The following is a 270,713-nucleotide window of genomic DNA, read 5'->3' on the forward strand; positions in this document are numbered from 1 at the left end:
TCAACCCCCAAATGGCCGCTATGGCTGGCGCTGTGCCGATCCGAAGCCAGGAGCCAGGTGCTTCCTCCTGGTCTCCTATGCAGGTGCAGGGCCCAAGCACTTGGGCCATCCTCCACTGCACTCCCGGGCCACAGCAGGGAGCTGGACTGGAAGAGGAGCAACCGGGACAGAATCAGGCATCCCAACTGGGACCAGAACCCAGCATGCCGGCGCCGCAGGCAGAGGATTAGCCAAGTGAGCCATGGCGCTGGCCCTGCTACCTCTTTATAAGCACACTCGTTCCCCTCCTATCCACCATCCCCAACCCCTGGCGACCACAAATCTCTCTCCTTCATGCCTGTAATTTTCTCATTTAGAAAGTGTTATAGAAATGCAGTCCTATCACAGATATCCTTTGGGCTAGGCTTTTTGCATTCCCTATAATGTCTTTGATATCTATTTGCTAATGCATATTTCTTTTTTTTTTAATTTTTTTTGACAGAATGGACAGTGAGAGAGAGAGAGAGAGACAGAGAGAGACAGAGAGAAAGGTCTTCCTTTGCCGTTGGTTCACCCTCCAATGGCCGCTATGGCCAGCGCACCGCGCTGATCTGAAGCCAGGAGCCAGATGCTTCTCCTGGTCTCCCATGGGGTGCAGGGCCCAAGCACTTGGGCCATACTCCACTGCACTCCCGGGCCACAGCAGAGAGCTGGCCTGGAAGAGGGGCAACGGGGACAGAATCCAGCGCCCCGACCGGGACTAGAACCCAGTGTGCCGGCGCCCCAGGTGGAGGATTAGCCTAGTGAGCCGCGGCGCCGGCGCTAATGCATATTTCAATAACTCCCCTTTTCTTTGTGTTTTGTACATGAGGAAGGGGGAGGGAGGCAGTGTACAGGGGCAGCATCATCATTCATATACCTCAGGGTAGGCAGTTACATCAGGTGTCTGCAACAGATCATCCAGGACAATGTCAAGTGTGGTACTCATTTTTTAAATTTATTTGACAGGCAGAATTTCAGAGAGAGGGAGATGGAGCAGGGAGAGGGAGAGAGAGAGAGAGAGAAAGTTTCCATCTGCTGGTTCACTTCCTAAATGGCCTCAACAATCAGGACCGGGCCAGGCTGAAGCTGGGACCCTGGAACTCCATCCGGGTCTCTTACAAGGGTGAAGGGGCCCAAGGACCTGGACCATCTTCTGCTGCTTTTCCAGGCACATTAGTAAGGAGCTGGATCGAAAGTGGAGCAGCCGAGACTTGGACCAGCAATCATATGAGATGCCAACTTTGCAGGTGGTGGCTTAACCTGCTGCACAACAATGCTGGCCCCAGGACGCCAATGTTTAAGGCCAGCACTATGCTGCTAAGGTAACAGCAGAAGTTGAGCAGCTCCCCATTGAGGATGCTCTTACATGCATTTCCCAGGAAGTGACAGTGTGTGCTCAGCATGTGGAAGGCATGGGATTGAGGCCAGTGTGGTGGGACAGTGTGGTGGTTAGCACCTTCCGCAGCATCAGCAGCTGCTGCTGCATCTTCTTCACTGGCAGCAGGAGCCCAGTGCTGCCATTCAGTGTGTTCTTCCACACATGGACTTTTTGCTGGGCCTCTCCATAGCTCCCTGGCACAGAGTACCCCAGAATGTGTACACCCAGTGCTCATGTGGAATGAAGTCTACCCAGCACAGCAGACATGCACCCTGGAAACTTTTCTTGGCTTCTGGCAGGTACATACACACCATGAGATTACCTATTAAGGTGTTAATTTTCCAATTGTATATTACTTTTTCCTGTCTTTTGCTCATTTTTAACTGGATTGATTGGTTTCTTTTCTTGTTCAATTTTTAAGTATTCTTTTTTTTTTTTTTTTGACAGGCAGAGTGGACAGTGAGAGAGAGAGACAGAGAGAAAGGTTTTCCTTTGCCGTTGGTTCACCCTCCAATGGCCGCCATGGCCGGCGCGCTGCGGCCAGCGTATCGCGCTGATCTGAAGCCAGGAGCCAGGTGCTTCTCCTGGTCTCCCATGCCGGTGCAGGGCCCAAGCACTTGGGCCATCCTCCACTGCACTCCTGGGCCACAGCAGAGAGCTGGCCTGGAAGAGGGGCAACCGGGACAGAATCTGGCGCCCCGACCGGGACTAGAACCCAGGGTGCCAGTGCCGCAGGCAGAGGATTAGCCTATTGAGCCGCAGCGCTGGCCTAAGTACTCTTTATATATTCTATTCTTCTAGTACTTGAAAACATTGTGCCACTTCCTTCTGCCCTCCATAGTTTCTGATGAGAAATGTCCTTTCGTTCTCATTGTTTTCCTGTCTAGGTAAGTAGTTATTTCCTGATGATTTCAGGTTTTCTTTTTAATTTGAGAGGCAGAGAAAGAGCAACACACACACACACACACACACACACACACACACGGAGAGAAAGCCCCATCTGCTGACTCAGTCCCCAAACACCCACAATGATTCTCTGGTTGGGGCTGAAGCCAGGAACCGGGATCCCAATTCAAGGGTCTGCATTAGCAGGAAGCTGGACTCAGCAGCTAGAGCTGGCAATCCAACCCAGGCACTCCAGTGCGGGATGGACGTGTCCCAGTGAGCATCTTAACTGCTGGGCCGAAAACCTGCCCCCCCTTTAAATCTTTGTGATTATTCATTTTCGGTGGGGTTGTTCTTTTTGGGGGGGGGTGTTTGCTCAGTTAATTAAATCTGTAGGTTTATGTCTTTTCCTACATTTTGGAAAATTTCAGTCGTTATTTCTTCAAACACATTTTCAGTCCCATATTTCTGTCTTTCTGAGCACATTATCGCCTGAATGTTAGGAACTCTTGTTATAGTTGCACAACTCCCTGAGGCTCTGTTTTGTTCCAGTCTATTTTCTGTGTGTTGATCAAACTGCAGTTTCTATTGTCCTATCTTGTAGTTCACCCATTGCTTCCTCCACATTCTCCCTTCTGCTACTGAGCCCATCCAATGCGTTTTTAACTCTCAGCTAGTCTATTTTTAAGTACTAAAATTTCCATTTAGTGCTCCTTTATATTATTTTTTTCTTTGCTGAGAGTTTCTATTTTCCATTCATCTCAAGCCTGTTCCTAATTGTTGTTGAAACATCTTTATGTTGTACGCTATAAAATCCTTGTAATACAATTTCAGCATTGGTGTCATATAGGTCTTACGTTGTTGATTACTTCCTCTTCTTTGAGATTCTTTTGGTTCTTATATGATTTTTGTCTCCATCCTGGGCGCATCAGGTGTCATGTGATGAGATTCTGGATCTTATTCAATAAATCTTCTGTTGTAACTGGCCTCTTCTGACACCAAGCCAGCAGGAGAGGAAGAGGAAAATTGTGCTTCGTACCTTGCACTCACCATGGAATGAGAGATGGGAATGTAAGAAAGTTCAGGTTCTCCACTAGGCCTCCACCGGGAGCACTCAAATACTATGTTATTCCTCAGGCTCCAAGGTCCCTGTTTGGTGTGCCTTCCTCTCTTCCTCTTTCAGAGTCATCTTATGTTGGTTTTATATATAATGTGAAGAATTGTTCTTAGTGGAAGGAAGAACGATAAGTGCATTCACCCCATCTTGTACACATTCAGAAATTCCCTTTCCATTCTCTTGTAAACCCATTCTTAGCAAGCTTTTGGCGTCCTCTATGACTTTGGCAAAAACCTACCTAATCATCATCACCAAGGGCCTCCACATGGCCACATCCACCATCATCTTCATTGGACTTGACCGTCAGTAGCGTGGAACTCAGTTGATCACTCCTTCTTCTTGAAACAGCTTCTTCACTTGTTCCCAGGCTGCCACACTGCTCTGGACTCATCTCCTGGCCACTTTGTGCATTTCCTTGTCAGTTCCTCCTCAGCTTCCTGATGCCTAATTTGAGCATTGGATCTCAGTCTCGTTCTCTTCGCTCCTCTCCCCCCAATCATTTCATCTGTCCTCCTGACTTTAAACCCCAGCTACTGTCACCTCTCACGTTTCTATCTCCGCCCCAAATCTTTCCCCTAAACTACAGCTCATATAACTTGCTGTCTAATTAATATCTCCACATGGATATCTAATATGTATTTTAGATTTTAAAATGTTATTAACTGTTGCCTGGGTTCACTCATTACACCATGTATATGTGTACCAAAATATCATGTTATACCTTATAAGCATGTACAATTATTATGTGACAATTAAAATTAAACAGCAATTTAAAGAGAAGCAGAGAAAATACGAATATTAACAGTGGATGAGTGTGGGTAAAAAAGAACTCGGGTGTTCTTTGTACTATTTTAAAATTTCAACATCATAGTTCAGTTGAAATCAGTAAAAAAGTCTTAAAAGGGAAAAACAAATGAAAAGACAAACTATTTTTTTAAAAAACCTGAGTTTCTGATTTCTATCTTCCTGAAGTCCTTATTCCCAGCGGCTTGACTTTTTTCTCTAATATGTCACATCTAATTCATCAGCAAATCCTGATGGTGCAACCTCAAAGAGAAATGCAATGTGACCACTTCTTATCACTCTCACCACTATCACTCTGCTCCAAGTGACCATTATCTCGGGCTTGGATTATTGAAATAGCTTCCTGACCGGTGCTTCTCCTTCCACCTTTGCCCTGCTATGTAACACAGTAACCAGAGCAAACCTTTTAAGAGACAAGTCGGATCTGAAATCCTCCCATGGCCCCCAAGTCATAGCTCAAGCAAGAGCAATAGGCCAAGTCCTTCAATAGCTGCACAGGATCTGGTCCCGGGTGGGATCTGGTCCACTGTTACTTTCTGGCTTGGTCGGTCACCCGCTGCCCTCTTACTTGCTCGCAGTGCTTCGACCACACCAGCTACTCCCAGTCGCTCCAAGCCAATGTCCATCTGTGAGTCTTCCCTCCACCCCAAGCACAGTACCTTTCCTGCAGACCACTAGCAAGGTCTCTTCTCTAACCTGGTCTTCACGTTCCTTCTCGAATGTCGCGTTCTCAGGTGTCTCCTTCTCTCAAGGCCTTCCCTGAATACCCGATTTTCAGTTGCCACCTTCCAGATTCCTTTATAGATCCTTTCACATCTTAATTTCTTTCACAGCACCTACCTTCTGTGTAGGCCATATAGTATCTTTTTTTTTTAAAGATTTACTTATTTATTTGAAAGGCAGAATTAGAGAGAGAGAGAGAGAGAGAGAGAGAGAGAGAGAGAGAGAGGTCTTGGATCTGCTGGTTCACTCCCCAGATGACTACAACGGCTGGAGCTGCACCGATCTGAAGCCAGGAGCCAGGAGCTTATTCCGGGTCTCCCACATGGGTGCGGGGGCCCAAGGACTCGGGCCATCTTCTACTGCTTTCCCAGGCCACAGTAGAGAGCTGAATTGGAAGTGGAGCAGCCAGGACTCAAATCGGTGCCACTGCAGGTGGCGGCTTCACCCGTTGCTTCACAGTGCCAGTCCCTAGTATTTTTATTTTTATTTTTATTTATTTATTTATTTACTTTTTACAGGCAGAGTGGACAGTGAGAGAGAGAGAGAGAGAGAGAGAGAGAAAGGTCTTCCTTTTGCTGTTGGTTCACCCTCCAATGGCCGCCGTGGCCGGCGCGCTGCAGCCGGCGTACCACGCCTATCCGAAGGCAGGAGCCAGGTGCTTCTCCTGGTCTCCCATGGGGTGCAGGGCTCAAGCACTTGGGCCATCCTCCACTGCACTCCCTGGCCACAGCAGAGAGCTGGCCTGGAAGAGGGGCAACAGGAACAGAATCCGGTGCCCCGACCCCAACTAGAACCTGGTATGCCTGTGCCACTAGGCGGAGGATTAGCCTATTGAGCCACGGCGCCGGCCCCCTAGTATTTTTATTTATACTATTAATGATCTGCCTTTACCCCATCCTCCTCTCTAAGAGGGAGCTCCGTTAAGCATATGGACTTTTATCTTTTTGCTCACTGCTGGATTTTCTGCACCTGGAACAGTGTATGATGCATGTTAAGTACCCAGTATATAAATAAATGAATATGTCACTCAACTCAGGCTGTAGTATCTCAGTACTATTTGGGAATGGTCACTTTGATCTTCATAGATTTGGAGTTTTCAAGTTTTATTTTGTTTTATTTTTTAATGTTTGTTTTAATGTACTAGAAAGTCAGAAAGACACACACACACATACACACACATACGGGAGAGAGAGAGAGAGAGAGAGAGAGAGAGAGAGAGAGAGAGAATATGAATCATCTGTGGATTTATCCCTCAAATGCCCTAGACAGCCATGGCTGGGCCGAGCTGAAACCAGGAGCCCAGAATTCCATCCAGGTCTCCCACATTGGTGGCAGGGACCCGGACACTTGAGCCAACATTTGCCACATCCCAGAGTGCATTAGCAGGACGTTGGATCAGAAGTGGAGTAGCCAGGGCTTAAACTGGCACTCTGAGACATGGGCATCCAAAGTGGAGGCTTAATTTGCTGTTCCACAATGACCACCCCTAAAGACGTTTTAAAATTTGGATTACTTGGGGCTGGTGCTATGGTGTAGCAGATAAAGCCGCCACCTGAAGTGCCGGTATCCCATATGGGCACCATAAAATCCTTGTAATACAATTTCAGTATTGCTGTCATTCTAGTCCCGGCTGCTCCTCTTCTGATCCAGCTCTCTGTTATGCCCTGGGGAAGCAGTAGAAGATGGTCCAACTCCTTGGGCCCTTAAACCCACATGAGAAACCAGGAAGAAGCTCCTGGCTTCTGGCTTCACACTGGCCCAGCTCTGGCCATTGTGGCCATTTGGGGAGTGAACCAGTGAATAGAAGACCCCGCTCCCTCTCTCTGCCTTTGCCTCTGTCTTTCTGTAACTCTGCCTTTCAAATAAATAGATAAAAATCTTTAAAAAATTTGGATTATTTCTACCTCCATTTTGTCTTAGAGTCAACTTATCCAACTCTTTTACCTATTGTTAGATTTTGGAGGTTGCCAAGATAGTGGACCAACATAACAATGTTATACAAGAATGTATTCTTGTAAATTTCCTACTTAGGTTTCTTTAGTAAATTTAGTTTTAGTAAATTTAGTAAATCTGATTTTAAGTAAAATTAGATAATGATTTAGTAAATCAGTATTGTGCTTATTCTAAAGGTATCTACGGTGACTACACAAATATGTAAATACAGAGAGGAAAATAAAATGGAATTAGAAGCGAGGTCAACAATCAACAAATACAATGCATAAACTTTTGTTGTTCTGCTAGGAGTGAACTAAAGGTTTGACTCCAAGCTTCCTAGTAGCCTATGTGAAAGGCACACAAGAAGGATCCCCCATCTCTCCTAAGGAGAGCAATGTTTCCTTCCCTGAGCTATAGTTTTCGATTTTCACCAGTAGATGGCACACATTCCATGTAATGAGATTAAGGAGCAAAATCTTTAATATAGGCTTTCTAAAATGAATCTAATATTAAACAAATATTGTATCTGAACTATGTGCCTGAATATTTGTGCTCACCTTTTCCTTCTTAGTAAAGCTTTGAAGAGAGGCTGTTATTATCCCTTTTAGAGAAAAGGAGACAGGTTCAGAGGTAAAATCTCTTGCTCAAGCCTGGATTCCGATCTAGAGCTCTGTTTTTTCTTTTCCTTTTTTTTTTTTTTTGTTCTTTTTTTTCCTATCAGATCATGTTGTTCGCTTGCTGCCACTTGGAAAATCCAAGATAGCTTTTTTTTTTGGGGGGGGGGTTGCTATTAACTTGATGAAATCCTTGGGAAATTCTCTGTGACTTGAGGGTTTTCCTATTGTTGCTGCTACACGATGCAATAGTGGCCAGATATGAATTTGGGATTTCAACAATAAGTAGCTGCTTCAAAGCAGAGAAATCACCAAAGCTGTGTGCCTCAACTTTATCTTCTGTCAAACAGGAATGACAAAATCTGCTCCATTTCACTCTGAAGGTGAATGTGAGGATAAAAACGGAAAACAAAGATGTGAAAAGACACTGCCAGAGGCCGATGCTGTGGCATAGCAGGTACAGCCGCTGCCTGCAGTATGGCCATCCCATATGGACGCCGGTTTGAGTTCTGGATGCTCCACTTCCGATCCAGCTCTCTGCTATGGACTGGGAAAGCAGTGGAAGATGGTCCAAGACCTTGGGCCCCTGCACCCACGTGAGAGACCAGGAAGAAGCTCCTGGCTCCTGGCTTCAGATCAGCCCAGTTCTGGCCATTGTGGCTATCTGGGGAGTGAAGCAGGGGATGGAAGACCTCTCTCTCTTTTTCTCTCTCTCTCTCTCCCTCCTCCTTTCTTCCCTACTTCCCTCTCTCTCTTAACTCTGCCTTTCAAATAAAATAAATTTAAAAAATCTTTAAAAAACTACACTCCCAGGTAGAAAGCACTCTGTCAAGAACGGTGTAGTAGACCCAACATTTATTGACGCCCTGCAAGGAGCTGGGCACTGTGGTAGTGGTCCATGGCCCACTGTTTACTATTGGTGCATATCGAACTAGCATGAACTTGAGAGTAAATTTTCCAAACCTTAGCAACAAATTTCAAAATGAGTTATCAATTTATCCATTTCTTTATCTGAAAGGGCGAGGGGAGACTTTCCATCTACTTTCCACTCTCCAAATGACTGCAACGGCCAGGACTGGGCCAGGCTGAGGCCAGGAGCCAGGAGCCAGGAAATCCATCTGGGTCATCATCCACTGCCTTCCCAGGCACATTGTCAGAAAGCTGGATCAGAATCAAAACAGCCAGGACTTGAACCAGCACTTGGAACCAGCTTCACTTGCTGAGCCATACAACGCTGGCCCCTTATTAACAATTTGGCAGTGTAATATTGTATCTCTTTAGTATAATCATATAAGAGTTAAGATTGTCTTGTGTATGTCTTTGCTTTTATTTCACTTTTCTCAGAATTCCCTTGCATTTTATAAAAACGGTTGGTTTTATAAATCTGGGGGAAATGGGCATTTTCTTCAAATAGTTTGAAAAATGCTTCAACTCTTTTATGAAACAGAAATTTCTATAGAGCTGAATGGATTTACAGATTAGAGACCCGCAAGTCCTCAAAGCCATTCCCCAGACAAGCTCTCCTATCGGTTCCTTTAGAATACAGCCCCTCTAATAAAGCTAACTTGAACTTCTCCTACATAGAGGGCAACCCAAGGAGTATTGTTAAGAGGCAAAATTTCCCATGAAAAACACCCAAATTTAGAGTCCAGTTAGAGACGTATAAAGACTTAGTTTTTGCAGGCTGTAGACTTTCCAGTAGGAAGGCACTTCAAACATTTTGTGGAAAAGTTGGAATTAAAAGATAAGTTTGGGCTAGTTCATTTGGCCTAGCAGCTGAAATGTCAGTGAAGATGCCCACGTCCCATCTCGGAGTGCCTGGGTTCAAACTTCAGTTCTAACTCCTGACTCCAGCTTCCTGCTACTTCCTACTCTGGAGGATAAAGGTGATGAATTTTGTAAGTTATTTGGGCACTTGCCACTCACATAAGAGACCTGGATTTAGTTCCCAGCTCCTGGCTTTGACCTCACCCAGTCTTGGCATTTGGGAAGTAAACCAGCAGGTTAGATTCCTACCCCCCCCAAAAAAATGAATACCAAAATGTTAAAGCTAATTTTATTTTTGATGCAGAAATTTTGAAAGTCATGCTTAGCTTTTTTTCTTTTTCTTTTTTTTTCTTTTTTTTGACAGGCAGAGTTAGACATTGAGAGAGAGAGAGACAGAGAGAAAGGTCTTCCTTTCCGTTGGTTCACCCCCCCAAATGGCCGCTATGGCTGGCGTGCTGCGGCCATCACGCTGCGACGATCCGAAGCCAGGAGCCAGGTGGTTCCTCCTGGTCTCCCATGCGGGTGCAGGGCCCAAGCACTTGGGCCATCCTCCACTGCCTTCCCAGGCCACAGCAGAGAGCTGGACTGGAGAAGGAGCAACTGGGACAGAATCCGGTGCCCCAACCGGGACTAGAACCCAGGGTGCTGGCGTCGCAGGCGGAGGATTAGCCAAGTGAGCTGCGGCGGCCTAGCTTTTTTTCATAATCTGCATCTTCCATGAACTTTTTGAGCATTCCTTGCATATATGCTCACAGACTAATAGGATCTTTCTTTGCCTGGCACTAAGGAATAAGCTACCCAACTGGCTCTTGGATCTAAACACTCTTCTTGACAGATTACTTTTTAAAACATATAACTGAATACATAATGCGTGTCCATGGCCCAAATTGAAAAAGTACACAGATGTACCTTTTGCTTCTCCACATAATGTATGGAAGGGAATTTTATGCCGAAGTATATGAAGAGCATTTTCCTTTTTGTTCCCCCACCGGATAAACGTACCATCATTTATTTGCTCTGTCTCCTATTGAGGGACATCTGGTTGTTTCCCTTTAAAAAAATCATTACAAACAATGTTACAGTGAATGACCTTGTACATACAACATTTTATACTTACAAATATATCTGGAGGAGAAATTCCTAGAAATGAATTCTTGGTATCACAGTCTCATGTATTTGGAATTTTTGTGGTTGTTGCAAAATTGCTCTAGTTGACTCCCACCAGCAATTTCTGGGAAGACTTCTTCTTTGGCCCGGCTTTATTAACAGTGTGTTATCAATAATTTTGTACTTTGCCTACATTTTCTCACTGCACTCTTCATTAGTATTTTTGCAATCATGAGCTTAGCTACCAATTACTGGTATAGAAGCCAATTGCTAATTTTGATGTTCAACTCTCCAGGCAGTAGGCAATTATAATCAATCTTAGATCACTCCATTTTCCAAATTTTCTAACCTATTGTCTCTATAGATCCCTGAAACTAAAGGACCTGCTTCATTGTCTCTTATTCTGCCCTGTTTTTCTAGAACTATCCATGGAATCTCTTGGGCACTCCAGCTACTTTACTTTCAAACTAAAATCCCTAGGGGCTAGCACAGTGGCTGGCACCATAGTAAGGACTCTACAAAATGGTGCACAAATAAGTAAGAACAATTCCAGAAACATTCACTGTCTCCTGCACGTGGCCATGTCATCAGTGTACCTATTTCAGTCTCTGTTTGCAATGCCAATTTGAAAATGAAAGATCAATCTCGTTTAGACATGGTAATTTAGGTATCAGCATGAACTATAGCTCAGGTGGTTTTTCTTTTGTAAAATTAACTCTAAGGTACTACTAACCTCACTGTTTTGTTCTCTCTTTGAAATTAACTTTTTTTTTTTTTTTTTTTTTTTTTACAGGCAGAGTGGACAGAGAGACAGAGAGAAAGGTCTTCCTTTGCTGTTGGTTCACCCTCCAATGGCTGTCATGGCCGGCGCGCTGCGCTGATCCGAAGCCAGGAGCCAGGTGCTTCTCCTGGTCTCCCATGGGGTGCAGGGCCCAAGGACTTGGGCCATCCTACACTACCTTACCGGGCCACAGCAGAGAGCTGGACTGGAAGAGGAGCAACCAGGACAGAATCTGGCGCCCCTCCCGGGACTAGAACCCGGTGTGCCGGTGCTGTTAGGCGGAGGATTAGCCTATTGAGCCGCGGCGCAGGCTAGTAATTAACTTTTAAAATGACGTCATGTGTACTCTGCTTTGTAAGACCTGAAATGGCTCTTGATCAAGTCTATTGACCATGAAAGCGAGGGGTGAGGGTGGGAATATCCTTCCATTTTTTTCCGAGAGTGGACAGCAGAGGACTCATTTATGTTGATGTCTTTATTGGTTTGATCAAATGCGCTTGTGACCATGGGCACACACATACAGGACATCTGACTAAGGTTCAGACTGTGGTCTAAGCCATGGGGAAGAGAACAGAGTTAACAGTCAGAATCCATGTCTTAATTCAACTGTTAGCTTTGCCTTGTTAGCACACACTCTGACCATGTCACTTGGAAAGTTAATTCAAAAAGTTCATGGGAAAAAAAGTTAAGTTTATTTTAGTGCAAAAAAGTGAAAATCCATAAATAGTTTCCTCATAATAGGCATTTTCCACAAGCTTTTTGATGACCCCTTGTCTAAGCATTTATACATACTATACAAGTAATTCTTGAAAAACTCTCGAGGATCCAAAGACTTAAGAACCCCATTCATCATCATGAGCAGCAACAGCACTACTAGTTAACACTGAGCACTTGATCTGTTCTCACTGTTCTACATCTATTCAATCCTAATGTCTCATGGATAAGAAACCTGAAGCAGAGTAAAATCAGGTAACTTGAATGAGGTCACACAACTAACAAGTGTCTGAATCTGGTTAGTCCGGAGCCCAAGCAGTGTGACTCAGGAGCCCAGCCTTGTAACTGTTTTGTTTTGCAATTCACAAGAGAGACAATGTTTTTTAGCTGAAGCCCTCCAAGCTGTCAGCGGTCGGTGGCGACATCAAGTGGCCACATGCATGTACTGCAGGCCTCTCCATAAACTAACCTGGCCCCTGCTCCTCTCTCCCAAATAAACCATTACCCCAAGCAACGCCAATAGATTTGCACTGCAGAGGTAACTTCGCACCAAGTTTAGTTCCAACCACACTGCTGTCTTTTAACTCCCTTTTTCCTGACTCAGATGAAGATATATCTCTCACAAAGTTTGCTCCTTGGAGCCGGCGCTGTGGTGTAGCATGTTAACCCCCTGGCCTGAAGTGCTGGCATCCCATATGGGCGCTGGCTCTAGTCCCGGCTGCTCCTCTTCCAACCCAGCTCTCTGGTATGGCCTGGGAAAGCAGTGAAGATGGCCCAAGTCCTTGGGCCCCTGCACCCACGTGGGAGACCCGGAGGAAGCTCCTGGCTCCTGGCTTTGGATTGGCGCAGCTCAGGCCATTGCAGCCAATTGGGGAGTGAACCAGCGGGTGGAAGATCTTTCTTTCTCTCTGCCTCTCTTTCTCTCTCTGTAACTCTGACTTTCAAACAAATAAATAAATCTTTAAAAAAAAAGGTTAGCTCCTATTCTGGACCTCATTTCCACTGCCCCACGTATTTTACTCCAATACTTATATCTTCCTTTTCTTGCCTCTTCAATTACTGTTTCACCAGTGGCTCAACCTAAAAAGAAGTTCCGGTTTCTTCTATCCTGCAGTGACAGAAAAAAAGGAAGCAACAAACAAGCAGCCTAGATTCTTTTTTTTTGTTTGTTTGTTTTTGACAGGCAGAGTTATAGACAGTGAGAAACAGAGAGAAATGTCTTCCTTCCATTAGTTCACTCCCCTAATGGCCAGGAGCCAGGTGCTTCCTCCAGGTCTCCCACGCAGGTGCAGGGGCCATCCTCCGCTGCCCTCCCGGGCTGGATGGGAAGAGGAGCAACCGGGACTAAAACCCGGGGTGCCGGCGCCGCAAGCATAGGATTAGCCAAGTGAGCCACAGCGCTGGCCCTAGATTCACCTTTTAAAAGAAGAGTTATAGGGGTCAGCATTGTGGCGCAACAGGTTAAGCCTCTGCTTACAATTCTGGCCTCTCATATTGAGCCCTGTTTGGAGACCCCGCTGCTCTGCTTCTGAGTCAGCTTTCTGCTAAGGCACTTTGGGAAGCAGCAGATGATGGCTCAACTAATTGGGTCCCTGCCACTCATGTGGGAGATACAGATGGAATTCCTGGCTCCTGGCTTCGGCCCGGCCCAGCCCTGGCTGTTGCAGCCATTTGGGGTGTGAACAAGTGGATGGAAAATCTCTCTTTGTCTCTCTCTCTCTCTCTCTCTCTCTCTCTCTCTCTCTCTATGTTGCTTGGTCTCTTAAATCAATCTTTAAAAAGAGAAGACAGTTTCAGTAAAAGGATTGCCTTGCTCATAAGCTTCAATTCTTTCTCAGTCACTTTTGAAGTAAGTAAAAATATCAGTCCAGGGGCTAGTGCTGTTTTGTTGCGGGTAAAGCTGTTGCCTGCAGTGCTGGTGTCCCGTATGGGCGCTTGTTCAAGTCCCGGCTGCTCCACTTCCCATCTAGCTCCATGCTAATGGCCTGGGAAAGCAGTAAAGGATGGCCCAAGTCCTTGGGTCCCTGCACCCACGTGGGAGACCCCGAGGAAGCTCCTGGCTCCTGGCTTCGGATCGGCGCAGCTCTGGCCATTGCAGCCAATTGGGGAGTGAACCAGAGGATGGAAGACCTCTCTCTCTCTCTCTCTCTCTCTCTCTCTCTCTCTTTGCCTCTGCCTCTCTGTAACTCAGCCTTTCACAAGTATCAGTCCAATGTTTACCATCTTCCAAAATTGGGCCTTCTGGTTGTATCTCCCGTAACTCCTTTATTATTCCCTACCCCAAGCTTCAACCACATAGGCGCACTCACGAGTCCTCACATCTGACTTTCTGCTTGCACATCTTTGCAGAAGGTGTTACAACCACTAGGATTTATCTTTATTAGAGGACTTCTCTGACCCTTCCTATATGCTTGTGGCTGTCTTACACACCACGAGTACCTGAAGGGAGGAACTAAATGTTACTGGAGAGAAAGTAAAACTTATTTTGGACCGAGAAAGTAAAAATCTGGCCTCCATTCGGCTGCAACAACAGAAGCAGAGAAAGCCAGCTGGGAATTTAACAGACAACAGTATTTCTTCTGAAGGCACACTGCAGCTGTACAGTGATAACACCAGGATTTGAATGATCACTACATTTTTAGTCACTAAGCCTAAGCCTCATACACATCAGAAACTTTGCTGCTTGAAATCATATCGGTTACTGGGGCCTGTGCTGAGGCACAGCAGGTTAACGCCCTGGCATGAAGCGCAGGCATCCCATATGGATGCCAGTTCTAGTCCCGGCTGCTCCTACTCCAACCCAGCTCTCTGCTATGGCCTGGGAAAACTTTAGAAGATGGCCCTAGTCCTTGGGCCCCTGCACCCGCGTGGGAAACCCAGAAGAAGCTCCTGGCTCCTGGCTTTGGATTGGCGCAGCTCTGGCCGTTGCGGCCAATTGGGGAGTGAACCAGCGGATGGAAGACCTCTCTCTCTCTCTGTCTGCCTCTCCTTTCTGTGTGTAACTCTTTCAAATAAATAAATAAATAAATCTTATAAAAAAGAAAAGAAATCACATTGGTTAGAATGCCCCATCTTTGGAGGACATGTTTCTCTGACGCAGATTTCCATGCCAGGTGCAGAGCTTCAGATAAGGGGTAGTGGGACACAATATTCTGCATCTATCTTTACTCTGTGGTTTCCAGGGAAATGAAACTCTTCAGTTCACTCCCCCGGTCCAGACCTGATGGCTAGTTACTCCAAGTGACACAGTCCTGTTTTGCATTAAGCTTACCCCCCCCCCCCAAAAAAAAGCTTTGTTTAAAATTCACCTAAATTCTACCCTTACCCCAAATCCTACAGTCTATCTCTTTCTCCATTGGTTTCTCTGGTGTGCAACGCCCCCTCACTGCAATGGGTCAAAAGCCTAAGTCATGTATATCCCTGACCACTTAGCTTCTCCTAAGTAAGCATCCAAAAGTTTCACTGTGGTGCATTCTGAATTAGAGCGTTTGGGTTCTAGTAAGATTTCCTGGATTGGTTATGAGGATTTCAGTCTCAGTTTTGCTAATAATTAATTAGCTGGATCGTCTTTAAGTAAGTCAGTGTACCCTAACTTATACCTATTTGGTATAAGTTTCTTCTGTAAAATGTGTGTGTGTGTGGGGGGGGCTCTTCTGACTCCAGGATAGAGGTTTGGAGCTGGGTTGACCCGGTTGAGTCTTAGTTTTACCACTTACTAGTCCAGGGACTTGTTTTTCTGAACCTCCATTTTGTAATTACTAACATAGAGATAATACAGATAACTGCAATATAGATTTTCCAGTGTTGCTATGAGGATCCATTTGGCTGTTGAAAGTATCCGTATATTTGATCACTTTTCCTATTCCTACTATCATGTGGGTTTGGATAAATTACTTACCTCTGTACTCTCATGAGTAAAAATGGAGAAGTAATGGCATATACTCTACTGGGTTACTGCGAGTATTAAATGCGATTTAAAAAAAAAAGAAGAAGAAGAAAGGGCTTGAACAGTGCCTGGCATGTAACACCAAATTGTGTAATGTAAACATAATTAGCATTATATTTCTACTACTAACTGCTCCGTGGGCTAGAAGCTCAGGATAAATTGTTTAATTCTCAGGACAAAACGAAAAACAAGGCACCGGAAGCTGGAAACTGAAATGGAACGAGACACTGCTTTCTGAGACGTATCTGACACACCCAGCTCCGGCTCAGCAGCTACCCAGTCCTTATTAAATATGGCAGCGAGGCCGCTGCCCTACTGCGATTGCGCACGTCGAGACTCCTCCCGCACGGTTCCTCCTCTGCCGGCGTGCCCCCTCCCGGGCTGGGCCGAGGTGCCGGGTGCGCGCCCGCCGTGGCGCGCACGCGCAGACACGGGTTGGGCTGAGCTGATACTCGCGAGGCTCCTGTCACATGAGCCGCGCGCCCGCTCCACTCCCCCTCCTCCCCGGCTGGGTTGTGTGAATGAAGCTCTGCCGGCTACGTGGGGCGCTAGCTCAACTTGGTGTCCTGGACGCCAGAGCCAACCGAGCGCGCTGCCCACCGGCGGCGGACCCGGGCTCCGCAGTTCCTGACCCCGGCGACAGGTAAAAGCAAATGGGCTGTCCTTCCCCAACAGGTCCTTTGCGGGCCGCTGGCCCCCAGCCCGTCCCCAGAGCAGACCCCGAGCGCAGCGACGGTGGGGAAGCGCTCCCTTCGGGCTCGGCCCCCCCTCCCCGGGAGATGGGGGTTCCCCGAGCCCTGCCGCCGGCGCCCGGCACTCGGAGGAGGCACACAGGCTACTTCTAGCCAGTGCGGGGCGGCATCTCCCCAGGAGCCCAGCCCTGTTCTCCGAGAAGGGTCCCTGGGCTGCCCGAGCGAAGTTTCTTTGCGGAGCGGAGCGGCGCCAAGCCCGTCCCGCTTTTGAATCTGGGAGGTTAGCTGCTTGCATCCCCTTTCCAGGGACAGGCGTAGCTTGGCTTTTGCTGGGAAAGCTCAGTCGAGGCCCCATTCTTCTCCCTCCTGCCCTGGATTTGCTGCAGGTTTGCGTGGGTCTTTGCAAAGTCGAGTCCGAACTGTCGACCAAGTAGTTGTTGCGCGTTTTCTTTTTTGCCACTTGAACGCGCTTAGCTGGTTCTTTCCAGACGTTCAAGCCCTAGCGCTCGAGCGCCTTTACCCAACAGGGCAAGCTTTACTTTTACGCTGGTTGACGTGCCTTTACCTTTATTACCATTTCAGAATAAATCACTTGCTTGGCGTTCCAAGGAAAGGTGTATGTGTGGCTGTGTGATAACGCCAGTGGAAGGTGCCCCGAGGACGCACGGGAAATCCAGAAGTTGGAGCATTCAAAGCCAGTAAGAATCCACTTTGGGTATTCACTTTGTACATTTCTTAGAAACGACCCAGGTTTAACTGCAGAGATGTTAAATCTCGCCTTGTCTCTCGAGGCACAAATCAGTACGTTTTAACTTCACGCGAAATAGGAGAAGGGGGGGAAAAAAAGGCAAATCAAAACAGACTGTTCCAGATAACTAGCCCGAGCACTTTTTCCTGGCGATTTCATCCTAGGAGTTTGTGAGCTCCTGATTTTATTGGACTTCGCCAGCCTTTCCTTATGCAAAGCCCTGACCTTTCAATGTTAGCGTTGTGAGGACTGGTGTATACATTAACCCTTTTGTCCTTAAGAAAATAAAAAAGGACGGTAATCAAAGGAGGCCAATATGATTCTGAAGTTAATACCAACCTCAGAAGCTATGGAAATTGCAGTCTATTTTGATGTTCACCAAGGTAGAAAGGTGAGGACCTCTGATTGGCTTGTGTGCTAAGTAAGGAAGACCAATTCATTAAAGAACTTGTTGAAATGGACATAATCTTGTATATCAAAGCACTGGTCGAAACTAACTCCAGTAGTCACACCTCTCACTTTTTTCCTTTTATAACCTTTCAAATGCTATTGCACTAAGATTGGATTTGGAGTTTTACCAAGGTGAATTAATTTGGTTTCACTGAAATTGGTGTTCTATTCCTACAGTTTTCTTGTTCTTGGATTCATTCTCCCCCCATTATAAAAACAATGTATGCTCACTATAGGAACTTTGCAAAGTGGGGGAAAATATAATGAAATGGAGTGGAGGAACCACCACCCCAAAGGGCATTATCACTCAATTTTTTTATTATGCTTCCTTTCTTTATATTTATTTTGTTAACTTATATGAGATTTATTCTTAATGTAAAGTTAGGTATCTTGGGGGTGGGGTGGGGAGGGGATTGGATATTAATGCTGCTCTTCAATTTCCAAAGCGTGGAACTCGAGATAGAAAGGCACAACTTTCATCAAATCCAGCCTCTTGTCCTTTGAGATGCTGCACCCCATTTACCCAAGCACAGCCCTCAGTGGCAATATTCACTGACTCTAGATCTCTGATTCTTTCTGCCACCACGCCATGCTGCTTAGGGGGAAAGTTGACACTACTGTGTTTGCTGCTTATCTTCAGAAGAGAGATTCAGAGAGGGGTTGAGGGATCATTTTCAAGCATTTGAAATGTTTATTTTTCCTTTGGAGCTATTTATTTTTCTGTTTACGTTTTCAGGTTTGAGGCTTTAACATCTTGGAGAAAGTGGCCACACAGCTGTCTTTCCATCCACACCTCATTTGAGACTCCCTTCAAAACTGGGGGGCTCTGGCAAACTCTGAGCCTGAGGCCCCAGTGTGGGAGAAGATAGGATCAAGATGGCCATGTGGCAGGGTAAGAAATTAACACTTATTTCTCTAACTGGTTTTTCTTCCTACTCTATCCTCCACCCCCATCCGGTCCCCCAAGCCAGTGGCCAGCAGCCAGATGTTTCTTTAATTTAACCCTTTGTCTTTGCAAAGACAAAGCACCTTCGTTTTAAAGAAGCTGCTGTTAGCTAGAAATCCAAATTCTTTTCCAGTGGAGGTTAAGGGGAGAAGTAGGAAAATGTCCTGCCAGAGCATTCAAAGAACTCACTTCACTTAAACTTGTGCTTGTGGGAGTTGTATGTGAGGACGTGGATGATAGCTTTTCCTATTTGTGTTTTTCATTTGTTTCCTACAAATTTCTGTTGAAGGATTCTCAAAGGTGGTCAAGATAGATGCATAAAGGAAGCCTCTCTGGCTTCCTCTTCCCAATAAAAACTTTCTTGGGACTTAGTTTGAAGAAAATCATAGTTAATGTTACAGTGTTTGTATTTGATGATATAAGGAAAATGCCTATTTTAACCATAAAAGCTACCCCAAAGCAAAGCTTAATGGTATCTTGGCTAACGGATTGGATCTCTCATGAACCTGTAATTCCTACTACATACAAACATTATTTTCTTTTTGGTGGAATTGATGATTGTGTCCTTTGTATCAGAATGTCAGAGTATCAGAATCTCCAAGAATATATAGGATTTTTATTTTTGCCAGAAGAAAGTGTGGGTTTAACTCTAAGGATCATTTAAATGGAATAGAACAAAGTAACTTGACTATAAATATTCAACAGGTAGGTTTGTTGGTAGTCTAATGTATCTTTTAAACATGTTTACTTATGTTGCTTATGGTTTAAATACATACTTGCACACAAACATAACAGATCGTTTGACTGTTTAAGAATTGTCAATTGAAAGATACTCGCAGAAATGGGATTTGGCCTATATGCCCACTTTCATGCACACAATGGGCATTTATCAAGAGCAGTTTTTATATTTTCACTTAAATCCCGCACATTCTTTCTCACTCAGCAAACAGAATACCAAGAGGAATTAAGAAGCAGGACCCTGGAAGGTTCCTTATCATTTGGCAAAAACAGATACCTAAACCGACAATTGTATCATGTTGAATAAGTGTTACAATAGGGAGAGGCACAAAATGTAGTGGAAGCCCAGAGAAAAAAGCATGATGAACTTCGAGTTTTGAGCTGGTCTAACAACATGAGCAGGACTTTGCCAGATGGGCAAGTGAGAGAACTGCATTCTGGGCAAACGGAGCAGCAGTGTTTGGGGACTTGCACGTTGCTTTGTTTGCCTAGTGCAAGATGTATAGGGGCACGACCTCAGATGAAGCAGGGAAGGTAGTCGGAGGCCAGATCATAAAAAGAACCTTGTATGTAGTAGGAAGGATTTTACACTTTATCCTGGGGACAGATTCTAAACCGGGAAGTAACATAATCAGATTTTGTTCTAGAAAGATTACTTTGGCAGCAGTGCCGAGGTGGGGTTGGAGCTGAAGACAGTGAAAGGCAAGAGCTGGTTGGAAGGTTTCTGGAATAGTGGTTTAGACAAGAGATGGCGAGGGTCTGAGCAGAAGCATAGGATGAATTCTAGGATGTTCTGTGGTAGGATGTGGTAAGAAGCCAGCCCTACTTATAGCCAGTTTGGGTGGTAAGGGCCAGTGGTGTCATTCTCTGAGATGAGGAATATGAGAGGCGGCCCAAGGGCATGGGGATGGTAGAAGTTCGTGTAGAGCTTGGTTTGACCGGTTTGGGTTGAGACACCTCTGGGCTGCCAGCTGGATGTTTCAGAGACAGTTTTGAAAGTGTGGAACTGGAGTATGTGCAGGTGGGGAGCTCAAGTTTTGTTCCTAATGATGCATAAAGGACTTGTGCTTTTTTTTTTCTCTATAGTTAGTGGAAATGTCACAGTTAATGATTTATTTTATAATAAAACATTTTAATGTTTAACAATTCTTAATAAAATGTCATATTTTCTTAATAAGTAATATATTTTGTAAGCTCAGGCTCTGAAATCTGATCTGCCTAAAATTACATTGGCGTGAAACCTTATTTTTTTTCTAGCATTTAGTGAAGAAGGGAATATTCCACATAAGGAAACCCTTTGGATAGCTGTAGCTTATTTATCCCTGATATGGGGCAACCTCTGAGGGGCCAAGCATTGTACAATGATGTCTGGAAAGCAGTATGGCATAATAGTTAAATGTGGGGGGAGTCTTGATTTAACTCCATTGCTTCTGTCACTTCGTAGCTGTGAGGCCTGAAGGCAAGTCGCTTAACCTCTCTGTGTCCCATTTTTCCTCCTTTGTAAAAACCCTAGAACTCATAGGGTTGTTGTAAAGATTGATGATATATGCAAAGGACTTGGAGCAAAGTAAGTGCCATATAAAGGTGTGCCTTTGTGTAGTAGTAAGATATTTAGAGTATTGTTAGCAGGAAATAAATTTAACTTAGTCAAATTTAACAATATCTGTTTACTGCTACGGCTGTCACAGTTAATTTTCCCGTTGCCTGGAGTAGGACTGGGACCTTATTCTGTGGAGGTAGTTTCAGATTTTCCTTGGAAGCCCTGCTCTCTTTTAGTATATTTGGGTCTTCAAATAGAGGTTTTGACCTGAAGAGATCCTTGGAAAGCATCTAGCCCGATCCCTAGAGACTGAGTGACATGCCCAAGATCAAGCAGGTGGTGGTTGAACCTGGTGACAGAACTGAAACCTAGGTCTCCTGATTCTTTGTCCCAGTGTTCTTTCCATGGGCTCCTGGCAGAGGGAATTCATGGATCTGGCCTCAGCTCCAGGAAGCTTTCTGAGTCAGCCTCTGGAGCGAATTGAGGAACTCTTAGAGGAATTCCAGTTTCTTTCATTTTCTTGGCTCTTTGCTGTCGAGTTCTGCCATGAATTTAATCAGAATCCTCATACCTCTTAAATACGGCCAACATTACTATTTTGACTTCACTTTCTGGCCACTTTAAACAGAATGTACTGGGCATGATTTAATATTTTTGATAACTCAGGGTCAGCATTAATAACATCAGTTGTATTGGTCCAACAGCCAAGAAAATATTGAAGAGAAGCCAGTTTGAAGTTGGAGATTTGTGTTGTTGTGTATTATTTATTATTCAATTACCATTTATTGAACCCTAGGTACAGTAGAGATGGAAATGGTTAGGGAAAACAGGTGTGTTCTGTGCTTTCATGGAGTTTACTAACTAGGATAAAAGTAGCATTTCAAATTAATGAAATAATTTCTTGAACAAAAATACTGAAGTAATTTGCAAAAATGATGCCCACATCAATTTAGAAGGACTAAAGTAGTGTTTCTCAGTAAAGAAGGAGAACATTAGAATTACCTGTGGTTTTTAAAAAATTATACTTCTGGGGCCAGCATCTTGGCGCAGCAGGTTAAGCTGCTGCCTGCAATGCTGGCATCTTTATGTGTGTTGGTTTGTGTCCTGGTTGCTCTACTTCCAATCCAACTCCCTGCTAATGTGCATGGGGAGGCAACAGAAGATGACTCAAGTTCTTGGGTCCCTGCCATGCATGTGGGAGACCCAGCTGGAGCTCCTGACTGCTGGCTTTGGCCTGGCCCAACCCGGGCTCTGCCACCTATATGGGAGACCTGGATTGAATTCCAGGCTTGTAACTTTGAACTGGCCCAGCCCTGGCTGTTGGGGACATATGAGAGTGAACCAGTGGATGCGAGCTCTCTGTTTCTGAGTCTCTGCTCTTAAAATAAATGAATAAAAATTTAAAAGGAAAAGATGTAAGCATTTAAAGAAGCTTTGTAGGCAATTCTGACGTGTAATTCTGCGGAATTAAAGAACTAAAATTTTAAAAGAAAGAGAAGGAAATGATAAAGGGACTCAAAAAATATAGGAGACTATTTATATAATCTTGGGTTAGGGAAGGTATTTGTATGCATAATACCAAAGGTAGAATAATAAAGAACAAGATTAATAGCACCATTTATGTGAAAATAAAAATTTTAGCAAAATCATAAAGTTAATGAAAAAACTAGAGACATTTGGCACAAGACTCATCCTTAACACATAAAGACTTACAGAGCAATAAGAAAAGTACAATTATTTTACTAGAAAAAGGTACAATGAATGGGAAATGCACAAAGGAAGATATGTAACAGGAGAAATCCAGATGCCAGCAAACATGAGAAAACATGCTATCTCAGTAGTACAGAAAGAGAAGTTAGAATGGTGTGCCATATTCTCCAATATAAATTGCAAAGATTAAAAGGGAATGACAGAAATCAGTGTTGGCAAGAACACCAGGAAGCAGGTGTTCCCTGATACCTCTGGTGGGAATGCAATTTGGCAATATTCATCAAAAGCTTCAAAAATGTGTTTACCTTTGGATCCAGCAATTCATTTTCTTAAAAAAGATTTATTTATTTGTTTCTTTTTAAGATTTATGTACTTATTTGAGAGCCAGAGTTACAGGCAGAGAGAGGAAGAGACAGAGAGAGAGGTCTTCCATCTACTGGTTCACTATCCAAATGGCTGTAACAGCTGGAGTGGGACTGGTCTGAACCAGGAGCCAGGAGCCAGGATCTTCTTCCCACGTGGGCCTCCAACATGGGTGCAGGGGCCCAAGGACTTGGTCCATCTTTTGCTGCTTTCCCAGATGCAGAGAGCTGGATAGGAAGTGGAGAGCTAGAATATGAACTAGTACCCCTATGGGATGCCAGCGCTGCAGGTGGTGATTTTACCTGCCACACCATAATACTGACCCCATGAACTCATTTCTATGTTAATAAATAGAATGCTACATTGTCACATTGAATAACTACAGTATTCCTTTGGATAGATGCATCCTAATGCAAGTGTTAGCCAATTTTTCCCATTATAGAAAATGCTACAACTAATATCCTTATTGCTACATCTTTCTACATATCTTTAAATATTTCTTTATGATAGATCTCAAGAAAGTGAATTGCTGGGGCTGGCATTGTGGCATAGTGAGTAAAGCCATCACTTGCAACGCCAGCATTCCGTGTGAGTGCTAGTTCAAGTCCTGGCTGTTCTACTTCCTATCCAGCCCTCTGCTAATGTACATGGGAAAGCAGTAGAAGATGGCCCGAGTGCTTGGGCTCTTGCACCCACGTGGGAGGCCTAGATGAAGCTCCTGGCTCCTGGCATTGGCCTGGCCCAGCCTTGTTGTTGTCACTATTTGAGGAGTGAGCCAGAGGATGGAAGGTTTCTCTCTGTCTCCCCGCCCCCCCCCCCCCCGTAAATACAGTGCTTTAAAAAAATTTTTTTTCATGATATAATGTTAAATTGAGGAAAAAGCAGATTCCAAATTATTGAGTTAATAGGATGGGTTGTTGGGTTAGATCTGAATTCAAATGCCAGCTAGATCTTTACATTTAAAAAAATTGCCTATTTTATTTATTTGAAAGGCATAGAGACAGAGGGAAAGAAAGACAGAGAGAGAAATCTTTTACTTACTGGTTCACTCACAACAGCCGGGGTGGGGCCAGGCTGAAGCTGGGAACTGGGAACTCAATCCGGTCTCCCACATGGGTGGCAGGGACCCAAGTACTTGAGCCACTACCAGCTGCCTCCCAGGGTGTGCATTAGCAGGAGACTGGAAACAGAAGTGGAGCTGGGAGTCAAACCCAGGCACTCTGATATGGGATGCAGTGTCTTAACCACTGTGCCAAATGTCTGACTCCCATCCCTCCCTTGCTCCATCTTAATTTATCGGCTGTACGATATTGGGTACGTTGCTTGCCTTAATGTTCCCAAATTTCCAAACGGGTAAAATAGGGATAAAATAGTAGCAAACCTATTAGTCCCCAATTTGTGTGTCCATTAAGATCACCTAGGGATCTTTTAAAACTCCCCAAGCTTAGGACTTACCCAGTGCAATTGAGTCTGAGTCTCTGGCGATGGGATGCCGATATCAGAATTTGTGAAGCTCCCCTGCCGATTACAATGTGTAGGCAAGTTTGGGAACCACTGAGTAGTGGTTGAGGGGATTAAATGAGAAAAGCACACTGCCTAGAATGTGGTAAGTATTCAATACATGGTAACTGCTGTTATTTTGGTATTTAAAAATGATTCATAATATGTTCCTATTTTAACATGCATGTTTGTGTTTATGTATGTATAATATAAAGGAAAGTCTTATGACATACACAAAAGTTTTTTGAAAAGAATATTATACTTGGCTTTCTTTTCACTTATTTGCATTTTTCCATTTTGCTGTAAATAACCTGGATTACTTGTTAATTTATGAATGCAATATCAAATCTATGTAAATAGCTTTCTATACTAAGGTATTTGTTATAAACTGATGATATAGTTTCCATACTAGGGGTATACTTCTAGGAATACAAGTAAATTATGGCAGGTCTGCAAATTATAATATCTGTCCATTAAAGATCCAAACTAGTACTATAGAAAATTTTCATGTTATCAAGCAAAAGTATGGGATTACCCTAGCTCTTTTTATTTCAAGTGTGAGCTTATGTATCTCTGTGTTTACATGTCACATATACACTTATGAATGTGAAGATACATCCAGAATGCAAGAAAATGATCCAATTTTAAAATTTTTAACTTGTAAAAAGATTTATTTGTTTATTTGAAAGGCAGTTTACAAAGAGAGAGAGGAAAGAGAGAGAGAGAGAGAGAGAGAGAGAGAGAGAGAGAGAGAGACTTCCATCTGCTGGTTCACACCTCTGGAACAGCCAGAGTTTGGTCGATCTGAAGCCAAAGAGCCAGGAGCTTCTTCTGGGTCTCCTGTGCAGGTACAGGGGCCCAAGCACTTGGGCTGTCTGTCTTCCACTGTTTCCCAGGCATAGCTGAATCAGAAGTGGAACAGCCAGGACTCAAACCCATGCCCATAGAAGATGCTGATGCTTCAGGCAGTGGCTTTACTCACTGCACCACAGCACAGACCCTCCAAAAAAAGTTTTACTGGCCGGCGCCATGGCTCACTAGGCTAATCCTCCACCTGAGGTGCCGGAACCCCGGGTTCTAGTCCCGGTCGGGGCGCCGGATTCTGTCCCGGTTGCTCTTCTTCCAGTCCAGCTCTCTGCTGTGGCCCGGGAGGGCAGTGGAGGATGGCCCAAGTGCTTGGGCCCTGCACCCATGGGAGACCAGGAGGAAGCACTTGGTTCCTGGCTTCGGATCAGCGCAGCACGCTGGCTGTAGCGGCCACTTGGGGGATGAACCAACGGAAAAAGGAAGATCTTTCTCTCTCTCTCTCTCTCTCTCTCTCTCTCTCTCTCTCTCTCACTGTCTAACTGCCTGTCAAAAAAAAAGCTTTATTTATTTATTTGAAAGTCAGGGTTACAGAGAGAGAGAGAGAGAGAGACAGACAGACAGACAGGCGCACACACACACACACACACAATGCTTCACTCCCCAGATGGCTGCAACAGACTGGGCCCGGCCGAAGCTAAGAGCTTCATCCAGGTCTTCCATGTGGGTGACAGGGGCCCAAGTAGTTTGGCCATCTTTCGTTGCTTTTCTCAGGCCATTAGCAGGGAGCTGGATGGGAAATGGAGGAGCAGGGACATGAACCTGTGCCATAGGGGATGCCAGCACTGCAGGTGGCAGCTTTAGATGATAGAGCACAATGCTGGCCCTCAAAAGTTTTTGAAATGACAATTTTCAGATGGTAAGATATACTTGCTTTTTTTCTCTTTTTATTTTTATTATTTTATTTTTTAAGATTTATTTATTTACTTGAAAGTCAGAGTTGCACACAGAGAGAAGGCGAGGCAGAGAGGGAGGGAGGGAGAGGTCTTCCATCCGCTGGTTCACTCCCCAGTTGGCTGCAACAGCCAGAGCTGTGCCGATCTGAAGCCAGGAGCCAGGAGTTTCTTCTGGGTCTTCCCATGCGGGTGCAGGGGCCCAAGGACTTGGGCCATCTTCTATTGCTTTCCCAGGCCATCCCAGAGAGCTGGATTAGAAGCAGAGCAGCCGGGACACAAACCGGCATCCATATGGGATGCCAGCACTGTAGCCAGTGGCTCTACCTGTTACGCCACAGCACCAGACCCCTTTTTTCCTCTTTTAAAAAAATTTTTTTTTCGCATTTAGTGCAATGAATATATGTTACTTTTATAACCAGAAAACAAGCCATTTGAACATGAGTTACACAATAGTGCAATACAAAGAGTATCTCCAACTACTTCAGCTGCTCTATGTCCCTTTTTACCACTGAATTAAAAAAATATCACAGGGGGGGCAAGTGCCATGGTGCAGTAGGTTAATCCTCTCCGCCCGCAGTGCCACCATCCCATGTGGGCGCTAGTTCTAGTCCTGAATGCTCCACTTGCAATCCAGCTCTCTGCTGTGGCCTGGGAAAGCAGTAGAAGATGGCCCAAGTGCTTGGGCCCCTGCAGCTGCATGGGAGACCTGGAAGAAGCTCCTGGCTTCGGATCGGTGCAGCTCTGACTGTTGCAGCCATTTGGGGAGTGAACCAATGGATGGAAGACCTTTCTCTCTGTCTCTCTGTCTCACTGTCTGTAACTCTACCTCTCAAATAAAAATAAATGAAATCTTAAAAAAAGATATCACAGGGGCCAGCACTATGGCATAGCAGGTAAAGCCTCCGCCTGCAGTGCTGGCATCCCATATGGGCGCTGGTTCGAGACCTGGCTGCTTCACTTCCAACTCAGCTCTCTGCTGTGGCCTGGGAAAGCAGTGGAAGATGGCCCAAGTCCTTGGGCCCCTGCACCCACGTGGAAGACCAGGAGGAAGCTCCTGTCTCCTGGCTTTGGACCGGCACAGCTCTAGCCATTGTGGCCATCTGGAAAGTGAGCCAGAGGACGGAAGGCCTCTCTCTCTCTCTCTCTCTCTCTCTCTCTGTCTGCCTCTGCCTCTGCCTCTGCCTCTCTGTAACTCTTCCTTTCAAATAAATAAATAAATATTTTAAAAAATCCAGTACCTGGGTGTGATGCCTATCTCTGGCTCCTCCCTCCAGCATCTTACTAATGTAGACCTGGAGACTGAACCAGTAGGTGGGAGCAATGTTTCTTTCTCTTTCTCAAGTGAATTTAAAAAAAAATTAAAAACTGATATTTAAAAATAAATGAAAACCAATCAACAAAAGAAACCCAGCCTCTGAAAGTTTGGGTTGAGAAGGTTCTTTGCTATTCATATTTCCTCCAGAACTTGTAATTTTTGCCTGTCTTTCCTGTTGATCCCAAACAGGTGTCCTGGAATTGAAAGTGGGGACAAGGAGATTGTGCAAAAAATGGGAAAATACACTGCATCATAGAGGTTATACACTGTATCATAGAGGTTATATAATAAGATGAGATGAGTTATGTCAGGGTACATGTGACAATAAGGCAGATGAAAATTGGTAATAAAATATAGAGTTGCAATGTGAAACTGGCCTGCTGGCTTCACATCCCAAGGAAATGTAGATTTTTTTAAAAAGCGTATCACCATGTTTTTATAAACACTCCAGTAGATAATTGAACCACAACCACTTTAAAAAAAAAAACCCATATGGGTCCGACTGCTGACCCAAACGTTGGTACCTGTATGACTCTCAGAGGAAAGTAGGAAGAGTAAAGAAGCAGAACTGTGGAATTGGAAGGCTCTTGTGTCAAGTAAAATAAGCCAAACATGGAAAGATACCTCATGTTCTCCCTCATGGGTAGCAGCTTAAAGAAAGTAACAAAACTCAATCTGAACACAGAATGCTGATGATACTAGAGGTTGAGTGGGGTTTGGGGTTGGATAGAGAGAGCCTGGATAACAGAAACCGAAACAGAGTTACATAGAAGGAATAAGTTGTTACTGTTACACAGCATGGGGGGAGACTACAAGTTTGCAATAACCTAGTGTACTTTGCATGAGCAAATAGAAGAAGGAAGCTCTAAATCTGCAATGATAAAGTAAGAATCAAAGAAGAAGAAATGTTGATTGCCCTGTTTTGATCAGTATACACTGTATACATATGTTGAAATGTTGCACTGTAGCCCATACATATGTATAGTCACTGCTAATACCTAAGGAAGCACAGCCATTCACCTTTTCTGAGTCAGGCAGTGCCTCCCCTATGGCAAGTACTCAAGAATGAGTTCTGTGTTAAATAAATGCATAAGTGAACTTTTTAAAAAAAATTAAGAAGAAAAGAAATGAGTTCATTGTGTTTCTTCATCTATTGCCTTTCCACAACTACTTTGGAGGGTGTGGGAATAGGTGGGAGATGGATTCTGATGGAAAACATTAAGTAGGGGATAAATAAAAGCAGTAGTTTAGAAAGTCTCTAAGAGGCAACAGTTCTTTCCCAAGCACACGACTGTGGGAGATGCACAGTGTTTGGAATTTGATGCATCTGGATCCGAACCCAGCTCTGCCATTTGGCAGGAAATTTACCTAACTCCAAAAGCATCAATTGTGTCATCCAGAGCCAAGTGTAAATGTGGTCTCTAGAGACTGACAAGCTGGGTCTGTGTCTTGGCTCCGTCACTACTGGCCATGTGACCGTGGGCAACTTACTTAATCTCTTTTGTACCTCACCCTCTTCACCTGTGAAATGAGGTTAGTAATAATCTGGAGGAGGTGACAAGTTACTACACATATATGTAGCCCTTTGAACACAGCCTGGCACTTGTGAAGCACTGGCAAATGCTGGCCCTTCCTATTATAATATGCAAACAGATGTGCAAATATTTACCTCACAGGCTTTTAAATGAGAAGAAGATAGTCATGAAAATGCCTGGCTCACTGTTGCTGCTCTGACTGTATTTTTATTGGGGCATAAAACAACAAAAAATGAACTATGCTATGAAAGAGTTGACTTTAAACTGGCGAGAAAGTGATCTGTTGAAATCTGTAAGCTTGCAAAGAAGAAACTGAGGTATAGTGAGACGTCTTCTGGGCCACCCAGCTGTCACATGGTACCGAGTGCCAGAACTAGAGCCCAGTGCTCCTGACAATCAGTGTAGCCTAGCCTGTTCTTTTGCTGTCATTCTGTCTCCCTCTTTAACCCTACTGTATTGCATTGCCTCTCCAAGGCTTGGGTATTTTATAATTTTCCGCTAAATACTGATCTTTGCCTACTCTGCTTTATTGCTACTGTGAAAAGTTCAGCTTCTTTTTTTTTTTCTCAAAGAACTGTTCTTTCGTTGGGACTTCTGGGATTATTATTTTTACTTCTTGTCACTTTGTTAGCATTTTTGAAATAAATCCTAGGTTCTTATGTCTTAACCAGAATTATGATTCAGAGCTTCCTGTTTCATGTAAAACTTCTGTGTGGCAGTGGTGGAGGGAGGCGGGACTAAAACATTTCACTGTTGGTGGCAACAAATGTCAGATTCTTTTTCTAATTCTTCCTACCTTCTGTTACACCCTTGGTCTAATCTGTTGTCAGACCAAAGGAGCTGCTGAGGACTTAATAGTATGAGCTAACTACCTTAGTAATGTCACGTTTTGATGCTTTTCAATCCTATACCATTCTGGAATTAGGTGATATTTTCTTGTATTTATTTAGGATTTCTTCTTGCCCAACTACTTATATGGGGAGCATACAGAAACACAGAAATTACAACTTAGAGCAATGTGAAATAAATCCAGGACAGAGATGAAATAGATATTATCAGATGTTATGGATGGAGTATGACTTGGCTCCTCAGACTTCTGCATATGTTTAAACTCTGGTCTTAATGTTGAGAGCTGATGGATTAGGTTTAGAGACTTGATCTAATGAAGATGGCCTGATAGGTGGGTTTAGTGGGAGGTCTTTAGGTTATTGTGGGCCTGCCCTCAGAAGTGAGTTCTGATGAGAAGGTTGGTTATTTAGGCCAAGTTCAGTCTCACTTCTCTCTGCTTCCTGGCTTACCACGTGATTGTTTCTCCATACCCACTCCACCATGGCCAGCCTCCACCAGATGCCAGACTGATGGGGCTACCTGAATCTGAACCGTGAACCTCCAAACTACAAGCCAAGATAAACCTTTTCCCTCCTAAGAATCTCCTCTTGGGAATCTTACTTAGTTAAAGTAACAAAAAGCTGACTAATATTCCAGGCATGTGAGATACTTTGAGCACTGACTTTTTCTTTTCTTCTGCCTACTGCCACTCCCCAAGATAAGCACACCACATTGCATCATGAACATCTTCTGGCCAAAGGAGTGTTGAGAAGTAGAGAATCTCTTGGTGCCATCTATACCAACTCTTCTGGTTCTTCCATCACTCTCCTTTTTATATGGCATGACCGATGACTGCCTGTAACTCAGCACTGAATATTCCCAGATTGAAATCATGATCTTTCTGATTTAGTTTGAGACTGGTGAGTGGCAGGTGGGCAGGGGAGTCTCTGCCATTGAAATTCCCAACTCTGCCAAAGATGTATTTTCCTTGGGTTCTGTGGCCTGATGACAAATGATAACACAGAGCTTCTTCATCTTACATTTCATTGTATTAACTAAGTGTATTGACATGTATGTAGATATGAAAGCCCCAGTTCTGAAAGGCACCATACATTCCCTGCTGTCTACTACCTGCCAGCTTGCCCTTGGTGGCCCAGATCATTTTAGTAGGTGACATCCTTGGGAAATACCTATGAGGGGCCTTCAAAACATTTGTGGAAAATGGAATTAAGAGGTAATTTTATTTTGGTGCAAAAATGTTGAAATACATGCATACTTTTTTCATAATATGCATTTTCTGTGAACTGTTTGGAGACCCCTTGTATCAAAATAAGCTTGCATTTTAATTCCATTTCCCCACACACTTTTGGAAATGCTTTTGTACTTGCCTTTTTTAAAAAAAGATTTATTTATTTGAAAGTGGAGTTACAGAGAGGGAGAGGGAAGAGGGGGAGGAGGGGAGAGAGAGAGAGAAAGAATCTTCCATCTCCTGGTTCACTCCCCAGATGACCATGATGGCCAGGCCAAAGCCTGGAGCTGATAGCTTCTTTCAGGTCTTCCACGTGGGTGTAGGGTCCCAAATAATTGGGCTATACTCTGCTGCTTTCCTAGGAACATTAGCAGGGAGCTGGATCTGAAGTGGAGCAGCCAGGGCATGAACCAGTGTCCATATGGGATTCTGGCATTGCAGGTGGAGGCTTAATCCACTATGCCACAATGCTGGCCCCTTGTATTTACTTTTCAGCCATCAGCTTTTCCTAAAATCACCCCTTCCCTCTGGTAAAATCCTTTCTGTTTCCTCCTCTGTTTTATAGCCCTGAAGGGCATTGGCTAAATTTGTACAGTGCTGTTGTTCTCACAGCTTCTGTACACCAGGCACTGTGTTGGTGGGTGCTGGGGTTAGAGCAGCAAACACAAAGTTGTGATCCCTGCACTCCTAAGCTCTGCAGCCTTGTGAGGGTGTTGGAGCACAAACAGATACAGCCATATTTCCTTATAAATTGTTGGGAGTGCTTGGATAGTGAAGTCCTGTGAAAAAGAATAATAGATGAGGCATAACATATAGGGGCAAGACGGATCTGGGTAGAAGTGACATGTTTATCTGAGACTTGAAAAATGGCTAGGTGTTAACCAGGCAGAGTTGGGGTAAGGGTATCTCAGGTGGAGGAAATGAAGTGGAAACCCTGAGCTGGAAAGAAGTTGGGTTCTTTCCTAGCGTGGTCCCTTGTGACTGGACCGTAGTGAATGAGGTATAAATGGGCACAGGATGAAACAGGAAGAATGGGCTAGGGGCAGGTCACACAGGGCCTTGTAGGCCATGTCACCAAGTGTCCTAACTTGGTAATGTGGAAGCCTTGCAGATAGGTTGGGCAGGGCAGGGTGGCCAGCAAATGAGCAGGGAGTGTCTCATTCATCTTCACATACCAGGGACCTGGCAGACAGTGCCCATTGAGTAGTATGTGCTCGTTGGATCTTTGTTTAATAAGTAGTGACTGCCTTTCCTTACTACCTGAGGAAATGAGATGAGCTATGCTAAGGGACTCTGCAGAATATAAAACATTGGGGCTGGTACTGTGGCACAGTGGGTTAAGCCACCATCTGCAGTGCTGGCATCCCATATGGACACTGGTTCAAGTCATAGCTGCTCCACTTCTGATCTAGCTCCCTGCTAGTGCACCTGGGAAAAGCAGTGGAGGACGTCCCAAGTGCTTGGGCCCCTGCACCCATGTGGGAGACCGGAAGTAGCTTCTGGCTTCAGCCTGTCCACAGAGTTGCATAGATTTGGGGAGTGAACTTGTGAATGGAAGATCTTTGTCTCTCCCTCTCTGGCTGTAACTCTGCCTTTCAAAATAGATCTTAAAAATAAAACATCTTAGACAAATATTATTCTAGAAGTGATTCATTAGATGCTATGCAGTGATGCTTATAGATGTTCAATGTCACTAGGAAACCCACCCCCACCCCTGCTAATTCTCCATTAAACAAGCTCAGTATCTCCATTAGATCATCCTATGACATGAATGTGCTGGTATACCCAGTTCTTACTCCTTCAAAGTGTGTATCCATTGCCAATGCTTTTAACTAATTATGGGTGAGTGGAAACTACGTTGTATCACACCATTATGTAGCACTTCTGGTGTGAGAGATGATTATGGGTAGTGTTGCTCTTTCATCCTAAATTTATTCACTAAATCTTTGAGTCTAAGGAATTCATGATTTAAGAGCTGGATTAATACTGAGGGACAGAACCCTTTGAATTTGCATTTGGATGATGGCAAGGCTCATTACAGCAGTGTGTGGCTGCCACAGTTGTGGTACTTGGTTTTCTCAGCTGTCAAAGTATATAACAAAATGATCAGTGGTTTGCTATTTTTGTGTTAAGTGTCTGGTTCCCTGTTTGAGCTGCAGAAACTTCAGACTTCATGACTGACTTTAAAGCCCACCTCTCTACACTGTTTGGTGAGAGTATAAATTGGTACAGTCCATTGCAGGGACAGCTTGGAAGTCCTTATCAAAGTATAAACTGTTAATACCATTTGTCCTAGTGAATCTGTTCTGAAGAGGAAGTGCCCAGTGATCATTTGTTACAGGTATGGTGGTTGCCTCATTGATACTATCTTTTCATTATTGATGATCTTAATGTCTAGCATGAGAGACTGATTATATGAATTATGGCATATATGCAGTGTGGAATGCTGCCCATTTCATTAGAAGCAATAAAGTTGATCTATATGTAGTGACAGGGAAGGATGTCCAAGATACATTTTTAAGTAGAAAAAGAGGTACAGAATGGTATATATTATAGGACCCCATTTGTTTAACAGAAAGAAAGGAGGTTTTATAGAATAGATATAAGGGCTTGTACCTGTGTATGCTTACATATGCTCAGAAAATTTCTGGAATGATGCTTAAGAAACAGTGCTCAGTTACCTTGGCAAGGCTAGGGTTTTAAATTTTCACTTGATACATCTCTATTGTGTTGACTTATTTACAATACTTATAATACCTTGAAGTAATACAATTTAAATAAAAGCCATACTCCTAGATTCTTTCCTTGATACTATTTATTGATACCAAGAAACAAAATGTTAATGAAAGCAGTTCAAAAAGTTCATGGAAAACAATTAAAACATAGATTTATGTTGGTGCAAGGATGATTTTTTATATTTTTGATAGTATGCATTTTCTATGAAGCTTTCTTTATTATTCATTTTATTTATTTGAGATAGAGACAGAGACAGAGACAGAGACAGAGAGGGCTCCCGTCTGCTAGTTCCCTCTTGGAGCCAGAACACCATCCAGGTCTCCCAAGTGGGTTGCAGAAACCCAATTATTTGAACCACCACCACTATCTCCCAAGGTGTGCCTTCTGCCTTGGCAAGCAGCCGGAGTCAAGAGCTGGAGCTGGGAATTGAACCCAAGCATTCCAATTTGTCATGCAGACTTCTTAACTGATAGGCTAAATGCTCACTCCCAAACTTATTTTTTGATTCCATTTTCCATGAACTTTAAATAAGTTATTTATTTGAGAGGCAGAGAGACAGACATGCAGACATAGAGAGCAAGCTCTGATCTGCTGATTCACTTCTAAAATGTCCTCAGTGGGTGGGAGACGAAAGCCAGACCTGAGAATTCAATCCGGGTCTCTCACATGAATGGCAGGAACCCAATCACTTGAGCCCTCATCACTGCCTCCCAGGATTTGCATTAGCAGGAAGCTAGAAGTCAGGAGCCAGAGGCGATCATTGAATCCAAGCTCTCTGATGCAGGCATTCTAACTGCTAGACTAGATCCTTGCCACCCATGAGTTTTTTGAAGTGTTCTCTCTCTCTCTCTCTCTCTTTTTTAAGATTTATGTATTTTATTTGAAAGTCAGAGTTGGGGGAGGGGAGGGAGAGAAAGGGATCTTCCATCTTCTGGTTCACTCTCCAGATGGCCAGGGCCTGGCCAGGCCAAAGCCAGGAGCTGGGAGCTTCATCTGGGTGTCCCCTGTGGGTGGCAGGGGCCCAAATACTTAGGCCATTCTCTGCTGCTTTCCAAAGGCATTAGCAGGGAGCTTTATTGGAAGTGGAGCAGCCTGGACATGAACTGGCACCCATATGGGATGCTAGAGTTGCAGCTGGTGGCTTTACCTGCTACACCACAATGCTGGCTAAAGTGCTGTCTTAATAGTCGTAGAGGTGAGAGTCAGGTCTAAAGCACACGAGGCTGAGTCTGAGAAAACCAAAGGCCTCTAAAAGCTACCAGGGAATCATCATGACTGGAGGGCTTAGAGGAGAATGTTACTTTGTTAAAATTCAATGCTAAGAAAATAAATAAGATTAAATTGGGTAAGCATTGTGATTTTAATAGTATTTTGATGAAACAATTATAATTATGTTATTAGTTTTAATACCTAAAGACTAAATACTATAGTAATTGTATTCTACAACACAATTTAAAAATTGTCTCAGTGTCTGAAATAATAGCTGTTGTTCTTGTTCAACTTGTTTAACTGTTGTAAGTCAATGCTAGGCTACAATTCCTTTTTAAATTAAAAAAATTGACACATAATAGCTGTACATATTTATGGGGTGCAGTGGGACATTTTCATACATGTATATACTGTATAATGATCAAAATAGGGTAATTGGCATATCTGTCACCTCAAACACTTAGCATTTCTTTGTGTTGGCAGCATTCAAAATCCCCTCTGCTAGTTATTTTGACATATTCAATTAATTGGTATCAATCATATTTATTCTACTGTTGGGCTACCATTTCTTGAGCTTTTTGCTTAAGGGCCTGAGGAAAAATGTAGGTACAGTCTTACGTTTGAAGTACAGAAGATTTAAGTTGCCTACTATTTACATTACATAGTTTTGGTTAAATTAAGTCTTCAAATTCTTCAAGTGCATTTTAGCCCACTCCCCCAAAATAGAGCTTTTACCTATAATACAAGAAGTCAGAGGAATGGCTGAATGTCCTTTACATTTTTTAATTTGAGAAGGAGAGAGGGAGAGAGGGAAGGAGGGAGGGAGAAATGGAGAGAGGGAGGAATGGAGGGAGGGAGGGGGGAAAAGAGGGAGAGGGAGAGGGGGAGAGAGAGAGAGAGAGAGAGAGAGAGAGATACAGATACTGACTCTCTCTTCTGCTGGATTACTCCCCAAATGCCTGCAATGGCAAAGCTGGGTCCAGCCAAAGCTAGGAGCTGGGAACTCATCTCCCATGTGGTTGGCAGGAACCCAATCACTTCATCACCACTGCCCCCCAGGATCTGCAACAGTAGGAAGCTGGAGTCAGGAGCTGGATCTGGGAATCAAACTGAAGTACTCTGATGTAGGACACTGGCATCTTTGACAGGCATCTTAACTGGTAGACCAAATACCTATTTCCTGAAGGTCTTCTTGATTTGTTATAATGAAGATTTCTTTGACCCATTGTGGGGCACTCAGAGATGAGACTCACTACCCTATGTCAACCGACCCCAGTTCTCTAATATTTGAAATAATATCCAGGAGATAGAAGGTAGAAAGCTTAACAATGGATTAAGAGGCAAGATAAGTTATACTCTAGGATATTAAGAGAGAAATGTGGGGCCGGCACCATGGCTCACTAGGCTAATCCTCCGCCTTGCGGCGCCGGCACACCGGGTTCTAGTCCCAGTCGGTGCGCCGGTTCTGTCCCGGTGCCCCTCTTCCAGGCCAGCTCTCTGCTGTGGCCAGGGAGTGCAGTGGAGGATGGCGCAAGTGCTTGGGCCCTGCACCCCATGGGAGACCAGGGTAAGTACCTGGCTCCTGCCATCGGATCAGCGCGGTGCGCTGGCCGCAGCGCGCCGGCCGCGGCGGCCACTGGAGGGTGAACCAATGGCAAAGGAAGACCTTTCTCTCTGTCTCTCTCTCTCACTGTCCACTCTGCCTGTCAAAAATTAAAAAAAAAAGAGAGAAATGTGTAGAATCAAGGCAAGTGGGAATGATTGGAGTGATGGAACAATTGTGAGACCAGAGAAAGGCGAAATGATTTCAAGCTTAGATGGGAATAGAAAGACTGGCACCATGAATAGTGCAACTTTTGAGAGCTTTTTCTGGCTGTGGGAAACAAAGAACACTAGGAGCTCCTTGGAGTGTGATTTGGAATTATGCATAGAGAACCTGGAGGGAAGATCCTTGCAGAAGCTCTTTAGAAATGGCCCCAGCTTAGACATGACATGAAAGATGGAGGAATTGAGAGGAGAAACCAGACATCCTAGAAAAACAGAAAAGACCCTGAGCTGTGAGTGGGCTGGATTTTGTGTGTGCTGAGAACCTGTACGTGACTGCCCTTTAAGAGAGTATATGGCTAAGATTTTTCATTCCACAGTATTCTGATTTGACTAAGGTCGAAAAAGAGAAGAGAACAAATAATATTAACTATCATTTATTGACTACTTACAATGTGTTTCTTTCAGTCCTTTACATTGTTTTGTTTATTTATTTTTCACAGTGACCATACAGGAGGTAGGAGCTGAGGCCTAAAGTAGTTGAGGACTATTCCAAGATCATACAGTTATTTTGTTAGATCCTGGTTCTAGAACCTGTGCTATTAGCCTGTATTCCTCCGATCATCTACCGCCACCTCAAAACAATCAGGGTGGTGAGCACTTGTGAAAGAGGGAAATTTCTATTAGAATTGTTGTGTACTCTTGTGATCCCAATGAGCAAGTGAAATGATTTCAAAGGAGTATGAAAGCAAAAGGCTTGAATAAATAGCCTGCAAAGAAGTAAAATAATTCTGTGGCCAGCATTCTGTATTCTTTCCAAACTTATGTAATTAAGTGAGTATCTTCAGTGTGGAAGACATTCCTAGGTATCATGTTGTAAGACTAAGAAGACTCAAAAATAGACACTGTGCTTCCAAAGGCTAGTCTCTGAGGTAGTTCAAATCTATGCACAACTAACCATGACCCAAGCTAGTGTTAGAGACATGTCCAAAGAACATTATGGAATACCACAGGAGTTAGATGAAGGTGAAGAGGTGGCATTGGAGGTAGAACAGGTAGTGTGCCTGGATTATTCTATAGTTGGAGCTGTTAGAGATATGATTTTAACCAGCAAACTATCAGATTCATTTGAGGGAACAAGAAAAGCAAATGACACATGAAGCTTATTAGATTTATATGCATTGTCTCATTAAATCTTTGTAATAATCCTTTGTTGACCAAATGATTTATTGTCAAAACCAGGATACTTTTGACAGTGGAGTGCTGATTAAATTGAGTAGGCATAAACAGAGATTGACACAGGAAAACCAGGACTTATGAGGCAGTTGGTATTATTTCCATTTAATACATGAGAAAAATAAGACACCCCACCACACTTTAAAGCACTAGGACATGGTGATGTTGGAACTTGAATCCTTCTCTGGCTGTAAAACTAAGAGATCTGAACTTCATTCTGTACACGATGGGGTGCAATCCAAGGGCTTTGTGCAGAAATCTGTCACAGTTAGAGCTATGTAGGACAGATGGAAGGAGAGACTGGAATGGGGGAGATGAGTTGAGAGATAGCTGAAAAAAGTTCAGATGGAACATTATAAGGTCATACATGTGAGATGTTGACTTTGGGGATTTAAAGGAAGGGATGTGTGTGAGAGATATCACAGAGGAAGAAATGACAGAGTTTGACTAGTGGTCAGCTTTGGAGGGAGAAGAAGTGGAAACATGATGCAAGATTTCAAATTATTTTAGTGAAAATATGATAACCAAAGGAAGTCACTGCGATCTAGAAAGTGAACATAATATTTTCTTAGCCTACTAGATTAAGAGAAAGTCTGCTTGCAATAAGTTCACTTACTGACTTGTAACCATGAACAAATTATTTAACACTTCTTGGCCCAATTTTACTCACTTGTAAAATGTGATGTTACCTGTCATTACAAAAGGCCAGAAACTAGCACAGATTTTCTGAAAAGTTTTTAACCTCCACAGTTTTGAAATTTGAGTATTCATGCTCAGTAACATGAAATTGAATCCTAGTGTTGAAAGCACTCACTTTCATATCATATTGTAAAAAATTGTAAAATTAACAATGACATATTATCTCCCTCTTCTGGATTCCTGCTTTCTGTTATCATAGCCTTTAACTAGTTGCCAGGTGAATTATAAAGTTGGCTTTATAACATCTTGTCTATGGTTGTCTTAAATTGTTATTTAAACTCTTTATTATGATTTAAATTTTTGGTATGCTTATCTCAGCTCCCCAGATAGAATGGAAGATATTTGAGAAACAAGAACATCACTTATTTCCCTTTATTTCTCCTGGCACTTTAAATAGGGATACTGATTAACTTGTTGATTTGCTTTGACCAGTCTCATCTGCAATGAGATTTTTGTGTGTTATACTCTGTTAATATGGTCTCAAGTAGTAGTGGGTTTTTTATAACTAAGTCATACTATGAGCTCTTAATGAACCCAAGGCCACTTCTTTTTCCAAGTGTCTGAAGTTCTATCTCTCTCTCTCTCAATTAATTAAAAAATATGAAGTGTTTCACAAATGTGCATTTCACCCTTATGAAAAGGCCATGCTAATCTTCTTTGTGTCTTTCCAATTTTAATATGTGTGCTGCTGAGGTGAGCACTCTTCCAATTTTTTAAAGAATACTTCTATATCTTTACTTAAACATTAATGTAGTTTTTTATTTCTTATTTATTTTGTTAGTTTTAGCACTATTATCATATGTATTTCATAAATATCATATCCATGCAATTAATAAAATATTGCTTGGTGTATTAATTTTCTGTAACTACATAATAAATTACCATAAGCCTACTTGTTCAAAATAACATGCATTTATTATTTCAGTTTCTGTGGTTCAGGAGTCTCCTAGCTCAGCTGGGTCTTCTGCTCAAGGTCTCACAGGCTGCAGGCAAGTATTGACTGGGCCTGTGGTCTCATCTCAGGATTCTTTTCCAAGTTTATATGGTTGTTGGTAGAATTCAATTTTGTGGTTATAGGACTGAGGCCCTCAGATCTTAGGGGCTGTGTGACGTTCTCTCCCATGTGGCTCTCTCTGAAGGCAGTTCATATCATAGCAGTTTGCTCCTTCAAGGCAGCAAGGAATAAAGTCTCTCTCTCATAATAGTAGGGAGGAATCACATATATATGGATGATATAGACACACATACCCTTAGTCACTGAATGGATAGCCCATTATGCTTGTCATACATATTCTCCTGGCTGGAATCCAGTCATAGTTCCCACCTACACTCAGTAAAAGGGTATTTGAGGTGGGCATTATTAGGGGTTGCCTTACAGTCTATCTGCTACATGTGGCATAGATGTGAATTGGGCTGATTGAAGACTTCCCGGCCGGCGCGGCTCACTAGGCTAATCCTCCGCCTTGCGGCGCCGGCACACCGGGTTCTAGTCCCGGTCGGGGCGCTGGATTCTGTCCTGGTTGCCCCTCTTCCAGGCCAGCTCTCTGCTGTGGCCAGGGAGTGCAATGGAGGATGACGCAAGTAATTGGGCCCTGCACCCTGTGGGTGAACAAGATGATTTCAGTTTGGGTGCCTCTCAGATAGCCAAGTAGAAATGAACGTATCTCCTGGGCCTGGGGTTTAGGAGCAGGTCTGGGCTGGAATAGAGATGGTAAATGGAGCCTTGGGTATGGTAAATTTTGAGAGAGGGGGAGGGTGCCAAGGGTAGAATTGTGGGGAAATCCAGGTACTGTGGCTGAGGGATTCCCCTGATCTCCTAATGCAACAACCCCTGCCCCCCACCCCCCATAAAAGGAAACAAATTATTAAGCCTCAGGGGAAAATGACCATGTTTTTTGTCTGCTTCTGCCATCAGCCCCATCTCTTCCGCCATCTCTTCCTGTGTGTTCCATGTATGGCCAATCCATTTTTCCCTATTTGCTTCTGTTGTCTTCCTTTCCTCTCCACTGGACGCACTCGTGGGACCATAAACACATTTTTGTCTTCCTTTGTTGTGCTATTTCACTCCCAGTACCTGTCAAACCAGCCACTTAGCGTTTCTGGGCCTCAGTTGCCTCAAATATTGAGTAGTGTGATTTAGGGAGAAGATTAAGATCTTTAAGGACCCCTTTAAGACTTAAATTCTGTTCTGCCATCTTATTTCTCTCCCTTTTTCCATGTTTGGTTCTGTTGGCTGTCTAGTTCCTTTTTGAAACTCCCCTCCCTTGGCTACTTCTCTTTTCTGCCTGACTCTCCTACTGCTTTTCTATTACTTTTGCTTCCTTCTGCTCCTTGTCCGTATTTAGTGGCACCAATTTCTTTGCATTTTTTTTTCTTTTTGGACACTCTGCCTCCGAGATTACATATACTCTTCTGACATTTCCACATTTTTTAAATCATAGAAGTAATATATGCATGTTCATCTTCAGAAAATGTTATAGAAGTATCTAGAGTAAAACTTGTAATTGCTCCTTCAACCTTCCTCCTGACCACGATCAGATTGGCATCATTTCTTCCAGGTGTTAGGTCCCAAGTCTATAAATGTAGCTGTATACACTAGTTTTCATCTAGAGCTGTGATCAGATACTCGTACTCCATGCTCCACCAGCACCATATCAGATGAGCTAGCTCAATGACAATGGACATGTGTTTTTTTTTTTTTTCTGTTATTCTTACTATCCTGTGGTTCTTTCATGTCTTACATTTATTTCTTTTTTTGTGACTCTGTAGCATTAAAGACCAGCTATTCTGTATATGTTTCATTGATTCTATTTTATGTCTGATCAGCTCTCATTAGTACTCCCTGCATGATTGAGTGTAGAACCAGTCATTGGGAACCAGAATAGGTGAGCAGTCTGGTGGGTAACAGGAAGAGTGGACACATAATGGGGGAGAGTTGGCTGGTAGAGGGTAGTACATTGAAAACTCTGATCAGTAAATTAAAGCCAGGGTGTTAACATTCAAGAGATATATCATGGGATCTAAAACAAATCTTAATGTTAAATATTGGCTACTAAAATCAGCCATTTTGGTGAAAACATTGTTTTGGTTCTGAAAAAGACACATGGATAGGCTCTGTAATATGAGGGGTCATTTTGCTAAAGTATATTCACTATATGTGTGTTAAATACAAAGTAACTAGAAAAGGTATGCCTTTTGAGAATATAGGTTACCAATGAGAACTGATCATTGTGTGTCGTATTAATGAGTATGTGTCATAAGTAATGACACTGAAAATTGCAGGCCTCTGAATAAGCTCAGTTCCAAAAGACTTTAGGGTGGCCATGGCAGAAGATCCATAGTAGTGGTCCTCAGCTGGGGGCAATTTTTCCCTTATGGGGATATTTGGCTAGAGCTATAGATATTTTTGGTTATTAGAATGTGGGGACATTGGGGTAGGGCAGGAAATCCATGGAGATAGTCATTGATGTCCTTTGTGCTTATCTAATTCCCTGTATTTCATAGCCTTGCTACCTAGTTGAAAGCTGCATATGTTAGTTGCTTGGAATTCAATGATACCAGCATAAATATGAGATAGATGAAACTTTTATTTACTTTTCTAGGTGTCTTAGTCATTTGATTGTTTAAATAAATTATCCCTAAACTTTGCCAATGCCCATTTTTCCCAAGGGAAATTTGTTGCCAGACCATTTAAAAAGAGAGAAAAATAAGAATACTAAGACTTGTGATTTTTATCTTTATTTTATATATATATATATATATTTTAGAATATCTGAAATGTTAATCCTTTCTTTACAGGTTACCTAGATCACTTTTGGTTATGAAAACTGTAGAAAGTTATTAATTGCCACACACAAATGCCAGGCAGTAACAGGTGTCAGTTTTCTAGATTCTTGCTTTGCAGGTATCTGAATGTACTGCTCAGGGTCATTTGTGGCAGACTTTAGTCCACAGGTTGCTTTTCCCTAATGACATCTATGATTTTGATTATGCTCACCTTCTCCTTTCCTTTTACCATCAGTTCCATTTTAAAAAGATTTATTTATTTATTTGAGAGGCAGAGTTACAGAGAGAGAGAGAGAGAGAGAGAGAGAGAGAGAAAGAGGTCTTCCATCTGCTGGTTCACTCCCCCAGGCTTGACCAATCTGAAGCCAGGAGCCAGGAACTTCATCCAGGTCTCCCACCTAGGTGGCAGGGGCCCAAGCACTTGGGCCATCTTCCACTGCTTTCCTAGGCCATTAGCAGAGAGCTGGATCTGAAGTGGAGCAGCCAAGATTTGAACTGGCACCCACATGGGGTGCTGGCACCACAGGCAGGGGCTTAACTTACTGTGCCACAGTGTCTTCCCCAACCTGTCCTTTTTCATCAATGTTCAGATGATAGATCTTTGTTTTAAATGTGATCTTGGATGGTTTGAGTAGCTACGCTTCTGGAAAGTCGATCTCAATTCTGAAGGCCCCTTATATGAAGGGCTGTCAGGAACAATAAACCCTTGCCAAGGCCATGAATTAGTTTCATGAACCTAGATATTATGGAAGTTTTTCATTCCACATTTATGGATCTCTTCACATTCCATTGTTATCCCCTACTGGCCACGATTTTGGATCTGGTGCTGCTGCTTTCTTTGAGTTCTTATATTTTAATACCTAGTCATGAATAAGATATGTGATCTTATCTTAAGCTAAGCTATAGCTCAGGAGTTTCAGTAGACTGCCTAAGGTCATGTAATGATTTATTCATAGACCCAAGGCCAGAAATTTGATTCCTTGATTATCAGACCATTGTCCCTTCAATTTGGCTATCACTTCTGTATCTTTTCTGATTTAAGTCAGTCTCCTTTGTAGCACAACCAAATATGAGTGTTTGACAAAAGACTGGATGATCTTGGGTGCTGAGTATTTTGCAAATTTATGGAAGAATATTTGATTTTACCTGTCATCAGAAAAAAAAGGACCAACAGTAATCCAAAATAATGCAGAGTAAAGCATAAGAAGTTATAAATTTTTTACATATTTGCATAGCCAAAATATTATGGCAAATAGGGACAGAGATTGGAAGAAGTACTAAGCTGAAAGGACTGTTAGTATGACACAGCTGGATGGCATTTCTCTAAGCTACCATTTTGAAGAATGTTGTTTTTTGGACTCACTCCCAAATCCATTTGGCTAGCACTTTGGAATTTTAAATGGATAAAAAATATGAATTTCCATTGCTCCCAGCTGCCCTGCCTGGTTTAATAGCCAACTATTTTAAAGACAGAGAGTAGAATGAGCATTGATTTGCTTTATGAACTTGGGAAGTACACTTGGTTTTTTTAGCTTAGTTTTTTCATAAATGGGAGATAATGATGATGATAATGGTAGTTAATATTTATTAAGACCTTACAATTTGCCAGGTACTGTTCTAAGCCCCTTACACATTATGTTATTAAGCCTCAATACAGTTCTGTGAGAATAAGGTAAATACTATTATTAAAATTGAGAAAACTGAGGCAAAGAAAAATTAAGTAACTAGCTTTCACAGCAGATTAGCACCTGGTATGAACTGAGATATACTAGCTATGTAATGTACACACAGGATTTCAAAGACTTAGTATGATAAAACTGTAAAATATCATTTATATTGATTACATGTTGAAATTATAATATTTTTGAATATATTGGATTGAGTAAAATATAGCATTAATTTAACCTATTTTCACTTCTCTTAGTGTGGTATCTAGAAAATGTACAATTACATATATTGCTTGAATTTTTAAATTTCTGTTAGATAACACTGCTCTGGAGAGTTTTATTAAGCTAACTCCACAGGTGGGTGATATCTCACCTTTATATCAGAAACATGAGACTAAAAGCTGTGGAAGTAAAAAAAAATTAAATATATTGGGCTAAAGTTTGCTGCACTATTCCTTAAGTCTCTAAGGTGGACATTAGGCCTGCTGAGTACATTATGAAGATGTGAAGACCAAGGAAGCTATTAAGCCTAGGTATGTTCTAGAGTTTTAGTTCTATATACATCTAGTGAACTGTAAGACTCTGTCGATACTGTGGTTCATATAAAAATCAATGACTTGGGAGCGAGACTTTAGCTTAGTGGTTAAGAGGCCTGCCTTCCACATTGGAGTACCTGAGTTTGATTTCCAGATCTGACTCCTGACCCCAGCTTCCTATAGTGCACACCCTGGGAGGCAGCAGTGGCAGCAGTGATGGCTCAAGTAATTTGGGTCCCTTCCACCTACATGGGAGACCTAATTTGAGTTCCAGCCCCTAGCTTTGGCCCTAGCCTTGCCCCAGCCTTTGCAGGCATTTGATGAGTGAACCAGCAGATGGGAGCATTGTATTTGTCACCTTCTCTCTCTGTCTCTTAAAGAAATAAATGTTTAAAAAAATCAGTAACTTGGATGTTGCTCTCAAAGAATTTGTAATGCAGTATAATAAAAACCTTGTACATACATGACAACACATCAGATCATATATAATTGTGGTAGAAACAAAGGACTTAGGGGCAGGAGTAGTGGTAGAGTAGTTAAGCCACCACTTGGGATGCCTGCATCCTGTATCAGAGTACCAATGAATCCTGGATCCTCTGCCTCTGATCCAGCTCCCTGCTAATGCACCTGGAAAAGTAATAGATAGTGGCCCAAATATTTGATTCCCTGCCACCCACATGGGAGACCTGGATGGAATTCTGGGCTCCTGGCTTCAGCATGACCCAGCCCCAGCTGTTGTAGGCATGTGGGGAATGAACCAGTTGATGGAAGATATTCTCTCTCTCTCTCTCTCTCTCTCACTGCCCCCTCTCTCTCTGTCATTCTGTCTTTCAAATAAATAAATCCTAAAAAAAAATCCAAAAGGTTTAGAATCTTTAAAAGAGTAAGAGGTAATTTGCAGCTAGTGAAGAGGGCAGGTTTAGGAAGCAGATGACATTTGAGCTGGTTGAAGCAAGATGTGAAGAATTTTAATAGAGGTCCCCTCTGTGCTCAAAGGGACATGCAGAACTGTGTGACATGGTTTTCTGTTCAACCAGCAGAAGTTCTCTGTGGCACAAAATGGAGGGAAGTCAGATTCCTTACAACATGGATTTTTAAGGACGTTTTGGGTTTCTGTGCCTTCCTTATTGGACCCCTTTCTTGCAAATACATGGGGGCTTGCAGTCATAGAACAGAGGACTTAACTAAGTCTTTGGATTTCTGAGCTCCCGAATCAGCTAGGCGCAAGTGTTGATTAAGCACGTAGCTCGTGCCTGTGAGTATGTTCTTGGGTATGCAGAGATGGATGGGCAGGCAGATAAATTGTTTTTAAACTGGTTAAGAAGTCCCTATCTTGAAATTTAGATTTAACATAAATTTCATCGTGTCTAATCTCTTAAGGAAATAATTGCAGCTTCCTCCATGGGTGGAGCAAGTAAGGAGACAGAAGGAAGCCAGGAATGTTACTGTAACAGAAGCTTTTTATTTTTTATAAAGATTTATTTATTTGAAAAACAGAGTTACAGAGAGGCAGAGGCAGAGAGAGAGAGACCTTCCATCTGCTGGTTCACTTCCCAAATGGCCACAACGACTGGAGCTGTGCTGATCTGAAGCCAGGAGCCAGGAGCTTCTTCTGGGTCTCCCACATGGGTACAGGAGCCCAAGGACTTGGACCATCTTCTACTGCTTTCCCAGGCCACAGCAGAGAGATTGATCAGAAATGGAGCAGCCAGGACTCAAACCAGTGCCCATATGGGATGCCGGCGCTGCAGGTGGCAGCTTTACCCGCTGCACCACAGCACTGGTCCCCAGAAGCTTGTTTACCTTGAAGTGAGACAAGTGGAGATAAACTACTCCCTTTCCTCCACTGATACTGATACTCCTCTGTGTTCAATTATGGCCTTTCCTTCCAGCCACCAATTGTGAAATTGATTAGGTTGATGTTTTTTTGGAAAGATTTATTCATTTATATTTGAAAGAGAGAGGCCGGCGCCTCGGCTCACTAGGCTAATCCTCCGCCTTGCGGCGCCGGCACACCGGGTTCTAGTCCCAGTCGGGGCGTCGGATTCTGTCCCGGTTGCTCCTCTTCCTGTCCAGCTCTCTGCTGTGGCCTGGGAGTGCAGTGGAGGATGGCCCAAGTCCTTGGGCCCTTCACCCACATGGGAGACCAGGAGAGGCACCTGGCTCCTGCCATCGGATCAGCGTGGTGTGCCAGCTGCAGCGCGCCGGCCGCGGCGGCCATTGGAGGGTGAACCAACGGCAAAGGAAGAGCTTTCTCTCTGTCTCTCTCTCTCACTGTCCACTCTGCCTGTCAAAAAATAAAAAGAGAGAGAGAGAGAGAGAGAGAGAGAGAGAGATCTATTCATTAGTTCACTCCCCAGATGACTACAATGGCCAGGGCTGGGCCAGGCCAAATTCAGGACCAGGAGGTTCATCCAGGTCTTCCATAAGGGTGGCAGGAGCCCAAGCACTCGGGCCATCTTTCACTGCTTTCCCAGGCTCATTTAAAGGGAGCTGTATCAGAAGGGGAGCAGCCAGGAAATGAACTGGTACCCATATGGGATGCCGACACTGCAGGGGTGGCAGCTTTACTCACTATGTCACAGCACTGGACCCATAAACAAAAATTTTAATTCTCCAAATTAAAAAAAATTTTTTTTTTGGACAGGCAGAGTGGACAGTGAGAGAGAGAGAGACAGAGAGAAAGGTCTTCCTTTTTTCCATTAGTTCACCCCCCGCAATGGCCACTGCAGCCGGTGCTCTACAGCCGGCGCACCGCCTTGATCCGAAGCCAGGAGCCAAGTGCTTCCTCCTGGTCTCCCATGCGGGTGCAGGGCCCAAGTACTTGGGCCATCCTCCACTGCACTCCCGGGCCACAGCAGAGAGCTGGACTGGAAGAGGAGCAAGCGGGACAGAATCCGGCGCCCCGACCAGGACTAGAACCCGGTGTGCCGGCGCCACAAGGTGGAGGATTAGCCTAGTGAGCCGCGGCGCTGGCCCAAATTAAAAAATTTTGAGAGGATCATTGTTACTATTCATGTGTATAGCCTTTTGGATCATGTATGAGTGTTTGACTTCACCAGTAAGATGGATTATAACATTTTATAAACTACCTTTTTGTATTTACATTGTGGCTATATTTCTATATTATCAGCTCTTCATCTGTAATAATTTTGACTACCCCATTTTATCGACGTACTACAAGTTATCGAACCAATCCTCTTTTCTTGGACATTTTTTTTCCAGGTGTTCCCTATCATTACCAGTGATACAGTGAACATACTTGTGGTTAAATCAATGTGCCCATACTTAACTGTTTCTTTGTAATATATCAGAAAAAGTCAAATTAGGTAGATAGGAGGGGAAAGATTGATCATTTTATACTCATCAGTAGATTACTGAACTCTTACAAGTCTGGTGTGTTATCATTTGGAAAATACTTGTCAATTTTTCAAGTCTAAAACAACTTTTTGGGGGCCTAGTGCTGGGGCATAGCCGGTAAAGCCATTGCCTGCAGTGCCAGGCATCCCACATGGGTTTCAGTTTGAGTCCCGGCTTCTCCACTTCCGTTCCAGCTCCCTGCTAATGTGCCTGGGAAAGCAGCAGAAGATGGCCCAAGTGCTTGGGCCCCTGCTACCCATGTGGGAGACCCGGATGAAGCTCCTGGCTCTTGGCTTCAGCCTGGCCCAGCACCAGCAGTTGCAACCATTTGGAGAGTGAACCAGTGGATGGAAGATCTCTCTCTCTCTCTCAACTTTAAAGTTTTTTTTTTAAATCTTTAAAAAAAAAATAAAGAAGAGCTTTTTGTTGTATATTTCTTTGATTACCAGTGAGGCTGAACTTTCTTCATAGATATTATTGATAGTTCCTTACTGAGTAGCCACTTTTTAATTAATTTGTAAGTTATTTAATTATAAAGGATAGATACACATGTTTCTTCTTAGTTTTGATATTTACTTTGTAATTGATGTGCTTTTTTAATTAATTAATTTATTTGAAAGTCAGCGTTACACAGAGAGAGAAGCAGAGGCAGAGAGAGAGAGAGAGAGAGAGGGAGAGAGAGAGAGGTCTCTCATCTGCTGATTCACTCCCCAGTTGGCCACAATGGCTGGAGCTGTGCTGATCTGAAGTCAGGAGCCAGGAGCTTCTTCTGGGTCGCCCATGTGGGTGCAGGGGCTCAAGGACTTGGGCTTTCTTCTGCTGCTTTCCCAGGCCACAGCAGAGAGCTGGATTGGATGTGGAGCAGCCAGGACATGAACCGGCGCCCGTGTGGGATGCCTGCACTGTAGGTGGCGGCTTTACCCACTACACCACAGCGCCGGCCCCATTGATGTGCTTTTAATGTCCACAATTTTCCACCTTTATGTAGTCAAATGTATCAGCCTTTTCCTTTACAGTTTATACTTTACACATTTCTCACCACACCAGAGAGAAAAGAACTCTTTTTTAAAGAAAAATTTATTTGAAAGGCAGAGTAACAGAGAGAGATATCTTCCACTTGCTGGCTTACTCCCCAAATGAACAAATGACCACAGGAGCTGGGGCTTGGCCAGGCCAAAGCCAGGAGTCTGGAACTCTATCCAGGTCTCCTATGTTGGTAGAGGTCTGAGAACTTCAGCCATCCTCTCCTGCTTCCTCAGGCACATTAGCAGGGGGCTGGAACAGAAGCCAAGCAGCTGGGAATCAACTAGCACAATGCATCAGCATTGCAAGTGGAGTCTTAACCTGTAGGGCTACAATGCTGGCCGCAGGGCAAGGAATTCTAAGGGCTGAGCTGTGCCCATCCAGAGCTCCTGCCTGTTTCTTCTAGAACATACTCCAAGTACTTGGCAGCTGACAATTCCCTGTTCAGTGTGCTCCCAGGACTTGTAAGGGTCACTTCCTGTAGTCTTTTTTTTTTTTTAATTTTTTGATAGGTAGAGTTCTAGACAGTGAGAGAGAGACAGACAGAGAGAAAGGTCTTCCTTCCATTGGTTCACTCCCCAAATGGCCGCTATGGCTGGCGCTGCACCGATCCGAAGTTAGAAGTCAGGTGTTTCTTCCTGGTCTCCCATGTGGGTGCAGGATCCAAGCACTTGGGCCATCCTCCACTGCACTCCTGGGCCACAGCAGAGAGCTGGACTGGAAGAGGAACAACCGGGACTAGAACCCGGTGCTCATATGGGATGGTGGTGCCACAGGTGGAGGATTAACCAAGTGAGCCATGGCGCTGGCCCCACTTCCTGTAGTCTTTCAAGTGCAGACTATGCCATACTCTTCCTGGTCTAAGAGGTACTTTCTTGGCAAGAGAAATGTGGGTGGAAATACCCTCATATTTCAGGTTCATCCATGTCTGTGGTATGTATCAGTACTCTATTCCTTTTTTATTGCCTAGCTATGATTTTAAGTACATTTAAATCAAATTCATTTGGCAGTTCCTTTGGGATAAGATGAAGTCAAAACTGAACTCACCCCAGTCTACCCCCTCCCACCCCAATGCCACTGTTGTTGTTTTATAGATGAGGAGACTGAGACTTAGGCTGCAATTTATTCAGAGTCTTTGGACTGTCTAGTGGCAGAGCTGTTTGTTAGGACAGACAGACTGATGCTTATTCCTCTGAGGCAGAAAGACCTGGGTTTGACACTGTAGTCTGTTACTGACTTGCTTTTCATGGGTTATATAGGGATGGATCACTTAACCTCTCAGAGTCCCTAATTAAATAAATCAAGTTAAATAAGAGAATTCTACCTACCACTATGATGTCACCACCATTCCACCCAGCTCACTGTATTTTCCAGGTTATACCCCTTGTGGGCAGTGCCACTGTTAGGCTGCAAGCTGACCACTGTCTCTGTTTCTAAAGGACTTAGATTCCACTGCTTACGCTCCATCTAGAACCTCGAAGGATGGGGGTGCCTACATCTGTACACATTTGACAAAACACTTTTATTTTACAGTGTTGATATTTTTTATGGCTTCTGGTTAGCATTTAATTTTCCAAGGTTATTGATTTGTGAGACACACAGAGAGAAAGAGCAAGACACAGAGAGCTCCCATTTGCTGGTTGACTAGACTAATGGCCACAAACAGCTGGGATTGGGCCAGGCTAAAGTTGGGAGCTGGGAACTCAGTCCAGGTCTCCCACAGGAGTTACTGGGATCTAATTACTTGAGTCATCATCTGCTGCCTGACTGGGTCTGAATTAGCAGGAAGTTGGAATCAGGAGCCAGAGCCGGATATTGAACCTAGCTATTCCAATGTGTAATGCAGGTGTCTTTTTTTCTTCCTTAAGATTTATTTATTTATTTGAAAGGCAGAGTTAGAGACAGACAGACAGACATATTCCATTGCTGGTTGACTCCTCCAAATGGCCTCAATGGCCAGGGCTGAGCCAAACCAAAGCCAGGAGCCTGGAACTACATTTGGGACTCCCATGTGAGTGGTAGGGGGCCCAAGTGCTGCTTTCCCAGACTCATTAGCAGGGAGTTGGATTGGAAGTGGAGCAGGCGGGACTCAAACTGGGTCACATCTGGTATGCTGGCAAGGATGTAGGTGTCTTCACCTGCAACTCAAGTACTAGGCCAAATGCTTACATTGATTTAGAGAGTAACCCTCACACAAGGCCCCGTGAAGTACCATGAACCTGGCCCTTGGTAAAAATCTGAGATAATTTGACTGCTTCTATATACAGTTGCTTTTTGTGTTGACTTCAGTGTGTTTTCCATTGTCTGATTTAGTTTTCAGACATCTAGATTTTACTCAGTATTTTATATTGTGTCTCTACTTTTAATTATGTACTATGTACTCTAAAGACAGTTCAACCTACCACCTGTTAAACTGACTTGCAACATGGCAAGTATCTTTCTTTCTTTTTAAAATTTTTAATGAAGTAAAACCTTACTGCTCTATTTCCCCAGAGGTAGAAATCTCAATTTATGTGGTTTGAGCTGAGAGAACATGTTAATTAAAACTGTCAAGCTGTAGTGAATTTTGCAATTTTAATATCTGTTGCATCAATTGATGGGAGTAGTGATTGGAATAGGTATTAATACAGATATTTTTTGACTCAATTATGATGAAACTAATTCTGATGTGTCTTCAAACTGCAAGTTTTGGCAAAGCCAAAACCAATACCCGTGTATAACATCTATCTTAAGTCTTTGAGCCTAACATTGTTGCTAATATTAGCCCTAGCCTGGAGTCATGTCACTTCCAGGGTTCAAATCCAAGCTGCTCTATCATCTCATCCAAGATTCCTGGAATCCTGTTATCTTACCTCAGGTCTTGGGCCATCTCCCACTGAGGCTAGCAGGCTGCTCTCCCTGCATTGACCTTAGCTGGTGGTTGCTCATTGCCCCACAAGCAGTGGCCCTAGTCTGAGGCTGCCTGGATTTGAGTTCTAGTTCTGACACTTGACTGGGTATGCTCATAGTCTTGGGCAAATCATTCTGGGTTTTAGTTCTCACATCTGTAAAAGAGGGATAATAATATCTACCTACAGGCTTGTGGTCATGATTAAATCAGATAATAAATATGTAGTGCTTATATCTACTAGCACGTTCTTACTGCATTTACCATTGTTATTTCATTGTCATGAAGATTGAAATGTTTGAAAATTCCTCCATGTACTAAGCCAAAATCTGCCTTTGTAATTTCTAATCCCTGTGGCCACACAGAAGAAAATCTATCCTTCATCTTGCTTACCAGCCTTTCAGATGTTAGTATGGAAGCCCATTGTAAATTACAAAGTGCCATGTTACCTACAGTAAGGTATTTCATGTTATCATTATGTGACAACCCATAGTTGAACCGTTATCTAACTTGTCCCCTTTATGGGTCACATCTTATATTTTCCAAGCTTGCATCCTTTCCAATGATCTTTTTATTTTTTATTTTTTATTTTTTTTTATTTTTTGACTGGCAGAGTTGACAGAGAGACAGAGAGAAAGGTCTTCCTTTTGCCGTTGGTTCACCCTCCAATGGCCACCGCGGCCAGCGCGCTGCGGCCGACCCACTGCACTGATCTGATGGCAGGAGCCAGGTACTTCTCCTGGTCTCCCATGGGGTGCAGGGCCCAAGGACTTGGGCCATCCTCCACTGCACTCCCTGGCCACAGCAGAGAGCTGGCCTGGAAGAGAGGCAACCGGGACAGAATCCGGCGCCCCAACCGGGACTAGAACCCGGTGTGCCGGCGCCACAAGGCGGAGGATTAGCCTAGTGAGCCACGGCGCCAGCCTTCCAATGATCTTTATGTTACAAGATTTCTAGATAGTTCACTATTTTAATTGCATTACTTGGGCTGCACTCTAGTTCATTTATGTTTCCTTTAAAACACGGCCCCATAGGGCCGGCGCCCTGGCTCACTTGGTTAATCCTCCGCCTGTGGTGCCGGCATCCCATATGGGTGCCAGGTTCTAGTTCCGGTTGCTCCTCTTCCAGTCCAGCTTTCTGGTGTGGCCCAGGAGGGCAGTGGAGGATGGCCCAAGTGCTTGGGCCCCTGCACCCATGTGGGAGACCAAGAAGAAACACCTGGCTCCTGGCTTTGGATCAGTGCAGCGCCGGCCGTGGTGGCCATTTGGGGAGTGAAACAATGGAAGGAAGACCTTTCTCTCTGTCTCTGTCACTCTGTAACTCTACCTGTCAAATAAATAAAAAAAAAAGGCCCTCAGGACTTACTTGGTCCCATATATGCAGTCTGAGTAGTGCAGAGCACAGTGGTAATATACTATCTACTCCCATTCTCCCTAAAAATACTTTCTTTGTTAGCAAAGTAGACTATTCTATCCATTTGAGAGACTGTTGCTGCGTTGGCTAAGGAGACTTTTCAGATGAACTCCCATTGAATTTCTTTTTTCAACTTGCATTCACTTATTTTTTCAACAGCTAGATTTTTAAAAAAGATTTATATATTTTAAAGTCAGAGTTACACAGAGAGAGAAGGAGAAACAAAGGGAGGGAGGGAGGGAGGGAGAGAGAGAGAGAGAGATCTGCTCAATTTAATCACATGTAGTTTTGTGTAACCACAACTACTATCAAGATACTTAACTACCATCACTGTAAGACTCCCTGTGCTACCCCTTTATAGCCACATCTCTTCCTCCCTCTTATTCCTTTTTCCCCCAAAGAAACAATTTATTTAATGAGAACAGATTTCATAAGTACAACTTTAGGAATATAATGATTCTTCCCATCATACCTGCTCTCCCACCCCTACTCTCACCCCATCTCCTCCTCCCTCTCCCGTTCCCAGTCCCATTCTCCATTAAGAAAAAGAAAAAAAAAAAAACTGTAAAACTGTTCATCGACAGTCAAGACAAGGACTGTTCAAGTCATTGCTTCTCAAAGTTTCAATTTCACTTATACAGATTTCCTTCTTTTAGGTGCTCTATTAGTTGTCAGAGATCAGGGAGAACATAGGGTATCTGTCCCTTTGGGACTGTCTTATTTCACTAAGTATGTTTTCCAGATTCATCCATTTTGTTGCAAATGACTGGATTTCATTTTTTTTACTGCTTTGTAGTATTCTAGAGTACATATCCCATAATTTCTTTATCCAGTCTACTGTTGATGGACATTTAGGTTGATTCCATGCCTTAGCTATTGTGAATTGAGCTGCAACAAACACGGGGGTGCAGAGAACTCTTTCATATGCTGATTTCATTTCCCTTGGGTAAATTCTCAGGAGTGGGATGGCTGGGTCCTATGGTAGGTCTATATTCAGATTTCTGAGCTATCTCCATACTGTCTTCTGTAGGGGTTTTACCAGTTTACATTGCCACCAACTATGGATTAGGGTACCTTTTTCCCCATGTCCTCACCAGCATTTGTTGTTTGTTGATTTTTGTATGAAAGTGATTCTAACTGGGGTGAGGTGAAACCTCATTGTGGTTTTGATTTGCATTTCCCTCACAGCTAGTGATTCTGAGCATTTTTTCATGTGTCCATTTGCCATTTGGATTTCCTCTTTTGAAAAATGTCTGTTTAAATCCTTGGCCCATCTCTTAAATGGGTTGTTTTATTGTTGTGGAGTTTCTTGATCTCTTTATATATTCTGGTTATTAATCCTTTATCAGTTGTTTATCATTGTTTACAAATAACTTCTCCCATTCTGTCTATTGCCTCTTCACTTCCCTGAGTGTTTCTTTTGCAATACAGAAGCTTCTCAATTTGATGTAATCCCATTTGTTGATTTTGGTTTTGATTTCCTATGCTTCTGGAGTCTTTTCCAAGAAATCTTTGTTTGTGCCAGTGTCTTGCAGGATTTCCCCAATGTTCTCTAGAAATTTAATGGTATCAGGTCATAGATTTAGGTCTTTAATTCACCTTCATTCATAAATGAGAGCTTTGCAGACTATAGTATTCTGGGTTGACAGTTTTTTTTCTCTTAAGACTTGTATTATATCTCACCATTCTCTCCTAGCCTGTAGGGCTTCTGATGAGAAGTCCTCTGTGAGTCTAATTGGAGATTATCTGAAAATAATCTGGTGTTTCTCTCATGCACATTTTAGAATCTTTTCATTATGTTTTACTGTGGAGATTTTGATTATAATGTGTTGTGGTGAAGATCTTTTCTGGTCATAGCTATTAGGAGTTTTTATGTGCTTCTTGTACTTGGATAACCCTTTCTTTCTCTAAATTGGAGAAATTTTCTGTTATTATTTCACTGAAAAGGCCTTCTAATCCTTTCTCTCTTTCCACACCTTCAGGAACTTCTAGAACCTGTATGTTGGGTCATTTGATAATATCCTGTAGATTCCCAACAGTGTATTTTAGTTTTCCAGTTTCTTCTTCTTGTGTTTGGTCTGACTGTATAATTTCCTGTGCTTTGTCTTCTAAGTCAGATATATTTTCTTCTGCTTCACTGATTCTGTTGTTAAGGCTCTCCAATGTATTTTTTATTTGTACTCTTGAATTCTTCATTTCCAAGAGTTCATTTTGATTTCTGTTTAATATCTCAATTTCGTGGGGAGAAATTTTCTTTAATGTCATGTATGGATTTCATTAGTTCATGCTTTTGCTTCTGATTACTTCTAAGTAATCCTATGATCATTTTTTACAATTCCATTTCTGGCATTTCTTCAATCTCACCATCTTTGCAATCTAGTATTGAGTTGTCGTGTTCTTTTGGGGGTGTCATGTTGTCTTCCTTTTTTTTTTTCTTGTATTGATACATTTGTTATTCAGCATTTGTGGGGATACTTGTTGGTTTCTTTGATTTTTCGCTGTGGCAGCTTTTATCTTTGGGCTATGTCTGATTGGATTAGTGGAGTGTCTGCTTTCAGGGACTACCTAGAGGCGTGTGGTAGGTGTGGCCAGGGAGCTCTGTTCTGTGCTCCAGGGTGAAGGGCGTGTCTGAGGTGACACACTCAGGTTTGGCATGGTAAATCTCCCTTTTTTTTTTTTTATCAGAGGGGAGGTTTCTTCTTGTCTGATAAGGTAGACTCAGCTGAGTTCCTCTCCTTGAAGGAGACCAGTGCCTGGGTGCTAGCCCCAGTGAGTTTATTATTTGTCCGTTCTGCAACAAGGACCACACAAAGGATCTGTTCAGTCCTCAGTGTGAGCTCAGCTTCCCCAGCTATGTCTCTGGCCAGGTAACCAGGGATCCTTGATTGTGTGGAGCCTCCCACAGTGACTGCCCAATGTCACAGCCACACCCTGAGTCCTCCCATGTAGCCTCCCACAGTCACAAGCACCCCACTGCCTGCCAGTTCTCCCAACTAGACTCAGGAGTCTTCACTTGGCTGGTTGCTGGGCACAGACACTAGCTGATGCAGCTGTTACCTATGTCCAAAATGACACCTGTTCTCTGTCAGCTTGTTACAGGATGCCTTTGCAGGATGACTGGGGAGAGAGAAAACATGCCTCTGCTTTTTTTTTTTTCTCCTCTAGTTTGGTGGGTACACTATCCCCCATGGGGCTCCAAGTCAGATTCCCTCTAACCTCTTCCTGCAGCTTTTTTACCAGTGGCTTGGGCTGCTGTGGTCAAACTATAGTCTTCCTTCATTTCTGGCATTATCTTTTTTTTCCCTGAGATTACCAGCACTTGCTTCTCAGTTAGGAATGTGGGTTATCTCAGTACTATAGGATGTACTTTTGTTAAGCCTGCATACCCTAATTCATTTGCAGTTCCTTGATACTCTTGATTAACTCAGCTTGTGTTTGGCCCTGGTGGACTTTCTTTTATGTTTTTGTTATGATTTCCAGTTTGAAAAATTATGATCGTTTAAGATGGATTATAAATGGGAATTGAATCATTCCATTTGTGTTCTTTGCATAGTTGCTTTGTCTCTCTTTTGATCACCTGTTCACACATATCGTCTACTTAGGGTAGATGATCTTACCTTGAAAAATCTGTGCCTGCCACAGCTCCATTAGTTCCTATAGCCTATCAGCATGTTTTCTGTGCAGATACATTGTGTTTTTTAGTTGTTTCTCTCATTTTTAACATTCAAGATCATAGGAGATTGATATTATGAGATCTTTTCCTCCAAATCTTCGATTCCTGGCAAACATTAGTCCACTTAATTGTCACTGTGGTCTCTTGTAGAATTTCTCATTCCCAATATTTAGTTCATGTCTTTGTGCCTATCATTTTTATGTCCATTGTCATTACCCTAACAGTACTGAAGATAACATGACTATATTTCCTGGTTTCTTTTACTCCTACTTTTACCAATCAATTCTTCTTTCTTTGTCAGACTTAATTATGGAATTTGTAGTTCCTCTCATTTCTTCCTCATCATCTTTTTTTTTTTTTTTTTGACAGGCAGAGTGGACAGTGAGAGAGAGAGACAGAGAGAAAGGTCTTCCTTTGCCGTTGGTTCACCCTCCAATGGCCGCCACGGCCGGCACACTGTGGCCGGCACACCGCGCTGATCCGAAGCCAGGAGCCAGGTGCTTCTCCTGGTCTCCCATGGGGTGCAGGGCCCAAGCACTTGGGCCATCCTCCACTGCACTCCCGGACCACATCAGAGAGCTGGCCTGGAAGAGGGGCAACCGGGACAGAATCTGGTGCCCCGACGGAGCGCCGCAAGGCGGAGGATTAGCCTAGTGAGCCGCGGCACCGGCTTTCTTCCTCATCATCTTAAAGGAAGAACTTTCCCTCTTACAAATTCATCATAGGCCTTCTTGTTTCATAAGCATATTTTTGCTGACTGACATTCCTTTATCAGATTTGTGCTCTTCAGAATTCTTGTTCTTTGGTCAAAAACTGTCTATATATTCACAACTTTTTTTTCTTGGAACTTCTTCCCTTGATGACACTGTTTTATTTACAGCCCTTCCAAATTGAAGCTGCTTGTTTTCTTTCTTTCTTTTTAAGATTTATTTATTTGAAAGGCAGAGTTACAGAGAGAGAAGTAGAGAGACACAGAGAGAGATCTTGCATCTGCTGGTTCATTCCCCAAATGGTTGCAACAGCCAGGTCTGGACCAGGCCAAAGTCAGGAGCCAGGAGCTTCATCCAGGTCTTTCATTTGGGTGACAGGGGCCCCAGCACTTGGGCCATCTTCCATTGCTTTCCCAGATGCATTAGCAGGGAGCTGGATGGGAAGTGCAGCAGCTGGGACTTGAACTGTCACACATATAATATGGATTGTGATGGTGGCTTAACTATACAGCACAAAGCTGGCCTCTGTTTTCTGGTAAATTCCTCAATCTCAAGTTAGCTTTTGGTGCCTGACAAATTTCCTTTTCCCTTGTTCTTTGACATATCTGCTATCAGGTAGTATATCAACTCTCTTCGTTGGCATAGACCAATCCCTGGGTTGTTAATGTGCATTCTTTTTTGTTGTTTAAAGATTTATTTATTTATTTGAAAGGCAATGCTATATGTAGAGAGGGACACACACATACACACACACACATACACGTACACATACACACACATGCACATTTATCTTCCATCCACTGGTTCACTCCACAGTGCTAGGAGCTCCATCCAGGTTTCCCCAACAAGTGGCAGGGGCCCAAGTACTTGGGCCATTTTCTACTACTTTCCCAGGTGTGATAGCAGGAAGCTGGATTGGAAGCAGAGCAACTGGGACGCAAACTGGCATTCATCTGGGATGCAGGCATCAGAGGCCATGGCTTAACCCACTACTCTACAGTGCTGGCCCCCTGCTGTATGTTCTTTGAGGCCTCTGGCATCTTAGTGTTCTATGCTACCCCAACCGCTGGTGTCAACCTAAACCTCATCAATGGCCACCTGCTACATCATCAGATGACCCAAATGTAACACCTTCTTGACCTCCAACTGCATGGCCTTCATTTTCACTGAGCTTCAGCAGCCTCTTCCCATGGCCATAGCAAAGTCGTGTCCCCCTCTGGAACTGTTGTGCATATGATATTTCGAACTCTGAAATAAGTGTTTTGACAGAAGCCTCTTGCCTTCTGCATCCATTGTTCCCTCACTCTCAGAGAACCTCTTTGACCTCGTGAACACATCTAGTCAATTGTTGGACTTTCAGCTCTCTCTTGCCTTTGCATTCTTTCCCACCCGCCAACCATTTCCCACCCCCACCCAACCCTGCTGGCCATTTGATATTAATTCCCACAGTACCCTCAATCCCCTCCTGGCCCTCGGTTCTCATGCACCTGCCCTGCCAATCCCCAAACTTAGATGGACTTGAGCATGTGTTCTCTTCTGCCCCGTTCCCAGGCTGCTATGTAAGTACTAGGGAAAATTGCCTCACCAAGCTGATGATATCCATGACCAAACTGTGATTTCTAACCACAGCTGGATCTTCAACGGCTGCTCCCTAATCCTTTTTTACACATTCCTACTTGGTTTCTTTTCCAGCTTCCCACAGCAACTGTTCCATTGTCTTACCACACCCCATCTAGCCCCTAACTTAGCCTCCCATATCCCAGATTCTCCCCCATAGATAAGCTAGTTACATAGTCTCTTGTAAAAAAAGACCCCACTGATCACAACCCCTCTCCCTCCAGATATCTATTTCCATGGCTACTTTTATCTTTGTTGTTTTTCTATCATCTTTTCCAAGGCTAACATTGTTTTTCCTTTTCAGCTATTCCCTGATGCCTCCTTTAAGATATTTTTTCCATTAATCATTTCTCAGCTTTTTCGTGTATCTTCAGTATTTTTCTAAAAGAGCCTTTTTCTTCTAACATATTCAAGAATTCCCCACCCACCCTTCTTTTTTAATCCTAGCATGCGAACAGGCTAATGGAATATCATTTTCCCTCCCTTTATCTCAAAACCTGTTGGAAGAATCACTTATGATTCTTCATTTTTCAGTCTTGAATTCAAGAAATCTGGCTTCTGTACCATTCCCTCTGTTACAAACTGACTTCTCATGGGTTACCATAACTTCCAAATTCGGATTGGATAGGTCGTGTGTCCCAAGACAGGGAAAACAGAGGAGGGAAGATGTGTGTGCACATGAGATTACCTTTGCATGTTTAGAGGGCAAAGGAAACAATGCAATACTATGCCTTTTTTTCTGTTCCACAGAAATACATAGTATGATCCAATAACAGCACTGCTTTCTTCTTTTTGCTTTTATTCTCAACCAAATATTATTTGCCATGTTTCCACCTTCTGGTTTATTGGAGTCCATTAGAAAATACTGTCTTTTTTGTTTTTACTACAAATGGTGACAATGATGAAAACAATGATAATGAAAGTGGCCACATCTTGGATGCCTACTCTGTATCATACACTGTGAAACTTATTTAAATTTATTATAATTTTTAGTTTTCATTAACAACTTAGTAAGTATTTTAATACCCAACTTGTAAATGGGCCAGGTAGTGTTCAGAAAGGGCAAATGTGCTGACCAAGATCACATGACAATTATGAAGCAGCACAGGGAGTTGAGCCTTCGTCAGCCTGACTTCAAAGCACATTTCCTTAATTCCGACACTACTGCCATCTATGATCAGGTGTCAGATGCCACCTCACCAGCACTTGATGTGTTAACTGTGAGATCATACTTGCTTTCTGGTGTTTGAAGCATACCAATGACTTGTTACCAATACTTGCAAATCTCTATGGAGATTTTGCCAGCCCCAGGTATGATTTGCTAGAAATCCACTATGGATTTTCTTTCTATGTCACATTTGGTGGTATTTTTCTCTTCCTTTAAAAATTTTTTAAGTCCATATTCATCATATTCGTGAATCAGCAGCACAATAATTTTTTCCTGGTTTTTGTGAAATTTCCTCCATCCCTTGCTAGAAGTTCACCATTCTGAGATTTAAAGTGATTCTTCAGAAAACCCTATCCTATTCCTAGCCATAATCTAAGGAGAAAGATAATCATTTCCCATGTTTTCCTTTCTATTATGACCTTCAGCATGATTCTAAAGTCTTCAGTTTTCTATTCAAGCTTTCAAAATCAGTGGAAATATATTTGGGATCTTCTTGTTTATATATATATATTTTTTTTCCCAGATCTAAACATTTGCAGGACCAAAAGTAAACAAGGAGATGTAAAGAATCCATGCTTATCTCTGTGGAAGAGTCTAAAAAAGATCCTGTATGTGAGAATCAGCGGGGACTGACAAATAAAAAGATAGCTCCTGCTGTCAATTGAGCTGAGACAATTGCAGGATTAATAGGAATCAATGTTTCTCCCCAAGTCAGGCATCAGCTGCACAAAGCCACAAAGACACCCTCTTTTGGTGATGATTCCCTTCTCATCAATGATGCCTCGATTCCCAATTGCTGAGCCACTCTTGCCTCACTGCCCTAGTTCTCTCTGCTTCTCCTAATCCTGCCACAGAAATACTACCCAATCCAGGACTGATCCCTACTTTGCTTAGGCTCTCTCTGGACTCCTTCAGCAGCAGCCCACAAAAAGCTTCCTTCCTTCTTCCCTCTTATTCAGCAGCATTCCATGGTTCCTCAGGAATGTTGTTCCTTTCAATGAGTGAACAAATCTTGATTTTGTTGCACTACAGGCTCGTCCTTGGTAACTTTTTGCTGATTGGGCTTTAAATATCATTCTCACCTTGAGCTTCCCCCAAATGAAAATTTGACATATTTAGTTTCAAGCCTGGCCCAGTTCCATATTTTCTACCTTGAGAATGAAGCCCCAGCATTTTTATTGGCTCAGTGCAGGTTGGGGTCATCAACAGCCTAGAGTTAGTAGCATGAGCTAAAAATCTAGTATTCAAATGATATTAGGAAATTGACACACCTGGGTCACTGCTATACATGGTGGTAAAAGGAATGTAGACTGAGCAGTCAGTGAATCTAGAGGGAGCTGAGAAATAAAAGAAGTAAGAGATATGAATTGGCTTTAAACATATTTGTAGGGGCAGACATTTAGTTTAGCAGTTAAGACATCAGTTAAGATGCCCGAGTCCCATATTAGAGTGCATGAGTTCTGTTCCCAGCTCCAGCTCCTGACCTCAGCTTCCTGCTAATGCACATCCTGGGATGCATCAATGATGGCTCAAGTATTTGGGACCCTGCTCCCCATGTGAGAGACCCAGATTGAGTTCTTGACTCCTGGCTTTAGACTAGCCAAGTCCTAGCCATTGTGGGCATTTGTGCAGTGAACCAGTGGATAGGAGATCTCTCTCTGTTGCATGTGCTCTCTCTCACTCGCTTGCTTGCTCTTTCTGCCTCTCAAATAAAATAAAACAAAGATATAAATAGTTCTAAGGAAATTTTTGAGTTGCAGTGAGCTACAGGAGCAAGGGCAAGTGTGTTGGGGTAGAGTAGAATGGCTTGTCTAAAAGGATGGGGACAAGAATGAACAAGTCAGTTTGGAACAATAGCCAATCCTTTAAGACTAGAGAGACAAACAAGAAAGCCTATATTTGTTTATCTCTCTTTTCTGTGAAGTGTACTGTTTGAGGGATATGGAGAGGATGATTACGATTTCAGAAGATACTGTTAGAGTAGGTAGCCATCATCGTAATGGAAAGCTAGTCTACAAAGATGGAGGAATGGAAATATCTAGCATGCCCCAGAATAGGGTGGTTATCACTTACAACTTATTGCATGCTCTGTGCTGAGAAGCCCAAATCTGTATCTGTCTGTTACCTATATTTATACACACACACACACACACACACACACACACCTGGCAGCTTCTTTTGAACATAATTTACTTGCTATCTGTGAAGAAGATGCTTTCAATTTCTGCTCACTTGGATTGCTCAGAGCAAGATGATATTTCTTTCTTCTTGATTGCATTTGGGGAATTTGATTTCCCTACTTAGAAGGCATCTCAGGGCAAATATTACAAACAGGGTCAGTGTTTTCCCAAAAAGATGATTGATTAATGAATTCCATGTCAGAATTATTTTGAAAACCTGTGCTATTTTCCAATGGGGGCATTTACAATGTTTTTTTCTTTTTGTCGATCATGTTGAAGTCTGTTTTTTTTCTTGTTGTAGCTGAGAAATACTAAGGAATGTCTGTAGTGCATCATGATTTTGACTGAAGCCAAAGTCTAAATTCTGCTTCTTTTGCAGTTAAATAAAGCACCTTTCTTTATTTTTTAAAATATTTATTTGAAAGTCAAAGTTACAGAGGGAGAGACAGAGAGAGAGATCTTCCGTCTGCTGGTTCACTCCCCAAATGACCACAAATCGAGTAGGGCCAGGCCATATCCAGGAGCCATGAGCTTCCTCTGGGTCTTCCATGCGGGTGCAGGGGCCCAAGCAGTTGGGCCATCTCCCGCTGGTTTCCCAGGCACATTAGCAGGGAGCTGTATCAGAAGTGGAGCAGCCAGGACTCAAACCGTCACCCATATGTGTGCTGGCATTGCAGATAGTGGCTTAACCCACTAAGCTACAATGCTGGCCCTACACCTTTCCTATCTTGGGCAAATTTATGAAAGTTGGTTAACCAGTTAGGTGATAACTCTACCTCTTAGGAGTCCTTTGTTCCTCATTTGGGTGTAATACATGTTGTATTTTAACTCTGATTGCATAAATCAACAATATAAAATATGGTAAATTTGCTTTGGCCTGGAAGATGTTTTTCCAGTAACTATTTATTGAATACCAACTGTGTGCCAGAAATGTCAAATAATGTTTTGAATAACTAAGCTACTTTTGTTCAAATCAGAATAGTAACTACTTCCAAGATGTGTTCTTTAGAACCATCACAGGAAGAGTAGGCAAGCAATTACTCTTTTTTTAAAGATTTATTTGAAAGGCAAGAGTTACAGAGAGAAAGGGAGAGATAGAGAGTTATGTTCCAAATGGCTGCTCCCATGTGGGTGCAGGGACCCAAATACTTTGGCTGTTCTCCCTTGCTTTCCTAGGCACATTAGCAGGGAGCTGGATTAGAAGTGGAGTAGCCAGGACTCGAACTGGTGCCCATATCTGATGCCTCTGCTGTAGGTGGCGTCTTATCCCACTATGCTATAATGCTGTCCTCCCCCCCCCACAAGAGATTACTTTCTTTTTTATTATTATTTATTTTAAAGGCAGAGTTATAGAGAGGCAGAGAGAGAGAGGTCTTCCATCCATTGGTTCACTCCCCAACGGCCGCAGTGGCCGGAGCTGAGCTGATCAGGAGCCAGGAGCCAGAAGCTTCTTCCGGGTCTCCCATGCGTGTGCAGGGGCCAAGGATTTTGGGTCATCCTCTACTGCAGAGAGCTGGATTGGAAGTGGAACAGCCAGGTCTCTAACGCGTCCCTATGGGATGCCAGCACAGCAGGCAGCGGCTTTACTCTCTATGCCACAGTGCCAGCCCGAGATTACTTTCAAAAAGAAACTTCATTTACTTCATCTGATTATAAGTAAAGTCAATGCATTTTAGTGAAAAATGTAACTTGAAACAAACTTTGTCAGTTACTGCTTTAATGAACAAGTAGCAGTTAATTTATATTTTACATAAGTAGGGTGAAATATGTGTGAGGTTTCCTTACTACCTTAAAAATATCAACTCACTGTCCCTTACAAGTAAATATTCACGAAGATACTTCCAAAAGTTCAGGAAAAGATAGGATTAAAAGATAAGTTCGTTTTGGTGCAAAAAAGATTCAAAATCCATGCATAGTTTTTCCATCATGCACATTTTCCATGAAGTTTTGGAAGACTCCTCATATTTTCACTCACATTTGATAGATAAAGAAGTTGAGGCACACAGAAGTTTAGTTCCTTGCCCAGGCTGATATGACTATTTCTTGATGACATTGGCATTTGAATATAAGGTGTTCTGTTTGCACAGTTTGTGCTATCTGTACTGAATTGCAAATAGGTTCTTTCAGAGGGATCTTTAAAGTTAATTTGCTTAAGTGGGTTTATTGAACTCTTATGCTATTGATGGCTTTTTTTGGCCTTTTTAATTTTTATTTTAAAATATTTCAAATACTGAAAAGTATAAATAGTTCAATGAACACACATAGATAATAACTTTTAACATTTTGCTATATCTACTTCATATACAAATATTATATATACATATATAACTGTTTTTCTTTAAAAGCAGATATGGATTAATATATAAGTTGAGAATCGTGATAAAGATCATAAAGTGAGGAAAACATGGGGTATAATTCACTGAAAACAACATTTATAAATATCTGTATCCCAAATAATATGGAATTAACACATTTTTATACTATCTGCTTATAGAACTCCTTTACTGCTATATAAAGATCTTCCTCACCAAATCTAATCCATATTATGATAAATACAAGGGTACTTTAAAAAGTTCATGGAAAATTGAATTAAATTTATTTTGATGCAAAAATTTTAAAGTTTATGCATAATTTTGTCATAATACACATTTACCTGAATTAATGGTACTTATTTTCAAATCTTGTTAGTTTCAAAAGCTTTTAAAATCTGTTTGAGAGGCACAAAACAGATAGAGCTTCCATCTGCTAATTCACTCTCCAAATGCCCACAATAGCAAGTGCTGGGCTGGAACTGAAGTCAGGAACCAGGGACGTCAACTCATGTCTTCCATGTGAGTGGCACAATTGCAAATATTGGAGTCATCACCTGCGGCACTCTCAGAGTCTACACTGGCAGGAAGCTGGAGTCAGGAGCCACAGCAAGGAATTGAACCCAGGCACTCCAATATGGGACACAGGCATCTTTTTTTAAAAGATCTTATTTATTTATTTATTTGAAAGGCAGAGTTACAGAGGGAGAGAGGGAGAAAGAGAGAGAGAAAGCGAGAGCGAGAGAGAGAGAGAGAGAGAAATCTTTCATCTTTCATCTGCTGGTTCATTCCCCAAATGGCTACAACGGCCGGAGCTGGGCCAATTTGAAGCCGGAGCCTGGAGCTTCTTCCTGGTCTCCCATGTGGGTGCAGGGGCCCAAGCACTTGGGACATTTTCTGCTGCTTTTGCAGGCACATAAGCAAGGAGCTGGATCAGAAGTGGAACAGCTGGGACTCAAACCATAGCCCATATAGGATGCTGGCACCGAAGTGGGGAGTTGGCTTTACCTGGTCCCCAGACACAGGCATCTTAACCAACACCTTAACCAGTAAGCTAAATGCCTGCCTTTTGTTGGGATCATTTTTATCATATTATTTTTACCTAAGTTTTTGGACCACTTACTATGTGCCAGGCACTTGTAAGGCTGTCTTTCAGCTAGCACACTATTCAATTCTGTGAGCCCACTTTTTGCCATTGTTCGCTTAATAGCAGACTCTTCCAGACCATCCATGGGGAGCTTTATCCTGCCTCAGTCTTTTAAAGTGACCAAGTTTCCAAGGTTTAGGGGGTAATCGCCTTTCTTGAAATATAGCAGTATGTACAGTGTCTGAAAATTGTGCCATCTGCAACAAAATACACATGCTTCTGGTATATCTAGCAAGATTGAAATAGGTCACTCAAGCACCTGGCTCCTGGATTTGGATCGGATCGGCGCGGCGCGCCAGCTGCAGCACGCCAGCTGTAGTGGCCATTTTGTGGGTGAACCAACAGAAGGAAGACCTTTCTCTCTGTCTCTCTCTCTCACTGTCCACTCTGCCTGTCAAAAAAAAAAAAAAAAGAAAAAGAAAAAGAAATAGGTCACTCAACAGTCTTGTGTTAGTCATTCCACTTGGAAGATGAACTCATGGTGTCACACTCCTCCTCAGCCTAAGATCAGCAGCACCAAGGTAACAAGGGAACTGATCTCTTTGGCCTTGAGAACATGTGATTTTTATCTATTTCTTATCAGCTTTATTGAGAGATAATGGCATACAATAAATCAAGATATCTTTATGGTGGTTGAATTTCCCATCTTTCAGCAATATTTTGTGATTTTTAGAATGTGTACCGATCTTGCATATCTTTTGTCAGACTTATTCCTAAGTATTTAGAAAACTTTTTAAAAATACTATTTAAAATACAGTTTTCTATTTCAGGTTTTGGTTGTTTTGTTGCTAGTGTATAGACATAGAATTGATTTTTGTTTGCTAACCTTGTGTCCTGAAATATTACTGAGAACATTTGTTAGTTTTTGTAGATTACATACATAGAAGCTCATGTCCCCCTGCTCCTTTCCAATCTGGATGCTTTTATTTCTTTGCCTTGCCAAATTGCACTGGCTGGAACATTGTACTGAGGATACAATGTTGAAAAGAAGTGATAAGAGCACATATCTTTGCTATGTTCCTGATCTTAGGGGGAAAGCATTCAGTCTTTCACCGTAAAGAATGATGTTTGCTGTAGGGTTTTTGCAGTCACCCTTTATCAGGTGCCCTTTATTAAGTTTCCTTCTATTCCTAGTTTGCTGAGAAACAAATGTTGGATTTTTTTCAAATAGTTTGTCTGTATCTAATGTGGTGATCATATGGTTTGTTGAAAGTCTTTTGCTTCTAATATGATGAATTTTCATTGATTTCAAATGTTAAATCAATCTTGTATTCCTCACATATGCTCCATGGGCCTTGATGGTCAGTCCTGTATTATTTGATTTGTTGAAATTTTGTTCAGAATTTTTATATGTATGCTCATTTGTGATATTGGTCTTCAGTTTCCTTTTCTCAAAACATCGTTGCCTGGTTTGATATCAGAGATGTTGATTTGAGACTTTTCTTCTTTCCAAAACAAGAGTTTGGTGGTATAATTCCACTTTAAGGACTACTTAAGCAGTGTCCGGTGAGTTTTGGTATGATGTTTTTTCATTTTCATCCAGTTCAGAATACTTTCAAATTTTATTTCTGATCTCTTCATTGAATCATGAGTTATTTAGAAGCCTGTTAATGATTTCCAAAGATTTGGGGGATTTTGAAACTATCTTTCTGTTATTAATTTCTTGTTTAATTCCATTTTGGCCACAGAACATGCTGTATATAATTTGAATTCTTTCAAATTCATTCAGATCTGTTTCATGGCCAAGAATATGGTCTATCTTAGTAAATGTTCTGTATGTACTTGAAAAGAATGTACGCTCTGCTGTTGTTTGGTGGAGTGTTGTAAAAGTGACAGTAAGATCCAATTGTTGGCTAGTACGAGGGTACTTCAAAAAGTTTTTGGAAGGTGGAATTAAAAGCTAAGTTTGTTTTGGTGCAAAACAATTTTGAAATCTTTACATCAAAAAGTTCATGGCAAATATATATTATAAAATAATTATGCATGGTTCTTAATTTTTACACCAAATACTCTTATCTTTTTTTTTAAAAGATTTATTTGGAAGGGGGAGAGAGAGAGAGAGAGACAGAGAGAGAGAGAGAGAGGTCTTCCATCCACTGGTTCAAATGGCCAGAGCTGGGCTGATCTGAAGCCAGGAGCCTGGAGCTTCTTCCAGGTCTCCCACATGGTGCAGGAGCCCAAGGACTGGGGCCATCTTCCACTGCTTTCCCAGGCCATAACAGAGAGCTGGATTGGAAGTGGAGGAACCAGGACTCCAACCCCCACCCATATGGGATGCTGGCACTGTAGGCGGTAGCATTACCTGCTACGCCACAGCACCAGCACCAATAATACTCTTATCTTTTAATTCCATTTTCCTTGAACTTTTTGAAATTTCCTTGTGTTTTTTCAAGTCTTCCATATCTTTTCTGATTTCCTATTTGCTTTAGTAATTATTGATAAATTAGTATTTTAGTATCTGATCATAATTATGAATTTATTCTTGCTGTAGTTCTATCAGTTTTTGCTGCATATAATTGAGGTTTGGTTTTTAGGTGTGTGCAAGTTTAGGATCATGTACTTGGTGATTTGTTCCTTTTTTTTTTTTTTTGACAGGCAGAGTTAGACAGTGAGAGAGAGAGAAACAGAGGGAAAGGTCTTCCTTTTCCCTTGGTTCACCCTCCCAGTGGCCACTACAGCCAGCGCTGCGCAGATCCGAAGCCAGGAGCCAGGCGCTTCTTCCTGGTCTCCCATGTGGGTGCAGGGCCCAAACACTTGGGCCATCCTCCACTGCCTTCCCGGGCCACAGCAGAGAGCTGGCCTGGAAGAGGAGCAACCTGGACAGAATCCGGTGCCCCAACTGGGATTAGAACCCAGGGTGCCGGCACTGCAGGTGGAGGATTAGCCAAGTGAGCTGTGACACCCGCCTGATTTGTTCCTTTTAATACTATGAAATTACCTTTATTCCTAGTAACACTCTTCGCTGTAAAATCCACTTGGATATTAATAAAGTTATATCAGCTTACTTTTGAGTAGTGTTAGTGTGTTATATCCTTTTGCAGCCATTTACTTTTAACTTATTTATGTCATTATATTTAAAGTGAGAGTTTAAAAAAATAAAGTGAGAGGGTTTTTTGGTAGGCAGCATATAGTCAGTAGTTTCTTACTTTTTAAATCTAGTCTATAGATTTCTGCTTTTAATTGGTTTGTTTAGACTATTTATATTTTCAGAAAACTTGATTTAGATGCAATTCATATACCATACAATTCACACATTTAAAGTGTACAATTCAGTGATTTTTTATTATGTTTAGAGTTGTGTAGCCATCACCACAATATAATTTTAGAATATTTTCATCACCCTGAAAGAACCCTGTATCCATTAACAGTCAATAACCACTCCCTGCCCCCTACTCTGCCCCACACCAGCCCACCCCAGCTCTAGGCCACCACTAATTTACTTCCTGTCTCTATAGATTTGCCTGTTCTGGAAATTTCCTATAAATGAAGTCATACAATATGTGATCTTTTGAGACTGATTCCTTTCACTCATGATAATTGTTTCAAGGTTCATCCATGTTGTGGTAGGTAACAGTGCTTCATTCATTTTATGCCTGAATGTGGCTGTAACACATTTTGTTTATTCATTCATCAGTTGATGGACACTTGGGTTGTTTCCATTTCTTGGCTATTATTAATAATACTACCATGAACATTCATGTATAAGTTTTTGTGTGGACATATATTTCTCTTGGCAACATATCCAGCAGTGGAATTTTGGGTTATGTGGTAACTCTGTGTTTAATGTTTTGAAGAACTGCCAAACTGTTTTGAAAGCAGCTGCAGCATTTTACATTTCCACCAGCAATGTGGGAGGGTTCCAATTTCTCTCCATCCTTGCTAGCACTTGTGATTGTCTGTCATGAGATAGGTTTCCATTTATTTCTGTCTTTAATTTTTTTAAAAATGTTTGGGAGTTTTCACCGTACAAATTTTACACTTCTTCTGTTAAATTTCTTGCAGAGTATTTTATTATTTCTGATAGTTTTTTTAAAAGCAGTTGTTTTCTTAACATCTGTTCAGATTGTTCACTGCTAGAGTATAATTTTTGTAGACTGACTTTGTATCCTGCAACTTTGCTGAACCCATTTATTGGTATTAATGCTTTTTTTTAGTGAATTTCTTTGCATTTTCAATATACAAGATCATGTCGTCTTTATTTACAGATAGTTTTACTTTTCAGTGCCTTTTACTTGTTTACTTAATTATCCTGCGTAATGGCACAATGATAGAAAGTATGAAATTGTACAACTCGTCTAGTTTCTGATTTAAGGGGGAAAGCATTCAGCTTTTCACTATTGATTAAGATGTTTGAGTTTTTCAGAGATGGTCTTTAATCAGGTTGAGGAACTTCTCTTCCATTACCACTTTATTGAAGAGTATTATTAGAAAAGTGTGTGGCAGCCTCTGCCCTGGCAGTGAGCTGGGGAGAGGAGAATCAGGGCTCAGTGTTTTCTCATCTCACTGCTTGCAGTTTCTACTGTACAGATGGAAGAAGGGAGACTTGGTCTTCCAGACTGTACTTGCTTGTCCAGAATACAATTTTGCAACACAGGGCTAGGGCTGGGGATGAGAAACACCAGCAATCTGGCCCTGCTAGGGTGAAACTATAGCCCCAGAGTGGGAGTTGATGGGAGAGGAGCCCCCATTTTCTTGGCTGCCCAGGGTGAGCCTCTAACACATAGCTGAGAGACATGGTAAAACAAACAAACAAACAAACAAACAAAAACAAAAAACCCTGTGGTAGCTCAGATGCCACCCATGTTCTCACTGCTCCAACTGAGATTTAGTAGATTTTCTTGAATATGTGTTTTTCCTTTCACTGTATGCCTTTAGGACAATTTCCAGAGACTTTCAGTGAGTACTTTAAAAAATAATTTTTACCACCAATTAAATTGTTGCTTTGCCAGAGAGAGAATCTGCCAAGTTCTTTATTCTGCCATTCTGGAAGTCCCAGTCAATGATTAACACTTCATATTTAAAAACATATATTTGGAAATAATTTCAAACTTACAGAAAATTTGCCAGACAAGGTACAAAGAACACCCCTATGTGCTTTACTCAGATTTCACATATTGGTAGCCATTTTTCCCCTATTTGATTTATCATTGGCATACTGTGTGTGTGTGTGTGTGTGTGTGTGTTTATTTTCTGAGCCAGTTGGGGTAAAGGTGCATATCCCATGGCCCTTTGTCTCCAAATACTTCAGTATATGTTTCTTAGGAATAGAGATATTCATTTACATAGCCATGGTATAGTCATCAATTTCAGTAAAGTTAACATTAAGTATTTACCACAAGAATTCTAGCCTTTTAATTGTTTTTATTTCATGTTTCCTCCTGTTTTTGTATGTGTTTAGTGTTGTCCATAATATTAGTACCATAGTATATGCATGGGAGTATGTGCTCAAATGTTCTTATAGTGCAATAAAAATATTTATGAAGCAGCCAATCCAGAGGTCGACAAAACGTTTTTATTGTACCAGATCTGATCTTTCCACCACCTTGTGACATAAGCGAGATATATTTTCCCCATCCATATCAAATGTGAAGAAACACTGAGGAACTGAGCAAAGATTAAAAGCTTAGCAAGTTAGTTCTGGGCCCCCACTCCAGGATTTCTGACTCGAGAATCTGTACTCTTTCCACACCAAATTGCCTTGCTGAATAAGCTCTCAGCTGTCTACATGTGACTTTTCTACTTTATGACTTTTAAAGCAATTTGAGACCATATAATTCTAAAAACTATGCCAGATGCTTCCAACATAGTGTTGAGGACAGTGTGGTTCTGTGAGGCTAAATGGCCATCGTTTCTTAAACCCTCCCTAAGCAAAGCAGGGGAAAGTAAACCTCACCACCATTTCCCGTCTTCCTCTCAAAATTACTCTCCATACATCCTTAGAAATATTTAACTTGGCCGGCACTGCGGCTCACTAGACTAATCCTCTGCCTGCGGTGCCGGCACCCCGGGTTCTAGTCCTGGTTGGGGCGCCAGATTCTGTCCCGCTTGCTCCTCTTCCAGACCAGCTCTCTGCTGTGGCCCGGGAGGGCAGTGGAGGATGGCCCAAGTGCTTGGGCCTCTGCACCCGCATGGGAGACCAGGAAGAAGTGCCTGGCTCCTGGCTTCGGATCGGCGCAGTGCTGGCCATAGTGGCCATCTGGGGGGTGAACCAATGGAAGGAAGACCTTTCTTTCTGTCTCTCTCTCTCACTTTCTAACTCTGCCTGTCAAAAAAAAAAAAAAGAAATATTTGACTTGACAGCATGTCAGCTATTGGATGGTACTTTACTGATCACAAAACATTTTAATAATTCTTTCACTTTAGATCCACCTCAACCCTGTGAAAACAAGACCCGCAGTGTGATGCATGTGCACCTTCAAGTTCTAGAAGTGCTCCTCTAGAGCACCCACTCTTCATCATGTCTACATAGTCCTGGCTCTCATTGTCCCCTCACCAGTCTCTCTGGTGATACTCAGGAATTTTTTTTTTTTTGCTTGCTTTTGCTTTTTTTTGAGAGAGAGAGAGAGAGAGAGAGATTGATTCATTGATTTCTTCCATCCAATGGTCTAGTCCCCTAATGCCTACAACAGCCAGGACTGGGGCCAGGTGGAAGCCAGGAGCCAGGAACTCAATCTGGGTCTCCCACATGGATGGCAGGGACCCAAACACTTGAGCCATGATCTGTTGCCTCTCAGGGTGCACATTAGCAGGAAGCTGGCTTGGAAGCAGAGGAGCTGAGAATCCAAGTAGGCACTCCAATGCCTACATCCCAAGGGGCCTTTTAACTGCTGTCCCAAATGTCCACCCTGATGAATTCTTGTTAAGGTCAATGCCATAGAGACTCTGTACAGCCAGATGGTTTCTCTTGAGTCCAAGTCAGTAGGCTTCAGAGTGGGATAAAATACAACATAATCTAATGGGAAGTGGAAAGAAAATAATTAGATTTTTTTGCCATTTCTGTAGCTGTTTTCTTCTTTGTAATTTTTATTTATTGAGATTTATAATAAACAGGTTTATTGAAATAGAATTCAAATATCATACAACTCACCTATTTAAACTGTACAGTGCTTTAAGTATATTCACAGTAATTTCAGAACATTTGTGTCTTTACCTAAAGAAACTCTCCACACATTAGTAGTCACTTTCAATCTACTTGGTCTCTTCAGACCAAGTCTATTCTGGATATTTCATATAAGTGAAATCATATAATATGTGTTTTTGTGTGTCTGACTTCTTTGCAATATGTCTTCAAGGTTTCTCCATGTCTGTAGCATTCCCTAATGATATTTATCTGTTAGCCAGTTGATGGACATTTCAATTGTTTCCACATTTTATTATTATTTAGTATGAACATTTCTGTACAGTTTGTTGGAGGACATATCTTTCGTTTCTCTTAAGTGTCCCTGTGTTCCACAATTAGCATGAATGCTATATATTAAATTTTGAGAGATAAACTAATAGAAAAGTAAGGGTGGTTCTTGGAGGGTATGAGTTTTTTTAAAAGATTTATTTTATTTTATTTGACAGGCAGAGTTACAGAGAGAGGGAGAGGGAGAGGGATCGTCTGTCTGCTGGTTCATTGCCCAAATGACCACAATGTCTGGGACTGGACCAGGCTGAAGCCAGAAGCCTGAAACTTCATCCAGGTCTCCCAAGTGGGTGGCAGACGCCCAAGCACTCAGGCCATCTTCTGCTTTCTCAGGTGCTTTAGCAGGAAGTGGAATAGGTGGGACTTGAACTGGCACTCATATGGGATGCTGGCATTGTAGGCAGTAACTTAACCTGCTATACCACAACATCAACCCTGGAAGGCATGTGTTTTTAAATGTCTTCTTTGGCTTTCCATGTTACTCCCCTCATGCTGCTCCATCTTAATTTCCTATTTAGCGCTTTCACATTCTTTCTGCCTATTTTCCTGCCCACTTCTCACTCTTCCCAGGGATGCTGTGGGGAAAACAAACATCTCCTGAGTAACCCTGAAGTGCTAAGTACTGCACAGATGAGTTAAACATAAAGGGCCAAATGATGAGAAAGATCTGCCTCTTTTGAACAAGAGGAGGAGGAATCACTTCATAGAAAGAGCGAGAGCTTGATTGTCAGTGTAACTCAGTGGTTCTCTTCCGGGTGTGATTTTTGCCTCCCCAGGGAATATTTGATAGTGACTGGAAACATTTTTGGTTGCCACAGTTGGCTGGGGTATCAAGTGGGTAGGAGCCAAGACTGATGCTAAATATTCTACAGTGTACAAGACATACCCCCCAGCAAAAAAAAAAGGGGGGGGGGAGTCAGTACTGAGGTTGAGAAATCCTGGTCTATGTTGGGTCAGCTCTTTTACCTAAAGCAATGGTTCTCAAAGTGTGGTCCCCAGCACTGGCAGAGTCACCTGGGAGCTGATAGGAAAATTTGAAGGTCCTACCCCAAACTCACTAAAGGAGAAACTCAGCGAGTGGGACCTCACAGGGGGATTCTAAAGCAGGCTGAAGTTTGAGAATCACTTGTAATGTATACAAGCTGATTGATGACAGAGCCAGCACCAGAACTCCAAGAGAAGCCAGTGTGGGAATGGTCAAGGAATGGTGTTTAAAGAATTCACCAGAAGTGATGGTTTCCAGGGTGAAGTGGTTATTGGTATCTGATATTCCTGATGAGTTCCTAAATATGAGATCTGGCAAAGGGAGGCAGATTGCCACTAATAGGTAAGAGCCCTGAAATGGAGGGAGGTGAGGATGCTTTTCCTTAGGAAATGACAGGTTTGAACAGGGAGGGGGCCTGAAAGCTTTTTAGTTTGCATTCATCCATGCAAAGAACTGCTTTTAAAATTTATATTTAATGTTAGACCTGTGGGAACAACCTGATCCCATACCCTCATTTTTCTTTCTTGTTTTTATTAAAGATTTACTTATTTGAAAAACAGAGTTAGAGAGAGAGAGAGCAAGAAAGCTTTTCTATCCACTGGTTCACTCCCCAAATGGCCACAATGGCCAGAGCTGGGCCAGTCTGAAGCCAGGAGCCAGGAGCTTCTTCCTGGTCTCCCATATGGGTGCAGGGGCTCAGGGACTTGGGCTATCTGTTGGTGCTTTCCCAGGCACATTAGCAGGGAGCAGGATTGCAAGTGGAGGAGCCGGGACTTGATCTGGTGCCCTATGGGATGTGGTGCCGCAGGCTGCCACTTGACCCACTATACCACAGCACCAGCCCCTCCCTCATCTTTCTTAATACAGCAGCTTTTATTTTTGTGTATTCTTCCAGACTTTGTCTATGTACAGAACTATTTTTACAGTGGAGTGTTCTGTTGCTACAATAAATATAAAGGCACTTTTAAAAGTTGTTGCTGGGGCTGGAGCTGTGGCGTAGTGGATAAAGCTGCTGCCTGCAGTACCAGCATCCCATATGGGTGCCGGTTTGGGTCCCGGCTACTCCACTTCCTATCCAGCTCTCTGCTATGGCCTGGGAAAGCAGTAGAAAATGGCTCAAGTCCTTGGGCCCCTGTACCCATATGGGAGTCCAGGAAGAAGCTCCTGGTTCCTGGTTCCTGGCTTCTGGTTCCTGGCTTCGGATCAGCCCAGCTCCAGCCGTCGCGGCCAGTTGGGGAGTGAACCAGCAGATGGAAAACCTCTGTCTCTCTCTCTCTTTCTCTGCCTCTCCTTCTCTGTTTGTGTAACTCTTACTGTCAAATAAATAAATAAATTAAAAAAAAATAAAAAGGTTGTTGCCTAGTGTGGTAGGCAGCAAAGGTGAACTTGATCATATTCACAGTCTGTTCTGCTGGGGGACAGTGTTGTTTATGGAAGTGAGGTCCTAGGAGAAGCAAAGCCGGTGGTGCACTTGGGCTGATTTTATTTATCTGAGAAGAAAAGAGTCATAAACAACAATAGCAAAAACTTCAGGACCAAACGTTTTTCTTAGGCCTCACTAAGGGAGCCAAGGACACAGCTCTGACAGTATGAAAGTAAAGGTCTCCTTCAAAGGAAAATGCTTGCATCACAAATACCCAATACCCAAAGTGGCATCTCAGAGTCGCCCTATAAATGTTCACATTTCATTTGGATGGGATTGTTCTCTAAAACAGCTTTTTACTGAGGGGAGATCCCCGAAGGGGGAAGGAGTTTAGATAAGCATGCAGGGAAGAGGAGTGGAAACCAGCACGGGAGGTTACAGATTCCTTTCCCTTACAAATTGAATGTTTTAGGAAAATGTTCCCTGGCATTGAATCATTGAATGTATTCTTTTATATATATACATATATAATATATAAAAATACATTCTTTTTTATATATAGCAGTTATTGTGCACAGATGGACTTTTTCTCTGTAAAACATCAAAAATCTGTATGTGTCAGGCACAGTGCAGTAAATCCAAATGTACTTTGCAAGCCAAGGAAATTTGTGGTGTATCCCCATTTTATGGATAAGGAAATCGAGGCTCAAAGAAGTGAAATAAATGACACAGTCAAAATCTGTCATCAAATGTCTGTGCTAAAATTCTAAATGACAGTGCATTTCTCTCCAAGTCAAATGTAATTTCTGCAGAGAATTGGTTGTCATAAAGGATCAGATGCCTAGAGGTATCTGGGACTCCTTCATTCATCCTCTCAGACTAAATCAGTGCTCATTACCCAAGGCTATACATGAGGACTGAAAGAGGGCTTTTTCAAAATATCTATGTCTTGATGATCAATGGAAGGAGACTTAAAAAAAAACTGACTTCTACCATCTCCTAGCATTTCTTTCCCCTTCACCCTCCCAGTTCAGGCTATACAAAGGCCGATTTTAGAGTTGTGGAGCAGGTGGTGGGCAGGGCTGGGCCAGCCAGCAGCAGCAAGTGATTCAGCTGTGATGACGACAGCTGCTCTTCTCCAACTGCCCATAACTAGCTGATCTCAATCACCTGGAGGAGACACAGGGCGCACAAGGCTCTTTTGTGGCCATGGGCAACTGGAGTCAAACTGCCTATATCCAGATTTTATCTCTGTTGCAAATCAAGGATGTGACCTTGGGTAAGCTGATCTCTTAAATTCCTTAGGAGACAGGATAAGGTGGTGAGAATATGTGAGGATTTTGAGATCTGAGGGAAGTGGGTTTAAACTCCAGCTCAACCACTTCTACCAACTGTATACCCACGGCCGATTGTGTGGGCATGTGGCTTGTGCAGTCCCAGGAGACTGGGCACCTCGAAGGGCCTTGTGCTTGGTTTAATACTGTGCTGTCTGGAAATTCTTAATACTTTTTGAATAAGAGCACTCCCAGTCTCCTTTTGCACTTGGCCTCACAAGTTACATATCTTGCCTTGTGTTACCTTTGGGAAATTAACTTCTGTTTCCTCAGCTGTTAAATAGGGATTGTATTCAAGCTTATAGGAGAGGATGCATGTGGAGCACTTACTGGCTCAGACTATGGGCTCAGTCCAAGTGAGGCATTGTCCACAAAGCCCTGGGCCTCAGCGTCTTTATCTTTTAAGGAAAATAAAAATAAAAAGCTAGAATAGTGCATGTCTAAGATTTCCTGTACAAATACAGTAAACATACAGTATTCCCAGACCCTAACCAATGGGTAAACACTTTGAAAAGCATAATGGCTGCTCTGTAAGTGTAGGTATTTATTTGTTTTCTTTACAGTGTTGATGTTTTTAAACATATGTACATTAATTGTCTCTGCTTATAGCACCTCACTTGCTAATTGTAAAATCTCCATGAAAGTGCTTACAAAACAATTTTAGCCCCCATTGAAGTGGTTTCCCTTATTTAGTGGAGAGAATACATTGAGAAGGGCACATTTGGCCTGTGGACTATCCCAAAAAGGTGGACTTTTTTTTTTTTTTTTTTTTTTTTTTTTTTTTTAGCAGTGTGACAGCTGAAGGCGCAGGAGCAAAGTCTAGGTAGAAGGGTGGAGGATTGCTGGAGAGTACGGCAGGATTAGGAGGTTTGTGGTTTTGCTGTAAATGGATCACTGGAGATGCAGAGCTCCAGTGGCAACAGTTAAAGCATGAGCTCCTCAAAGGTGGGGAAGAAGATAATCAAAATGCAGGTGGGGGGCCCAATTTTGGAGAGGATAAGGAGAACATTATCCTCTAAAATAAGTGCAAGTAGGTTGAGGATACATGATTCTTTCCCTGTACTGTACACTGACAAACTTTAAAAGAGGGTAGTGTCTTTTCCACAAAGTACTAGCTATTTCTGCAACTCAAGTCTCTTGGTCTCCTTGTTATTTTTACTCAAAAGGAGATTTGTGTTCTACCTTTGTTTTCAGAAGTCTTACTTGTAGCCCTTTGTCCTAGTCCCACTGATCATCAGCTGCACCCTTATCATTGTTCAGTTTTTCTAATTAATTTTTTTAACTTTTATTTAACAAATATAAATTTCCAAAGTACAGCTTATGGATTACAGTGGCTTTTCTCTCCCATAGCTTCCCTCCCACCCGCAACCCTCCCATCTCCTGCTCCCTCTCCCATTCCATTCACATCAAGATTCATTTTCAATTATCTTTATATACAGAAGATCAATTTGGTATATATTGAGATTTCAACAGTTTGCACCCACACAGAAACACAAAGTGTAAAGTACTGTTTGAGTACAGTTATAGCATTAATTCACATTGAACAACACATTAAGGACAGAGATCCTACATGGGGAGTAAGTGCACAGTGACTCCTGTTGTTGACTTAACAAATTGACACTCTTGTTAATGGTGTCAGTAATCACCCTAGGCTCTTGTCATGAGTTGCCAGGGCTGTGGAAGCCTTTTGAGTGTGCCGACTTCTTTCTTATCTAGACAAGGTCATAGTCAAAGTGGAAGTTCTCTCCTCCTTTCAGAGAAAGGTACCTCCTTCTTTGATGGCCCGTTCTTTCCACTGGGATGTCACTTGCAGAGATCTTTTATTTAGGGTTTTTTGTTTGTTTTTGTTTGTTTGTTTGTTTGTTTTTGGCCAGAGTGTCTTGGCTTTCCATGCCTAAAATACTCTCATGGGCTCTTCAGCCAGATCTAAATGCCTTAAGGGCTGATTCTGAGGCCAGAGTGCTGTTTAGGATATCTGCCATTCTATGAGTCTGCTGTGTATCCCGCTTCCCATGTTGGATTGTTCTCTCCTTTTTAATTCTATCCATTAGTATTAGCAGACACTAGTGTTGTTTATGTGATCCCTTTGACTCTTAATCCTATCATTATAATCAATTATGAACTGAAACTGATCACTTTGACTAGTGAGATGGCATTGGTACATGCCACCTTGATGGGATTGAATTGGAATCCCCTGACTGGCATGTTTCTAACTCTACCGTTTGGGGCAAGTCCGATTGAGCATGTTCCAAATTGTACTTCTTCTCCCCCTCTTACTCCCACTCTTAAATTTAACAGGGATCACTTTTCAGTTAAATTTAAACACCTAAGAATAATTGTGTGTTAATTAAAGAGTTCAACCAATAGTATTAAGTAGAACAAAAAATACTAAAAGGGATAAAGTATTAAGTTGTTCCTCAACATTCAAGACAAGGGCTGATCAAGTCACTGTTTCTCATAGTGTCCATTTCACTTCACATTGTTCACTTTTGATGGCTAAAATTTAGTCCTGCACAAATGCACCAGAATGTGTTTAGCCATTGACCAGTTTAAAACGTTGGAGAAGCAGGTGATTAGTTTGAAAGAAGGAACTTGTCAGCAATTCTCATATATTGTTCATTTCTGTGTATCATGGGGTAGTTCTAAAGATTTTTAGTAGCCTTGAATCATTGCTGCTCTTCCTACTTAAGAAAGTGGACAGGGCTGGTGGTGTGGCATAGTAGGCTAAACCTCCAATTGTGGCACATCCCATAGGGCACCAGTTTGAGTTCCAGCTACTCCTCTTCCGATCCAGCTCTCTGCTATGGCCTGGGGAACAGTAGAAGATGGCCCAAGTCCTTGGTCTGCTGCCACCCACATGAGAGACCCAGATGAAACTCCAGGTTCCTGGCTTTAGATCGGCCCAGCTCTAGCCATTGTAGCCATTTGGGGAGTAAACCAGTGGGTGGAAGACCTTTCTCTCTGTCTCTCCCTCTCTCTCTGTAAGTCTGCTTCTCAAATAAATAAAATCTTTTTTTTTTTTAAAAAAAAGAAAGTTTAAATCATTTTTAGCCAATCCTATCTACTCAGCTGGCTTGGCAATGTCTTCATGGATTTAAATTTTTTTCTTCCAGTTTTAGGTAAAATTTCAAGTGGTTGATTTCAATTGACAGAATTTACATTTTTATGATATATAACATGATGTCTTGAAATATGTAACACATTGTGGAATGGATAAATCGAGCTAATTGCATTACCTCATATTTTTTGTGGTGAGAACACTTAAAATTCACTGGTGGTAATTTTCAAGAATATAATACATTGTTTATTTATTTTTTGAGATAATGTATTTTTATTATATTGCTATTAACTACAGTCACCATGTTGTACAATAGCTCTGTTGAACTTATTCTTCTTGCCTAATTGAAATTTTGTATCTTTTAACCACTGCGGTTAAAAAAAAATCCAGCTTCCTTTCTTTCTTTACCTCTTGAGCTATGCTTTCTCTATTTTTTCTATAATTCTTTCATATTGAAGCAACTTTACTTTTATAAGTAAAGTTTTTACTTTTAGTAAACTTTACTTTTAGTCACTTTAATAGCCTAGTCCTAACATGTTTAGAGTTGAAGATATGAATATTGCTGTCATTATTGGCGTGCTGAATTGTATGTCTGTGCATGTCTCCCTTAGTTTTATAATACAGTGTTGAAATAGCATTTAAATATAATACAACTTTTAGGAATATCTAACAAAAAAACCCAGCAATTCCTTCAATCCTGTTGGAAGTTTTGTTTCTCTCTGTAATATAGGCTTTTGCATAACCAAATAATGTAAAGAAGCCTAAAATGCTTTTTTTAAAGTATGTCTTGAATACTTTAAAATTACCAAAAATTATACAAAACCTATTTATAGATATATAAATATGTGAAGGGAAGCATTAGTTTTCACCCACATTTCCAAAAGCAGTTCCATTTAATGGCTGAAATAAGATGGGGAAAAAATCTATGAAAGATTGTCCAATGACTAGATTAGGAATAAATGACAGAAGTGAATCTGAAAATTTAAAACAAATCTGAAAGGAACTGAGATGCTAAACACGTGCATTGGAAGTTTTAAAGCTGTCCTTCCCGTAGTGCATGGAAATGGCTAGCATATAAAGTGCTAGTGACAGAAAATATATATTTTCCTGCAGTCTTTGTTACTGTGATTAATTCACCTGGAGCCAGCAGAGTACTATATCCTTAAAAACCAGTATTATTTTTCAGGAGAATAAAATATGGATGTAATATTGACTTTTGCTGTGAAGTAAATGAACATACTATGTTCTCTTTGCTGATGAACTGAACATTTCCTAGTGTTCTTTTCTTGTTGGTATAATGTTTTTCTATTTTTAATCCACTTATCCAGAGAAGACTAGTATCAGCTGTAAGATTGTTTTAGAAGTTCATTTTTTTTTTTTTATGGGCCCGGCGCCGTGGCTCACTTGGCTAATCCTCCGCCTGTGGCACCAGCATCCTATATGGGCACCGGGTTCTAGTCCTGGTTGCTCCTCTTCCAGTCCAGCTCTCTGCTGTGGCCCGGGAGGGCAGTGGGGGATGGCCCAGGTGCTTGGGTCCCTGCACCCACATGGGAGACCAGGAGGAAGCACCTGGCTCTTTGGATTGCTGCAGCGCCGGCCGTAGAGGCCACTTGGGGGATGAAACAATCGAAGGACGACCTCTCTCTCTCTCTCAGTGTCTATAACTCTACCTGTCAAATAAATAACTAAAAAATCTTAAAAAAAGAAGTTCATTTTTTTGGTATTATATTCCTTCTCCATCAAAATCTGTATTGCTTCCTGTTTAAACTTAATACTTTTAAAATGTATTTTATTTAGTCATATTCATCACACACGGTTGATCTTTTCTTCTTTTGGTTCAACATTAATACAGTTCTTTCATGCACTGAGCCTAAACATACCACTCCATTTTCTTATAATTTTTCATAATTAAAAATATTTAAATCCTTGACTCATCTGGAATGCATTCTAGTCATTCCCCAATAGCATTTATTTAAAGTTCCTTTCCCTGATGTGCTATCATTTCGCACACTATAATCCAAAGACATTGTGTGAATTCTTTTTCCACTATCCATTCTCCCACATAGCTGAAGTTGCTTGAATCCTATTTTAATTTATGATTTCATGGTTAATGCTTTCCTCTCTCTCCTTATACACGTCTTTCTCTACTTTTTAATCTGGAAGCTCAAACCTTATACTACACTGCAACAACAAAAAAATAATAATGATCAAATGAATGAACACAAACACTGCAGCTTGAAATTACATTGAAAGACCATGGGTATTTTATTTCTTTTGTCCACACCTTAGTTTCGGTGTCTCAGTCTTAGTAGTTTTTTATCCTATTTGTTGACTTATTTGTGAAATGAACTTTTAAAATGCAAAAGTCACGTCTTTCAAGATTTTGGTTTAAAGCCAAATATTACCAAGTTCATTGCTTTCAGTTAGTAGCAGCCAGAGAGCAATAGCTGTTGAACTTTTGCTATAATAGTAAAAGAGCATGGAGAAGAAAGTATTGGGGCTCCAATTAATTGTGTTCAAGTTAAACATGAAGGTGAAACCAATATCATAAATATTCTCAGGATTCATTTCACCAAACTCTTGGTGTTATCATTAAGGAAATTAGTTTAAGTCCTTGTGCCCAGTGTACTTTGATTCTGAGTCTCTGGCTTTGTAGTGTTTCCATCAAGAGCCAGTGGGCCATGTGTTGGAGGGGATCTGGGGACCATTATCCTAGCTTTAATGGCTGTTCCTTTTTTCCCTTTGACTGTTGTTGTCACCCATGCTCATTTCTCTGTTTTGTCGTACTCATTTGAGCTATTTTTCAGAAACAAAACATCTCTTTCAATGCAGGTGGTATCCAGAGAAAAACACGTAGGAAATTTTAAGAATAAACATTGTAAAATCACTTTGAATCTGTTGAAGGGCCTAAGGTAGCATGAATGTAGAGGAGCCCTCTACTCCTGATGGGAGACTTATAATGTCTGCTTTCAGGATTTCTTTTTACATTTCAACAATTAGAATCATATAAAACAAGATGGGAGAACTTTAAAAAAATTTTTTTATTCTGTCAAGGGCCACTGACCCAGTGAAAGAATTTAATTAAGGGTTGCAAGGGCGGGGAAAAGAAACTTTTATAAAGTAAAGAAATAGGAAGTGTTCCATTCATCTGGTTGTAAAATTAGGAAAAGGGAACATAAAGCCCCCTTTTCAGTAAATGCAGCAAGTAATTTACAAGAAGTACTTCAGTTTTATGTTATTGGCAATTAAAAGAGAAGCAGAGGAGAGAGAAAGAGAGAAGTAATAGTGAGTTATAGACACATAAAGGCTAGTCCCTTTTAAGAGGTCCAGCTTTCAAATAGAAGCAGTTAAGTTATGACAAACCTCTCTCTTGAAAGCCTTCTCAAAGTTGCATTCTGAATTTGGGTGCAAGTAAAGAAAACTATTGCACACATTTAGAACACCAACTATTTTTATATTGTACATTTCTTACAAATTCTTCTCTCTCTCCTTTGTTTCTGTTGACCTGTGTAGAGAGAGAAAATCCTTTCATGTTGCTGGGCATGCATGTGTTTTTGCTTGGTTGTCATTAGACTTTTTCAACTCATGCTATTTTATGCATTCATATTTCCATGTATCCATGTGATACACATTTTAATAATTTTAATGGCTGAATTAAATAATATCACATAGGTTCCCTGAGATCAGAGGCTACATATTTCATATTTTCCCCAAGCTTTCTTGTAGTATATTTGATATACAAACAAACCTGTCCATAATGAACATATACAGTTTGATGCAGAGTTTGCATGTTTTGTTCATGTGCACATCCCTCAAAATGAGCAGTAAATGAGCAAGAACAAATGCTATATCTGCTATAATGGAGTTGCCTTAATCACATCTCTGGGATTTAAAAAAAATATATGAAAGCAGCTGTGAAACACATCTTGTGTAAAGAGTGATTTTTTTTTTGAGATGCATGAGGTCATTTCTCTGAACTGGGCGTACGGGGCCAGAGAAGTTGCTATGTGTTGTAGTATAAAGAGTTTCTGCGGTGCCTTCATGATATGTAAAGCCCCAAAGTTACTTGATTTTATGTTTTTTACTCACACAATGGGCAAATAATCATGTACTTTTGTTTCATTCATTCCTTTTATAAAAGCCATCTCTCTCTAACTTCTTGTTCTGAGGAACTGTCATTGAGTTTAGATGACAAGATTTTTGTATGTTGTATTGTTCCATGATAGAGGTAACATTGATAGGATTTGGCAACTATCCAGGTGGAATGGAAAGCCTAACCTATTGTCATCTTTGCTATAGTTACTCCCTACAATATATGTGTGCCTGGTTAGAGTAATTCTCAGATGTGTGCATGTATGCATATTTTTAATGGTTGTTGCTACAATAAAAAAATTTCTGTTATTGGAATGACAGTGCAATAGGTTCCTGTGTTCTTATCCTGTAATTTGTCTCTTTGTTGAATTCATTATTTTTAAATTTGCTTCCAGAATATCTTAGTCTTTTAGGTATAGCATCTTATGGTATGCAAATAGTGCTGTTCTTATTTTATCTCCTTATATTATGCATTGATTTTTCATATTGAGTACAGTGGTCAAATTTTCCAACATGGTTAATTAGGAATGGTGACTGTATGTGTTTGTGGGGTTTTTCTTTTCTTTCTTTCTTTCTTTCTTTCTTTCTTTCTTTCTTTCTTTTTTTTTTTTTTTGGTGAATACCTCTAATGAGCCTCCCTTAAGAATGATGATGACATCTTTCAGGTATTTATGATCTTGAAAGAAAAACCTTCTGCTTTTCAAATGAGAAACGAATGTTACATTTTCAGATTTTTTTTACCATATATATTTATTTAGTTACTGCTTTTTTTGTATTTTCCTTGTGATGCATTATCCTTATTTAAAATCAGTCTTGCAACCTCAGGCTAAAACCTAACTGGTCATGATAGACATTTTTTTTAAGTGTTGGTGTATAGTTTTGCTAAAATTTATATCCATAAATAAGACCAATCCATAATTTTCCTTTTGAGCTTTTAGTTACAAGTTAGGCATTCACTTCATAGAAATGAATTTCATAGAGCATTCTTAGGAACTATTTGCATAATGAGATTATTGTTCATTTAATATTTGAACCACTTAAGTGCTAACAAAAAGTTTCTTTTGAAAATTTTTAATAATATTGTTGATTTCTTTGGCCTATTTAGATTCTTGATTTTATTTTGGGTACTTGGGGTTTTTTTTGAGAATATTGTTTCTTTCATGATATTTAGTATATCTACACATGGAATTTCTTAATAAATTAGTTTTGTCATTAACTGTAACTAAAATATACCTTTATAGGCAATCTTGTCTATTTTTCTCTTTTGTAATTAAACAAAAGTTTAATTAAACAAAATTACTAATAGTTTATCAATTTCATTAATGGTTTTAAGCTGCCAAACCTCTTGTAGAGCCATTGATAAAATTTGATTCTGTTTGTACGTTAAATAATCCTTATTTCCTCCAGCTAGTTGTAATTTAAGAAAGATACATTTTTATGATTCCCATATGGTTGAATTGTGTTATTATCTCTCATTTCTTATCTTACTGCCGCATGCTGTGTAAAAATGCTGCTATTTTGTATTTATTGAGAATGTCTTTGTGTCTGAATACGTGATACATTTTTATGAAAAATAACATTTTCCTAAAGTTTTTTTGCTTCAATCTTAATGATAAGCCTGATGATTCTATTGTGTTATCTTGTTTAGATACATTGAATTCTTCATTGTTATTTTTGTTGCTGACTTGATTCTTCATATTCAGATAACAGAATAATTCTCCAACCAGGATAGTGTTTGTCATGTTGAATTTGTCAGTTTTTTATTTTGTAAAAAAAAAACATTAGATTTTTAAAATTTATTAAGTGTTAAATCATTTACTAGATATTAAAATCATTTTTGATGCCTTTGTTTATCATTTTATAGTGTGTTTTTAACAAAGATTTATTTATTTGAAAGACAAAGTTACAGAAAGAGAGGGAAAGACAGAGAGAGAGAGATCAATCGATCTAATATCTGCTGGAAGATCACTCCTCAAATGGTCACAACAGCCAGGGCTGGGCCAGGCCAAAGTCATGAGCTAGGAGTTCCGGTCTTCCACATGAGTGCTGAAGGCCAAGTATTTGGGCCATTCTCTGCTGCTGTCCCAGGTGCCTTAATAGGGAGCTGTATTGGAAGTGGAGCAGCTTCAGTGTCCTTGTTTTTTGGTTTAAAATTTACTCTCTACCCCAGATTCTGTGAATAATATCTTTCCCTTTTTATTTGAATTGGGAAACTTAAGAGGAGTAGCTATTTTTAACATGTATTTTTTATAACCTGTTAAGGTCAGACTTTATTTAGACCTATTTGTAATTATTTTTACACTTACTACTGCATACAACTTAGTGTTATAATTATCTTGTATTTTTCACCTTGCAACTAACCATCATTCTTTTAAAATTCATACATTAGTAGATTTGTGGCATGATTTTTTTTTGACAGGCAGAGTGGACAGTGAGAGAGAGAGACAGAGAGAAAGGTCTTCCTTTGCCATTGGTGCACCTTCCAATGGCCGCCGCGGCCGGCACGCTGTGGCCAGCGCACTGTGCTGATCCGAAGGCAGGAGCCAGGTGCTTATCCTGGTCTCCCATGGGATACAGGGCCCAAGCACTTGGGCCATCCTCCACTGCACTCTCTGGTCACAGCAGAGAGCTGGCCTGGAAGAGGGGCAACCGGGACAGAATCTGGCTCCCCGACCGGGACTAGAACCCGGTGTGCTGGCGCTGCAGGTGGAGGATTAGCCTAGTGAGCCGCGGCACTGGCTTGTGGCATGATTTAATGATTTGAAACAATAGCCTTCTTTAATTTACCATGTTACATCAGTTTCTTATGCTATGTGCAGTGATTCCTTTATTTGTAATACAGCATCCCTTATCTGAAATGCTGATCCCATTAGAATTGTTTAGATGCCAGAATTTTTTGGGGGGGATTTTGGCATACTTTTTAAAAATTTTTTTTAAATTTTTATTTTTTTGAGTTAGACAGAGAGAGAGACAGAGAGAAAGGTCTTCCTTCCATTGGTTCACCTCCCAAATGGCCTCCATGGCCATAGCTACGCCGATCGGAAGCCAGGAACCAGGTGCTTCCTCCTGGTCTCCCATGTGGGTGCAGGCGCCCAAGCACTTGGGCCATTCTCTACTGCCTTCCTGGGCCACAGCAGAGAGCTGGAATGGAAGAGGAGCAACCAGGACTAGAACCTGGCGCCCATATGGGTTGCTGGCACTGCAGGTGGAGGATTAGCCAAGTGAGCCATGGCGCTGGCCCCGTCATACTTTTATATATATAATGAGATATCTTGAGGCTATATAGAACTCAAGCATGAAATTTACTTACGTTTCATATATCCTTTATATACATAGTCTCAAAGTAATTTCATACAATATTTTAAATAATTTTGTGAATGAACTGAGTTTCATGATGTAGAATTTTCTATTTGTTGCATGTTTTAGGGCTGGTGCCACGGTTCACTAGGCTAATCCTCCACCTGCGGCGCTGGCACCCCAGGTTCTAGTCCCGGTCGGGGCGCCGGATTCTGTCCCGGTTGCTCCTCTTCCAGTCCAGCTCTCTACTGTGGCCCAGGAGGGCAGAGGAGACCAGGAGGAAGCGCATGGGAGACCGCTCCCGCATGGGAGACCAGGAGGAAGCACCTGGCTCCTGGCTTTGGATCAGCGCAGTGCCAGCCGTGGTGGCCATTAGGGAGTGAACCAATGGAATGAAGACCTTTCTAGACCTTTCTCTCTGTCTTTCTCTCTCACTGTCTATAACTCTGTCTCTCTCTCTCACTGTCTAACTCTGCCTGGCAAAAAATAAAAAAATAATTTAAAAAAAAGGTTTTAGATTTCAGAGTATTTTAGATTTTGGATTTTTGTATTAGGGGTGTTTAACCTGTAATCTAACAGTTGTTTGCCATAGAAATCTACTCTTTTTTATGTGCTTGTTAGGTTGTCTGTTTTATTCTCTTTGCTTTTCTTCTTGTCTTTTGTATATTATCTTAATTGGTATAGTTTTTATCTTGTCACTGCGATTTTATTTGTCTACTTTAAGTATTGTAAAACTGTTTAATTGGATGTGGTTTGCTTTATAAGCAATCAGTAATTGAGACCTATCTTTTTTTTATTAATAATAATTGTTATTCTTCCAGATTAACAAAAAATGTATGTTTAATTCAAAAGAGCTATTGTTTTGCCATCTACTCAGATGGCTGTCTTCGTGTACTGTTTTATTCAGTGATTTTCTCTATTTATTGACAATTAACATTATGTTTTGAAAACATCATGGAATTTCTTTTCTAGGAGATAAAAGTAAAATATTCTTTCCTTAGTAGTCCTATGTAAGGTTTTGTTTATTTAAATTTTGGAAATTCTTTGAGTCTTTTAATCTTTGTGTTAATTGATGTGATATTTAGCTCATTCATATGTGGTAAACCTTTAAGAATGATTAAAAATTTCCCTTGGTATTAATGGTTTAATGTTCCATCATTTTTTTATTTTTAATTTAGAAAAAGTAAATCAGTTATTGAAGAAAATATTTAGGAATCTTTCTCTGGATGAACAGCTCATTTCACAAATGTTGAGTTAAATGAAAAATTGAATAAATATCTTTACTGCAGAGCTTTTAGGATGCTTATATGTTTTTCAAGTTTTTTTGGATCATTGGACAAGCATACCTTATTTTTAAAGGAGAATATAGAAACATGTCCTAGCACTAAATGTTTTATCATTCACAGTTTCAAAAATGCTGGATTAAGGAATATATATTTGCACTCATTTAGAAAAGGCTGCTGGCCTTGACAGTCTTCAACATCAAAGATTATGCAATGAGGAAAAATGCAAGGCATGCTCAGGAAGAGCTAACACAGGCACAGAATGAGCCAAAAGCCTGAGTGCTGATGAGGGAATCAACATACACTGCCAACACATTTCTTATTCTCATAGGCATCCCCATCCGCCCTATATCCCGGAAATATTTCATTGGCCAAAGTCCACTGACATGTATTTATTGAAATTTCTGGAAGTATAACCTCTCAGGAGACTGCAGCCATGTAGTCATGTGTTATCTTCTTCTTCTTCTTTTTTTTTTTTTTTGACAGAGTGGACAGTGAGAGAGAGAGACAGAGGGAAAGGTCTTCCTTTTTTCCATTGGTTCACCCCCCAGTGGCCACTGAGGCCAGCGCACTGCGCTGATCTGAAGCCAGGAGCCAGGTGCTTCTCCTGGTCTCCCATGCGGGTGCAGGGCCCAAGCACTTGGGCCATCCTCCACTGCACTCCCGGGCCATAGCAGATAGCTGGCCTGGAAGAGGGGCAACCGGGACAGAATCCAGCGCCCCGACCAGGACTAGAACCTGGTGTGCCGGCGACACAGGCGGAGGATTAGCCTAGTGAGCCGCAGCGCTGGCCATGTGTTATCTTCTAAACTAGACCAAAGTTTTTGGCAGTTCCCCTGCCTTTAGATGCTTTCTTATTTTCCTGAGCCCTTTTTGGGTGGTAAACAATATGGTTTTTGTACAAGATGGATGGTATCTTATCTGGTAAGACCCTTTTTCTATCAGATTCAGAGAAGAATTTGTTTGTGCTTTTGGAAACTTACTAATAGCAATGCACTTGTATGAAAGCATTCTATTAACTACTGTTTATTAATTCCATATGAATCAGTGCCTCGTAGGTACAAACAAAGTATGGCAAAGGAGAAAAACAGTCACTAGTTTTCATATACGATACCATTGGAAATACTTAGGTACTTAGGTTCCACAAACTGACTGTTTACAGACCACAAGCATCATTATAAACTTTATATGATGATGTTTTTAAGGCATAGTAAAACATTTCTTCTGCAAGTCCCCAGGCAGAAGGGACATCTGAATTAGGTTGTGTTAAACCTGGAGTAATGGGGCCGGCACTGTTGTCTAGCAGGTAAAGCTGCTGCCTGCAGTGCCAGCATCTCATATGGGCGCTGGTTTGAACCTCAGCTGCTCCATTGCAGCCATTTGGGGAGTGAACCAGTGGATGGAAGACGTGTTCTCTCTCTCTCTCTCTCTCTCTCTCTCTCTCTCTCTCTGCCTTCCAAATAAATCAATCTTTTGAAAAACTGGAGTAATATTGTCCTACCCAAGCTGAGGCCAGGGTCAGAAGCATCAGAGTAAAAGGCAAGACAAACAGAATGAGCAAGAGGCAGAGTAGTGCTATTCATAGTATAACCCAAGACTGATGTCAGTCCCCAAACTCCTTATTACCAGTGTTTGCAGAGAGAAGTATAGAAACTAATAAGAATTTATGTAGGAATTCTATAGAATAATTTCCGTGTCTTGTGTCTTGTAAATCTAAAAAAAAAATGAAATTTAAGGGGCAAGTGTTTGGTGCAGTGGTTGTGTTGTTACTCGGTATGCCTACATCCCATATTGGCATGCCTGGTTCGAGTCCTGGATCCTCTACTTCTGATATGGCTTCCTGCTTATGTATACCTCACCTATCCATGTTAGAGGACCCAGGTTGGATCTACTCTGCAACTGTACAAACCTGTTTTTTTTTAAAGATTATTTTGTTTATTTGAAAGACAGAGTTACAGAGAGAAGTAGAGCCAGAGAGGGAGAAGTCTTCCATCTGCTGGTTCACTCCCCTGTTGGCCACAATGGCCAGAATTGTGCCGATCCAAAGCCAGGAACCAGGAGCTTCCTCTGGGTCTCCTATGTGGGTGCAGGGGCCCAAGGACTTGGACCATCTTCTGCTGCTTTCCCAGGCCACAGCAGAGAGCTGGATCAGAAGAGGAGCAGCTGGGACACGAACCGGCACTCATATGGGATGCCGGCACTGCAGGCTAGGGCTTTAACCCGCTGTGCCACAGTGCTGTCCCCCAAACCTGTTAATAGACCATTTCTTGAACTCCCACTGCTCTACTTACTCTTCAGACCATACTACTCACATGGCACCTGATTCTACACCAGGTTTTATCTTTCTATAATTGTTCCATCTCCATTAGTCCAACCCACCATGGCTTTCTAAGTAGCTTGGGATCTTAAAGGGTATAAAATGTGCCTTCCAAAAATACATACTTTATCATAACACCTAGGTGTATGAGTCCTTCCATATATATTGGTTAAATGAATCTTCTATCCAAATAAAAATACCTTATCTTTCTCCTCTTCAAAAATCTGTCTTTCAAAATACATAGGAGGCACTTGATTAAAACATGCACTTAAAAAAATATATCAAGTTGGTTGATTGTAGTTTGGGCATATACAGAACACTCACTTTCCAGCATTGCCCTGTTATGTATCTTTTTGGCCTCTGTATAGTGTTGACCATGGCACAAATTTTGGTTGGGGAGTATTGTGCCTTTCATTGACATTTTCTGCTGATTCACACCTGTTATTCCAGGCACTGGTTTTGGGATTCCATGAAATTTCATGCTTTCTGTTTGCCCAATTTCTATTAACACACGTACACCTGCCATGTAATGCTTTTTTCCTTTTAGAGATTAGACAGAGAGGGTCTTTAAACAGAGTATTATAGTTACCCCAACTTTAGAAATTGCTGAATTATCCTATTTCAGGTCAAGTGGTCCAGTGTGTACACTCCTTGATCAATGAATAAGTTGTCTCTTACGTGTTTAATTGCAGGGTGTGTTCTTATTACTCAAGTGCCATTAGTTCATAAGCAGTTACATTTCGATCTCAACCGGTGTGATTAATCTAAATGGCTAGAATGCCGTGCCATTTCAGTATTTGCATAACAAGGTGTTTAATGATGGTACTAATTTAGCCAAAGGATGCCAGGAAGTTTTTAAATATAGTACACATACAAAATTGTGTGCAAATCCAGTTGCAGCTCAGTGATTTCCCACAAAGTGAACATGCTCATGTAACCCAGGATGGTGAGAATTTGGGAGCTTTTTGTCCTTTCCTTCATAGCCCCAGTGATGGTTTCTTAAACATGCGGTGTTAGAAGGAGTGTATGTTATGAAGTGTAAATAATAATCCATGTGCAGAGGTGCTGCTCAGTTGAATGAATTAAGCCTTTGACTTGTCTCATTGTCCTGAGAGCACTGACGCCATCTGTCTGGCAGCACAAACTCTGACAACTGCCCAAATCTATAGGGTCTTTCAGTTCATTTATTTTTTTTTTAAAAAAAAGCTTTCCAGGTGTTTTGAATTATATTTAGCTGTGGTTAGTGGTAAATTTATGAGCTGGCTGGCTACATCTTCTTGACTTGTGCCATAGACTATGCATAAAGGTCTTGGGGTCTCTCTCTCTGTCTCCCCCCTTCTCCCTCTCTCTCTCTCTCTCCTTCTCTCTTGCTCTCACCTATTTTTTCCTTTCTTTTCTTTCTAAATTTGATCTCCCAAATTTCAGCTTAGAAAAATAATGAAAAGGTTTCCATATCCCCATTTCCCTGCAATTACTGCTTTCTTGGAGCTTTCAAAAGGTGAATTTTGACATACTCTTTTGTGTGCTACTGTAGGATTAGACACAGTGTATTAAAGTACTTGTGCCTAAGAACGTGCCTCTTTGTTTCTTAGGCATCCTATCTGGTTTGTAGGGTTGGCATTTAAGCGGCACCCACAGTGAAATTCCCAATGACTGTCCTGGTGCATCACTAGCAGAATTTCCAAGGTCTCTTTTTGGCAATGAAAAGGGAATAAAGAGAAGAAATATCTAACCAGTGTAGTAAAGGTTTGTGTCAAGGAGAAAAACAGTTACACCGCTTAAGTCTATTGCAGCTCAACTAACACTTCTCTAAGACAATATGCTGAGTGTTCTGCATGTTGTTTTATTCATTTTCTCCCCAGCAATAATTTCTTAACTCAATGTTGCATTAACCTTGAGGCAAGCCAGCAACTTTTTTAGGTTGCTTTTAATGCAAGTAATTTGCTTGCCTGTATGATTAATTAAGGAATGTAGAGGTATAATTTTCCTCGGTTTATAAAGTTGTTAATTAAGTTCTGCTGGCCCACAAAAATCTAACTGTTGCAGTTACTGTTAGGCAAGGTACAATAAGGTGTGCAATTGGTATGATGTTTCCTTCAGCTAACTAGAGAGGACTTGTTATTTGGTGGCCGGGTGGTGGGTTAAGCAATACGATGGTTTAAGCAGATTTAACAATCTGGCAAGACAAGTTAGGAAGTGATATTCCTGCGTACTTCTGGCATTAGAGAGAGATGTGCTGGCCTCCAGTAGATTTGGGTCTCTTCCTTACTTGGCTGAGCTCTCCATTCTAGGCTTTTTCGGTTTCCTCCCCACACCCACTTTTTCTATCACCAAGGTCAGCCTCAGAGCAGCGTTTCCCCCAGAGACCTGGAGAGGAAGGGTTTCCGGCTGTCCTTGCTTTTTTAATTTAAGGGCTTTGTTTAAACCTGAATGCTATGGGGAAAATGCAGTTTTCCTATGTGTAAGTGAAATATCTAGCTGGATTTTGTGGTCCTTTGTCTCTAAAGTTCTAAAATTGCAGACTTTTAATATGCTGAGGTGTGTGTTTTTGAAAATGTGTTAAATTCCAAAGGGGTAGAGGTGAAGGAGTGGAGAAGTGGACTGGAGTGTCAGGACTGCTTTTTATAGATTTAGTATGTGATCTTTGAGAAGAGAAGTAAGAACGAAAGCTTTTGCAATGAAATAGTGTAGTCTGAACAATAATCATTGTATACTCCAGAAGCATCTCTTGAGCACCCGTTGTGAGGAGGATCTGAGAGAAGTATGCCCTGACTTTTACTTCTCTTGTGCTAATATATTATTTTAAAAAATGGGTTAGGGCTAGAGAATGAGAATACAATAAAGTTGTGAGTGGTATTGTCCAGAGAGAGTTTATGAAAGGGAGAGTGTTGTGAAAGATGTGAGACTTGAGCTGGCATGTAAAGACAGTTAATATTTGGACATGTATACAGGAGAGATGACAATCCAGTCTGGCCCAATAACACACCACTGGTTGGGGGTGGGATGGGCTGGCCTTGAGGAAATTGTCTTGCCTAGAGAAGAGGGCCTTGGAGAGCTGGGAAGTAGGGGAGGAGTCAGTGATGGAATGTGGCCAACAAAGGGAATGGCCTTGGAGAGGGATAAACAGAAGGAAAGATGTAAAGCAGTTAGTGCTGAGACATAAGTAGGAAAAGTGGGAATGAAATTCAAGGAATGATTCTGAAACATTGAAAACAAGGAACTTCACACTTGGCAGCAAGTTAAATACAGAGGTTAAAGGAGGAGGGCACAAAAGAGAATTCTTAGTAAAGTGTGAAACAGCAATTGTGATTGTAGGGAATTTGAGAAGAATGAAATCTGCTTTGGAAAGTCCTGATGAGTTTAGGTATGTTTTTCAGGTGTCAGACTTTTCACTTGGTGATAAAATGATTTGAAATATGCTGTAGCTTGAATGGGAGAACAGGAATAGCTATTTAGAGTTTGGAATGTCTTTGAGAATAATGATGTCTGAAACCCTTGATAGAATTTAGAGAGGTGATTTATAAGATATATTCTTGAGAGAGACTAGACACAAGTAGGAACCTTGAGGAAGGAAGAGGTGACAACAAAGACTGAAAAAAAAGAAGGATCAGAGAGGCAGTAGGAGAACTGGAATACTACTAATATAAACTAAGATGAGGGCATTGCAAGAATAGGGAGCCCTCTTATGTCAGATGCCAAAAGAAGAAATAGAGGAAAGTAGGCAGTTAAAAAGGAAAAGTCCTTTATAGCTGTGTTGGATTGTAGTGTATAGTAAGCCACTTTTACCTTGTGCTATGGTTTAGATATGATTTGGCCCCCAAATTCACACAGGACTTTAAACCCCAGAGTCATAAGTTCATGGCACTAAGGGAGTAGAAACTTAATCCAATTATGGCATTTAGGAGGTCAGCCTAGTGGGAGGTTCTTAGGTTACTGGGGAGTGTGCCCTCAGAAGTTAGTTAGCAGGGGTTGGCATTGTGGCATGGTGGGTAAAGCTATTGCCTGTGACACTGGCATCCCATATGGATACTGGTTAGAGTCTTGGCTGCTCCACTTCTGTTCCAGCTTCTTGTTAATGCTCCTGGGAGAGCAGTGGAAGATGGCCCAAGTGCTTGAGCCCCTGAATCCACATGACAGACCAGGAAGAGGCTTCTGGCTCCTGGCTTCAGACTGGCCCAGCTCCGGCTGTTGCAGCCATTTGGGAGTGAACCAAAGGATAGAAGATCTCTCTCTCTCTCTCTCCCTCTCCCTCTCCCTCTCCCTCTCCCTCTCCCTCTCCCTCTCCCTCTCCCTCTCCCTCTCCCTCTCTCTCCCTTCCTCCTCCCTCCTTCCCCCCCTCCCTAACCCCTGTAACTCTGCCTTTCAAATAAATAAATAAATCTTTTTTTAAAAGGTAGTTAGCATGAGAGGGATGATTATGTAGCCTGAGTAGAACCCAGTCTTTCTGTTTTCTGGCTCACCATGTGATCATTCAGCAGCATACCTTTGCTGTCCACCACCTTCACAGAGGCCAGAGCAATGAGGCTACCTGATCTTGGACTTGAACCTCCAAAACTGTGTAAAGTTAGTTACATCAGGTATTTCAATGTAGTAATGAGAAGCTGATTAATAATACACCTTATAAAGTTATAATTTGACTATAATACAATAGTATAGAATTTGATACTCATTCTTGTGGTATTTCATTCTTATATATTCTTGTATTTCATTCCAGGGTGGTAGATATTCTTGGAGGCATCTAACCCATGACACAGTTCTGCTGAATAAACCCTAGAGACAGCATAGGACAGTGACTTATGCATATTGTCTTAAAATATATACAGTAGGTCTCAAAAGTTAAACAAGATTGGAAGAATTCTTTTACAAAGTTTCAGCAGGTTTTTAGCCTCCCAAATGGATGTTTCTTCATATCAACTTTGGTATGAAGTAACTAAGATGCCAAAGTGTCAACCACTTGCCTTTACAGGTCAGCTCAAGTCAGTGAGGCAAGGGTTAGAATGAGAATCCAGTTCCCCAGATTGTTTAAACAGTTTTTTTTCCCTTCTGGAGTGGCCATTTGGCACAGCAGTTAAATATGCCACTTGGGATGCTCGCATGCCATAGCAGAGTGCTTGATTTGAGTCCCACATTTGCTGTCCATTCCAGCTTTCTACTAATGTGCATCCTTGGGGGCAACAGATGATGGCTCAAGTATTTGGGTTCCTGCCACCCATGTGGGAGACACAGATGGTGTTCCCAGCTCCTGGCTGTAGGATTGGTAAAGCTTCCACTGTTGTGGGCATTTGGGGAGTAAACCAGTGAATGGGAGATTGATCTCTCCCTGTCTCCCTTTCTCCCCACCCCTCCATCTGTTTTACAAATAAATGAAAATTAATTTAATAATTTTTCAAAAAGAATACGTTTTTTCTTCTTTAACTCACTGAGAGAACACAGATTAACCTTCAACTCAGCATATATTGTCTCTTGAACCCAAGTTCAGATCCATGCTTATTCATGAGCTCACATTTTAGAATGTCAGCATAAGATGTAGGCAGTATTTGTCATGCCATTAGTCACCACGCCTTGGGTAGGTGGTTGGGCAGAACAACAGGCTGGAGTGTGTGTCCCTAAACCCAACACACCCTAAAATCTTCCCGAATTGTAAATCATTTTATCTGAATTTTCTTGTGCAATAATGGTGAAAAGGAAGTAATTTGAATAGCTGCTGAAAGACATTTTTGGGTCATTGCAATGGCAAATACTTCACACGAATGTGAGCAGCTCTACTTCACCTAAGAGCAGAAAGATTTATTTTACAAGTAGTTATGGACATTCTACCGTGTATCTGAGACCTCCAAGCAATGGCAAAATCAGTCTCTTCTCTTGGGGCAAGATAAGGCACAATGCAAAGAAACTGGAATGCAAGGCAGAATGTGTGTAAGTGCTATGTGAGCGACTCATAGCAGAGACATTCTTAGAGTGGGTTCTTGGAGGAAATGTGGTGTGCAAAGTCTTGACAGCTCCTAAGAAAAGCATAACTGAAGAGATAATGAATCTATTCATTCTGTCAGTCTGCCAAGTGGTAAGATGTAATAAGTTTATATACTAAATGAATAGTCTAACTGTGTCTATTTTTGGAGAGGACTTGAGCTCATGAGTAAGGTCCTTCCAAGTTGTCGAGTCCTTCCTCCCCTCTCCCAGTTTGGTCTAAATTTCCCTTGAGCAGTAAAATAAAAATCACTTGACTGCCCGTTTTATCATGTGTTATGTCTTGGGTTTAGACCTGTAACAGGGGTTAGGAAATGAGGGAAATATTAGTGTTTCATATTAAGAACGCCAGCACAGGCTAGGTAGCTTGCTTAGGACTAAGAGTAGCACAAGTGTATTACTACATGCTGGCTATTCGAGGCATATACAGCATTCTGCGGTTTAGTGCCCTGCAGATACAGTATGGCCATTTCAGTGAAGAGTGCAAAGACCCCCACATACCCAGTTCTTGGCCTGAGCCATTATCTGCCTGTGTGTTACTGCTGGGATTCTTCACATTTTTTTTTATGTAATTGTGTCCAAACTTGATCACTCAAGTTCTGCAGACTGTTGAAAATGTCCTTCATGTGCATCTTATTCATATTGGCTCATTACCATCCTTATGCAGAAAACTGTGGCAAGGTTCATCTTTATGAAATCCCTCACAGAATGAGTTGCCAATTCATTGTCTTGAAATATATTGAATCACTCCTCTTCTTGGTCCCTACCCCATCACTTCCTTTCTGTTCTCACCCCACCTCAGCCTACTTCAGGGCCTTTTGGACACTCTCAGATATAGTTTATGACAGTTGAACTTTTAAATTGATCTCCATATTGTAAATTCATATTTGCACTTGCTACTAAACTGTATCTCTTTTTTTAAATATAGATTTATTCATCTACTTGAAAGGCAGCATTACAGAGAGAGGGACAGGGAAAGACAGAGAGAAGAGATTGTCCATTCGCTAGTTCATTCCCCAAATGGCTACACAGTGGCAGGGGCTGGGCCAGGCTGAAGCCAGGAGCCTGGAACCCCATTACAGATGGTGGCTTAACTTGTTACGCCACAGTGCCAGCCCCTAGAGTAAACTTTCTCAAGAAACGTTTTACCCTACAAGTTACAAAACTTTGCTAAGCTGCCCATTGCCTGTAGCCCTGTTTTGCTGCCAAACCAGTCATTTACATACTGTCATCATGATCTTCCTGTCCATCTGGACTTGCTATGTTCTTTAAGTTCAGTTCATTTGGAAAAATTAAAATACCTGCTTTAGTTTCATCTCAAGCGGTAAACCCCATACAAAGATGAGTTGGGGGTAGTTTTAATGTATTCATTCTTTGCACCCAAATAGCTATAATAATGAAGAGAAACAATGTCAACAAGTCACCTGAATTTTCTCTTTCTGATAGCATGACCTTGATGACCTTATTCACTGTCTTGTCTCTGTCAGAACTCTCCACTCCAGCCAAACTGGTTTGTGTGTGGTGTCTTAGGTGGTACCTTTACACAATGTACTCTCCTCTCTGCCTTCTGGAATACCTTCCTCAACCTCCTTTTCCTTTTGACCTGTCTTATCTTATCCTCTTGTTTGCTCTTCAGTCTATCTGGTCTGTAGCACTATCTCTTCTCTCTAAATTCTTGCATTTTGCATCTGTTGCCTTGTATCAGTACTTCAGCATCTCATTTTATTTGGCCCAATTCTGGCCTCATTAAATCATAAAGTCTGAGTTGGGACAGATCTTCGAGAATCTTTAGGATTCTTGCTTGAGGTAGACACTTTAAGCTCCTCAAGGACAGAAATTACATTGCACCTCTCAGGCTTCCACTATATGACCCCCTTGTTGGGTATTGCTGACTGGACACTATTGGACATCCCATTATCCTGGGACTTTTCAGGAGCTAGTTATCTAGTTTATTCTGCTTTTCACCAGTGTTGCCCCACAGGTGTCAAAGGCATACCTTTATCATCTTGCCTCCCACATGTCCTTGTTGTACAGTCTCAACCCTTTACACCTTACCTCAGTATACCTCCTCACTCATCTTCTGAACACATACATACAGCCTTCTTGGTCTCTAATACATTTTGCCAACCTCTCTTTTACTTCAAAGTTAAAGTAATGAACACGTTTTAAATTAAAGAGCTCACCTTTGTATCTGTCTTTCTCTTTAATTCTCTCTCTGGGCCCCACTTTCGAACTTAGTAATGTTTGAGACGAATCACCCTTTAACAGCACCTTTCTGGCTCTAAACAAGAGTGACGAGTTGGGGTCAGGGGCATTTATGGGGATCTTTGAATGACATTTCGCTAGAGAGACCTGTTTTGTTGCCTCTGATGCCAGTAATGCTGATCAACATTTGGCACTTCTGGTGTGCCAGACCTGGAGCTTGCCACTGGTCATGTTGTCCTGGTTATTTCTTATGATGCCAGTAAGAATCAGGTACCACTGCTATGTGCATTTCATAGATGAGATTCAGGCACAGAGAGATAAGACACAGTTGTTCATGACAGAACCAGGAATTCCGAAGTTGAGATTACACCATACCACTCAGATGACACAAATGTAGGATGTGTGTGGGAGCCAGAGCCCCATTTCCTGCTTATGTATTCCTGCACAGATGTGTACAGAAATATACCATCGTGGGGTGCAGACTGGAACTTTCTCACTTAGCCTCCCACCATCCTCTTCACTCCTGCCATGATGTGGCACCCACACATGGCTGGCATATGCAGTGCTACAGAGTGAACCTCCTCTTGAGCAGGTGCATGCAACATGTGCAGATGAACAAGCCTTCTACTCTAGACCTATGACACGCCCACTTCCCCACCTGCTGGCTACTTAAAGGCCTGAAGTGTTGGAGTGTGAATTTTTGCAGTCCTCCTCCCACACCTAAGGTTTGCAGGCTTTCTCTCTCTTCCTCCCTCCCTCCTTCCCTCATGCACAGAGTGCCAGCAAGAATCTTCAGCTCATCAACCTCCCTTTGACATAACTTGACTATAAGAGAGGGAAGTTTCCAAATTCCACTCCTACCTATGGGGTTTGTAGGAGAGCGAGAATCTTTCCTTCTCTCCCTCATTTACATACACACAACAATACAGGGGTTGCTAGGCTTGGGGTTTCCTTATACATGTGCAGGCATGTGTGAGCACACACACACACAGGGTCTGAGCCTCTGACCTGTGCATCCTCCTAGTTGCATGGTGAAGTGTGAGATTTTCAGTCCCACTCCCATGTGGAGAACTTAGAGGAGATGGAAATTTCTAGTGCCCCCTTCACCTGAGCAGATGCCCTTTTCCTGTCAACAAGCAGCCAGGACTGAGGATCTGGTTGGCAAGAGTGAGCTTTTGTGTAGTGACACCCTCCTTGCTCCCTGACACACAGGTGGTACACAGAGGGCTCTAGGAGAGCAAGACTCCTTAGCATCCCACACCTGCTCCGTCCTTGCACATCATCTGTCTGTGGGGGAGAGAGGAAAAAGTTCCTGGAATTTTTGTCTTGCATGCCTCACATGCAAGGCAGAGAGATGCCAAGGCCTTCTGAGCTGTGGCCTACTCTTGATCCCAGCATGCCTTCTCAAAGTGCCTGTCCCCCCAGCATGCTTTGTTAGATGATAGACTTTAAAAAAAATTGGCTCTGACTACAAGCATGTGTCCATGCATATGCACACACAGACACACACACACACACCTGCACATGCACATGTACACTGGAAGGGAGAAGAATCCTTCAGCCCATTAATATTTGCTTTCTGTGATGAAGCATGTGGAGAACTAAAAAATAATCTCTTGGGACTGGTGTTGTGGCCCAGAGTGTTAAGCTTCTGCCTAGGACACTGGCATCTCACATGGGTGCTGGGATACATCCCAGCTGCTCCACTTCCAATCCAGCTCCCTGCTATTGCTCCTGGGAAAGCAGCAGAAGATGGCCAAAGTGATTGGGCTTCTGCCACCCACATGGGAGACCTGGATGAAGCTCCTGGCTCCTGGCTTTGGCCTGGCCCAGTGCTGGCTGTTGTAACCATTTGGGGAGTAAAGCAGTGGATGAGACTTTGTTTCTGTCTCCCTCTCCCTCTCTCTGTAACTGCCTTTCAAATAAAGTAAATATTAAAAAAAAATAAAAAACAATCTGCCTTTCTTAGAAAAAAGAAATGTTCAGCAGCAGTAGCTTAACTTCTGGATGGTGGACAACTTCTAAGCTGTAATATTGACCAGAAAGATTGAAGACTAAAGAAAAAGTGTCAAGCTGGACATGTATTTGGCTCATTGCATTTTAGTTAGTGATGTCAAACAATTGATGTGTAAGTGAAAAAAAAAGTAAGACTTATCCTACAACTGGGACCAGTGTTGTGACACAGCAGGTTAAGCCACTTCCTATGATGCCAGTCTCTCATATGGGCTGCGGTTTGAGTCTAGGCTGCTATACTTCCAATCCAGCTCCCTGCTAATGCACCTGGGAAGGTAGCAAATGATAGATAGTTCATGTGCTTGCTTAGCCCCTGTACCCATGTGGGAGACCCAGATGGGGTTCCTGGATCCTGGCTTTGGCCTGGCTCAGCTCTGGCCTTTGCAGCCATTTCAGGAATGAACCAGCAAATGAAAGGCCTCTCTCTCTCTCTCTCTCTCTTTTTGACAGGCAGAGTTAGACAGTGAGAGAGAGGCAGAGAGAGAGCGTTATAGACAGTGAGAGAGAGAGACAGAAAGGTCTTCCTTCCGTTGGTTCACTCCCCTAATGGCTGCCATGGCCAGCACTGTGCTGATCTGAAGCCGGAGCCGGCCCAAGTACTTGGGCCATCCTCCGCTGCCCTTCCGGGCCACAACAGAGAGCTGGACTGGAAGAGGAGCAACCAGGACAGAATCCAGTGCCCCAACCAGGACTAGAACCCGGGGTGCCGGCGCCGCAGGCGGAGGATTAGCCAAGTGAGCCGTGGCACCGGCGAAAGGTCTCTCTTTCTCTGTTTTTCCCTCATTCTCTGTCTTTCCACCTCTCTCTGCCACGCAGTATTTCAAATAAATAAATCTTTTTTTTCTAAAAAAAAGGATTATCAGGGCCGGCGCTGTGGCTCAGTTGGTTAATCCTCTGCCTGTGGCACCGGCATCCCATATGGGCGCCAGGTTCTAGTCGGGCTGCTCCTCTTCCATTCCAGCTCTCTGCTGTGGCCCAGGAGGGTAGTGGAGGATGGCCCAAGTGCTTGGGCGCCTGCACCCGTGTGGGAGACCAGGAAGAAGCTCCTGGCTCCTGGCTTCGGATCGGGGTAGTTCCGGCCATAGCGGCCATTTGTGGGTGAACCAACAGAAGGAAGACCTTTCTCTCTGTCTCTCTCTCTCACTGTCTATCTGTCAAATAAAAACAAAATAAAAAAATTAAAAAAGGGATTATCTTAGTGCCAGCGCTGTGGGCATTGGTTTGAGTCCTGGCTGCTCATGTGACTGAGAAAGCAGTCCTTGAGACCCTGCCCCTGCACGCAGGTGTGAGATCCAGAAGATGCTCCTGGCTCCTGGCTTTGTCCTGGCCCAACCCTGTCTGTTGCAGTCATTTGGGGGAATGAATCAGTGGATGGAAGATCGATTGTGTGTGTGTGTGTGTGTGTGCGTGTGCCCTCTCTCTCTGTAACTCTGACTTTCAAATAAATAAATGAATAAAATCTTAAAAGAATTATCCTACAGCTAATAAATTTAGTTTCTTAGTCTGTACATTAAAAGCCCTTTGTGTTTCAGTTGTTTCCAAAGGTTGTGAAATGCTGTTCAAATGATAGTTGTTTATAGCACCAAATAGTGTGAATATTTACGGTATTTAAAAATATCTGCTTTGGAAATTTATGTTCATTAAATAAAATAAAATTTAAAAAAATATCTGTAGGATTCACAAGTAAACATTATTCCTATACCTGTTGTTCCCATGTCTCTGTTCTCCACTCCTCCAAGACCCGTTAGTCTATGCAAGCCTCTTGAGCCATCATCTTTTTCACCTTGATTTATAGGACTATGAGCTTCTTAAAAATATGTACTTCCCATGGGGCAGGCATTTTGACATAGCCCTTAAACCACTGCTTGGGACACCCACATCCTCTATCAGAGCACCTGGGTTTGTGCCCTGGCCTCACCCCAATTCCAGCTTCTTGCTAATGTAGACCCTTCGAGGCAACTGCTGATGACTTAAGTGGTTGGATGCTTGCCACCCATGTAGAAGTCCCTGATTGAGTTCCCAGCTCCTGACTTTCACCTGGTCCAGCCCTGGCAGTTGCAAGTACTTAAGCTATCATCACTATCTCTCAGGGTATATATTAGCAGGAAGCTGGAGTCAGGAACTAGGCTGGATATTGAACCAATGTAGGATGTGGGTCTCTTAACCAACATCTTAACTGCTAGACCAAACACCTGCCCCTTCCTTGAGCCTCTACATGCTTTCCAAGATTCCATACTCTTGGTTGTCCTCTTATCTGATGAGCCTCTCTTAGTCTCTTGATGGTTTCTCCCCTTTTTCCTGAATTCTGAACATTAGAGAGAGATACATAGGCTCAGTCTTTGAACTTCTATTTTCTACTTCTCACTAGTCCTTTTTGTTCTCATCTTGTCATGAGGCTCTAAATACCATTTTCTGGGGATGACTTCCCTTGATATATTTCTAGCCCAGATCTCTCTTCTGAATGCCAGATGCCTGTGTCCCACTGTGTACCAGACACCTGCCCTTGGATGTCTATGCCAAAGTCCTGGCTTTCCTTCTCCCTCCTTCAAAAATACCTACTACTTTCTCTGTTCTCCAACTCAATAAACAGCATTCCCTGATTGCTTAGGTCAAGGGTGTGGATGATTTGAATAGGCTAAAGTCTTTGGATTCATTTTGACATGTACTTTTTTCCCTCTACTTTTGAAGTCTAAAATAGTATCAAATTCTTGTTGGCTCTACTTTCAAATTACATGTCTAATCTGAGTTTCATACAATCTCCATTACTTCTGCTCTAATCTGCTTCTTCCTTGGGCTGACAAGTACACATCCTCTCCCTGTGTCATCTGTAAAATAAGGATAGTGGTCATTCTCTCATAGATATTTTATGAGAATAAATGAGTTATATATGAAAAACACTTAGAGCTTTTAATGTAATGAATGCTATACTGGTATTAGGAATATAATGCAAAAGAAAGAGGGGAGGAAAACAAAAACAGATTATTGAGAAGAATGTTCCTGAATGTACATATGAGAGTATACACAAACACTCCTCCTCACAGCATATCTGGAGCACAGTAGCACACATATCTATACAAAGCATGAAGGCCAAACCCACTCATGCCATCAGGTACACACAGTCTACAGGAGAGCAAACCTCCTAACTTGCTTTCTCTCTTCCATGCCTTGAGTGTAGGACTGTTGGAATCTTAATTACCCTCCCACACCCAAGGCTTGCAGGAGAGTGAGCCTTCTCTTCCCTCTCCAGTGCACAGGTATGGATGGGTACACATGCACACTAAAGGGTTGTAGCCCCTCATATGTCTTGTATGTGGGTTACATACACATATATAACTGACAACAGCCACTCCCTCTAGATGACCATCCTGCCCCCATGCATGCCCTGTTGGTTTATACCCACCACTCCGTGCTCCTCCTGTGGCTGCCTTGCTGCCCACATGCTAGCCCTAGGCTAGTGGCTACAGCTTCCTAGAGTGTGCCCACACATCATGCCAAGAGAGTGAACCTTTCCCTGCTCCCTCTCTCACATCCCTTGCATGGTGGAGGGTGAGCTTTATGAAAACCCCTCCCACATGCAGGGTTTGCAGGATGGTGAGCCTCAGCTTTCCTCACGCTCTTGTGCATGTACACATATACACATGGACACCCTCATAGAAAGAGGAACCCGCAATCAGGCAGTGGGAAGACTCGCCTTCTGCTCTGCCCTCTGTCCTTTCGCCTGTCTCAGTTGTACACAGATCTTGCAGGGGAGAGAGATTTCACTTAGCTTTCTCTTATACAAAGTTACAGGCCCTTGTGCTTGGAAGGGGATACTTTTGACCTGGTCTCACCTTGCTAGCACCTAGAGGAGAAGAGAGAGCCTTCTTGGAATTCTTATACATGGGTATGATGGAAAGGGAGTTTTCTAGGTAATTCTCAGAAACCCAGAGTGTGAGGCAAATTGTATGTGCTCCTTAATGCGCACATTTAGGATATAAAAAAGTAGAATTCCCTCACTATTCCATGCCTTCCCATATGTACACCTATTTGCACAAGAAAATGTGTGAAGGCCTGTCTTCTTAGACACTCATGTAGACATGAATCAGAGTATTAGCCGTTTCCATTCTCTTTCCAGTCCCAAGGTTTGTAGCCAGTTCATTCAGTGATTCATTCATTCATTCGTCAAATATTTATTGAGCATCTGCTATGTGCTGGGTACTCCTCTATGTACCAGAGACACACCAGTGAAGAGAAAATGAGAATCCCTGTCCTAGAGTCAGGAGACAGATGGTGAACAACAAAAGTTGGTAAAATAAGTGGTATGGCAATTGTGATAAGTTCTCTGGAGAATACTAAAGCAGGAAAAGGGGATAAGGAGCAGATGGGGGCATTTGCTAAAGAGACGGTGGTGGAGATGTTTCAGTATTGAGTGGGAAATCATGAAGACCTGCTGTGTTCTAGGAACAACAAAGAGCCATTGCAGCAGGGGTGGGAAGTAGTAAGATATGATAGAAGGGAAAGCTGACCATTAGTATATGTCTCTAAAGGTAAGGACTCCGTTTTTTAAAGAAATAACCATCATACCATTATCACACTTAAAAATCATTACCAATAATTTCTTAACCACATCATATTTATCCATTGCTCAAATTTCTGATTGTTTTAGAAATATCAGAAGTTAGGATCCAAATAAAGTCCACGTATTGCATTTGGTTGATAGGTATCTTGTCTGTTTGATTCATACCTTCCCCCTTCATCTCTGTTTTGTTTCTTTTAGAGTTTATTGTTGGAAGAAACTGGGCTATCTCTGCTATAAGGTTTTCCACAGTCTAGATTTTTCTGATCACATCCTTGTGATATGGTTTACGTGTTCTTTTTCCTTGTTTGTATTTCCTATAAATTGATAGTTGCATCTAGAAGCCTGATCAGATTTGTGTCTAATTTTGGGGAAGGAAGACAGAATTATTTCCATCAAGAGGTACATAATGACTGGTTTTCTCTTTCTCTGTAATGTTAGTTGCCATTGATGCTCAATTCCTAAAGCCATTACTTCATTAAAATGATAATATTCTAATTCCGTTACTGTGTCTTCATTTATTAGCTGGAATACTTGTATTAGGAAAATAAAACTTCCCCTTATCTACTGTTTGATTACACAGTGGTACAGTTTTAATAGGCAAGACAGGATAAATGCTCGATTTTCTTTATCAGTACTCAAAGTAATGGTCAGTCCACTTGCTTCCTCCAAAGAGGACTTTTCAGAAACTATTATAAAAACTTCATGGATTTAAGTATATGAGGATATTTCAAGAAGTTTGTGGAAAATGGAATTAAAAGTTATGTTTATTTTGGTGCAAAAATGTTTTGAAACCCATGCATAGTTTCTTCATGATACATTTTTCATTAACTTCTTGAAGAAGTATTTGATCTTTCAATCCATTGTAATTATTATTTTCAGTGGAGCTCAAATATCCCGTCTTTAGACAGTAGGAATTTCTTCAATCTGCTGCTTTTGCAGGTGCATTAGTAGGGAGCTGGACCAGAATTGGAGCAGCTGGGACTCAAACCAGTGTCCATATGGGTTGCAGGTGCCACAGGCTCTACCCATTTGCCACAGCGCTGGCTCCATAAATTCTTTTTTATAAATTCCAATTCAAAACCAGGATTACAGGGATTTTACATGCCTTTGTTTTACAAGTATTGTTCTGTTGTGCAGTGAAATGAGGGAACAAGTACAGAAACAGGGAGAGTGATTAAGAAGCCACTGCAAGAATTCCAGTGAGATATGGATGGAGGCCTTTACCAGGGTAGTGGTAAAGGTGGTAAAAAGTGATCAGATATAAGGATATATTTTTAAAATGTTGGCTGGTTGGATTTCCTGATATATTTGATATGAGATAGGAGAGAAAGGGAAGTCAAAGACTCTTCTTCTTCTTTCTCAGCTGTGAATTGGACTGTGTCTCTAATCCTTAGTACAAGATGCAAGTGCTATCCCAGTGCAATGCACCTGGGCAAGGACTCATGTAGGGTGTCCTCTACACGGAGAAGGTGGCACCTATTACCTCTGCCAGTCCCTTTCATGGGCTTTTTGTAAAACACTTGGGGTTTGAGGCTGCAGCAGTGAGCAAAGCATTGGGGCCTTGGGCTTACCATGTAGCAAGCTTGTCCTCATCCCTGTTAAGCCTATCTTCATCTGTTCATGCAGCTGCAAAAAGTGAGCTTTTTCTTTCACTCCACCCACACCCCCTTGGGATCCAGCTGCTTGAGCCTTCTCTTTTGCTCTTTCTCTCTAATCCTTGATACCTGGTGTTAGTGCTTTCTATGTGCAATGCACCTGGGCAAGGATTTAGAGTGGGATGAGCCTTATCTGCCGATGGAAGATGACAGAGCACCTGTACACTCCCTCTCTTGCCTGCCTGCCAATAATTATTGGCAGTTACATGTCAGCCCCAGGGATATATAATGAAAATTGTTTTGCTAGGCAGTTTTGCCATTGTGTGAACATCATAGAGTATATTTACATAAACTGAGGTGGCTACAGCATCGCTAAGTGACATAATCTTAATGGACCACCTTCATATACGTGGTCCATCATTGTCTGTGCATGTCATTACACAATAAACAACTGCACCCGACAGGCTGTAATGAGCCAGTAGTGAACAGGACAGCCATGGTCCCCTGAGTATACTGCCTAGTGGGTACATAAAAGAAGCTGAAGCTCACTTGCACTCATGTGCACATCTGCATCTCTGCTGGGCATGCTGGAGAATGAGTTTACTGTTTAATCCCCACTCCCCAAACACCACAGCAGGACGCTCAGGACAGACTGAGCATCTGTGGATGTGGACTTGTATGCATAGAGTCCCACTGACACGGTGTACGGAGGCAGAGCCTTCCCCGCTCTCTCACACCTCCCAGGAAGGGCACTGAGGGGTCTTGGTGTTCTTCCCTGAAGTAGCTGTTAAATGAAGGTATACTTGCTTGTTAGGACTCTCACATTTACAGATACTTGTATATGTGCTTATGTACGAACAGTGTGAATGGGAGAAGGATAATGCGAAGGAAGCCCGCTCATAGCCAGCTGTCCAGCATATACAGGCATGTGAACATATGTGAACAGGAGAGATGGACTTTTTGTTTCACAATAACTCCATTCCTACATGTTCATTTATGGTTTGTCTTTACCTTTTCTCCTCCCCCTCCCCCTCCCTCTTGCATACATACAGAGTAGAATAGAGTGAAACTTATGATATTTTTCTTTACAACCCTGATATGAAGGGGTATGAACTTTGTTGATCTAGTGAGACTGAAAGAGAGACTCCTTACTCACACAGAAGGGATTGAAGAGAACGAATCTGTGCACTTCCCTCCATGCAGGTACTCACTCACACTCACAGATACGCAGACCTCTTCCCTTTCACATGTCCCTTGCAGACAACAGTGTGGCAGCCTCCCTTCCCTTTTAAAAGGCATATGCATTCAAACCCATTCAAGCATGTACATAAAATGGGAGGCAAGAAAAAATGATGGCTATGTGCCAGCCACTGTGTTCCACTTTAGTTGTCATCTTCATTTTCTTGGCACCATTTAAGAGGTAGACTTTATTGTTCCCATTTTTCAGAAGAATTACACGACACAATGGGAAAGCCAGGTTGATTCTCTAAGCTAATATGTAGTAGATTGGGTTTTTTTAAAAAAGATTTATTTATTTATTTGAAAAGCAGAGTCACACACACACACACACACACACACATCTTCCGTCCACTGGTTCATTCTTCGAATATCTGTAACAGGCAGAGCTGGGCCAGGCTGAAGCCAGGAGCCAGGAATTCCATCCAAGTCTCCCACAGAAGTGGCAGGGGCCCAAGCACTTGAGCCTCCCAGGATGTCTTACCAGGGAATTAGATTGGAAGTAGAGGAGCCAGGCCTCAAACCAGGCACTCTGGTATGGGATGCCTGTGTCCTAAGCTGTGGCTTAACCTACTGCACCCACCCCTAGAGTATGGATTTGAACCAGGGTTTGTGGATATTGAAGCCCCTGGTTTTCCCATTGAGTCAGTCATTCTCTTAGTGCAGTTCTTGGACCAGCAACATTAGCATCTCCAAAGAACTCATTAGAAATGCAAAACCTTGGGCCCTCCCCCCAGATCTAAAGAATTCATAACCCATTACCAGCTCTCTAGGTGATTCTGATGCATGGTAAAGTTTGAGAATACACTAAATTTTATGGCTTTGTTACATATTCACACAAAATATGTGTTCAGCTAGACACCTTTAAAGCAAAGTTCAAGAACTTTAGCTTTAAAGCAAAGCTCAAGAACCTTCTATTCAATTGCAACTAAATTCTTTGCATAGAGAAGAGTGAGCCCCATCATTAAATCTATGCAGGCCTTCTGCTCTGCTCCCCCTCTCTAATCCTTGCTACCTGGGTGAGAGTGCTAACTGAATGCAATGCACCTGGGCAAGGATTCAGAGAGCGAGAGCTTCCTCTTCGAATAGGATACAGTGCCTTTCTATCCTCCTCCCATCCACTGACCACCTCTTCTTGGAGGGGATACTAAGTTGGGCAGTGAGCGTGTGGTTGTACACAAGACTCTCCTTGTCCCTGCCCTTACAGTCGATGAAGAGTGGAATCTCTTATCAGCCATTCCACCTACATGCCCTGAGAGTAGTGGGCCACAGTGTAGACTGCTCATTACCACTGTCACCTAAAAACACATGCACCAAAGTGTGAATGGTCTCAGATCCCACGATGAACTCTGCAGAAAAGAACTTTCTCTGTCTCTTTGTACAATCACTTATAGATGACACTGGGTATATACAAGAACAAAACTGTTCTGGCTAAACACACACACACACACACACACACACACACACATGAAGGGCAGGTGCCTGAGCCTTTTTTCTGCTCCTCCTCTCAAATCCTTGGCACCTAGGTGTGAGTGCTGTTTCAGTGCAACACACCTATTCAAGGATTCAAAGAGGCTGAGCCTTGTCTACGTATGTAAGGACTGTGCACCTGAACATCACCTCTGCCACCTCCTTACCTTCTTTCAAATGTTTGAGTTTGCTGTGAGGTGCCAGATCTTGCACTGGGTGTTAGAAATACAATGGTGGATTAGATAGCCAAGGTCCCTGGATTCTCACCTGTGGGAGAATGAATGCATTGCCTGTGGACAGGCTTGCACTCCTGTTAGAACGTTAATTTTTTCTTTAGTCCCTGTTTACTGGGCCACCACACGCTCTGTAATGGGAAACATGCTGCAGGTGGTAGGACTCACTTACCCACTTGCTACTCTCAACAAATTTATAGATTAGCAGAGGAATGGAAGAGAATCATACACTCCCTTTTACTGTATGATCCTCCAACAAGACTGTTGCCCTTTGTGTGCACATATGCAGGTTTTCCAAGTCTTCTTCTTGTCCACTCCCCAACAAATATCCAGCACATACATACTGTCTGAAGTATGAGCCGCGAAAGGTGCCATTCACAGTACACCTTCATTCAGAGGTTTTGTCTGAGAGAGCATGTCCTGTGACCTGTGCAGGGGCACGAACACATAAGCATATCCTGGGGCGAGGCTTCTGTCTTATCAGATGTGTGTGCTTGATGCTTTGCAGGGATGGGGCTGTGAACGTGAAATGTGCACAGACACACATACAGGGAGCAGTTTCTGAGCCTTCTGCTCTGCTCCCCCTCTCTAATCCTTTGTCCCTGGGTGAGAATGCTTTCTGAATGCAATGCACCCGGGCAAGGATTCCAAGAGGGTGAGCCTGCTCTGCATGGAGAAGGCCAGAAGATCTTCCCATCAGCTTTCATCTGCATGCCTGCCTGCCCCTTCTGCCCGTCATCCATTTTTACTCTCCACAAATAGTATGACTCGGGCACTGTGCTGGCCATTGGATATAGAAGAGTGACCAAGACAGAGTTGACTCCTGCCCTCCTGGATCTTATAGACTAGGGAGGAGGATGGGCTCTGATACTGCAGGTCCTGGGGATGAATGGGCCACCTAGGGGACTCTACTCACCTCTCCCTGCCTCCAACCCCCACATGAGAGTGAGACTTCCTGTGATGACACTTGTGGGAGAAACAGCTCTTCAATCCTTGGTCAAATGCCCTGAGTGAAAGCGGTCCACCCCCCTGTGCAATTCACATAACCAGGTGTGTACAGATGCTGGACTCTCCTGTTATGGCTCCCCCTCTCTAATCCTTGCTACCTGGGTGAGAGTGCTGTCTGAATGCAGTGCACCTGGGCAAGGATTCCACGAGGGGGAGTATCATCTTCACATAGGACAAGAGCACCTCTGTATTCACCTTCCATCTTTTTAAAGATTTATTTATTTATTTGACAGGTGGAGTTACAGAGAAAGGGAAAGGTGGAGAAAGATCTTCCACTCACTGATTCACTCCCCAAATGGCTGCAACAGCCAGGCAGGGCCAGGCTGAAGCCAGGAGTCTGGCACTCCATGCAGGTCTCCCACTTGGGAGGCAGGGGCCCAAGGACTTGTGCCATCTTCTGCTGATTTCCCAGGAGTATTAGGTAGGGAGAGCTGGATTGGAAGTGGAACAGCTGGGACTCAAATTGGTGCTCATAGGGGATGCCAGCATTGCAGGTGGCAGCCTAACCCACTGTGCTGGGACACTGACCCCACACCTCCCATCTCTGCTCTGACCATTTATTGTGTGTCTACTGTATTGCAGGCACTATACTGGGCAGTTGGCCCCCAAGAGAAGGAGACACATATGGTCTGTACTTCATGGAGCTTACAGTCCAGCAGGGAGAATGGACTCCTCATTCATTATGCTGGCATGTCATAAGGGTGGAGGGTGCTGCAGATGGGACTTGATATACACTCTCACTCAACTGTGCATGTGTGTGTGCACACACACCGTCTGGTCTTACACAGTTGTGTGTGGGAGAATCTCCCAAACCTCAAGTGCAATCCCTTGTCAATGCACTCTGCAGGAGAAGGGGCCTGACCTGTCTCAGTCATGCTGACGTTGACCTGCAGAGTGGACTTCTGACCTGGTGCATCCTTCACATTCCTTCAGCCAAGGTGCCAGCACTGTCCTGTACCTATTGAAGGACTCCAAGGGAAGGGGCTTCGTCTATACTTAAAAGGACATCAACTGCACATCAACTCCTCCTCCTTTCCTCTCCTTCCACAGACATTCAAGTGCCAACTAAGTGCCAGGTACTTGGTTGGTCACTGAAGATATTGCGGGGGTCTGAACAGACAAGGTTGCGATGCTGCATTCTAGTAGGGCGGAGCAATAAACATGCTGTGATCCACAGATACTGAGGATTAATAGGCTGCTGTTTGGAAGAGTGAAGTCGATCTGTGTGTTCTTTGTTACCCAGTCTGGGTTCATGAATATGTGCTGCTTGAGCTTGAGTGTGATTTCTCAACCCCACCATATACCCAGAGCCATGGACCCACATGCAGAGAAGCCCACTGACAGGGAAGGCTGGAGTCAGGACCTCTGTGTTGTCCCTTTCCTATTCCCTGCATGCAAACCAGTGAGCCTCCTTGACCATCCCATGGGTAGAGCTTAAACAACAAGAAGTTGTCTTACTGCTTTTTTCCTTCTTCTGCTTTCCATTCATGTGTGAACAAACTGTACTCAAAATAGTGAGCCTTCCTTGTAAAAAGCAAAAGCTAAAAAAAAAGAACCAAAATTTATAGGTGCCTAAGCCTTCAGTCCTACCCCTCCCCCCCTCAAAGCCTAGTATATGGGTGTAAGCACTGTGTGAGTGCAGGGCACCTGGGCAGGCATTCAAAGGTTCAGCCTCTTCCATGTGAACCACAGAGCACCTGTCCACACCTCCATCCTCCATTCATTCTTGCTTTTCACAAATAGGGATGGATCCCCTGTGGTACACCTGTTGTGGAGAGGCAGAGTAAACAAAATGGAAATGGATCCTATCCTCACATGTCTAGTGGGCATGTTTAAGATAATAAACTTCCCCTCCCTCATTATCCATGCATATTCATGTGCCAGGGGGTGAGCTTTCATTGCCCACTGTCACACTGAGTGCTCAAATCTAGAAACAGAGAAGGCATCCCTCCCCACTTTCATGCAGCTGCGCCCACAGTGTGCATAGGATAATGAGCATCATTAGCAGTGCAATCTCATTCGTGTGTGGTGTGCAAGGCAATGAGCTTTCTACATGTTCCTTCCATAGCCAGAGCTTGAAGGAAAGTGGCCCCTGTTTTTTTTCCCCCATCTTACTCAGGCCTATGCAGAAAAGACGCTTTGCCTTTGTGTGATCACAGGCAGATCACCTATGAGCAGGGGAGTGCTGATTCTTGTGCACACATGCACACACATGTACACAGTAGTTCTGAAGACGCAGAGCCTTTTATTCACCTACCCCCCCCCCCCCACTTTGTCCTAATGTTGTCCATTTAGAGCACTGATTGTCAAAGTGCAGTCCCTGGAGCAGCAGCGGTATCACCTGGGAACTTGGTCAAAGTGCACATTCTTGGGCCCCACCCTTGACCTACTAAATCATAAACCACAGCGATCTGCAGTTCAACAAGCCTTTCCAACTGATTCTGATATCCACTCCAGTTTGAGGATCACTGACTTGGTGTCAGTGCTGGCGACATAGTGATTAGCTAGTCAGGTGAAGAGGAAGAAGGGAATGACCACCCTATTTCTCACGTATATCCCTGCTTCGGAGTCCATGAAGGCTGTGGCAGAGAAGATCTCATTGTACTGTCTCGTGTTTCCCCACAACCACACCTTTTGAGCACAGGAAGTGATGTGAACGATGACTTCATTGGGGGAGATCTTTAGCACTGCTTTTCAGAGCATGTATCTGACTCTTTAATCTCTCTCTCTCTTTCTCTCTCTCTCTCTCTCTCTCTCATACACACACACACACGCACAGGCACATGATGTGCAGAAGAATGAACTGCTCCTTCTCCTGTACCCATTGCATATCGGAGTTGTAAATTCTCAAAACACCTCCTGTGTGCATGGATTGCAGGAGGGTGAGCCTTGTCATCACGAAGCTTCTGCCAAGCAATTCAGTCAGAGCATATTTATTGCTCACTCTGCTGGGCTATGTGCTATGCTGGGAGTACCCTGCTGAATAAGAGACAGCATCTCTCTCTGTCTCTCTCTCTCTCTCTCTCTCTCTCTCTCTCTCTCCAGTACTTCCTGTCTTGTTAGTGCGGATTTGTCTGCAGGAGCAATGGACTTCCTTGTGTTCCAAATGCATGCCTGGTGTGCGGATGTGTTTTGCTTGCGCTCACCTTTGTTTTTAGCCTAGGCATGAATGCTGTATAGTCAGTTAGTCGGTGTGACCAGTATGCAAAGATATGAGAGCACAGGACAGAGCCTTTATAGCACTGCTCTTTCATTTACTCATTCTTTTATTCTTAACTTTTTAAAAAGATTTATTTATTTATTTGAAAGGCAGAGTTACAGAGAGGCAGATGCAGAGAGAGAAAGAAATCTTCCATCCTTCAGTTCACTCCCCAAGTGACCACAACAGCTGGAGCTGGGTGATCCAAAGCCAGGAGCCAGGAGCTTCTTCCAGGTTTCCCACATGGGTGCAGGGGCCCAAGGACTTGGGCCATCTTCTGCTGCTTTCCCAGGCCACAGCAGAGAGCTACATTGGAAGTGGAGCAGCCAGGACTCAAACTGGCACTCATATGGGATGCTGGCACTGCAGACAGCGGCTTTACCCACTACACCACAGTGCTGGACCCCTTGCTCATTCTTTTTTTTTTTTAATATTTGGTTGGTTGTTTGAAAGAGAGAGAGGGAGAAACACAGAGAGAGACAGCTTCTCCATCCACTGGTTTACTTCCCAAATGGCCACAACAGCCAGGGCTGTGCCAGGCCAAAGCCAGGAGCCATGAATTCTGTCCAGATCTCTGACATGGGTGGCAGGGGCCCAAGTACTTGGGTAATCATCCACCACCTTCTCAGACACATAAGTGGGAAGCTGAATCAGAAGCAGAGCATCTAGGACCTGAACTGACACTCCTAAATAGGATGTTGGCATTACTAAGTGATGGCTTAATCTGCTGTGCCATACAGTACTGGCTCCTGCTCATTCTTTTAGTTAGTTGTCTGTGTGGACATTTTTGGGTCCATCAATCCACACATTTGTTCATCTATCCCTTTAACAAATTCCCTGAGCTTCTGCTGTAAACAGGGGGTGCCATGGTGAACTAACTGGTCAGAAATGCCAGTCTTACTGTCTAGTAGGCTCACAGAAACTAAACTTCCTCACAGCAGTTCACTTCCTGTGTCCACAGGAGCTCAGGGTGCCTGAAATCAGGCTTCTCTTTATCCCCACACACAGACATGAGTGCCCACACCCGTGAGTGTGGTGTGCACATCCTGAGCCTGCGCTGCTCTCACTCTCATATCCTTGCCACCACATGTAGGTGCTGTCTCAGCGCAGTCCCTACTCTCGGACGCTTCTCTGCATGTACAAAGACAAAGTGGCTGTGAATCACCACTTCCTCCTTCCTTCCTCTCCTCTCCCCTCCCTTCCACAAGCACTGACTGAGCACTTAGGATGTGCTGACGCTGTACTGCCAAGGCCATGGGCATGTGGTAGTACACAAGATGGACCTTATCTTCAAGAAGATAGGGAAGAGAGTGGATTTCGTTGTCACCTAATATTCCTGCCAGTGCTGAGCGTGTGGTGGACCACACAATGGAACTTCTTATTGACATCCTCTCCCAACACACACGAAGTACAAGGCTTCTCATTCCTGCTCTCACGCAGACCTAAGTAACAGAGAACCTTCTCCACATGGGGCACCGTAGGGGGCCTGAGCCTTCTGCTCTGCTCCCCCTCTCTAATCCTTGCTATCTGGGTGCTAGTGCTATCTCAATGCAATGCACCTGGGCAAGGATTCAGAGAGGGTGAGCTTGACTGCATCAAGAAGGACAGGGCCTATACCTCACCCCTCCCTCCCTTGTAATAAATAGTCTCTGGATAACAGGTGCATTTGCTGAGGCATGGGACCAAATACTTTGGGATTTCAGGCAGTGATGGACTTGTCTGTGTACTAGAATGGATGCCATCACTAGAGAATGTGCGCAGATGCACAGAGTGTGCAAGAGTGAGATTTCTCCATATCCCCCTCCTGCCATCCACACACGATAGGAACAAGAGCCTTCCAATCCGCTCTCTTCTTTCAAGCCTAGATGTGAATGCAGTGTCTCTTGCCAAAGAGTCAGTGAGAGGGAGCCTTGCCTACCTGTAGAAGGACCAAGTGCCATTACTCCTTTCTCATCTTCCCTAATATGTCTTTGAGTTTCTACTTCATGTCAGGCACAGTGCTCAGTGTTGTGGATGCAGTGATGGGAAAGACAGGCAGAATCACCGATTGTGTTCTCTGATGGGCACCTTTAAGACAATGAACTTCATTAGGATCCACAGTATATAGATGTGCACAAATGATGAAGGAGACAAAGAATGAGCCTTCCTGCTTTCCTTGTCCCATCCCCTCTGAGGACAGGATGATGCACACGTTTGTGGAGAAGCTTCGCACTTGCAAGATGTATACAAGTCTGAGCTTAGAAGCTGCCCGGTGTCTCCCGGGACTTCCACACAGGACTGGGAACTGCCTTTCAATGCCTGCCTACAATCAGAGAGGGGATGAACATCAGGGGGCCCTTCTTAGTGCTGATCTTATATGCACACCACACTATGTGGAAATGAGTACAGCTTACATCTGCATATTACCTTACTATAGCCAAACACTGTATATGTGTCTGTCTCTGTCTCTCCTGGTCTCTCTTTCTCTGTCAGTCTCTGTGTCTCTGTCTGTCTCTCTCATCTGGGAGTGAGTACTGGTGCCCTGTGATCTGATTTCTCCTCCTTCTCCAATACATGCTGTTGGAGCCTGAGTGCTTTCTCAATGCAATGTGCCACTGCAAGAATTCTCAGAACACGAGCCTTGTCTTACCTAGACAAGTGCAGGTGCCCTTAGATTGCCCTTTTTTCCCATTTGTTTACTTTTTAATTTAATTTATTTTATTTTACTTGAAAGGCAAACAGACAGAGACAAAAAGAGATCTTCCAACCACCGGCTTATTCCCCAAATGTACACAATAATCAGGGCTGGGCCAGGCTAAAGGCAGGATCCCAGGGCTAAATCCAGGTCTCCCACATGGGTGATAGGGACCCAAGTACTGGAGCCATCACTTGCTACTTCCCAGGATGCACATTCCAGTGGGAAACTGGAATCAGAAGCATGGCCAAGACTCAAACCCAGCCACTCCAAGATGAGATGTAGATATCCCAAGTAGCATCTGTGCCAAAATGCCTGTCCCCATTCACTTTTTTATTTGATAAATATTTGTTAAATGCCATCTGGATGTCATGAATGCAAGTGACCTTACTGTCAAGTGGGTTTGTGTGAGCCTAATCTTTAGTATTATTGAGTCTACATCATCAATGTGCAAGAAAATGAGTCCTTCCCTATTCCTCCCTGTGCATAAAAAGATGAACCTTTTTTCTCAAGATTTATTTATTGATTTTGAAAGTCAGAGTTACAAAGAGAGAAGAAGGGAGGGAGGAAGAGATAGAGAGAAAGATATATATATATATATATATATATATATATATATATATATATATATATATAGTTCAATCTCCAGATGACCACAACAGCCAGCACTGGGCCAGGCCGAAGCCAGGAGCCTCATCCAGGTCTCCCATGTGGTGGAAGAAACCCCAACACTTGGGCCATCTTCCACTGCTTTTCCCAGGCCATTAGCAGGGAGCTGGATCAGAAGTGGGGCTGTTGAGATGTGAACTGGCACTCATGAGGGGTACTGGTGTTCCAGGTGATGGCTCTACCCACTATGCCACAATGCTTGCCCGAATCTTCTTTAAAAACAAAATTGGGGGAGCTGGCATTCTTTCTCAGTGAGTTAAGCTGCCACCCACAATGCCAGTTTCAATCCTGGATACTCCGCTTCTCATCCAGCTCCCTACTAATGTTACTCTGGGGAGTGAACTAGCAGATGGAAGATGGATCTCTTGCCCTCTCTCTCTTTCAGTAACTCTTTCAAAATGAATAAATAAATCTTTTAAAAATATTCAGATAGTCAATAACAATACAGAATTATAAATAGTAGTGGGATACAGATGCCACATTTCAGACTTCTTTCTTAAGTTCTTAAAGAGTCATCACTTATAAATTCAGATTCTTGATCCTTCTCTTCCAACTTTTCCCAATATACTCTGCCACACAATTCAGGTTATTTATTATGTGCTCCTTACTTCATGTACCCCCAGATCCCATTTTGTTACTACTCAGCCTTACTCTTATTTTTCTCTTGCTGTCCACAACTAGCAGCATTAGCATCCTCTGGGACCTTGTTAGAAATGCAGATTCTCAGGTCTTGCTCCAGACCTCTTTTTTTTTATGATTTATTTGTTTATTTGAAAGTCACAGTTGCACAGAGAGAGAAGGAGAGGCCGAGAGAGATAGAGAGAGAGAGAGAGGTCTTCCATCCACTGGTTCACTCCCCAATTGGCTGCAATGGCCGGAACTGCACCCATCTGAAACCAGGAGCCAGGAGCTTCCTCCGGGTCTTCCCACATGGGTGCAGGGGCCCAAGGACTTGGGGCCATTTTTCACTGCTTTCCCAGGCCATGGCAGAGAGCTGGATTGGAAGTGGAGCAGCTGGGATTCGAACCGGCGCCCACATGGGATGCCAGCACTGCAGGCAGCAGCCCTACCCACTACACCACAGCGCCAGCCCCAAGAAAGCCAGTACAATCTGAGTTTCAATAAGCCCTCCAGGTAAAGAACAGGTCATCAAAGAAGGAGGTACCTTTCTCTGAAGGGGGGAACCTCTACTTTGACTATGACCTTGTCTAAATAAGAACAGAGTCGGCGAACTCAAAAGGCCTCCATAGCCTTGGCAACTCATGACAAGAGCCTAGGGTGATTACTGACACCATTAACAAGAGTGTCAATTTGTTAAGTCAACAACAGGAGTCACTGTGCACTTACTCCTCATGTAGGATCTCTGTCCTTAATGTGTTGTTCAATGTGAATTAATGCTATAACTAGTACTCAAACAGTACTTTACACTTTGTGTTTCTGTGTGGGTGCAAACTGTTGAAATCTTTACTTAATACATGCTAAATTGATCTTCTGTACATAAAGATAATTGAAAATGAATCTTAATGCGAATGGAATGGGAGAGGGAGTGGGAGATGGGAGGGTTGTGGGTGGGAGGGAAGTTATCGGGGCCGGGGTGGGGAGCCATTGTAATCCATAAGCTGTACTTAGGAAGTTTATATTCATTAAATAAAAGTTAAAAAAAAAATAAGCCCTCCAGGTGATGAGGTTTGAGAACTATTGGTTTAACTAACTTTATATTTCTCTTCTTTTTTTAAAAAATGATTTATTTATTTGAAAGGCAGAATTACAGAGAGGGGGAGAAACAGAGAGAGAGGTCTTCCATCTGTTGGTTCACTCCCCAAATGGCCCCAAGGGCAGAAGCTGGGCTGATCCAAAGCCAGGAGTCAGGAACTTCTTCCGGGTCTCCCACGTGGGTGTAGGGGCCCAAGAACTTGGGCCATATTTCCTAGGCCATTAGCAAGGAGTTGGATCGGAATTAGAACAGTCTGGACTTGAATTGGTGCCCATACAAGATGCCGACACTGCAGGCGGAGGCTTAACCTGCTATACCACAGCACCGGCTCCTAGATTTCTCTTCTTTATCAGAGACATGCTACTTCATACAAGATGGTTTTGTAGCATCCGAATTTCCTTATATGTAAATGACCCTTTCAGTTCTTTAATTATTTTTTCTAATTAACAGACTTAATTTTTTGAGCACTTTTAGGTTTACAGAAAGATCGAGTTGAAAGTACACAGTTTGTATGCACTCTCCACTCTAGTTTCTATGCTTAATATCACGCATCAGTGTTGTACACTTGTGATAAAAGGTGGGCCAATACTGATACATTATTATTAATGAAATTCATAATTTATATTGTGGTTCGCTTTCTGTGTTTTGTATTCTCTGGGTTTTCACAAATGTATAAGACCTATATTCACCATCATGGTCTCATTCAGAGTAGTGCCACTGCCCTGAAGATCCTTTGTCCTCTGCCTGTCCATCCCTCCACCCCCAACTTAAACCCCTGGCAACCACTCATCATCTTATTGTATTTTCCAGAATGTCATGTAGTTGGAATCATAGAGCATGTAAGCCTCTGTAGAATGGCTTCATTAACTTGATAATATGCATCTAAGGCTCCTCCATATTTTTTCCTGGCTTGATAGCTCATTTATCACTGAATAATCTTCCATTGTCTGGATGTACCACAGTTTATCCATTCTTCTACTGAAGGGCAGCTTGGTTGCTTCCAAGTTTTGACAATTATGAATAAAGGTGCTATAAATATCATGTGTAGGATTTTTTGTGGCTGTAAATTCTGAACTCATTTGGGTAAATACTAGGAACACAATTTCTGGATCATATGGTAAGACTGTGTTTAGTCTTGTTAAAAAAAAAAATAAAACTACCAAACTCTTCCAAAGCAACCAACATTTGCTTTTCCACTGGTTGTCAGTGAGAGTTCCTGTTGCTCTATGTCCTTGCCACCATTTGATATTGTCAGTGTTTTGGATTTGGGCCATTCTAATAAGCATATATTAGTATCTTACTAAGTTTCAGTTCCCTAATGACACATGATGTTGGGAATCTTTTCATGTGCTTCTTTGCCGCCTGTATATTTTACTTGGTGATATGTCTGTTTAGGCCTTTTGCCTATTTGTTAACTGGGTTATGTTTCTTATTATTGAGTTTTACGAATTCCTTATGTGTTTTGGGTGCCAGTCCTTTATCAGATATGTCTTTTGTGAATATTTTTTCCTAGTATGTGATATGTTTTTTTTTCATTGTATTAAAAAATGGCTTTTGGGGCCAGTGTTGTGACATAGTGAGTTAAGCTGCCGCCTGCAATGCTGACATCCCACATGTGTGCCTGTTTGAATCCTGGCTGCTCTACTTCTGAACTAATGTGCCTGAGAAGGCAATGGAAGGCAGCCTAAGTATGTAGGACCTTGCCACCCATGTGGGAGACTCAAATGGAGTTCCAGGCTCCTGACCTTGGCCTGGCCATGCCCTGGCTGTTGTGGCCATTTGGGGAGTGCACCAGGGGATGGAAGATTTCTCTCAATCTCTTCCTCTCTCTGTAACTCTGCCAAATAAATTGTTCCTTTAAAAGTGACTTTTGCAGAGCAGAAGTTTTAAATTAAATGAAGTCCATTTTATCAATCTTTTTTTTCATGTATTGTGCTTTTGATATAGTATCTAAAAAGCTATCTCTGGAGTGGGTGTTTGGTGCAGTAATTATGATACCCCATGGGATGCCTTCATCCCATATTGGAGTGCTTAGGTTTGAATCCAAGCTCTACTTCCAACTCCACCTTCCTCCTAATGCAGGTTTGGGAGGCAGCAGGTAAAGGCTCAAGTACATGGGTCCATGACACTCCTGTGGGAGATGTGGATTGAGTTCTGGGTTCCTGCCTTTAGCCTGGCCCAGCCCCAGCTGTTGTGGGCATTTGGGAAGTGAAGCAGTGGATAGAAGATTCTCTCTCCCCTCCCCTCCCCTCCTCTCCCCTCCCTTTCCCTTCCCCTCCTTTCCCCTCCCTTCACCTCCCCTCCCCTCCCCTTCCCTTCCCCTCCTTTCCCCTCCCTTCACCTCCCTTCTCTTCCCCTCCCCTCCCCTCCCCTTCACCTCCCCCTCCCTTCCCCTCCCCTTCCCTCCTGTTCCCTTCCCCTCCCCTCCCCTTCCCTTCCCTCCCCTCCCCTCCCCTCCCCTTCCCAACTTTTTTGTAAAGTTGAAGATTCTTCTTTTAGCATGTGTAGTTGTTTCTGTGTCAGTTATTAAAAAGGCAGTCTTTGCATCATTGTATTGTTTTTATCTGAAATTAATACCCACATTCCAGAACTCTATCTGGGTCTCTATGTGAGTGGCAGGGACCCAAGCACTTGAGTCATGATCAGCCACATTAACAGGAAGCTGGAATTGGAAGGAGAGCTGGGATTAAACTAGGCACCCTGATGTGAGGTGCAGTTGTCCCAAGCGGTATCTTAGCTACCATGCCAAACATCTGCCCTTGAAGAGATAATTTCCAAAGAGAAATCTGTTGTAATTCTATCCTTACTTTTTTTTACACCTGGATTTTTCTCTAGATTTTTTCCTTTGGTTTTCTGTAGTTTGATATGGTATTCCTAAATGTCGATTTTTAAAAAATATTTATCCTCCTTAACAAGCATCTTGAACCTATGGTTTGGTATATATCATTGATTTGGGGGACATTTTCAGTCATTATTCCTTCATATTAATCTAATCTTTTTTCTAGTTTTTTTTAGACATTTATTTATTTATTTGAAAGGCAGAATGATAGACATGTCTTCCATCTGCTGGTTCACTCCCTAAATGGCTGCAATGGCTGGGGGCTGGACCAGACTAAAGCTAGGAGCCCAAACCTCCATCTGAGAGACTCCCATGTGGGTAGCAGGAACCCCAGAACTTGACTTATCTTCCACTGCTTTCCCAGGCACATTAGCAGGCAGCTGGATCACAAGCGCAGCAGCTGGGACTTGAAGTGGTGTTCATATGGGATGTCAGCATTGCAGGCACCTGCTTAGCTCAGTGGCTGCATAACAGTGACAGCCTCTCTCCTAGTGTTTTTACGTATGCCTTACATCTTTTGTAATTGTCCCACAATTCTGAGATACTCTGTTCTTTCTCTTTGCATGTTTTTGAAGTTTCTGTTGATATTTCTTCAAGTTTGTTGATTATTTCTTTCTGCTGAGTCTTCTGTTGATGAGTCCATCAAAGGCATCCTTCATTTGCCTTGCAGGTTTTTTTTTTTTTTTTTCATTCCTTTGAAAGGCAGAGTTACAGAGAGGCAGAGGCAGATGCAGAGAGAGATCTTCCATGTGCCGGTTCATTCCCTAAATGGCCACAGTGGCCAGAGCTGGGCCTATCCGAAGCCAGGAGCCAGGAGACCCTGGCGGCAGCTTTACCTGCTGTGCCACAGCGCAGACCCCCATTTGCACTGCAGTTTTTAATTTTTAGCATTTCCTGTTGATTCTTAGACTTTCCATCTCTCTTTTTTCATGTCATTCACTTTTTCCATTACAGTCCTTATCATATTAAGTAAATTTATTTTAAATTGGTCTTCTGATAATTCCAAGATTCCTTCCATATTTGACTCTGTCTCTTCATTAGCTTTGGGTGTTTTAGTATAGTTTATAATTTAGTTTTTGGAAACCAGATGTGATACCCTGGGGAAACGTAACTGAGGTAGATAGACTTGTAGTGGGAAGTTTTCTCTTTACCTGGAGAGGGATTAAGCTGTTTTACTATTGGCTATGGTTTTATATGTCAGAGGTGAAACTTCTGTTAGTGATTTTGTTTTTGTCTCTTCATATTTGGATTTCTACTTCCCTAGAGACTCCCTAAATAAGGTTTAAGATGTAGAGTTCTTTCTGTTGTAGTCTCCTATTATTATACAGGGGCACTATTGTGGTGGTGGTTAGGTGTGGAGGGAGGGGGCACCTTTCGTCTTCCTAGGAATAGGTTTCAGTCTTTTAGTGAGCTTGCCCCTTGTTTATGACCTTCGCACCTGCTTCTGTTTAATTGTCTTTTGTTTCCCCCACTCTTAGATGACCTAGGAAATCTAGAAGGAGCGAGAATTGGGTAGGGACTTTGCCCTAAGTTGATTAGCTCCAGTAAAGTAGTTTCTAGAGGGTAAACCTTGTAAGAAGAACAAAATGCTCTGGTTGTATGGCAGATGACAGTTCCTCTCCCCTCGCTGGAAGCAGAAGGTTTTTTTTTTTCCTCTGATCTTCACTGTGTGACCCTTAATAGGGTCCCTGGAGGTAAAAACCATGAAAATATGGAGTCCTCTTAAGACTGGGTAGGGTTTTTAACTCTCAAGCTTGTCCGTAGCAAGCTTTGAGTTACTCTTTGCTTATAATTTAGGTTCTCCTACCCTGGCACCAGTTCCTGTGGAGGTTTCCATTTACCTAAGTTGTGATGCTCTATATCCACCTGTCTCTCTGACTTTGAGGTGACCTCAGTTCTCTGATATATCTGAGAAGAGTTGTTGATTTTTTAGCTTCTTTTGCTTATTTTTCATTGTGAATGTGGAAGTATGAGTGTCAAGCTCCTTACAAACTGGATCAGACACTGGAAGTCTTCCTTCAGTTTCTACTTGGATATTTGCATCACCTCTTCTTTAATCTTTTTCATTGATGACACGGATATTTTCCCTTTTTTTCTTTTTTAAAAAGATGTATTTATTTGAAGTGAGTGAAAAGGAGGGAGGGAGGGAGGGAGGGAAGAAGGGAGGGAGGGAAGGAAGCGGGGCAGGAAATCTTCCATCCACTGGTTTTATGCCCCAAATGCCCACAATGGCTGGGACTGGTCCAGGCTGAAGCCACGAGCCTGGAGCTCCATTTTGGTCTCCTTCGTGGGTGCAGGGGCCCAAGTACTTGAGCCATCTTCTGCTGCTTTCCCAGGTGCATGAGCAGGAAGCTGGATCAGAAGCAGAGCAGCCAGAACTTGAGCCAGTGCTCCTATATGCCAGCACCAGATCTGTTTCTTTCCTGTTCCTTGACTTTGTTTTATTGTATACATTCCCTGATGCATAGTTACCTCCCTCATTTTGATACATGTAAATTAACCCAATTTATCTCATTTCATAGTAAAATGATTTTGTTCTGTATATCTGGGATAATTACACCATTCTGTGTTTCATTTTTTTAAAAATTTATTTACTTGGGAGAGAGAGAGAGGACACTTTCCCATTCACTGGTTCACTGCCCAGATTCTGGCAACAGGGTTCGGGAGGACCCAGCAGAATCCAGGAACCTGTAACTCAATCCAGGTCTCCCATGTGGGTGGCAGAAACTCAGTTACTTGCGCCCTCACCACTGCCTCCCAGGATCTGCATTAGCAGCAAGCTGGATCAGGAGCCAGAGTCGAGGATCAAACCCAGGTACTCCAGTGTGGCTTATGGGCACCTTCATTACTAGACCAAGCACCTGTCCCCATGTACTTAATTTTTTTAAGATTTATTTGAATGGCCGGCGCTGCGGCTCAATAGGCTAATCCTCCACCTAGCGGCGCCGGCACACCGGGTTCTAGTCCCGGTCGGGGCGCTGGATTCTTTCCCGGTTGCCCCCCCTTCCAGGCCAGCTCTCTACTGTGGCCAGGGAGTGCAGTGGAGGATGGCCCAAGTGCTTGGGCCCTGCACCCCACGGGAGACCAGGAGAAGCACCTGGCTCCTGCCATCGGATCAGCGTGGTGCTCTGGCCGCAGCACGCCAGCTGTGGTGGCCATTGGAGGGTGAACCAACGGCAAAAGGAAGACCTTTCTCTCTCTCTCTCTCTCTCACTATCCACTCTGCCTGTCAAAAAAAATAAATAAATAAAAATTAAAAAAAAAAGATTTATTTGAATGGCAAAATTACACAGCAAAAAGAAGAGAGGGGGCGACACACACACACACACACACACATACACAGATTGATCTTTCACTCATTGGTTCACTCCCCAAAGGGCCACAACTGCCAGAGCTGGGACAGGCTGAAGCCGGGAGCCAGGAGCCAAGAGCTCCTGTGTTGTTGTTGTTTTAAAGACTTGCATATTTATTTCAAAGTTAGAGTTACAGAGAGAGAGAGAGAGAGAGAGAGAGAGAGAGAGAGAAGGAGAGAGGGAGGGAGGGAGGGAGAAAGAGAGAGAGAGAGAGAGAGAAAGAAAGAGAAAGGTCTTGGATCTGCTAGTTCACTCCCTAAACAGTTGCAAAAGCTGGGCTTGGCCTAGGCCAAAGCCAGGAGTCACGAGCTACTTCTGGGTCTCCCAAGTGGGTGGCAGGGTCTTAGGCACTTGGGCCATCTTCCACTGTTTTCTCAGGCACATTAGCAGGGAGCTCAATAGGAAGTGGAGCAGCCAGGACTTGAAACAGCGCTCATATGGGATGCTGGTGTCCTAGGCAACAACTTTACTGGCTGTGCCACAATGCCGCCCCCATCATGTTCATTTTTAATAAACTTTAAAAAAACTCATCTGGTATTTATTACAGTGTGGTATATTTTATAATTCTATATTATTTGGTGGTCTCCTAACCACCAAAAGTTGGTTCTTATATTTGTATTGCTTTATGTTTATCAGTGATTAAATTCTTCTAATAGGTTGGATTCACTGCTGGAATTTCTATTGTTAATCTAATGCCATAAGGTATGATGATTGCTTCCTTGTAAAAGATTGAAATACACAGGATAAGTTTCTCATAATTAAGAAAATATGTGTACTAATGTCCTTTCCTACTGATTCTTCTAGGTGAATTTTACAATCAGTCTGTAAGATTCTATAAAGGATGCCATAGCAACATTAGATGAATATTTAGATATAATTCAAATTAGATTCTCTTTCATTATTGTTTATTTTAAAGATTTATTTATTTACTTGAAAGGCAGAGTTACACAGAGATAGGTGAGGCAGAGAGGGAGAGAGAGGTCTTCCATCTGCTGGTTCACTCCCCAATTGGCCGCAACGGCCGGACGGCCGGAGCTGTGCTGATCTGAAGCCAGGAGCCAGGAGCTTCCTCCGGGTCTCCCACGTCGGTGCAGGGGCCCAGGAACTTGGACCATCTTCCACTGCTTTCCCAGGCCATAGCAGAGAGCTGGATGGGATGCCAGCACTGCAGGTGGTGGCTTTACCTGCTACGCCACAGCTCCGGCCCCTCATTATTGTTGTATTTATACTTCCAATCAAGATCATGATACATCTCTGTCCTTTTATCCTTTGTAGTTGCCTTTACAAAAAGATTTGTTTATTTATTTGAGAGGCAGAGTTAGAGAGAGAGGAGGAGAAACAGAGAGATCTTCCATCCACTGGGCTACTCCCTAAATAGCCAGAATGGCCAATGCTGGGGATGTTTGATGCCAGGGGCCAGGAGCTTCTTCTAGGTCTCCCACGTGGGTGCAGGGGCCCAAGGACTTGGGGCATCTTCTGGTGCTTTCCCAGGCCACAGCAGAGAGCTAGATCAGTAGTTGAGCAGCCAGGACTGGAACTGGAAACCCATATGGGATGGTGGCACTGCAGGCGCTGTTTATACCCACTATGCCACAGCGCCAACCCTGCCTTTTATAACTTTTAAAGTAATATTGTTTCAAATTTTTGACTATCATAACTGAATTATTTTATCATTGTATTTTCTAATTCTGTGGTAATATATAGGAATACAGATGATTTTTGTAGATTTATAATTTCTGAATTCATTTATTACTTTTGGCTACTTTTAGTTGATATTCTTGGATTTGTATAGGTATGCATCCTTGTAATCTAAATTGGAATATCGTTTTCTTCCTTTCCTTTATGCATTCCTCATTTTTTTCCCCTTAAAATTTTTCTTGTACCATGTTAAATAAAATTAGCAACCAGAGGTACCTTTCTGTATTAAGGGGAATGATATCTTGCGTTTTGGTTTTGATTTAGATTTCCTATAATCATGTCAAGAAAGATATCTTCCAGAACCAATGCTGAGGTGTATCAAATTAAGCCGCCGTCTACCTTTCCGGCATCCCATGTGGGTGCTGGTTCAAGTCTTGGCTGCTTAACTTCTAATCCAGTTCTCTGTAATGTGCCTGGGAAAGCAGCAGAAGATGACCCAAGTGCTTGGGTTCCTGCACCCTTGTGGGAGACCTGGTTCAGACCCCTGGCTCCTGGCTTTAGATCAGCCCAGCTGCAGCCATTGCAGCCACTTGGGGAGTGAACCAGTGGATGGAAGATTGTGCTCTTTCTCTCTCTCTGTCTCTCCCTCCCTGTCTCTCTCTAATTCTGCTTTCAAATAAATAAAAATAAATCTTAAAAAAGAAAGAAATCTTCCACATGGATAATTTTAAAGTTTTAAATCCAGAATAACTAAATTTCAAAAATCCATTCTTGGCACAGTGTTGTGCCACAGTGTTGTGACACAGTGGGTTAATCCACTGCAATGCCAGCTTTTCATAAAGGTGTGGGTTCAAATCCCAGCTGATTCGCCTCCAGTCCAACTCCTTAATGTGCCTGGGAAGGCAGTGGAAGATGGTCCAAGTCCTTGGGCCCCTGCACTCATGTGGGAGACCTGGAAGACGCTCCTGGCTCCTGGCTTCAGCTAGCCAGGCAGTTGCAGCTATTTGTGGAGTGAACCAGTGGATGGAAAATCAATCTCAATCTCTCTCTCTCTCTCTCTCTCTCTTTCTCTCTCTCTCTCTCTCTCTCTCTCTGTGTGTGTGTGTTTCCTCTCTATAACTCTGCCATTCAAATAAATAATCTATAACTTGCATTCATGGAATAAATCTTCCTTATATATATAGCTGGCAGATCTTTCAGTGTGGTACTGTATTTCTTTTGTAAAGTTTGTTTGAGACTATTACTCCTATGTTCCAAAGCAAAAGTTGATCTATACATTTCTAGTGTTTTCTCTGAGTGCTGACAGAGCCTTTCCTCAGCCCACCTGGGGGCCTCTCTGGCCATCCCATTTATCACACTCTTGAAAACCTGTCTAACAGGATAGTCATAATATCTGAAGAGTCTTTGAGATGAAACTAAAGAAAAGCTCATCTGCTAAGGGAAGATAGTATATTATTGTTTTAATTTTAATTTATCTGCAATTTTAGAGCCGTTTATTTTCTGTTCTCTAATAAATTATCTATCAATGCCTTTTGCCTAATCTTCTGTTGGGATCTCATTTTAATGATTGAAACAATCTCTGTCTATCGTTAGGCCCTTACTCCTCTGGAAAAAAAAAATGACAGGAAAAGATTAGTTTATGATTCGCTTCACTTTCACAGCTGTTGACATGTCTCTTCGGACTGTTTTGTCCTCTTCCTGCTTCTCACTGAGTGTGGGTGTTCCCTAAGTAGAATTTCTGCACACTCATTCCTTCCATACTTCAACAGTTCTGAGAGTGTGGTCTGTGGGTTCATGAGACCCTTTTGGGGAGGGGTCCATGAGATTAAAACTATTTTCATATTTACATTAAATAATAATTTTGTATGTCCACAGTGAAGATTTCTAGAGGCTATGTGACAGGATGATGGTGTCATTGCTCTGATGACTAATAGAACATGTGAGGCGAAATTCAGCTATCCCTTATTAAGTGAGACACCAAAGCAACTTGAAAAAAACTGACTTTCATTCATTTTTGTTTTGGAAAGTAGCTGTATTTTTTTAAGAAAGTTAATCTTACCATATAGTGGGTTGATGATCGTTATATTTCACTAAATTCATAAATATAACAATCTTATTTGTCAGTTTTAATTTCACTACAGTCAATATGTTTATAGATGATCCACATAACTAAAAGCTCCATAGATTCCTCAATACTTTTGAAGACTAAAGAGTCTCTGAGACCAAAACATTGGAGAACTGCTGCTCTGGCATTGCCTGTTCAGACTGCTCATCTCTTCTCCTAACCTTCCTCATATGTGAGGATTACTTCCAGAAGAAGACCATGCTGAGAGAAGCAGCACTAGCCTTTCCTCCTGGGACTTTATTCCTTTAATGCTTCCAAGTGGAGAAAGAATCTTTCTTGCCTTGGTTTGTGTGGTCCTCCTCCTTCTCACTTCCTTATCCAATCTAAACCACCTCCATTGAAACTAGATGTAGCAAACTGCCTTCCTATCTCTTTCTTCTTGTCTCTCTTCCAGGCTACTGGTGCCACACTTAAAGCCTAACATAATTTTTTTTCATGTTGCATCTCAAAAACCATAGTGACTCCTTTCGCTCTTCAGGTCCTTCGTGACCCAGCTCTATTCATTTACTCACAGACACCTACCCTGTGCTCTAGTCAGGTACCAGTGCTAGTTTTATTCTTATCTCCAAGACTTTGAAAACCATTTTGTTTGCTGAGCCTGAAATACCCTGTTTCTTCTCTAGCTTTTGCTTTCCCCTCATTTTCTGAGTGCCACTTGCACTTTTAGTCTAACAGCTTACCACTTAGTTGTTGTGTAATTGCATTATGTGAAGGGTTTTCTCTTCAACTAGATCATAAATTCAGAGTAATGAACTCTCTTTGTTTCCCCAGTTCCCTCTCCTCATAGTACAAGGTATAGATTTATTGAGTGTTAGCCATAGAAATATATTGTTTAGCTGGTAAACCTTCCTCCCCAACTGGAATTCTCCTCAGTAAGAATTTATTGAACACCTACTCTGAGACCACAGTGGAGTTTCTGGAATAACAGAAATGAGAAGGACACAGTGTAGTCACAAGATTCAAGTAGAAGAGATTATACAATCACCATCGATGTGTGAACAAAGCGGGTATTGAGCGAAAAGCCTATTTGAGCTGGCCATAGATGTGCTGAATGGGATTTCCCCAGATTGAAAATAGAAAAGGAATGGATGGGATTCCACAAAGAACAGCTAGCTTGAGCAAAGACATAGCCTACATGGGGTATAACACATAACATGTTTGCGACTAGAGCTAAGCCTGTCTGGGTAGATGGGATCCATACTTGAAAGTCTGTCTGGGTATATGGGATCCAGATTTGATAGGACCCTGAATGCCATGCAAAGAAGTTTCAGTTTGATCCCATGGACAATGAAGAATCACTTTGAATTTTAAGCAAGAATGTGACCCAACTGTCAGCCACACGTTTTCTCTTGATTGCCCTCCTCCTTTGCCTTCTATTCTATGACAAGTCCTAACTGCTGTCCTTTAGTTTGAAAATAAACGAGATTCCTTTATATTGTTCCTAGCCTGCCCCAAATTCTGGCTGACCTCAAGCTTGTGACCACGTAGAATGTGGTTTGATTGAATCCAGATGTGCCATTTTCTGAACTGACATGCCATTGTAAAGCCTCAGGAAGTTATAATGAGCCCTGAGCTTGGAGTTCAACTACACATGAGTTCAAATCTCAACTTTACTCATTATTCTGCTGCTTTAATTTTTTTGTGTGTACATCTTTATATCTGCAAAATAAAACCAAAGACTGTACCAGAATGGGTTATCCATGGGCAAATAGCACCTTGAGTTTTACTGATTGTATTTATTTACTTTGTAAAATTCCAATTTATGGCACCTATTTTGCTTTTTGCTGTTTACTTGTTTCCTCTAATTTTCTTTTGTTGACACTTTCTTTCTGTGTATTTATTAAGGAAGCACTTTATAACCCAAACAATGAACCAGATAGCTGCTTCAGGAAATGTTTAAAATGAGGCGGCTCAATTTAGCTAGGTTGTTCTGTGTCAGTAGGTTACAGGAAGGAGTTGAAGAGGTCCCTGTGGGAAAACTGAAAGGTTTTTCAGCTTCTCTTTTGTTGGGTCTTCATCTTGCTGTGTCGTTATGTTGTTTTAATGAATTTCTACAATAGGTACACCCATCTGAAACTATAAACACAGGACACATAAATTTTTTTGAACTCCCCATACTTCTTCCTGTAATTTGTGCACTACCATGGATTTTCTGGAATGTGTATTTTATTTTGTAAGATTTAGTTATTTGAAAGCAGAAATATATATATATATATATATATATATATATATATATATATATCTTAGATGTGCTGAATGGGATTTCACCAGATTGAAAATAAAATGAGAGGGTATGGGATTCCACATAGAAAAATAGAACAGCTGGCTTGTACAAAGGCATGGAGATGTAAGAGTACATGGCATATATATATACATATATGTACATATATTATATGTATATATACATATGTATACATATATTATATGTGTATATATATATATAGAGAGAGAGAGAGAGAGAGAGATGTCTTGGTTCATTCCCCATATGCCCACAAAAGCCAGGGTTTGGCCAGGCCAAAGCCAGGGGTCTGGAAATCGGTCTGGGTCTCTCACATGGGTGTCAAGGACTCAAACTGCCTCCCAGGATATGCATCAGTAGGAAGCTGGATGGGAAGTAGAGGCAGTACTTGAGCCCAGGCACTTCAATATGGGATATGGGTATTCCAAGAAGTGGTTTAACTGCTGTGACACAGTGCCCATCCCATAGACTTTTTTTTTTAATTGAGAGAGAGATAGACTTTCCCCAGATGGCTACAACAGCCAGGGCTGGGCCAGACTGAATCAAGGGGCTTGGAATTCCATCCTGGTCTCCCATGTGGGTGGCAGGGACCTAAATACCTGAGTCATCACTGCTGCTTCCCAAGGATGCTCATTAGCAGGAAGCTGGATCAGAAGTGGAGTGAGGCCGGCGCCGCGGCTCACTAGGCTAATCCTCCACCTAGTGGCGCCGGCACACCAGGTTCTAGTCCCGGTTGGGGCGCCGGATTCTTTCCCGGTTGCCCCTCTTCCAGGCCAGCTCTCTGCTGTGGCCCGGGAAGGCAGTGGAGGATGGCCCAAGTGCTTGGGCCCTGCACCCCATGGGAGACCAGGAGAAGCACCTGGCTCCTGGCTTCGGATCAGTGCGGTGCGCCGGCCGCAGCGCGCCAGCTGTGGCGGCCATTGGAGGGTGAACCAACAGCAAAAGGAAGACCTTTCTCTCTGTCTCTCTCTCTCACTATCCACTCTGCCTGTCAAAAAAAAAAAAAAAAAAAAAAAAAAAAAGAAGAAGAAGAAGAAGTGGAGTGAGGACTTGAACTCTGATGTGGGATTTGGGCATCCCAAGTGGCAGCCTAACTGCTGCACTACAGGGTCCACCCCTGGAATGTGTATTTTAAATCACTTCCTGAATGGAATTGAATGGAATACATAGCCAGTGGGGAGAGAGGAGAGGGATTCTGAATCACTTTACAGATTCTCTTGCTTTTTTTTAGTGCTAGTCACTGTATGGAACTCATGAACATTTAATAAATTCACACTGAAAGAAAACCTCTTTGGCTATGCTACTCTGTTAGCTTTGCTTTCTTATCATCTAGAATGGTACTTGTTTTCAGTTGTGATTTCTAGAAACCTGGAGTGACTACTTGTGAGGTTGAGTGCTTTTTGTAGGTTCATTGCAGGTAGTAAATCCCAGAGTTAGCCAAACATTAACTGTAAATATTGACTGTGTTGCCACCTGCATTTAAAAAGGGCAGTTTATGTGGAGGATGAGAGTGAGGAACATGTCTTGTTTGGATTTTGTGGTTTGTGTTTAGGTTAATATTATTTCCACTGTGTTTTTTTTTTTTTTCATTTTCCTCCTATTCAATTTGAAGTAGCAATAAGACTAACAAATGGAGTTCTTGGGAATTCAGAACTAGAGCTTAAAGAAGAGAGAGCTAGAGATTCAGGTTGAGAATCTCTTACCTGAAATGGTTGGTACCAGAAGTGTTTTGGGTTTTGGATTTTTCAGATTTTTAAATATTTGCATACACATAATAAGATATATTGAAAATGAGACCCAAGTGTCAATTAACTAAATTAGATTAAGACTGGGAAGCACCTGTTAGGTGGGAGCAAAGATCCAGAGCAAAATTAATGGGCTATTTTTCTTTTTCTTTATTTCGCTTGTTTGAAGTGTTTGCTTGCGCTTGGGGATGGCCTTGCTTAGGGAATCAGAGCCCACCAAGTGATCTGAGAAAGGCACTCACTCAGAAGGGTAGCTTGGCTTGGGTTGTGGGGGTTTATATGCTTTGAAGATGGTGTCTGCCCTCCGTGCAGATATGTGGCCTGCTGGTGGTGTCAGAGTCTGAGCATGGTAAAGAAAACATCTACGTCGGAGAACTCAAGGGGCTTCCATAGCCTTGGAAACTCATGACTGGTGCATAGGGAGATTACTGATGCCATAGACAGGAGTGTCAATTTGTAAAGCCAACAACAGGAGTCACTGTGCACTTACTCCTCATGTAGGATCTCTGTCCTTAATGTGCTGTACATTGAGACTTAATGCTATAACGAGTACTCAAACAGTATATTTCACTTTGTGTTTCTATGGGGGTGCAAACTGTTGAAATCTTTACTTAATGTATACTAAACTGATCTTCTGTAAAAAAAAAAAAAAGAAGAAATTATCAATTCCCAACTTGACTCTCACTGGGATTAAACATGACAATAGGTCTGATCTGATTTCATCATCATTTAAAAAATCATCTGTTATTTTTCACTTTATGTTTCTGTGTGGGAGCAAACTGTTGAAATCTTTACTTAATATATGCTAAACTGATCTTCTGTATATAAAGAGAATCGAAAATGAATCCTCATGTGAATGGAAGGGGAGAGGGAGTGGGAAAGGGGAGGGTTGCGGGTGGGAGGGACGCTATGGGGGGGGAGCCATTGTAATCCATAAGCCGTACTTTGGAAATTTATATTCATTAAATAAAAGTTAAAAAAAAGAAAAAGAAAACATCTACATGAGGTAGTGGCTCAATATTGTGAATCAGAACCTAGAAGGTGAGAGGAGAGCATCTGTGTAGAGAAAGGAATAGGGGGGAAGAAGGGAGATTGGTTATACACAGGAGGCTTGTTCACAAAGTGAGAAAAAATATTAAGAGTAATAGGACCCAGATTTCTTTTTTTGTTTAGATTTCTTATTGTCAGTGAAGGAAGATACAAATATAAGAAGAAACAAAATTAGGTTGTGGGAGTGGGTGTTAGGGTGCGGAGAGTTAAGCCACTGCTGGGATACCCACATCCCATGTCGGAGTGCTGGTTTGATTCCTGACGCTGCTGCTTCTGATCCAGCTCACTGCTAATGTGTGACAGCACAAGGTGGTCTAAGTACTTGGATCCCTACCACCCACATGAGAAACCCAGATGGAGTTCAGGGCTCCTGGATTCCCCCTAGACCAGCTGTGGCCATCATGGCCATTTGGGGAATGAAGCAACAGATGAAAGATTTCTCTCTCTCTCTGTCACTCTGCCTTTTGGATAAATCTTTAAAAAATTGAATCCTGTCATTTTGGGTTGGAATAAGTGAAATAATTGAGAACTTACGGTTATATATGTATAGAGAAATATAAAAAATATTTGTATACTTATATAAAATGTATGTTTTCAAAATACAGATGTATGTGAAAATATTTAGAAATATATGGTTGTGTATATTTATGTGTATCTCTGTGTATGTATGTTTATGTGTGTATGTGTATTCCCTACCTTTTTCCACTGACAGAGCTTGGGAGCAGCAATACCCCAATAGCAATGAGCACATCTAGCACTCAGATTTTGCCTTCTAGGTATCATTCCCTGCTAAAACTATTCAGGATTCCTTGAAGAAATGGCTGATCCCAAGGGTGGAAGCATAAAAGTACAAGATGAGTCTGGAATGTCTTTTGTGACAGAAGTTAAGGGAATTCTCAAAGCATAATGGGAGACATATCAAAAGGACATAGAAGCCACCTTGAAGAGGGCCCTACTGACCAAAGTTTGGAAAATTTGGGCATGAAAATGAAACACAATAGCAATGGATTATAACTCACTAAGCAAAAGGGGAATCCACTTATATATAAATGAATGAATGAATGGTTTTATAAGAAATGGTTTATTTACTTGTGTTAAAGGACCTTTATTAGAAAATAATCACTAGTATAAAGAGACAATGTATATTCAAAGTGGAGAGGCCTGGAAAACATCACTTTTATGAGGTGAACTAATAAATAGCATTATTAATTGGGGCAGATAAAAAGCATGTGCCCTTTGATAGGGTGCAGTTAGAAAACCACAGCATCCCTTCTCTAGTATATCTGCCAGCGATCCCTAACCTGAGTCTACTCAGGAGGAAACATCAATTCAAATCAAAATTAAGAGATTGTCAACGAAAGAACTGGCCTATGATGTTCAAGTGTGTTGAGATTATGAACCTTAAGGAAAGACTGAGAATTCTGTTCCAGGTAGCAGTTTCATGTCTATTCCTTTGGACCTTTTAAAGGAAGTTTATGTTTTTCTAAAATTGCAGCCCCCCAAAAAGTCTGTTGAGTAAGTGAGAGAGAATTAGCAATGAACACAGAAAGTTTAGTGATTTCAAGAAATTCACTGATGGCAAGCTCAAAGCAAGAGTAGAAAACACTAACAACATGGAGTCAAACGTTAAGGTCAGCCTTTCTAGAAAGGGGCTAATAAGAGAGAAATTCAGGGTTTCATTAGTTCTCCTTAGTTGCAGCTATTGCACATTATGTGTGTATGCTCATGGCTTTGTCTGTTGCCAACAGTGATCATTACTACACATAACATAAATAGTAATAAGTTTGTATGTTTAGTATGCTTTACACAGAGCCTGTGAATAATGTTCCAACAACTAACAAGCTTTAGAAGGAAAGGAAGCCCTAAATTGGAAATACTGTCATGTGATTCTGTGTAAATCTGTTATCCTTGCTTCGAACATCCAAATGTTAAAATATTTGTCCTTGTCAAGTGTTGCAACATTTACTGTACTAGTAGAATGCAGTCTTTTTTTTAAGGCAGGGTCGGGCCTGGTTAGCACTGTGATGGAAGTAGATTATTCCTAAATTTCACTCACATTTCAGTCAGGATGGGTCTCTATCATAAGTGAGGTGTTGTGAAATTGAGCACATGATTTAGAGCTTCAGATTCCTCATCTGAACTAGGACTGATAATGCTACAACATAGGAATGTTAGAAAAATTAAATGAAACAATTGACTTTAAGCACATAGCCAAGGACCTGGAAACTGATAAGGACCTGGGATGTTGGTTCTGTATGCTTTATACTCCATGTTTAAAATGTTTGAGGTTGGCATTGTGGCACAGCAGGTTAAGTCACCACCTTTGATGCCAACCTCCCTTATCAGAATGCCAATTCAAGTTCTTGCTGCTCTGCTTCTGATCTAGCTCCCTGTAAATGCACTTGGGAAAAAGAGAAAGTGAATCAAGTGCTTGGGTTACCACCACCCATGTGGGAGGCTTGGATGTAGTTCCTGGCTTCTGGCTTTGGCCTTATCTAGACCTGACTGTTGCCGTCATTTGAGTAATAAAGCAGCAGAGGGAAGCTCTCTCCCTCTCTCCCTCCCTCTCCCTCTCCCTCTCTTCCTCCCTCTCCCTCTCTTCCTCCCTCTCCCTCTCTCCCTCCCTCTCCCTCTCTCCCTCCCGCTCCCTCTCTCCCTCCCGCTCCCTCTCTCCCTCCCGCTCCCTCTCTCCCTCCCTCTCCCTCTCTCCCTCTCTCCCTCTCTCCCTTTCCCTCCCTCCCTCCCTCTCTGTGACATTCTGCCTTTCAAATAAAATTTTTTAAAAAATAAAATATTTATCTGCCAAGATTCCATTTCTTAGGTCTATTACTTAATTTATCCTATTTGATTTTTCACACATTCATTACAAATAATCCTGATGAATTACAAGTTTCTTAAAAGAACGGGAAATCTCAAAGGAATATTATTTGTCTAATCCAGCAGAACTTTGCTGCCTATGATTTAAAAAATGGGAAGCAGCTGGCATTGTGTTGCATTTGGTTAAGCTGCTGCTTGTGATGCTGGTATCCCATATTGGAGTGCAGATTCAAGTCCTGGCTACTCTGCTTCTGATCCAACTTCCTACTGATGCACCTGGGAGGGAAGTGGATGATGGCCCAGGTACGTCGGTCCCTGTCACCCATATGGGACACCAGGATGGAGTTCCTGGCTCCTGGCTTCAGCCTGGCTCAGCCCTGGCTGTGATGATCATTTAGGGAGTGAACCAGCAGAGGGAAAATCTCTGTCTCTCTGTCTCTGTTGCTCTGCCTTTCAAATCAGTCCATCAATAAATAATCTTTTTAGAAATGGGGAAATACAATGCTAGATATAAATCAGTATTCTAAGATTTTTGAGTAAAATTTATAATCTGAAGATTTTATACTTCTGATATGGAATTTTTTCATTTTCATGTTAAATTATTGAGCAGAGGACATCATTCAATGGCATAGTATACCTCTTTTTCCCTATGTCAGTCATCTGTCATTTATTTTTTAAAAATATTTGTTTATTTGAAAAGCAGAGATACAGATAGAGACAAGGAGAGACAGAGAGATCTTCCATCCACTGGCTGCAAAATGGCTGCAATGGCTAAAACTGGACAGGTCTAAAGCCATGAGCCAGGAGATTCTTCCAGGTCTCCCATGGGGGTGCAGGGCCCAAGCACTTGGGCTATCTTTTTTGATTAAGCATATTAATAGGGCACTGGATCAGAAGTGGAGTAGCCGGAACTCAAACCGGCACCCACATGGGATGCTGGCACTACAGGCAGTGACTTTACCCATTATGGTACAATGCTAGCCCCAATCATCTGTCATTTCTATGCATCCACTTTGTGTGCGAAGCTCTGGGATAGTCAGTAGCATAACATAATTTTTTCCCCAAATAGCCAACATGTTTCTCAATACTAATATTTAATTTTTTCAATTGATTGCTTGTGAACTCCCGTTACATTTTTACATATGCCTTCATTTCATTTTATGCTCATTTGAATTGTTTTCCAAAAAACTGCTATCAACTACATAGAAAAGGCTAGAGATAAATTCCATCTAGTTGGTAACTGAATATATTTTAGTGGTTTTTATATCAAGATCATCAAAATAAGAGCATGAGCGAAGACATAAATGGCAACCAACAAAGTAAAAATTACTTAAATGTCCTTCAGCTGTGAATAAATAAATAAAATATAATCGGGCCGGCGCCGTGGCTCACTTGGTTAATCCTCCACCTGCGGTACTGGCATCCCATATGGGCATCGAGTTCTGGTCACAGTTGCTCCTCTTCCAGTCCAACTCTCTGCTATGTCCTGGGAAGGCAGTGGAGATGGCCCGAGTGCTTGGGCCCCTGCACCCGCATGGGAGACCAGGAGGAAGCACCTGGCTCCTGGCTTCGCATCGGCACAGCGCAGGCCGTGGCGGCCATTTGGGGGGTGAACTAGCGGAGTGAAGACCTTTCTCTCTGTCTCTCTCTCACTGTCTATAGCTCTACCTGTCAAATAAAAAAAATAAAAATAAATAAATAAAATATAATCTATTAAGTCAATGGAATATTATTCATCCTTAAAAAGGAATGAATTAGTGATGCATTCTACAACATGGATGAACCTTGAAACCATTATGCTAAGTTAAAGAAGCAGACACAAAAGACCACATGTTGTATAGTTCTATTTTTATTAAATATCCAGAACTGGCAAATTGATAGAGATAGAAAATATAATAAAAGTTACCAAAGGTTTGGAGATGGGGAGTTAACTGTTTACTAGGTACAGAGTTTCTGCTGAGAATGACAAAATAGTTCAGGGAATGGATAGTGGGGTTGGTTGTGCACCATTGTAAATGGACTCAATGCTACTGAACTGTATACTCCAAAATTATTTAAATGGTACATCTTGTGTTATGTGTATTTATTGCCATTATAAAAGTGTTACAGGACTTGGAGGTCATTGTTACAACTCCCCAATTTTTCTTTGTGCACAGGAGCCATGGATAACAGAGGCTTTCAGCAAGGGAGTTTTAGTAGCTTCCGGAGCAGCTCCAGTGATGAAGACTTGATGGACATACCGGGCACAGCTATGGATTTCTCCATGAGAGACGATGTTCCTCCTTTAGACCGAGAAATAGAAGGTATCATGACTACTGATTCATCTCTTAAAAGATGTTTACAATTTTATGTAGAGTAAAATTCACTTATTTTCTGCCACACAGTCCTATGAGTTTTCACACATGCCTAGAGTCTTGTAATCACCACCACTGCCAGAATCCAGAACAATTCAACCTCCTGAAGAAACCTCTCTGGCTACTTGTATGCAGTCAGACCTCCCTCCTCCCTAGCCCCTCTAACCTTTGATCTTTTCTCTGTCTCTGTAGTTTCTTCTTTTCAAGGATGTCAGATACATGGAATCACATCACCTTTTGAGACTGACTTCTTTCATCCAGTTTAATGCCTTGGAGACTCATCTACATTGTTCAATCCTTTTTCTTGCTGAGTGGTGTATTCAGAAGTGGGATGACTAGATCATATGGTGAATGGGTGTTTACCCTTCTAAGAAACTGCCAAGGCATTTTCCACAGGGCCTGGACCATTTTGCATCTGGACTAACTATGTATGAGAATTCTGTTTGCTCCACATCTCCGACAGCTGTTGGTATTTTCAGTAATTTTTATTTGAATTATCCTAATAGGAATATAGTGTTATCTCATCACAGTTTCAATTTAATCTCTTTAATGACCAATGCTCTTGAGTATCATTTCATATACTTACTTGCTAACATTATATCCTCTTTGATGATGAAGTACATGTTCAAATCTGTCCCCTTTTTATAATTGTATTTTTCAATTGATTGGAATACATTCATAAAATGAGAATTTTAACTCTCATTGGTTACCTAACTACTTCTTTCTTTTTGGGAGGACGTCTTTCTTTTAATGGTTACATATAATTTCTTTTTTTTTTTTTTAATTTTTTTTTTGGCATCTAGCCTGCTTTTTTTTTTTTTTTTTTTGACAGGCAGAGTGGACAGTGAGAGAGAGAGACAGAGAGAAAGGTCTTCCTTTTCCATTGATTTACTCCCCAATGGCCACTGCGGCCGGCACACCACGATGATCCAAAGCCAGGAGCCAGGTGCTTCCTCCTGGTCTCCCATGCAGGTGCAGGGCCCAAGGACTTGGGCCATCCTCCACTGCACTCCTGGGCCACAACAGAGAGCTGGACTGGAAGAGGAGCAACCGGCACAGAATCCAGCGTCCCAACCAGGACTAGAACCCGGGTTGCCGGCGCCGCAGGCGGAGCATTAGCCTATTGAGCTGCAGCACCGGCCTACATATAATTTCAATAGTATTATTGTACCATAGTTTATTTAACCAGATTTTTAGTGTTCTATTGATGCATATTTCAGTTGTCTCCAGTCTTTTGCTATTACAAATAATGTTACAGTGAACAACTAGATAGGTATATCAAAAGATATATATATCTTTTTTAAAGTATATAGTGTATAAGACTGCTTTTTCCCCCTTAGCCTTACCAGTGCCAAATATTACAATTCTTTTTTCATATTTACAGTATGATAGAATAAAAATTTCTGTTATTATTTTAATTTCTTTTTCTGGAAGTTTCCTGTTCATATGACATTCCTGTTTGTCTAATGGGTTGATGTGTTTCTTATTTATCACTACCCTTCCTATATTATCATTAACCTATCTAATGTAGGTTCAATACATTTTTTTTCCATTTTTGGTTTGTCTTTTTACTTTAGTTTTTAAAAAATCTACAAATACTTATAATTTTTATGTAGCCAAGTATGTCGCCCCTTTTCCTTATGACTTCTAAGTTTCGTGTTGTACTTAGAAAAGACTACATCACTTTACAATTGTATACTTTCTGTAAAACTATTGTCCGATTTTTTGATTAGGATTGCATTTTCAAAATAAAGTCAGGGGACAAGGAGCTACTGTCAGAATTTGTTATTTAGCAAATTTGTATCAAGGGCATATGACATTGTGGTCACTTCACTAGGACCTTGGAATTAGCAAGGCTTTAAGCCACTGTGCCTGCTTTTATGAAGTTGAATCTATCCATAAGTATTTGTGATATATTTGTGATAGTACTCCCTTATACTTAGCAGAGAGTTAAGTGCTCAATAAAATGTTAGATATCATTATTATAATATTACTGCTATAATCCTATGTTATAAGTATAATAATAGCTCTTATAGGAACTTAGCAGAGGAAGCAATGTGTACATATGTCTATGTATGTGTATGTGTGTATCTGAGATGATTTCACAGAAAAGATGTATTAGAGTAGGATCTTGAAAGATTAGTTATTTGGTAAGAAGAAGAGTAGCTAGGCAGAAAGCATAATATGAGGGTACTTCAAGAAGTTCATGGAAAATGGAGTTAAAAGATAAACATGTTTTGGTGCAAAAAGATTTTGAAGTCCAAACATAGTTTTTTCATAATACTATGAATTCCTAGCATTTTGAAGTACTCTCTATATAGGAGTAGATAAAAAGGCAAAAATATAAACCCAAATACATAGGTCACAGGCTTGGATGTCATGCTAAGAAATTTGAACTAACCTTATCATCACTGTGAGGACAGAACTCCTTCATCCAGCTTTTCAGCAAATAGTTCTTAAACATCTTCTATGAGCCAGGCCCTTCTGGCAGGCCTGGAGATTAAGGCAGATATTGATCTGCAACTTAAATCTGGTTGGGGAAGTTGATATCCATGGGGATTAGTTCCCCCTGAGAATACTTACATCCATTATATACAATAGTGTAGTATTTACATAGAACCTCAGCGGTCTTCCTGTGTACTTTAAATCTTGTCTAGATTACTTGTAATACCTAATAAAATTGAATGCAATGTAAATAGTTCATTAGTGTTGCTTAGGGAATCATGACATGGTAAAAGTCTATATCTGTTCAGTACAGATCGAGTTGTTTAAAAGAATGTTTTGTATCCTCAGTTGTTTCTCTGCAGATATAGAGGACTGACTGTAAACAGATTACTTAGTTAATTACTCATTGTGATAAGTACTTGGGTGGAAACAAATAGAATGACAATAGATGATACTTAAAGTAAAACCAATGAGAAAGCAAATCAAGATAATTCTATCACTACAGAATATCTTAAGTGACTTATTTTTGTGTGTGGCTCATAAATGATCAGAGAAGACCTCTCTGAGGTGGTAACCAGTTTGGGATCAACATATCAGTATAGAAATGATAGATTAAAACAGAATGGCAAGACATTTGCCTGGGAAAGATACCTCAGGAAAGTGACCCTAGGGATGAGCCCCTGAATTTAAAGTTAATAAAAGAAAGGTACTCATGGTTTTGTATTTAGTGGTTTTCATATTTACCTACTTCTACCAAAGGTGTTTGCCTATCATTTCCATTTCTGTGTTCTTATAACCATCATAGTTATACCAATCAGGAGTGGCTCTAGTGAAGAGGTTACTTAGGCTATCCATGATCTTAAACTGGCTTCCTCTGCTTAAGCCTTTTGGTTAATCAAGAGTGCTTATCATCATTGCTTCTAATAGAAAATGATCTCATATGGAATCTGTATCAGTAAAGTGTTCTTTGCGTATTCACATTACTCATAGTAGAAGTTTAGGGCAAGTGACTATCTATTATTCCCATTTCATAGACTAGAAAACTAAGGCATAACAAGATTTCTGACGTCTCTGATTGTCGACTGTGTTTGACACATTTCACTCGTCTTTATAGGGGAATTATAACTTGTGGTTTACAAAGTCTGACTGTAAAATAACAAGACCGCTTTCTGTGAGTCACACACACGGAAATGAGTCCACTGTCAACACTCCATAGTGATGGAATTTTCTTGCTTTGCTTTCCAAGTCTTTTTGCTTGATTGAATGTTTTTACATTGAGTTTCCTAATAAGGAAAAAAGGGAGAAAAGGTCACAAAAATCCTTGTTAGTTGGTGCTGAAACTGTGTCTAAAATATGACGTCTTATACCAGACACAATAGCACATAAAAAGATTAGCTAGAAGGAGCTTGAAAGGCAGTACAAGTGGGTTTTTGTTTCCCAGATAGCTAGAGGGATTGATTTATGAGGAATGAATAAATAAATTATGCATGGCATGGTTAAATGTGTCTGAGGTAGTGTGAGAATGGTCTGTAAATTAGAAGAAACAGACATGCGGAGACCTGGAAGAATTGGAGGGGGAGAAACTGGAAACGGGGCTTCAAGAATAGGAAAATATTCAGAGCTTGTTCTCAAAGTCCATCTGTGCTCTCTTGCCTGCTCTTGCAGCCTGGGCCTCATGGTCAGCACTTCATTCATTCATTCATTCATTCAGTATTTCTGAAGCACCCAGATATGAGCACAGCATTGGGCTGTTTTAATAATGTTCTTTGATTCCCTTCTTTGCTTCACTCCCTTTTCTTTCTACCTAGTGCACCTTGCTCCTCCTTAACTGTCTGAGAAGACATCCTGGTACTGAGAGCAGCAGAGGTAGTGGCACCAGCAGCAAGAGATAACCCTTTGTATTCAAGAAACACAGAGTCTGTGTGTTTGAGATCCATGGCTGCTGTGTGGGGAAGGTGTGGCAGTTGGAGCTGGAGGGAAGATGGTAGGGGATAGAGAGGCAGATCCGATTAGAATTCCAGGTAGAGTCCAGACTCTATGTGCTTTGGGACCTTATCTCGTAACCAAGACACCATCAAATGATTTAGTAGTACCCGGATGATATGATCAGATTTGAATTTGAGAGAACATTTGGCAGTGTGCTGGATGGATTGAAGGGAAGTTGGCTCAGAGACAGTCCAGTGAAATTGTTACTTTTTAAAAGTCTAGGCAAAAGATCAAAAGACCTCAGTGAAGACAAGAGGAATGGAGGGGAAGGAATAACAAGTTCTGGAGAAACTTCAGAGGGAGAATCGATAGGGACAATTAGATATGGGCAATAAACTAGAGAAGAGTCATGGAGGACTTCAAAGCCTAAGTGTATTATGGAGGAGGCTGTGTTCTCCCAGACCACCAGCTGAGCCTCAGCATAACTCCCCAACAGCCCAGAGAAGAAAATAAATCTTAACAGTCAAATGTGATCAAATGAAAAACATGACAGTACTTGAAATGAAACCCACCAAATAAATTATGAAACAGCTCTGTTTGTTCTGCCACACTGTGAAAACGTCACAATTGTTCTCCAGAGAAAAACTGAGAACAAAGGAAAACATGCTAGGCTCCAACTCATGGAGAAACCTACCATGGTCACCTCCGCTAGGCTTCCCTCTAGCTGTTTGACTACAGCAACTGTGCGGATTGTGTGGGGAGGAAAAAAAATTATTCTTCAAAACCCATCATCTTCCTAATACTTTAACTTCCCATAAACACTTAGCCTGGGAGAATGCCAGTCCTAACTGCCACTTTTTGAACTTGGAACAAAAAAAAAGTAACCCATATCAAAGCTCTATGGGGCCATAAACCACTCCAGTTTTATTTGCTGAATGTTTAAGATGAAACCTATGATGATGGCTACAGGTTTTACCGGATTCCTTTAGATTTCTTCATAGGGAAATAGGCAACTTCCAGAACTGATATCCTCTAGTCTTTCCCTCATTTATTTAATTTTATTTTTTAAAAAATATTTATTTTTTTTCAAGAGGTAGAGATACAGAGAGAGACAGCTCCTACCCACTGATTCACTCCCCAAATGCTTGCAACAGCCAGGACTGGGCTGAGGCGGAACCCAGAGACTCCCTGAGCCAGGAACTCAATCCAGGTCTCTCTCTCACATGGGTGGCAGGGACCCAACCACTTGAGCCATCCCCAGCTGCCATCCAGGGTCTGCATTGGTAGGAAGCTGGAGTCAGAACCTAGAGCTGGGAATCAAACCCAGGCACTCTGATATGGGCCGTGGGTGTCTTCATTGACGTCTTAACTGCTAGGCTAGATGCCTTCCCCAGTTTTAAATTTAATAACTAGTACATATTCCATTCAGATTTTCTAAGTTTTTACCTAATGACCCATCTAGAATGCCATGATGATATGAAGTCATCATGTCTCCTTGGTTTCCTCTTGGCTCTGCGAGTTTCTCAGGTTGGTCTTGTTTTTAGTGACCCTTGACAGTTTTGAGTACTGATATGCTGTAGAATGCCTCTCAATTGGAATTTAACTGATGTTTGTCCTCATAATTAGATGGAGGTTATGGGTTTTGGAAGAAAGAACACAGGAGTCAAGTGTCCTTCTTATCACATCATATCAAGAGAACATACTGTCAGCATGACTTATCACTGCTAATGTTAACCTTGATCACCTGCCTGAGGTAGTGTTTGTCCATTTCTCCTCTGTACAGCCATACCACGCCCCCCCTCCCACCTTTCCGTCCTGTATTCTTCACAAGGAAGTCATGTGTAGCCCACACATAAGGACTAGGGAGTTATGTTCTACCTTCTTGAGGGTGAAATATTTACAGAAATTATTTTTTAAGATTTTATTTACTTATTTGAGAGGTAGAGTTATAGACACTGAGAGGGAGAGACAGAGAGAAAGGTCTTCTGTCCACTGGTTCACTCCTCAAATGGCCGCAATGGCGGGAGCTGCGCCGATCCGAAGCCAGGAACTTCTTCTGGGTCTTCCATGTGGGTGCAGGGGCCCAAGGACTTGGGCCACCTTCTACTGCTTTTCCAGGTGCATTAGCAGGCAGCTGGATCTGAAGTGGAGGACCTGGGACTTGAACCAGTGCCCATATGGGATGCCGGCACCACAGGCAGAAGATTAACCTACTGCACCACAACGCTGGCCCCTACAGAAATTATTTAGAATTGCTCTTCGATATCTATCCATTCTCTTCCATTTATTTATTTATTCAGTCATTTATGTCAGTATAGGCTCTTATTTATTCTGTACTTTGGGCTATACTACTATATTTTGTTGCCCAAATTGACCAGGCTTTGGCCATTGAAAACTCAGTTGGGTCTGTTTCCTTATCATTGTGAGTTTTTTTTTTTTTTTCCCTTGAGCACCTCTTTATTTTTTGGCACTGTGATATACTCCACACCCATGTTAATATATTCCCTGACCCAGTACTAGAATCAGCCGTTTCTCTAAGGAGCTGGTTTCTTTCAAATGGAGAATGGTCTTGGAAACCAAGATAGGCAGTAGGTATGCTCCTGTTACTTCTAGGCCTCCTCAAGCCAAGGTAGTAAGGAAATACATATATGTATACTGAACCTATGTCCATTTGTATCTATATTACGCTCAACTTAAGGTCATGCTCATGTCTTTCATTTTTTTTTTTTTTTTGAGAGACAGCATGAGAAAGAGAGAGAGAGAAAGAGAGAAGGAAGGGGGTGGGGAGAGGGGAGAGGGAGAACGCTAAACAGCCAGGAGTGGGCCAGGCTATATCCAGGATCTGGGAACTCAGTCCATGTAAGTGGCAAGAGCCCAATTACTTGAGCCATCACCTGCTAACTCCTAGAGTTGGTATTACCAGAAAGCTGGATCTGGGAGGCAAACCCAAGCACTCCAATATGGGATGCAGGTCTTAACTACTAAACTAAATGGTTGCCCCTGATGTTTCTAGTTCAAAGCCATTACCACATGGGTCAGACTAGCCTCCTCTCCTGGCTTATCTGTAACCTTCCACCCTAGCAGTGAGAAACTTGGATATTTCAGAACTGTTCATCAGCACCCTCTTGCAAAGACAAACCTTATCAACTAGAATGCAGTGTTTATGCACAATTCCTTTTACCTTTAGTATTACGAGTTCCTTTTATTTCCAGTTACTTGGGTCAGCACCTTTTCACCATAGCCCTTTTAATGAGACTGTTTCATAAATTTGTGATGCAGTTAGATTCTTTTGTCACATTCTGCAGTCTATCCTGAGATTCCCAGCCTCCTTAATATTTTTTTTAAATTTGCATACACTGGGATCCGTGCTGTGGCACAGCAGGTTAAGCTAAGGTCTGCGGAGGCAGCATCCCATATAGGTGCCAATTTAAGTCCCAGCTGCTCCACTTCCAGTCCAGCTCCCTGCTAATGCACCTGGGTAGAGCAGCGGAAGATGGCCAAAGTGCTTGGGCCCCTGCACCCACATGGGAGACTCAGATGAAGCTCCTGGATCTTGGCTTAGACCTGCCTAGCCCTGGCTATTACAGCCATTTGGGGAGTGAAACAGCAAATGGAAGATTTCTCTCTCTCTCTCTCTCCCTTTCAAATAAATAAATCTTTTAAAAATTTTGCGTACATTGTAATTGAAAATGAATCTTGATGTGAATGGAATGGGAGAGGGAGCAGGAGATGGGAGAGGTGTGAGTGGGAGGGAAGTTTGGGGCGGGGGGAAGCCATTGTAATCCATAAACTGTACTTTGGAAAATTATATTTACTAAATAAAAGTTAAAAAAATTTGCATGCATTGAAGTCTACTCTTTATTTTAAAGATTTATTTATTTACTTGAAAGTTAGAGTTACAGAGAGACGGGGGGTGGGGGTGGAGATTGATTGATTCTTCCATCTGCTGGTTCACCCCCCAAATGGCCACAATGGCTGGAGCTGGAGCTGGGTAGATCCAAAGCCAGGAGCCAGGAGCTTCTTCCGGGTCTCCCATGCTGGTGCAGGGGCCCAAGGACTTGGGCCATCTTCTACTGCTTTCCCAGGCCATAGCAGAGAGCTGGATCAGAAGTGGAGCAGCCAGAACTAGAACTGGTGTCCATATGGGATGCCAGCTGCAGGCGGCAGCTTTATCTGCTGTGCCACAGCACCAGCCCCAAGGTCCATTCTCTGTGTAATGAAGTTCTGTGGGTTTTGACAAATGCATAGGACATTTATTCACCATTAGGGTATCAGGCAGAATATTAGTTTCACTACCCTGAAGAAATCCCTTGTGCTTTGCCTATTTAATCCCCTTCCTTTCCAGGCCCTGGCCACCACAGATCTTTTATTGTCTCCATAAATTTGTCTGTTCTAGAATGTCACATAAGTGGAATCATGTAGTATGTAACCTTTCCAGATTGACTTCTTTCACTTAATATGTATTTAAGATTCATCAGTGACTTTGTATGCATTGATAGCTCATTCCTTTTTATTGTTTAAACTATCTGGCTGTACTTCCATTTGTTTATTCATTTCACCTATTGAAGGGCACCTTGTTTGCTTCCTGTTTTTGGTGGTGTTGAATTAAGCTGCTATAAACAAACATCTGTGTTTAGGTTTCAGTGTGCACGTAAGTTTTCAAATCAGGTAGATCTGAAGGGTATGCTTACGAGGTCATATGGTAAGACTATGTTTAGTTTTTAAATAAACTGCCAGCCTATCTTCCAAAGAGATACATTTTTACATTCTTGCTAGCGGTGAATGTGAATTCCTATTTCTCTGCATCCTTAGAATTGTCATTGTTTTGGATTTTGGCCATTCTAATGGGTGTGTAGTAGTACTTCATATTTGTCTTAATTTCTGTTTCTCTATTGACAAATGTTGTTGAACATCTTTTCATTTGTTGATTGCTATATACATAAATATATATTTGTTGTTTGCTATATATATATCTTGTAAATTTGTGTCTTCTGTACTTTTTTTAAAGATTTATTTTATTTACTTATTTGAAAGAGTTACAGAGAGAGGTGGAGAGAGAGAGAGAGAGAGAGGTCTTCTATCCGCTAGTCCACTCCCCAAATGGCTGCAAAGGCCAGAGCTGAGCCAATCTGAAGCTAGGAGCCAGGAGCCAGGAGCTTCTTCCAGGTCTCCCTTGCGGGTGTACGGATCCAAGCACTTGAGCCATCTTCCACTGCTTTCCCAGGTGCATTAGCAGAGAGCTGGATCAAAAACAGGGTAGCCGGAACTCAAACTCGTGCCCATATAGGATGATGGTGCTGCAGGCCAGGGCTTTAACCTGCTGTGCCACAGTGCCGGCCCATTCTGCACTTTTAAAAATTAGATTGTTGGGGCCAGCACTGTGGCAAAGCAGGTAAAGCCCTGACCTATTGTTCTGGCATCCCCTATGGGCGCTGGTTCAAGTCTTGGCTGCCCCACTTCCAATCCAGCTCTCTGCTATGGCCTGGGAAAGTAGAAGATGGCCCAAATTCTTGGGCCCCTGCAGCCACGTGGGAGACTAGGAAGAATGTTCTGGCTCCTGGCTTTAGATGGGCCCAGCTCTGGCTATTGTGGCCATTTGGGGAGTGAACCAGTGGATGGAAGACCTCTCTCTCTCTCTCTGCCTCTGCTTTTCAAATAAATTAATCAATCTTTAAAAAGTTAGATTGTTTTATTGTTTTTAAAAATATTTTTTGTATTTTAAATACCAGCCCTTTATCAAATATATGTTCTGTAAATATTTTCTCCTACCTTTATGTTGCCTCCCTGGGTGTGCATTAGCAGGAAGCTGGACTCTCTTTATAGTAGCTTGGCAAAACAGAAAGTTTTAATTTTGATGAAGCCCAACTTAAGAATTTTTCTTTTCGGGATCATTCTGTTGTGTTGTATCTAAGAAGTCATCACCATACCCAAGATCATGTAGATTTTCTCATGTGTTATTTTCCACAAGTTTTATAGTTTTGCATTTTACATTTAGGTCAGTGATCCATTTGAGTTAATTTTTATGAAAGTGATATTGGAATTTGGCCCATATCAAAAGGTGTTACATCTTTGGCTAGGTTCTCTTTTTGATATATGTATGTCCAACTGTTGTAGCATTGGTCGTTTCTCCATCAAATTGCTTTTGCATCAAAGATTTGTTGACATATTGGTGTGGGTCTCTCTCTGGACTTTCCATTCTGTTCCCTTGCTCTGTGCAGCCTTTCTTTAGACAGTTTCATTCTGTCTTGATTATTATCACTTTATATTAAATCTTGAAATCAAATAGAGTGAGTCCTCCAACTTTGTTCATCTCCAGCTTTGTGCTGGCTATTCTAGATGTTTTCCTTTCCTACAAAAGCTGTAGAATCAGTTTATTGTAGCAACAAAATAACTTGGCTTGGGTTTTGGCTGGGATTATGATCAAGTTGGGAAGAATTGACATCTTAACAATACTGAATCATTATGTTGTGGGGGTGGGGATTCTGGATCAAGAGCCCTGGCTGGGTTCAGAGAGACCCCCCCCCCAGCTAGACTTAGTACAGGTTCTTGTCTTTCTTTGTGTAAGAATACAACCAGGATACATAGATATAGGTGAATAAGCAGGACTTATTGGAAAACGTATGTATAGTACATACTCAGATGTGAGTGCAGGCAACCTCCAGAGAGAGGTTTGTAGGGTCTCTGGTGCTCAGGGCAAGGCCTGATTGAAGATCCAAAGGAGACAGGATTTGAGATGGGGCTGTAGTGCACATGGTGGTCTCCAGAAAGGTGCATGGCTCCTGGAGCATGATGGAAAGTGAGGCTTTTAACTGCCGGATAATGAGTGGGTATGCTGAGTCTTCAGCCATGTTGAATAGGCATGGAAGATGATGGGGTCTCAGTGGTGTTCATGGGTTGGGTGTTGGCAGTCCCTAACTCCTTATCCTTTCCTGACTCCCTGTGTTGCCCACATCAATTCTATGAACATAGACTATTTATTTAAATCTCAGATTTCTTTTATCAGGATCTTATAGTTTTCTGTATACAGAGCCTGCATATATTTTCTTTTCTTCCCCTACTCCTCCTCCTCATTATTATTTTGAGAGACACAGAGCTCCCATCTGCTGTTCTCTGTCCAAATGGCCTGCAGGTCTAGGAACTCTGTGCAGGTCTCCCACATGTATGGCAGGGACCCAGCTACTTGATCCATCACCTGCTGCTTCCCAGGGTACCTATTTATAGGAAGGGGACTCAGAAGGGAAGCAGGGACTTGAACGCAGACACTCCAGTATGAGATGTGGACATCTTAGCAAATCAAACACCTACCCCAAGCATCCTCCCATATTTTGCTATGTTGTAATTTTATTTTCATTTACTTCAAAATACTTTTAAACTTGTCTTGAGATTTCCTTGACCCATGAATCACTTGGAAGTGTATTATTGAATTTCCAGTTGTTTGGGGGCTTTTCCAGCAATTTTTCTTATTATTGCTTTCTAGTTTAATCCCATTGTGTTGGATTTTATGGAAAGTGGCTGGGAGTTGGGCTCTGTTTACTGTTTGGTGTAACTAGGTGCCAGAGGGTTCAAATTCCTAGTGTCCACCCCCTCTCCTTTTTTTTTTTTTTTTGGTTTCCCTCTTGATTTTGAGTGTCTTGCAGCTCCTTCAGTTGTCATCCACTCTTATAGTGGAGCGTGATGGAAAAGTATGGGGGAGGTTATTTTTAAGATCTTCCGATTAAATCTCAGTGCTTTATTAGGGCAGTGTCTTGTTTGCTGTGACTTGAACTTTTTGTTCCCCTTGCATTCTACTCCCTTCCCTAACTGCAGCATCCCCAATATATTTCCTTGAAATCCTGGTCCCTGTTGAGTGTATTTCTCCCCCTTCAATGAGAAAGGAAGACTAAAGGTGGCTGGAGTGGAGGAATGCCCTTCCCTCAATTGAGATAAGACTCTAGGCAAAGAATTTTTCCCTAGAGCATAGGCCTTTGTTGTGGAGAAATCTCTGGGTAGGAGGACTCATCCCCTTCCGGAGAGCCAGGTGGATATCTTTCTTGGATCTTCATTGGGAGAATTCAGTGGAGTTCCTGGAGGTAGAGCTTTGGTGTGGGAGCTGCCCTAAGACTGTGGACCCCAGGAGATTCTCAGACTTAGCTAGTCCATACACAGCCTTCAGCAGTTCATCCAAGTTGCCATGTAAGTATTTCTACCAGTTTTTGACTCTAGGCTTTTCTGTTGCAGATAAATGAATCTCAGCTGTGTTTCTTTAGAAGGCGTTGTCTCTAGATCTCAGTTCTTTTGACGAGTTCAAGAAAAATCGTTGATTTTCTGGTTTGTCCAACCTTTTACTGTTGTAAGAATGGGAGTAATAACTTCTAAGCACTTTACTTACTGAAGCTGAATCTGGAAGCTCTTCACTTATTTTTCAATTAGTGAAACCACTTTGGTCTCTTCTCGAAGGAAATGTAATATTTTTGAGGCCTTTTGGCCTACTATAACTTCTGAGTGGGCTGTTTTTCAACCCTGCTTTGTTCTAATTCATGACCTGTGCCAGAGCAAAGGGTTGCTATTTCAGGGGTATGAGCCATGGGTTTCTGGGGTCTGTGGCTACCAGGTAGCCCAGAGGTAAAGTAGAGCTCTGTTTAAACCATCGGGCCAGAAATACTGGTTCCTAGTGAGATACTAGGTTGTCCTGTACTTCATTGATGAGCTAGCTGAATCTTACCTTTCTTTCCTGAAGTATGATTCTACCAGAAGAGTATTCTCCAATAACTGAGCAATCCAAATGCCATTTGGAATGTCTCAAAGATAAAGTCCTCTCAGAAGTCATTCAACACAATATAGGAGTGATGAGCCCAAAACAGTCATTGCTAAAATGATAGCATATAAAGTTAGAAGGGGCCTCAAAATCATATTGCCCCATATGCCCTCATTTTACAGGTGGCGAACCTGTAAACTCGCAGACATCAAGCCGTTGCCCAAGATGACATAACCACTGAGTTGTGGAGTTGGGATTAGAATCCATACCTTCTCCTGGCTGACAATTAGGCCCAGTCACAAAGTTTCTTCTCATTGACATGCATTTAAAACCTGAGAAAGCCAGGATCCTCTGAGGGCTTTCCTCTGGGAGTTTCCTCTGAAACTACCCCCTGCTGTGCAGATGAGTCAGTGGTCTGCCTCCCAGAATATAGCTCTGCTCTCTGCAGGTCTTGTCTCTAGTCTTCCAGCTATGCTTTTATCATTTAACTTTTCGAAATAATTTTTGTATAACACATGAAGGCACTCCATGTCCATAAAATGCAAAAGCTCCCCACCTCCCACTCTAGAGACAACCTCTAAGATGGATTCAATATGGTTTGTCTCCATCGAGCCATACATTTGGAAATATGTTGTGCTTGTGATTCAGTGACTTGCCTTTTTTCCCCACATAATATGCCTGGGAGATTTTTCTATTTCATAAGTATCAGTCTACTTTCCTTGTACTATTTCCCTATTACTGTTCACTTTCATTATTCCCAGGTTTTTGTTACTTAGAAACAGTGTTGCAGCGAATAACAAACATACATTGGTGTGTACATGTGCAACTGTTTACTTAAGGGTAATCCCCAGATGAGATTCACATGCATTTTTTTTTAATTTGACAGATAGAGTTAGAGAGAGAGACAGAGACAAAGATCTTCCTTCCATTGGTTCATTCCCCAAATGGCCACTACAGCCGGTGCTGTGCTGATCCGAAGCCAGGAGCCAGGCTGGTCTCCCATGTGGGTGTAGGCGCCCAAGCACTTGGGCCATCCTCCACTGCCCTCCCGGGCCACAGCAGAGAGCTGGACTGGAAGAGGAGCAACCGAGACTAGAACTGGTGCCCATATGGGATGCTGGCGCTGCAGGCAGAGCATTAACCAAGTGAGCCATGGCGCCAGCCCCAGAGATTCACATGCTTTTTAAAAAAAACTCATTTTTCTGCCCTGACATAATACTGTTCCCATGAATTTAAGAAGAATCTCCTGACTGGTATTTTGTCTTTTAAAATTTTTTCCCCAATAAAGAATAACTGCTGATTTTTTGTTGCCAACTTTTATTTGGATATTAATAGAGAGAAACCAGCGACTTAGCTCAGAGAGACTAGAGAATTACTGTTCAAGATATTAGACAGGATCGTGCTGTCCAAAGGGTTTCCCAATGCTGTGGTATGTAATGTGCATTTTAAGACAGTGTCTTCCTACCCGGTACATTCCCCATCTTGTCAATCCCATAAATGTGTAAATTTGAGAAGGAAGGAATGAAGAGCAAGTAATGGAGTGGGGGCTCTTTTCTGTACAGGGACAGCCCTCTCAGCCACTGGGAGCCAGGAGGAGCCTACAGATACCAAGTCCGAATCCTCCTGCTGTTTATCCCAACTTTAATAACTCTGGCACTCAGCACCTTCAGTCCATTGGTGGTGAGAGTGTTGGGTCGGGAGCATCCAGATTAGAGGAGATGCTGGGAGTAGGAGGCATTAAAGAGAGAGACACCCAAGCAAATATCTGTAACCCAACGGGGGAGAGCTGTAGCCATACGGAACAAAGAGTCAGAAGGTGATGTTGGAGTCCAGATTCATGCTTGTTTCTAAAGCATTCTCTGTGCTTTTCTGCCATACCCCACCTTGCTGTATTCTCAGGACTCTCAAGCTTCATTTTAGTAGCAGAGACTTATTGGAGTTTTTACAGTTCCTTTACCCATGTCCCTCACCATCCCCTGTATTGCTTAGCTTTCTTAGCAAAGTTAACAATAGAGAGTTTCTTCTTTCTTGTCCTTCCTGTCTCTAAGACGCCTTCAGATTTTAACTTGCTGTGAGTAGGAGATAGAACAGTCTACCCTAAATGAAATGATGCCGGGGGTGATACCCAAAACAACTCAGATACTGACCAATTAGATTGGATGTCAGACATTGCACTGGGACAGTGTCCTGGAGCCTCCTAGTGGTCCAGCTGCTGGGTCATGGAATAGTTCCCAGAGGTTCTGTAGGGCAAAGTGAGGGGGAGGAAACTTCTCAGAGAAGAGTGGTTATCTAGCTACAGCAACAGGGGTATTTCAGTATGTAACAACTAGTATGGTATATAGTTGTGTACCAACAGCATAGTTATCTCCAGAGTCAGGGCTAGCATTGTGGCTTAGTGGGTAAAGCCACTGCCTGTAATGCTGACATCCCATCTGTGTACTGGTTCGAGTCCCAGCTGCTTGGCTTCCTATACAGCTCCCTGCTAATGTGCCTGGGAAATCAGTGGATAGCAGTGGAGAATGGCCCAAGAGCTTGGGCCCCTGTACTCATGTGGGAGACCCAGAAGAAGCTCCTGGCTCCTGGATTAGGTCTAGCTCAGCTCTAGCCATCGCAGCCATTTGGGGAGTGAACTACTAGATAAAAGATCTTTCTCTCCCTCTCTGTGTAACTTTGCCTGTCAAATAAATATATATATTTTTAAAGTGTCCCAGGAGTCAACTAAGAAAGTACTTAAAATGGGCCGGTGCCACGGCTCACTAGGCTAATCCTCCGCCTGAGGTGCCGGCACACCGGGTTCTAGTCCTGGTTGGGGCGCTGATTCTGTCCCGGTTGCTCCTCTTCCAGTCCAGCTCTCTGCTGTGGCCCGGGAAGGCAGTGGAGGATGGCCCAGGTCCTTGGGCCCTGCACCCACGTGGGAAACCAGGAGGAAGCACTGGCTCCTGGCTTCAGATTGTGGCTCCTGGCTTCAGATTGGTGCAGCGCGCTGGCCGCAACGCGCTGGCTGTAGTGGCCACTTTGGGGGGTGAACCAATGGAAAAAGAAAGACCTTTCTCTTTGTCTCTCTCTCTCTCTCACTGTCTAACTTTGCCTGTCAAAAAATAATAATAATAATAAAAAGATAGTACTTAAAATGTAAGTGGTCCAATGATATTATCTAGAGCTTATATGGGAGGGGCTACTCCACCAACATTTGGTTTTTAGTTACTAGATTTGGGTGAGAAGCAAAATAGAAGCAAAATGGAGGCACACATTGCCAGAGAGAAAGTTTCTACAACTGTTGATTAATTATTAGGACATCACCTGTAATGTATTCCCAGACACGTAGGTAAAATTGAATGTGAAAGAGTTGATGACTTAATGAAAGATCTAGAATGGATGAAGCCACATAAGAAGGGAGGTGGGTAGTACATATATGGAAGCAAGCTGTGGCATATAATAGGCTCTTAGTATTTGCTGCTGAAAGAAGGTAAAGTTTAAATGCCCATAGGATGAATAGCTGCTGATGTGTGCAAGGCACAGTGTTGAATTTTATTATAGATGTGGCTCTAGCCTTGGAAAAGTACATCTACCTGTAAAACTGAAATTCATTCTTGGAAGTGACTGATAACTCTGCCCCATTTCTTTAAGTGCTTATTTATTTCTTTAAGCTGTTGGCAATAAGTGAACCCTCCTTGTGCAGCTGAGATATTTCTAGAGCAATACATCCAGGTCTGTACCTGAGATTTCTTTCTGTACTCTTTCTGCTTGTGGTTTTGTCAGTGTTTAACTAGTGTACTTAATCAGTTACTGTTCAGCCCCCAGGTAAATTTCTAGTGGTATATTGGTAAGGGGTTGAAATACACATCATTCTCAAAGCAGAATTGCTTTTCCTGTATTTTAATGATATTTCTAGTTTTAAGTATCACGTGATTTTTTTTAGGAAAAAAAATTAGGAAGTGGTTTCTAAGATGGAAAATAGGTTAAATGCATTCATTTATATGCCTCCTCATTCAAGCAATGTGTTTCTAAGGACTCATTGTTAAGTATTTAGACAAGTGTGAAATAGTCTAAGAAGATAAGTCTTATTATGTAATGTTAGTGAATTCTGTAGTGGCCTTCAGATACTATAGGCAAAATCCTATTTAATAAAGAATTAATTTGAAGGAGGCTTATGAGGTTGGACATCTTATCCTTTTGAATCTAAAAGTTTAATCCTGTAAGACAGCCACCCTTGGGCCACAAATGCCTTTTGCTTTTTACAGTATTGTAATTCATTGCCACTAAATAGTATCAGTTGCACTTCTGCTTATTACTGTTACATTAGCATATCAGGAGAATGAGATATTATAAGTACGATGGACTGAAAGCATACAGGTTTTTTGTGCAGGGTCTCTCATTTCATTAGGTTTTGTTGTGCAAACATTTCGGGATGTATGAATTCTTAAGAGTTGAGGGTAATAACATCCAAGAGCCCTATATTTAGGGTCCGTTTGTTGGAGTGCACTGAGACTGGGTTAATGTTTAACAGCGGCTGTCCTGTTGATTCACTTAGGGAGTTGGTAGATAGCAGTTTTATTCTCCTTATTGCACTATTAATTAAGACCTGCTGAAAAATAGCCCTAGGAATGCAGCTGGGGAAAGGAACACCTTTAAAGCAATGGGAACGGAGCAGTAGATTTATTGTTAGGATTGCAATAGCTGCCCTTCAGCCGGGTTGGATTAATGAGTATCAGAGTTGATGCAGCTTTCTGGGCAAAATACTTCTAGTAAAGAAAAAGCTCATTTTCTTGATTGTAGTCTGGGTTTTCCAAGTGACTAGAGGCTACTGAAGATCTGACCTCGTATGGTAAGTTCGTATGTGGTTTAGTTTTTCAGTTTTCTTTCGTTGTGATATGCACATAGAGCAGAAGACATACAACTTGGGTCCACTTTAAAGAATCATTATAAAGTGAACCCTCGGGTAACCTCCGCCCAGATCAACACAGAGGACCAGCCTTCCTGAAGCCCTGCTCTCTCCAGCTACCCCTCCCAGAAGGGACACTTTCTGCCCTCTCCCCTGGGCAGCTCCTGTCTTTTGTCTGATTCTTCCCTCTCTTTGTAATGTAATCACTTATATTTGTGTCCTGAAATATTGTTGGGGTTTGCCTGGTTTTGAACTTGTAGGAATGGAGTAGTAAGGTTATGTGCCTTTTTTCCAATTGCTGTCTTTCACTCAGCATTGTGTTGGAGATTTTTTTTAATCCAGGTTATTGCTACCCAGTGTGTGTGTGTGTGTGTGTGTGTGTGTGTGTGTTTAAAGCCTTGTCTGTATTTGCCCCCTCCCTGTTTTTACTTGATATCTGTAACTCTAAACGCTTTCAGATCTTTCTGCTTCATCTTGCGGGACTTCCTGCTTGTTGAGGTCGAAGACTAAAGCTTGTCTGGACTTCAGTTTTCCGAGCTCACCTGACTGCCACCTCCCCACCCCCCACCCCACCCCCGGGTCGAGGGCATTGGTTTAGGTGAGACTACATCTTTAAGGCTTCTGTGCTCCTTAAAAATCTTCCTTTCTCTAAGGCTGGTCCAAGGGTCTGGTCACGTGATGCCGACAGTGACATCACACTCTGACCGCCGGGAGCCCGGGTGGTTCTTTAGGTGGCGTTTGTTGCTGTGAAAGGCAGAGAACGCAGCAAGTGCCCTTCTAAAGCACTTCAGCGCGGGGGTTCCTCCTGCAAAAAGCTCCTCCGCCTAAATGAGCAAATGCGGGCTGCCAAGGTTATTTCTTCCTTGAGGCAGAAAAAAAGAAAGGTAAGCAGACCTGAGGCCGAGCAAGGAAGCATGCCTCCCGCCCCTAGCCCGGGAACAGGGGTTCTGGAGAGTTGCAAGCAGTCTGTAGGAGGATCCTAATCACTGCCTACCCTTTGCCAGTGGCTTGACGGATGTGCTGCTAACCGAGACCCACTACAAAGGAGGAGGATGTGGTGCTCATGTTACCTAGTGATGTAATAGGCTTCTTTCTTTCCTGCTCAGAAGCTGTCGCAGCTCTTCATTTCGCCTTGAATAGCCTTAAAACGGGGGGGCCTCACTTGATAGATAGGGTGGCATTGGCGAGATCTCAGACGCTTTTTTAAAATCACTTTCCCAAAATCTTTTCCTGCCCCACCCCCTCCTGAAAGGCGAACTCTTAAACCCGAGCAAATTCAACTGAAGCATTAACCTTCCCTAAAAAGTAAATCTCTGGCCATTTGGTGTCCTGTGTTCATGTCAGCTTTTGACTTGAGAATTGAGACAGCTTGGTTTCCCGCTCCCCCCACCCCACCGTCTCCCTCTCACACATACACATATTTTATTCTATTCCTACCCTTATTTTCTAGCTGGCTTTTTTTCCCCTCCAAGCTCCCAGACAACACACCAGCTTTCATCTTTCTCAGTATGACACTGACATGATAGGGAAGGCTGGGCTGGTGATTCAGCAGCCATCCATTTTACAGCCAGGCATCAGTGAAGATAGGGAAGGGACTTTGGTTTGGGGTTTTAAGATTAACTTGCTCACTTACTACACTCCGCCTCTCCACCCTACCCCTACCCACCAGATGATTTAGACTTTGCTGAGCTTTTCCTTTCAAATGTGTACATTGTTTATAAACGGAATGCAGGAGAACTTACTGTTGGTAAACCAGGTGCTGTACCATTTGGGGTTTTCATTCACATTGACCCCATGAGAGTACTCAAGTTTACAGGAAAGATGGAGATGCAGATAGGGGGGAAATGGAGTCAGGTCAGGCCCATTTGGGACTTTTCTACAGAGAGATTCATTACCAGACCACATGGATGAAGCCTTGTTCCTGCCAAGGTTGGTGCTGCAAATGTGAGCTTTGGCCAGGTAAATTGAATGATGATTATTCTGCATTTTCCCTCCAGTGTGCAAATGTATTAATGCCTCAATACTATTGTACATTTTGTGTTTAATAGCATGGTATTCCATCCGACAATATTGCAGAAACACTTTGAGCAGGTGTGTAAGCCGTGCTTAACCTTGTGGGAGTCCAAGTGCAGAGTTTAAATACTTGCCTTGCCATTTATCAAATAAATTTTGGTTGAGCTGATATTTGGTGAGTCTTAGAAATGTGCCAGACACTGTGGACAAGGCAATGATGAATCAGATACAGGGATACCAACCAGAGAGTTTTTAGTCTAGAAAGGAAGATAAAGCACATGCCTAAGTAACTGTAGTGGAAGTGTTAAAAAGCCAAGCCCTGATAAGGGACCCTTATGGCTAGGCACATGGGCATGTTTCTTCCAGTTCAAGGATCAGGGAGAGACATTTCACCACTAAGCCATGCACTGTTGTTTAAATCTCTACTGGTAAGTCTTAGGCTCTTCTGACACACTTGGAAAGAGTTTCTCCAAGCCCTTTACATCAGGGATCAAAGTCTTACAGTTATTGAAGGGAAATTTGTACCTTCCAGCCAGCTTAACCCTTGAAGATGCCGACATGCTTTCTTTGGAGTCCTTTCAGGGAAAAGCTACCTCCTAGGATTGAATTACTGCCTTATAAATATAAAATGGTTCTTGATGTGATATATCTGTAAAGACCTTGGACCATTTTTTCTACCTTCCATAAACTGAAATACCCTAGCTGTTCCAGGCTTCTTCCTGGCTTTTGTTCCATAAATCCTTTCTGATTGCACATCAGCTTCTGTCATTTCTCTTGTACTGTCGTTCTCATCTGTCCTTCTCAATTCAAACTGCCTTTAGCCACTCCTCATTTTGCACCTAGACCGCAAAAAAACTAAATGCAATGGATGCTCACACTGGGTGATTGTATTTCTTATCAGTACACCCTGAGTGGGTCACCTAATAGTTTAAGAACTTACCTACTGAAGTTCAGAAGGGAGATATTAAAGATGTTCAGTGTGTCTGGAGTACTAATGTCTATTTCCTGTTCACTACAGAGGACAAATCCTACAATGGTGGAGGAATAGGTTCTTCAAATAGAATCATGGACTTCTTGGAGGAGCCAATCCCTGGTGTAGGGACCTATGATGATTTCAATACAATTGACTGGGTGAGAGAGAAGTCTCGAGACCGGGACAGGCACCGAGAGGTAAGACAAAGGATAGTACATGAGTAAGCGCTAGGAAATACCAGCGGAAGAAGTTGAAGACACATATTCTTTCTTTCTTTTCTCCAGCCCTGGATGTGGCTGAATATGGTTTTATTGGAAATATAAACTTTTTATTTATATTTTTAGAGGCATCCCACATATGATTTTTATCCTAATTTTTTTGAAAAATTATCTGATGACTTACTTCCTATAGTAAATGGCTGAAAAGGATCCTTACAACCCTTAAATGAGTAGAAATGCCTATGCAGAGATGAAAACAAATGGAAAAAAAACAAACTTAGGATGGCAAAAATAAATATCAAAAATCTTCCCCTATCATATCTGCCTTTTATGATTTTTATCTTGAATATGGATTTTTAACTAAGAAAAGTAAATGAACTCCTTTTAAATGAATGAAACAAAAAAGTCTCAGGGCCCCAGTGTTTACTAAAGTATACAGGACAGACTCCCTGTGATTATAGCTCTCATACAACCACAAAAACAAAATAAACTCATGTATTCAGTTCTGACAAGACCAATCAAATTAAAATTAAAGACATGAATTTAATGTGATAGGTAATATATGGTATTTAGGGCTATGGCACAGGGTCTTTTGAATTTTTCAAGAGAATTTCCCAACTTCTCAGAGCAGTCTGCCAAGGACATTTGCCTTTAATGTGTTGCATTGCAGCATTTAAGATGGGGAATCCCAGGGGCAGGCATTTAGCTTAGCACTTAAGCCACCAGTTAGGACACCCGAGTACCTAGGTTCAGTTCCTGGCTCTGACTCTTGATCCAGCTTCTGGTTAATGCAGACCCTGAGAGGCAGCAAGTGATGGCTGAAGTAGTTGGGTTCCTGCCCACCATGTGGTCTCCATGTGGAATACCAGAATGAGTTCCAGGCTCCTGGCTTTGGCCCAGGCATTGTTAGGACTTAGGGAATGAACCAACAGATGTATCTCTTTATCTGTCTCTCTGTCTCTCTCTCTCTCTTCCCCTCTCTGTCTCTCAAACATTTTTTTAAAAAAAATACTAACTCAGGGAGTCACAATTTCTTGTTTGTTTAAGGACTGCATGGAAAGCTTATTAAAAACTGAGTGCTCGCCGGCGCCACAGCTCACTAGGCTAATCCTCCGCCTCGCAGCGCCAGCACACCGGGTTCTAGTCTGTGCTGGATTCTGTCCCGGTTGCCCCTCTTCCAGGCCAGCTCTCTGCTGTGGCCAGGGAGTGCAGTGGAGGATGGCCCAAGTGCTTGGGCCCTGCACCCCATGGGAGACCAGGAGAAGCACCTGGCTCCTGGCTCCTGCCATCGGATCAGCACGGTGCGCCAGCTGCAGCGTGCCGGCCGCAGCGGCCACTGGAGGGTGAACCAACGGCAAAGGAAGACCTTTCTCTCTCTCTCTCTAACTGTCCACTCTGCCTGTCAAAACAACAACAACAAAAAACCAAACTGAGTGCATGCCCTAGCCCCAGAGATTCTTTCTTTGATTATTTCTACTTGGAGTCCAAATTTAAAATGTAATTTTTAAAATCAACTCTTTTAAAAAAAGATTTATTTTCTTGAAAGGCAGATTAACAGAAGGAATGAGAGAGAGAGAGAGAGGAGAAAGAGAGAGACAGAGAAATCTTCCATTCGCTGGTTCACTCCTCAGATGGCCACAATGGTTTGGGCTGGGCCAGGAATCCGGAACTCCATCTGGATCTCTTCACATGGAAGCACTTGGGCTTAAAATTTGATTTTTAAGCTGACCTCATTCTCCCCTATGGCTTCCTTTTCTCAGAGCCAAGAAAATCTCAGAGCAGTCAGGTGGAGAGTGCTTTTCATTCTTAAGCCTTTCTCAGCTGCTGACTGGTTTCCTCATGACCACCTGAACTCAACAGTCAGGTTGTCCCAAGTACAGGTTTTGAGGAATCCCCTCTTAGTTGTTGAACTTGTGATAACTCCACAGAATTTACTTATCACAACTTAAAAAGGTGATTTCTATAAAACATTCTATGTTTTTTCTAAGATTTTTGCCATTAGGGAACATTTACACATAATCTTTCTGTTATATTGATACATTGGGCAGGCTATGGAATTTAGAATCTTACTGGCTTTCTTCTTTTTTCCTTTTTTTGGCTGTAGAATTACTTTTTTATTGTTTAAGATTTAATTATTTGAGATAGCATTAGAGAGAGAGAGAGAGAGGGAGGGAGAGGGAGGGAGGGAGGGAGAGAGGGAGAGAGATATCCTCTATCCACTGGTTCACTCTCCAAATGGGTGCAACAGCAGAGCTGGGCCAACCCAAAGCCAGAAGCCAGGAGCCTCTTCTGGGTCTCCCACACGGGTGCAGGGGTCCAAGGACTTGGGCCATCTTCTGCTGCTTTCCCAGGGCATAACAGAGAGCTGGATTAGAAGAGGAGCAGTCAGGACTAGAACCGGTACCCATATGGGATGTTGGTGCCACGGGCAGAGGCTTAGCCCACTACGCCACAGTGCCAGTGCCTTGGCTTTAGCATTTCTATTTGTAATTTAGAGTTCAGTTTGTCATCAGGTGCATATTGAACATGCTATTTAAATTGTGAAAGTCACCTGTGATAAGAGAAGGGCACAGTGCCCATTAGGTTGCATCTGAAACAAATGATGCCAATTAATAATAATTCAAAACCAATTAAAGTGTATTTATCAAATGTTCCAAGGAGACTTTTTGAGCAATAACTGTTCATTATCAGAAAAGAAATGATTCACAGGAGAAATTATAACCCGATTCATTTTCAGCACTGAAATTGGAGACTTAAGTTCCACAGGTCAAATTTTTTTAAAAAGATCTATTTATTTATTTGAAAGGCAGAGTTACAGAGAGAGAGGGAGAGACAGGGAGAAAGAGAGAGATCCTCCATCTACTCATTAACTCCCCACAGTGGCTGCAACGGCTGGAGCTGGACCGGTCCAAAGCCAGGAGCCAGGAGTCTCCCACGTGGGTTCTGGCACCCACGGACTTGACACATCCTCCGTTGCTTTCTCAGGCACATTAGTATGGAGCTGGATCCAAAGTGGAGCAGCCAGGACTTGAACTGGTGCCCATATGGGATGCCGGCATCACAGGTGGTGGCTTCACCCACTATGCCACAACGCTGGACCCCACTGGTCAAAATTTTAAAGTGACTTGAAATTTTTACAATGACATTATTATTTGTGATGCTGCTGTACCTGAAAGTGAGATAGCCAAGTCACTGTTTCAGGGCGAAGAAATAGAGGCACAGAGAAGTGGGAAGCACTACTGATGAAGTTGTCAGAGGATTGGTCTGAAAAAATATGGGCAATGAGGGGTTTAATTGACTAGGCTAGGACCTGAAAGGTAAAACTTTGTGTACTTCCTTAGATAACCTCAGCTGTTAGCAGCAGGTTTTTGAAAATGAAAGAGATGCCTCACTGGATTTCATTAGTATTTGTGATTAATGTACAATTAGTTGTTTGTAGGATCACATTTGCCTGACCTGAACTATAGCCCAAGGTAATAAACCTCAAATTGCACAATTGCACTTTCATCATTCAAATAAGCCCCACTTTGCATATTGTTTGGAAAGAATTAAACTACTTGCTGTGAGTCAAGAGACCATCCTTGGACTATCTGATATGCAGGACAGAAAGGGACCCCTGTAGTAAGCAACAGGTTGATGCTGGAAGAAATGAGCAGCTGAAAGGGGAAGCCCTGACTCACCTGTTTGTAGGCCTTACAAGACTATACATGAAGGTGGGGTTTAGTAAGCCTCTGAGTTCTTGGAGAAACTGGGTTCTCTAAAGATTGGATGAGAAGTTAAGTTTTAATTGGTCTCTATTCCCAGGTAATTTGTCTTTGTATTCCTTCACTGGGCTGTTTTGAGGTGACAAAAGGAAGGCTGTATGTAGAATGTATCAATATTGTCTCATTTTCCCCTAGATAACCAATAAAAGCAAAGAGTCAACGTGGGCCTTAATTCACAGTGTCAGCGATGCCTTTTCTGGTTGGTTGTTGATGCTCCTTATTGGGCTTTTTTCAGGTATGGTAAACCACGTGAGTTTTCAAAGCCAGATCTCCTAACATGGTAATATGCTTTTCTCCCAAGTCATAAACTTGAGTCCCGTGCTGTGTTTTCCTAGTTTGCTACATGAAATGAATTGCTACAGAATCTTTCAGAAGTTCAATGTCCCCATCTGTAAAGGAGTACTTTGAATACCTGCAGCACCTACCTTTAGCCAGTGGGGAAATGCATCTCAGTGTATTTTGTATGCTGCATGATACAGTATCCATTTGAAGGATACTCATTTGAGTGCTTATCTTGAAGAAGACCCCCTCCATGGGAAATGTTTTTTTTTTTTTAAACACTTCCTGCATGAGGCTTAGGAAAGATGTGGAAGACTTCCTGAAACATTTTGTAGATGCTTCTTAAACATCTGCTCTCTCATTTGATGGTAAAGGCATGTAAGAAACTCATGCTCTCAAGGAGCTTACAGTCTCATTCCTCCATGCTAGCTGAGGGGTGGGGTAGTACCGCCTCTTCCTGCAAACTGCACCTATGTTCCCTTTCACTGCAAATAATGCAGGATGAGCATCCCGCATCTGAAATACTTAGGACCAGAAGTGCTTTGGATTTTGGATTGTTTGGATTTTGAAATATTTCTGAATACATAAGGAGATATCTTAAGAGATGGAACCCAAAGCTAAGCATGAAATTCATTTGTATATATCATATGTACTTTATACACATAGCCCACAGGTAATTTCATACAATGCTTTAGTGCACCTGTGTTTTGACTGAAACCTATCTCTTGAGGTCAGGTGTGGAATTTTCCACTTGTGGCATCATGCTGGCACTCAAAAAATTTCAGATTTTGGATTTTTGGATTAAAGAGACCTAACTTGTATATGTGCAGTCCAAGAATAGTATTTTTCTGTATAAATACAGCTTTTAAAGCAAGTTCCTAAGCAGGCTTCAAGCAGAGTCAGATACCAAGCAGAGATTGCCAAGAGATGTTTCCTTATGACATTAAAAGATGGGGCCTGGGGAGATCTGGAATCTTGAGTTGAAACAGAAGTAGGTGGAAAATGAGGTGAATGATACAAAATGGCAGTTAGGCACACAGGTTCTACTTCCAGGCTGCTGGAAGTTGGATCCCAGTCCTACCACTTGCTAGTTCCATGGCTTTTGACAAGTGTCTTAACCCCTGGAAGCTTTTGTTTACTGAATGAAGATAATGAAAGTACCTACATGAAAAGTTTGGTACATTCTACATGCTGCTGTTGGTGCTGCTACTTAAAAATAATAATTCATGAGCCATGGAGTAGAGAGCAAATGAGAAACAGCTCATCTGTAGCTCAGTTTTCAAAAGTTGCCTAGGCCAGGGGTTGGCAGACTTTCTGTGTAAAGGAGCCAGATAGTAAATATTTTAAGATTCGTGAGCCAAATGGTCTCTGCATGAAAGTAGCCACAGACCATAGGTAAACAAATGCTCCTCCTGTGCCTGGGAAAGGAGGTAGGCAGGATTTGACCTTCTGGCCACGTTTGCCAGCCCATGGCCTTGGGTGTTAACTCTGCCCCTTCCGGCTCTTCCAGAAGACAGATCGTGATCTGGCCCATTTGGAGCTGGCTACTAATTGACTAGGCGATCTGTGAGAGGCTGAGGAGGAGGAAGATGTCTGAGACAAGGTTATACAGTATAGCATATCAGTGACCTTGAAAAAGCATGTCAAATAAATATTGCAAGCCACGTTTCAAGGGAGGACAAGCAGTGTGGAAGTTGAGGGTAGTCATTTGGAAGTGAGGAGGGGCACATGCTTGAAATGGCCACAAGGACAAGGGACAGCATTTTACTTCTTAGGGGAGTGGGAACCCAATAACATTTATAACCAGAGAAGAAAGATCCAGCTGGGAGAAGGAGAAGGGGAGATAGAAGTAGAAGAGATGACAGGCTTGAGGGTAGCAGTGTTAGGTAAAATAAGACATGCACACATGTAACAACCAGAGAATAAGCCAGACTATATATAACATCATGTTGATTTTTCTGAATCCAGGCAGTTAGTGCAAGAAGAGTAACAGGGAAGAGAAGGCTGAGGGCTGGAGCACTCAAAAATAGGTGTCAAAAGTGTGTTAGGTTTGACTAGGTTATTCAAGTATGTAAACAACCTAAGCCAACACCATTAGCCCCTACAAAAACATATGCATGACATGGCCTCCCGCCTGGTGGAATGCAGGCGTAATATCCTCAACTTTTTAATGTATTTCTTGTCACTAGGTGGTCAGTGAATATTTTTCTTTCCTCATACACACAGGGTATTTTGTTTTTAAGCATCGGGAAGCAACAATAGAGGCAGTGTGCCTTAATGCAGAAGCAGTCTGGGAATTCAGAGGCTGTGAATTTTATGATGTCTTTACTATTTCCCTAAAGCAAGATTCTGGGCCATTTAATTTCTTGATGCCAGAGTTTCTTCATCTGGATGACAGTCATGATGAGAAGGCCAGAATCTAAAGCACTATAGCTATCTTAACACTGGAAGTCTTCATCCCCAACTCACTATTCATTGCCTCATCATTTTCCATGGTGAATGTTGTATATATCATACTGTTTGCTCCATCTCACTAAGAAAACTTCAGAAGGTTCATGTCCTAGGCTCAGGAGGCTTCTACGTGTCTACAGCTTCATCTAGCCGCCTGTGCACACCATAGTTTGTGCTTTTATAAATTGGATTCCCTTAGCCTAGAATGCTTTCCTACCATGGCTCAATTTTTTTTTTCCCCATGGAACAAAATCCTGCTATCAGGGCTCAGTCTTTCTCACCACAGTCATCAGCTGTCCTCTGCAAGCCATCTGAAGTAAATACCATGAATATTCCTCAGTATAGGCAATTTCTTTTTCTCAGTTTTGCACATGTAGGGAAAGTAAAGTAGTCTTTGATCAATTTTACTTTGTTTATGGATGTGTATTCTTCCATTCCAAGTCAAAACAGTGTCTTCATCATGCAAATTCAGCCTGAAGACAAACCTAGTAGTCTCTTGCTCCCACCCAGCCATTTTGCTTTCCCCTTCATTCCTCCTAGATAGAAATGCCAGATGTCAGTATTTAATACAGAGATTATAAGTGGAAACCAAGCAACCAGTCAGAAAGAAGTTGAGATGAAATGAGAAAGTATGAGGGCCCTTCAAAAAGTTCATGGAAAATGAAATTAAAGGAAAAGTTTATTTTGGTCCAAAACTTTTTGAGATCCATGCATTGTTGGTTCATAATGCATATTTCTCATGAGATTTTTGAAGGTTTCCTCATATGCATGGATTTCAGAATTTTCTGCACCAAAGTAAATGTATCATTTAATTCAATTTTCTGTGTACTTTTTGAAGTACCCTCATATATGCTTGTTTGGTTCCTAAACTTTGGCATGACAAAGTTTATTCTGATTACCAAAGAACAGACTTTCAGAAATGCACCTGACTTTTGGCCTTCCCTCCCTCCAAACCAGGTTCCTTAGCTGGTTTGATAGACATCTCTGCTCATTGGATGACAGATTTGAAAGAAGGCATATGCACAGGGGGATTCTGGTTTAACCATGAACATTGTTGCTGGAACTCTGAGAATGTCACCTTTGAAGACACAGACAAATGCCCAGAGTGGAATAGCTGGTCCCAGCTTATCATCAACACCGATGAGGTAACATGTAGCAGTAATTTCAGAACTGTTGCATTTTATTCTTCACATTTCTTTCATTTCTTATACTATAAGACAGCACGTGTGGAATCTTCTCCTGTTTTCCTGTTCACAAAAAGGGGAACCAGTGCCAGCTGCCTTCCTCTGTGGTTTAAGTACAACCCTATTTCCATCTCTTCTTTTTTTTTTTTTTTTTTTTTTGACAGGCAGAGTGGACAGTGAGAGAGAGAGACAGAGAGAAAGGTCTTCCTTTTGCCGTTGGTTCACCCTCCAATGGCCGCCGCGGCCGGCGCGCTGCGGCCGGCGCACCGCGCTGATCCGATGGCAGGAGCCAGGAGCCAGGTGCTTTTCCTGGTCTCCCATGGGGTGCAGGGCCCAAGCACCTGGGCCATCCTCCACTGCACTCCCTGGCCACAGCAGAGGGCTGGCCTGGAAGAGGGGCAACCGGGACAGAATCCGGCGCCCCGACCGGGACTAGAACCCGGTGTGCCGGCGCCGCTAGGCGGAGGATTAGCCTAGTGAGCCGCGGCGCCGGCCCTCCATCTCTTCTGACATGTGGAGTGGCTTGGTGATTATATTTAGAATTGTTGTTTGTTTTAAATAAGTCTGGTTTTTCTCCTTGGTACATGGTGTGACTGAATTTATCTTTCCCTAATGATTTCAATGGAGATGTCAATGGGTAAGCTATAATTTCTAACAAAGAATGGAGTGGGTAAAAAATGTGTTTATTGTATAGACACCAGAAATGATTTGTCCTTGAACGTTATATTTGAACCTTCAAGAATTATGATTCATTGCACATCAAAACAACTGAAACCCAGGAATTAGTCCCATCTTGTGATCAAATCACTATTTTCATTTGTGTCTTTTAAGTATATGTTTGTGTTTTTTATTTGATGCCGAAGTTAACTTTTTCAGTGTCTTACCTGTCATCCCTTCACTATATTTTAGATCCCTCCCACTGAAACAAAAGCCCACAAGACAACTCTCAACACCCAATTCTACTCTGACTTCTGTAAGGCTACCAGAAAACACACCAGACACCAGAGTTAAAGGAAAGATTTATTGTCAGATGGAGGGAAACCCAAAAGGCTGGAAGGAGAGGGAGGGAGAGGGTGAGAGAGGGCAGAAAGGGAAAGGGGTTGAGAGAGAGAGAAGTCAAGAGAGAGAGAGCACGTGTGTGGAGAAGCAGGTCGTGTTATACTCTTGCAGAGGGTAGGGAAGTGGGAATAACAAATTCCATTAGGGTGAGGGTGGAGCTGATGCTTGTGGTTGGGCCGTTTGGTCACCTGACATTTAGTGAGCCAGGCTGGGCTTAGGAATGAAGCTTACTGTGCAAGATGGCGACAGGGGCCAGAGCCTGAGATGATACCCTGGGGCTTAAGATGGCGCCACAAATAAGATGGCACCATTTTACTAACAACTTCCACCAGTTAAAACAAGTGCCATATTAGCTTACTGTCTGTCCACTCTGTTGGTGAAGTGCGAAAGACAAGACTAGGATATGTGTTTGTTCTTTTTTTTTTCTTTTTCTTTTTTGACAGGCAGAGTGGACAGTGAAAGAGAGAAAGACAGAGAGAAAGGTCTTCCTTTACCGTTGATTTACCCTCCAATGGCCGCTGTGGCCGGCGCATTGCACTGATCTGAAGCCAAGAGCCAGGTGCTTCTCCTGGTCTCCCATGCGGGTGCAGGGCCCAAGGATTTGGGCCATCCTCCACTGCACTCCCTGGCCACAGCAGAGAGCTGGCCTGGAAGAGGGGCAACCAGGACAGAATCTGGCGCCCCAACTGGGACAAGAACCCGGGGTGCCGGTGCTGCAGGCGGAGGATTAGCCTAGTGAGCTATGGCGCTGGCAGTGTTTGTGTTCTTAAAATGTACTATTATTCACCTCGGTCCACAGTTTGGGGTAGCATGTAAACACACACACACACACACACACACACACACACTGTCAATGGAAAAGGATAGGAAAACCATAGAATTAGAAGTGTTTATATACATATATGACTGCATATTGGCTTATTGAAAGGGTTCAATGAAAGGGATAGACTATGTTATATATCTGAGATGGTTCAGGTCTGTGCTTTTCAAGACTTGGGTGTGGTTAGCATGCCAGAGGGTAGGTGAAACCATAAGACAAACATTCCATGCCTGCCCAGAGCATCAGTTTTTCTGAATATTTGGAGGACTCCTTATTTTGAGAAATTAAATATAAATAATTATTAAAAATGGACTATAAAATTTCCATGCTTTTTCAGAAAACAATGAGATCTCTGCTTTGTCTCTGCACCCATATATCCTACCCCATATGCTGATGTCTCTTTACCTTCCTGGATTGGGAAGACTTGGGTAGAAAAGTTTGGAAAGCCCTAGAACTTAGGGTGAGTGTGTGTGTGTGTGTGTGTGTGTATGCACACTCACATGCTTCTCTCTTGCTTTTGGGGAATTTTTGTTTTTAAAGCAATTGCAGATTCATAGGAAGTTGCAAAACAATGTACAAGGAGATCCCTGGTACCCATCACTCAGCTTCCTTCAATAGTGACATCTTAGTATATAGTACAATAGCAAAACCCAGGAGATTGACATAGGCACGATCCATAGGCCTTAGTTTAAGACACAGTGGGGTGTGTGTGTGTGTGTGTGTGTCTGTGTGTGTGAGAGAGGGAGTGTGATGCTCTACAGTTTCATCTCAAGTGTAAATTGTGTAACCCCCAGCACAAACGTTAGAACTATTCTGTTGCCATAAGCACCCCCCCCTCGCCTCCTGTTGCTTACCCTTTGTAGCTTTAGCTGTGTGCCTGTCAGAGTCCCAGCAGTCACTTTCAAACTGAAGCTTAAGATTTGCAGGAAGGACAGATTTCTTTGGCTCTATTTTATGAATGGAATCCTTGCCTGGGCAAAGCGTCTTCCAGGTCTTAAGAAGCCTTTTCCTGCCAAGAATTTGGCCTCCTGGTCTCTGACTCTAGCCAGTTCCAGTTACTTTTCCTTTTACTCCCTTTCCCTCTTTGTTTCCTCCCTCTGGAACTTTCCTCCCTTGCTGCATTTGAAAGGCAAAGCCATAGCAATTATCTCTTTTTCTGAGGGAGCAAGATAGTGGAAAAACCTGTATCAAATTTCAGACTCAGAAATATCCTGAACATCCTCTTTCCCCTTATCTAGGTCAATGAATCATTTTCATAGTGTTTTATGTTTTTGGAAACTCAAAATCCCATCAAATGTTGTATCTCATATAATTTGAGTGAGTTTTAACTCAATATTTTTAATAGCAAGTGTAACCTCCTAACGTTCAAAATTGCTTTTTTTTTTGGTAAGGCATGACTTTTTGCAAACTCTTTAAATGTTGGTGAATCCTTAGTAGTGGTCAGAACTCTATTTCTTGAGTGACATACTTCGTTAGCACAAGAGAATAGTCTCAAAAGGATTCTACCTGCATTTTAGAAATAGCTATTCCCATTTGATTCTTTGGAATATCTGACATCATCAGAACCTGAAACTTTCTACTTGTATACTTGTTGCTAAGACTGTGGTAGTGAAATTCTTGCCAAGATGTAAGCATTATATGTGAAATCCAAAAAAAAAGATGGATACATAGAAAGAGAATAAATAGATGGACAATTACTAGGGCATGGGGGTGGGAGCGTGGAGAGGAGGAAATGGGTAAAAAAGTAGGATACAAATTTGCAGTTAGGTAGGATGATTAAATCTAGGGCTGCAGCATGTTCACAATATCATACATATCCTGAAAGTTTACTAAGAGATTTTAAGTGTCCTTATCATACACGAAGAAAGGTAACTGTGAGCTCTTAGTTCTACCCTGAGGTGCCTGCCTAATCTGTCAGATGTATTTCTCTTCATTAAACCTGGCTAACATGTTTACTTGCTTTAAAAAAAGTGTGCAAGGTACTAGATATTTGAATTTATTTGACTGTAGTAATATATATCAGAATATCATATGGTACGTCTTAGATACACATAATTAAAAAGAAGCAACAGCCTGGAATTTTCATTCATCACTGTAACCTCCTGTGAGAATTTGACACCAAGGTCAGTAGCCAAAGGTGAATTAAAGGGAACTTCAAAGCCAGTGTTCACTTGAAATGTGTAGTCCAGGTTCTGCCATTTCACAAAAAAGAGTTGGATGTGAGGGCTAAGACTTACTCTTGATAAAATTGGCATGGAATCCTAGATATTTCACTATAAAACCTGTCAAAACACTCCTCTAGAATGTGGATTTTGTTTCAGGTTTTCAGTTTGCTCTTCCTCCTTGTCCATCCTTGGAATCTGGTGTAAATTTCCCTTTGGGTGTAGCAAAACATGTCATTTCAGTACTAGAGTTTCACCTAGTTACTTGGCTGACCATGTGAAAGAAACATTTGAGTAATTTAATGTTGCTCTCTTTCCTTTTTTTTTTTAAATATTTATTTATTTATTTGAAAGGCAGAGTTGCAAAGAGAGAGGGAAAGTATCTTCCATCAAGTAGTTCACTCCCTAGATTGCCACAGTGGCTGGGGCTGGGCCAGGCCATAGCTGAAGTCAGGAGCCAGGAGCTTCATCTGGGTCTCCCACGTGGGTTCAGGGGCCCAAGCACTTGGCCATCTTCTGCTGCTTTCTCAGGCCATAGCAGAGAGCTGGGTTGGAGTGGAGCAGCTGGTACTTGAACCGGTGTTCATATGGGACACCAGCATCCAAGGTAGTAGCTTAAGCCTCTGTGCCCGAACAGCAGCCCCTCTTTTTCTTTTTTATCTTCTCTCCTGAAAAACCACTACTCAGAAGGGCTGCATGCCTCACTGAGGCTGGCTAAGTTAAAGCAATCTTTCTTTCCTGCTGTTCCAGGGAGCGTTTGCCTACATAGTGAATTACTTCATGTACGTCCTGTGGGCTCTCCTATTTGCCTTCCTGGCCGTGTCTCTGGTGAAGGTGTTTGCACCTTATGCCTGTGGCTCTGGAATCCCTGAGGTGAGTCTCTTAAAATTATAATGGTATGAATCATTTTTGGTTAAGTCCTTTTAATATTATCATGGCAAACACCAACATTTGGTGACGATTAAACAGAATCTGATCCTGAGGTCATCTAAGACCCCTCTGGGACTGTCCTCAACTCTCCTGTCAGCTGGGGCTACCTGGAAATTAGAGGTGGTTGATTCTTGAGCCTCCTGAAGGTCCCTCTTGCACTGTGTTCCCTAACACCTCCTGTGCCCCCCACCCAACAAGCTTCCAGCCTAGATCCCATGATTCTGACCTGAAAAAGTAGTGGCCTTGTTAACTTTGTTAGAGCAGAATGAGTAAAACCGTTTTCTTACCTTTCCTACAGTGTGTATGGTTTATGCTAGAAGGGGGTGGTTAAAACCTATTTCTAACATCTTTGGTTTAGATGGCTTGACAGTGACTGAATCCACTGTTTCCGGAGCAAGTAGTAGACACAGATGTCTTTGGCAGGGAATCAAGGCTGTACCTAATGTTTAAGGCGGTTTCAGGAACGTTAACCTTGCCCTCTCAGAACACACCTCGTGGGCCACTATTTTGTAAAGGAGAACATCTTTCCATCCCTCTGCCCCTTCTCTGCCCAGATAGCCAGTGCCACCACACCCCCTTCCCCAAAAAGGAACAGGAAAGCTTGAATAATTCCTGCTTTTTTGAGCTCCTAGGCTCCCTTCCAAACTGAGAGCACTGTAGGTCAAGTGTTTGTGTGCTACTTGTTCAAAAGATGCGGTTTCTGTCATGAGATTCGGATTTTTGCTTCCCTTAGCCTTGTTTACTTCCTCAGTCTGTATTCATCCTTTCTGTATTTCTGCAGATAAAAACGATCTTGAGTGGTTTCATTATTAGGGGCTACTTGGGTAAGTGGACCCTGGTTATCAAAACTATCACCTTGGTGCTGGCAGTGTCATCTGGCTTGAGCCTGGGCAAAGAGGGCCCCCTAGTGCACGTGGCTTGCTGCTGTGGGAATATCCTCTGCCACCGATTCAACAAATACAGGAAGAACGAAGCCAAGCGAAGAGAGGTAAGAAACAAATGAGCTCTGTAGTCTTTCTGGGTGAGAGCATAAATGATATAGTCTTAGGAGTAGGAATTGAAGGATTCTACTGATATTGATGCAAATACCCTTTGACATGGCAACTCCACCTTTATCCTACAGCCATCCTACCATGTGTATGCACAGAAGTGTATGGGGATAGCCCGTGCAGAGTTTCTCAGCACAGTGAAAACAGAAGCAACCAACATGTCCATCAATAGGGGATGGGTCAGCTAAATAAAATTCTGTCCATACTATAGAATACTATACAAGCATTAATAAAGGAGACAGCTCTCTACATGTTTACATGGAATTCTCACTATAAAACATTGTTAAGTTTAAAAAACAGTCTCTGAATTTTATATATATATATGGTAATTCAATTCATGTTTTTAAAAAGCATGCATATATTCACTTAGATAGAAAATGCTTAGAAAGTGGCTTTGCTCCAAACTGGTAAAAACATCTACCTCTGGTGAGTGGGAGAGTGAAGTGGTAGTGAAGGAGACGTAAGGCTTTTCTTTTCATTGTGCATAATTCTGTCCAAGTGTGTGTTGCTTCTACTACAAAAAGGTTTACAAAAATTCTTAAGGAAGCTGTCTATTCCTATGGAAGAATGGATATAAATGTAGCATGCTTCATGTGTTGGCCTTCTCATCTTTTTTTTTTAATATTTTATTTACTTATTTGAGAGGTAGAGTTACAATGAGAGAGAGAGAGCGAGAGAGAGAGAGAGAGACAGAGAGAGAGAGGTCTTCCATCTGCTGGTTCACTCCCCAAATGGCTGCAACGACCAGAGCTACACCGATCTGAAGCCAGGAGTCAGGTGCCTCTTCCCAGTCTCCCATGCGGGTGCAGGGCCCAAGGATTTGGGCCATCCTCCACTGCTTTCCCAGGCCATAGCAGAGAGCTGGATTGGAAGAGGAGCAGCCAGGACTAGAACCGGCACCCATATAGGATGTTGGCACAGCAGATCGAGGATTAACCTGCTGCGCCATGGTGTCGGCTCCGGCCTTCTCATCTTTTATTTCTTCTTAATACCATACTGGATTGAGCTTCTCTCTAACAGACCCGTGTCTGCCTTCTGCCTTAACCTATTAATCTCACCACACATGCCTGTAGCGGCTGTGATGTTTTTGCAGTTGGTAATGTGTGCTATTTTCAGGAGGAAGAACATTTAAAAAAATATTCCAAGTCACTGGTTACTTCTGTCCTGCTATAATGAAGAACCTAAGAAAATGATGCCTCTTATTTTATTTTCCTTCAAGTATAAAGAAATTACATAGGGAATGGGTACAGACCAAGGTCATTTCATTAAGAAAGATTTTTCACAAAACAGGAATCTATTGATTTCTTCTGGAAACAAGAAAGATTAACCACAAGACCCCGAAGGAAACCAAAGATGTTGAGATTTGAAATATGAAATACATTTTGATAGTTCAAGGGGAGAAAGTTCCTGGCACAATTAGAAAGGAGAGGAGAGGTAGCAGGAGAGAGACAGGGAAATCTTAATCAAGTGTTTAGCTTGATTTAGTGTGTAGAGGGTCATAAAGGCATTGTTAGATTGATGAGACTGTTAAACAGGCCTAGTGTACAACAGAAGTTAAAGAGTAGAAAACCCATCTTAATAGGCAAGAATAAACTGTTGGTTGGTTTTGGTTTTGTATGTGTGGAGGCAGGTTTGAAGCTACAGACTGCTGGCTACTTTCAGTCTATGAAATGGGCACTTTTGCTGAAATTGTTCCTTGTAAATGAGAAGGGAGTTTGAGTTGGCTGTTTCTCCAGGAAACAAAATCATTGACTTCTTAAGAAAATAGAGGGGCTGGTACTGTGGTGTAGTAGGTTAAGCACCTGCCATGGCGCCAGCATCCTATATGGGCGCAGATTCGAGTCCTGGCTGCTCCACTTCCTATTCAGCTCCCTGCTGATGGCCTGGGAAAGCAGTAGAAGATGGTCCCCTTCACCTGCATGGGAGATCCTGAAGAAGCTCCTGGCTCCTGGCTCCTGGCTTCAGATCAGCCCAGCTCTGGCCATTGTGGCCATTTGGGGGGTGAACAAGCAGATGGAAGACTTTCTCTCTTTCTCTCCCTGCCTCTGCCTTTCTAACTCTGCCTTTCAATTAAATAAATATATCTTTAAATAAAAATAAAAAGTAAAAACTGTGCCTTTATAAAAAAAAACCTAGATAGCATTCCTTTACAAAGTGCTGTGTCAGTGCATCACTAAATACTTCACATAAGTGGTGAATACATAGATCTACAAACTTGAATTCAGTTACTGAATTGGGAATATGGGGGGGTTGGGGACATAATTTAGGATAAAGCTCATGCCTAAATGAATGACAGTGGAAAGACCCCTCTTTGTTCAAGCCTGTGAATCATGTGTGTGTCAGAATTTAAAATTTCGTATACATTGTTGGCTCTCACATAGACATCAAACATCGTTTTTGATGATAGGAAGCATGTAGATTTTTTAAAAAAATGTTTATGAACCCTTAATATTCCTGATGAAAATGTGATTGAATGTAGGAATGTAGCATTCCTCTTTGACTAATTTTGAGTCTTATATTGTAGGTGTTGTCAGCTGCAGCAGCTGCTGGTGTATCTGTTGCCTTTGGGGCACCTATTGGCGGTGTATTATTCAGCCTAGAAGAGGTAACAGCTTCTGCCTGTGTGTAGAGCACGCACATGCTTTTGTCTCAGGAATTCAGACCCAGTATCCACGTACATGGCCATTCCTGAGTGTTCTGTCGGGCTCCGGGCTCTGTGATTTCCCATGTCTCTGGGCAGATATTCATCCTGTCCTCTACTGCCTGCAGTACCAACTGCTCAGTTTCTGCATGTTGACCAAGGTCGCTTCTCCCTACCCCCCTTTCTGTCTTACAGGTCAGCTACTATTTCCCCCTCAAAACATTGTGGCGTTCGTTCTTTGCTGCATTGGTGGCAGCCTTTACTCTACGATCCATCAATCCATTTGGGAACAGCCGCCTGGTTCTGTTTTACGTGGAGTTTCACACCCCATGGCATCTCTTTGAGCTTGTCCCGTTCATCTTGCTGGGCATATTTGGTGGCCTGTGGGGAGCTCTGTTTATCCGCACAAACATTGCCTGGTGTCGGAAGCGGAAGACCACCCAGCTGGGCAAATATCCTGTCATCGAGGTACTCATCGTGACAGCCATCACTGCCATCCTGGCCTTCCCCAATGAATACACCCGAATGAGCACGAGTGAGCTCATTTCGGAGCTCTTCAATGACTGTGGCCTTCTGGATTCCTCCAAGCTCTGTGATTATGAGAACCGTTTCAACACAAGCAAGGGAGCTGACCTGCCTGACAGACCAGCCGGTGTAGGAGTTTACAATGCCATGTGGCAACTGGCTCTGGCACTCATACTGAAAATCGTCATTACTATATTCACCTTTGGCATGAAGGTGAGCAATTCTTTTGATACTCAGTGGCTGAGTGTGTGTGTGTGTGTGTGTGTGTGTGTGTGTGGCTATGAGTTTTAGAAGGCAAAGCCATCGTATTGTGCAATTCTGATAGCTCATGTGATGTTTTCACCTTTCCCCCAACATTACTCCTCCATCCCCCAAAGCCTCTTTCACCCACACTTGTTCTAATAACTTTCTTGACAATTGTACACCTATCTCAAGTTGTCCAAACCTAGTTTGGGGCCCCATGCAAACCTCAGTGATGAAATTTTAGCAAAAGTGGTTTTTTTTTTTTGCTTTTTCTGTGGGAAACACAGTTTGCCTCTCAAAAAGGATAATGAGGTATTTCTTCCAGTGTGATTTTTATTACAATATCTGACCAACACAATATTAGCAGGGTTGCTTTTTAGTGTTTACCCATAAAATATAATACTCAGCCATTTTGACCACTAAAATTGCAATTTCATGTAGTTCAATCCATTATGGAGCTTAATTGTTTTTTTTTTTAAGATTTTTTTAATTTGAAATGCAGAGTTACAGAGAAGCAAAGGCAAAGAGAGAGCAAGAGCGAGAGAGAGAGAGAGATGTCTTCCATCTGCTGGTTCACTCCCCTAATGGCTACAATGGCCAGAGCTGTGCTGATCTGAAGTCAGGAGCCAGGAACTTCTTCTAGGTCTCCCACGTGGGTGCAGGAGTCCAAGACTTGCACCATCTTCCACTGCTTTCCCAGGAACATTAGCATGGAGCTGGATCGGAAGTGGAGCAGCCAGGACTCAAACTGGCACCCATATGGGAGGCCAGCACTGCAGACAGTGGCTTTACAACAGCTCCAAGCTAAATGTATTTTTTACAGTTAGTATTAATGCTCAGTTGTCAACCAAGGGGATATATTCCATAGGTGATCTGAAGTTAATTGTCAAACTATCAAAAGCCAATAGCAGCATGTTCTCACTCATATATGGAAACAACAAAAGTTGATCTCAAAGAAAGCAGAGAGCAGAACGCCCAGAGGTAAGCTGAACCTGAGAAGGCGAGAAGGAAGAGAGGGATAGAAAAGAGATGGTTGGGGCCAGCACTGTGGTGTAGTGGGTTAAAACCCCAGCCTGCAGTGCTGGCATCCCATATGGGCACCGTTTCATGTCCCGGCTGCTCCACTTCCGATCCAGCTCTCTGCTGTGGCCTGGGAAAGCATTGGAGAATAGCCACACTCCTTAGGCCTCTGCACCCACGTGGGAGACCTGGAGGAAGCCCCTAGCTCCCTGCTTCGGATCAGCTCAGCTCTGGCTGTTGCGGCCATCTGGGGAGTGAACTAGTGGATGGAAGACCTCTCTCTCTGGCTCTACCTCTCTCTGTAACTCTTTCAAATAAATAAAATAAAACTTTTTTTTAAAAAAAGAGATGGTTAAGGGGATACAAAAACAAAATTCAAAAGGAGAGCTAGCTTCTAGTGTCGTATAGTACAGTAGGGTGACTATTTCACAATAACGTATTGTATATTACAAAATAGCTAGAAGAGAGGATTTTGAATGGTCCTGACCCAAAGAAACAATAAATGTCTAGGGTGATGAATATACTAATCACACTTATTTGATCATCATGGTGTGTACAGTATCAAAATATCATCCTGTACCCCATAAACAACTCCATAAATATATACAGTCATTCTGTATCAAGTTTTTAAAAAGCAGACATCAGACTGACATGTTTTACTTTAAGTATTTGTTACTGTTTTCACATTTCAAGACAAACTAGAAAGGAAAATTTGTTAAGGAGTTTTCCTCCTCCTCCCTAAGTTTTTATTGGTTTCTTTTCTTTTTTTTCCTTTTTTTTTTTTTTTTGACAGGCAGAGTGGACAGTGAGAGAGAGAGACAGAGAGAAAGGTCTTCCTTTTCCCCTTGGTTCACCCCCCAATGGCCGCTGCAGCCGGCGGACCGCGCTGATCCGAAGCCAGGAGCCAGGTGCTTCCTCCTGGTCTCCCATGGGGTGCAGGGCCCAAGCACTTGGGCCATCCTCCACTGCCTTCCCGGGCCACAGCAGAGAGCTGGCCTGGAAGAGGGGCAACCGGGACAGAATCCAGCGCCCCGACCGGGACTAGAACCCGGTGTGCCGGTGCCGCAGGCGGAGGATTAGCCTGTTGAGCCGCGGCACCAGCCTATTGGTTTCTTTTCTTTAGCATCCAGCTGCCAAGTTGTTTCCCTGTATGCTTTAGGGAAGTAGAAATTGAAACCAGAAAATAAGATGCAGCAACTGAATTTGGGCAGTCCTGAAATCTCTGAGATAGCACCATTCATCCCCTCAACACAGGGACTGGATGGAGATGCTGGAGGTTCTTGCAGTACTTCTTGACTTCATTTGTACCTCGTAGTTTCATTTTGCCATTGAAAGGGGATTTGGAAACCATTAAAGCACAGTTTCAAATGCATTCCAGAGTTAAACACAGGCTATTTTAAAATAAAAAATACTGTTTTGATTAGTCCTGAATATTACAAATTCACAACGGTATCCTAAGAGACAAAGCAAAGAGTAGGCTGATAGATGAAGGTTCCTTATTCAATTAACCATGCAACCAGCCATTATCTCTTTTAAAATGATATTAGCTTAATCTTTCTTTAGACCATTACAAAATAAACTGAAACCTCATGCACCAGCCATCCTTTGTGTGTGAGCAATGGGTTACGATTCTACATATGAACATGGTTGTGAACATTCCATTTAAATCCTAGCACCAGAATTTACTAAATCTTGACCTTGGATGAGGTTGTTTAACCTCTGTGAACTCTGGGTTCCTTGTCATTTGGGCATAATAATGCCTACCCCCTGGGGTTGTTACAAAGACCCAATGAAACCTTGTATATAGTGCATCCAGCACTAAACATGGTAGGTAGTCAATAAAAGGATAGTTAGTGTTCATTAGAATTCAGAATTGGGGGAAATGTCTGCATATATGAGAAACTCCATCTATTTTCCTTTTTCTTTGGGAAAGGCCTAATTTCTGCCTCCAGTTCTGTGTTGCTCTGGAGAATTCAGGCTCTTGCCTGATGGACCCCCGAATCAGGGTAAGCTCTTTTGCAGTCATCCTTGCCTGCACGTCCCAGAGAACCTCTGGTCCCTGTAGTGTTACATACATCTTTACAGCCACTTGCTAGCATAGTGCATAGTTACGTTGTCATTGGCCTGTTTGCTTCGCAGGGGGTCAGTCCGCCAGCCCTTACCATGCCCCGAGCAATGGCATCATTTCTCACTGACCATCTATTGCTTTCTCTTTACAGATCCCCTCTGGCCTCTTTATCCCTAGCATGGCTGTTGGTGCTATAGCAGGGCGACTTTTAGGAGTGGGAATGGAACAGCTGGCTTATTACCACCATGACTGGACCATCTTCAACAGCTGGTGTAGTCAGGGAGCTGATTGTATCACCCCTGGCCTCTATGCCATGGTTGGGGCTGCAGCCTGCTTAGGTGAGGAGTGTTTGCATTGATTTCAAAGAAGTGGCTTCCTAGGTGACATAAAAAAGAAGAGACGTAATAAACACAATTGACTGCAAAAAATGTTTAAATGACTATCCATTTCTGGTTGAGTTTCCTATTTTTCAAATGTTTTAAGAAAGCAAATTCTCTCACACTGGCTAAATAATCAAGAAATGTGGACACAGATAACCATACAATATTTACATCATAGTATTATTTATTTTTAAAAGGTTTATTTATTTTTTTATTTATTTGAGAGTCAGAGTTATGCAGAGAGAAAGAGACAGAGACAGAGACAGAGAGAGGTCTTCCATCTGCTGGTTCACTCCCCAATTGGCCACAATGGCCAGAGCTGTGTGAATCCAAAGCCAGGAACCAAGAGCTTCTTCGGGGTCTCCCATGTGGGTGTAGGGGCCCAAGCACTTGGGTCATCTTTTACTGCTTTCCCAGGCCATAGCAGAGAGCTGGATCAGAAGTGGTGCAGCCGGACTCAAACTGGCATCCATATGGGATGCTAGCACTGTATGCAGTGGATTTACCCGCTACGCCACAACACAGGCCCCCACAGTGTTATTTATAAGAGAAGAAAAATAGAATCCATCTAAATTTGCAAGATAAGGGACTAGTTAAATAATTTATGATACATCCATATGATGTTATACTATGCAGCCTTTAGATATGATTTTTTTAAGATTTATTTATTTGTTTGAAAGCCAGAGAGTTACAGAGAGTCGGAGACAGAGGCAAAGTGAGAGAAAGAGAAGTCTTCCATCTGCTGGCTCACTCTCCAAATGGCCACAACAGCCAGGGCTGGACCAGGCCAAAGCCAGGAGCCAGGAGCCTCTTCTGGGCCTCCCATGCAGGTTCAGGGGCCCAAGCACTTAGTCCATCCTCTGCTGCTTTCTCAGGCCATAGCAGAGAGCTGGATCAGAAGTGGAGCAGCTGGGACTCAGACTGGCGCCCATATGGGATGCTGGCACCTCAGGCAGCGGCTTTACCCACTAAGCCACAGTGCCAGCCCCTAGATATGATATTAATATGGTTAACATCTTTTAAATGTGATGTTGAATAAATCTTAGTAACATGTAAAGTCTTCCTAATACATAATGGGTAAACATGGTGGTGAATTAGACATAATAATATAAGCTTGCCTATGTTAAATATTCTTGCATAGAAAAAACATGAATATGTCATTTAAAATTTTGATTCTGCTTTTATTTATTGACAGTGAGCTTATGAATAATGACTTTCTTTTGTATTTTCTCAATTTTCCACAATGGGCATGTATTACTTTTACAATTAGGGAAAAGAAGCAATAGGCAAATTAAAAAAATAATTAGGGAAAAGAAGCAATAGGCAAATTAAAAAAAATAATCTGGATCAGCATTGTTGTGTAGCAGGTTAAGCCTCTGCCTTTAACACTGGCATCCCATCTGGGAGCTGGTTCAAGACCAGGCTGCTCCACTTCTGATCCATCTTCTTGCTAATAATGCACCTGGGAAAGCAGCGGAGGATGACCCAAGTGCTTGGGCCCCTGCACCCACGTGGAAGACCGGGAAGAAGCTCCTGGCTCCTGGCTTCGGATCGGCGCAGCTCCAGCTGTTGCGGCCACTGGGGAGTGAACCAATGGAAGGAAGACCTTTCTCTCTGTCTCTTCCTCTCACTGTCTGTAACTCTACCTCTCAAATAAATAAATAAATAAATCTTTTTTAAAAATCATGAAGGCATCTTAGACTCCTATAGATGTCATTTGGAGAAATCTGAGTCATGTCTCTCATAAGTGTAGGGCACTCCCTGGGGTGTGTGCAGTTATAGGTGAGATCCCATTCTGGCATTGTTTCTGGTAAATAATTCTTCCCTGGGTGGAGGCCTCTGACAGGCCCCTTATTTTAATAACCCCTGTGCCTTGCCTGCCGTTGGTAGCCTGTGTCTATTTTGTTACAGGTGGTGTGACTCGGATGACTGTTTCTCTTGTTGTCATAATGTTTGAACTTACTGGTGGCTTGGAATACATTGTGCCTCTTATGGCTGCAGCCATGACAAGCAAGTGGGTGGCAGATGCTCTTGGTCGAGAGGGCATCTATGATGCCCACATCCGTCTCAATGGATACCCCTTTCTTGAAGCCAAAGAAGAGTTTGCTCATAAGACCCTGGCAATGGATGTGATGAAGCCACGGAGGAATGATCCTTTGTTGACTGTCCTTACTCAGGACAGTATGACCGTGGAAGATGTAGAGACCATAATCAGTGAAACCACTTACAGTGGCTTCCCAGTGGTGGTGTCCCGGGAATCCCAAAGACTTGTGGGTTTTGTGCTCCGAAGAGATCTCATTATTTCAATTGGTAAGGATTTCAGAAAGGGGTCAATGGAATCCAGTATAGCACTCAGTAAATGGGTGTGAAATGGGGGAAGGCAGGGGGAAGAGGGGATTGGTGAGGAGCCAGAGGACAGAACTAGCACTTCCATTTTTAACTCCACCCTCCCCCTTCTGTTCAAATAGAAAATGCTCGAAAGAAACAGGATGGGGTTGTGAGCACGTCCATCATTTATTTCACTGAGCATTCTCCTCCAATGCCACCATACACTCCACCCACCCTGAAGCTTCGGAACATCCTGGACCTCAGCCCCTTCACGGTGACTGACCTCACACCCATGGAGATTGTAGTGGACATCTTCCGCAAGCTGGGACTGCGGCAGTGCCTCGTCACACACAACGGGTGAGAACTCTTGGGGAAGGTAAATTGGGTTGTGCAAGGAAAGCGAATGTAGAGGGAGAAAGAAGGACAACCCAGTGTCAGTGAACATCAGTAACACTTTTAGACCTTTCTGAAGCTCAGAGACGAAGCTGAGTATGTTTCCTTTATCATCATAAGGAATGGAAGAGGAGCTAGGGAAGAAAGAGTGTTTGAGGGGCATGAACTGCCAGGTGTACGTTGCAAGTAACATGATTCTTCCTTTACGAAGGAAACAACTGTGTTCTTGTGCACAGAGAGTGCAGGAATCAGGTAGCATGTGTGTACTATGAGGCTGTGTCAAAAAGCTCATGGAGAAAAGAAATTAGAAGTGTTTATTTTGATATAGAACCGATCTGAAATCCATGCATAGTTTTTCCATAATATGTATTTTCCATGTATTGTAAAAAAAATTTTATATCCAAAATCTTTTTTACACCAAAATAAATTTATATGTTCATCCCCATTTTTCCACACACTTTTTGGAGTACCCTAGTAGTTGGCCCTTGTCACTTGAGGGTGAGAAAGCCAAGTGTTGGTGAGGGCTAGTGATTTGTACAAGGGTCCCCACCTAATACATCATAGAGGTAAGCTTTCAACATACATCTTCTGAGTGCCCAGCCCAAGGCTCTTTCCTTCCTGGCGTATTATCCAGTCAAGGAAGCCCTGTAGATTTTATTGAGAAGGAGAAGATGGTGAGAAGTAGGGTGAATTTTTTCCCCAAACGTGGTATGTTAATCCAGCAATTATGTGAGAATTTTACTCTTCTAAAATTCCAACGCGATATAACACATATCTTCCAGGATTTAAATCAATAAGGGGACTTATCCTAGCTGGTTCATTCAATATTTAGTGAATCCCTGTTTCACATAAGAATATATTCCACTCAATTCCAGGGAGACACAAAAATGCCTAAGAGCCTTCTGTGCCCTCACGGAGCATGCAGTGCTAGAGGGAAGGCAAGAACGTGCGCATGGGTGTGGTGTAATAGCGAAGAGGGCAAGAGCTAAAGCGGAGGTCCACTTGAAACATGCTGTTGCTGGGAGGAGGGCAGTTACTGCCGGCTCATAGGGTCAAGGTCAGGGCTTCTGGAAGAGGGCCATTGGGAGCAGTAGGTAAGGTAAATAAGGTTAATACTTGTAGAGAAGAATAATTAAACCCAAGGAAATGATTGGATCTGACACCTAGAGGATGTTTGCTTACAGTTAGGGAGCAACACATTGTCCCATTTGCCTGGAGCACACATCTTACTCCTGTTAATCTCATCGTTCTGAAACCATATAAAGTGTACAATGACAAAGTTTTAAAGAAAGAATTGAGGAGGACAAACATCACCTTTGGGGATGCTGTTTTAACCAGAGATTTATTTTTGTCTTTTTGTAATTGTGTTTCTCTTTCAGGCGATTGCTTGGAATCATTACCAAAAAGGATGTGTTAAAGCATATAGCACAGATGGCAAACCAAGATCCTGATTCTATTCTCTTCAACTAGAATCATAGGGTTCTTCTGGATCCAAAACAGGAAGGACATTGCAGACCATGGATATATTTTATTAACTGGGTGCCCAAAACACATTTCTCATATTTGGATGGTGAGGTCATATTAGTGCATTGTCTCTTGCCTACAAGTTAACCAGTTGCACTACATAATCTCTGGAAATTAATCTTCTCTTTAGGAGAGAATACAGTTAGGCTTACTTGATAATGAATTTGGAAGATTTCGTGAAAGAGTAAACAAGATCACTATGGTTTAGTTCTATTTGTTTTTAAGATTTGTTTTTAATTTGGGAAATAATCGTTAGCCAATATGCAATCACTGAAAACTATGCAAGAAAAATTCCCAAACCGTCTAGACCTATAGCCTGCAGGAATCTTATGAAAAAGTCACTTTGGGAGGATCTAATTGCCATTGGTGGAACATGAAGTGTAAACTTAAGGGGCTTTGCTTTTCCAACCATGGAAAAGAAAGCCAGAAGGAAAATAGCAATGGTATTTTCTAGACTGTGAAGATTCAGTTCAAATGTTATCCTTGTTCCTGTTACAATACTTAGCATTATTAGTTTGTTATATGTATGTGTATGTTAATTTTAATTTCTGATTCTAAGACAATGCTGCTTTGGTTAATCTCCTCTAAGCAAATTTAGAGAGGTTGACTTTTATAGCTTGCTTGTTCCTGGTACTCTTTTGAAGTGCACAAAGATAAGTTACAGAGCTTTCTCCTTGTCTGCGAAAAGGGTAGTTTTCCAGATGGTATTTGTTAGCTAGTAGGCAAGGACTTTGCCATGAATTTGTTAGTAGCAAGGAAATGATTTCTTCCAGCTTCCTTGAAACGAATGATTAGTCAGGTTCTCAGCAGAGTCCATGACTGGGAATTTCACATTTCTGTGAGGTCCTAACCAATCCTCTTACCCAGAGCCTCCTCCGTGAATGATGGTGCTTTAGGCTTCTGGACTATGGAAGACCAGTAAAGGGAACCACGTTGAGATTGCATACTGGTAACCAGGGAAGATTCAGAGCTGCATCTGCATCCTCACGCATTCCTTTGTACAAAGACCACCAGGGCTAAAATAAGTGGGCACTCATGGCTCCTCCCAGTGTCATCCCTGTGAGTATGAATTAGGCTTGAGATATTTTCAGCTGTATTCAAGGGGTTGGGACAGGATAGGCAGCTGTGACTCCCTGGAGGGTCCTTCGAATTCTAAATAAAATTCAGGATCATCTTCAGACCTAGGACTGTGGACAAGGCCTGGTGACACCAAAGGTGCTTGTATCCAGTTGAAAAGGTGCCAGTCTCAATTTCTTCCCACATTTATTGTAGGAAAACACAAAGCCATCATGCCACAGGGACACCTGGTGGTCTTAAAGAGCCACCCCCCTCCCTGCCACCATTCCAACCACTATTGAATTTTCTGTAGTTTTTACCCATGTCCTCCAAGGACACCCCTTCCATTCTGTTCCCCTTCCTACTCCTCAGTACTGAATCTCTCTTTGGGATTGAGCATTGTGACTGGTTAATCATTCCTAATATATATGTGTGTGTGTGTGTGTGTGTGTGTGTGTGTGTGTGTGTATAAATAAAATAACTCCCAAGGCTAGTTACATTGTAAACCAAGGCTCAGCAATCTCATGGCACATGGCCCAGAGGTGACATACAGCCTTTTCTTTGCCATGTGACCCAGTTGCTGCTGCCAGGCCTCCGTTTCCCTACCAGATGCCCATGACAGTGAGACACCACTGCCAGGGGTGAGAGTTCAGCCTTGCTCAGAGTACAACTCTGCTGCCAGCACTTGCCGCCACCCTCCCAGCCTGGCATCAGCAGTCTGTTGGCGTGACCCTCCCCCGCAAACACCTCAGCATACCTCATTCCAGAAGTTGCTCATCCCTGATGGGAGTACTTTTCACCCTTAGCTCTTATCTTTCTAAAAGTCTTGTATTGCCCAGCAGAACTGGGTAGCGAAGGTTTATTTTAATGTTTATCTGCAAAATATTATCAGTCACCAGAGTTTCTCCTCCTCCGTATATCACAGTAGCATTTTTAATGAAAAAGAGAAAAACTCCCCAGGGTACGTGATATCCTAGTCATGGCTCCGTCACTTCACGTCTTTTGTCTCTTCCATGCCACTGACTCCTTCATATGAGATGAGACGCTATGCTTGGCTACCCTGTGTATTGTGTCGAAATCAAAGTTCTTATCTGTATATTTCTGGTTCAATGCCTATCTTATTAGCCATCCTTTCCCACTGAAGTTTGCCAAGTAGGAAATGTTACTGTTTCTGGTATTTGATGGCAGTGGAAGGTTGGGTTGTATTTCATAGTGCAGCAGTCCCAATGGAGGGTGTCTTGTTTGCTTTCGTGTTTCTTCTAGCTCTGTTCTTGATTTTAGACAGCTGAGCCAGTGTTAAGGTGCTACTTCAGAGAATAAAATCAAGAAATCACATAACACTGTGCCAAGGTCAACTTTCCAGATGCTAAGCACCGGTTGGCCCTCCAGAGAAAGACAAATAGCCCTTTGATACCTCACTCCTGATAAATCTCGTTCATTCACCTCAGTTTCTCAGGAAGCCTTGTAGCTCATGCGCTAGAAGTAGCTGTAGTGTGTGGTGTCCGCTGTACGTCCAATCCTATGATTTGGCTCAAAGGTTGGCTGGCTGTGGCTCGAGCTCTCTGCTAGACTGCAAGCTCAGCACCTGGACTTCTGCTGAGTTAAAGGAAAATGTTCTTTCTGCCATTGCCAGTTGAACAGTTGGACCTACTTAACCTACAAAGCCAATATAGGGAGGTCTGTCGGTAGCCTCAAAAGGCCACATAGCTCAGTGGCAGGAGACTAGATAACTTGTGATTTGAAACTGAATGAGTTGAGACTAGTCTATTTGGTATTAAAAAAAAAAGAAAGAAAATGACCAGCATATGGAAGGGTTTACAAACAAAAGAGTGTCAATAAATGCTTCAAACAGAGTTAGGATTTCCCAAGGGAAGATAAGCTGGTAGGAGTGAGAGTCTATAGATCTGTAAAAGTCTAACTATTTTTTGGTGGCTTTACACCTTCAATTGAATGTAAAGAAGCTAAACCGGGAATGCATACTTTGTTACACTAGAGGGAAGAAGCAGGTGGCTGACAACAGAAAACAATGGCTACTTTAAATGACTTCATTTCTTTTGAGTAAGAAACCTGTAATGAAGCTTTTCTTTCTGGCCGTAGCATTCCTGGCTCAGCCGAGCTGTGGGTAGAGGTGATGTGAGCCACAAAACAGATATTCTCTGGTGCATAATCTGACCTTGACGAGGCTTTGAATTTGCCAGCTGGCAGAGCAAGCGATTCATTTGCTGATTAAACTGCAAAGCAATTCAATTGTCTTGGCACCAAAAGCTGAATTGAAACCCTTTACCGGAAGAGCAGAGCACAGTATATGTTCCTCTAGCAGGTCTTTAATTCTGTTTGAACAGGAGAGTGATCAAGTAACAAGGACTCAGTGTGGTCTAAGGCTACAAAGCATTTCACAATCGTGTGCATGTGTGCAAGTGTGCGGTGAGCAAATCTGTATTTAAACATGCAGTGTACAGTAGAGTCCACTCTGGAAAGTAACCATGGCTGTATATCGGAAGCAGTGCTGTCACCTACTAGAGTTGGGTTTTGATTTTAGTTGACTGTGTTAGGTGATAAGTGGGAAGATATACTTGTTCCCCTACACTATCTGTTGATTTTGTTCTGAAGTAAGTCAAGAGCAGTGCAATTCTTGAAGCGAAGTGTTTAATGATGATAGTGAAGGTAAGATTGAGATTTTGAAATAGCCAGTGTGCTTTATATTGCCAGAGTGCTTACTGAGGAATGACTACGTTGTCCTGTGAGAAGCTTGTTCACCTACAGTGGGTCAGAGTGAGATGCAGGCCATCTACCTGTTCCAAGAATGCAGGAGAACATATTTTCCCATGGTGCATAGGGTATTGAACATCTGAAAGCACTGAGAAAAATTAGGAATTTAGAAAGTAAATGGAAGAGAATATTGAAACTTTTTTTAAAGGAGAGATGTCTAAATATGTGGTCTGAGCCTCAGTATTCTGAAACTTTATTTTTTAAAAAAACATCTCTACAATTGCCTTGATTCCCTTTGAGAAGGGACTAGAAAACCCCGTTAAGAGAATTCCTGAATGGTGTGAGATGGTGAGAGGAAAACCAGTTCATGCCCCACCCCTTGCATCTTGGCATTCAGAAATTGCTTGATCATGTGCCTCAAGGGGAAAAAAGTCAAATCCCCCCATCCCCCGCCTCAAAGGCCAGGCTTCATAAGCAAACTAGAAGCCCCAAGCAGTGTTCTACTCAAGAGCAATCTAGTTTTATGGAGAGGGATAAACCAAAACATCTGTTCATGAAGGAATATGGTTTCTGTTGTCATTGCCTAAATAAATGATTAGTGTTAGGAAGATTTTCTGGAAATCTATTTTTAGCCTCCCTAGTATGTCCTTATTAGATATTGAATAGAAAAAGTCAGAGTTCCTCAGATCCGAGCTCAGGGGCTGTGTAAAGTTGAACTTCAGTCAGTGCAATTGGACCTGTGGTGATCGCTGAACTTGGCTCTGCTTCAATTTTAGTTGTTTGCTCCAAAGAGAGAAATTCTGGAAACAGTGAGGGTTAGCAACTTTGAGTTACTCCCCGACATTTGCTGGCCACATTCTCATTTCTAAACCTCTGGATCTGGGCAGAGTTTTAAAGGGATGTCAGTGACATAAGTGGTTTTTCTATAACGTGGTCTGATTTTGCCAAATCACTCAAGAAAGAATGTGCTGTGTAGAGTTTGCGTTTGTTGGATGGGACCTCCCTGGTCAGCCAGCCTGATCCTGCGGTCATAGATTCCTACCTCTAAGTTCCTGCCAAAGGGGTCTTCAGCCTCTGTGTGCACACCCACTGAATGAATGAATGAATGCCTTGCCTCAGTTTCGCCTTCTGAGGGGAAACAGCATGTGATGCTATGAAAACAAGGATTTTTAAAAAAATCATCTCTGTCCTCGTCTCTCCCTCCCCTTCTACCTCACTTCCTTTTGCTCCCCTCCCAGCGTCCTGGATTCAAGTTCCTCTCAGCTTTTAGAAGCGTTTTGTTTTGAAGGTGGACCTTGGGGGAAGGGGAGGATCATTCTAAGAAGAGAGAAAGGAAGCTCCTTCTCAGCGGATGGGAACAACGGGGCGTTGCCCCGCTGTCTGAACTAAAGCCAGCAACACGTGTCCAGGAGTGCCGAGGGCTCTAGCGACCCCAAGGCAGGCATGCGAAGTTAGTGACTGCTAGTCCAGATCGGTTTGGGATTCAGGGGCAGGCTGTGATCTGGTGAGGGAAATGCAGTCTGGCAGCGTGGGGGAGAGCGATGATTTGATAGGGTGGGAATGCTCAGCCTCACCCTTATGCTGGGGGTCCCCCAGAATATGTAATCCTTCCAGAGTGTTCCTTCCGCCTGTCCATTTCACTTTGTCCCCTCTCCTCACTCATTATCCTGCCTTTTTAAGTACTCAGCTTTTTATATAAGTATTTACTTTTGTATTATATATTTGGTCCTTTGGGACTTTGTAATGCTTAAGAACTTATTCCACTCAAGATAAAAATGATGTGTTGAATATTTTGTTCTCTTCAACTGTCTTTTGAAGCTATGCTGCTAACCAGGTACAGGCCAGAAAGGAGATGGGCCCGAACAGCACCTTGGTCACGTCATCTAAGGGTGACAATGATGTTGTGATGGTGACTCTTTCTTCGTTTGACCAAGGCCAGCCTCCTGCTCTTACCTCTGCCCATTCATTTCTGGCTACGGGACAGATACCAGCTACTGGGTGAGCCATTGAGACCAGGAGAATTAGAGGGGCCAGGCTCCAGCCCATGTGCCACTATTTGGATATCTCTGTAATAAGCTCCTTTGTAGGGCTGGCTCCAACTGCAGTAGCCAAAGAAAACATGTCTGACCTTGACCTATGAATTCCTGGGAGTTGGTCGAAATTTAGCTGAAGCTCAGTGTATAGACATCAGCAGTAGCTAGGCATCCAGACGCTAGCTTCAACCAAAACTAGCAGCGCCTGAGTTGCCACCGGAAGCTGGGTGCTGAGCTCTTCACAGCGGTTATTTATCTGAGTGTTGCCAACCCTTTAGCTATACTTTCTTAGCTTTATTCTCCCCAGTTCACAGGCACAGCCTGAACCAAAGCCGTGGCTCACTGCTCACTTCATTCTGCTCCCTGGTCATGCATAGCAGCACAGTCTAAAAAGGAAGACATGGACTGGGGAGTTGGGAGACCTGGTTTCTATTCCCTACGCTTCTACTAACTAGCCTCGAGATCTTAACCGCTCTGTGCCTCAGTGTTCCCATCTGCAAAATGGGGATAGTGTTAATTGCCCTACCTACCTCACAGGGTTGTTGTGAGGATCAACTGAGACAATGACTGGAAAGTACTTTGAGAAGTGCTATGCAAATTGTTTGAAATGGAAACAATCATGCTCAAGGCAATGGAATGGATATTGGCAGAAAGGTTAATGGGATCGTCCAGCCCTTTCTCTGTGTGGCTCAAACCCAGGTCGCCATTGCTTTATACATTTTCACTTAGCACAGATTTGTAATTATGCATGTATTAAAGCACAGCCTTATCCAGCCTGGTGTCCTGTGTGTTTCTGAGGGCCCCGAACCCTGTACCGCATTCCTTTCTGATCGAACATGGAGGCAGGGAGAGGGCGACGGCAAAGGTTAACTGCAGCCCCTACTGGCAGATTCACTTCTTAAAAAGACAAAGGCCTTAGTTATTGTTCCATTTCCAGATTCGGTAATACTGTTGCCATAAGGAGACGCACGAGAGACAGCCTGCATTTTCTGAGACATTCCACATTCCCGGATGCCTCATTCATCATGGCTGCTTAAGTGTTCCTGTCTCATCCATTGTTGGTGAACTTTACTGATGACATGAGAAATAGCTGGGGGCTGTATTTTTGCTCTCCTTTGGAGCTTTTAATGATGTAAGGTCATGGCTTTTGCCTGCAGTCACTTCATGCAAGGAGTAGGGTGGGTGATTAAAATGTTCCTTCTGTGAATTCTGGGGTTCATAGTACCCTCATTATGGGGCACTGGGACCACAGTGTCTTCTGGGAGAAACCCTCTGAAGTGATTGTGGAGAGTGAAGTGGGGCGGGGCCTGGGGAAATGGCTGAATATATAAACATTTCCTTTTCACACCTCGCTGGAGTGCAGAAAACTATACTTTGAAGTAGGCTTTTCTATTTTTTTTTTACCCAATTTCCCTGTATCTGACTGTTCCTCCACCCTCCTTCCTCCTTAGACAATGGGCTGTAGGTCCAAGTTTTCATTTAAGAATACCTTCTTACTAGGGGAATTTGACCTACTTCATATCATTTAAGGAAGCACACCTCTGTATAAAAGTAATCCCCTCATAAGCCTGAAGTCCCACAAAAAAATTTCATTTCTTAGTATTTATCATTTTATCGGGCCTCTTCCACACTGCTGCCATTCCTACCTGTAATCTAAGTATCTCTTAAGAAAAAAAAAAAACCTCTGTTACCAGCTATCCATAACTCTGAATCACAGTGTCTGCCATGTCTAGTTGCTGTAGAGCTCAGATAAACGTTTGCTGGCCTGTGACGTAAGTACCGATCCATCATCTCGTACAGAAGCTGCCCAGAGAAAAACCTGTCAATGACCACCAGATGTCAGTGCAATCATTAAAATACTGGCGTGGCTAAGGTTTGGCTAGAGGGGAATGTGTCTGAGGGGTAGACAGGGCAAGAAGCATTAATTCACACCTATAATGGCTAGGTGCTAGGAGTACACCATTCAATAACCTGGTATTGCTGAGTTAGCAGACATTCCCTTTTTAATGTATATAACCAAATGTGGGCTTTTCTTGTTAAAAATCCTGCAGGCTCAAGATGGTCCCTGCCCTAACTCGGTGTCTGCAATGAAGCAGGTGAAAACAATGGGGAAAGAAGGGCTCCAGTCTCTCCCTCGGTAATTAATCATTATCCAGGAAAATGCGTGTAACTGGTCCTATGGCAGGCAAACCAAGAAACATGGTGTCTGTGCTCAGGGCTCTCCGGCTCCTACACTGCAGAACCCAGTTCCAGGTCTCCAGAGCTCCTTCCCAGTGGCCTTGCCCTTGTCTTGAACTCCAAGACCTCTCCCCCAGACTTAGTTTCCTCCTACTAAACACTCAGCTGCTCCTAGGATGTGGGATAAGAGCAATGCGCAAACAACCACAAGTAAGCGCTTCCTTTCCAAAACAACAGTAGGCTTCTGAGCAGAGAGCGACATTCAGGGTAAGAGAAAGCCGCTTTGGGGTTCCTTTAGGCCTCAAGCTGCTGGCTTGAGGAGGCCTCCCTACCTACATATTACCCACTGCCGGGGTTTCTAGATAGACCGTTTTAGGATCTTGATTCAGGAGGCTACAGATAGAATAGAAGATAGATGAAGTGGAACATCATAGGATTTGGAGCCGCAGGTACTTTGATGTGGGACATGGGCATCTCAACCACTAGGCTAAATGCATGCCTCAAGAATAATATTTTTATATGTGGTTATAAGGATGTGTTCATCCCATCACTTGCAAGCTAAATTTGTTTTTTTTTTCCCATGAACTAGTGATAAACAATGAAAAGTAAAGCCTCAGATCCAGTAAGTGGTTGTTTCTTATAATGAGAATTCCCATCCCTAGCAGAGGAGCCCTATGACTCATGCAAGCGTAGGGGGCTGTTTTGTCTCATAATATAACAGAGCAACCAGCATGATCCTTTGCAAACATAAGTCAAATCATCTCACTTGTCTGATTTGAAAGCTTTTAGTGACTTTTCATTACATGCAAAGCAAATCCAAGTCCCTTCCCCGGGTCTCAGAGCCTTCTGTGACCTTCATCTGGTATGTCTCACTAACCTCATGGTGTGTGTTAAATTGTGTCCTCCAAACATTGCTGTTGAAATCCTAACCCCCAGAAATTCAAAATGGGACGTTACCTGGAGATAGGGTTGTGGCAGATACAACTGAGATAGAATGCGATCACTGGACTAGGGTGGACTGCTAATCCAACATGACTGGTATCCTTCTAAGAAGGAGAAATGTGGGCCCAGATGTGCACACAGGGAGCCTGCCATGTGATGCCAAAGGCGAACATTGGGGTGGAGCTTCCACAAGCCCATGAATGCCAAAGGTGGCCAGCACATCAGCAGAAGCTAGGGGAGTGACCTCCCTTACAGGCCTTGGAAGGAACCAACACTACTGAGGCTTTGATCTTGGACTTGCAGCCTCCAGAACTGTGAGACAACACAGTTCTGTCGTTTCAGCCCTTCTTTTGCTCCTAGCACATCATCTTTTTTTGTTTTGTTTTCCAATTCTTCTCTCACACACACCAAGGTTATTCCTGCCTCAGGGACTTTGCACTAGCTCTTTCGTTTTTCTCAAATGTACTTCCATCAGATCTTCACATGACTAACCCCTTCTTGTCACTCAGACACCTGCCTGGACCTCCCAGTCATTCTGAATGGCATCGTGTGCTTTTTGCTTCAGAGAAGTCATCGCTAGCTGATGTTTTCTTGTTGGTTTATTATAAACATTTCTCCCCAGTTAGCATGTAAGTTCCACAAGTTTCTTTTTTTTAAGATTTATTTGTTTATTTATTTTAAAGAGTTACATACACAGAGAGAGACAGAGAGAGAGGTCTTCCATCTGCTATGGTTCACTCTCCAACTGGCCACAACGGCCGGAGCTGCGCTGATCCGAAGCCAGGAGCCAGGAACGTCTTCCAGGTCTCCCATGTGGCTGCAGGAGCGCAAGGACTTGGGCCATCTTCTACTGCCTTCCCAGGCCATAGCAGAGAGCTGGATCAGAAGTGGAGCAGCTGAGACTCGAATCGGTGCCCATATGGGATGGTGGCACTGCAGGTGGCGGCTTTACCAGCTATGCCACAGCGCCGGCCTCAAGTTTCCTTTTTGTGAGTGCAACACCAGCTTCTATCTAGAGTTACCTGGCACATTTATAAATATTTATTGAATGAATGAATGGAAAACTTCTTCACTGATAGACTCATTCATGAAAGATTTATTAAGTTTCTACTATTTGACATCCACTGTGAGAGAACTTGAAAGTCAAATAAGACAGGGCCCCTTGCACTTAGGGCTTATTAAAAGGCTGTGGCTACTGCCAGACCCCAGTACTGGCACAGTAACAACAACATGGGCCTTGGAGTCAGCCTGGTCTAAATTCATATCCTAGCTCTGCTGCTTACCAGCTGTGTGATTCTGAGCAAGGCACCTAAACTTTCTGTATCTGTTATCTCTTCTGTTGAATGGAGATAATAATAACACCTCATCCAGAGAGTTGTGCTAAGAAATAATGAGCTAGGTAATCCATGTTAAAGGCTTAGTGGTGCCTGGTACTGAATAGGTGTTCTCAAAAATGGCATTTCCATTTTTACTGCGCTTTAGTGAAATAGCAGGTACTCCTCTGCTCCCAGCTATAAGTATTTGCTTCTCTTTGAGGGGAAATTAGCAGTTCTCTGAGATAGCAACACAAATCATTGAAGGGGGCCCTGGGATGGGCCAAGCAGTGCTTCTGTAAAATAACTCTGAGGGGCCACTCATGTGCAGGAGTCACGTTTTGGAAGGCAGAGAGAAGAAGAAGGAGGAGGAGGAGGAGGAGGAAGGAGGAGGAGGAAGAAGGAGGAGGAGGAAGGAGAAGGAGGAAGGAAGAGGAGGAGGAAGAAGGAGGAGGAGCAGGAGGAGGAGGAGGAAGGAGGAGCAGGAGGAGGAAGAAGGAGGAGGAAGGAGGAGGAGGAGGAGGAAGAAGGAGGAGGAGGAGGAAGAAGGAGGAGGAAGGAGGAGGAGCAGGAAGAGGAAGAAGGAGGAGGAGGAAGGAGGAGGAGGAAGGAGAAGGAGGAAGGAAGAGGAGGAGGAAGGAGGAGGAGGAAGGAGGAGGAGGAGGAGGGAGGAGGAGGAGGGAGGAGAAGGAGGAAGGAAGAGGAGGAGGAAGAAGGAGGAGGAGCAGGAGGAGGAGGAGGAAGGAGGAGCAGGAGGAGGAAGAAGGAGGAGGAGGAGGAAGAAGGAGGAGGAGGAGGAAGAAGGAGGAGGAAGGAGGAGGAGCAGGAAGAGGAAGAAGGAGGAGGAGGAAGGAGGAGGAGGAGGAAGGAGGAGGAGGAGGAAGGAGGAGGAGGAAGGAGGAGGAGGAGGAGGAAGGAGGAGGAAGGAGGAGAAGGAGGAGGAGGGAGGAGGAGGAGGAAGGAGGAGGAGGGAGGGGAGGAGGAAGGAGGAGGAAGGAGGAGAAGGAGGAGGAAGAAGGAGGAGCAGGAGGAGGAAGAAGGAGGAGAAGGAGGAGGAAGAAGGAGGAGGAGGAAGAGAGAGAGAGAGAGAGAGAGAGAGAGAGAGAGAGAGAAACTCTTCCATCTTCTCGTTCCCTCCCCAATGGCTGCAATGACCAGGGCTGGGCCAGGCCAAAGCCAGGAGCCTGGAACTCTATCTGAGTCTTGCATGTGGGTGGCAATGTAATGCTGACGTCACAGGTGGTAGCTTAACTTGCTATGCCCCAACGCCAGCCCCCAGCTGGGACTTCTTTTTTTTTATTTATTTTTTATTTTGTTAATTTTTTTGACTGGCAGAGTGGACAGTGAGAGAGAGAGACAGAGAGAAAGGTCCTCCTTTGCCGTTGGTTCACCCTCCAATGGCCGCCGTGGCCGGCGCGCTGCGGCCGGCGCACCGCGCTGATCCGATGGCAGGAGCCAGGTGCTTCTCCTGGTCTCCCATGGGGTGCAGGGCCCAAGCACCTGGGCCATCCTCCACTGCACTCCCTGGCCACAGCAGAGAGCTGGCCTGGAAGAGGGGCAACCGGGACAGAATCCGGCACCCCGACCGGGACTAGAACCCGGTGTGCCGGCGCCGCTAGGCGGAGGATTAGCCTAGTGAGCTGCGGCGCCGGCCCCAGCTGGGACTTCTTGAGCTGGTGCTCATTTGAGATGCCAGTGTCACAGGTGACCCATCCCACCATGCCACAATACCAGCCCACGTTTTCTACTTCTATAACAGAATATTTGAGACTGGGTATTTTATAAGGGAAATAAGTTTTCTTTTTGCTAATGGCTTTGGAGACTGGGAAGTACAAGGGCAGAATAGCAGCTCTGGCAAGAGGATCCCAACATGACAGAAGGCAGAAGGGCAAGCTAGCACGTGCAGAAGAAACAAAACACAAGAAACTGCTTCACTTCATAACCTGCTCTTTCAGTAACTAATACAAGCCTACGAGAATCGCATGAATTTCTTTTCAAGACCTAATTACCTCTGAAAGTTTCTACTACCTCTCAACACTGTTACATAGCAATTGCATTTCTTTTTTTAAAAGATTTATTTATTTGAAAGTCAGAGTTACAGACACACACACACACAGAGAGAGAGAGAGAGAGAGAGAGAGAGAGAGAGGTCTTCCACCTGCTGGTTCACTCCCCAATTGGTCGCAATGGCCGGAGCTGCACTGATCCGAAGCCAGGAGCCAGGAACTTCTTCCAGGTCTCATGCAGGTGCAGAGGCCCAAGGACTTGGGCCATCCTCTACTGCTTTCCCAAGCCACAGCAGAGAGCTGGATCAGAAGTGGAGCAGCCGGGACTCAAATCAGTGGCCATATGGGTTGGCGGCACTGCAGTCGGTGGCTTTACCTGCTATGCCACCGCACCAGCCCCACAATTACATTTCAACATGAGTTTTGGAAGGGACGAACCATATTTCAACTATAGTAGTGCTCCTAGGTGACGTCCTCATTTATTCACTTATTCAGTACCATTTGAACTGAGCAATTTTTCTGTTTCAGGCACTGTGCTGAATGCTGGGGATATTGCAGCAAACAACAAGGATGCATTACTGTCTAGTGGAGGTTTTATTCGCGCGCGGAGGGGGGCGTTTTATTTTGTTTTCCCTGTATACCTCCAGAAAATATTTGTTGTACTTAGCAGTCCTTGGCTTTCTCTGTCATGCCACTGCTGTGTATTGCCCCAGATGAACAAGTGGCCCTGGATCTGGCACAGGTGGAGGTATTGGTATTTGTCCTTGGAGTTTTACAGACTTAGGAACCATCTGAAGATTATTTTTAAAGTTCCACGCATGTGTTTGGCCTCGTGCTTAAGATGCCCACTGAGACTCTCACATTCCATCCTGGAGTGCCTGGATTTGAGTCCCAGATTCCCTCCCAGTTCCAGCTTCCTGCTAATGCATACTCTGGGTTGCAGGCTATGTCCCTGTGATGACCCTTAGATCATTATAATATCATCAAAATAAAATTACCGTGGCTGCCACTGCCACTCCCATCATGCACCTGATGCCATGACACTTCTGAGAGTTCCAAAAACTTGAGGAGACTCAAGTCCTGCCCCCTAAACTCCACCCTCTTTGAATAGTCAATTAAGCCCCACCCAAGATACTATCCCCTATGCCTCCCGATAGTATAGAAAGGATGGCCTAAATTTCGTTGAGGAATTTTTTGGGGAGTTCATTCTCTCTCTTCAGTTTGCCTGCACTTATTTCTTGAGCAGGTGTTTTTTGTTTTTTCCTTTGCCTCAAATAAATCGTGCTTTCCTGCTCACTTTTGTCTATGTCTTCTCCTTGGATTTCTTCTTGTGATAGAGATAAGAGCCCGAACCAAGCCTAGCCAGGGGCCATGCCCACAACATGTCTATGTCTATATAATCTCTTAGCAAACTCCCAGGATTTAATCATGGGGGCTCCATCTTAACAACGAATCCCATCACTTCTCAAATGCTCCACAATAATTGGATTACATTTCCACCTTTTAGTACCGTTTTTCCTTTTCCATAACAGCTAGTTCATGTGTGCAGCTGAGCAGTAGAATTTGGGTTAGGGGACGGGGGACTGGTCCCAGCATCCTTCTTATTTTTTTTTACAAATATTTTATTTTTACTTATCCAAGAGGCAGAGTTACTGACAGAGAGAGGAAGATACAGAGAAAGAAGTCTTCCATCTGCTGGTTCACTTCCCAACAGCCACAGCTGGGCTGATCTGAAGCCAGGAGCCAGGAGCTTCTTCTGGGTCTCCCATGTGGGTACAGGGGTGCAAGGACTTGGGCCATCTTCCATTGCTTTCCCAGGCCATAGCATGGAGCTGGATCAGAAGTGGAGCAGCCAGGACTTGAACCAGGGCCCATATGGGATGTCGGCACTGCAGGCAGGGGCTTAACCTATTACTTCTTTAATTTTGTACCATCTCTGCATCAGTCCAAAGTAACAGTGTTTCTGCTTAAATTACTTTCTCAAAAAGGGGCCGGCATTGTATGGCATAGTAGGTTAAGCCGCTTTTTGCATACCAGCATCCCATATCTGAGTCACTATTGGAGTCCCAGCTGCTCAGCTGAGGATCCAGCTCCAAGCTAATGCACCTGGGAAGGCAATGGAGGATGGCCATGTACTTGGGTCCTTGCACTGGGGCGACCCAGATGGAGTTCCACGTTCCTGACTTCTGCCTGGCCCAGCCCCAGCTGTTGCAGCCATTTGGGGGAGTGAACCAGTGGACGGAAGACCTCTCTCTCTCTCCTTCTCTCTGTCACTCTGCCTTTCAAGTGAATAAATAACTCTTTGAAAAGCAAGCCAAAAAAAAAAAAACTTTCTCAAAAACATTTGAAGCTTCAGTGTATTTAAACTGGGGTGTTTTTTTCCCTGCAGTAGAAATGGACACACATCCACAAATATGCTCAAGACAAGCCCTTGTCTACCTTGTAGAAGCTCCATTGTTTGAGGGGTTCTGCAAATCACACTGTTCACTGTTTGAAAGGGCCCTTTGTGTGTCAGATGGCACTGTGATCTTTGGATCTTTCCAAGGTTTTAACAGAAGGTTATACAGTCATGGCTGTGGCTTTTCCTCCGTGCTATGCTCTCCCGATAGTGCCCAGAAACCATCTCTTAATTTAGCATGCTAGCCAGTGCCGTGGCTCACTAGGCTAATCCTCCACCTAGCGGCGCCGGCACACCGGGTTCTAGTCCCGGTTGGGGCGCCGGATTCTGTCCCGGTTGCCCCTCTTCCAGGCCAGCTCTCTGCTGTGGCCCGGGAGTGCAGTGGAGGATGGCCCAAGTGCTTGGGCCCTGCACCCCATGGGAGACCAGGAGAAGCACCTGGCTCCTGCCTTCAGATCAGCGTGGTGTGCCGGCCGCAGCGCGGCGGCCATTGGAGGGTGAACCAATGACAAAGGAAGACCTTTCTCTCTGTCTCTCTCTCTCACTGTCCACTCTGCCTGTCAAAAAAAAAAAAAAATTTAGCATGCTTTGCCATCCAAAGAGGCTGAAAATCATTAATGACCAGTTCCTTTCAGGTTTAACGGTTATTCAACAAATTCATATCTTTCCTCCCACATTTTGCTATAAGCATCAAGAAACAAAATGAGCCCACACCCTCGTCATAAACTGGAACACCCATCACTTACATGTTTTACCTTCCACATAACTACAAGCAATGATTTCAATAGGCTTTCTTCCTATCACTTCTCTCTTCCTTCTACTAAACAAGGATCTCCTACAGCCCTGTGCCTTCCACATGGTCCGTAATTACTAAATGTTACTGTGGCTACTGAGACATATACAGTGGAACAACTACACCTATCTTACCAGATCACCATGGGCATTTCATGAGATTATGTGTGAAACTACCTGGCATAGAATAGGTAGATCTGTCCCTTTCTTTTTGCTGTGACTGAATATTTGTGTTCTCCCAAAATTCACGTCATGAAGCCTTAACCCTCAATATGACTGTATTTGGACTAAGGAGGGATTCGCAGTTAATTGAGGTTGTAGGGCTGGGGCTCTGATCCAATACCTCCCCAGCTCCCTCTCCCTACTCCTCATGTTCTCTGCAAGGACCAGGGAGAAAGAGGCTATGCCACTTCCATGCCAGGAGAAAGCTCCATCTGGGGGCCAGTGTGCTGCCGCTTGTGACACTGGCATCCCACATCAGAGCGCTGGTTCTAGTCCCTGCTGCTCTGCGTCCCGTCCAGCTCCCTGCTAATGCACCTGGGAAGACAATAGATGATGGCCCCTCTGCTTGGGTCCCTGCCACCCACGTGGGGGACCTGGATGGAGTTCCTGGCTCCTGGCTTTGGCCTGACCCAGTCCTCACTGTGGTAGCCCTTTGGGGGAGAGAACCAGCAGATGGAAGGTCTCTCTGTCCCTCTCTCTCTCTGTCACTCTGCCTTTCTAGTAATAATAATAATAACCTTTAAAAATTGACACTGATCTGGGACTTCCGGTCTCCAGAAGTGGGAGATTCTGTTACAGTGGTCCTAGCAGGCTAAGCTCCCTTTTGGAAGTGAAGCCAGAGATCTGAACCCACTGGCTCCCAAGTGCTCAGCACAACAGATGACACTGGGGCCCGCGGAAAGCAACAACCTGCTTTTTAAAGCAATAGTGTCTATTTTCTCTGGTTGTAAGAGAAGTATAGATTTATTACAGATTAGAAAAATGTCTAGAAAAATCTCTAAAATATTAGACTATTGTAGTGAAGGAAGTCAAATTACTTACAATTCCCTCACGCAGAGATAGCACCGTCAAGGTTCTGGTGAATTCATTTTTATTAGAGTTCTATATATGACAATTGACACACACCCAGACACACACATAGAACTGGAGTGATGCGGATCCATACTGTGTAATATTCTTTTTTCCATCCCCTCTAACATTTATTGAAACAGATTACTTTCCACAGATGTCTTTTCCTGCAGAATGATTTCTCTGCTGGGCTTTTGACTTCCTGATTTGCAGCCTGAGCTGGGCCAGCTCCAGCCTGTTTCAGAGGGTTGGCTGCCAGCCCAAACAAAGGAGCTTTGCCCCTGTAGACTTGCCTCGGGCCCTGCAACTGCTCTGTAACTGTGTTTCCACCTGCATCCTCCCTGGGGAAGATGGGAGGAAATGTTGGCTCTGGGGAACAAGGGGAAGAAGCAAACTTGGGACTCCTTTAAGTCATGGAGTCCAAGTCTCCTATACTAACGCCCAAAACCAGAACCTAAACCACAGGCTGGGATTTGTGTTCAGGGAGCAAGGGAATGCAAATGGATCCGGGGTTGATGAGAAATGCGCAAGGTTAATAAAGATCCAATGGTAAATGTCAAAAGCGAGGCACTGAGTTACACCCAGACTGTGATTGCAAATTTAGCAAAAACATGCAGAAGTTAAACAAAGGTGGAACTGTAGTGCTCTAAACTTCTTAATGGTTACATTAACATTCCATTATGTTTTCCATTTTGCTAAATATGAGTAGATTTCAAAACATTCACAGAAGAGTTGGGCATTTGGATGCCTGCATCTCATATTAGAGTGCCTGGGTTAGTCTGAGCTGTGCTCTTGATTCCAGCAACCTGCTAATATGCACCCTGGGAGGCAGCAGGTGATGGCTCAAGTATTTGGGCCTCTGCTATCTATGTGGGAGACCTGGCTTTGGCCTGCCCCAGCACTGGCTGTGGCAGGCATTTGGGGAGTGTAGTAGCAGATGGGAAGTTTCTATCTGTCTCTCTCTTTCTCTCTCTACCTTTCAGACAAATAAAAAAAATTTAAATGCAAGTATTATGTTACATCAAAATTTAAAAATAACTTTTTAAAAAGTATGCTTTTATATTTAGAATGACAGAAACTATATTAAATGAAATAGAACAACTCAAACAAGTAATGCAATTGGAGCCTGAAGTGGTAGAAGTGTATTTTGAACCTGGTTTTGAGTCTGACATTAGTGCAGGGGGCTGAGAGCGGGGGGGGGGGGGGGGGGGAGCTTTTAAAACACTAATGGCATGGGAGTGGCGGGTGGGCAAAAAGCATAACGAGGCGATTCACAGAGGCAACACAAAAGGCCCATGGACCATGAAAAGCCATTCAATTTCACTGATACTTTCAAAAACAGATGTTTGTGGTTGGCATTGTGGTACAGGTAAAGCTGCCACCTGCAGTGCTGGCTTCCCATATGGATGCTGGTTCATGTCCCTGCTGTTCCACTTCTGATCCAGCTCTTGACTAATGTGCCTGGGGAAGCAGTGGAAGATGGCCCAAGTGCCTGGGCCCCTACCATCCATATGGGAGACCTGGATGAAGGTCCTTCCTGGCTCCTGGCTTCAGCCTGCCCAGCGCTGGCCATTGCAGCCATCTGGGGGAGTGAACCAGTGGATGGAAGACCTCTGTCTGTCTCTCCATTCTCTCTGTAACGTTTTCAAAATAATTATATATAAAAAAACCAGAAGTTAACATTGAGCAAAAATTGCTTTCTGGAGTTAAAGAGTACGGTGAGAGAAATATGCCCAGATACCATAGATTGGAATGTAGATTTAAATGGCCTTCATAGGGGCCAGTAGGACATGGTCTGTGCACATACCCTTTGTCCCAAGTATTCCTTTTTTGGGAGATGTTCCTAATGAAACAAACAACTGTGTAAAGTTTTATGTAAAAGGATATTCATCAGAGCATTGTCTTTAACATGCAGACACAGACATAACCTAAATACACATCAACATAGGAGTGATTAATGAAGTGTGGCCCAGCCATATAATAGCCTTGTACTCTATAAATAATAAGGTAGATTGACATGGGCTGGTGTAGAAAGATAGCCATTAAATATAATTAGGTGAAAGAAGCAAACTGCAAAATATTAAGTACCATATAATCCCATCTTGTGGACGATAGAACAAAACATTAAAATCCTGTATCTGTACCTGTATGTGGTGGGGTATTTTAATAGTAAAGTTTAATGCTAGTGTTTCTCAGGGAGAGAAATGAATTGTTCTGACGAAAATATCTTTTAAAAACAGATTTATTTATTTATTTGAAAGGCATAGATAGAGAAAGAAGGAGAGAAAGAGATAGAGAGAGATCTTCCATCCACTGGTTCACTCCACAAATGGCTACAACAGCTGGGGCTAGGCCAGGCCAAAGCCAAAAACCAAGAGCTTCTTCTGGGTCTCCCACATGGGTGCAGGGACCCAAGCACTTGGGCCATCTTCTGCTGCTTTCCTTGTGCATTCACAGAGAGCTGGATCAGAAGTGGAGCAGCCGGGACTTGAACTGGCATCCATATGGGATGCTAGCAGTGCAGGTAGAGGCTTCGCCTTCTATGCCACAGTGCCAGCCCCTAAGGAAAATATCTTGATAAGCCTCTTACAAGGTAGACATTGAGGTGCTGGGGATTTGGTCAAGATGGTAGGAAGACAGGGATATTTTTTCTATTAGGGAAGTGGGCACACGATTTTAAGGGCAAGGGTATCAAACACTGAGAGTTAAGTTTTCTTAGTATTGCCATGATTTCAATTCCCCTGCACTGATCCAAGTTTTCAGTAAAGTCTGCTATACAAAAATGTCTTTTGCTAATGATTTTGGTTAAGGAAGAGAGTCTGAGTGTTCTGTAGAAGTTGCTTCAGAGAAAGGAGGAAGTAAGATAGAAATGGAGTACAGAGTGAATCGCCAACAGCCGGCTCTTCAAGCCAAAAGTGAGCAAGTGACCATGAGAAAATGGACATCTTGGAGACAGCATTGAGCTTCTCGGGTCTGGGGTAGGGAAGATTTGTCAATTGCCATGTGTAAGGATGCATACTAAACAAAAGGCTGCATTTACCTCTAGGGATTATAATTAAGGACAACGATTAGAACAAAATTGTTTATAACAACCATATGCTATTTTTGTAGTTAATAAAGGCCAAGGGGCTGATGTTGTAGTACAGTGGGTTGTCACAGCCTGTGACACTGGCATCCCATGAGTGCTGGTTTGTGTCCTAGCTGCTCCACTTCCTATCTAACACCTTACTAGTGCACCTGGGAGAGCAGCAGAAGATGGCCCAGGTACTTGGGCCCCTGCATCCACGTGGGAAAACCAAATGGAGCTCCTGGCTCCTGGCTTTGGCCTGGCCCAGCCCTGACTGTTATGTCATTTGGGGAGTGAACCAGCGATGGAAGATCTCTCCCTCTCTCTCCCTCTCCCTCTCTCCCTCTCTCTCTATAACTTTGCCTTTCAAATAAATAAGTAAATCTTTAAAAAATTAATAAAGGCCAAAGAAGAGAAGCCATCAAACTAAGAACTACACCAAATTTATAAATATCCTTCTATCTGCATCTGTCCTTTCTTCCTTTCCCTCTTGAGCATGAGACAAAAAGAGAGAGAGAGAATTGGTTTTACCCTGAGAGATCTGGAGGGAGAAGAGAGAAAGAGAGGGAAGGAAAAGGAAGCAAGAGAGCTAAGCATTTTTTTTATTAAAAAAAATTTTTTTTGACAGGCAGAGTGGACAGTGAGAGAGAAACAGAGAGAAAGGTCTTCCTTTGCCGTTGGTTCACCCTCCAATGGCCGCTGCGGCCGGCGCACTGCGCTGATCCGAAGCCAGGAGCCAGGTGCTTCTCCTGGTCTCCCATGGGGTGCAAGGCCCAAGCACTTGGGCCATCCTCCACTGCACTCCTGGGCCACAGCAGAGAGCTGGCCTGGAAAAGGAGCAACCGGGACAGAATCCGGCTCCCCGACCGGGACTAGAACCCGGTGTGCCGGTGCCGCAAGGCGGAGGATTAGCCTAGTGAGCCGCAGTGCCGGCTTGCTAAGCATTTGATAGGAATGTATGAGGTGGGTTTGGGGGTAAGAAGAAGAGAGACAAAGAAGCTGAAGTTAGGTAGTGCTGACCTGGAGGAGATAGGCAGCAAAGTTAGGTAGGACTAGTTGAGCTAGAATATTTTTCTTTCAATTTCTGCCTCTAGCCCTACACCGTAATTCTACCCCGTACTTGTCAATCCAGTATACCTGCTTTCCCATGATGCACCTGTGTTTCATCCGGGAACAAGAAGGAGGAGGTGAGGCAAGTGCTGTGACGAGGTGGGTAAAGACACGGCCTGCAGCATCGGCATCCTATATGGGCACCAGTTCAAGTCCCAGCAGCTCCACTTCTGATCCAGCTCTCTGCTGTGGCCTGGGAAAGTAGTGGAAGATGGCTCAAGTCCTTGGGCCCCTGTACCTGCGTGGGAGACCTGAAAGAAGCTCTTGGTTCGTGGCTTCAGCCTGGCTCAGCCCTGAACATTATGGTCATCTGGGGAGTGAACCAGCAGGTGGAATACCTTTCTCTCTGTCTGTAACTCAACCTCCCAAATAAATTAATAAAATCTTAAAAAGAAAGGAAAGAAGTTTATTTCTCTCGTGGTTTGGAGGTCCAAGAATGTGAGAAGTCCAAGAACGTGGATCTGGCCATTGCTTGGCGTCTGATGTTGTGCTGCCTCAACTCAAGGTGGAAAGTGGAATCACAGGCTGCCAAGGGCAGTGCCACTTTACAGCAACCAGCTCTCCCAGTATGAACCCACTCCAGGGAGAAAGATAACAATCCTTCTTAATAACTGACTTACCTCTTTTTTTTTTTTTAACAAAGATTTATTTATTTACTTGAAAGTCAGAGTTACACAAAGAGAGGAGAGGCAGAGAGAGAGAGAGAGAGAGAGAGAGAGAGGTCTTCCATCCACTATGGCTCACTCTCCAACTGGCCGCAACGGCTGGAGCTGCGCCGATCCAAAGCCAGGAGCCAGGAACTTCCTCTGGGTCTCCCACGTGGGTAAAGGGGCCCAAGGACTTAAGGACTTGGGCCGTCTTCTACTGCTTTCTCAGGCCACAACAGAGAGCTGGATGGGAAGTGGAGTAGCCGAGACTCAAACCAGCGCCCACATGGGATGCAGGCGCTTCAGGCCAGGGCGTTAACCTGCTGCGCCACAGCGCCAGCCCCTGACTTACCTCTTAAAGGCCCCACTACCTCTTAATGCTGTTTTACTGGGGACCAAATTTCTTTTTTTTTAAATTTATTTATTTGAAAAAGTTACAGAGAGAAGGAGCGAGCGAGCGAGCGAGCAAGAGAGAGATCTTTCATCTGCTGGTTCACTCCCCACATGCCTGCAATGGTGGGAGCTGTGTTAATCCAGATCCAGGAGCCAGGGGTTTCTTCTGGGTCTCCCATATGTGTGCAAGGGCCCAAGCACTTGGGCCATCTTCTGCTGCTTTCCCAAGCACATTAGCAGGGAGCTGGATTGGAAATGGAACAGCTGGGATTCAAACTGCTCCCCATATGGGATGCCAACGCTGCAGGCTAGGGCTTTAACTGACCGCCCCACAATGTCTGGGCACATTTCAATTTGAGTTTCAGAGGGAACAAATCATCAAGCCACAGCACTCCCCTCTCCCAAATACATGCTCAGTACACCAACAGATTATACTACTCTTGGTGATAGCTTCCATTAGCAGCAGACAGGACATGTAAACCAGAATACCCACATATTACTATGCAGTTGTGAATACCTCTTTCTAGTTATTACAGTATCTGTGGCCTTACCCAGGACCCATCCCCAACCCAGAATCAAGCTATTTGGGAAGTAAATTTAAAAGGTTGCATGATGAGTGTGCTGTGAAAGCAAGAGGAAACGAGTGATTTGCAGAAGTCTTGTCACCAAGCTCTGGAGAAACCAGGACACTGCTTGCAACTTGTGTCCCCTATCCCCACCTGCTCTTTTCCCTGGAACAGCGCTGGACAACTCCCCAATCTAATTTCACCTTTTGGCACTCTCAGGTTTTTTTATAATTCATTTTTTATTTTATTTTTATTTTTTAATTTATTTTGGCAGGTAGAGTTATAGACAGTGAGAGAGACAGAAAGGTCTTCCTTCCGCTGGTTCACCCCCGAAATGGCCGCTACGGATGGCGCTGCGGCAATCAGAAGCCAGGAGCCGGGTGCTTCTTTCTGGTCTCCCATGCAGGCAGCAGGGGCCCAAGGACTTGGGCCATCCTCCACTGCCCTCCCGGGCCACAGCAGAGAGCTGGAATGGAAGAGGAGCAGCCGGGACTAGAAACCGGCACCCACATGGGATGCCGCCGGTGCAGGTGGAGGATTAACTAAGTGAACCGCGGCCCTGGCCCCGGCATCCTCAGGTTTTAAAATGATTTATTTTTATTTACTTGAAAGGCAGAGTGGCAGAGAGAGAAAGAGAGAGAGAGAAAGAGAGAGAGAGAGAGAGAGAGATATCTCATCCACTGGTTCATTTCCCAAATGACTGCAATCACCAGAACTGGGCAGGCCAAAGCCAGGAATTTGAAAATCCATCCAGGTCTCCCACATGGGTGCCAGATGCATTAGCAGGGAGCTAGACAGGAACTGAAACAGCTGGGAATTGAACCTGTGCTTTGACACAAGATGCTGGTGTTGCAGGAGGCAGCTTAACCCACTGGGCCACAATGCTGGCCCCTTACACCCTCATTTTGATGCAGGCTACTTATCTCCCTTGGATGTGCTAAAATAATTTGTCATCCTATAATCTAGTTGTCATTCCCGGCAGTCCATTCTGCCCCCACCTCTCTCTGTAACCAACAGCCTCTCCACTTCTTCTCATCTAGGAATGGACTAGATTCCCTTTGCTAAAAATCCACCTGATGATAATAATAGCGAGTATCTAAAAGTACTTACTCATTGCTGTGTACTGTGCAAAAACACTTCTCATGCAGTTCTAATTCATTTTTAATGAGAATCACTGCTATTATCCTCATTTTACAGATAAGGAAATTGAGGTCTATTTAAGTTGCTTGCCCAAGGTAAGTAGGCAATTTACGCTGTTACTAAGTGGCAAAGTCAGGACTTGAGCCCATGTGAATCAGTAAAATTTACTAATCAGTTTATTAGTAAAAGAAACTGAATCTTCAAGGCTGGGAACAGTACCATGTTTGTTCATTTGTCATTTAAAAATATCACATTATCTCATTGCTTGCTATACCCCATATGCATGAAATTCTGCACCAGTAAAGATACCTCCCCCCATTCCAGAAAGGGGACATAAATCTACACTGGAAAATAATTTGTACTAAAATTGAACCACGCTTTGCTAAGTGGACCGTAGCACAAAAAAATAACATTTGGCCGACATTTAACAAAATGTTTTGCCTACACTATTTTTCTTTTGCTATTTCCAGAAAGGTAATATAGTCTAATCTCATCTGGTCCTCAGAATTCAAACATGTAACAAACAGGAAAGTAAAGAAAATGAGTACAATTGAGAGCTAAGGCAGAACATCTTGCCAGAAGTAATGAAGGTAGATTACACACTAAATATGTTCAGCATTTCAGAGGGTTGGCCAAATAACTGCCTATGGTTTTCACTTACACAAATGAACTAGACTGGGGCCAGCTCCGTGGTGCAGCGGGTTAAAACCCCAGCCTGCAGCACCAGCATCCCATATGGATACTGATTTGAGTCCTGGCTGCTCTACTTCCAATCCAGCTCCCTGCTAATGTGCCTGGGAAAGCAGCAGTGGATGCACCAAATTACTGGGCCCCTGCACCGATGTAGGAGACCTAGAAGAAGCTCCTGGCTCCTGGCTTTGGATCAGCTCAGCTCCGGCCATTGTGGCCATTTTGGGGAGTGAACCAATGTCTGTCTTTCTCTACCTCTCTCTGTAATTCTGTCTTTCAAATAAATAATAAAAATAAGCAAATGAACTAGATTTTGCAGGTATCAGTGGCCTTAAATGCAGCAAATAAAACTCCTAAAATTGATACTACTACAAAGTGCCACCTGAAGCTCTCTGGGATACAACTGTGCATAATTTTAAAGTGGCTTTCACACATTTATTTCTTTATTTAAGCATACCATGCGGAGGTATTGTACACCTCTCAGTTTGGGGGAGGTACGAAGAGGGTGATGTTCAGACCGCTTCACATGGATTCCACTTGATCATGCTAGATTAAGTGATGTACTTTGTGGCTATGATCAGTCAGTGGCACTGGCTTGAGCGATCTCTGTACCAATCCCAGGGAAAGCCCACACATTTAATGATCATTTTGGGATACATCTTGGGATAGATGGGTTAGGAATTCAATATTATCATTCTATCTCAGAATGCTCCCGTGACTAGTACAACACCCAGCATACAGTAGATGCCAAATAAATATTAGTTGAGTGAATTAATGAGAAAAGAAATCTGGGAGACTGAGTCACACTGGGCAAGATTCCAAGAGATTGTTTAAAAGAGCAAAGTGCCATATTGGGAAATGTACCTGCCGAGTCAATGGAGCATAGGTATTGACTGTTTAGCTCTCAAGTCAATGGAGTCTACGGATTGACTGTTTAACATATTCTCTCCTCAAAAAGAAAGGTTACTTAGGGAATCTCAAACACTGCTTCCATTTCACAGTAGTAAACAAAGGGGCATGTGATCTGAGGTTATAACCAAGCTCCACTATGCCGATGTACCCATCTCTGCTCTCAGGGTGTTTCTTCCCAGGATCTATACAGAGCCACTGGTCTGGGAAAGGTAATTCCTCAACAAGGTCTAAATGGACCCATTCTCGCCATTCATTGGTTCTTTCAATAAATCCCGTTTAGGCACCATGACATAATGCGATGACTTACACAGTCCCAGCTTCACTGCTTTGGAGACTGATGTCTTCTTGTGGAGATTTTAGGAAGTCCCTTAGGCTCTTGCCTAGAAGTCAGAAGATGCTTCAGTGTCATGCCCAGATCACTGGCAGGTCACCATTTAAAACTGTTGACAAGGTGCCTGTGGCAGAGGCTATTGCTTGCTCTCCATCTCTGTTCTCTCCTCCCCTCTCATAGTAATGGAACACACAGAACTTGGCTGGCGCATGGCTGCCCAGTATAAAGGCATTGCTCAGCCTTTCTTGTGGTTAAGTGTGGCTATATGACACAGAGAGAAAGATGAGTTTTTGCCAATGGAAGAAGGTAAGTGGAAGTGGTATGGCCTACTGTTGAATTGAGTCCTTAAAGGGAAGGGGTATGTCCACTGCATGCCCTTTTGCCCTTATTGAAATGAAGATAAGCAGTGAACCCATGATCTGATCATAAAGATGAGAGTGAGCTTGGAGAGCCGATGGTGCAATGAGATAGAAGCAGCCTGAACCCCGGCAACTTTGAAGGGCAGAGCCCACCATAACAGTTAAGACCCATATGTGAATTAGAATAAAGTCCCACCTTATGAGAGCAACTGTTAGTTTGGATCTTTATATTGCAGGAGCTATCATGATATCCTAACTCATTCTGTACCACTCTTGCAGAAAGGGCTTATTTCTGCAAGTGACTGATTGCAAACATTTTCATTCTTCCAACTCCTATTTCATGAAGGGTAACTTTAATAAAAATTGAAATAAAAGATTAGGTCACTAAATATTTATTGAGCACTCACCTATGCCAGGCATGGTGCTAGGAGAACATATTGTTCTCCCCATGTGCTATTAACATTTACTGCGAGACTTGGTTGCACAGATTACAGGTATGTGATTAGAGATAATGTACGTAAAAGTGGCTACAGCAATGGTAGGCATACAAGAAATACCTCAGAAGTGTTTTCTTCTGAAATCCCCATTGACTTCTGCTCTTTTGGTTCTCTAAGATAAGCAAGCACCCTTGAAAACAATTGCAGTAACGTTCTTTATGATTAGTTTATCTCTGAATTTAAGCACCAGTGTTAACTAGTGGAGATTAATGCCTGCAGGTTTGCAGAAACGAGGTCTCTGAGCTGAAGCCAGAACTGTGGGAGAATAAACAAGCATCAGGGTGAATCCTGAGCGTATGAAAAGGTGCTGGCCAAGTCTCCTTCACACCATCTACTCGTTGGCTATGTTTCATGGAACAGTCATTCCTCTGTATTGGCATGGGATTGGGTCCAGGACCACCACACATACCAACATGCACAGTCACTCAAGTTCCTTGTATAAAGTGGCATAGGAGGGGGATATCTGGCATAGCAATTAAGACACTGGTTAAGATGCCTGAGCCCCACATGCGAGTCCCTGGATTTCATGCCTAGCTCTAGTTTCCTCCTAATGCAGATCCTGGGAGGGCATTAATGACACCTCAAGTGGTTGGGTTCCTGCCATCCACATGGGAAACCTGGGTTGAGTTGCTGACTTCCAGATTCAGTACTGGCCCAATCCTGGCCATTGTGGACATTTTGGGAGTGAACCAGCAGATGAGAATGCACACACACACACACTCTCTCTCTCTCTCTACTTCTCAAACATTTGTTTAAAATTTAAAACATATAATATTTGCACAGAACCTAAACATATCCTCCCATATACTTTAAATCATCTTTAGATTACTTATAATACCTAATGTTAAAACTACATAAATAGTTATTAAATTGTATTGTTTAGAGAATAATGACAAGGGAGAAGTCTGTACACATTCAGTATGGATGCAGTTTTTCCCCAAATATTTTCTTTTTTCCTTTTTTTTAAAAAAAAACTCAAATAGGTCAGTTTTATTTATTTATTTAGCCATTTCTTTTTTTTGTGACAGTGAGAGAGAGAGAGACAGAGAGAAAGGTCTTCCTTCCGTTGGTTCACCCCACAAATGGCTGGCGCTGTGCCGATCTGAAGCCAGGAGCCAGGTGCTTCTCCTGGTCTTCTATGCGGGTGCAGGGCCCAAGCACTTGGGCCATCCTCCACTGCTTTCCCGGGCCACAGCAGAGAGCTGGACTGGAAGAGGAGCAACCGGGACAGAATCCGGCGTCCTGACCGGGACTAGAACCCAGTGTGCCAGCGCTGCAGGCAGAGGATTAGCCTAGTGAGCCGTGGCACTGGCCTATTTTGCCATTTCATACAAACAATTTTATTTACACCACAAGAACATACAGGGAAATTCAGAGATTATCTCTACATTCCAGAACTTCACGCAGGAAAGTTTATTCTCTTTCCATAAGTTTCTTGCCTGTTTTTCTTGGTACAAGGTGTGCAGTACTAGCAAGTGCATTACCATAGCATGTCTTTAAAGCCGGCATTTTCAATTTGTGATCTGTTTGATATGCTGGAGAAAGGTGCATTCCAAGTGTTGTTCCCTTAGAAATTTGAAAGGCTAGAATGGAAGTCATCTGATTGATTATCTAAAAAAGTAAATCATAGATGGCTATAATTTCAAAACTGATGTGAAATTATGACAGATTAAGTGTCCCAACAAACATGTTAATACCATGTATTCTCTCAGGATGGTACTGTTAACAGTTCAAAATAGTACCATATCATGTAGCAGACAGATTTGGGGTTTTTTATGTGTGAAATCAGTAGAATCTGTAGTATATAATTTGTTTAATGTGTTACCTGTTGGCATGACATGGAACTAGATGTCTTAACGATTTCTACTCCTATCTAAAAATTTTTAATGTGGTTCATCCTAAGAATCGCCTAGGGAATTTTCAAAAAATATTTATGTTCTAAAACTCAATCCTCCCTCCGTGCAGTTTAATTGTGAGCCTTTAGGAGAGCATGTGTGTCTGCATGTTTTCCTGTTACAAGGCTCTACTGGTATTTTCACAGGAAGTCAGAACAGAGTGGGTCTTGGTATAAGGATCTCATTTTAGACCTTAACAACCAATTGTAGGGTCTTAGTCCACCCAAACGAGGATGGACTGGGTCTGAAGAAAGGTAAGTGCGCCGCTCACCCGTTCCCCAGCCTCCGGATCCTGGAGACAGTCAGACGCAGTGGGGAGTCAAGTCAAGCAAGCAAGAACTTGGTTTATTGTGCGCGTAGCAAAGACTTCTAAAGCACAAGACCGCAGGATTACTGGGGCAGGGCATAAGGACCAACCAATTACTTAAAAGGTCATTTTACAGGGCGATTTTCTACAGGACCAGCCACATGTCTGTACACTTGTCATCAGTTGTCGTCACCTCCCCTGATGCTGCGGCCAATCAGCTTTGGTGATAAAGGACTTTGGGTACTGCTCACCTTACTTCCTTTGGGCGCCATCTTTGAATTGCCACATGTGCCTAATTTCCCTGCAGGCGCCATCTTTGAATTGCCTCCTGGGCCTAATTTCCCCACAACCAATAATGTAGTTGCAAACCAAGGTGAAAGTACATTGGTCATCATTGGGTCCTATTCCCAAGTCTTATTAGACCATTGAGTATTGATCATTGTTTTTAATGCAGGACATTGGGATTCATATTCAAATTCCAGGTTTAAGTAAAAATAAAATATTTTCATTTTTTAATGCACTAGGGGAGTGTAGACCCAGAAATAGAAGGGTTCCACGACTACATAGGATGCACTCTGCCATCACTGTGTATTCAGCTTCCTTTCATTTTTTAACTTTTATTTATAAATATAAATTTCCAATGTACAACTTTTGGATTATAGCAGCTTTTTTCCCCCATAACCTCCCTCCCACCTGTAACCATCCCATCCCCCACTCCCTCTCCCATCCGATTCACATCAAGATTCATTTTCAATTATCTTTATATACAGAAGATCGATTTAGTATATACTAAGTAAAGATTTCAACAGTTTGCACCCACATCGAAACACAAAGTGTAAAGTACTGTTTGAGTACTAGTTATAGCATTAAATCACAATGTACAGCACATTAAGGACAGAGATCCTACATGAGGAGTAAGTGCACAGTGACTCCTGTTGTTGATTTAACAATTGACACTCTTATTTAGGACGTCAGTAATCACCCGAGGCTCTTATCATGAGCTGCCAAGGCTATGGAAGCCTCTTGAGTTCGCCAACTCTGATCTTCTTTAGGCAAGGTCATAGTCAAAGTGGAAGTTCTCTCCTCCCTTCAGAGAAAGGTACCTCCTTCTTTGATGGCCCATACTTTCCACTGGGATATCACTCGCAGAGATCTTTCATTTAGGTCACTTTTTTTTTTTTTGCCAGAGTGTCTTGGCTTTCCATGCCTGAAATACTATCATGGGCTTTTCATTCAGATCCACATGCCTTAAGGGATGATTCTGAGGCCAGAGTGCTGTTAAGGATATCTGCCATTCTATGAGTCTGCTATGTATCTCGCTTCCCATGTTGGATTGTTCTCTCCCTTTTTTATTCTATCAGTTAGTATTTGCAGACACTAGTCTTGTTTATGTGATCCCTTTGACTCTTAATCCTATCACTATGATCAATTATGAACTGAAACTGATCACTTTGACTAGTGAGATGGCATTGGTACATGCCACCTTGATGGGATTTAATTGGAATCCTTTGGCATGCTTCTAACTCTACCATTAGGGGTAAGTCTGATTGAGCATGTGCCGAACTGTACATCTCCTCCTTCTCTTATTCCCACTCTTAAATTTAACAGGGATCACTTTTCAGTTAGATTTAAACAGCTAAGAAAAATTGTGTGTTAATTAAAGAGTTCAACCAATGGTATTAAGTAGAACAAAAAATACTAAAAGGAATAAAGTAGTAAGTTGTTCCTCGACAGTCAGGACAAGGGCTGATCAAGTAATTGTTTCTCATAGTATCCATTTCACTTCAACAGGTTTCCTTTTAGGTGCTCAGTTGTCACTGATCAGGGAGAACATACGATATTTGTCCCTTTGGGACTGGCTTATTTCACTCAGCATGATGTTTTCCAGATTCCTCCATGTTGTTGCAAATGACCGGATTTCATTGTTTTTACTGCTGTATAGTATTCTATAGAGTACATATCCCATAATTTCTTTATCCAGTCTACTGTTGATGGGCATTTAGGTCGGTTCCAGGTCTTAGCTATTGTGAATTGAGCTGCAATAAACATTAATGTGCAGACAGCTTTTTTGTTTGCCAATTTAAATTCCTTTGGGTAAATTCCAAGGAGTGGAATGGCTGGGTTGTATGGTAGGGTTATATTCAGGTTTCTGAGGAATCTCCAGACTGACTTCCAGAGTGGCTTTACCAGTTTGCATTCCCACCAACAGTGGGTCAGTGTCCCTTTTTCCCCCACACCCTCTCCAGCATCTGTTGTTGGTAGATTTCTGTACGTAAGCCATGCTAACCAGGGTGAGGTGAAACCTCAATGTGGATTTGATTTGCATTTCCCTGATGGCTAGTGATCCTGAACATTTTTTCATGTGTCTGTTAGCCATTTGGATTTCCTCTTTTGAAAAATGTCTATTGAGGTCCTTGTCCCATCTCTTAAGTGGGTTGTTTGTTTTGATGTTGTGGAGTTTCTTGATTTCTTTGTAGATTCTGGTTACTAATCCTTTATCAGTTGCATAGTTTGCAAATATTTTTTCCCATTCTGTCGGTTGCCTCTTCACTTTCCTGACTGTTTCTTTTGCCGTACAGAAACTTCTCAATTTGATGTAATCCCAATTGTTAATTTTGGCATTGACTGCCTGTTCCTCCGGGGTCTTTTCCAAGAAGTTTTTTGCCTGTACCTATATCTCGTAGGGTTTCTCCAATGTTCTCTAATAATTTGATGGTGTTGGGTCATAGATTTAGAACTTTATTTCATGTTGAGTGGATTTTTGTGTAAGGTGTAAGATAGGGGTCTTGCTTCATGCTTCTGCAAGTGGAAATCCAGTTTTCCCAGCACCATTTGTTGAACTGACAGTCCTTGCTCCAGGAATTGGTTTTAGATCCTTGATCAAATATCAGTTGGCTGTAGATGTTTGGGTTGATTTCTGGTGTTTCTATTCTGTTCTATTGGTCTATCCATCTGTTTCTGTACCAGTACCATGCTGTTTTGATAACAACTGCCATGTAGTATGTCCTGAAATCTGGTATTGTGATGACTCTGGCTTTGTTTTTGTTGTACAAGATCGCTTTACCTATTCGAGGTCTCCTGTGCCCCCATATGAATTTCAGCATCATTTTTTCAGATCTGAGAAGAATGTCTTTGATCACATTGAATCTATAAATTGCTTTTGGGAGAATGGACATTTTGATGATATTGATTTTTCCAATCCATGAGCATAGAAGATTTTTCCATTTTTTGGTATTCTCTTCTATTTCTTTCTTTAAGATTTTGTAATTCTCATTGTAGAGGTCTTTGATGTCCTTGGTTAAGTTTATTCCAAGGTATTTGATTGTTTTTGTGGCTATTCTGAATGGGATTGATCTTAGTAGTTTTTCCTCAGCTGTGGCATTGCCTGTGTATACAAAGGCTGTTGATTTTTGTGCATTGATTTTATACCCTGCTACTTTGCCAAACTCTTCTATGAGTTATAATACTCTCTTAGTAAAGTTATTTGGATCCTCTAAATAAAGAATCATATCATCTGCAAAGAGGGATAGTTTGAGTTCTTCCTTCCCAATTTGTATCCCTTTAATTTCTTTTTCTTGCCTAATGGCTCTGGCTAAAACTTCCAGTACTATACTGAATAGCAATGGTGAGAGTGGGCATCCCTGTCTGGTACCAGATCTCAGTGGAAATGCTTCCAACTTTTCCCCATTCAATAGGATGCTGGCCGTGGGTTTTTCATAAATTGCTTTGGTTGTTATGAAGAATGTTCCTTCTATACCCAATTTGCTTAGAGTTTTCATCATGAAAGGGTGTTGTATTTTATCAAATGCTTTCTCGGCATCTATTGAGATAATCATATGGTTTTTCTTCTGCAGTGTGTTAATGTGGTGTATCACATTGGTTGATTTGCAAACATTGAACCATCCCTGAATACCAGGGATAAATTCCACTTGGTCTGGGTAGATGATCTTTCTGATGTGTTGTTGCATTCTATTGGCCAGTATTTTATTGAGGATTTTTGCATCTATGTTCATCAGGGAAATTGGTCTGCAATGCTCTTTCAATGCTGCATCTTTTTCAGGTTTAGGAATTAAGGTTATGCTGACTTCATAGAAAGAATTTGGGAGGATTCCCTCTTTTTCGATTGTTCTGAATAGTTTGAGAAGAATTGGAGTTAGTTCTTCTTTAAATGTCTGGTAGAATTCAGCAGTGAATCCATCTGGTCCTAGGCTTTTCTTTGATGGGAGGGACTTTATTACTGATTCCATTTCTGTCTCAGTTATGGGTCTGTTTAGGTTTTCTATGTCTTCCTGGTTCAATTTAGGTAGGTTGCACATGGGTTTTGTTCCAGGAATCTATCCATTTCTGCTAGATTTCCCAGTTTGCTGGCATACAACTCTTTGTAGTAATTTCTGATGACTCTTTTTATTTCTGTGGTGTTTGTTGTTACATTCACTTTTTCATCTCTGATTTTATTGATTTGGGTCTTTTCCTTTTTTTAGTTATTTGGGCCAATGGGGTGTCAATTTTGTTTATTTTTTCAAAAAACCAGCTCTCCGTTTGGCTGATCTTTTGTAATTTTTTTGATTCAATTCTGTTCATTTCTTCTCTGATTTTAATTATTTCTCTTCTCCTACTAGTTTTGGGTCTCGTTTGCTGCAGTTTTTCTAGATCCTTGAGATGCATTGATAGCTAATTTTTTGGTGACTTTCCAATTTCTTTATGTAGGCAACTATTGCTATAAACTTTCCTCTTAACACTGCTTTTGCTGTATCCAATAAGTTTTGATATGTTGCGTTGTTATCCTCAGTTACTTCCAGAAAGTTTTTGATTTCTCTTTTGATTTCTTCTATGACCCAGTGTTCATTCAGGAGCATGTTGTTCAGTCTCCATGTGTTTGCATATGCTCTAGGGATTCCTGAGTTGCTAATTTCCAGCTTCGTTCCACTGTGGTCTGAGAAGATGCATAGTACGATTTCAATTATTTTAAATTTGCTGAAACTTGCTTTATGGCCTAGTATGTGGTCAATGCTAGAGTAGGTTCCATGTACTGCTGAGAAGACTGTATTCCCCAAGCATAGGATGAAAAGTTCTGTAAATATCAGTTAGATCCATTTGGGCAATAGTGTCGATTAAATCTGCTGTTTCCTTGTTGATCTTCTGTCTGGTTGATCTATTTTTCAGAGTGGAGTATTGAAGTCCCCCAGTACTGTTGTATTGGGGTCTAAGTCTCCCTTTAAGTTCCTTAACATATCTTTTAAATAAACCGGTGCCCTGTAATTAAGTGCATATACATTTATAATAGTTACATCTTCCTGTTGAATTTATCCCTTCATCATTATATAGTGCCCCTCTTTGTCTCTCTTAACAGTTTTTGTGTTAAAGTTTATTTTGTCTGATATTAAGATGGCTATGCCAGTTATTTTTTGGTTTCTGTTGGCATGGAATATCTTTTTCCAACCTTTCACTTTCAGTCTGCATGAATCTTTGTTGGAAACATGTGTTTCTTGTAGGCAGCAAATAGATGGGTTTTGTTCCTTAATCCATTCAGCCAGTCTGTGACTTTTAACTGGCGAGTTGAGGCCATTAACATTCAATGTGACTATTATAAGTAGTGATTTTGCCCTGCCATTTTCCCAAAGATATGTCTAATACATACTTTGAACTTCCTGTGATCTTTTACTGGGAGATTTTCTTCCTTTACCTTCTTTCCTATTGATGGCCGTGTTTCTGTGTTTCTGTGTGTAGCACATCTTTAAGCATCTTTTGCAGGGCTGGACAAATTCTTTCAATTTCTGTTTGCTATGAAAGGTCTTTATTTCACCTTCATTCACAAATGAGAGCTTTGCAGGATATAATATTCTGGGCTGGCAATTTTTCTCTCTTAGCACTTGTGCTACATCTCGCCATTCCCTCCTAGCCTGTAGGGTTTCTGATGAGACGTCTGCTGTGAGTCTAATTGGAGATCCTCTGAAAGTAATCTGATGGTTCTCTCTTGTGCCTTTTAGAATCTTTTTTTATGTTTTACTGTGGTGAGTTTAATTACAATGTGTCAAGGTGAGGATCTCTTTTGGTCATGTTTACTAGGTGTTCTATGTGCTTCCTTTACTTGGATGTCTCTTTCCTTCTCCAAACCTGGGAAATTTTCTGCAAGTATCTCACTAAAAAGGCCTTCTAATCCTTTCTCCCTCTCCATGCCTTCAGGAACTTCTACAACCTGAATGTTGGGGTTTTAAATAGTATCCTGTAGATTCCCAACAACATTTTTAGATTTCTAATTTCCTCTTCTTGTCTTTGATTTGACTGTATACTTTCCTGTTCTCTGTCTTCCAAGTCCGATATTCTCTCTTATATCTCACTGATTCCATTTTTAAGGCTCTCAAATGTGTTTTTCATTTGTTTTATTGAATTCTTCATTTCATTTTGATTTCTCTTCAATATCTCAACTTCATGTTTTACTAAATTCCTCCTCTCATTTTGATTCCTCCTTAATATTTCATTTTCACGAGAGAGATTTTCTGTCCTGTCCTGTATGGATTTCTGTAGTTCATGCATTTGTTTTTGACAACTTCTAAATGTTCTTATCATAATTCTTTTAATTCTGTATCTTGCATTTATTTTATTTCATCATCTTCAAATTCTTGTATTGGAGTGTCATGTTCATTTGGGAGCATCATGATGTCTTCCTTGTTCTTGTTTCCTCAGTTTTTGTGTTTGTTGTTTGGCATTGTGGAGATTTTCTTTGGTTTCTTCTTTTTTTTTTTCTCTCACTGTGGTGGCTTTTCTCATTATACTATGACTCTAGAGTAAGTGGACTTTCTGCTTTTGGTGACTCTCTAGAGGCTTGTGGTAGGTGTGTCCAGAGAGCCTTGTTCAGTTCTTCAGGGTTAAGGGTGTGCCAAAGGTGACACACCAACGTTTGACGTGGTAAATCTTCTCTCTCCCCCCCACCTCTCTCTTTTCATTCAGAAGGGAAGTAATTCTGCTCAGCTGAGCTCTTCTCCTTGATGGCGATCAGTGACTGAGTGCTAGCCCCAGTGGGTATAATATTCATCTGCTCTGTCCCAAGGACCACACAAAGGATCTGTTCAGTCCTCAGTGTAAGCTCAGATTCCCCTGTAATGTCTCTCACCAAGTAGCCAAAGCTGCCCAAATTTGTGGCATCTCCCACCGAAACTACTCACGTCTCAGCCACACTGTGAGTTCCCCCACACACCCTCAGGTTTTTTTTTTTTTTTCCTCACAGTCCCTGTTCATAAGCTCCACACATTCACTAGGTCTTAGTCTCCTGTTATTTCTCCCCACCAGAGTCAGGTTTTTCTGTTTGGCTGAGGGCAGGCACAGCCCTGAGCTGGTGCAGCTGTTACGTATGTCCAAAATGGCACCTGCTCTATTGTCTCGCTCACCTTTGTAACGTGAGTGGAGATAGAGAATGGTGTCTGTACCAGTCCCTTTTATTTATTTTTTTCTCTCTCCTCTAGTTAGGCTGCTGTACATTCCCCTACGGGTTTTCAAGCCTCATTCCCTCTAGGTTTTTCCTGCCGCTTTTCTGCCAGTGTCTCGGGCTACTGCAGTTTTGCCTCACCTCCCTCTCCAGTGCTGGTGCATAGACTCAGCAGCTGGGATCCTGAGCCGTGGGCACCTGTGCCCTTCACGTAGATCCACTGTATCCCACTAATTCCAGAAGAGTTTCCTCTGCAGTTTTTCCCTACCTCTTCTCTGAGACTACAGTATCTCCACTTTTATTAAATTATCTTTTCCCAGACTATCAGTGAGCTCCCTCCCTATTCCACCATCTTGGAGCCCTCTCCCTCAGCTTCCTTTCTAATATGTCAAAGGTTGCAGAGATGCTCAAATGGAATTGTAGAGTGGAGAACAGGTGGGATGCAGTGATTCTAGGTGAGGGGCTTCACTTGCCAACCCACATCTGAGAGTCAGGTCAGTTTACAGAGTGCATGCGGTACAGTCGTATGAAGAAGGGTGGTCTTGGGGTCTTTCCTCTTCAAGGACGATGGCAGTAGCTTTACATCTATGCACAGAGGCTACACGGGTCATCGCATCCACAGGCAAACTGCACTGTACAGCTAGACATGAACAGTTCCTTCTAAGTTCAAAGAAAAAAGCTGCAGTAAGATGACTTGATGTATTTTGTATATACTGGAAAGCTTTAGAAACAGCCATTTATTATATGGATTAAATGGATGATTTGTTCTGCAATACACAGTATACACTTCAGTTTATAGCCAGTCTTCACAATGAGCAGATTCGTACCACTGTAATACACAGGAATTCATAAATAAAATTCTACTTCAGCAGGCATTTCCACTCAAGTCTCTGTTTTATATAGTCCTCTTCACCAAAGACGAGTCTCTCAGATTTCAGCAATAATCTGACTGGCTCCCTGTAATGCCTTTAGCATATCCCCTGCAAATAGGTCAATTTTAATAAGTTCCTGTATTTACACATTTAATTGCTACTGAACATTGAAATAGCACATCAAAATTTCCTTTTATTGCAATTAAAATATTTGAAAACCAGGAAATCTAATGATCTGCCCCACAATTATTATGTTCTAGCCAAAATATCTGACTTTTTCTTTACATTCCTTTCCCACAAGTTACTTTGTGTTTCAGTTCTTGGTGCTAGGTTTCATCTCATTGACTTCAGGCTTCTAAAACACATGGGGCTACTTGAAACGTACCGATGCTTCTTGTTTGGGTCCAATCAAAAAAGACTAAAGTATACTGGAAATCACTCAAATATATTCAAACTACAGATTCCTTATAAATTACTGGTATCAAGGTAGGAATAGAAAGATGTCACATGACTGATATCATAGGTTATCAAAATTATTGGCATACAAGTCTAAGCATAGAATAGCTTTCTCTATTCTGCTGCATAAAGCAGCAAGGACAGTGTAAGAGTAAGGTTTATGCCTGAACTGACTCTGTCATAGTCGAGCCTATCCTGGCATTCTCAGAAGAATCCCATCCATAACACAGGCAGGAACTGCAGTGACATTTGAATGGCTTACTTCTTGATTCACTCTGAACTCCACTTGGTTGAAGCCACAGATACAGAACCCAATGATACTTAGGACCTACTGTACCTAGCGTAGGAGTCCAAATCCAGAAGTGCCAGATGATCCACTGAGCTGTGGGGAGCAAAACACTAGAATTTCTTTTTTTTTTATCAAAAAGATTTATTTTATTTATTTGAGGGAGAGAGACAGAGAGAATATTTTCTGTTTGATGGTGAACTCCCCAAATGGACTCAACAGCCAGGGCTGGGCCAGGCCAAAGCTAGGAGCCCAGAACTCCATCGTGGACTCCCCTGTGTGTGGTAGGGACCAAGCACATTAGCAGGGAGTTGGATTGGAAGCAGAGCACATGGGACTCGAACTGGCACTCTGATATGGGATGTGGGCATCTCAGGTGGCAGCTTAACCTGCTGTACTACAACGGTGGCTCTTAGAATTTCTTTTTTTAGGGGCTGGTGCTGTGGTGTAGCAGGTAAAAGCCGCCGCCTACAGTGCCAGCATCCCATATGGGCACCGGTTCAAGACCCGGCTGCTCCACTTCCAATCTGGCTCTCTGCTATGGCCTGGGAAAGCAGTAGAGGATGGCCCAAGTCCTTGGGCCGCTGCACCTGCATGGGAAGACCCGGAGGAAGCTCCTGACTCCTGGCTTCAGATCGGTGCAGCTCCGGCCATTGTGGCTAATTGGGGAGTGAAAATGGAAGACCTCTCTCTGTCTCTCTGTCTCTCTCTCTCTTTCTCTCTGTCTCTCCTTCTCTCTCTGTGTAACTCTGACTTTCAAATAAACAAATAAAATAAACCTTTAGAAAAAAGAATTTCTTTTTTATATTAATTTTTTTAACTTGAAAATAAGAAACTACACTTCTTTAATATTCAATATTCAAAGCCTGACAGTGGCACTTTTACTCAGCCCTTACATAGGGTGGCCACCTGTCCTTTCATATACTATAGGTGAGTTCTCTTCAGAGAAGAATGAGAGTTCCAACAGGAGGAGGCATTTATAGTGCCACACCCTTGCTGCTTTTGGCAACTTATTCTTATTTATATGACCTCAGCTAAATGGAATTACACATACACACACACACACAGAGAGAGAGAGAGAGAGAGAGAGAAAGAGAGAGAGATACATATGTATAATTTTCACTTTATTTGAAAGGCAGAGACACAGAGATCTTCTATCTGCTGGTTCATGCCCCAAATTCCTGTAACAGCTGAGGCTGGGCCAGGACAAAGCCAGGAGCCAGGAACTCAATCTGAGACTCCCACATGAGTTGCAGGGGCCCAAGCACTTGAGATATCACCGGCTACTGCCCAGGACACACATCAGCAGGAAGCTGGATCAGAAGTGGAGGGGCTGAGACTTGAACTAGGCACTCTGATGTGAGATGTGGGCATCCCAAGCAGCATGTGTTAACCACTGTGTTAAACATCCCACCTCTGGGTTTATATATTTTTAAACTTTTTAAAAAATCTAATACCCACAAAATGTACAACTTTTTAAACTTTTATTTAGTAGATATAAATTTCCGAAGTACAGTTTATGGATTACAATGGCTTCCCCCCCATAACTTCCCTCCCACCTGCAACCCTCCCCTCTCCCACTCTCTCTCCAATTCCATTCGCATCAAGATTCATTTTCAATTATCTTTATATACAGAAGATCAATTTAGTATATACTAAGCAAAGATTTCAACAGTTTGCATCCACACCAAAACACAAAATGTAAAGTACTGTTTGAGCACTAGTTATAGCATTAATTCACATTGAACAACACATTAAGGACAGACATCCTACATGAGGAGTAAGTGCACAGTGACGCCTGCTGTTGACACTCTTGTTTATGGTGTCAGTAACCCCCCTAGGATCTTGTCATGAGTTGCCAAGGCTATGGAAACCTTTTGAGTTCACCGACTCTGATCATATTTAGACAGGGTCATGGTAGGTAGGCTCATTTTTTTTTAAATGATCATGTTTAAAGATCACTGGTTCCAAGAGAAGGGCAGGAATATTCAAGTTCTGTCCATGCTCTTTCTACCTACAGTTGATCAAGCCAAGACCGTCTTCTTCCTGGACCTCTTGTCCTTCTTGACCTTCCTCTCATTCTCTTACACCGAGGCCATGGTGTTGCTAGGACCCCATTCCTATCCCATATAACAGGTGCTGTCCCTGGAACCCTGCAACAGGAAGCAGCTTTCTAAGACATGTCTGCTCCTGTGACTTCTTAGAAGCCTCGATATCCTCTCATTGCTCTGAACCAAGAGATCTCGAAGGAAGGAGCAAGGATCCCTGAGATTCTCTAAGCAGCTCTGCAAGCGCTGTCCTTTCCAACCACTAATCTGCATGAAGTGAGATTTTTTTTCATATACTTTAACCTAAACAACATGATGCAATGGGTTGAGTTTAGATTTGAATTTAGTATAAGAATCTAACTGCCTTCTATTACATTAAAGAGATCTGAAAATATGTAAAACAATACCACTCTTCTCTCTTTTATGTCTTGCAAAGGAGATTTTTTTAATAATGTTAACATTTTAAGAATGTTAACATATAATGGGCTTACTGGTATTATTTTATGTATGTTCTTAAAGATTTATTTATTTGTTTGAAAGCAAAGTTACAGAGAGGGAGGGGGAGGAGAAAGAGAGAGAGAGAGATTGATTTTCCATCTGCTGGTTTACTCCCTGAATGGCTGCAACAGCCAGGGCTAGGCGTGGCTGAAGCCAGGAGCCAGGAGCCAGGAACTTCTTCTGGGTCTCCTACGTGGGTGCAGGGGCCCAAGCACTTGGGCCATCTTCTGTTGTTTCCCAGGTACATTAGCAGGGAGCTGGATGGGAAGTGGAGCAGCCAGGACTTGAACTGGCGCCCATATGGGATGCCAGCAGTGCAGGCAGCGGCTTTTACCCACAGCGCCGGCCCCCTCCATGAGGTTTCTGAAACCCCCTCATTAAGCAAACTCCCTGGTTTTTCAGGTGGGTGATGACTTTCATAAGCTCTTTCATTAGTGACAACTGGTCCTGGAAGCTGTGTGTGCTTTTGACAGTTTCTCCCTTCAGGCACTGTTTCCTATGGGTTCAACTGGGTCTTGTGGAACATTCAGACACGATGCAGTACATAAAGAAAGAAGCCAAAAAAAAAAAAAAGCTGATATGTATTCTTTTTTTCCCATTTGTTTCTTTTCTATGTCCTCTTTTTTCTCACTTTTACTTCCTTTGTTAACGTTTGTAGCTAGTAGTGTTGGCACTGTTGGTGTAGGCCCGAGTCAGCACACCGTACGGCTTCATAAACATGTTGGCTGAGGAGAAACCGTCATGACAACTCCCAGCTTCTCAAGACCTATGGCCAGAGTATGTCCAGCGAGAGAAAGTATGTCTGGCACAACTGGACTGGGACAGAGGTGACCATGAAGGTCATTAACACGAAGTCAGCAGAGCTCTGCCAGCCTTCAAAATTGGAGGTGGCCGAGACCCAGGAAACACACTATCTGGTCATAGGATATGGAAGACAGGTATTTGATCTCCTACTGGGGGCATGACCAGAGAGAGAGAGAGAGAGAGAGAGAGAGAGAGAGAGAGAGAAAGAGAGAGAGAGAGAGGCAGGCCTGAGGTAAATTCTTTCACTTGTTGTCCACTTGGCGGTATTGCTCCAGAAGGGTATTGCCCATAGGGACTCAAAGCCAGATAATGTCTTTCTGGATGACGATCTCTATACAAAAACTGGAAACTTTGGCTTCAGTAACAGGTAACAGATTCTCCACTGGACATAAGCTGTGCTTATGGTAGTCCCCCTTCTGATGTCCCAGAACTCCACTGGGGCCAAAGGTATATGGCCCAGTGGTGGATGTACAGGGGCTTCCTGTACACCATGGTCACTTGGGGCCCTGATGCCTGACTTCAGTGAGACAGGACTTCAAGGAACTGTAGCAGTAGGTACTGAAGGGTATACACAACATTCCTTTTGTCATGCCCTCATAATGTGCAAAGCAGCCAAGGAAATTTCTGATCCTCAGCTTCTGTGAGAGAGACACCTTAGAGGACATCATGAAGCAGTCCATGGATAAACATGGACTGGGAGAGGGAACTAAGGCCGCATATATCAAGTCTCGCCCTTACTACAAGGATTCCAGAAGACTGAGCTCATGTTATCCATTGGATATGGGTGGGACCCCAGGAGTCACTGATGGGCAAGAAATCTGATGACACCATGGCCAACTGCCTGATCCTGGGCCAAAAGAAATGCAAGGTGGAGGGCTCCCCCAGCACTATGATGAAGCCACCAAACTGTGAACCCACACAATAGCTACAGTTCTTCCTCACCTTGTAATTTTAAATCTAGGTCCTCTGTCTACTCAAGGAGGTGGCTTTACTGAGCCTGCCCTTCCCTCCTCTGCCTTGTCTAACTGAGAAAATCAAGCCAAGACAGAAGGCCAGTAGAATAGCCCACGTGCCTGCCAGTCCCCTAGGCCTGGAGACAAGGACCAGCATAGCCTCTCCCTAGGTGCACAGAACCAGCAGTGGTGGTAGGACCCCCAACTGGAAGCATCTGCTCTCAGGGAGTGTCCACCAAAGGAAAATCATCCATGCTGGGCTGCCTGATGGTGGGACCTCAGCCTCTCCATGTGGTAGGAGCCAGGGCCAGCAAGGGTCCATGAGGAAGGACAGTGCAGGAGATCAGCCAGGTACAGGTTACAAACAGCTGCAAATAAGAACTGTGCAACAAGCACACAGTGCTGTGTGTGCACTGGGCCATTTTCCACTGCTTTCCTGGGCCACAGCTGGATTGGAAGAGGAGCAGCCGGGACTTGAATCGGCACCCATATAGGATGCCAGCGCCGCAGGCGGAGGATTAACCTACTGTGCCATGGCACTGGCCCCTGGGCTTAGTTTTAAAGAACTTTGTGGAGGCATTTTGGAGAAAAGCAGAGACCTGCAGGTCCCACCTACAGGCTGGACCCTGGGTGGCCACCCCAGGGAAACGTCAACGATTGAATTCAGCTTCCTGGGGGCTCCTCTCCTTCTTACTCTTCTCTGCCTCTTCTTCCTTGTTTGTGGGACATGGGAGGAGGTTCTTGGAGATCACTCATATTTGTTTCCTCCAACCCTTGCAGTAACACTGATGCTCCAGAAAGATGCATGACGGACATTCTGCTATTTTGCATCCTTGCTCCAAGGAATTGGAGCTCTGTCAATTCCAGTTTGAGAAGTGTGTGGTAATGTAGTACTTGGAGGTAATCTGAAAAATATATAATGTGGGAGTTGGGCTTTTCCCCCGTGACATTTTCTCCTCTTTATTACAGAGGCAGGGGCATGTCTCTGAGAAGCTTGGGCCAATCAACCTTCAGGGGGTGTAGGGTGGGAAGGACTCCCCCGATGTTCAGAAGAAGGATTTGTGGCATACAAGGGAAACGTGGTGTTGAAAAGGCTAGTGCCAGGGAACCTGCGTTGTGGCACACGGAGTTCGGTTGCCACTAGCATCCCATGTGAGCACTAGGTCCACTCCTGGCTGCTCAACATCCTATCCAGCTCCTTGCTCATGCATCCTGGAAGGCAGTGGAGGATGATGGCTCAAGTGCTTGGACCCTGCCACCCACGTGGGAGACCTGGATGGCCTTCCAGGCTCCTGGCTTTGGCCGGGACCAGCTCCAGGCTTTGGCTGGACCAGTTGTAGCCATTTGAGGAGTGAGTGGATAGAAGATCTTTTTGTCTCTCCATCTCTCTTAAAAAAAAAAAAGAAAAGGCTAGTGTCAGGTTCTCAGAGACCCAGTATTTTCATTTAAGGTACTTAACTGATGGCATCAAACATCCACCAAGGAGCTTAATTCACCAGGACATTCTAAAAAGCCTCAGAAACACCAAGCCTCCCAGCCCCACACCCCCGTCTAGCCCTACTCCCGCCCTGCCTCTCCTTGCCTCCCACTCACTTCTTCCCCGTCTTCCCCACCACCCCTCAGCCCTGGGGCCCTTGCTCTGCCTGGCCTTCTTCCACCTGATAACCCTGTCAAAGGACCTGCAGCACTGCGCATGCCTGAGTGGGCGTGACTGAGGCAGCCTGACAAAGGGGAAGGGGCGTGGCAAGGAAAGAACGGTGGTGGCGAGGAGGCGGGGCTGAGGAAAGGGGCGGTGTGTGACAAGTTCTAGGAGCTGCCTGTGTAACCATGGCAACCCAGGACTGGCAGCAAAATGTCACTTGCCTGTCTGAAACATCAAACTTTTAGCCCGAAAAGTCCCATAACAGGCATCTTGTGGAAACAGTGTGGCAATTACAGGGTAAATCTGACTCCATCCTTCCCCGCCACACTCAGTCCCAAAGGCGGGAGAGAGGTTGGGAACAGCCAGGCTGCACCGGGCATGGCTGGGCGCAACAGGACTACTCTGTTGACAGTTATTCTTTTGTTCATTCAACATGTACTATTGAGCAGACCTCACACTCGAGGCGGGCCACTTTTCAGTGCAGTATTAGGAATGCTGTAATAGAGAAACATAGGTGGCTATGGAAGCACAAAGAAGGATCCTACAGAGTCCCAAGTGTCGTCATGGGAGATTTTTCCATTAGGGAAAACCTAGGTGCCTTACTCCTAGGATTTTTAAATGGGTCTGTCATTCAAGAAGCTCAGACATCAAGAGTCCTAACAGACGTTTTTGAGACTCAGCTCCAGTAAGAGTCTGTGACTTGGGGCCAGCGCTGTGGCATAGCAGGTTAACGCCCTGGCCTGAAGCACCGGCATCCCATATGGGCACCGGTTCGAGACCCGGTTGCTCCACTTCTGATCCAGCTCTCTGCTATGGCCTGGAAAAGCAGTAGAGGATGCCCCAAGTCCTTGGGCCCCTGTGCCCACGTGGGAGACCCGGAGGAAGCTCCTGGCTCCTGGCTTCGGATTGGCGCAGCTCTGGCCATTGCAGCCAATTGGGGAGTGAACCAGCAAGTGGAAGACCTCTCTCTCTCTCTCTCTCCCTCTCCCTCTCCCCTCTCTATGTAACTCTGACTTTCAAATAAATAAATAAATCTTTTTTTTTTTTTTAAAAGAGTCTGTGACTTTCCCAAGGTGGTACAGCCTCCACTGGGCACACCTCACTGGCGACCACTATACTGTATGACTGACTCCTGGGGTCCTGAGTTTCTTCACCTGCAAAATAAGGATAATGACTACCTATCATGAGCCAGACTCATCAGAACAGATGTCAAGGGACCCTATGAGCATTGCATCCTCTTCACCATGACTAACTACCTTGGCTGCACCTGGTCCCAGGACTAAGCAACATAGTATAGGTTGACAATTCTAATCCAGATGCCCAAATCCAAAATCCTCCTAAATTTTAAACTTTTTGAATGCCAATATGATGCCATAAGTGGAAAAGTCCACACTTGACTTCGTGTGGTGGGTCACAGTCAAAACTCAGACACCCTAAAAACATTGTATAAAATCACCTTCACCCTATTGTGTATAGGATGTACCTAAAACACAAATGAATTTCACTTTTAGACTTGGGTCCCATCTCCAAGATTATGTATCTGCAGATGTGCCAATTCAGAAGCAAAATCTAAAAACCCGAACAGTTCTGGTCCCAATCATTTAGTATCAGGCATGCTCAATCTGTCTTCATCAAGGCTCTTCTGGTTGTAAACAATAGCAACCGACTTGAGCTAGCTTCGCTGAGAAGGAGGACTGATTGTATGGTCTGGGGAGTTTTATAAGACACAAGGTCAGTACATATAGCCACATTTCAGGAGGGATGGAATTCCTGAATTAGAAAGTTATCAGTGGCCGGCACAGTGGGGTAGTGGGTTAATCCTCTGCCTGTGTTGCCGGCATCGCATATGGGCGCTGGTTCTAGTCCTGACTGCTCCTTTTCCGATCCAGCTCTCTGCTATGGCCTAGGAAAGCAGTAGAAGATGGCCCAAGTCCTTGGGCCCTGCACCCGCATGGGAGACCAGGAAGAAGCACCTGGCTCCTGGCTTCCGGATTGGCAGTTCCAGAGGTTGCGGCCATTTGGGGAGTGAACCAATGGAAGGAAGACCTTTCTCTCTGTCTCTCCCTTTCACTGTCTGTAACTCTCCCCCTCAAATAAATAAATAAAATCTTAAAAAAAGAAAGTTATCAGGGATCAAGGCAGTTCTGTTTCTTTTAAGCACCATGTTTAAGTCCATGTTGCCTTTTGCCTTTCTATATCCTCTCCAGTCTTCTCTCGGCAATCCCGATTTACCTGTTTTTCCATGAACTTGACTAAATATAGCTTCCCCACAACTATTGGGTTTATGAGTCCTGGGTTTAAGTGACTTAACTTATACTGACTAGCATCTCTGAATTCTAGATTCGCAGGATGGAATCTGGTTGTCCTAGCATTGCTCAGGTATTCTGTGTGATTCAGTCATTTGAGCTCAGAAGTCAGGGTTACAACATGGCTGCCAGGATTCCACTCCCTATGGCTGGAAGGGATTCAAATCCTTGGAGAAAGGAGATAGGCAGTTTGGCAGACCCCTTAAAGGAAGTATGAGAAGGCCTCAGAGCAGGTAATATATGTGAAGGTATTGGAAACATATAAATAGTGGCTGATCCCAATAATTGCCTGCTAACTGCAGAGGATCGGCAGGTGAGAGGGGGGACTGTAGCTGTGCAGGGTTGGGTGGCAGGACTTCCCATCTGTCAAGGTAAAAGTCAAGCATACAGAAAAAAAGTGGTAGGGCAGCCATGTCCTGACTGCAAAGGGAAGGGCTGTGAGCCACTGCAAAGGAGCTGAACCTTTATCCTTGGAGACCCGGAGACCTCAGAAGAATCGTCAGCACGTAGGTGCCATGGCCAGATGTGCAGTCCACCTGGTGGAGGGTGGGTGGGAGCACAGTGGATGAGAGGAAATGGAGAGAGAGGCAGAAGCTGCACCCCTGGAGACTCATCAGAGCAGATGTCAAGGGGCCCTATGAGCTTGACATCCTCTTCACCCTAAGCAAGGAGGGAGTTTTGCCCCCAGGCAACCAGCTACTCCGGCCTGGGCCCCAAGCAGACATGCCTCCATCCTTCTGTCTGGTTGCTATGACAGCCCTTTAAGTGACAGGCTCCAATGAAGTAGGCCATGGAGTAAGGGAGTTCTGGAATGCCCAAGGCATTGGTGTGGAGGCAGCGGTCACTGTAGGGGTCCCGGGGCCAGCCCTGTCTGTTTAGTGGCATTAGCACATTTTAATCTCACTAATGTGCTATGACATGTGGTACCAACAGAGGCACTGGTTAGCAGCCCAGTTTGCAGATGGGGAATCTAAGGTTCAGTAAGAGCTGATTTGCCCTGCCCAAGATCACCTAGCTGGCTGAGGCTTCCAAATTTCCAATTTCCCCATATTCCTGTCATCCTGGAGGTTGGGGGGGAGGGGGACGATGGAGATGTCTGAGGCTCTCTGCCTCATGAGATGTTGCTGGAAAGTGCTCGATACGTTTGCTCCCCACAGGCTGTCAGGATGCCCAGGTGGGGAACCTCAACTTGGCTCTCTTGAACCCGACATTCCCCTAATATACATGGCCAGAGGCTGGGTTTTTGTCTTGTAGTTTTTGGGGGCCATTCTATGGGAAGACTGCTTTAGGACTTGGGAGCGGATATCGAGTCCACCTTGTTTGGTTTGAGAAGAAGCAGTGAGAGCAGCATGATGAAAAGCTCAGCTGAGTTCTGAGTTGCTGTGGTTGGAAGAAGTTACATCTGTGGGGCTCAGTTCCCTTATCTGTCAGAGGCGGGCAGGTTCACCTTCCTCACAGGGCAGTGCCAGTTACATAGGATGGGCTGTCTGGGCCCTGGCCTAGCACCCGTGCTCAGGACAGTCTCAGAAAATGCTGGATTCTGTGCCTGGAAGTTCTATTGAGATATGGCCAGTGAGTAATGAGGGTAAATTCTTTCCAGTTTCCTTGCTGGGAGAGCCCTTATACTGCTTTTTTTTTTAAGATTTATTTATTTACTTGGAGGGGAGAGAGAAAGAAAGAGAAAGAGAAAGAGAGAGAGAAAGAGAAAGAGAAAGAGAGAGAGAGAGAGAGAGAGAGAGAGAGAAAAGTAGGCACAGAGAGAGAGAGAGCTTTCATCTTCGGGTTCACTCCTCAAGCAACCACAATGGCTGGGGCTAGGCCAGGCCAAAGTCAGGAACTTCCAGCTTCTTCCAGGTCTCCCACATGATGCAGGGGCCCAAGGACTTGGGCCACCATTTTCCATTACTTTCCCAGGCACATTAGCAGGGAGCTATATCAGAAGTGGAGTAGCAGGGAGCTTAACTGGCTCCCATATGGGATGCTGGTGCTACAGAGATGGCAGCTTAACCCACTGTGCCACAGCACCCACCTCTAAATGTTTCTTTTTACTTCTCCAAGTCAAGGTGAGACCACCATCCTGAAAGTCACCTCTTACTTTCATTACTGACTGTGAGATTGTGTCAAGAGGGAAAGGATCACCATAAGTAAGATTGTATTCCTTGGGCCATGAGGGTGGTGTGCATATGATCCAGTGAGAATTTATCGGAGACCTCATCCTTTGGCCATGTGCAGTAGCACTATCTTGCCTTTTAGTGTTTTGCTGAAACCCTTCTCCCCCTCCACAGTCTGCTCATTTGACTACTCCTATTCTTCTAGGCTTTACCTTGGGCTTTAGTCGCGTTTAGACTCTGTCCTGCACAGTCCTGAGGATGTAATGTTCTTTGCTTTCAGTTTTGTGTCCCTAAAGAGATATACTACAAATCTTCTGAGAGGCATCTGGGTCAGCAGGTGGATACAAATATTTCCCAAAAGTCTCCTAGCTGACCTCCCTTCAAACCTCACTGGCCAGAACTGGGGCCAATCACTGGATGAAGGGGAAGAGCATTACTGTGATGGTTGTAAACTCTTCATGGCTCATCTCCTAGTGCTGCTACACCTTTCCTGAGGCCAGGAGATCTCTGTTGGACACTCGATCAATATTGGGGTTCCATTAGCAAGAAGATAGGAAAATGCCTGCCAGAAACAGACTGGGACCTCAACGAGGATGTGGGCTTCTTGTAATCCTGCCTTTCTTCAACTTGCAAACCTTCTCATCTAGCCCTTACTTTCCTTCCTCTATCCTCTCCTGTCACATGATATTGAATCAATTAGTGGTTTCTAGTCCATTTCCTAGAGTGGGAATGTGTCTGAGACCCTGCAGCTGTGGTGAAGAGAATGGGTGTGGCAAGAAAGGGTAAATGGATAGTTTCAAGACCCTTTTTGAATTACCTGCTTCCATTCTTGCAAACAGAAGTAGGCTGGAACTATCTGACACATGGTCACAATACACACTGTAGGAGCTGGGCCACAGAGTCAGATTTCCTGTGTCCACACTCTAGTGTCAATAGTTAATAGTTGTGGTAATTCGGGGCAAGTAACTTAAACTTTCTGTGCTGCAATAAATTAGTGAGTGAGAGAGAGCTAGAGAGAGAGAGAGAGAGAGTCTAGCAATCCAGTTAGTGAGCCCATAACCTCCCAACAAGACTCTAATTTCCTGGGATCATATTTGTGACACTACCTAAATCCATAAAATATGAATTCTTCTGGTCCCCAGACTTCAACCAATCAGGGTTAAATTTGATATAAATCTGCTTTTAAATACTTCAACAAAAAATTGGGATGGGGTATGTATATATATATGTATGTATATATATATATACACATTTTGTTTTATGTATACATTATGTAACACTAACCAGACATAAATATATATATCTGGTTAGTGTTAATCAGCATCCTAACATCTTAGGAGTTTTAGCTAACATCTGGAATATCTTAATACTGTACAGACCACGTGTTAGCTATTTGAAGAAGCCTATCCTGCACAGGGCCATCACAAATATTTATATTATCTCCAATTGACACCAGAGGCTGTGGAATGGCATAATGAAAATTAGAGGTGATTTTGTTCATTGGTAAATGAATGATGTTCAAATGATGATATTTAAGACAAGTGAGCTGAACAGTGTCCCCCCCCCACTTCATACTATTTGTTGAACTCTAACTTAGAATACGGTTAACTATGCAATAATTAAGTACACTGAAAACAGATCATTGTAAAAATTAAGAGTGGGAGTCTGAGTCTGAGAGGGAGGGGGAGGAAGGGTTGGAGCATGGGTGGGACGGGGAGGGGGAAGCACCACCATGTTCCTAAATCTGCATATATGAAATATATGAAAGTTGTATAACTTAAATAAAATAAAAAAAAAACATGCTAGTTGATGAGACCGGTTACACAGGCACTTTCTCCTTTTTATGCGTTTGACTCCTAGGGTCTATCTAGCCCAGTTGCATTATCATCCTGTGGAATAATTCCTTTAGGCTTAAGATTCCTACTTAGTGCAGTGTTCAGATTTTCTACCTGAATTGTACCACTAACAAAGTGCTCATGTGCAAAGTGCTCTTAGAAGACCTGAAGGGAAAGAGACCTGGAAATTCATTGAACTCACATCACAGGCTATGTTTTTGTGCCTCCTTGTGCTCTACCTCACATTCTGTATCTAGGCTGTCAGCAAGTCCTGATTGTTCTGTCTTCAAAATGTTTATCCAGAATTCAACCAATTTTCACTAAATCCACGGTTGTTGCCCCTGTACAAGCCACCACGAGTCACCCGTAACTGGTTTCCTTGTTCTGTCTTAACTTCCTTTAGTTTTTTTTTCAAAGATTTATTTTATTTATTTGAAAGGCAGGGGTGGGGAAGAGAGAGAGAGAGAGAGAGAGAGAGAGAGAGAGAGAGAGGTCTTCCATTTGCTGGTTTATTCTCCAAATGGTCACAATAGCCAGGGTAGACCAGGCTGAAGCCAGGAGCCAGGAGCTTCATCTGAGTTTCCCATGTGAATGCAGGGACTCAAGCACCTGGGTCATCTTCCACTGCTTTTCTAGGCCATACCAGGCAGCTGAATAGGAAGTGGAGCAGCTAGGACTTGAACCAGCACCTATATGGGGTGCTGGCACTTCAGGCAGTTGGCTTAACCAGCTATACCATAGCACCAGCCCCCACATCCAGGAGGTTTCTTTAAAAACATATGTTACCTAAGTTAGATCCCATCACTCCTCTGCTCAGAGCCTGCCAATGGCTTTCTATTTCATTTATTAGGAAACCAAGAGTACAAGCTTGTGCTTCCAAGACCTTAACTGATCTGATGCTCAGTCCACGGTGTTCTGTAACAGCTCCACTCATCAATCCCCACTGGCTCCATCATGCTCTCTCCATTGTTTCTCTTTCCCATCATCCACTTCTCTCTAGCCACACTGGCTTCCCAAAAGCCATGGTTTCTTCTACACTCTCCCCATCTTCCCTCCCTATCCCCAGTATAAGAAACAGCTTTGGGATTCTGTTGGGTTTGGAGATCTCTGTTCCATCAATAAATGCATATGGAGATGCCAAGGCATTGAGTGAAGCCCAAAAACCCAGAATGCCCCATGTCCTATTCTCAAGTACTTCCCCTCTGCAATGCCCTTCAACTTCCCCTTTCTTTTTACTGCTCACTCTTCTGTGTCCTCTCTTAGGCAAGGTGGTTTTCAGCAGAGGTGGTAGTGACAGTGAGAGCCACATTGCTCCCTAGAGGGCATGTTTTCAAAGATATAGTGGTATTTTGGGATGTCACAATGATTGGGGAATACCACCGGCAGACAGAGTTGCTAAAGTTGTGCAATGCATGTAACCACTTTTGTGTGACTTCTGAATGTTTTGCTGGGCATTCATGTCAGTGAAAAGACTTAAAAATTATCAGAGTTTATAACCTACCTTCACTAGATAAGAACATCAAGTAGTTTTAGGCAGTTAAAGTGAAAGCTGAATTTCCCCAGAATAAATTATCATGTAAATCAAGGGAAAGTTTGCTTTATTTGTTCAGAATTTTGCAAGAGTATTTCACCATTTGGAGGTCACACCACAATGGCAATACCATCTGTGGTATTTGAGTAGCTAATACAACACATCTATATTATTTGACATTTTTAGGTGGATGCAATTGACTTCATTCTGAACATTTGGATGTTGAAATATATTTTATCTTATTAGAAACCTTGATTATATCTACATTCAGGGCATGACATTCATCCTTCCAAATTTCTTGAATATGTAGATTGTGAAGATTTATCCCTGAATTTCATTTCAAGAAAAAAATTGGTTAGAAAATATTTGTTATAAAATCATACTATTGAGTTTGGAAATCACCATCTTAGAGTTTCCTCCCTTTATAATCCCTTTGTCCTTCTCGTGAGCCTGGTTCTTAGTTTCTACTTCTCTGCATGTCAGTGGTGACACTTTCTCCTTTCACGGCTTATAGTGTCCTCAATGTTCATGTACAGTCTATTGCAACCAGCTTCCAAGATGGCGCCCGATAATCCCGCCTCTGGAGTTCATGCCTTTGTGTAGCCCCTCCAACACTGAATAGAGTTGACTTGTGCATCCAGTAGTACATAGTGGAAATGATGGGTTGTGACTTTTAAGACTAGGTCATGAAAGACTTTACAATTTTGTCTGTTTCTCCCTCTTGGATCACCCTGGGGCAAACCTGTTACCATGCGATAGATATCAGCAAGGAGGCAGCTAGTGAGGAGGAGCTGAGGTCACTAGTACCTCCCTGCAGCTCATCTTGTTCTGCACCAACATCTTCTGCTTTTGTGCCATGGAAAACCAGCTTCTGCCAAACTACTACCTAGAACTGGTGCCAGCCAAAAAATAACTACACATTGGCTGCTGACTGCAACCTTGTGATGATCGATACCTAATTGTAATATCATTATAATAAAATTACTATTGCTGACACTCCTACTCCCATCATGCATCTGTCACCATGACACTTCCAAGAACTCCAAAAAGAACAAGGAAATGGGAATATACTCAATCCCTGCCCCAACCTCTGTCCCTATTTATATTCAATTCAGCCCTGCCTCAGACACCACCCCTTGTGCCTCCAGAACATATAAAGCTATGGCCCCAAACCTTGTTGGGTGCAGTTCACTCTCAAATGTGCTTGCACTCCCTCTTGAGTATGTACTTTCACTTAGCTAGCAATAAATCATGTTCCTCAGCTAACCTTTTCTTATGTCTCTTTTTTGAATTCTTTCTTACATTGGAGACCAGAATCTGGACCTAGCCATCCAACAAGATGTTGAAGTAGCCCTATGGAGAAGTCCACATTCTGAGAAGCCGAGGTTTCCTGCCAAAATCAAGCACCAGTTTGCCAGTCATGTGAGGGAGCTACCTTGGTAATTTATCCTTCAGCCCCAGTCAACCCTTCAGTAATGGCATTCTCAGCTGACATGTAAGCTACAATCTTATGAGACCCTGAGCCAGAATCATCTAGTTAAGCTGTCTCTAGACTCCTGAACAGCATAAGCTATGGGATAATAAACGTTTGTTAATATTTTAAAAGACTAAGTTTGGGGGTATTTTGCCAATGGTGAGTGACCTTTCCATACCTTTGTTAGATTGCCAATGTCTCCTGAATGGAAGATAAGCTTCAGAGGGCAGAAATCTTCTCTGTTTTGTCCATTACTATATCCTCAGAGTGTAGAACAATGCCTGGCACAAAGCAGCTACCCAATAAATATTAATTGAAATAATGGATTGACTTTAGACAAAAGAGATATAAATAATGAAAAATGAAATATAAGACTATCATTATGTATTTAAAGTATGATTGTTTACAGAAAAAAATCCAAGGCAATTAGTTTAGATACATTTAGAGCCAATAAAAAATAATTCAGTGGAGTGAAAAACCACAAAAGCAACATAAAAAAGCAATAATGTTTCTATACACTAATAATAATTTACTAGGAAATGTAATAGATAAAAATTCCCACTCATGGTAACTTTCAGAACTATAAATTGCCAAGGGAAAAACCCCTAACAATACATGTGTAAAATGTGGTTGAGAAATGTAAAACTTTACTGAAGGACATAAAAGAATATTTGAATGAAGTGATGGATATGTTATAGTACAGCATGGAAAAACTCAATGCAGTAAAGATGTCAACTAGCCCACAAAAATCTATATACATGTAATCCCAATACAAAACATCATGATATCTTGATATAACCCAACAAATTGATTCTAAAAATCGTTTGGAAGAGGAAATGTGCTAGAATATCTGATACAATTTTGAAAAAGAACAGTGGGGGGGGTTCGCCAACCAGATATCAAAACCAAGCATAGAGGTATAATAACTTAAATAATATGGTAACAGAACAAAACTTGACAAATAGATTGATGGATTGGAACAGAGAGTCCAAACTGAACCAAACCTATATGGGACTACGATTTTTTGACAAAAGAGAAATTGTGAAATGTATCAATAAATGGTATTAGGAAAACTGGTTATCAATTTAGGAGGAACCTCTTGGTCTATGGTAATTTGTTATAGCAGCCTGAACTGACTGAGATATACAGCTAACATGTACTTAGAGTCTTAACTACAAAAAAGTGAGATAAAAATGAATATTGTTTTCCCCTGCCAAATTTGTGATGAGGAAATAGAAAATGAATAGAACTCAAACTCAGGTCATTCTTAATCCTTTAAAAAAGATTCTTTTTTTCTTCAATTTAAAAGGCAAAGTTATAGACGGAAAGGAGGAAACAGAAAGAGAAAAGGAGCTCTTTCATCTACTAGTTCACTCCCCCAAATGGCCAAAAGAACCAGGGCTGGGTCGGTCTGAAGCCAGGAGCCAGGAGCTTCTTGAAAGTCTCCCACGTGGGTGGCAAGGGTGCAAACTTCTGGGCCATCCTCTGCAGCTGCCCTCCCAGATGTATTAGCAGGGAGCCAGCCTCCATTCTTGTTCGTTCTTTCTTTCTTTCTTTCTTTCTTTCTTTCTTTCTTTCTTTCTTTCTTTCTTTCTTTCTTTCTTTCTTTCTTTCTTTCTTTCTTTGACAGGTAGAGTGGATAGTGAGAGAGAGACAGAGAGAAAGGTCTTCCTTTGCCGTTGGTTCACCCTCCAATGGCTGCCACAGCTGGCGCGCTGCGGCCGGCGCACCGCGCTGATCTGATGGCAGGATCCAGGTGCTTCTCCTGGTCTCCCATGGGGTGCAGGGCCCAAACACTTGGGCCATCCTCCACTGCACTCCCTGGCCACAGCAGAGAGCTGGCCTGGAAGAGGGGCAACCGGGACAGAATCCAGCACCCCGACCGGGACTAGAACCCGGTGTGCCGGCGCCGCAAGGTGGAGGATTAGCCTAGTGAGCCATGGTGCCGGCCCGGCCTCCATTCTTATACTGAATCCACACACTTAACCACTGCACTCTACAACAAAGCTCAGAAGCTCGGGGCCTGCGCTGTGGCACAGAGGGTTAAAGCCTCAGCCTGCAGTGCCAGCAACCCATAAGTGTGCCGGTTCGAGTCCCAGCTCCTCCACTTATGATCCAGCTCTCTGCTACGGCCTGGGAAAGCAGTGGAAGATGGTTCAAGTCCTTGGGCCCTTGTACCCATGTGAGAGACCCAGAAGAAGCTCCTGGCTCCTGGCTTCAAATCAGCGCAGCTCTGGCCATTGCTGTCATTTGGGGAGTGACCCAGTGGATAGAGGACCTCTTTCTCTCTTTCTGGCTCTACCTCTCTCTGTAACTCTGTCTTTCAAATAAATAAAATAAATCTTTTTTTAAAAAAAAAAGAAGTTGGCTGTTTCTGTGCTTGAAAAGCCTATAGACATTTTGTTAGGCTCAGAAAGTATTTTAAAACCTTTTTTGGGGAGGGGGGAATTAGCTGACAACCTTTAAAATATCAGAGGGTTTCCCACTCAAGTTCCAATTCCTGGCTTCCTTTGGAAGTCATGGCATCAGTGGCTCATACCAACAGCCCCTAGCATGAACTGTGTAGAGATGAAGAGCTCCTACCTTGTTGAACAGGTCCTGAGCCCTGCAGTCCAGCAGCTCAGCTCCACTCAACTGGCTTCATTCATTTAGACCTCGCATAGAGCTGCAGGTAGGTATTATTTGAGGATGTGAGTCCTGATATACGATTTCAAAGTTTATCACTGACTGCTTCAGCATTGTTTCTAATGTAGTCACTTTTCCCATTTGCTCTCTTGCTGAAACAGTGCTTCAAACGCTTGGACGATGAATCCTTTGGTAATGAATATCCAGATCAGAATTTGATATTATATAGCTTTAGAAGAGTAAAATGAACCTCAGTATTATGGATTTAAACTAAGTTTGGTAGAGGAGCTGGTGCCATGGCGTAGCAGGTAAAGCCACTGCCTGCAGTGCTGGCATCCCATACCGGTGCTGATTCAAGTCCTGGTTGCTCCACTTCTGATCCAGCTCTCTGCTGTGGCCTGGGAAAGCAGTAGAAGATGGCCCAGGTGTGGGCCCCTGCACCCGCGTGGGAGATCCTGAGGAGGCTCCTGGCTCCTGGCTTCGGATCAGCACAGCTCCGGCAATTGTGGCCAATTGGGGAGTTAACCAGCGGATGGAAGACCTCTTTTTCTCTCTCTCTGCCTCTCTTTCTCTCTGTGTGTAACTCTGACTTTCAAATAAATAAATAAATATTTTTTAAAAAGTTTGATAGAGACTTGGAAATTCATGTTTTCTTTAGATTTCCTATTAAGAGGCGGGTGTTGAGGCACAGTGAGTTAAGCTGCCACTTGCGAATGCCTCCATTTCAGACCAGATTGCCTGGGTTTGGGCTCTGCTACCCTTTCTGATCTGGCTCTCTGCTAATGTGTACCCTAGGAGGCAGCAAATGATGACTCAAGCACTTGAGTCCATGCACCCACATGGAAGACCTAGATGGAGTTCTTGGCTCCTGGCTTTGCCTGGCCTAGCTCTGCTGTTGTGGGCATTTGGGGGGTAAAGTAGCAATGGAAGATCTCTCTCACTCTCTCTCTCTCCCTCTCTCTCTCTCTGCCTTTCAAATAAAATTTAAAAATACTTTTAAAAATTCCTGATAATTATCAGTTTGGTAAAATCATTCTTTTGGCCTTTAAGAAATATGAGGTGAAAACAACAGTATTTTTTTAAAAATTTTTATTTATTGTATTCATTTGAGGGAGGGATGGGGAGAGAGAGAGAGAGAGAGAGAGAGAGAGAGAGAGAGAGAGATCTTTCATCTGTGAACTCTCCAAATGCCTGGAACAGCCAGGGCTAGGATAGGCTGAAGCCAGGAATCTGGAACACAATCCACGTCTCCCACGTGTGTGGCAGGGATCTAATTGTGTGAGCCCTCACCTGCTGCCTCCATGGTGCTCATTCTCAGGAAGCTATGGAATGGAGAGCACAGCCAGGACCCAAACTCAGCATCCCAAGTGGTGACTTAATTTCTGTTCCAGTTTCGTGACCTGTGTTTTTCTTTTCTTCTGTGGGATATGGATGGGAAAGGTTTGAGGGCAGTGGAAAGTTCCACTGAGGTAGAGCAGTGTGGAGAATGAATGATTAAGCTTTTGAAATTGGTGCAAATTATCATGAAATATAAAGCATGCTTTTGGAAGATAGCAGAAGTATTACCAATTGGGGTAACACATTTCTTTTTCAAAAGTTTTCTATTTCTATTACACGAATTCAGTTTAAACCATGCTCTTTGGACCTAGTTGTGGGAAGTTTTCCAGAAAACCAGAATGTGAGTGTATATGAAACCTGTATGTGCATGTACATACTATAGCTGACTTGGAATGGAATTCTGGATATATTCAGTTTCAGCACTTGTTCTGACATAGAATTTGTAAAAAACTTGAAAACATTTCACCATCCATATTAAAGATTTTATTATGCTAAAATATCTCCTACAATAAGGAAAAGACCAACATCCTAATGGAAGAATAAACGAAGCTATGAACAGGAAATTCACCAAACAGAAAATTACAAAATGGCCAAAAAGAATATGAAAAGATGCTCAATCTCAATACTAATTGGTGAAACTAAATCAAAACAATGAGCGTCCCCATTCAGTTTTAACATGATTGCTAATATCGAGTATTGATGAGGGCAAAGGGAAGGGTATACTCTCTTTACTCTCTCTCTCTCTTTTTTTAAAGATTTATTTATTTATTTGAAAGTCAGAGTTACAAAGAGAGGAGAGGGGAGAGAGAGAGAGAGAGAGAGAGAGAGAGAGAGAGGTCTTCTATCCATTGGTTCACTCCCCAACTGGCTGCAACGGCGGGAGCTGTGCCGATCCGAAGCCAGGAGCCAGGAGCTTCTTCCAGGTCTCCCACACCGGTGCAGGGGCCCAAGCACTTGGTCATCTTCCACTGCTTTCCCAGGCCATAGCAGGGAGCTGCATTGGAAGAGGAGCAGCCGGGACATGAACCAGCTCCCATATGGGATGCCGGCGCCTCAGGCCAGGGTGTTAACCTACTGCGCCGCAGCGCCAGCCCCTTGGGTATACTCTCATACATTGCTAATGGGTATATAAATTGGAGCCACTGTAAAGGGCAACTTGGCAGGAATGATTAGATTTCATGTGAATATATTTATGTGTTATATGAGGAAATAATAACCTTTAAAATAAAGAATTCAGGGGCCAGTGTTGTGGCACAGGAAGTAAAGCCACTGCCTGCAATGCTGGCATCCCATATGGGTACTGGTTTGAGTCCTGATTGCTCCACTTTTGGTCTGGTACCCTGCTAATGCACCTGGGAAAGCTACAGAAGACGGCCCAAGTGCTTGGGCCCCTACATCCACATGGAAGACCTGGAGGTTGCTCCTGGCTCCTGGCTTCGGCTTGGCTCAGCCCTGGCCATTGTGGCCAAGTGGGAGTGAATTAGCGGAGGGAAGACCTCACTGTCCTTCCTCCTCCTCTCTCTGTAACTGTGACTTTCAAACAAACAAATAAATCTCTTTTTTACATTTCCTTGTGGCTAGGGTTCTGATGTGACTTGTTTTTACTAATTGAAACTACTTCACGGCTTGAATTTGCATGTGAATTAAGCAGGAGAGAATGAGGACTCAAGGTTGGACATATATTTGTTCACAGCATGACAGAGATGGCAGCTGCTGTGATGGGGCCCCTAGTTTGACAGGTAGCATCTTGATCATAGTGGAGTCTAGGTGGCCCGGTTCTGGAAGATTTTGCTTCAATTCTTTTTTTTTATCTTTGTTTCTTATTTATTTTGAAATATTTTATATATTTATTTGAGAGGTAGAATTACAGAGAGAAGGAGAGGCACAGAAAGAGGTGTCCCATCCACTGGTTCACTCCCCAAATGGCTGCAACAGACAGAGCTGGGCCGATTGGAAGCCAGGAGCCAGGAGCCTCTTCTGGGTCTCCCACGTGAATGCAGAGGCACAAGGACTTGGGCCATCTTCTACTGTTTTCCCAGGCCATAGCAGAGAGTGGGATTGGAAGTGGAGCAGCTGGGACTCAAACCGGCGCCCAGATGGGATGCCAGCACTGCCGGCGGCAGCTTTACCTGCTATGCCACAGCGCCCGGGCCCAGCCTCAATGCTTTTCCTTCACCTGCGCTAGTTATTTTTGCTGAAATTAGCTAGAGAAAAATTCTGTTCTTTGACAAATAAACTTTGGTTTCATAGGATCCTCCAAGCCTTTGGCACTATGCTTAAGGTTATGAGAGCTAGACTATGTTGTAGAAATAACTGTTTCTAAACTTTGCAGCTATTTATACCCTCCTGATTGAAAGCAGTGGCTTTTAAATGTCTTCTCTAAGTTCTAAGCTGGTCTGGTATCCTAGGAATAAGCTCAATAGTTCTACTGTCACCCTCCTTTTGCTTATACTTCTTTGTCAACCTCTGCAGTATAACAGGCTACTTGCTTGTGGGAAATCCACTATTGTTACTGCAAAGAAAATTATGGAGGTCAGAAGACCAGTTAGAGGGCTTTGGAATCTGAATATTACCAAGCATTGACCAGACTCTCAAATTTCAGCTCTGCTTTAGATAAGATGAAGCCAAATAGTAATTTCCAGGAACCATCAATGCAGAAAGCTTAGGAAATGATTCCCACAGACCAGTGTCCCCTGCCAGAAGTTCAGTATTTGGTTATGCTTTTGTTTCTTTGTACTCGAGACACAGATCAGGGCGTACAGTGGGCAGTCAATAAATACATCCCAAAGAAATGAATACCGTACCAATTTTACACAGTAGGATGCTGGGGCTGCTCAGAAAGCAAATAGTGTCAGTTGGACAGAATCAGCCCCCGAGTTTAGCCAATAGAGTAAGGCTTTAAATGCAGTTTCAAGAAGGAGGCTATGAGGGAGTGATTGGCCCTAAGAAAAGTCCACCATTCATTCAACATTTACCACGTGTCATCCACAAAGTGCTAAGCGATGCACAAGTGAACAAGGTCCAATTTCCTTTGCGAGGAGTTCAGTATTGGAAGGAACACAACAAATGCCTGATTCTCATTCATCGTGATCAGCTCTGGGACTCATAGAGTGTTACAGAAAGAGACGAAAAAAGATACTTTGCTCGATCAAATGTTAGTAAGCCTTCTGAATCTTGTGCTGGGCCCAGCTGTACACGTCCTTGTAAAATCCACAGTTAGCAAAGAGTCCTGCTAAGTCACTTTAGTAAGAATCTCCCATCCTCGCGATATCTCATCTCCCCTAATATCTGATGGGGTTCTTCATCTTCTACCATCCCCTCAATGAGGTCAGATCACCCTGGCCTGGCTTCAGCAAGCATCCTGTTAGGTTCATTTAGCCAAAATCTCCTTTACCATTGATAATTTTTCTGGATAAATTTCCAACTACTGACCCTCATACTGATCCTTGGCTATAAGTTCCCACTTGCCCATGCTGCATTTGCAGTTGAGCCTAGTCTCTTTTCCCCACTGCAAGACCCCACTGCAGTACTTTCTATAGATATCACCATAGATCTGAAGGAAATATGTCTCATTGTATTTTAACAAGTACCATTGAATGGTCCCCCCTCCTTTAGCAGAACCACCAGTGCATTTGCACAAGTCATAAAAAGCAAGAGAACAGATGGGGCTGGGGCCAGACATCCTGCCAGTGTTGGGTCTGGTAACTCAGTGCTATCCACCTAGCAGAGTACTGGGCTATCTAAATATACAGATGCTGGGCTGACACTGTGGTGTAGTGGGCTAAGCCTTCACCTGTGGCACTGGCATCCCATATGGGTGCTGGTTTGTGCCCCAGATGCTCCACTTCTGATCCAGCTCTCTGCTATGGCCTGGGAAAGCAGTGGAAGATGATCCAAGTCTTTGGGCCCCTGCTGCCACATGGGAGATCCAGAAGAAGCTCCTGGCTCCTCACTTCGGATCAACTCAGTTCTGGCCGTTGTGACCATTTGGGGAATGAATCAACGGATGGAAGACCTTTCTCTCCGTCTCTCCCTCTCTCTGTAACTCTACCTCTCAAATAAGCAAATGAAATCTTTTTTAAAAAAATCTGCACAATGTCAACTAATTTTTACAACTACTTAGAGTAGTAGTGCTGGCCAGCTAGATAGATGTTGCTTCCTCTTGGCCTGGGAACCTCTGCATGGGCTGCCACACATGGAAATTCAGAAGCCAGGCTGGGTTATCTTTCTTTCTAAAAGTAGAGAGGTGGGGGGGGAGGGAAAGGGGAGGGAAGGGAAGAGGAAGGGGAGGAGGGAGAGAGAGAGATAGAGGGAAGAGAGAGAGAGAGAGAGAGAGAGAGAGAGAATCTTCCATCTGCTGATTCATTCACCAAATGCTATCAACAGCTGGGACAGAGGTTGGGCCAGGCTGAAGCCAGAAGCCAAGAATTCAATCCAGGTCTCCCACATGGGTGGCAGGGCCCCAACTACTTGAGCATCATGTACTGTGTCTCATGGTGTGCATTTGCAGGAAGCTAGCATCTGGAGTGGAGCCAGGATTTGAACCCAGGAATTCCAATATGGGATGTGGGTGCCCCAAGTGGCATCTTTACCACTGTTACATACATCAGCCCCAGGCTAGATCCTTTCTCCAAATCTCCAGTTCTTCGTGTTGGAGCAGTTTCCTGCCTTATTACACTATCATCTTGATGGCAAGGTCTGCCTTTGTACTCTCCTAGCAGATGTAGACCTCAGCCAAGTGAAGGGAAAAAGCATAATGGACTTGTGTCTAGAATATACAAAGGAACTCTTGTGAATCAATAATAAAAAGACAGATAACCCAATTAAATCACAGGCAAAAAATTTTGAACATATAATTCTCCAAATGGAATATATGACTGATCAATAAGTATACAAACAGGTGCTCAGCCATCATCAGTCATCAAGGAAATGCTGCAAATCAAAATCACAATGTCATTTTATGCCCACTAGGATGGCTAGGATCCAAAGTTAAATAACGAGTATTGATGAGGCTGTGGAGATGTTGGAACACTCATATACCACTGGTGAGAACATAAAATGGTCCTGTCTCTTTAAAACACAGTTTGGCAGTCCCCAATTGATTAAATATAGAGTTATCACATGAACTAGTAGTTTTACTCCAAGAGAAATTAAAACATATGCTCTTACAGACATTTGGGCATGAATATTTAGAGAAGCATTATTCTCAGTAGCCAAATGGTGGAAGCAAACCAAATTTCCATCAATGTATGAATGAATACAAAAAAATGTGATATGTCTATTCAATGGAACAACTTGCCTATAATGAAGAATGATGTACTAATACATATACTACAACATGAATGAACCTTGAAAACATTATGATAAGTGAAAGAAGCCAGTCACGAAAGACCATTCATATGGTAGTGCAGAACAGGAAAATCATGGGGATGAAATAGATTAGTGGTTACTTATAGCTTGGGAGATGGGATAGAGAATAGAGAAATGATAGCTTAATGGTTCCTTTTTGAGGTAACTAACATGCTCTATAACCACCTGGGGCCAGCACTGCGGCACAGTGGATTGAGCTGCTACTTACAGTGCTAGCATCCCATATCATGGCACCTGTTCCAGTCCTGGCCGCTCCACTTCCAATCCAGCTCCCTGGGAATGTGCCTGGAAAATCAGTGGAATACAGCACAAGTACTTGGGCCCCTGTCACCCATGTGAGATACTTGGCTAGAGTTTCTGGCTCCTGGCTTTGCCCTGGCCCAACCTGGGCCATTGTGTCCATTTGGGGGAATGAACCAATAGATGGAAGATCTTTCTGTATCTCTCCCTCCTTCTCTCTGTCACTCTGCCTTTCAAATAAAAATAAAATAAATATTTAAAAAATAAATTCAAGTATGGTATGATGAATATATTAAAAACTGCTAAACTGTACATTTTATTTTTATTAAAGATTTATTTATTTGAATGGCAGAGTTACAGAGAAAGGGATGTACAGAGAGAGAGCTTCTATGTGCTGGTTCACTCTCCAAATGGCTGCAACAGCCAGGACTGTTTCAGGCCAAGACTAAGAGCCTGGAACTCCATCTGGGTGTGCCTAATACCTTGGGTATTAGGGGCCAAAGCACTTGGGCCATCTTCTGTTGCTTTCCCAGGCACATTAGCAAAGAACTAGATCAGAAGTGGAGCAGCTGGGACTGGAACTGATGCTTATACGAAACGCCAGTGTCACAGGCATCAGCTCAACCTGCTGTGGCACAACGCTGGCCCCTGAACTACACATTTTAACTGGGTGAATTTTGGGCCACATAAACCATATCACAGTCACACTATCTTAAAAAGAAATTATGGCTAGAAGGAGAAATGCTTAATTTAATACAAGTAACAATGGGCAGTAGAAGGCCTTTCTTCATCCCCTCCACAGAACACACTTTCCCCACTTAATTATTGCCCTTAGACTAATCTGTATAATTGATAAATATAATTTAGATTTAAGCATGGATTATTAGGGATGGGCAAAAGGAGGACTACAACAACCAAAGGCTAGCCACTGAGGCAGGGGGCATAGGGCTGGGGGCTGGTTACTACACATTCTCTCTCTGCACACACTTGGTCAGCCTGGCAGACAGTTGCTTCTCTGTGTTTCCAGGGACAAACATGTTTTCAGCTGCCTCACCCTAGAGTCAGTCATTTCCTCCTCTCTGATCGAATCCCATTTCTCACCCACCATTCCATGATGCTCTGCTCCTCCCAAGGCCACCATCTTACATTTCCTCTTCAATCTCATGACCTGGAAGATTACAGTCCTACCAGGGACAGAGCAGGGCCTAGAGTTAATTGTGAAGTAATGAGCATCATGTTCCCTGGAGGTATTTAAGCAGAGGGTGGACATCTACTATTGGGAATTTGGGGAAGACAATTGTTATACAAAGTCTCATTACAAATTGTATACATCTGACCAACTCACTTAATGTCACCACATTTCTATTCCTCATCTGTAAAATGGGTGCATCCATGCACACACACCCTACAAATTTTTCACCAGAACTTAGTTCAGATAGTCCCTGTATTTTTTATAAACCCACAATGAGAAATTCTGGATTTTTCAAGCCAAGAACCTTGCAAATGTATAGGAAGGATATGGATTTTAAAAAGGACTAAATAGCATAACATCATGTGGTAACTCAAGTCACAAAACCCCTGAGTCCATGCTGATAGAAATAAATGATTAAACAAATTAATAAAGAAGGGAGGAGGAACCAATGTTCCTCCCCCCGTTAGTGTGGGCTGGACTTGATACCTCACTTCAAAGCAGTATGTATATAGAACAGAAATATGTATGGAAAATGAAAGCATAATAACTTCATGGTGGAGAAAGCTGACAAAAACTACCCTGGCCAGGTGATCAAGGTTGACATCACCACAGCTAAGTCGTGTGGATGTCATGTACCCTCTGATACGCGAGGACAAGGACACTTCACCTCTGTGGTGTCCTTCTCCCAAACCTGTAATGTTAGTCTAGCTAAGAGGAAAATGTTGGAAGAATCCAAACTGAGGGGCAGTCTACAAAATACCTGGCCAGTATTTTTCAAAACTGTTAAGGTCATGAGAAACAAGGGAAGACAGAAACTCACAGGCTAAGGAGACACAGTAGCTAAATATAGAAAAAAGACCTTAGTGGAAAAACTGGTACGATATAAAGACTTTCAATTAACAGCAATATGTCAATATTGACTTCTTAATTTTCATAAAAGAACCATGATCATGTAACATGTTAATGTAAGGGAAAACTGAGTGAAGGGTGTGTGTGAATTCTCTGTACTATCTTGGCAACTTCCGGGTAAATTTAAAATGATTCCAAAATACTAAGCTTATTAAAAAGAAAATAAGGAAGTCTTAAGGTTCCTTCAGGAGGATTTAAGGAACCTTATTTTAATCATCCACCCAAGAATTTTGGTAAGAGGCACTAGAGCTTCACGGTGAACAATGAATTGGATTTCAGCTCTGCTACCTACTAGCTGTGTGACTCTAACCTTATGTGCCTCAGTTTATTCACCTTGAACATGAGAATAATAATAGTGACTACTTCCTAATTCAATATGAAGTTGATATTTGGTAATAAATATTTGAAGGTGCTTAGAACAATGCCTAGCACTGGCAAATACTATACAAGCATTTGTTAAATAACAAACTAGGCCCTGCCTTTGCAATAGCCCATCATGTCCCTCATTCCACAACATACTCCGAATACAACTCTGGGCTATTTAGGAAGCTAGCAACCCATGAGGTAGTCTTCAACACTCCCCAAAAAGGAGACCAAAGGAGCTATTTCTGAATAACAGGTTGCCTTGGGGACCCCAGGCATGGAATGACAGTTTAACTGTAGATGACAGTACTTCAGAGAGAATCCTACCAGACATTGGTATGTTCCAGGAATTCTGTCTGTTTATATCCCTTCCTCCACATACTCACTTGAGTTGTTTCAAGCCTCAAATGTTCTCCCTACTCACTATATGACTAATTAAGGCCTTACCTTCTGTTAGCAACCATCCTTAAATCCCACCTTTAGCTATACAGGAATCCTGGGCCTATCCCAGTCTTTCCTCAGAACTCCAACAATGGTGGTTTGTTCCTTCACTTGACCCTTAGCATATGCTGCCTTAAGTATTTCCTTCTCTCCTCAATTCCATCATAAGTACATCAAGGACACACACTGCCCTTGTATCGCTTAAAGCACTGATTCCCTTTTCTCTGTCCCCGTGGGAGGTGAACCAACAATTAGCGTTCAAGACAAAACACTAAATCCACTCCTCCCTTCAATCATCAAATTTTTAGTGAGGCCTGTGATTCAGCAGGGGGACCTGGAAGATGAAAGTGTTGGAAACCTGACACCCTGGATCCAAACTTCATACCCCAAGTTCATAATGGCATTTGTCTCTGGTGGGAGGAGGGAAAATAAGGTGGGAGAAAGGAACAAAGCAGGCCTCGTTTGACTTTATCAGTAATATTCTTTTATGGAGGTCCTTCACAAAGTTCACAGAAAAATGGAACGTGAAGATAAGTTTATTTTGGTGCCAAAATATTTGAAGCCCATATTTAACTTTTTTTAGAATATGTCTTTCCCATGAACTTTTTGAAGACATCTCGTGTGCAATTTAATCTGGGGAAAAAGAAAGCAAGACTCCAGGGAGCATAATATTGAGGCAACGGTTGGTGGGCAGTGGCAATTGTGATGAGAGATAGAGATAGAGAGATAGATACATTAGAGAGGAAAATATGACCCTTCCCCAAGTCTCTCCATCTTTAGTAACTTCTATCAAACTTCATTTTTTAAAAAAGATTTATTTATTTATTTGAAGGGCAGAGCTACAGAGAGGCAGAGGCAGAGAGAGAGAGGTCTTTTATCCATTGGTTCACTCCCCAGATGGCTGCAATGGCCGGAGCTGAGCAGATCCAAAGCCAGGAGCCAGGATCCTCTTCTGGGTCTCCCACATGGGTGCAAGGGCCCAAGGACTTGGGCCATCTTCCACTGCTTTCCCAGGCCACAGCTGAGAGCTGGATCGGAAGTGGAGCAGCCACTACTGGAACCAGTGCCCATGTAGGATGCTGGCTCTGCAGGCAGCGGCTTTACCTGCTATATCACAGTGCAAGCCTCTCTCCCCACCCCACTTATTTTTTTAAAAAAAATGATGACTTTATTTATTTGGAAGTCAGAGTTACAGAGAGAGATGGACACACACACACACACACACAGGTCTTCCATCCATTGGTTCACTCGTCATATGGCTGCAATGGCCAGCTCTAGGCCAAGCCAAAGCATGGAGCCAGGTGCTTTATCCAGGTTTCCCATGTGGGTGGCAGCGCCCCAAGCACTTGGACCATCCTTCACTGCCTTCCAAGGTGCATTAGCAAGGAGCCAGATGGGCAGTGGAACAACTGGGAAAAATAAACCAGCATCCATGTGGGATGCTGGCATTGCAGGCTGCAACTTTATCCATTAGGCCACAACGCCAGTCCCACCCACCTGCATTTTTTTTTGAAATAAAAGCTTTGTTTCCATTGGACTGCTTGTGGAAACTAGAGAAAGACTCCTAACACAAAATGAGTGCACCCTATCCTCAGAGATCTCCCCCTAATAGCTTTGTATTAATGTCTGCCACCTACATAGAGGGGCCTAGTGGTGAGCATGGTGCTGGAAATGAAGCAGGGGACATACATACAGTGCCAGGCTGCTGAGGCTCACAGTCTAAGGATAAAACCGACCATCAATGAGCAAGCAGGCAAATACATAGTCCCAGATTGTGATAACTGCTAGGGAGACAATACAGTGAAAGTAAACGGTAGAGGGTTGCCTTTGGATTTGGCACCAGGAAGGCAGCCTCTCTGGGGAGGGCATGTGTAAACTGAGATCTAAAGACTAAGTTTCCAACAGTGCAAAGACTGAGGGTAAGGGTTGTTGGGGGCAGGGAGGGGTTCTCCAGGTGAGGAAATAGGGGGAGGCTTTTTAAAAAGAAGAGGATCAGGGATTTGGCCCAGCAGTTAAGTCCTATGTTGGAGGACCTGGGTTTGAGTCTGGGCTCTGGCTCCTGACTTGAGCTTCTTATTGATGCGGACCCTGGGAAGAAGTAGGTGGTGGCTCAAGTAGCCAGGTTCCCACCACCCACATGGGAAATCTGGATTAAGTTCCTGGTTCCTGGCTTTGTCCTGCCCCATCTCCAGTTATTGTGGTCATTTGGAGGAGTGAACCAGTAGATGAAAGATCTCTCTCTCTCAAATTAAAAAAAAATGAGTGGAAATGGGCAGTAAGTGACATTCTGTCTGCTGAGACTCAGGTTAAATGACCTATTCAAGATTCCACACTGGTCAGCGACAAATGAGGGGACTCACATGTCCCATCCTAGGAGCATCTAGCCAGTGACCCATGGATGAAACAAGAGACAGGGACTCACAGAACTTTCCTTTTTTTGTAAAATATATAACTTTATTTTTACTGTACAAACTTAAAGGTCTACAACATGATTTTAATAACTTTCTAATATCCTGAAAATGTTGTCTATATTCCAATGTGAATGATCATTGTTCATCCCTCCCTGTTTCTCTGAAGGGGCTTACAACAAAACCAGCTTCTCAAACATAATAGAGGTGATAAGAGCATGAGCTCTGACATCGCTGGTAACTTTGGCAAATCACTGAACTTATCTGACCTTGAGCCTACCCATCTGCAAGGCAGGAAACTGATAGGATTATCATAGGTTGGCTGAGGAGATTCAGTGGGATGGAAAGGGATGGGAACAGAGTGCCCCCACTGAATGCAAAAGAAAATTGGTTGTTGTACTATCCGTATACTTCTTTGAGGCCAGGTATAGAACCACTGAGCTGGAAAGAATGTTAGAGATCTGCTGTTCTCTTTTAATTTGATGCATAAGGAACCTAAAACCCAAGGGAGGCAAGTACATTGGAAGAAAAGGAAAAAGGATGTGCAAAAGCAAGATGTGGAAAAGGGAATGATAAAGGAATGAGAATGGCTGTGATGCTGGGTGAGCCAGTGTGTGCAGATGGGGATTGGAAGGATAGGGAGAAAGGAGGTAAACTAGAGGAGTGATGAGGGCATAAAAGACGCAAGGACCAGGATATAATGCACTTTGGTGTCAGTCAGGAGTTTCAGACTTTACCTAGATCAGTACTGTCCATTAAGAATACAATGTAAGCCACCTTACCGATTTAAAATTTTCTAGTAGCCACATTAAAACATGAAGGAAAAAACCTTAATGCTATAATTTATTTAACCCAACATATCAAAAATAGTACTATTTCCACATGTAATAATCAATATTATCAATGATTAATTACTGATTTTATATATTTTTGATACAAAGCCACTGAATTCTTGTATGTGTTTTATAGGGACAGTGCATCTTTTTTTTTAACTTTTATTTAATGAATATAAATTTCCAAAGTACCGCTTATGGATTACAATGGTTTTCCCCTCCCCATAACTTCCCTCCCACCCGCAACCCTCCCATTTCCCGCTCCCTCTCCCCTTCCATTCACATCAAGATTCATTTTCAATTCTCTTTATATACAGAAGATCAGTTTAGCATATATTAAGTAAAGATTTCAACAGTTTGCACCCACATAGAAACACAAAGTGAAAAATACTGTTTGAGTACTAGTTATAGCATTAAATCACAATGTACAGCACATTAAGGACAGAGATCCTACATGAGGAGTAAGTGCACAGTGACTCCTCTTGTTGACTTAACAAATTGACACTCTTGTTTATGGCATCAGTAATCCCCCTAGGATCTTGTCATGAGTTGCCAAGGCTATGGAAGCCTTTTGAGTTCACCGACTCTGATCATATTTAGGCAAGGTCATAGTCAAAGTGGAAGTTCTCTCCTCCCTTCAGAGAAAGGTACCTCCTTCTTTGATGACCTGTTCTTTCCACTGGATCTCACTCGTGGAGATCTTTCATTTAGGTCATTTTTTCTTTTCCCAGAGTGTCTTGGCTTTCCATGCCTGAAATACTCTCCTGGACTTTTCAGTCAGATCCACATGCCTTAAGGGCTGATTCTGAGGCCAGAGTGCTGTTTAGGATATCTGCCATTCTATGAGTCTGCTGTGTATCCCACTTCCCATGTTGGATCGTCCTCTCCCTTTTTTATTCTATCGGTTAGTATTTGCAGACACTAGTCTTGTTTATGTGATCCCTTTGACTCTTAGTCCTATCATTATGATCAATTGTGAACAGAAATTGATCATTTGGACTAGTGAGATGGCATTGGTACATGCCACCTTGATGGGATTGAATTGGAATCCCCTGGTATGTTTCTAACTCCACCGTTTGGGGCAAGTCAGCTTGAGCATGTCCCAAATTGTACATCTCTTCCCTCTCTTATTCCCACTCTTACATTTAACAGTTTCAACACTTAAGTTTCAACACTTATTTAAGTTTCAACACTTAAGAATAACTGTGTATTAATTACAGAATTCAACCAATAGTATTAAGTAGAACAAACAAACAAGAAAATACTAAGAGGGATAACGTATTAAGTTGTTCATCAACAGTCAGGGCAAGGGCTGATCAAGTCACCGTTTCTCATAGTGTTCATTTCACTTTAACAGGTTTCCTTTTTGGTGCTCGGTTAGTTGTCACCGATCAGGGAGAACATATGATATTTGTTCCTTTGGGACTGGCTTAATTTCACTCAGCATAATGTTTTCCAGATTCCTCCATGTTGTTGCAAATGACTGGATTTCATTGTTTTTTTACCGCTGTATAGTATTCTATAGAGTACATATCCCATAATTTCTTTATCCAGTCTACTGTTGATGGGCATTTAGGTTGATTCCAGGTCTTAGCTATTGTGAATTGAGCTGCAATAAACATTAAGGTGCAGACTGTTTTTGTGTTTGCCAATTTAATTTCCTTTGGGTAAATTCCAAGGAGTGGGATGGCTGGGACAGTGCATCTTAATCTGAACTACCCACATTTCAAATGTTCAAAAGACTAGGGATGAAATCTTTACTTAGTATATACTAAGTTGATCTTCTGTATATAAAGATAATTAAAAATTAGTCTTAATGAAGAATGGGATGGGAGAGGGAGTAGGAGATGGGATAGTTTGTGGGTGGGATGGGGTTTATAGAGGGAAAATTGCTATAATCCGAAAGTTGTACTTTTAAAATTTATATTTATTAAATAAGTTTTCTTTAAAAAATCAAAAGACTAGAGATGGATGTATTTGTCAGCGCAGGCTTAGGCAGTAGTGAACCACTGAAAGATTTCAAGTAGAAAAGTGCCAAGGTCGGAGGTGGTTTCAGAACAAGAACTCTGGTGGTGAGGGGACGAAGGGTGGGTTAGAACAGGAGCCAGACACTCAGGACTGCAATGCATACCGTGTTCAGGATACACATAGTGAGAGAGGAATAAATGGGGACTGAAATCCAGCTCATAGTCCACTTACCCATCAAGCCATCAAGCCAAACACCCTGCACAACACTGCCAGCTTGGAGACCAGCGAGCCTTTCCCCAATTGGTCAGTCCAGAAGCAGTGCTAGCTAGCACTAGCCCTGGGGAACAGCAGACCAAGAAAGGAAGTACAAAACTTTAGACCAAAACTCGGATGAGAAACATGACATCTGCTTAGAAATCAACAGAAATTCCATTTTGAATTCCCAATCTTCTCAGTCTGGAGAGAAACTCAACCTCAGTTGTTCTCTGGACCCCTCAGAGTTGTACTTGAGTTCTCAGGTTTGGGATGTACTGGCCCTTGGGGGTATTGGTTTTCTGGACATCAAATCACTTGCTCACATGGGCGCATGCAGGGCCCTCACAGGTGCTGAGAGTTAGTGTAGTGGTCACCTATAGGGAGAAGGGCAGGGATAGTCTCTGAGAGGAAGCACAAGAGCAGCTTGCGGATGCTGAGGGTGTTGTTTCTGGATCATGAATGGGTTCAATTTGTAATAATTTATTTTTTTAAAAAAAGATTTATTTACTTATACATAAGACAGAGTGCTAGAAAGAGTGCACTCCACAAATGGCCACAATGACTAGTGCTGGGCCAGGCCGAAGCCATGAACCTGGAACTCCATCCAGCTTTCCCACATGAGTAGCAGGTGCCCAAAGCCTTGGGGCATCTTCTGCTGCTTTCTCAGGCACATTAGCAGGGAGCTGCACAGGAAACAGAGCAGCCGGGACTAAAGCTGGCGCTCTGATATGGGCTGCTGGCATCTGAGGTGCTGCAACAATGCTGGTCTGTGGTAATTTATTGATAGTATGCCAATATTCTGGTTTCTCTTCAGATCATATAAATCTTTCGCCTTTTACTAAATACAGTATGCCAAATATATAACATTGTGTACTTTTCTGTATAGAGACAATAAAACATTAAATAACCTAAGGGCCATTTATATGGAGAGGCACATGACATGGAGTTTAAAATTCAGGGCTGGGGCCTGTGTTTGGTGAAGGAGTTAGACAACTGCTTGAGATGTCTGCTTCCTACACTGGGGTGTCTGGGTTCAAATCTGGGCCCCATTTCTGGCTCCAGCTTCCTGCTAATGAGCACCCTGGGAGGCAGTAGGTGTTGGTTCAAATACCTGGGTCCCTGCCAACTATGTGGGAGACCTGGATTAAGCTCTGGGTTCCTGACTTTGGCCTGGCCCAGCCTCAGCTATTGCAAGTATTTGGAAAATAAACCAGAAGATGAAAGATCTCTCTCTGTTTCTCTCTCTCTCTCTCTCTCTCTCTCTCTCTCCCCTTTCTCCATTTCAAATAAAATAAACAAAAAAGAAATTCAAGGCTGATTTTTAAATTCTTGATATGAAGAAGTGGTACATATCTCCCTGTATCTCCCACTGAACTTGACAATGGGACTTGTACAGAATGCATGGAGGAAATATCAGCAGGCAGCCCAGAAAACAATAGAATTGAAAGTACCACCCAACTGGTTGTGAGTTTACAAGTTTCACTGCTCCAGCATCTCCCAGCACCGACTCAACAAATGTGAACAGGAAGTAAGCACTACCGTCTGGGCTGCTGGACCGAGGAGAAAAGTAGAGTGGAAGAAACAGAAGAGTGCTTCCCCTCTCACCACCTTCTCCTGCCCCCAGTCACCAGGCAAAACTTCTACAGTAATAAGGGTGGTGGCATGGGAAAGAAAAAGCCAGGGATAGGAAACTATGCAAGCCAGAACTCTGGAGAACTTTCTTTTCTGCTCAATGGAGGGACAGCTTGAAGAACAAGGGCCTAAAACCCATTGCTTTCCTTTGTCTTTGTCTCGACGCCTCCTCCCCACCCCACCACTGCCCCCGCCCCCGATACTCTACACGGTCCCCTCCCGCCCCTCCCACGTGGTCGCAGACACACACACACACACACACACACACAGCGCAATCCCGGAAGTGGATTGTTTCTGACCTAGAGTACTAAAATGGGAACCCCGGAAACGGGAGAGCACTAGGAAGCTAACGGAAAGCCAGAGGCTCAGGTAAGCAGCTTTCCATAAAGCTGTTAACTGAACTCTAGGGTTTACCCGTTGGCCTCTGCGGGCGTTTACAGCTAATTAGCATAACGAAGGTTCTGAGAACTGAGGTGAAAGGGACCTCCTCACAGACTCAACTGGCCACTAGCTGGTCACGTGAGCAAGGCTCCATTAGCACTGCACAGTATTTTGTAAAATGAACTGACAATGGAAATTCAGGCTGCAAGAGGAAAAAATAGCAACATTCTTCATAGGTGGGGGTGGGAACTATAGAGAGGCAACAGAAGGAATTTGGGGGGAGGGGAATGAACTGTTCTATATCCTGGTTATGGGGATCACATGAATCTAGCAACATGCCAAAATTCCTAGAACTGTAAACCAAAAGAAAAAAGGTCAGTTTTACAGACTAATAAATAAAAAAAATTAAAAATTCATTTTTAAAGTGGCTTGGGTTCAAATTCTTGTACCACTGCTTACCAGCTGTGTGACTCCAAACAAGGTACCACCCACTCTGGCCTTCAGTGTCCTCACCCATCAAGCCAGGACAATCATCTGTTTCTGCCACCTCGAGGGTTTGGTGTGGTGCACGCATGGTGCATCAAACAGTGCTGGACACACAGTGTATGCTCAATACATGTCTATGGCAGGGATGAGGTTCTGAATAAGGGCCTGGGGTGCGGCAGGTCAGTGCGAGGATTGAAGAAATCACCATGAGAATCACTGCTGGGTGGATTTGGGTATTTGTAGCCATAGGAAGAAGAACTGCCTTGATCTCATGTCTTCAGCTGTCCAGCCCACCCAGTCTCCACTCTTCACCCTTCACAGCTTTGTTCCTGAATCCTTCCAGTTCGTTGGCTGGTCATGACCCTCCCCAAACTACTCTTTGAGATTTTAACCTTGGTCCATGCATGAAAATATGCAGGACATTCTGCAAAAATGACTGCTCTGGATTCTTAAAAAAAAAGTCACTATCATGAAAGACCAGAAAAACAAAAGACTTGGAACTGTTCCAGATTAAAGGAGACTAAGGGGATATAATAACTAAGTGCAATGCATGGATTATGATAGGGTGGAGGGGAGCAGCTATAGAGGCTGTCACTGGCATATTTAAGGAAATTTGAATATAAATTTTATGTGAAAATGTCTGGGTTGAATATCATGAAGTCTGCACTTTCAAATGGCTCAGCACAATTATTATTTTACATAGTAAATAGAATTTTCATCAGTTGTATGCTAGATGGGTAGAGCAAGAAGGCAAAATAGTAACAATAGGTAAAGCTGGAGGAAGGGTGTATAGGTACTCATTGTAACTAATCTTAAAACTGTTCTATAGGTTTTCATTCGTTCAAAATAAAAGGAATAAGAGCACACACCATTTGGAGAAATTTTTTTTTCAAAATAAAATATGTCCTGCATTGCAGCTCACAACCAAGTAGTAGAGTGTTTCCCTGGATGGGGAAGGTGCATAGTGGGGCTTGTGCAGTTTAAGAATCCAAGCACGCAGGGCAAAAGCACCACTAGGAGAGCTTCATCTCACACCCTCCTCTGCTTCCCCTGGTGCTTGGTTTCCTTGAGGACCCAAACCTTAGCACTAGTTCTCTTTGGCAATATTCCCCCTCGGCCTGTTCCCCACCGGCTGTGAAGTGGATGCAGCTAGGGAAGGGGATGGTTGGAGTTCCTGGGATCCTTCAATACTGATCATGAGAGCAGAAAAAGAAGATTCTGTGAAAGAGACTGAGAAGGAAGGAAAGAAGGAAGGGCAGGGGAGTACATTCAAAGGAGGATGGAGAGGGGGCTGGCGTTGTATAGCAGGTTCAGCCTCTGGCATCCCATATGGGCGCCAGTTTGAGTCCCGGCTGCTCCACTTCCGATTCAGCTCCCTGCTAATGTGCCCAGGGAAAGCAACAGAGGATGGCTCAAGTGCTTAAGCTCCTTCCACCCAGCACTACAGGCACCTGGTTTCATCGTGGCCTAGCCCTGGCCATTGTGGCCATTTGGGGAGTGAAATAGCAGATGGAAGATCTCTCTCTTTCTGTCTTCCCCTGCCCCTGTAACTCTGACTTTCAAATAAATAAATACAATCTTAAATAAAAAGAGGAGGATGGAGAGAGAAGACAAGTCACTGTAGGTGTGCCTGGTTAGACTTTGCATCCGGACGAGGAAAAACTAGAGTGCTCTTTCCATTCACAAGTGGACCATTTGGTGCCAGAGGGGATTTCCCTCTGGGGTACAGGACTGGCTGGCACAGGCACCTAAAATCTCTGGCGGGAGAAATTTCCTTTCTACAAACTAGACCTCTGGGAGCCAGATGCTGTCAAACCCCCAAGAGGAAGGTTAGCAGGTCAGAATGTTTGCCTTTGCTTCCCCTCCTGCCGAGTTTTGGGACAGGATTTATAGTTTCTGGGAGGTGTTATGTGAAAGCACTTCAGGGTCAGAGAAAATACATCCATTTGTCATTTGAGGGTGGGGAGAGTCTGGAGTTGCTGGCATCTGGTGGGATTGTGGTGAATACAGTCCCCGGCGGGGGTTGGGGGAGGGACCAAATGCAGCCAGAGGGAGGGAAAGTAAACTTCAGCCACCCTCGCCTTTGCCAACTAACTGTGTCTATCACAGTGAGGTTTCCAGATGGTCAGAAGACACCTGCTTCACCTCTCCCACCTGCCCTGCAAGAGGTGTGTTGGTCCGGGTGGGGAGAAATTCTTCCAACTGTCAGAAAAAGCTGGCACAGTTTCAGGGGGGAAAAAAGGAAAGGAAAGAAGATAAACAGAAACAAAGAAAGTGAAGGAGCAGGGAGTGGCACACAACTCCCCCAACGGCATCCTTCTCATAGTATACGGAGAGCACATTCCACACCCCAGATATCACCCTGAAACTGCAGGGCTCAACTCCTTCACGTGGTTTCCCCTTGACCTTAAGGCAGCCATTCCAGTTTGTTCAAGGTGATGTACAAGGCCCTTCGCACGCTGATGCTGGATGGCTTTGCTAGCTTTGTCACCCCTCACCTCTCATTCATAAACCTCAACTCCAGAGGCCGTATGTCTCCCTAGTTCCTAAACAAGCAATGATTTATCCACTTGTGCAGTTTCGCATATGGGAAGCCACTGCTGGCTACTCAAATGCAGCATGGTAGTTCAGAGTCCAGGCTCTAGAATCATTTTGTGTGGGCTTAATCCTAGATGGGGGTGAGATTCAGCTCCTTGGCCTTCATTTCTTCAGCTGCAATATGGGACTACCAACAGGGATGTTGTGAGGCTCAGAGAGAGGTTCAGCACAAAGATCCTAGTGCAGGGTCTGGCACAGTCAGTACACAAGACCTCTTAGCTGCTATTCAGTAAAACACAGCATTGATTGGCTACTTTACTGGAAGTCATTTAGAGACAGGCATTTTGGCCTGTGTACTAAGCTGCCAGGTAAGACAGCTACAACCTACAGTGGAGTGCCTGGATACTACACCCAGCTCCGCTTCCTGAGTCCAGTTTCCTGTGATGCAGACCCTGGGAGGCAGCAGTGATGGGTCAAGCAGTTGGGTCCTTATCACCCACAGGAGAGATCCCTATCAAGTTCCTGGCTCCTGGAAGACATTTGGGGAGTGAACCAGTGGATAGGAGTCTGCTTTCTGTCTCTGTCTCTGCTTCTCAAATTAATAATAATAAAAACTTAATGCAAGATAAAGTAGTCATAAAAAGTAACTACGGAGGTAGCAAAGGAAGGCTTTTTTTGAGGAGAGGATTTTCATGGCAAGAGGAATTGAGCTGGAGCTGGGAGGAAAGTTCTCCTAAAGAGGGGGCCACTCTGAGTCACCACAGGTGAGGGAGAAGGAGGGAGGGCTGTAGGGTAAGAGTGTCTCAGAGCATAAAGAATAAACTGGAGGCATTCTTGAAAGAGGAAGGAAGAAGTGCTTGGGGCTCTGCTGCCCAAGTGGGAGACCTGGATGGAGTTCCAGGCTCCCTGGCTTTGGTCTGGCCCAGTACTGGCCCTTGTGACCATTTGGGGAGTGGAACAGCAGATGGAAGATTCTCTCTCTCTCTCTCTCTCTCTCTTTCTCTGTAACAACTCTACCTTTCAAATAAGTACTTTTCTTTTGTTAAAAAAAGAACTTCTGGGGCCGGCGCCGTGGCTCACTTGGGTAATCCTCCACCTGTGGTGCCAGCATCCCATATGGGTGCCAGGTTCTAGTCCCGGTTGCTCCTCTCTGTGTCCAGTCCAGCTCTCTGCTGTGGCCCCGGAGGGCAGTGGAGGATGGCCCAGGTGCTTGGGCCTCTGCACCCACATGGGAGACCAGGAAGAAGCACCTGGCTCCTGGCTTGGGATCGGCACAGCGCCGGCCATAACAGCCATTTGGGGAATGAACCAATGGAAGGAAGACCTTTCTCTCTGTCTCTCTCACTGTCTATAACTCTACCTGTCAAATAAATAAATAAAAAAAGAACTTTTACTATCAAGATATATAGAACATATCCCCCATCCTAAAATGTTCTCTTGTTACTTTTGCAGTCAATTCCGGTCAGGTATTGTGTAGAATGTCCCTCAGTTTAGGTTTTCTGTTGGTTCCTCATGATTAGACTAGGGTTTAGGGTTTAGCAGAAGTGCGACAGAGATGATACACCTTTCTTACCACATCAAAGCTGGAGATAGAGCATACCACTATATCTTTATTGGTTATGTTCACCTTGGTCACTTATTTAAGATGTGACTGATGGATTTCTTCATTGGAAAGATACTATTTTCCCCTTTTAACTGGATAAAAGATACTTTGAAACTATCCTATAAAGATTTTAGTTGGCATTATATAAAACCTGCATGTTGAATTAGAAAATGTCTTATTTGTGGGCCAGCACTGTGACACAGTGGGTGTCAAGCAGCCACCTGCAATGCCCACAATGCTTCAGAAAACAGTGGAAGATGGCCCAAGAACTTGGACTCCTGCCACCCATGTGGGAGACCTGGATGGAGTTCTATTGTGACCATTTGGGGAGTGAATCAGCAGATAGAAGATTCCCCCCCTCCCGTATGTGTGCTATTCTGCTTTTCAAATAAATAAAAGGTTTTATTTATTTGAAAGGCAGAGTTACACACAGAGAGGGAGAGACAGAGTGATCTCTCCGTTGGTTCACTCCCCAAATAGCCGAAACGGCCAGGGTGGGGCCAGGCTGAAGCCAGGAGCCAAGAACTTCATCTGGGTCTCCAACGTGGGTGCAGGGGCCCAGGCAGTTGGGCTGTCTTTCCCTGCTTTCCCAGTAGCATTAGCTGGATGGGAAGTGGATCAGTGTGTCCATATGGGATGCTGGCTCTGCAGGCGGTGGTTTAACCCACTACACCACAACGCTGGCCCCTAAATTTTTTTTTTTCAAAAAGAGAAAATGTTTCACTTCGTTTTACCAGGCAGAAGCATGGTTTGTTTTTCTATGTATCTGTTTTCCTTTATTTTTCCCAATCAAATTTTGTAGTATTATTTTAATATGCATGTGGATTTGGATTAATAGGAAGACAGTGTGATAGGATAGAGGAACATAGTATTTGACACAAGGCCAACTGAATTTGAATCCCAACTCTCCCACTTAGTGACTGCATGAGCTTGAAAAACTCATTTAAAGCTGAGCCCCTAATTTCTCATTCATAACAAAAAATAGCAGAGAGGAAACCACCTCACAAGGCTTTTGGACACACTAGAGCACCTAGTAGCATGTGGCACTCTGTAAGCGCTTTGTAAATGTCCTTTCTTGCCTGCCTTAATCCCTGTGCTTAATAATTGTGGCAGTATTGTAAACAGACTCTCCTCTTTGTGGCTGGGTAGGGCTGGGATCTAGGAATTCAGTACAGTCTCTTAGATTTATTTTACATCCTGACACCCGGGAGACTTTAGCGTGAGGGAACTGCTGAACTCTGTACGTGTCTCTGAGTGACTCCCTGGCGAGAAGGCAGCTGGGATTGTTTTAGTTGCTGGCTGATTCTTCCATGGCTATCTTCTGGCCTGCACCTTTGCAAAACTCTTTCACTTGCAACCCTGCTACTTGGGGGTTTCATGTTCCTTGATGTCCAGCTATATCACTTGCAAAAGTGCCATTTTTATTTTGACCTCTCCTATATTTCCACTTTGATTTCCCTCTTGGATTATTAAAGCTGTATTAAGGTAGAATTTTAACAGGGCCAAGCTTGTGTGGCGCCTGACTTGAAGCAGAATTAATTGAATCTGAGCTTTCATTTGGGAAGAGGTATTGCTATCATGTTCCACAAGAGACAAAGAACGGCAGCACTCCCCTGTGCTGTTTTGTCTTAAGTGAAACTTTGCTTTCTGTTTATTTGGCATTGTCCTTGTTCCAGATTTTACTTCCCGTTTCCTAAACTTGTTTCTAAGTCCTGTAAACAGGGACTTCACTGTGTCTTTATGTACCAATACGGCCTTTGTGGGCAGCAAATTCCTTCAGGCCTGCCTTGGCAATACCCCATCAAGTGTTCCTTCCACCAACTCAGCCTTGCCAAGTTTTCTTTCTATCTCACGTTCCCTGACGGCTTCTCACGGCCGCTGTTATGGCTCCACTGACTGAAAAGTTTTGATACTTTGCTCCTTCTGGATTTTTTTTTCCTGTTGATTCGGAGTTTTTAAAAAAAATATTACACGCAAATATTTCTGTTGATGACTGTTCTGGCCCCAGAGGAGGAGGCAAGTACCTCTCCTGCCTCCCCCTCCGTGTAGCCCTGGCCCTGCAGTAACCTTCCAGGCAATTTCTGCTAACAGCATTCTTTCAAAAGGGAGGCCTTTGTCAGAGAGACTACAAACGTCAAGCGCCTATGAAACTTAGTTGCACCGCCTGCCAGGGGAGAATCTGTTTTTCACTTTCTCTGCCCCTGTCATCCCTTTCCTACTATGGGCTGGGCTTTCAACTCAGCACAAATCCTTGTTCATTTCCAGCTGCTGGCATTGAGCATGGCCACATTGCTAAGAAGGATGCCTGGGACCACTTCTTCATTTTGAGAGGTCAAAGGCCAGCATCTCACTCGCCAGGAATAAACCCTAAGGGCTCATGAGCTCCTGCAGATCCTTGTCAGGGTCCTTGGGGCCCAAAGCATTCCTTTCTCTGCTGGAGTCTGTCAGTTAGCTCTGGCGAAAATCAAGTTTCCTCACCCTGGATTTACCTCATCGCACAGGATTCCCGGAGAAATGATGGAGAAGAAACTTGTTCTTCTAATCCTCAAATGTCAGAACTGGAAGAGCCCTTAGAGAGCATCTCGCCCCACCTCCCTCATTTAAGAGAACATATCACTTCCTTTGCTCTATTTCCATGTTCCAAGGAATCCCCAAAGCCGCTGCATAATAAGACTCAGGAGCAAGGTAAGAGCCAAGTTCATCAAGGAAGTAAACTACTATGGGACCCAGCTGTGCTCAGGGAGGGCTGAGTCATTAGAAATGCAGTGCTGGCCTGGGGATTGGCTTACTAAGGATTTTCTTCAAGGGCAGAGGGAAAGGATCTGCAGTGGCTCAACTCCAGAGCTTTCCGGGGGGTGGGGGGTGGGGATGGGGGGAACTGGAAAAGCTTTCATTCGCTTTCAGCTGGGCTGAAGCGTTTTTTTTTTTTCTTTTCAAAGTGTGTGTTTGAAAGGGCCTGCCTTTACTTCTCACTGGTCCAAGAACTGTGGACAAGTTGGCAAAACTTGCCTGTGTGCCTCTTACCTCCTCCAAAAACTGCTACTCTGAGTCCCATACTCTGAAGACCTGACTTGCAGTTCTGAACTGTATCAGGAGGACTGCCCCCCCACACCACCCCAGGCACAGCTTCCTTTACCTCTTTGGACATGGGAAAAGATCCACCAAGTGCAAAACACCAGAACAGCCATTCCTCCACGTTAGCCTCTAAACAGTGGGGCAAGTAGTATTTTACAGAAGAAGAGAACTATCTTGGAGACAGCGGTGTGGTGCAGCAGGTTAAGCCGCTGGCTGCAACGCCATTGCCCCATATGGGTGCTGATTGGAGTTTCCACTGCTCTACTTCCATGCCAGCTCCCTTGCTAATGCTCCTGGGAAAGCAGCAGAAGAGGCCCTAAGTCCTGGGCCCCAGTCATCCATGTGCAGAACCCAGATGGAGTTCCAGGATCTTGGCTTCAGAATGGCCTTGACCCAGCCGTTAAGACTATTTGGGGTGTGAACTAGTTTATGGAAGATCTCTTTCTTTGTCAATCTTTCTGTCTTGTCACTCTTCCTTTCAAATTAGTAACATATCTTGAAAACAAAACAAAAAAACCCCCAAGGAATAAAAGGCAGAGAAGAGAGACAGAGGGAGACCCAGACAGAAATCTCCCATATTCTCTTTCCCTCCCAAAATTTCAGAGCTAGTGCTAGGCCAGGCTTAAGCCAGGTCCCAGAGCTTAGTCCAGGTCTCTCAGGTCTGTGGCAGAGTCCCAGGTGCTTGAACCATCACCTGCTGCCTCTCCTAGTGTGTATGGGAATGAGGTTGGAAGGAATTTGGCCTAGACCTGAACTCAGGCCCTCCAATGTGGGATGTGGGCATCCCAGGAAATGTCTGACCTGCTGCACCAACGCCCATCCCATAGCTTTACATTTTTAAATATAATTTTGTGGAGGGGGAAACTTTGAGTGCAGTTGGTTAAGCAGCACCCTGCAACACCAGCATCCCATATGAGCCCAGGGTTCAAGTCCCGGCTGCTCCAATTTCCACCTAGCTCCCTGCTAATGTGCCTGGGAAAGCAGCAGAAAATGGTCCAAGTGCCTGGGCCCCTGCCATTCTTATGGGAGTCCCAGGTGGAGTTCTAGCCTCCTGGCTTCAGACTGGCCTAGCCCCTGCCGTGGCAACCATCTGGGGAGTAAACTGATGGGAATAGAAGATCTCTGTTTCTCCTCCTCTCTCTCTATAACTCTGCCTTTTAAACAAATAAATAAAATAAAGTAAACAAATGTAATGGTATAAAAATCCCCATAGGAGCCGGCACTTTGGCATAGTGGGTAAAGCTACTGCCTGCAATGCCAATACCAGCATCCTATATGGGCACTGGTTTGAGTACTAGCTGTTCCACTTCTGATCCAGCTCCCTTTTAATAGCCTGGGAAAGCGATGGAAGACGGCCCAAGTACTTTGTCCCCTGCCACCTGTGTTGGAGACCAGGAAGAAGCTCCTGGCTCCTGGCTTGGGCCTGGCCCAGCTCTGGCCGTTGTGGCCATTTAGAATGAACCAGTAGATGGAAGATATCTCTCTCTGTCTCTTTCTGTAACTCTGCCTTTCAAATAAATAAGATTTTTTTAAAAATTACCCACCTCCAGTTCAATTTTTAAAAATTCCCAGGGCCAGGGGAGGAGGGGAGAAGGAGGAGGAAGGAGAAGAGGGAGAGAGAGAGAGAGAAGGAGGGGGAGGGGACATAGGAGGAGGAGGGAGGGGAGGGGGAGGAGGAAGGGGAGGGGAGGAAGAGAAGGAGGGAGAGGGGGAGGGGCCAGAGGAGGAGGAGATAGGAGAGGGGGAAGGGGGAGGGAGAGGGAGGAGAAGAGGAGGAGGGGGAAGAAGAGAAGGAGAGGGAGGGGGAAGAGGAGGAAGAGGTGGGGGGGAGGAGGAGGAGGAGAAAGGAGGGGAAGATGGGGAGGGGGAGTGGAAGGAGGGGAAAGAAGGAAGAAGAGGGGGAGGAGAACTGGGAGGAAGGAGGAGGGGGAGGAGGAGGGGGAAGGAGAGGGAAGGAGGAGGGAGTAGGAGGAGGGGGAGGAGGGGGAGGAGGAGGGGGAGGAGGAGGAGGGAGGGGGAGGGGGAGGGGGAGGAGGAGGGAGGGGGGAGGAGGGAACAGGGGGAGGAGAAGTGGGAGGAGGGAAGAGGGGGAGAGGGGGAGGGAGGGGGGAGAAGAGGACGAAGGGGAGAGGGGGAGGAGAGAGGAGGAGGGGGAAGAAAGAGGAGAGGAGGAGGAGGGGAGAAGATGAGGGGGAGGAGGAGGAGTGGGAGGATGAGTTGGAGGAGGGAGAAGGGGGAGGAGGAGGGGAGGAGGAGAAAGGAGGAAGGGGAGAAGGAGGGGGAGGAGGAGGAGAGGAAAAGGGGGAGGAGGAGGGGGAGGAGGGAAGTGGGGGAGAGGGGGAGGAGGAGGGAGAGGAGGGAGAGGGAGGAGAAGAGGAGGAGGGGGAGGAGGGAGGAGAGGAGGAGGAAGGGAGAAGATGAGGGGGAGGAGGAGTGGGAGGATGAGTTGGAGGAGGGAGGAGGGGGAGGAGGAGGAGGAAGAAGGAGAAGAAGAAGGAGAGAGAGGAGGAGGAGGGGGAAAAGGAGGAGGAGTAGAGGAGAGGAGGAGGGGTAGGGGGAGGAGGAGGGGAGGAGGAGGAGGGAGAAGGAGAAGGAGAAGAAGGAGAGAGAGAGAGACCTTCTATCTGTTGGTTTACTCTCCAAATGGTCACAAGTGCTGGGTTGGGGCCAGGCTGAAGCCAGGAGCGAGGAGTTTCCTCTGGGTCTTCCGTGTGGGTACAGGGCTCCAAGCACTTGGGTATCCTCTGCTGCCTTCCCAGGCACACCAGCAGGGAGCTAGATTAGAAGTGAAGCAGCCAGGACTTGAACTGGCACCCATATGGGATGCTAGCACTGCAAGAGGTGGCCTAACTTGCTGAGCCACAGCATCAGACTCGGTGTTTTTCTTTCTTTTTTCTTTTTTTTAAACTTTTATTTAATGAATATAAATTTCCAAAGTACCGCTTATGGATTACAATGGCTTCCCCCCCAATAACTTCCCTCCCACCCACAACCCTGCCCTTTCCCTCTCCCTCCCCCCTTCCATTCACATCAAGATTCATTTTCAATTCTCTTTATATACAGAAGATCAGTTTAGCATATATTAAGATTTCAACAGTTTGCACCCACATAGAAACACAAAGTGAAAAATACTGTTTGAGTACTAGTTATAGCATTAAATCACAAGGTACAGCACACTAAGGACAGAGATCCTACATGAGGAGTAAATGCACAGTGACTCCTGTTGTTGACTTAACAAATTGACACTCTTGTTTATGGCATCAGTAATCACCCTAGGCTCTTGTCATGAGTTGCCAAGGCTATGGAAGCCTTTTGAGTTCACCGACTCTGATCATATTTAGACAAGGCCATGGTCAAAGTGGAAGTTCTCTCCTCCCTTCAGAGAAAGGTACCTCCTTCTTTGATGACCCGTTCTTTCCACTGGGATCTCACTCGCAGAGATCTTTCATTTTTTTGGGTCAGTGTTGTGGCACAGCAAGTTAAGATGCCATCTGCCAAGGCAGTTGGAATCCCATATGAGCATGAGTTCAAGTCCAGGCTGCTCCAGTTTCCATCCAACTCCTTGCTATTGTTCCTGAGAAAGCAGCAGGAGATGCCTTGAGCACTGAGGCCCATGCTACCTTCGTGGGAGATCTAGATGGAGTTCCAAACTCTTAACTTTGGCCAGGGCCAGCCCTGGCCATGTTGGCCATCTGAGGAATAAACCAGCAGATGGAAGATCTCTCTCTCCCTGTCTGTCTCTCCCTCCCTCTCTCTATAACTCTGTTTTATAAATAAATAAATACTAAAAACAAATAAAGCAAACCAATGCAATGCCTAACAACATTAAAACAGAAAACATAGTTTTGTTTATTTGAAAGGCAGAGAGAAGCAAAGATCTCCTATCACCTAGTTCAGTACCTAAAATGCCAGCAATATCCATTGCATTCCCTATCATATTAAAGCTTAACTTGAAAACATACGTATAATTAAGTACTAGAATAGATTGAGAAAGTGCTACCCTTTTGGCACAGGATGTTAAGCTTTAGCTTGCAACACCAGCATCCCATATGGATGCAAGTGTTCCCTTCCAGGCTGCTCTGATTCCCAAGCAGCTCCCTGTTCCTGTGCCTGAGAAGGCAGCAGAAGACTGTCCAAGTAGTTGGGCCCCTGCCATCCCCATGGGACCCCAGGATACAGTTGTGGCCTCCTAGTTTTGGCCTGGCCCAGCCCCAGCCTTTGTGGCCATGTTGGGAGTGATCCAGGGATGGACTATCTACTGCTCTCTCTT

General features: G+C 43.1%; 1 protein-coding gene and 9 non-coding genes across 13 annotated transcripts; 9 read left to right on the forward strand and 1 right to left on the reverse strand.

The window, feature by feature from the left end:
* Positions 1 to 16,175: 16,175 nt before the first annotated feature.
* On the forward strand, positions 16,176 to 192,706 carry CLCN5 (chloride voltage-gated channel 5). Of its 4 annotated transcripts, XM_008272337.4 has the most exons (15): positions 16,176 to 16,435; positions 17,067 to 17,182; positions 18,419 to 18,574; positions 139,927 to 140,073; positions 161,143 to 161,294; positions 165,215 to 165,314; positions 168,767 to 168,954; positions 173,785 to 173,907; positions 174,746 to 174,952; positions 177,538 to 177,618; positions 177,850 to 178,392; positions 181,662 to 181,848; positions 183,802 to 184,200; positions 184,359 to 184,575; positions 185,991 to 192,706. In XM_008272337.4, the coding sequence occupies exons 3-15, from the start codon at positions 18,559 to 18,561 to the stop codon at positions 186,079 to 186,081; spliced, it is 2,451 nt and encodes an 816-aa protein (XP_008270559.1). In that variant the 5' UTR covers positions 16,176 to 16,435; positions 17,067 to 17,182; positions 18,419 to 18,558; the 3' UTR covers positions 186,082 to 192,706.
* Positions 39,405 to 39,511, reverse strand: LOC127485009 (U6 spliceosomal RNA). Its single transcript, XR_007912218.1, has one exon. It is a non-coding gene; the product is annotated as a U6 spliceosomal RNA (small nuclear RNA).
* MIR532 (microRNA mir-532) lies at positions 104,768 to 104,826 on the forward strand. The gene has a single exon (NR_162678.1). It is a non-coding gene; the product is annotated as a microRNA mir-532 (primary transcript).
* MIR188 (microRNA mir-188) lies at positions 105,135 to 105,194 on the forward strand. The gene has a single exon (NR_162563.1). It is a non-coding gene; the product is annotated as a microRNA mir-188 (primary transcript).
* On the forward strand, positions 107,878 to 107,938 carry MIR502B (microRNA mir-502b). Its single transcript, NR_162667.1, has one exon. It is a non-coding gene; the product is annotated as a microRNA mir-502b (primary transcript).
* On the forward strand, positions 110,000 to 110,060 carry MIR500 (microRNA mir-500). The gene has a single exon (NR_162664.1). It is a non-coding gene; the product is annotated as a microRNA mir-500 (primary transcript).
* On the forward strand, positions 110,508 to 110,566 carry MIR362 (microRNA mir-362). Its single transcript, NR_162614.1, has one exon. It is a non-coding gene; the product is annotated as a microRNA mir-362 (primary transcript).
* Positions 111,291 to 111,349, forward strand: MIR501 (microRNA mir-501). The gene has a single exon (NR_162665.1). It is a non-coding gene; the product is annotated as a microRNA mir-501 (primary transcript).
* Positions 114,527 to 114,585, forward strand: MIR660 (microRNA mir-660). The gene has a single exon (NR_162694.1). It is a non-coding gene; the product is annotated as a microRNA mir-660 (primary transcript).
* On the forward strand, positions 116,423 to 116,481 carry MIR502A (microRNA mir-502a). Its single transcript, NR_162666.1, has one exon. It is a non-coding gene; the product is annotated as a microRNA mir-502a (primary transcript).
* Positions 192,707 to 270,713: the final 78,007 nt, after the last annotated feature.

Source organism: Oryctolagus cuniculus, chromosome X (genome assembly GCF_964237555.1).
Source record: "Oryctolagus cuniculus chromosome X, mOryCun1.1, whole genome shotgun sequence".
Lineage (NCBI taxonomy): Eukaryota > Metazoa > Chordata > Mammalia > Lagomorpha > Leporidae > Oryctolagus > Oryctolagus cuniculus.

What these genes read in the sequence shown, in the direction of transcription:
- CLCN5 (XM_008272337.4), top strand. An exon ending in ACGAAGCCAAGCGAAGAGAG is followed by an intron (nt 174,953 to 177,537) that starts GTAAGAAACAAA and finishes CTTATATTGTAG; the next exon opens with GTGTTGTCAGCTGCAGCAGC. An exon ending in TATTATTCAGCCTAGAAGAG is followed by an intron (nt 177,619 to 177,849) that starts GTAACAGCTTCT and finishes TCTGTCTTACAG; the next exon opens with GTCAGCTACTATTTCCCCCT.